This window comes from Phyllostomus hastatus, unplaced genomic scaffold (assembly GCF_019186645.2).
Source record: "Phyllostomus hastatus isolate PE091 unplaced genomic scaffold, TTU_PhHast_1.1 phas_scaffold_182, whole genome shotgun sequence".
NCBI lineage: Eukaryota > Metazoa > Chordata > Mammalia > Chiroptera > Phyllostomidae > Phyllostomus > Phyllostomus hastatus.
In genome coordinates, this window is record NW_025334013.1 from 16,955,423 (window position 1) to 17,184,499 (window position 229,077).

General features: G+C 50.4%; 8 protein-coding genes, 1 non-coding gene and 1 pseudogene across 21 annotated transcripts; 4 read left to right on the forward strand and 6 right to left on the reverse strand.

The window, feature by feature from the left end:
- Positions 1–5,818: 5,818 nt before the first annotated feature.
- Positions 5,819–52,761, reverse strand: SLC9A1 (solute carrier family 9 member A1). Its single transcript, XM_045859072.1, has 12 exons — positions 51,602–52,761; positions 18,995–19,455; positions 15,741–15,991; positions 14,665–14,882; positions 13,448–13,650; positions 11,360–11,449; positions 10,871–10,941; positions 10,602–10,775; positions 10,214–10,328; positions 9,959–10,060; positions 8,585–8,657; positions 5,819–7,953 (listed from the first exon to the last, which is right to left on the reverse strand). The coding sequence occupies exons 1-12, from the start codon at positions 51,951–51,953 to the stop codon at positions 7,616–7,618; spliced, it is 2,448 nt and encodes an 815-aa protein (XP_045715028.1). The 5' UTR covers positions 51,954–52,761; the 3' UTR covers positions 5,819–7,615.
- Positions 52,762–87,969: 35,208 nt separating this feature from the next.
- Positions 87,970–152,954, forward strand: WDTC1 (WD and tetratricopeptide repeats 1). Of its 4 annotated transcripts, XM_045859060.1 has the most exons (17): positions 87,971–88,302; positions 88,819–88,880; positions 104,228–104,375; positions 105,812–105,895; positions 131,853–131,899; positions 132,332–132,443; positions 135,270–135,457; positions 138,703–138,885; positions 139,629–139,723; positions 140,124–140,239; positions 141,533–141,608; positions 142,229–142,337; positions 143,555–143,728; positions 146,756–146,991; positions 148,387–148,564; positions 150,191–150,383; positions 150,985–152,954. In XM_045859060.1, the coding sequence occupies exons 3-17, from the start codon at positions 104,328–104,330 to the stop codon at positions 151,180–151,182; spliced, it is 2,037 nt and encodes a 678-aa protein (XP_045715016.1). In that variant the 5' UTR covers positions 87,971–88,302; positions 88,819–88,880; positions 104,228–104,327; the 3' UTR covers positions 151,183–152,954. The 4 variants fall into 4 exon arrangements, with proteins under 4 accessions (XP_045715019.1, XP_045715016.1, XP_045715015.1 ...); XM_045859063.1 differs by lacking the exon at positions 88,819–88,880 and having other exon boundaries at positions 87,970–88,302; positions 142,232–142,337; XM_045859059.1 differs by lacking the exon at positions 88,819–88,880.
- LOC123831709 lies at positions 97,483–100,114 on the reverse strand (annotated as a pseudogene).
- On the reverse strand, positions 122,615–122,677 carry LOC123832415. Its single transcript, XR_006788067.1, has one exon. It is a non-coding gene; the product is annotated as a U7 small nuclear RNA (small nuclear RNA).
- A 5,863-nt stretch (positions 152,955–158,817) lies between the features above and the next one.
- On the forward strand, positions 158,818–175,051 carry TMEM222 (transmembrane protein 222). Its single transcript, XM_045858829.1, has 7 exons — positions 158,818–158,941; positions 162,572–162,773; positions 169,390–169,474; positions 170,701–170,732; positions 172,763–172,859; positions 172,945–173,075; positions 174,016–175,051. Exons 1-7 carry the CDS (start codon positions 158,818–158,820, stop codon positions 174,101–174,103), a joined length of 759 nt encoding a protein of 252 aa, XP_045714785.1. The 3' UTR covers positions 174,104–175,051.
- A 3,982-nt stretch (positions 175,052–179,033) lies between these two features.
- SYTL1 (synaptotagmin like 1) lies at positions 179,034–188,341 on the forward strand. 3 transcript variants are annotated; one of them, XM_045859046.1, is made up of 15 exons: positions 179,034–179,190; positions 181,308–181,536; positions 183,220–183,368; positions 183,587–183,659; positions 183,742–183,787; positions 184,242–184,314; positions 184,569–184,669; positions 184,803–184,916; positions 185,153–185,316; positions 185,596–185,692; positions 185,999–186,157; positions 186,430–186,508; positions 186,627–186,726; positions 187,708–187,913; positions 188,112–188,341. In XM_045859046.1, the coding sequence occupies exons 2-15, from the start codon at positions 181,346–181,348 to the stop codon at positions 188,249–188,251; spliced, it is 1,692 nt and encodes a 563-aa protein (XP_045715002.1). In that variant the 5' UTR covers positions 179,034–179,190; positions 181,308–181,345; the 3' UTR covers positions 188,252–188,341. The 3 variants fall into 3 exon arrangements, with proteins under 3 accessions (XP_045715002.1, XP_045715003.1, XP_045715004.1); XM_045859047.1 differs by having other exon boundaries at positions 179,054–179,190; positions 181,280–181,536; XM_045859048.1 differs by lacking the exon at positions 179,034–179,190 and adding an exon at positions 180,282–180,327.
- A 146-nt stretch (positions 188,342–188,487) lies between these two features.
- On the reverse strand, positions 188,488–199,948 carry MAP3K6 (mitogen-activated protein kinase kinase kinase 6). 5 transcript variants are annotated; one of them, XM_045859041.1, is made up of 29 exons: positions 199,119–199,947; positions 197,705–197,844; positions 197,596–197,619; positions 197,129–197,319; positions 196,841–197,009; positions 196,404–196,510; positions 195,825–195,995; positions 195,625–195,737; positions 195,144–195,303; positions 194,794–194,956; positions 194,604–194,711; positions 194,434–194,483; positions 194,256–194,351; positions 194,016–194,103; positions 193,792–193,925; positions 193,321–193,448; positions 192,940–193,076; positions 192,507–192,612; positions 191,853–192,010; positions 191,558–191,750; positions 191,314–191,452; positions 190,854–191,013; positions 190,555–190,731; positions 190,170–190,275; positions 189,721–189,886; positions 189,520–189,632; positions 189,354–189,427; positions 188,989–189,065; positions 188,488–188,778 (listed from the first exon to the last, which is right to left on the reverse strand). In XM_045859041.1, exons 1-29 carry the CDS (start codon positions 199,459–199,461, stop codon positions 188,649–188,651), a joined length of 3,921 nt encoding a protein of 1,306 aa, XP_045714997.1. In that variant the 5' UTR covers positions 199,462–199,947; the 3' UTR covers positions 188,488–188,648. The 5 variants fall into 5 exon arrangements, with proteins under 5 accessions (XP_045714997.1, XP_045714999.1, XP_045714996.1 ...); XM_045859043.1 differs by having other exon boundaries at positions 189,721–189,889; positions 194,025–194,103; positions 199,119–199,946; XM_045859040.1 differs by having other exon boundaries at positions 189,721–189,889; positions 199,119–199,946.
- Positions 199,949–201,241: 1,293 nt separating this feature from the next.
- Positions 201,242–205,393, reverse strand: FCN3 (ficolin 3). Its single transcript, XM_045859328.1, has 8 exons — positions 205,298–205,393; positions 204,918–205,013; positions 204,528–204,572; positions 204,238–204,270; positions 203,897–204,024; positions 202,661–202,781; positions 202,427–202,561; positions 201,242–201,610 (listed from the first exon to the last, which is right to left on the reverse strand). Exons 1-8 carry the CDS (start codon positions 205,386–205,388, stop codon positions 201,366–201,368), a joined length of 894 nt encoding a protein of 297 aa, XP_045715284.1. The 5' UTR covers positions 205,389–205,393; the 3' UTR covers positions 201,242–201,365.
- Positions 205,394–208,053: 2,660 nt separating this feature from the next.
- CD164L2 (CD164 molecule like 2) lies at positions 208,054–212,075 on the reverse strand. Of its 3 annotated transcripts, none has more exons than XM_045859521.1 (6): positions 211,905–212,075; positions 211,309–211,476; positions 211,143–211,214; positions 210,558–210,602; positions 208,926–209,070; positions 208,054–208,357 (listed from the first exon to the last, which is right to left on the reverse strand). In XM_045859521.1, the coding sequence occupies exons 1-6, from the start codon at positions 211,990–211,992 to the stop codon at positions 208,351–208,353; spliced, it is 525 nt and encodes a 174-aa protein (XP_045715477.1). In that variant the 5' UTR covers positions 211,993–212,075; the 3' UTR covers positions 208,054–208,350. The 3 variants fall into 3 exon arrangements, with proteins under 3 accessions (XP_045715477.1, XP_045715476.1, XP_045715478.1); XM_045859520.1 differs by having other exon boundaries at positions 208,054–208,631; XM_045859522.1 differs by lacking the exon at positions 208,054–208,357 and having other exon boundaries at positions 208,922–209,070.
- Positions 212,076–219,288: 7,213 nt separating this feature from the next.
- Positions 219,289–221,690, forward strand: GPR3 (G protein-coupled receptor 3). 2 transcript variants are annotated; one of them, XM_045859694.1, is made up of 2 exons: positions 219,289–219,423; positions 220,424–221,690. In XM_045859694.1, the coding sequence occupies exon 2, from the start codon at positions 220,429–220,431 to the stop codon at positions 221,419–221,421; it is 993 nt and encodes a 330-aa protein (XP_045715650.1). In that variant the 5' UTR covers positions 219,289–219,423; positions 220,424–220,428; the 3' UTR covers positions 221,422–221,690. The 2 variants fall into 2 exon arrangements, with proteins under 2 accessions (XP_045715650.1, XP_045715651.1); XM_045859695.1 differs by lacking the exon at positions 219,289–219,423 and adding an exon at positions 219,557–219,616.
- Positions 221,691–229,077: the final 7,387 nt, after the last annotated feature.

Sequence of the window (229,077 nt, forward strand, 5' to 3'; positions counted from 1 at the left end):
AAAACATTATGTTGGTCCATTCTGTCGATGACTTTATGGTAATTGGGCCCAGTGAGCAGGAAATTGCAAACACTTTAGATTCTTAGTAGAACACATTTATGCCAAAGGAAGAGTGATAAATCTCACAAATATTGAGAAGCATGTTATATAAACTTTTACAGTAAACATTTCGGAGTGTCCAGTGATCTGGGGCATGTCAGGATATCTCCTCTTGAAACTTTATCGTCCACTATGAAGAAAGAAGCAAAATGTTGGCTGGGACTCTGGAGTTTAGAGGCAACATATACATTTGTCTGTGCGGTTCCATGTATTTACTGGAAAACTTGTAAGATTGCAAGTTGGTGGTTTTTTAAAGATTTTATTTATTGACTTTTAGAGAAGGAGAGAAACATCAATGTGATGTGTGTAAGAGATACATCGATCAGTTGCCTCTCACACTGCCCCGCCTGGAGACTTAGCCCACAACCCAGGCATGTGCCCTGACTGGGAATCGAACCTGTAACCTTTTAGTTCACAGGCCTGTACTCAATCCACTGAGCCAGACCAGCCAGGACAAGACTGCAAATTTTGCGTGAGGCCTGCAGCAACATAAGACTCTGCAGCAGGTCCAGGCTGCAGAGCAAGTTGCCTTGTCACACGAGCTTTATTATTTGGAAGTGACTATGGCAGCAAAACATGCCAGTATGGACAAGTTTCTATAGGAAAGTCGAAATAGAGTTTCAGACCCTTAGGGTTTTGGATTAATTCGTGCCCTCTCTGCCAATAACCAGTCTCCACTTAAAAACAGCTCCTGGCTCTCAACTGGGCGTGGTGGAGACTGAATGCCTGATTATGGGACCCCAAGTGACCCATGCAGCCAGAAGTGGCTATTACCTGATCCATCTAATCATAAACTTGGACAGGCACGGTAACATTCTGTTATTAAAAAATACGTATGAGATCAGGTCTGAGCAAATCCGGAAGGCACAAGGAAACTGCATGGGCAGATGGATCAAATTCTTACAGTAGCTGCTCTTACAGCCTGACTGTTTCTCCCTTAACCCGTGGATGGGGAAGTTGCTATGACCAGTTAACACAGAAGGAAAGGCACAGACATGATTTCTAAGTGAGTCTGCGTGGTGTGTTAGCATCAGGCCCAAACGGACAACTACTGCATTAAAGCCACACTCAGGGTGTCTCTAAGAAACAGTGATGAAGAGATATCATCTTAATGGGCAGAACTTCTGGTTACACTGATTGTCCATTTTGCATGGGAGAAAAGATAAACTAAGGCACAGACCTATTCTGGTTCATGGACAGTGGCTAACAAGTTGGCTGGCTCGTCAGGGACTTGAAAACACCAAGGCTGGTGGTCAGGAGGTCTAAGGGTGGGATGCATGGATGGACTGCTGGAACGGGGCACAGATAGTGAACTATTTTTAACCCACAAATTCCCTGAGAGGGCATCCATTTTGAAAGAGGCTCTCAGTAATCAGGTGGACGAGGTGACTCATTCTATAGATGTCAGCCTGCTATAGAAGCAGGCACCCTGGTTCTTGCTGAGTGGGTCGCCATACAAAGCAACCATGGTGGCAGGGACAGGGGCTATTTGTAGTGTGGAAGGCAGAGTAATGCCTAAAGATGTCCTTGGGATCTGTGAGTATGCTATATTTTATGTGGCAAAGGGTGAATTAAGGTAGCAGACAGAATTAAGGTTGCTCATCAGCTGACCTTAGGAACATGGAGATTATCCTAAATTGTCTGGGTGGGCCCAGAGTAATCACAAGGGTCTTTAAATGTGGGGTCAAATGTGTGTGACGTGAGAGAGACTTGACTGGCCGTGACCGGTTCTGAAGATGGTTGGAGTGTGAACGTCAGGAATACAGGCAGCCCCTCGAAGCTTAGGGGCAAGAAAAAGATTCTCCTCCAGAAAGGAACCCAGCCAATGCCTTGATTTTAGCTCCGTGAGACTCATTTCAGGTTTCTGCCTTCCAGAACTGTGAGATAAATTTGTGTTGTTTTAAGCCACTAAGTTTGTGGTAATTTATGACAGTAGCCACGGAAAACGAATACACCTGGCTCAACCCATTCTCCTACCAATGCTGATCTGGCTGCTGGCGGTGCCGAGTGCCCGAGCTGCCGGCGGCAAGGACCAGGCCGAGTTTTCCACATGCTCACGTTCCTTGGGGCAATGGTTCTCAAAGTGGGGCCCACAGGCCCCTGGGGTTCCCCAAGATTCTTCCATGGGTTCCGTGAGGCCAGCTCCACTTCCATACTAATGCCAAGACATTCTTTGCCATGTTCACTGTCATTCTTTCAGAAGCATATAGTGGGGTTTTCCAGAGGCTACATGAGATGTGTAGAACAGACCGAATGCTGAGGCAGATTTGAGAGTCTAGCTGTCTTCTCTTCAGCCGGATTCTAGATTCACAAAAATGTCAAATAATGCTACTCTTCTCACGATTTTTGATCTGAAAGTTAATTTTCAGTTCAAATGTTATATTTATATTAACCTGAATTGGGTTTATTCATTTTAAGTAAATTAATATTTTAAAGCCTTAATTTTTTAAAAGATTTTATTTATTTATTTAAGATTTTATTTACTTATTTTTAGAGAGGGAAGGGAGGGAGAAAGAGAGAGAGAAAGAGAGAGAAACATCAATGTGTGGTTGTTGGGGGCCATGGCCTGCAACCCAGGCATGTGCCCTGACTGGGAATCGAACCTGCGATGCTTTGGTTCTCAGTCTGCGCTCAATCCATTGAACTATGCCAGCCAGGGATTAAAGCCTTAATTTTTAATTGAACGTATTGGTTAATAAAATTATGTTTCAGGTGTACAGTTGTATAATGCATCTGTACATTGTATCGTGTGTTCACCACCCCAAGTCAAATTAAAACTTTAATGTCTGATCCACTAAAATAGATATAAACCACATAGACAGAAACCCTTTGTAATTTGAGTGTAATTTTTCAGTAATTTTTAATAGTATAAAAGACTCCTGAGGCCCAAAATTTGAGAGCCGCTGCTCTACGACGACCCGCTGTCTACCTATTGGCAGGTTGACTGCACCGGCCCCTTCCTTCACAAAAGGAACACTTACTACTTCATGGCAGTGAATACATATTCCAGACATGAACTTCCCTGCCTGCAGTGCTTCTGCCAGCACCATCATTTCTGGGCTTTCCCAGAATGCCGAGCTCATCACTGTGCCACCTGCTCATTGCCTGTCTTCATTTCAGGGTGAAGGGCCCAGAGCAGTGGTTTCACCCACGGAAGGCACTGGACCTATTACATGGCCTGTCACTCGGAGCAGTTGACTGGATGGAAAAGCGTTACAGGGCCAGCTGGGAGACAACACCCGCAAGGTTAGTTGTTGATGGGTTAGATGCAGCACGAGCTTTCAATCAGTGGCCAGTGCGTGGCTCCAGCTCTCCCAGAAGGAACCCAGACTCCCAGGGGCCACGGTGTGGAGATGGCAGTGGCTCTTCTCACTGTTATTCCAAACAGCCTGATGGAGAAATTTGTGCTTTCCATCCCCTCAACTTGGTGTTCAGTGAGTCTGGAGTCCTTGGTGCCCAGAGGAGGAATATTCCCCCCAGGGAACACAGATGTGGTCTCCTTAAACTGGAAGATTGTCTTGCTGGTTATTTTGAGCTTTGTAGGTTGCTGAACCAAAAGGCAGAGAGAGGGTCAACTGTACCAGATGGGGCAACTAATCCTGGTGACCAGAAGGAAAATGGAGGCTGGGCAGGAAAGCTACGTCCGGCATCCAGGATTTACCGGGTGCCTCTCAGATCTCCCATGTCCAGTAATAACTGTCAGTGGGAACCTTGGCCGCCTGACGAACCTAAGGTAAGAACCTGAGTTGCTTACAGATAACGATTTAGGACACCCCAACAAGTAGAGAACCGGATCAGCTGAAGTGCTGGCCGCTGGGAAGAGGAGCATGGGCGTGGAAGGACTTGTGATGGCTGCTGCTTTAGTGCTTGGGACCAGATGCAGAAGGGCGGGGGCCGGGGGGAGCTTCTGCAGCAGGTTTTTATAATTTCCCCTGCTGTCTCGCTGAAAGAGCCCTAGTGCCTGACTAACAATGTAAGTTAGACTCAAGGTGACAATGACTGAAGGCAAGGGCATGGTGAATATGACAAATAGGTGGTGATCGATGGGACGGTTTCCTCTGTTGGGAAGAACCTTTTTCCCTCCTTCCATTAAAAAAAGTTGAGGTGAAACTCACATGACATAAAATGAAACACGAACAGTGAACAAACCAGTGGCATTTAGTACCTTCACAGAATTGTACAGCCATCACCACAACCTATTTCCAAATGTTTTTCATCTCCCTGAACTGAAATTCTGTAACCATCAGGCAATTGGGACATGGGTTTTTCATCTAAAGGGCAAGAATGGTCCTGGCTGGTGTGGCTCAGTGGATTGAGTGTCTACCTGTGAACCAAAAGGTCACTGGTTCGATTCCCAGTCAGAGTACATGCCTGGGTTGCTGGCCAGGTCCCCAGTGGGAGTGGTTCAAGAGGCAACCTATCAATTTATCTATTGCATATCACTGTTTCTCTCCCTTTTTCTCCCTCCCTTTCCCTCTAAGAATCTTTTTAAAAAAATACAAGAATGGATGGTGGGGGACAAAAGAAAATGTTCTACTTGGATATCCTGTCTCCCCTCTAAACCTGCTTCCCCCTTGCTCCGTCTACTGGAGGGCTAACCCAGGTGGGCCGAACTCAGTCAAGTCACTCAGATGCCTTTCCTTCTAGCTTTCAGCTGGGTGTGGCCAAGGACAGGCACCAGCAGGGTCGAAGTCAGAGTATTCACCCGATGGGTCCCTGCCTGGCAGGGGCTGTGTCCTTTCCCTGTGGTAAAACTCCCTCCTTGCCTTTCAAGTCTAGGAGTTGGATGGCCTCCTGCAGTGTGAGCTCCCATCCCTGGTAGGCCCCCTTAACTCTACCCAGACCCCTGTCACAATCCTAGTTGAAGGCTCTTCAACATCCCTGTGAGCATCCCATCCATTTCTTTGTGGGTCACCAGTTGGTATAGCAATGGTGTGGTCCTCCCTACAGTCCTTTGGCACTGAATACTTCAGCTTTTGTGAGACAAGCCAACTCCATGTAGAGGTCCCAGGCTGCACGAAGGAGATGCTTTCATGGACAACCCAGGTTCCAAGGGTGCTGGGGCTGTGTGCCAAGGCCCCACTGCCCTCTGGTGGTCAGCTCCTGAAAACGCAGGAATCCAACTTTGGCTGAACTAAGCTCACTGGGGGCCTGCACTGTGCTAAGCCCACTACACACCTGAGCACATTTCATTCAGGAATTACTGTCTCCACTTTACAGGTGAGAACCTTTTCATTGCCCTTTGGTTTGTATAAGACAAAATCTTAACCCTGGACTGCAGGGCCCCTGCCTCGCCTCCCCTCCCGTCACCCAGACACAGTCACACCAGTCTCTCAGGTTCCAGGGGTGCTCACTGTGCAGCTCGCAATTAGAATACATGGGCAGTCTCTAAAACCATCTTCACCTGGTTAACCTCAGCTCACTCTCTAGTCCTCCCCTCCCACCCCAATCTTCATTCACTGTCATTCACACACATCGGGTTTCTCCTGGTCTGTGCGTGTGACTAATGTCGCTCCTCCCTGGAGGCTGGAGGCAGCCGAGGCTAGGGAGTGCTCTGCTTTGTGTGCAGCTGTATCCCTGGTGCCTGGCGTGCAGCGAGCACCGCACCGGCAGCTGACGCAGATAAGGCGTTTCTCCATGCCGGCCACTGAGCTAAGTCCTTCCGGCTCCAGGCCACCCTACTCCCGAAAGTCCCTGTTCCCAGGAAACAGCTCTCAACTCTATCAAAAACTCACATGGATTTATTAGAATATGAAAAAGTTTGGTTTCTTCTGTATAGGCGGCAGAGCAGCAGCAGCTGTGGTGGCTTTAAACATGGTTGTCAATGTCACCCTTGCAATGGTGACTCCTGCCCAAACCAGCACTTGCATGGAGAGGGGGGCAGATGAGCACCCACTGCCCAGTGCACTGGGAAGAGGGGCGCTCTGACTATTGCACAATCCTGGGGGAGTGCCCTGGGGAGGAGGACGGACACCAGTAGTCCTAGGCCTGGCCATGGGGGCATGGGAGTGGAAGTGTGTACCTGGGAGCAAAGGCTTCTGGGAGCCCAGGACTCTGCCCATCCACCAGCCCTGGCTGGGCAGGAGATGCTCAGGGGAGGTCTTCTCCCCTGAAGACTGGGCTCCACAGCAAGCTGGGTGCGATGAACATAAGAGGGAGAGATTCCCGGGACCAACAGAAGGGGTGAGAGAAAGAACAGGCCGGCAGGAACTGAGGGTCAGGGCCAAAGGCAAAGAAGGCCCAGCAGGCCCAGCATCCATGAGTCAGAGAGAACCAAGATTGGGGTTAGGGTGTCACTTCTGAGATCAGAGCCTTGGGGCTACCATTATGAGTCCAGGAGGCAGAGGACCGATTTGGGGGAGTTTGGGCAGACAGACCCAAATGAGAAAGGGTAATTCTTTGGAGGAGGACCAGAGCTTCATTCAGCCAGGGTTTTTAAAAAATGATTTAAAAACAGGAATGGCCTCTGTGCAAAGAGATCATACATGGACATGTGAACAACCAAAAATAGATAAAAAGCCAGCACTTCCCGGAGCCCCAGTCAATCCCTCCCCTGACAGCAGCCTCTGGAGGGCTCAGTGGTCCCTACTGGAGCAATTTAAAAAGCTGAGTCACACCACGGTCCACAGAGACCCAGCTCCACACACAGAAGCTCAGAGATGCAGCTCTGAGTACGGGCATGCCGGAGTGGCTGGCCAGGATGACAGAGCTGGCAGGAGGGTGGGACAGCTGTGGGTCACCAATCCCTTCGCCCGTCAAATATCTGTTCCCCTGCCCTGGCCAGCATGGCTCAGTTGGTTGGAGCATCTTCTGTAACCAAAAGGTCACCAGTTTGATTCCAGGTCAGGGCACATGCCCAGGTTTCAGGCTTGATTCCGGGCTCGAATGGGTGCATGCAGCAGGCAGGAGGCAGCTTTGATGTTTCTTTCTCTCTCCCCCGCTCCCTCTCCCACCCTCCCTCGCTTCCCCTCTCCCTCAAATGAGAAAATTTAAACCTTAAAAAAAAAGTCTGCTCCCCCTAAGAAAATAAAAACCTTAAAAAATAATGTCTGCTCTCCCTAGCCTTTCCCCTGTAAATGGAGAGCCTGGCCTGGGCCAAGAGAGGCCTGGGCTCCTTCGCTTCCCAGGTGGGGCAAGGCTGAGCCAGCGGCTCTTTGGTTAGACACTAAGATTGGTTTGAATGAGGAGGGTGCTGGAGAAGGAGGGGGGTCACCAAGCTCTGGGGAACTCGGAGAGGCCCTCCCCTGGGGATGGGAGAGAGCCTGGATAGGAAGGGGCAGGGTCTGCCTCACAGCCCAGCAGTTCTGCCAGGTGAGTTGGGAAGGCAGTTCCGGCGGAAGTGAAGGTGCTTCCCAGGAGGCGGGGGAAGCCGTGCTGTGGTGGGCCCAGCTGCCATGCGGTCGGGGGAGGGGCGATCCAGGTCAGGAAGGACGAGGGGAGCCCCCCAACTCCCAGCAGCCCCCCGCTCTGGTGGGAGAGTCCGTGGTGGGACAGGCACCGCCCACGGGCCGCAGCACTACTGCCCCTTGGGAATGAAAGGCTCTCCCTCCCCAGGCTCAGGGTGGGGGCCTGGGTCACTGAGGCAGCGCTGTATCCTCTGGGAGCTGGGGCTGTCGCTTGTCCCAGGGGTGAAAACGTCATCAGTGCCTGGGGAAGAGGGCTCCTTGGTCCTCATCACAATGCCTCCGTCGTCGTCGTCCTCATTCTCATTAGCCACTCTGGGGTCCCGGTTCAGCCCGAGGACCTTGCCCTTCAGCTCCTCGTTCACGAGGTCCACAGACTCGGGCGACTGTGGGGAGGCTGGGTCAATGGTGATAACAGGCAAGTCGGCCTTCGGCTCATAAGCCAGTGGATCTGGGGACCAAGAGCGAGGCACAAGTTGGCTGCTGCCCTAGACCCTCAGCCCGCCCGTGCCGGCAGCTCCCACAGAACCTCCCGTGAGTGGAGCAATCCTGGTGAGTCTCAGGACCACTCCACGCGGACTTGAAGGGCCCTCACCAGGCAGTTTCTCTTCCCCGCAGGCTGGGGTCTCAGAGGTAGGACTGTGTTCCTCTCCTCAGACCAGGGGCTCCCACGGGTGTTCCTCCTCAGTCTAAGATTTAGGGCTCCTTCCAGAGGCACCGTCGGCCCCCAGGGACCCGGGCCAGACAGAAGGCCTGCTCTAGTTTCCTCCCTGCGTTGGGGATCCCAGCGGTGCAGACCCCTCCTGCCTCCCTGCTGGGCAAGCAGCTCCCTCTGTCAGCCCGCGTGGAACAGCTCTGTCCCTGGGGAGGGCAGCAGGGCTGCCCCCCAACTCCACCTGAGGTGGGAAGAGCTCAGGACTTGGGAGGAGGTCAGTGAAGGAGAAGCCTGTCCTCCCCACTGGCTCTCTGAGGCCTGTTCCTGCTGGAGCCTTATCTCGAAGGGACAGTGGCCCTGAGTGCCCAGCTGCGAGGCCCCTCACCAGGCCCCCCCGCCCCCCCCCCCACCCCGTGCCCTGCCTTACCTGAGCCGATGCGGGCCCGAGACATGGTGGGTGAGTCCAGTTTGTGGGCCGGCACTGTCAGGTAGTTGTTGATCTGACAGAGAAAGAGCAGACGGGCGTGAGCTGGGGCAGCCACTCCGGGTGGCACGGGTGGCTGGCGGCCACAGGCGGGTGTGGGGTGCTCTCCCTCTCGGCAGTGCCTCACTAGGCTGTGTCATGCCGACACTGCAGGGGCTCGTGGAGGCTCGGCCCAGGGCCTCCGCAAGCCGTGCACCTCCTGGGCGGCCCGACACTTCCGCACTGCTCTGCCGCTCCGTGGTGACACTGCCGGGTCTCTGGCTCTAGCCACACCTGCCCCTGAGGTGCAGGCCCACAAAGTCAACTCAGGCATGGACACCTGGGTCCTGGACGGCCCCCAGGCATCTCAATGCACTGTACTGAAAATAAACTCAGTTTTTTATCTTCCCTCTTCACCTTGCTCCTCCCTTGGCGTCCCCCCTATCACAGCCACCACTCCCAGCTACCCCAGCCAGAACACTGGACATGACCCCTGACTCCTCTTTCTCATCCCTCAACCCCACCTCAAACCGGTGACCGAATCCGGTTAGTTCCACCTCCTAAATGGCCCTTGAATCTACCCACTCCTTTCTGTCTCTCCCTGCCACTACCCTAATCCGGGCCGTTCCCACCCCTTCCTGTCACTCCCTCGCTCAGCACCCTTCACAGCTCTCTGCGCCTATAGAATAAAACCCAAACCCTTATGACGCCATTAACAATTTTCCCTTGAAAGCTGAACCCTCTGTTTCTAAAATGGGCCACATCCTGTGACTGAGCACGTTTTCCCCCTGCCCGGGCCTCCCTCCGCCCACACTCCCTTCACGTGGCTCTGATTCCTAAATATACCCTGACCCCATCCCTGTTCAAGGTACTCAGGGTCCCTTGCACGTCCTGTCTTGCAAGGGTCACCGCATGAGAAGCCCTCTAAGGGAGGGATCGGGCTGATCCACCTGGATTCACAGAGGCCTAGCACTTAGGGACCACTCAACAAATGTTCCCTGAAGGAATGAATGGGATGAGTGCGTGCCTTGTTTTGTGATTTTGGGTGGCTCTCTTTCCCCGTGGGCGTTAGTCTTCTCAGAAGAAAAAGAGAGTTACATGGAGGTGCTTCCTGGGCAGATGCCTGAGGGCACGATGAGGAGTCTGGCCTCTTCACTGGGTTTAGTGGGGAGCAGGGCTTTCTGGAGCCTGCGCTAGGGGTTAGTTTTTGGAACAGGTGGAGGAGACGGAAAAGACAGACTGACTGGAGTGTTCTATCTTCAGAAGGGCTTGGTGGTGGGGGTGCGGGAAGAGGAAGAAGCCAGAGAAAGGAAGGAGCCACTCCCGTCCTGGACACACCTTCTGTTCCAGTTGCCGGGCCTTCTGTCTCCGGAGCAGCATCTGGTTCCAAGCCTCCTCGTAGGGGTCTGCCACCAGCGTGTGTCTGTTGTAAGACCGCAGCTGTGGGAGGAGCAGCTGTCAGGCAGGGCAGGACCCACAGGCGGGGCCTGGAGGGGCTGGGGCAGGTCTGGACACGTGTGGGGCAGGGTTAGGGCACACGGGGCAGAGGGGCTCCTGTCCTGCAGGGGAGCCGGGCAGGGAGCAGCCCCTCACCCGCTGCCTGGTCTTCTGTAAGTTGTTCCTTAGGATTTTGCGAATCTCCTCTTCCTTGTCCTTGGAGAGTGCAGGCAGGATGCGCTCGGTGGGCAGTGACTTGGGGTGGATGTTCCTGGGACAACACAACCCAGGTTAGGTCCCCAAGGAAGTTCCTATGACCGTGGAGCCCCCTGGGCTGGGTCAGAGGGAAGTCATTTTGGGGATGGCCTGGGTGAGTGGGCAAAGCCTCAGGCCCCAGTGTGGCCCTGCAGTTCTCATCAGCCCTGACAGGATGACAGAGGGGCCGTGCTCACAGCCCCTCCCCCCCAGGTGGCCTGCTCCAGGTTGGTGTTGCGGGGCTGGCGTGTGGGTGCAGGAGCCGCCAGGGTTGGCCATTAGCACTCACTGCATGGAGACGGTGGAGACAGCTGAGGGGATCTTGCCCATGCCTCCACTTTCCACCAGCTCGATGGCCTGCTTCATCTCCATCTTGTGGTAGAAGGCGATGAGCTGGGGCTCCTTGGAGCGCTCCCCAGCTATCAGACACTTCTTCACATACTTCTTGTTAAACCGGTTGAGCCTGGTGGGGGGGGGGGGAAACGTGGAGAGACCCAGGCCCTGGGAGACCCTTACCTGCCCTTCCCCACCCACCTGCCCACCAGGCCTGCCACCTACTTGTCCTTCCAGTGGTGGTGGCCGTAGTGGCCACAGATGTCCTCGATGCCTGTCAGAAGGTGGTCCAGGAACTGAAATGGGCCCAGAACCAGGTCAAGCCTCACTACTCGGCTCCTTCCTTACCAAGACTTCTGAATAGGCCCCCCACCTTCAAACCTAGTGCTGCTCTGCTCAGACCAACGCTGCAGTTCCAGGAGCAGCCAGGAGGTGGCGCCTACACCTCAGCCATCCTGAACCCCAGTGGCATCTCAAACTCGCTGCCACTGGGGCAGGGCTGACCTCCCTTCTCCAAACCCATCTGCGCCTGATACCCCCACCTCAGGCTCCCAGCTGTTTATACCACATCTCCCTATGACAAGAACTGGTGACCTCAAGAGGCTTAGAGACCACCCAGTCCTGGGACAAGGGAGAAGGAGCTGACCGAGGGCGTGGATGCAAGCCCTAGCTGCTCCCCGAGACTTCTGCAATTGAGAGCCCAGCCTCCAGTACCTGAGTGTGGATCTCCTCGTTGATGGAGCGCTTCGTTTCTTGCTTTTTCTTCACGGCCAGCAGGTCCACCAGGGGCCGAATGGTCATACCCTAAGGAACAGGCAGGTGTTAGCCCTTTAGTTCTCCTACCCTGGCAAGGAGGTCACGCCCCCCGCCCCAGGACCCAAGGCTGGGATGCCCTCTGCTCTGAGGCCACCAATCTCTCAACATCCATGCCAGCGCTTCTATAAAGGCAGGTCCCCAAGACCTGCTCTTCTCGAAGACGCAGCCAGAGGTCTGAGAGCCTATCCAGCCAAATGACTCACACTGGTCATCTAGCTCAGGTCAGGGGTCAAGGGCCGGGATTTAAGTGCGAGCTCCACCACAAGCATGTTCTGTAACCCTAAGGAAGTCGGGCCGGGGTAACAGGAAGAACTGCCTGTGCTCTGCCCACCCTGCGGGACTGCAGCCAAGGGGCACCTAGTAACGGCAGCACCAGCTAATTTAACTGCATAATCACCATGTGCTGGAGCCAGCTGTGTTTCACTCGTATTAGCTCTTTAACACCTACAACAACCATAAGAAGTAGGTCCTTTTACTGTCCCCATTTTACAGATGAGGAAAACAAAGTTCAGAGAGGTTAAGTGAGTGCCTAAGGTCTCAGAGAGCTGGATTCAGACTCAGGCGGGGAGAGCCCTGCTGTTCAGTGCCACTTTGTTGGAAACGGGCTTGGTAAACCATTAGCATATACAACAGCAAAGTCAAGGTGATAAAATATTTGAGATGGAAGCTGCGCAAGAGAAAAAAGAGGCCGCCCCCTTTCCTTTTGAAGGACAGAAAATAAGTCCAGCCCCAAGACGTTTCCTCTGCATTGTTTTCTCCTGAGAAGGCAATAATGTTCGCAAGGATGCATGTCAAGGAAAGACGGAGGGGGCGGCAGGGGTGGCAGAGAAACGAGGCCCAGACAGAGTGTTTTCTTTCTTGCCCCAGGTCACAGATCGGGCAAGGTGGGACTCACATGATCCCAGGCTGGGCTTCTTTGGGGACCACCGGGGGGTTGGGGTGGGCTCTCAGCTGAGCCTGGGTCATGCAAATGCACAGAAATCACTGGCAAGCAAGCTGGAAGGATCCTTCAGGATTACCTAGTCCAGCTTCCTCACTTTAAAGATGGGGAGCTGAGGCCCAGAGACGGGAGGAGGGTATCTTCCAGGGTCAAGAGACAGCAGCAGAGCTTGGGCTGACTCTGGACCTCCTGCTGCCTAGCTCAGTAGCCTTTCCTGTTCCCTGTGTCGTGCTATTATTCCCATTTTACAGATGTAGAAACTGAGATCCTAAAATATTGGATCACTTCCCTAAAGCCCTCCAGTGAGCACTGACTGTGGGCCTGCTGACTGTACCCATTTCTCTCCCTCTGGTTTCCTAAGTCAGGCAGCGTCTGACTCCTTTACATTCTGACTTGTCAGCACCATGGCTCATTAGCACAATCCCCTCGTGCCCTGGTTGGGCAGCTCAGCTGGTTAGAGAGTTGTCCCAATATGCCAAGATTGCAGGTTCGATCCCCAATCAGAGCACACACAAGAATCAACCCATGGCCCTGGCTGGTGTGGCTCAATGGTTTGAGCACCAGCCTGAGAACCAAAGGGTCACTGGTTCATTTCTCAGTCAGGGCACATGCCTGGGTTGTGGGCTAGGTCCCCAGTAGGGGGAGCACAAGAAGCAACCACACGCTGATGTTTCTCTCCCTTTCTCCCTCCCTTCCCCTCTGTCTAAAAATAAATAAATAAAAGCTTTAAAAAAACATTAAAAAAGAATCAACCCATGAATGCATAAATAAGAGGAACAACAAAACAACAAATCATTGTTTCTCTCTCTCTCCTCCCCTTCTCTCTAAAATCAATACATTAAAAGAGTATTTTTTAATATCACAATTTCCTCTTAACAACTGAGGAAACTGAGGCCCAGAAAAGGCGTGTGGCTTGCCCAATGTTGTGAAGCCCAAGTTACTGGTGGAGCTGGGACTAGACCTCATGGCCCCCTCTTGGATCATGTGCTTCCTCTTCCCAATGGCAGTCAGGGGCCCCGTCAGGGCTGCCCGACCCTGTCCAGCACCTGCACAAAGACGGTGAAGAAGATGACGGTGATGATGGCAGTGAGGAACAGGTCGCACATGGGGAAGTGCTTCTTGTCCAGGAGGTAGCCCAGAGAAAAGGCAATGGCCCCTCGCAGGCCGCCGTAGGCAATGATGAACTGGTCCTTGGGCGTCAGCTTCACGATGCGGAACTTGTTGATGAACCAGGTCAGGCCCAGCACACCTGCCGGGGAGTGGGAAGAGGAGGGGTCAAGGGTCAGGCCGCCCTCAAAGCCTCCTGGCTTCTGCACTAGGGACTTCTGTTTGGAGGACGCCTCCATGATAAGCCCATGCAGCTCAGTCATTTTCTGGGTCCCACAGCCCAGGGTCCTCTGAATCCCTCAATCCAGGAGCTGGGTGGATCCTTAAGGGGGCCCCCAACCTGGATGTACGTTAGAGGCATCACAGAAGCTTCTAGTGGCCACAGGGTGGGAGGATGATCGGGAAAGAGATGAAACGGGGCGACACTCATTGAGTAAATAGGATGAGTACATGGGGTCTACTTTTCTCCGACTGGAAATTTCCTGTAATACGAAGTTAAAAAATGCAGAGGCATGGGTGCAACCTCAACTGTCAGAAGCAGAATCTATGGGGGACAAGGCCCAGGTTAAAGGGATTTTAAAAAGCACACCAAGGAACTGTGACACCCAGTCAGGCCGAGGACCACAGACCTAACCGCAGAGAGGAGGCGGTGAGATCCAGGGAGGGGGAGGCCCTGAGGTGAGATGTGTCTGCAAAGCGTAAGCAGGACCCAGGGGCCCGAGGCCTGGTCCTTCGCACAGACCAGGCGGCAGCACAGGTTTGGAGGAGCTGCCCGCAGCTTTGCAAGTGCTAAAGTCACCTGTGTCGGGGGACAGCAGGGAACACTCGCAGACCTGGACTGTGGGGGCCTCGGTCCCTTCCTCAGGCCTGACAGGCCCCGAACCGCAGGGTCCCTGAGGCCCCTCCACTCTGACACACAGTGACTGACTTGTGAGAGCGGGCTTCTCTCCTTGGCATTGTGGAGAGGAGGACTGGGGAAGCCCCTGCTGTCCGGCTGTGCTGGGGGCAGCCAGGCACCAACCCCAGCCCCTCCACACAACCCACCACACACACACACACACACACACACACACACACACGTGCACACACACAGCACCCACCCACCCCAGCCCTCCACTCCCACACCCCTCCCCTGGCTGGGGCCCGGGGACCTCACCCAGCACTCGGGCGATGAGGCAGAAGAGCAGGGTGCTGATGACAAAGGTCCAGTTCCAGTGGTGGGAGCCGGCCACGGTGGAGACGCCAAGGAAGATGAAGATGAGGGTCTCGCTGACGCTGCTCCACATCTTCAGGAAATACTTGATGGTTGTGTGGGACTTGTGGGAGATGTTGGCCTCCACGTAGGGGCGCATCACCACTCCCGAGGCAATGAGTCTGGGGTCAGGGGAGGCAGGGTTCCGGGTTCAGAGTCGAGCTGCACCTTCCCAGAGCCCCCCGACCCCCGACCCCCACCAACTGCCAGGGAGGCTGCCAGCTGCCTGTTCACTGGGCTCTGCTTACAGGCTTTCCACACCTGTTCTCACGGAAGCCTCTCACTCAACCCCACAGACATATTCTGGTATTTTTCAGATGAGGGAAAGTCAAGTCACCTGCCCACTGTCATGCTGCTGGCGAGGGACAGAGCTAAGACTCAAGCTAAGGTCTGGCCAACTCCAAAGCCTGTTCCTAACAGGAAATCAATTACACATGTCCATGGCCTAGGGTTTACACGCCCCCATCCCCAAGTGTGGTGTCCCCTTAACGCATGGGGGTCCCCACAGGGAGCTGTCTGGAGCCCACACCCAGGCTCCGCTGGCCCGGCTCTCTCGCTGCCATCCAGAACCCCCCAGTCCAGCCCACCTCTGCACTTCCTAAGTCCATGCCTATGGGAACCCCTTGCCCCTCACTGTCTCTGACGTCACTGCCCAGCTGAGGGCTCAGGACTCCTCACTTCAGCGGAAGCCTCAGGCCTCCTTGCTGGGGCTGCCGAGGGGAACACTGAACATGAGTGCCTGTGTCCAGCCCAGCCCAAGGGGCCCCCTTGGAGACACATGAAGGAAAGCAACAGCAAGGCTAGACTTCCCAGAACTTTAAACTCAGAGCTTCCAGGGCTGGGCCTGGGGCCTGGGGCCTGGGGCGTGGAGCTTGGGTCTCCTCCCTGGAGTTGGAGCTGGGCCCTAGAGAGCTCCCTGGTGACCCTGCAAGCCCAGGGAATCCAAGTGGGCGGCCTCCCCGTGTCAAGCCCAGACTCACGCCATGATGCCAGACAGGTGGAAGAGCTCGGCTGACAGATAGGCCATGTAGCTGTAGAGGAAGACGAAGAGCGGCTCGATGACACGAATGTGGGAAGTGAACCGGGACGTGAAGGCTGCGATGACCCCGTAGACCACGCCCACAAAGACCCCGCCCAGGGACACCACGAAGAAGCTCAGGAAGCCGAGGACGATGTCCACGATGCCCACACGGTCATAGTTGGCAAACTCCTCAAAGAGGTGATACAGAACCTGGGGAAGGTGTGCAGGCTGGTCGGTAGGAGGGCGGGTCCTGCCCCAAGGCTCCCCTGGGTCAGACCGGGGTGACCCTGTCCCCTTCAATGACCACAGCCACAAGAAGAGGCCACATGGTAACAGAGAAACCCTAGTGCCGAACAGGGGCTCAGAACCACTGGCCAGAGGGTCTTGCGTGGGACCCACAGGACCACGCTGGGCACAAGCACAGGTGCTGAGGACGGCCTCCCTGGGCTGGAATTCTGGGTCTGCCGCTTTCTCAAGTATGCACTGGGCAAAGTGTTCAATCTCCCTGCGCTAGCTTTCTCGTGCATAGAGACAGCGTAACAGTGCCGCCCGCACAGGGCTGTAGTGAGGGCTGAGGTAGCTGGTGGAGGCACATCGCTGAGAACCGTGCCCGTGACAGCACTGGCTGCGGCAGGCACCGCTCCGCCCGCCTCTCCCACGCTCTGCCCGGGGGCAGGTCACGTCCCTCCCTCTGCACAGAGCAGGGACAGTCCACACACTGAACTCCAACAGGACTTCCTAACCTCTGACACTTTCTGAAACTACATAAGGCCAGGCCATACCCTACCTGGACTCTCTGGAGGTAGGCCCCAAAAATCCCTATTCTGCAAGTGCCCCGGGTGGTTGCGAGGAACAGCCAAGTTCAGACGCTATGGAGCGAGAAGCTCTGTAAGGCTCCCCCACCTCTGGGATGGGGAAATAAACAATCACTCGAACACCATTGTCAGACATCTAAGCAGCATGTCACACACTGTAGGGCCCTTTGACAACGACGCTCGTCCTGCTCGACACACACAAGCCCTATGAGGTGGGTGGGCGAGGAAGCCGCTCTCGTGCGAACTGCAACTGAGGCTCAGAGAGGTGGAGCAACTCGCCAGAAGGCCCAGACCCAGAAGCAGCAAAACTGGGCCTAGAACTTGCTCCCTGACAGAAACTGGCGGGGTGTCCCTGGAAGGCGCAGCTTTGTGGTCCTTTCCCTCTTAGGTGCTGGCGCCCTGGCCTATTCATTCCTAGACAGCTCTGCCAGGAAACCAGCTGGGAAGTTTCCAGGCCCTGGGACTGCTGGGCATTCCCAAGAGGGGACCACCCAAAGCTCCCAGTACCTGGGCAGCACCTGAAGGTGGGGGCAGGGGGAGAGGATGGGGGAGATGACTTGCTCTGAGACCACGCAGCTCTGAGGCAGCCTTCAGGTTCCCTGTCTGGGAAACGAGGCGCTCGCATCACACCCTGAGCTCCTGAAAGGGCCTGAGCCGGGAGACAGGGCGGGACAGTGGAAGCCAGCAGGTGTGTTCTCAGCCCCGGGCCACCTGAACTCGCTCCTGGCCGGAAGAGATTCCTGGGTCCTCAGGGTTCACCACCTGGGCCAACGGGGTGGGCAGAGCACAAGGTCCCCCTTTCTGACCTGGCGTCGCTGTCGCTGGGACGAGGGCGGCGGTGTAGCACAGTGGGAAGCATCTGACTATGTAGCTCTGAACCCCAGCCACGTCACTTATCAGAGAACGTGACCTTGGGTGAGTTAGTTAACCTCTCAGTGCCACAGTTTCCTCATTTTAGAAAAATGGGGACACAAGAGTGCCCACCTCATGGAGTTTCTGGACAGAGTAGAGGAGGCAATACATAGTTCTGACAGGAAGTGCTCGACGAACACCAGTGACTGCTACCGCCACTGCCACTGCTGTGGTGAGACGTGGCCATGGCCCACGGTGGCCGGAGTGAGGTGCCCACTTAACACACCACTCTTGCTGCCCCCTGGTGGTGCCAACCCAACACCCAGATCCAATCGGAGGATTTCATCCACCGCCCAGTGGTTTCAGACATCAGTGAGTGTGACTCCTGTAAGAACCCTAGGAGGACGCAGGCTAAGTACTGCAATCCCTGTTACGATGGAGAAACTGAGGCCTGTGTGGAAGCCCTGGGCAAGGGGGCTGCTAAAAGAGGCCCGGACTGAGGCCTGCCTGCTCCAGCCAGGCTGCTGCTCGACCAGCCTCCTGAGGAGCCAATGAAGGCGGGGGTGGGGAAGAAGAGGAAGCCAGGGCTGCTGGCAGCCGACCACCACTGGCTGTCTCGTCTCTGAGGTGCAGCTTCCTGAGGGCCGGCGGGTGGAGGAGAGGGAGTGCATGTGCAAGCATGCGCTGGGGGTGCACATGTGTCCTTGTGTTTCCTATGTGTGCAGCTGCAGAGGGGTCCAGCTGGGAGGGGGAGGGGGTGTTTTCACAACACAAGGTGAATGTGCACATACACGTATCTGCTTCCTGAGGAAACTGCTGGGAGGAAGGACATGTGCAAGCACATACAGAGCTGCCGTGTGCGGACCCTGCTCTGGGGCTGTCTGTCCTCGACCCTGGGGGGAAGGCACTAAGTCCTCTGCCACTTGCAGCTGTCAAGGTGAGGCCCAGAGAGGTACAGTCACTTGCATAAGGTCACACAGGAAGCAAGTGGCCACCCCAGACCAACCCAGTTTACTCAGTCACACTCTGGAGGTTTTGGAGGCAAGGTTCCTTCCACAACCACTGCCCCGGGACTCTGCGCAAATCAAGCTCTAACTTAGAGACACAGCCAACACGAAAGGTGAAACGCCCGTTCCAGACTAAGTGGTCTATAAAGGGTGAACTGAGGTACAAAGCACGTAAGTCATTTAACCAAGATCCTATCCCAATCCAAGTCAGGGACGGAGCATGTGCCCTGGTGAGGCCCAGAACTCAGGCCCTGGCGTCAGACAGACCTGGCTTCCAACCTTGGTCCTGTCATGCTCGAGCAAGTTATTTCACTTCTTTGGGCCCAATCCCCCCTCTACAAAGTGGTGCCACTAAGGCTGCTGTGAGGATGAAATGAAATCACCCACGTTTCACGCCCAGCGTGATGCCTGGCACACAGCAAGCAGGAGTGGACACTTGCTGTTGTGTTACTATTATTAGCAGGTGGATGTGGGTCACTCTGGACTTGGACTCGGGTCTGTGTCCTGTGTATACATGCGTGTGGTCCCCAACCCCTCACCACAGTGACGGCGTCATTGAGCAGGGACTCCCCAAAGACGAGGATGTGCAGCAGCTCGTTGATGTGAATTTCCTCAAACACGGCCAGCACGGCCACGGGGTCCACGGCCGAGATGATGCTGCCGAAGAGCAGGTTGTCCAGGAGGCCGATGTTGTTGATCTGCTCGCCGCCCACCAGGCACACGGCATACATGAGGCCGCCCAGGAAGAAGGCGTTCCACAGCGTGCCCACCACGGCGAAGATCAGGATGGTGCCCAGGTTCTCTGTGAACTGCCGCAGCGGCAGGAAGTAGCCCGCATCCAGGATGATGGGTGGCAGCAGGAAGAGGAAGAAGACTTCCGACTGTAGGAAGGGGGGTGTCTCGCCCACACCCTTGATCAGGCCCCCTACCAGCAGCCCCACCACGATCAGCAGGCAGCTCTCCGGGACGATGCTCGAGATAGTGGGAATCACATGGAAACCTGAGGAGGGCGAGAGAATGGGAGGCTGTGGGCGCGTGGGGAGCCAGGGCCGAAGGCTGGGGACAGGCCGGGGATGAGGAGAGGAGCTGGTGAGAAGGCACAGGCTTGGTCTCAGGGGGCTGCTCTGTTAACTCTCTAACCTCAGCTTCCTCTCTGTAAAATGGAAGTGATAACACCACAGGATTCACAGGATTGCTGTAGAAGCCGAGTGACAATGCCTTTAAAGTGCTTTTTTCCAAGGATGTACAGATGCTATCTCTGTCTCTGTCACAAAACAGCAGAAAGCAGCAGCTCTGTGTGCCTCTAAAAGGCAGAAGTTCTATATCCATCCCTGAGGCTCCAAGTACCCAAAGGTGTTACCTATACCTGAACCCAAGCCATCCGTCATTCCTGGCACAAGTTCAAGGAGGCAGACGTGAGCTCAAGACCAGGCATAACATTCTAACAATTCTGTCTGAGGGAAGATAGTGAGCTCCCCGTCATGAAGGTGTGTAAGCAGAAGGCAGACTATGGGTTGGTGGAGAAGTGACACAGGAGATAGAAGGAAGCACAGAAGAATCAGGAATATCAGTGCAGGATGGAACTCGGGGTTCATACCACCTGGGGTCTGCAAACCCACGGAATGCACGCAGCGACCTCCAATCCCAAACTTGCATGCTCTCCTGCCGAGCCCAGAGAGCTGCTTAACAGGCCAACAGCAATCAATCATTTTTCATACGAGACAAAACCTACTTGTCACCCTGTTTCTAGCCCAACCTCACCTACTTTAAAGATGGGTCAACTGAGGCTTAGAAAAGAGAAAGGACTTGCCCAAGGTCACAACAGGAAATCAGTAGCAGAACCAGAACAGACTCTAAGGGCAGACCTCCCAGCTCCCATCAAATTTCCAGTTCTGCACATCAACCCTCCCAGTCCTCTCCCCCTGTCAAGGACTGAACGTGCCCCTCAGCCTGAGACCCACCACCCATCTCCCCACGGCAGGTCCTGGCCAACAGCAGCAGCAGGCCACTCCGCAGTGGCTCGCCTTGGGGCTTTAAGTCCAAAGCTGGGAGTTAGCAAAAATCCCCTTCAGAGAGAGCTTCTTTCAATGCTAGGTTTGGCCCCAAGTTCCCTCTGAGTTTTTGGGTAGTTTTTTGGGTGGGGAGGTGGGTGAAGGCCTGTGCAACTCTCTGCATGTTGAGTACCATAACCCCCAGGATCAGCTTAGTTAAGAGGGTCAGGCACTTTGCTCAGGTGAACGTTCCTGCTTTCCTCCTGTCCCTGTAAGCTCCAAGCAGGCAGATTCCGTATCTGTTGACAATTACATTCCCAGGGCTGGGGACACGGTAGGTGCTCAACAGTATCCATTGATTTGAAAATGCACAGGGCTGGGCCATTGCCCACGTGACTCCCAATAGCCAATCTGACCAGGTCTCTGCTCTCATTACTTCTGAGCTCCTCAGGAAGGAGGAGGAGGAACATCCCTCCCCTTGTCCAGAGCTCCTCCTACTCTCAGGTACTGATCTGGAAAGTGTCAGAATAGCTACAAGTCAAGACTCACACTTGAAAGACTATCTAGGCCCAGAACCTTGGCACAGTGCCAAGCACCCAGGAGACACTTACATGTTGGGGGTGAGGTGGAAAAACACATCTCCATTCTAGGCCAGGAGAGGACCCCAAAGCCATCATGTACATTCTCCTGACTTCAAAACAGACCTGCCCAAGTCACCTCTTTGGCTGAAAAGTCCCCCAGTCTTTGGAGTGCCCACCAGTAAACCCCTGGTGTTCACGTGGCTGGTACACTGGGAAGGGTGAGGTCACGTTGAGTCCAAGTCCCTTGCTGTATCAGTTAAAGTCCAAACGCTCAGCATTGCCTTCATCATTTGACTTTGCTCATGTCCCATGTTCCCCACTGTCAGTCATTACGTTTCAGCCTTGCCAAATCCTCTGTAGTTCCCCCAAACGAGCCACATCCTCTTTTGCCTACAGATCTTTGCATGGTCTAGTTTGCCTCTTCAGAACTGCGTTCCTGTATCTCTACTCCTCGAGTGTGGCTGACATCATATCCTTCCGCCTGCCTCCTCCAGGAAGTACTCCCTGACCACTCCCGTCTGTCCAAGTTGGGGCAGGATTCCTTCTTCGATGTCTCTCATAATCTTCAGTCCACAGTTGTCACCCAGATTCCTCTCTCTCCCTGGCACCCAGCAAGGTCAGACAACTCATGTGTAAGTGGTGGAAACAGGACAACGGTGCCCCACTCCCAGAGGAGATAAGACAGCATGGGGGGTTTAGAGGGGCAGAGCTCTTTCTCAGGCACGAGCCAGGTACAGAAGCTTCTCAAGGCCTGGAGTCCTGCTGCAGTCAGCAGACCTGCTTGTCAACACCCTACCCCCACCTGCCCTAGAGCTGAGCACCGATAGCCGCCTCAGGAGAAGGCAGAGTCTGAAGAGACAGCCCAGGTCAGGCAGATGATAACCTCCACTTCGACATAGCACGTTAGATCTTTAAAATGCCCACAGAGCTTTCCTGACCCTAAGAAGTGCCAGAGAATGCACTGGAGACCCAGACACAAGCCACAGCCACAGGGAGGGGTGGGGGGCATGTGAAACAAGCCAGAAGCAGTGACAGGAAGAACATTCCTTACTCCTAAAGGGGCACCATGAGCCAGGCTGTGTGCTGGAAGCCTGGCACATATCATCTCTTTAGTCCTCACAACAGCCTTGTCCCCATTTTGCAGAAGAGAAAGCCGGGGCCCAGCAAGATTAGGTGGCTTCCCCCGAATCAAAGGGAGGAGTTCTCCTCTAGCTCAGAGCGTCTCAAACTTATAGCAGAGACAGCCAATTAATCCTTTACTCAAGTGCATGTGCTTTTTCTGAGCCAGGCAGGGGCTGTGCACTGGGGACACCAAAGTGGCTCAGGGTTAGAGCCGCTGTGAGGAGTTCATGGAGGTAACCATGCTTTTCCCAACCTCGGGGCCTTTGGGACATCAGGTCTCCACCACTAGGTGAGGAGACAGCTGGCTTCCTATTTGAAAGAAAACCTGGAGCTCACAGGAGACAGGACATGCACAGGACACCCGGACTGGGTCCAGGGCCTCCTGGCTCAGGCACAGTGCACTCTCTCCCAAGTAAGGCAGCTCCCACAGGGCCTGGGGCTGGACCTGTGTTCTCAGAGTGGGCCCCCCAGGTCTTCCTGTGTTGGCCCTGCCTCTCAGTGGGCAGGTGGACCTCCAGGCCCTGACAGGCAAGGAAAGGGGAGGGCTGAACGCAGGCTGAGGAGGCAGGTCTGGGATCCACTCTTGGCTCCTCGCCCATGGGAGAACAGCTTCCAGGGACAAGGGGGTGGCTTCTGCGATTAGGTGGGAACGCTCAGGGAAAGGGCGGGCTGCAGGCCTGTTCTGGCTTGCCCCTCTCTCTTGCCCCTGACGCCCCTGACTCCGCCATCCCTACCCTGCATCCCTTAAGCGTCTCCTCAAAGTGCAGGGAACTCTGCTGACTCAAGGTGTGATGAAAGGGGCACACCTGGGCCCCCTGGGCCCCTGACAAAAGCCCGGCATTGAGCTGAGATCCCAAGATACGAAGAAATGAGGCAAAACTTCCAAGGCACAAACTTGTTGCGGGATGATGTCACCAGCACGGAATCAGGGTGGGGCAGCATCGGAATCAGATCTAGAGCTGTGAGAGCTGGGACAGACCGTTGGAGAACACGCAAACCTTCCATTACGTGGTTAGGGAAACTGAGACTCAGAGCCAGTGACCTGTTGATGGCCACGTGACCAGTCCCACCACGGGAGCCCCTGAAGCCCCAAGTCCAGCGATCTTGCAAACCGCACGGCTCTCTGTGAGGGTGCCCAGCACTCCCAGAGCAAGGGCAGGAGAAGGTATAGGACTCAGCATCTCGGAGCCACAGGGCAACGCTGCTGATACAGCTTGGGCCTGGCTCCCCTTTAAGTGAAGAGGCTGGGGGAGGATGGAAGTGTTTCTTATTCTGTCCAGTACGGTGGTAGTTGGGAAACAGGCGGTGCTAGGGAAACACACACACACTCTCACTCTCTTACACGTACCTTCACCTTCACTCTCACTTTCTTACACACAAACCCCGAAGAGACACTTAACCGAACTTTGAATTGGTGAGGGGCTTCCGGCTCCCCTGCAGCTTCCCTCCTCTTCCCTGTGCGATGTTTCCTTCACTTTTCCCCAGACCGGCCGGCCCCATCCACTGAGACTGGAGCAGCCGCAGGCAGGCAAGGCCGCTCCACGTGGCCCGTGGCTGCCAGGGTGAGCAGACACCCCTGATCCCCTTTCCTTGGCAGTCAGGAGGGAGTGCTGGGGAGAGGGGCCTCCTTGGCCCACCAGTGCCGGGAGGCTAGGGGCCCAGGGGCCCATGAGGGGCTCTGCCGCCCTAGTTTCAGGTCTGAGGACTCTGGGGCTGCAACTCGGCCAGGTCCCAGGGGATTCCTGGTTGCACAACGATTCCATTTCTTTAACTCCCTCTTCAACTGCCCCAGCAACCAGGCTCAGCCACAGCAATGAAAGGTGATACCTCCCGACGCAAGCCCGCCGCACTCTGCGGTTCACAGCGGTGTGCTCTGGCCCTTTTTAACTCATGTGCACCTACCCTGAGGTCTGAGAGGTCACGATCACCATCCCCTACATTTTACAGATGAAGAAACTGAGGCACAGAAAGGTTAAGCAACTTGCTTAATGTCAAGTTAGCTGGTAACTGATTCAAACCCAGGCAGAGCCTGTGTTCTCAGCCACTCTTTTTCCCGGTTTTATTCTTACTTGGTTTCTAAGGGGAGCATCAGTGACCAGGACTAAAGAGGCCTGACGTGGTTCCCAGAGGGTCAGATGTGGTATTTCTTTCCATGAGCTCTTCTCTAGGGAAGTCTCACCACTCCTCCCCTCCACTCTGGTGGCCTAGTAAAGACCTCGGGGAAATCCTATCTTTTAGACCTGCCCCCTCCAGGAAGCCCTCCCCAGTTAACCAAGCCAGAAGAGATCAGTCCTCTCCACTAAACTCCTAAGGCAGGAGGCAGGAATGACCAGACTGACCCTTGGGGTAGGAGGGGCTCTGATTCTTCTCAACATCAATTCTTCCCACCGTCAACATCAGCCATGACGACCAGGGAGAGAGAGAAACCAGACTCGGCGGCCGCCTCAACAGGTCCACAGCCAGACGAGCAGAGACACAGACACGCGGCAGTAGCCACTCTGCCCTGGGCTCCAGTCAGGTTCGGCCACTGACTGACTGGGGGCCACGGGCAAGTTGCATTGTATGCCCTGCCCTCAGTTTCCCTGCCTGTATAAAAACCTGTCTCGGAGGATTTCTGGAGTACAGCAGGAGATAATAAAAGTCAAGAATGCCACACAAAGTTAGCAAAAAAAAAAAAAAAAATGGTGGCTGCTATTATTATTAAAATTTTCTTTAAAACCTAAGTATAAAATGAATTACTCTACATTATCATGACCCGTTGGCATGTATCTGTCCATCACTGGGCTTTAAGCTCCCTAAGGGCGGGAACTTCCTGGAGGCATCTGATCTCTGGCTTCCAGCATAGACTAGGCATTAACTATTTGTGAAATGAGGTAAAACTAACTTTTACATGTGAAGTGAGGGAAAGAGGAAGGAGGTGGGAATGGCTCTGAAATGTCAAGAGTAGGCGATGCTCTCAGAGCAGGGGACCATTTGAATTGGGCTTTGAAGATTCGACAGAAGTTTGCCGGAGAGAGAGAAGCAGGAGAAAAGCCATTCTTGGGTCTGTGTCCTCTCAAGAGCCCAGAACAAATACGTGCACAGAGCAAACGGATGTGTGGGTAATGAATGAATGAAACAAAGAAAGAAAAGATAAATAGGAAGGCAGGCTGACGTCACCGAGCTCTCGCCAATACCCAAGTATGGGTGCTGTCGTGAAGAGTGAACTTGGCACAATGCCTGTTACATGTGTGTTGCATCTTGGTCCCTTCTCTGTCACTGGGGTGATGACGCCGCCCCCAGGGTGGCCGTAGAGTCACTGAGATCATTTATTTAGAGCTCTTAGCCCACAGGAGTCACTCAATTAATGACAATTCTTTAAGAATGCAAACCAGTGAGTCGTGTTAAGATACAACCTCCGCTAGAGAAAAGAAGAAGAACACGTACCGGACACTTGGGGTGTCTGAGGCAAGGCACTGTGCTCGGGCCTTTCGAGTAACCCTCATTTCATCTCCTGCTCTGACCCCTATTTGATAGACGAAGAAACTGAGGCACAGAGAGGTGGAACGACTGGTCCAAGGCTACCTAGTTGGGAAGCGGCAAAGTCAACATTACAACCCAGGCCTCCCAATTGCCAGTTCTTTAGGCCACACTGCACCAATGAAAAGTAAGCCTCTGGGATCAACAGGCAGGGAATTCAAGTCTGCAATGAGCCTCCCCTATATAAACAGCCGTAAAACAATCCGTTCTGAGTACCTGGGTAGGAATCGTTCCCCAGGCCAGGGCGGCGGGAGGCGGGGGAAAGGGGGTTCAGTCTCTCTGTGTGTGCCTTCCCCTATCATTCTTCCAAGCACCTCTATTTCTTGCTTGCTTCAATCCATGCTTCGGGGAGACAGGGTCCTACCCTCCGGGAATATCCAATCTGGCTGGGAAATCAGCTGAAAAGCTGGCTGAGAACACAAGCAGCACATGCTGGGCCACCTGAGGCATGGGAAGAGGAACACTGGACCAGGAGGCCACAGCCTGGGTTCAAGACCCTGCTCTGACCTTTAGTGACCAATAGGCAAGTCATTACACCAAGGACGGGTCCCCGTTTCCTCAGGTGCAGACGAGTGAGAGTCCAAGGAACCAGGGACCCGAAGGTGGGTCCGCCTGAAGTGGCAGGCAGACCTCAGTGACGACTGAGGACGGAGAGGTTAGGGGAGAAAACCCACACGGGCCGGAAGTAGCCCAGCAGCCGAGGCGACCTGAGAGCAACAAGCACAGAAATGAAGCGCCTGCCTGCCAGGACCCTCTCGGAGACCCAGCGGGAGAGGCCGCTCCAGAGCTGGTCCGCCGTGATCAGGACTCAAGGTCAGGGAGCTGGTCAGGCTCAGCACTAACCCTGAGTACTTAAACTCCCAACCACATGGATGCCTGTGGTTGCCAGATGTCCCCAAACCCCATCTGTAAGCACACAGAGGGGACACTCTTCTTTGCCTTGAACTTCTACCCACTTTTCAAAAGCCAGTGCAGGTGTTGCCTCCTCTGGAGGGCCTTCCCGAGCCCCCCAGGCTGAGTCGGTGCTCCTCCAAGACAAGCAGCCTGGAGCACTGCGGCTGGTGCTCTAGCATCAGCACCAGCTGGCAGCCCGGCACCTGGCCCTGGGCCGCACGAGGGTGATGCTCAGGAAGAGCAGGCTAGGGCATGGTGGGAGCTTCCTAAGGGCCATGGGATGAGGTTGGGTTTTGAGGGCAGCGGACTGGTGGAGGAAGAGTGTGAGCAAGTGAAAAGAAATCTCAAAGTCTCCCAAGGGCCCTGAGCCTCCAGCCAGCCTGCAAACAAGGGTGCAGCAAGGGAGACGCCAGAACGCCGCTGAAGCAGGCCAGCCGTGCGAGTGACTGAGTCAAGGGCCCGAGCTGATGTCACGAAGCTTGGAAGGTCCCTGACCGTCAGGCCTGGCCCCGAATGCGCCTGACCTAGTCGTGAGCCAGGTTCTAACTCCTTCCCTGGCTTTCAGTCCCACCAGCCACCCCTGCTCCTCCCGGGTCTCAAATGCCCATTACACTGGTCCCTACCCCACCTTACCCCCCTCACCCTCCCCTGAGGTGGGGCAGCACCTCTTGGTGCCCAGTCTGGCCTCCTCAATCACCTAAGCTCTCCATAAACATTTGCTGAATGAATTTCACTCCAGCAGATTCTCCCCACCCCCACAGGAAAGGCACCTGGGCTGAGAGTCCCCGTGTAGTGTGGCGGAGAATGACTCACGCAGGAGGCAGGGCAGGGACAGGAACCAGGAACCAGCAGTAAACAGTCCCTCCGCGTTGACAAGATGCAGAGCCCAGCAGGCAACAGCAGGCCTGGGGAGGGACAGGTTTCCAGGCAGCCACTAGGGGTGGCAGCCCAGAGGGGTGGAGCGCGACCTAGGGCTCCGGAGTCTGCTCTGGGTTTCTCGCAGCTGACCGTGGGATACACGCTGGTTTCTTTCGATTTTTTTTCAAAATGGAAATATATTGCTTCGGTGATTTTAAATGGAACCATGGTCACTTAAAACCTTTTTCTAACAGTATATAAGCAGAAGGAGAAGACCTCCCAGTGACTCTCTGTTCCCCACACCCACTATACACGCACCGCCCCCGACCCCCAAATCTACACTGTGAACAGTTTGGGATGCAAAATTCCAAACTTGTCTGGTCTGTAGTTTTAGAATTTTGGACACTGCTGCAGCTGCTTCAATGAGGCAGAGACGCACGGAGCACTTTACTGCAGCACCTCATTTCATTTTCTCAGCAACCCTACTATCCCCCACTTAAGATAAGTAAAGAGGACATCAGAGGGACGGCCACTTACGTGCTCCAAGGAGCCAGCGCGGCAGAGCAGTGTTTCAAACCCAGGACGACCCACCCGGCCCCACCGTCCCAACCCCCGGGGAGCGACCTCCCTGTCTTCCAGGCCTTGCCTGGGCCACGATGCACTGAAGTGCCGGCCCCCACAGGAGCACTCAGGTGAAGGCAGGTTTCTTACACTGAGCTCTTCCACTAGAGCCCCAGGCAGGCCTGGCCTCCGGCTGGCACTGAAACCACACAGCCTCAGCTCCCACTCCCCCTGCACCTTCACCTGACCCTGTGGGACAACTGGCAGCAGAAAAACCTAAATCACATTGCTTGCAAAGGAGGCCCTTCTTGGCTCCTCGAATTTCCCCGTGAAGCATGGAGAGGGTGAAAGCACAGAATGCCTGAGCTGGAAAAGAACCTGGGATTAGTCTGGTTTCAAGCCACCAACCCCTTCCTTTTCTGGGGCCCAAGGAGTGGGGCTCCCTAGCTCAAGCTCCTCTCATCCCCCACCGCCAGCCGGCTGCTCCCTGGCCCTGTCTGTGACTTCCTGCAGGCAGGAGCAGGGGCTCCGAGCACCCGCCCACCATATACAAGTGGAAGAAACAAGAGGCTCGATAAGAAAGGTTCCATCTCAAGAAACTTTAGAGCCATGGGAAAGCTGGGTTTTTCTTTTCTTTCCTTTTGGTGGAGGTAGGGTAGAATTTGCAAAATGCAAATCGCAAAATTGAGTTTATCAAATACCTGTTGTTTCTAGTGTCCCTTCCAGGCGAAAGTCAATTAGCTTAGAAGCCTAACAATGAATTAAATCCATCATCTATAACTTGAGCTTGTGTGTGATACCATCATAGTAAGGGAGGTGGAGTACCGAGAGGTGGCCATAGGAAAGCAACACAAAGAGATTCTACCATTTCCAGGACAACCGCCCTGCAGAAAGCGAGTCAGGCGTCCCATTTTCAGCTGCTGCAGAGGAGGGAGGGGGAGCCGCACAGGGAGAACGACCTCACTCAGGCGGGGCTGCCGGGTGAGAAGCCAGAACAGCCATGCAGGGAGGTGCGGGCCCATCTACTGTTGGGTCAGCTTCAGAGTCTGTTGGGTGCTTCCCAGAGCTGGGCTGGCGATGAAGACCGGGGGTCAGACACTCCTCATAGATAAGGGAAAAGATTCTCAGACGACAGAACTTGGATTAGGCTTAAGGAGGTGGAGAGGTGGGCATGGGGTGACCCTTAGGCTGGTGTGTCTGGGTGAGACATGGGGTGGACCCGCAGAACGGTAAGGGCACAGGAGCAGAACTCTCATCTCCCCACCTCCGCACCTGTTCCTCCTACCGAGGTCTCTCTCTCCTTAGAATCATTCAGTGCTTCTGGCCCCACGCCCCGGATTCATCCTGACTCGGCTCTCTCATACCCCATGGCCAGCCCGGGGGCAAACTCTGTGGGCCCCCCAACTCCCCCTGCCCCCTGCTACCTCTGCTGGCCCCCCTGCTCTTCCTTGAGCACGAACACAGTTCCACCCTACGACCTGTGCATTTTGTTGTTCCCTCTGCCTGAAACTCTGCATCACGTGGGTGAAGGGCAGGCTCCCCCCCACACCTTCCAGGTCCCTACTCCAAATGCCATCTCCTCAGGGAGGTCTCCAAGCCTCTCTGTTGGCTCCCCCTGCTTTGTCCTTGTAGCCCTCACCATTCCCCGACAGTCTGCATGTGCCACTGGTGGTCCCCCCACGCAGAACACAAGCTCCGTGATCACTGCTGTACCCTAGCACCTAGAGTTGTGCCTGGCACACAGTAGGCTCACAATCAGCATCTGCTCAACGGATGATCATCTCCTGCCGCAGTGACCTCACGATGTCATGGGGATCCCGAGAGACCACAGATGTGAGAGCATGGAGCAGCCTCCGACCCCCTCAGGGCGGGTCCCTGGGGAGCAGCTTTCCCCAACTACCTGCCAGGGCAGAAACTAGTCACGTTCAGTCCTGCAGAACCCAGGACACACAGCCCCACTGAGTCTGCTCGCACTGTGTGCTTGCCTGTTGTCTCCCCTGCCACACCACTTCACGAGGGCAGGGACCCTATCTTAATGCGCCTTTGACTCTCCAGCACTTATAGCACAGAGCATGGCACACGGCAGGGATCCAGACTTGTTCGTTGAGTCTGCCTGACTATCCGAGGGCAGAATTCCCGTCTGGTTTCCTAATCTGCAGAGTTTGGCACTCAGCTGGTGTGCGCTGAACACTGGCTGCACTGACCTGAACCTGAAGGAAGGGCTGGGGTTGGGGAGGCGAAGTGGCAGCACATGGAGAGGCAGGACAGAGGAACGAGTGTGGTGTAGGAGAGGATTTCTATCGGACGCAAACGACACTGAAGGCTGGCGAGGAAATAATTACTCAGGTGGTCACAGAGCAGCCATTCCTCTGGTCCTCACTAGAACCCCGGGCAGCAAGCAACAGACGAGGAAAAGCACGTTCAGGGAGGCCCACACATTCACCCGAGATCACGTGGGTGGCCCAGAGCCAAGTCTCAAATCTGGGACTGCTGACTCCCAGCCCAGTGCTCACCCAGGGCCAGACTGTAAAACACCGTGAATATCCTTAAGAGGGAATTCTGAGTCAACCTGGTGAGCCAGGCAGAGCCACCAGAGGGCTCTGACCCAGGAGTCCCGTGAAAGCTGCAGGCAAGCACCTCAGGGAGGATGTCCAGGGGGCTGGTGCAGGCACCCACCCCGCCCCCACCCCAGCTCAGCACCCTGGGGTGGAGCAGCTCGGTCCACAGCACTGTCATAAATCTAGGCTCCAGGGGCAGCTGGCACTGCCTCCTGAATATTCTAGCAGGATGGGTGAGCCTTCACCGCCCCACCTCCAAATGCCTCAAGAGACCATAAAGCTACATTCCGAGAGAGGAAGGGCCTGAGCCTCGCCCATGCTGGGGATCAGGAAGCCTGAGTTCCATCCAGTCTAGACCCCGCCACCGACTCGCCAGGCACCCTGAACAAACCCTTGCCTTTCCCTGGCCTCAGCTTCCCCATCCTCAGAGGGGCGTCGAAAGCCTTTCCAGCTCTGAAATCTCACTGATGACCTCTGCGATTGGACAAGGCCAGGCTCCGTAACGTTCTCACCATCAAGCACAGTGTCTGGGCCCAGAGGAGTCTCCGTGCAGAGCGTGATCACGCGGGGAGCACAGGGCACTGTAAAGAGCCCTGGTCTGCTACACGGGAGCTGGCTTCTGTCCCAGTTCTAAACCTGAACTTCTGGCAAACCGTGATCTCTGGCAATCACGATACTGCCTTGATACTGCCCCGAGCCTCACCCCCTCCCTCTCCAGCATGAAGATAAGCAGTGCTCAGGGGCCAGGGCAGCTGTGAGAAAGAAGAAGGAATGGAAGTTAAAAAAAAAAAAAACACTCAGAAAATCAAAAACAAGCACCGAGAGTTGCAGGGATCATGGCAACAGCTCTGCCTTGAAAGAAGACACTAGGGGGACAGAGGACACCAGAGCTGGGTTCCACAAAAGCAGAGCAGGAAAATCACGACACTGTGGGTGCTGGGCCCCCCACTAGAGCAGGGGTCCCTCGCTGCCTGGCTCACTCTGGAGACTCAGCCCAGCCCCACTGGGAGGAAGACCCACTAGCCAGGTGGCGGCCTGTCCCAAAGGCAGCTTCTCTCAGAAGCTGGGCAGCCAGCACCTTGGGGACTGAGGTGGAGGGCCTGGGCCTAGGCCACAAGGTGGGCTGGTCCAGGAGAGGTGGTCCCATGTGCAGGCTGGGAGCTCCTGAGTGACATGGCTGGGAAGGGAAAATCTGAAAAATCAAGCCAGTGCATTCGCCCAGGGCTCTGTCCGAAGTGTCTGCTCAAACTCAGCTGTCAGACAGGGGAGGCAGGGAGCCCTGCGGTTCACAGAGAGCTCAGCCTTGAGAACCTGGCGACTGGTTTCCCAGCTCTGCCATCTACTAGCTATGTCTCGTTGGCAGGTACTCACCCTCTGCATCTCCTTTTTGCACCTGAAAAGTGAGCTCATCATCGTTTCTATCTCAAAGGGCTGTTCTGAAGATCTGATGAGACCACATACATTTCTGGAGCAGAGCACTGCCAGAGAAAGCGCACAGCAGAGAGCACGGTCCCACCTCTGCACCCCCGCCCCCGGCCCAGGCAGGGCCCGCACGTGGCCAGGGAAGCAGCCAGCACCAGGAGACTGGCACAGAGCTCGGTGCCCTGTCCCTGTCATCATTGGCTCCAGGCTCAGCCTCGGCCGGCACATGTATCCAGAGGTGCTGAGGGAGGCTGCGGGGAGGCTGGAGGGAGGCTGAAAGGGAGGCAGGAGCCCTCTGAAGCCCCACTGAACAGACTTCTTGGACCCGACAAAATCTGAAAAACTTCCTTCCAGGCTGCCTGAGCACAGGTCACAAGAGCTGTACAAGTGGCTGAGCCATGCAGATGCAGGTGCCCTAAAACCTAAGCAGCAGGTTCCCGAGGCCGGCCGGCAGGGTGGGGAGGCCCGAGGTTCCCCCTAGGCGGGTGCCACAGGCACCCATCTCCACGCCGGAGGGCATGTCCTGCACGGCTCCCCCACACATCTCCTGAAAACAGCCCAGGTGGCTGTGTGTCACGAAAGGGGGGGACACAGAATGCACTGGAGGGCCTCTCCCTGCCTCCTCTCCCCGTCCACTAGGGACAGTTTGTCGTCTCGGGCCTCTAGGAGCCAGAAGACACACTGAGGAGATGGGAGAGCTGAGCATGCTCAGAGAATGCTGCCCTTTAGAGGACACTGCAGAGAAAAGATGAGGACACGGTCGGCTGCAGGCCCCGTTTCCGGCGCCAGGAGGGCGCAGGGCTCCAGCAACAGCAAAGGGCGGTCAGGCCTCTCCTGGGGCAGAAGACGGGCACCAAGAAGCCACAGGAGGTTAGAGGAGGCAGGGCCTTCCAAGACCATTCCAGAGAACATTTGAGATCATGCTCCCCAGCATACGTCATCAGTCTGGCTCAAACAAACTCATAAAAACTCGATAAATAAATAAATAAAGTGGACATTTCACAAATGCAAAGAAGCCCAGAGAGGGGCAGGGACTTGGCCGAGCTCACACAGCAAGGCCGTGCCTCGGACTCACAGCCAGGACTCTCACTCCAAAGCCGGTCCTCTCCCGGAACAACACGCCGCCCCTCACCCACTCCCACCTCTGCTTAAACTGCCTTTGATGGAGCCCTTCGCTGTGACGCTTCACACACCTGAACTGCGTGCCTCTCCTAGCAGTTCTCTGATGCGGGTGTCGCCACCCTCATTCTGCAGCTGAGGAAACTGAGGCAGAGAGAGGCGAAGGGACTGAACAAAAGCTCCACAGCTGCTCTTCTGACTCCAGAGCCACAGCCCAACCCTGCTTCCTCCAGCTCTGAGTCCTGACTTGCCGTCTGCTGTGTGGGGACAGGAGCCCGGTTCACTTCGGGCTGTCACTCACTTCCCATATGATCTTGGGGGTGAGCCGCGCACTCACGCTAAACCTCTGGTTCCCATGAAGACCCCTAGCAGAACCAATATGCCCTCGTTCTGTGAGTGCTCTGCCAGCAGGGGAACTGGGAGCCACCTGGCACCCTAGCGAGAAGGAACGGAACTCTTCCAGGAACACCTCCCACGGCTGGGTCGGGCCTGCAGAGCCCCTGCTTACCACCCGTGTGCACCGCCTGGGGGAGACACAGCACAGCCCTCCGGCCTCGCACGGCAGCGTGAGGAGGGAGAAGGATCACCCAGTCCTGTGCGTTCTCACTTAGCCTCAGCAACGCCATGAGATAGGCACTATTTCCATTTTCCAGAGGAGAGACTGAGGCTCAGAGCTCAAGAAATTGCCCAAATGGCATACAGCCAATGAGCAACGAAACTGGTACTCAATCCCAGGACTGCCTGAGCCTAGAGGTGCAGCTCTGCCCCCATGCTAGGGGAACGCCTGTAACCGCTCCCCGCTGCTGCTCTCCTCCTCAAGGCGCAGGTCCCCAGTCTGGCTCGGACGTGCTGTGCATGAGAGCCGCGCTGGAGGCTGGGAATCTATCAGTGACTGAGCATGGCTTGCCCGCCTACGCCACAGAAGTCTCTGACCTCTGCCCAGGAAGGAGCAAAGAAAGCCTCCACCAGCACCTGCGTCCACCTGGGCAGGGCCCTGCACATGGCACAGAGGCAGCGAAGTTCGAAGCCATAGGAGGAACAGGAAGCAGCCTCTGCAGGCAGGACAGGCCAAGGAGGGCCTGGATGGACCTCAGGCAGAAGCCCTAGTTCTAACCAGCTCAGTCACTCGGCTCCCTCATGAAACTGCATGTTGATGACGACAGCACCCACTGAGGGCTCCTCAGTCCTCACAACTGCTCAGTGAAGGGCACTGTCACACCCACATCCCAGGCGAGGAGTCTGAGGCTCAGAGAGACGAGGTCACTTGCCCAGTGCCACCTAGCTGGGTAGCTGGTAGTGGCAAGGCCTAGGAAACTGACTTGAAACTGAAAGGTATTGGTCCTCCAGGACATTTCTCAACCACCTGAATTTATTTAAATCCAAACAGACACATGCCGCCAGGGAGCAAGATCTCACATGCTCCAGATAACTGTTTTCTCGACTCTCCAAAGGATGGGCCTACCTACAACGGTTTCAGAATGTTCAGAGGAGCAGGCTGTCGTTGTGACCAAGGCAGCAGAAGGGACGCTGTCCCTGAATGCCCGTCCCTGCACCGTTCTAGCTCTGGGTCTTGGGTGTGCTCGGCCACGTGAGGAAAGAGGACCAGGTAACCTCGAATGGCTCTTTCACGCCGACTTCCTGATTCTAGGCTGCCCATTTCCACCACCTTCCCATGTGATAACTTCTGTGACGTTACCTTTCCCAGCCACTAGCACACGTGTCACCCCACAACCTCACCCTGAAAGCAAAGACCAGACGTGGAGCCACTCCCCAAACCCTGCCCTGGAGCAACAGGGCACTCCCACGCGGGCCCTGACTGCCTCCCCGATATCACTGTCGCGGGCGTTTTCCTAACGAGCTTCAGTTCCAAGGGAGGTGGGAACCAGAACCCGGGAGCCACTTCCGCCACCGTGTGCCTGGTACTGCGTGTGGTGGCTAAACACAGGGGAGCGGGGCGCCCGCCTGGGCTGGTACAGTGCAAACCTTATCACGCCAAATTCTTCCTGGGGAGGAGCACAGTGAGTGAGGCATAAGCCTCAGCCCATGCCGATTAGGGTTTGGTTTCCGGATTCTTGACCTCAGCTTAGGCCACAACCTCACTGAACTGGGGGAGTCCTCCCTCTCCTTATGGAAGCTCCGAGGGCACAGGGTAAGGAACATGAACACGGAGCTAAGAGAAGTCTAAGAGACTACTCAAACTCAGGCCATCATCCACCCAAAAGGACAGAGGGCAGGGGTGCTGGTCTGGCTGCTCAAGGAGAAGGACTGAGCTCCAAGGACTGAGATGGACAGAGGCCCAGGTTTTGGGATAGGGAAGGTACTGTGGCCTAGACTGGGGCAGCATGCCCCTCCCCATCCAAGCTCCCCCCCCCGCCAACCCCACCTTCCTGCTTCTTCATCCTCCGGGACCGGCAGATGGTGGGCACAGATCACTGCCTGGGATTTCTCGTCACCCCTGTGGCCTTGGCCAGGAACTGGAGGGAGACTGGGGCTGGGAAATTTTCTAGAGTGTCCTTATTCCCTAGCAGGGAGTCCCTGCAGATGAAATTGGGCCCATGAGCACTGATCGGTGTGGCTCAGTTGGTTGGGCATAGCTCCACAAAGCAAAAGGTCACCAGTTCGATTCCCAGTCAGGGCACATGCCTGGGTTGCGGGCCCAGTCCCCAGTTGGGGTGTGTGGGAGAGGCGGATGATCAATGTGTCTCTCCTTCTCTTTCTCCTTCCGTTCCCCTCTCTCTAAAAATAAATAAACAAAGTATATATGTTTTAAAAGTGGGTGAGTGAGAGCCAAGCTCTGGCCCAGGGAGACCAGGAAGCTGCAATGCCCACGCCGTCTTTGGTTAGGTTCTGGCCCCGTCACTCGCCAGCTCTGCGGCCTTCCCTGATGTGTAGGGTTAGCTTCTCAGAGGCCGCTCTTGCTCTGACGGCCCCTGATTTTACACAGTAACAGCCAGCACACACACATCACTTTCCATTCTGGATTTAAACCTCACGGGCACCCTCTGAGGTGGCTATGGGTTCTCCTCTGTTAAAGATGAGCTCTGGACATTTAAGCTCAAGAGCACACCCAGACAGGGCGCAGCAGAGCCAGGACCTGCACCCGGGGCCCTAGAAGGCAGAACTTGCGCCCAGGGCTCTGGGTTCCCAGAGAGGAAAGCCGGAGACTGACGCTGCCAGGCCAGGACGGAAGGCCCTGAGGGACAGGTTCAGGAGTTCATTCCAGCCTGTCCCTCCCAAAGTGGCTCCTTCAGTGCTGATAAGGGGACTCATTCAAAAGATCAGATATTATGAAAAAAGCTGCAAAAGAGTATGAGCAGCATTACTATTAAAAAACAGTTTTTATGAAATTGAATTTTACACAACTACGGGGGAAAGTCCAGGCAGACACGATGAACTGTGAAGAGCGGTCAGCCTTGGGAGCAGGGGAATGAAAGGGACGTGACCTGTGGTTTTTTCTGTGTGTACTTATGCTATGTTTGCGTCTTTTTCCTTTTTACAAACAAACAAATAAAAACAAAATCTGGGGGGAAATTTTTTGAACACCTGCTCTAAGTCAAAACTCAGCATTGAACACTATACTGTAATAGATGATCTCATTTAATTTTCACAAAAGCCCTATAAAGTACAAGAATGTCCGTTGCAGCTTTTGTCCATAATTGTCAAAAAAGGGGACCAACCCAAATGCCTGTCAGTATAAGAACGACCCAACTGTGGCGCGTTCATACGAGGCGATGCCGCGCAGCAGTGGGAAGAACGCCCCTCCACTACATGTGCGATGAAGAGGAACCTCACAAAGATGCTGAGCCAAGGCCAGACACAGAGGAACACCTGTTGTCTGATTCCAGTTATGCGAAGTTCAAGAACAGGTACAGCCAACCGATGACAGAACTCCGAATACTGGTCACCTTGGGAGTGTCAGAGTGCACAGTAGGAAGGGCAGGAGGGGGCTGTGGGGGTGGGGGGTGGACACAGACGTCCTCTCTCTGGACCTGGGTGGATGCAAACATTTGTAAATAGTCATTGAGCTTATGACCAGCACTGTATGTATGTTATCTCTCAATTAAACAAACAGAGGGGGGAAGGTTTAAAAAACATGCAGGGGAAAACGATCTCCAGGAAGAAACGATGTTCCCAGGTCAGGTACTCGGCCTACGGTCGGTCGTACAGCTAGTGGGTAGTGAGGTTGGGATTCAGTGCCAGGTCTGATGACCTGAGGCCACTTGGATGTCCACTGACTCCTGACTGTCCCAAAGGATGCCGTGACTCCACCATCGGGCACTGCACAGGCAGCCTATCCCTGGGTTCAGATGTAAGGGCCTAATTGCTCCTCACTGCTCATCAGGTGCTGTGGTCCAGGCACCTGCTTATGCGAAGTGGAGCCTGGCGTCCCGTAAGCCTCAGCACACTGACAGCCGCTGTTTCACTGTCAAGGCCAAACAAGAGCAGAGCCCAGGCCCACACTAGAGCTCTGAGCCTGCTGGGAACTGGGTCTGAAGGAGCGCTCTACCCCAGGAAAGGGCCTGGTGCCCATCACTTGCCAGAACGGGCTCTGGCCCACAGTGACGGGATTTCAGATGTGGAAGGGCAGCTGAGCGCAGAACCAGACAGCGCTCTGGCCGCTGGGCCACACCGCCTCGCACTTTCCCAGTGGGCCCCCAGCCCCTGTTGACTCAGAAAAGCCAGACCCTGCCAGCCAACCATGCCCCTCTACCCACCAGGGACCGGGAGTAGAGAAGCTTTGAGGAACCTGGCTCCCCCCGAGCCACCCACACTCTGCTTCAAACTCCCAGCCTGCCCAGGCTCCCCTCCTTCCCCCTCCAAAGGGAGCCATTCCTGCTGCTTGGCATGTGTCCCCCTCTCCTGCTACATCCTCCCCACTCTCCCCCCAACTCCTACGCAATCCTTGTCCTGAACCATTTCCTGCAGTTTCCCATCTGACCAGTTTCTTGGGGAGGATAATTATCCACAGAGGGAGGAGGCGGAAAACTCCCAGAGCCAAGAATACCGGGAAAACCTTCATCTAGTGCGTTGTCCACCTGCCAGGAGAGACCTTGCCCTAAACACAGGCCCATCATGGTGTTGCCCCCAAAACCTCTGCAGTCCATGCTCATCTCCATTGAATCAAGAGGCCTTCCCGATCTGTCCCAAAGTAGGTGTGGGCCTCGTCGCCACTACATCTAAGCAGCAGTGCCAGAGCCGAGAGCCGTCTGTCACCAGGGCCCACGCTGCCTCCCTGTGTCACTTCAGCCTGCCGTGTGTTTTAGCTGTTTGCATGTCTTACCTCCCACACAAAACAGGCAGCACGGAAAGGTAGGAAGCTCCACCCACACAGCACTGCTGACACACAGTAGGTGCTCAGAGGCCAGATGAAGAGAAGGTAGGACCCCAGGGCAGCCAGCCACCTCACCCCTGCAGAAGGAACAGGGAAGGGACTGCTCCAGAGGGAAATGTAATGTACGGGAAGGATGACCATTTACACCCTCGGAGAAGAGCTGTGGCCTACGGGTTGGGAGACTGACCTAACCCCAGCTCTACCACCACCCACTGTGGCCTGTGGGCAAGTTGCTTCCGCTCTGGCCTTCTGCTTCCTCCTGTGAGATGAGGGGGTTGGGCCAGGCTCCGTCACTGTAGCCAAACATTTCCGAGCCCTCACTCCATGGCACTGTCATTGAACCTCCACAGATCCTCACGCCGAGCGCCACACAGCTGCAAAAGCAAGAGCCGGACTTCGAGTCCAGGCCTTTTGACCCCCAACCCCCTCTTCTTTTCCACTGCACCTCCTGGACTCCTCACTCTGTCTCTGGGATCCCTCCCAACAGTAAGGGCTGACGCTCTGACTCGAGGCTCGCCCTTCCTGGGGCTCACAACTCCCTAGGCCACGTGGGGCCACAAGGTTCCTCTGGAACAACCATTGAGGTCCTGGAGCTCGACAGCATTAGCCTCCCACGTGACAGGTCTGGTGACCGCCTGCCTGCTGGCGCTGGGGTTGGGCAAAGGAGGGGGCAGGAGTCCAGCAGAGCCTGGCACCCACTCAGCCCTTTGTTTCCACATGGACCCCCATCCCTCCTGCCTTCATCCCCTCCTGCTCCGCTCCTGCAGCCCGTTCACCCCTCCTGAGGAACAGCTCCCCCTGGCCGGAGCTGCTGTCCCCCCAGCCTGGGCAGAGGTGCCTGTTTAGAAGCTTTGCTCTTGATGCTGTCACAGACCCAAGCGAGGAGCTATGGGCCAGGGACCTGCTTTGCTTGGCTCTCTGTGGCCAGTCCGAAGCCAGAGTCAACCCTCCATCTGCACGCCCCGCCCCCAGGTCAGATCACATCTTCCCGCTCAAAGCCTCCGATGGCGCCACACAGCGCCCGGAATCTAACCCAACGCCTAATGCAGGGCCCACGGGCCCAATGCGGTCTGACCCTTACCTTCCTCTCCATTCTCACACACCTCCCTCTCTACTCCAGGCTCCTTGAACACACACTCCTTAGGCCCCCTGGTCTTTGAAAGGTGGCTCCTTCTTGTCATTGCTCAGCTCAAAACCCATCTCTTTAGAGAGGCCTTTGCTGACCATCCAAAGTGGCCAAGCTCGACCCTTCTTTTACCTCTGTGACTTTCTAAGTAAACTTCTGCTTATAGTTTGAAAAAAAAAATAGCGAACCTCTCTCACATTTATTGTCTTCAGGACACTTCCCTGCTGCCCAACCAGGTTGTGCCCACCCTCTAACACCCCACACTGGCGAGTGAGCGCTGACACCAGAAGCCTCCTCGTCTTGCTCCTGGCTGTGCCCTGAGTACCCAGAACAAAGTCTGACGTGGGCGTGGGGCGTGGGGCTTGTGGGGGGTGTGCTACGCATTAGACTGGTGGCCAGGGGCGCCTGTTTGGAGAGATGACATCTGATCCAGGGCCTGAATGAGAGCTGGCGGGGCACGGGCAGTCTTCTGGGCTGGGGAAACAAGTGCGGTGGCCGCCGCCTGGAAGAACAGGCCTGGCAGGGAAGGCTGGTGCGAGCAGAGTAGGGGAAAGAGCAGCAGGGAGTGAAGTCGGGAAAGGTGTAGGCCACTCCTCCCCTGGATTTTACCCTAAGTTCATCAGGAAGCAACTGAAAGGTTTTCCGCAGGGAAGCACCACGTTCTGAATGATCCCTCTGGCTGCTCTAGGGGGAGCCAACAACAGGCAAAGGGGATGGAGCCAGGAGACCATCTGGAAGGCCACTGGAGTCACCCAGGCTGGAGATGCTCAAGGCCTGGACGGGGGGAGCAGACGTGGAAACAAAACCAAGGGGCAAACTTCAGCCCACGAAGCCGTGCTCTCCTTCAGCCCGAGAAGCCCTGGCCAAGTCTGCACCCCTGCGGCTGGAGTTCCGGGTACTCAGGAACACAGCCGGCCCAGCTCCCCAGTCTTATTTCTCACCGACCCCCAAGCCTCCGCTGGCGGGGCCTCCGCTCAGGTGCCACTCACACCCGCTGCTCAGAGCCTCGGCTGGCATTGCGACCTCGCCTGATCTGCCCCCTCCCCTCTTACAAAAGCCTTGTGCCCGTCCCTGCACAAAGGACAGTGATGTGCTATCTGGAGCCCGCAGCACAAGGCCAGGCACTCGGCTGGTCCCGATCAACGGTAGCTCCGTCCCTACCGCACACCTGTAGCAATGCCCACCCTGGGGGCTCGAGCCCCACAGACAGGCTCAGCTTCTCTGCCCAGCCAGGCAGGCGAGTGAAATATGCTTGGGGATGAGGTGGAGGGGTGAAGAACACCCTGATGTTTCCAAAAGCAAAGTCAGTGGCTCTGCACTCTTCACATCTCTGCACCTTTCTCCAGCTCCTCCCTCTGTGTGAGGTGTGAACCAAGCAAACTTCTGTTCAACCTTCAAGCCTCAGCTTAAAGCTCTGGGAAGCCTTTCCTGATCCACCCCCGTGCACCCCCCCACCCCGTGCACCCCCAGCACTGGGGGCCCCTGCTCCGCACTTCACAGCACAGCACAAGTGCCACCTTGCATGTTGGCCTCCCCCACCGCCCCCCACCATGAGGCCGTGATTGCATTTCCTCATCTTTCCACCTTCAGCGAGGCATTTATCGGGCACGAACCAGTGTTCACTGAGTGCGGATCGCCCCCTCTCCCAAACAGTGACCCAACTCAGACACTTCAGCTCCCGGGCTCACCAGTTCTGGCGACACTCAGCCCTTCCCCGGTGCCCCTGGCCCACACACCTACAGCCATCCTCCACACTAGACTCTGTTCTCCTCTCCCCTTCCTTAAATGCGCTAGGGCAGTAACCACACCCACTTCTGAGTGCTTATGACGTGCTCAGGCTTTAAAGACGTTCCCCCATTTGAAAGGAGAAACCGAGGCTCAAATAAGGGGGTGCAGTTATGAAGTGGCAGAATCTTCTGCCCTTAAGACTGGCACAGTTCGCCTGGCACCTCGTCACCACTGGGTTTATTTTAAAAACCATCATCTGTTCTGTAAAATTGTAACTTGTATAGCTACATGTCAAGTTGTCACACAAAATGGTGCTTTGCTCATTAAGTGTTTCAAGTGGTAAGTCTCGCTGCTCCAGCTAGCTGGTGCAATGCCTGTCAAGTGGGAGAAACACTATAGGATGTGGAACGGGCAGCCCTGGGTCTGGCTTTAGCGGTGTCACAGTCAGGCCACATGACCCTGAGCAAGTCACCTAACCTCTCTGGGCCTGTACCCTCATTGACCAAAAAAAAAAAAAGAAAAGAAAAAAGAAAAAAGAAAGAAAGAACAAAGGCATCTCCCTGAAAGATTTCCTGATGCATACTGGAAAGTGCTCTGCCCACACCAGGGGCAGACTCACTAAAGGGAGAAATACTATGTACTGGTAGCCACCTCACCCCACACTTAGCACAGCGCTGGACACGTCGCAGGGCACCAGTCAGTCTCACTGGCGGATCACTCCCAGGTGCTGGGAGACTCGGGAGCCAGAGAAAACAAGCCCGCATTTCTCTTCCTCCCGGATCCGAGAGGGGCCCCTAAGCGCCACCTTCTCATGTATGTTCAGGATGTGCCAAACTCGGTGTCACCCATCTCACAAGAGTACACTCCCCGAGCCTTCCTGACATCCCTGCCAGGTGTCACCCCGTGCTGTGGATGATCAAATTGAGACTTGGAAGGAAGGGCAGTGACTTGCCCGAAGTCGCGCTGCTGGAAGTGGCAAGGCTGAGATTCCAGGCGAAGCCTGTTGGGCTGCAAAGCCTCCACTCCTCACCACCCCGTTTCCCGGGGGGAGCTACTCACTCCTATGCAGTGCACAGGTCCCGATCCGAGCAGAAGTGTCTGGTTGTGCCCAGTGAGACCTATTTCACTCAAGCATCTCATCTAAATCCCGGTTCACCCATCACTACCACAAAGTACCCCTCCCCCCAAGTAAGGTCTTTCTGCCTCCTCTAAACCCTCATGGAATTTCATTTGCACCTTGAATTGCAGCTGCTTCCTCCCGCCTGGCTGCCCAGTGTCTATACTGCATTTCTCAAACCAGTCCCTGAGCTCCTGAGAGAGAACGGTTCTCCTGCCAGTTCCACCAGCCAGGCAGGCCTGGAAGGGCGCTGCTCCCCTCCCCCACTGAGGTGTAACCTGAGGCTGGGGTTGTGCTCGGCTGGGTGAGCTGGCTCCCCCTGATGCTGGCATCCTGCCTACCTGCCTGCCTACCTGGTACAGCGTCCAGATTCCTGCAGGCCCTGACCCAGGACCCAGGAGAAGATCTCATTCCCTGGTTTGATGGCAAAAGATTCTATAAAAAGCAGAGCACCCGGGCTCAACATCGTTTTGTGATGGAGTACAAAGGCCTGAGGAATTCGGTGGGTGAGGGGAGAAGCCTCTAGGCTGGCTCTGGGGTCCGAAGCCTTGCCCTTGTTTCTCCCGCAAGGACTGGTGTGGCATCGGCCAAGCGGTTCCCCTGCCACTAACAATTCTCCGATAAGTACTCCAGCAGGAAGCTGCCCTTCCTTAGCCTTAAAGGGCCCACTAGAGACTCACCAACGCTTACACACCAACATCCAGGCAGAAGGCCATAGTCCCTCCTCCTGGTCCAGCTCTTACCACCTAGAGACCCCTGGGTCAGTTAACAGGACAGAGGAAGCCCTCCCTCTGCCATTGGTTCACGTGTGGCTCTGGGCACAACCTCTCTGGGCCTCAGCTGGAGACGACAGGCCTGGACCAAAACATCTCCACTTACCCTTCGGGCCCTGGGGCCATAGGCTGTGATAAGGTTCTTTCTACCTCTAACATTTCTAGAGCTAGAGTAATATTCTCTACTTCTACGTCCAAAATCAGGGTGCGAGCGGAGATGGGGGGCCCTCAGTCCAAGAACAGCAGAGCCCCACTGAAGTTGCCTGACGCAAAGCCCTCAAAGCCCGTCCCCTTCGGGGGCAATGTCCTGCCTCTGCTGCCTCAAAGGTAGCTGCTCCACGTAACAGAACCTCAGAGGTGTGTTTGGGCCCCAGCCACTTTAGGACAAGGGCACGGACCCGAGCTATCTGCAGGGCTCACCGCAGAAACACAGCAGACCCAGGGGGCAGAAGGAACACAGAAGCTTCCCTGCTGCAGCTGCTTGAATCCCCAATCCAGAAAAGTGTTTCTGTGCTTTCCTTAGAGTCATTTTCCCTTCTCTTCCCTCAGGACACAGCCTACTTTTCTGACCAGGTTTCTTCCCCTGACCTGGGAGTTCTGCGGTTCCCTGGGCAAGCCCCGCTCATCCCAGGGTTAGTACCACTTTCCCCAAGGAAAGTCCTTTATCCTTCTTCAAATTCATGTAGCACGAAGGGCCAAAGCTCTCAACTTTTGGGGGACTACGGATCCCTCTGGAAATCTGTGGCTATTATGGACCACTTCCTCTGATGAAAGTACACATATATATATAAAAGTCTGCAGATCATTTTGGGGGTCTGCACATCCCCTCAGCTCCATCATACGCTCAGGAAGAATCTTAAAATATCTAGACCCTGGGAGAACGGCAGATCACCCAATTCATTCTCCCACCGAAGCTGGAACCCCTTCTAACAGCCAGCCCCCCTGAATGATGTTCTTCTCCCCCTGGCCGCCCACTACTCAAGACCACCTCCTTCAGGAAGCCTTCCCCTATCTCTCCTCCTCCTCCTCGTCCTCTCTGATCTCCTCAGCATCCCAGCCTGAGCCACACAATTTCCCACCTGTGCTTTCACCCTGTGTGTTGTCTTACTTCCCCAGCAAGAGAGGAGGCTCTCTGAGTGCCCATTTACTTAATCCCATAACCCTGAGCTGGAGCTAGAAATGACCATGATCCTGCACTTGAGGAGCCTGTGCTTCAAAGCCAGGGATCATGGCAGCAGTGGCCCATCCCCCAAAGGACGGGGCTGTGTAGATACCCCTCCAAGGACCTCAGTCTGCCCAGGCGTCACCAGAGCAGTGCTCCCCCCCGCCCCCCACCCCACCCCCCGCTGCCGCCCCTCTGACTGCCTTTCCAGCTGGCAGGTCCCAGGGAGCCTTTCAACAGAGGAAACTGAGAGGCAGGGGAAACTAAGGCCCAGGAAGGCGAAATGACTTACCATAGGTCGATACGCAAGAAAGAAGCAGCGCGAAGACTAGGACCCGGATCCCCAGTTCCCAGCCTAGAGCTCCTTCCCTTTACACAAGTGGCTTTACGAATACTAAACTCTGCCCACACACTGCCACACTCACACATGCACAGAGACGTTCTGAAAAGACACCCAAGAAAGTCGGCACGGCTGCCCTCGGGGAGCGCAGCAGTGGGGTGGGCGGAGAAGTGAGGAGGGAACTTCTACTTTGCACTGTAATGCCCGGCTGCACTTTTGGGTTTTACTTTTATTTGTTTTGGGTTTTGTTGTTTTTTGTTGTTGTTGTTTTTTACCATGAACATGTTTTATTTATTCATATTATAAAAATAAATCTGCCACAGAAAGGAGATTCTGGCCCCAACCCACTCCCAACACACACATAAAAACAAAGAGAAGCCGTAAGTCAACCTGTCCAGGTGCAACTATAAATTAACGAGACTACCTTCTTGTGTGGTTTATGGCCACGGGTCTCATTAATTCACAGTCACAGCGTGGCTGATGGCTGGAGGAATCTTCCCGGGAAAAGCTTAATTCAATTAGGACTCTCAGCAGCTCCCCAAGGAAGCTCTGGTATTCTGCTTTTACTTAGGCAAATCAAGGGCAGACCAAACAAACCCAGACTTGCCCAGGGAGACCCCACCCAGCCCAGAGATGATGCCCTTGCAAGACCCTCCATTAGAGCCAAGCTGGAGGAGGCTGGGAGGGAGGGAGGGAGGCAGGAGGCAACAGCAACACACGGACGGACGCGTGGGTGGAGCGTCGCTCTGTGCCACTCTCCAAGCTCAGTCACACGCCCTGGCCCAGCACTCAGTCTGGCCACTTGCCTCTCCAGCCCTTGCCCTCCCTCCTCAGAGCAGTCAGACTGGCTTCTGGGTGCCCAGCGGCTTCCTGTGGACCCTGTGTCTACCTGAAAGTTTGTCGAGCACTCATTCATTCCTCAAATATTTAGGAGCCCTTACTCTGTGCCAGGCTCAGAAAGACTCTGTCCTCAAGGGGCTTACATTCCTGTAGGCATCCGTACTAAGAATAGCTCTCTGTGTCCTGCCTGCTTATCTAATTCTTCTGTATCCTTCAATACTGGCTCAAGTTCCACCTCCTCTGAGAAGCCTTCCCTATCCACCCCTGCCCTAGGGGACTGATTATTCCTTAGAACTTTACTTCTGCCAGGAATCCGCCCAGCCCTGCACACAAATCAGCCACTTTCTCCTAAGTAGACTGGAAGGTCCTAACAATGGGCAGGGCCAGGGGTTCACACTTTCTGGTTCCCTGATGGGCTACAAGTTAAATGCCTGATGGGTAATTTCAGCTGACCTGCCTCTTCCACCCCAGCCTGAACAGATGAATTAATTAGCTGCTCCCAGTCCTGGCTGGCCAGGGCAGACACAGCCTCTGTGAATTTTGCCTGGCGCAAGGCAAGTGCTATGTAACTGTTAGCTATTTATAATTTTGGTGAGCCTGTGGGCTCTGCCTGACACACAGCTGTGGTGTCAGCCCTCCACCTGGTCTCAAATAGGCTGAGCACCGTGGAAGGGCTGGTCTGGGCTCAGGGGGGTGTGTGCCCCAAGAGCCCAGGAAGGGGAACTGGGGAGAACAGGACTTATCCTGAGCCTCACTCGGGGCTGTTTAAGGACACATCTTTTCAGGAAACAGCTTGCTGGGGTAAATTAGGGAATTCCAGATTTGCAGCAAGTCAGTATCAGAAGTCAGGGGTCAGGTCTGACCTAACAGAACCCCAAAACTGGCCCGGCACATTGAGTGAGCTTTAGGGAAAAGAAAATGAAGTCAACGTGATCCCAAGGAAGGGGGGCAGCCCACTGATCCAGGCCCGACCCAAAACTTAGCTCAGTTAAAATTAGATTAGCCCATAAGATTAAAAATACCCACACGTAATCACGGGCTGCCTGAAAGTATCAGTTAACGTTTATCGGCATTTAAAGAGATGGTTTGGCCCAGTGCGGTGTGTGCAGACAACCTTGGGGAGACATGTCTGACTCAGACGTTTGCAGGGGGAGTGCTTGCTGCAAAACTGGGCCCACACAGGCGATGGATGACTCAGGAATAACCAGGTCCAGGGCTTGCTGAGTGAGACTTCACCCCACCATGGAAGGAAAGGGGGCAGGGCCGGGTGGGGGTGGGAGTGGCCGTGATGGGAAGAGGGAGGGAAGGAGGAAGGCCTGCCTGCCAGCTGCATACAGGCCAGAGTTCCCAAAGGGAGCCCTCAGCTCCAATCCCCAGCCCCTCCTGTGTTTCTCAAGCCAGCCACCCCCGAGAAGGAATATTTGTTTCACAGTGGAGAAGGGGGTCACAGTTTTCCCTCAAATCTAAGGAATGATCCACAGAGAGCAGCCAAGACTTCCCTATTCAAAATAATTTGAACAGGAGATGGAGGAGACTACCAGAGGACAAGGGATATAGGCCCAGCCTGCCAGCGAGACTCAGGTGCACCCATGTGGACTCACCGGGACAGAGAATGGGCCCAAAGCCAGCACAGAACCCTTAGACTTTCCTCAGGGCAGGGAGAGGGCTCCCACCGTTGACATCGGCCCAGTCCCTTGAGAGAGTCCTCAACTCCCCAGTGCAGGAGCAGTGAGCTGGGCACCTACTCCGTGCAGCGCCGTGTGCATCTGCCAAGGGGAATGTGAGGGGCAGGAGATGTAGCTGCACCTCCGGGAGGCTATGCAAGAGTCAAACAGAAAATAAACAACAATTCAGCATCACAGCAGATGACCTCTTTGAGCTGTTTCCTCATCTGCCAAACAAAGATAGCCTTTATCTCATATGACTTTCGTAGGGATTAAATGAGATCACTTTTATAAAGTGCCTGACTCTACTCTGGAGATACTCAATAAATGGTAATTCTTATTAAAACACACACACACCCAACAGAAGAGATGTCACAGGGCAGGCTAGGCCTGATGCCAAAGCCGTGGATAAACAAGGGAGATGGGTTCCCGAGGGGAAGTGAAAGCCACTGCTGGGGCTGGAAGGGCTGAAAAGACCACTCGAAGGGGCCAGAGTCTGAACAGGCCCCAAAAGCTGCTCTAAGCGAGCTGAGCACCACACTGGGCGTCCCCACATTCACTCTCTACACGGGCCCCAGAAAGTAGAGACAGCATGTCACCTTCCCGATGAGGCAAGTCAGGTTCAGAGGCATGTGGTGCCTGGCCCAGGCTCTCCAAGCATGTCTTTCCTCTCCCCCAGAGCTGGAGGGGCAGGGCAGGGCCGAGGGAAAGGCGGGCCTCGTGGGCGCAGCTACACGAGATGCAAGCAGTGGGACCAACCCAGGCCCCGTGAGTGCCCTGGGGCTTCTGAAGACACACGTCCTACCTGAAGGCTCCTCCTCGTCCTCAGCTGACCTGCCCTCCCACTGTCCTGCAGTCAGCTGTTTTCCCAACGAGAAAAAGGTCACCTGTTTCTTTTTAGAAAGGTCCCATCTGGGCTTCTTGAGACAGCTTCAAGGTGACCTTTAAGTTGTTCCTCTCTCCTTTTGAGAAGTGGGAAGGAAGAGTTCTCGTCCTATTTTTACAGGAAACCAGTGGCTGGCTCTGATATCCTGGCCTGGGAAGTGGGCACAATGACCCCCCGTCCTCCTCCCCCATCGCTGACCTGTCCTAGGAGGAAATGTCAGGATACACCTTGCAAAGATCAAAACAAGCTGAGAGATGTTTGTTTGCCTCTGGTCAGGAGACAGGATGAATACCTGCTTTATGGGCCCCCAGGCCTCTGCCAGGAGTTCCAGGTCAGGGACATGGGCAAACAAACCCAGTGGGTGCCAGTGGTGAGCCGGGTTACAGCGAGGCTCTCCCTGGGAACTGGACTGGGAGCCAGGTGAACTGAAGACAAAGCAGAATTCACGCAGGGTCCACATCACGATGCTGGTGCGGGTGGGGAATGCACCTGGCCTAACGCTTGGCCAGGGTCAGTCTCACAGTTCTCTAGTCTAAACCCCCTCGGGCGACCACCACCCCTCCCCACCAAGGAAAAGGCAAGAATGCCTGGGAGCATTCAGGGGGAGACAGAAGGCCCAGAGAAGGGAGTGACTTGCCTCCTCACCCACTGAATCAGTTACAGGAGAAGCCAGAAGCATCTATTCTGAAACCTCAGCTCCAACCCCACCCTTCCCACACGCATCCCTGAAGGCGTCTACCTGAGGCTCAATGCAAGGGAAGCAGCTGCCACAGATGACAGGATGAGGGCTCCCACATAGCTCCTACCCACACTGGGGCAGAGGGAATGGGCAAGACCCCAAAATGAACTCCTAGGTTCTGCAGTGCAGAGGGAACATGGCCTTAGCCCCCGACCCTATCTCCTAAGTCAGCTGATGCCATCTCCCCTCCAACTAGGACCGACTCCGGAGGCAGCTCAAAGGAAAGGACAAATCAAGTCAGTAGGACACAGTCCGAGCCCCGAAACCTTAAGGAAAGACACCCTGCGGCAGCCCAGGGTTGGGAGACAGGTAACCCTCAGCCTCAGAGGAAGACTCTGGGAGGGTGAGGAAGGGGGATGCATTGCCTTCGGTGGTGAAAACGCCATCGGGGCAGCTGCCACTCACTGAGTGTTTCCTGTGGGCACGAGGGCCACTTTATGTACATTCATTTAGTCAGCAGTACATCAGCGGCGCTGTGGCTAGATATACTACTTCCCCATTTTACGTATGAGGAAACTGAGGCACAGAGAGGGTAAAAAAAGGGAGGGGAGTGGTGGAGCCCTTATCTAACGCTAAGTTGCAAAGGTAAAGAAACAATGGGTTTTTACTTCTGCCACCTGAACAGGGACCCCTGAGATCTCTCGGTCACCTTTCTCTCTAGTTTCTTCCCCAGGTTGGCCAGATGCTAGGACTCCTCTGTTTTCAGGTGCAGAAAAATGCCCTTCTAAGCCAGAAACGCAGACTTTCGGAGCTGTGAAGGCCTTCAAGATCATATCCAACTCTCTCATTTTACAATGGGAACACTGAGGCCCCAAGGCAGAGTGCCTTGCCAAGGTTGCCCAAGTCAGTGAAATGGCAGAAATGGCAAAACCAGAAAGGGCCACAAAGACCAACTGATAGGTGGAGACGGGGGACTGGCCTGAGGTCACAGAGAGAGGTGGGGTGAGATGCCAAAGTTTCTAGCTTCTAGACCGATACCCTTGCCACGGCACCATCTCTGTCCTCCTGCTGCCCAGCCTGCCCAGCGCCCCCGGCACAGGTTCTGGTGGGGACGAAGCAGGCCAAGCCTGACTCCACTGGCACTAGAGATACCAGGCCTGTAGGGCCCAGAGCAGGAGTTCTGTGGTCATGCTGCCATCCCACCAGAAGTCACTGAGACCTACAACGTGTGAACCAGCCCCCGAGGCTCTACCACAATGCCAGGTGTGGGTGGGAGGGGGCGTTGGAGAGAGGAGGGCCATGTATAGATGGTGCTTGTGAGGTCTTTTCCTGGTCTCACACAGCAAATGGCACATCATGGTTACTTTGGCTTCTTACAACAATTAAAACACAGGTTTTATGACTTAAATGATAAGTTCAAAGTTAGATTCTTGCCAGTTTCACAGGTGGGCAAGACTTGCACAAAAAGGACCCAGCTTGTTCAAGGTCATGTTACTTGTCAGAATCAGCACACATGGCTCCCCAGGCCCAGTCCTTGACTTTTTCCAGGAAACTGGCTGCCATTAGGGTATAGGTGCCAGTGGCCCAGGTCAACATACAGGCCAGGCCCTGCTACTGTCACAGCATCCAAGCCCTGCACCAGGACGCCAAGCTCCTCGATGTGTCCAAACAGAGTGCCCTGCTGCAGCGCGTCCCACAGCCTGCCTCACACCGACCTGGCACTGCCACTCCGGGCCGGCACGTCCTTGGGAAAGCTGCAAGGCTTCGTGCCAAGGGTCACAAACTCCCCAGACCCAAACCATCAGAGTCCCCGGCCCCCATGCCTCCCACAGCCAGCTGGGGCTAAAAAAGCAAAGGCAGCTTTTAAGGCCGCCACTCCCCTCCTTCCAGGGACTTCTGGGCTATGCAGGCTGCAGGGAGCTCCATTAATCACCTAGCAGAGCAGAGAGCTCAGGCCCAGCAGGGAGACCCACCCTCTGGAAGGGGACAACTTTCATGTTTCCTTCTCCCAGAAAGAACATTTCAAAGTCTCTTCGGACCAGAACACCCTGAGCCCCTGCACCTGTCCCTCTCCTGCTTGTTGGGCGACAGACCACCAAGGACGGGTCAGCCCAGACACCACCTTGAAACACAGCCAGGTGCCAACCTGGAGGTGAGCTGGCGTCAGGCCAAGCTTCAACCGCCTCCATTCACCCTCCACCCCCAAAACAGACTGCAGAAATTCCACGACCTCCTGTCCCATAAACTGTTTAAAGAATGGCATTCCTAGGCCAGACACTGACTCAGGGGCTCCTGACCTGCCCGGACAGGCAAAGCTGACAGACAATATTCCAGAGATAAAGGAGAGTGAAAATGTTGGACCCCTCACACTTCTAGGTGTCCAGCACACTGATCCCCCGCTAGAATCAAACTCCTTAGACAGGCCAGGTAGAAATATACTCCACCCTGGAACACCGTCCCAAGCAGCGTGTGACTGCGCTGGTTGCTGTTGACGGAGCAGACTGTGCCACTTGCTGGGAGACACTCCTTCCTGCCTTACACGCAGCTGGATGCCTGGCTCCCCTCAGGGTCTGGCCCAGCCAGAGGAGACTCTCGCCAGGTCTGGCAGCCTTCCTGAAACTCCCTAGTATCAGAAGCACCCCATGCTCTAATTCTGCTCTTTCCCGTGCACGATGTTGGCTCCAATCTTGGGAGGCCGCAGACCACAGAGGCCACAGAGCTCAAGCTTGAGAAGAACCAAGATGGCACGATGGAAGCTGTCCACGTTACAGGAGTCTGGACCTTCATTCCTGCCTCGGGTGGTGAGGATAAGGATGGGGCAAGACGCTCACCAGGCTGGTGGCCACGAACGCATCGGAGTTAAACTGGACTTACCTATTTTCATGAGGCAGGCCAGCAGGATCCAGAGGGAGATCTCGAAGGGTGTGCGCACATGTTTGTAGTCAATGCCCAGGACTGGAAAGGGCTTTCGGGTCTTCTTGCCCTCTGCAGCGTTGGAATGGTTAACAGGGTGGCTCTCGGGGGTGAGCTCTGGTGGGGCGGTGGTGACATCCCCAATTGAGCGTTCCCGTGGGGGCTCTGAGCCTCGGATGGTGCTGGCAGTAGGGCTGGGCTGGAGGCCATGGCTCCTGAGAACAGGTAGTAGCCCCACCAACGCTACTACCACAAGCAACGAAGGGAAGATTCTAGGTGGAGATAGGCCACAGATGCCAGACCACAGAAGCATCCTGCCCCTCCCTCAGCCCCGTAGGCCTTGACCCTTAGCAATGTGAGAGTCAGACCCGGGACATAGGTAGCAAGGGGTCAGCAGGTGGGAAGAAAGACTGGGGTAGTCTCTAGGAAAAGTTCATGTTTTAGAGGTCTTTTTGTAGAAGCAGTCCTCTGCGGGCGGAGGGAGGCTGGGTTCTTGGTCTAGCACTCCAAACTGGGGAAGAGGGACAAGGTTCCAGGACGGACCACAGGAGGAGACCAAAAGGTCTGAACTCCAGGCCAGGGAAAAGGAGTGGGAAATCGACTGCACCCTAGGACAGAGAAAGAGACAGGATCGGTTGCACCCCAGGGAAGGAAAAGGAAGAGGGAAGGCTGGGACTCTTGGCTGAGGAAAGTGACTGAGGAGCGGAGACTCGACGAAGGGGAGCAGGGAGCCTACGATTAAGGAAGGGATCAGAAGGGGATGGGACCCACTCCGAGAAAATGAGAGAGGGGGCTGGGAGACTAGGTTGCGAGGAAGAAATGAAGCCAGAAAGCAGCCGGGAGCTTCCCCACCCAGAGAAGCGTCGGGGTGCAGGCGCGCCGGGGGTAGATTCCGGGGAAAGGGAGGGGAGAAGAAGGCGGAGGAAGGCGGCCTGGCGAGAGGGCGCCTCGGCGCGGGCTGGGGGCGGCTCGCGGTGGGCCGGCAGCAACACGCCCCTCCTGGCGGCCCGGACGCGGCTCTGCACTCCGCCCCGGCCCAGCTTCAGCTTCTCCGGGTTCAGCTCCAGCTCTAGCTTCCGCGCCGGGTGCAGCCCCAGCGGAGGTGGACTGATACCTTGCTGAGCCGGTCACTGCCATTTATAGGCACCAACGAGCACCCAGCGTAAGCAGGCTAGAGGGACCTGTCAGCACCCTCTTGGTGCAGCGACCCCTTGGCGCCGACGGAAGGAAGTATTCCGTAAGAAGAGAGGAGAGCCAGAGAGGATGGCATAAAAAAAGTCCTCAATCTGCAGAGATTCTATCAAACAGGGGTAAATTGCTGTACTAATTACAAAGCGCTTGAACATCCACACCGCAGTCTCATAAGGCTTCCCAACAGTTTTGTGAAGGACTTATTATCTTACGAATTTAGTTACCAGGTGACCTTGAGCAAGTTACTTAACCTGCCTGTTCCTCACTTTTTCGTTTGTGAAGTGGAAATGGTAGTAGTACCTATCAGACGGATACCGGGATGACTAAATGAAGTAATCTGTGTACAGTGTTTAAACTGAAGCTTGGCACATAGAACTACTATTAGTGTTTCAGTTTTTCTCATGAGGAAATGGGTGAAGAGAGTTCCTTAGCTAGTATGTAAATAACTATATTAGTTTGCCAGTGTTGCTGTAACCAAATACCACAAACTGGGTGGCTTAAAAAAAAATTGTCTCATATCCTGGAGGCTGGAGGCCTGAAATCAAGGTGTTGGCAGAGTTGGTGAGGTGGGGTTTTTTGTTTGTTTGTTTGTTTTTCAGCTAAGAAGACATGATTTCTTGTATACATTCAGCCACAAATGATCACAGAACCAGTCCAGAATGTCGCAGGTCCAGGACAAAGGGTCAAAGGGGACTGTTGTAAGAGCAGCTTGAGTCTCTCAAAAGGTGGTCGCGGCGATCAGATGGCGATGTATGTCCTACATCCATCCGCAAGCTCTCCAGGGCAGGCATGCAGTCGGACAGTTTGTACCAGTGTCCCTGGCCTCTGGCTTCCCTCATTTCGGCTCCTGTGGCTCCCATGGGTACACACGCTAGCAGTTTACTTGGACCTCTGCCTCATCTTTCTTCTTTTGCGCTTCAGCCTGCGCATTCGACTCTTCCTCCACATGGCTCTCATGGCGCAGAGGTTTCTAAGAAGATGGTGCTAAGGCTGAGAGCCAGAGTTGGTGGTTTGCTAACAATCTTGCGTGATCCTTGACTGTGGCAGCACAACCCCTTTCTTTCCACGGCAATTTCCCTGTGTCTCTGCCTCTGGGTCCAAATTCCCCTTTTCATAAGGTCACCAGTCAGACTGGATTAGGGTCCCTTCCTAACGAACTCATCTTGACTTGATCATCTTCAATAACACGGCCAAATGAGGGCACCTTCACAGGCACTGGGGGTTTGAACTTCAGCATCTTTTGGAAGACACAATTCAACCCACAGTAGTAGCAGAACTGAGATTTGAATGTACAGTGGTGGTTGGAATCGGTAAGATGCCAGAGGCCATGGCTGTACACTGGAATCATTGGAAAGCTTTTAAACACCACCATTGCCTGGGACCCGCCTTCAGAGACTTGGATTCAGCTGCTCCTGGGAAGTGCCCAAACATGATGGGTATTTTTTTCAAAAGCTTCTGCAGATGATTCCAATGCACAGTTAGGGTTGGGAACTATTGAAATTACTCAAATGCCATCCCTACTTTGCAGAAGATTAAATCAAGGCCAAGCAGGTCAGGGTGACTAGCAGAATGATTTCAAAGGGTTTCAGTTCAGTTTAGCAAATGTTTACTGCGCCTCTTGACAAGCCTCGGTGCTGGGCTCTGGCAATACAGATACAAGACACGGGGAGGAAGGAAGTGGCAGTGAGTGGGAAGGGGCGCAAAGTAGGCACAACGAGGGCTTCTAGGGTGCTGATCATGTTCTATTTCTTTACTGGGTGTTGGTAACAAAGGTTACACAGATGTAGTTTTGTGATAACTCATCAGACATTCACAATTTGTATACTTTTAAAAAGATATGCTGTCCTTGCATGAAAAGGTATATTAAAATACTGGAGTCATTGACAGTGACAGAAGGTGCCGACATTAAACTGAATTCTCTCTACCTCACATCCTCCTGGCACAGGTCCAGTCACTTGAGAGATGACCAAAGAGCCTAGGGGAGCCTTCAGAGAAGGCCAAGGGTTTTGCATCACCTGGGAGCAGGTGAAAGGAGAACATCAGTTACACTGGAAATAACCAAAGAGGGGAACGGCATTTAGGACAAGGATTGGAATAATGACAATAATGCCTCACAATGGTCCAGTCCCTTATGGTTCACCACCCAGTGCCCCAGGTTTATCAATGACCCAAGTCCTGGTGCATAGTAAGGGCTCATTTTCATTTTATAGGTGAAAAACCAGGACTCAGAAATGAAGCCATTTGGCCAAGGCCACACAGCTATCAGGTAGCAGATCCAGAACTTAAGTCACCTTTCTAATAAGTGAATCAGAACTCTTTCAAAACACCACAGGTTCAGTGTTGAAAACAAGAGAGAGGGAAGAGGTGGGGCTAGTAGAGGAACTTCCCACAGATAACATGGGGCCAGAAGCCTGAGACTTCAAGTCCTTTCCAGTCTTGAGGACATTCACTATTGTGCTCCCATCCTCCCTACCTTCTGACTCTCCCTCATTTCACCCTCAGTGACTCCCTGGCGGGTAGCAGATCCCACAAGTGCCAGCCCTGAGATCCTCCACAGCCTGGCGAACATTATAACATGACAGAACCAGGAAAGAGCTCTTGCGAGAAACTATCTGGGACAGCCCATGGCCAAGGCTCAATCCAGACCAGGGAGTAGAGCATAAAAGTTAAGTACAGGTGCTGCCTGATGTGGATAGCCATTTTATCTAGATTAATGCCTTGGCTGATGTGGCTCAGTGGACTGAGTGCTGGCTTGCAAATGGAAAGGTCACTGGTTCAATTCCTGGTCAGGGCACATGTCTGGGTTATGGGCCAGGTTCCCAGTTGGAGGTGTGCAAGAGGCAACTGATTGATGTATCTCTTGCACATTGATGTTTCTCTCCCTCTCTTTCGCCCTCCCTTCCCCTTTCTCTAAAAATAAATAAATAAAATATTTTTTAAAAATCCCAGCACCACCACTAACTAGTTGTCAGACCTTAGCTAAGTCAATCAAACCCCCTGTTCCACAGTCTCTCTCCATAATGTGAGGAGCATGCCAATCTTATGGGGCTATTATGAGGGTGTTCGCCAATGCCCTTAGAACAGCGCCCCAGCCTGTACTGCATACATTTACCTGATTAACTAACATGGATGGGCTGTATGTCAACCTCTGTCAGTGACAGGGAACCTCTATCATGAGTGTAATGTGTTATTTTAGAAACTTTAACAACGAGGTCTTCACCTCACACTCCCTTCCAGTCACTGCCAAACTTGAGAGAATTGTCTGTAACATATGCATCACTTCTCTCCTCCCAGTCTGTCTAATCCAGTCCAGTTAGGTTTTCACCCCCATATACTGTACTCGATTTGCTCTTGTCAGTGTCACTGGCGACCTTTGTAGCAGAGGAAATGTCTCTTCCTCCACCCATTTTAGATTCTCCATCTGAGGCCCTATAAATTAGACTGGTCAAAGATAGGCCAACAAGAAGAGGAAAACAGGCTCTGGCTGGTGTGGCTCAGTGGATTGAGTTGCGGCCTTCAAACCAAAAGGCTGCTGGTTCAATTCCCGGTCAGGGCATATGCCTGGGTGGTGGACCAGGTGCCCAGTTGGGGATGTGCGAGAGACAACTTATTGATGTATCTCCCACTCGTTGATGTTTCTCTCCCTCTCTTTCTCCCTTCCTTCCTCTTCTCTAAAAATAAATATTTTTTTTAAACACGAAAAACAGAAGTTCGTACACATACATTGCAAACCCAGAGATGAGTGACTCAAAGGTTTAGTTAGATCTTGGGCTTACATAGCATCTTAGCAAAGGGACAATAAATTTTTAGAGAAGTGACAAGACAAAGGAAAAGGACCTCCCTCTAGGGGTGGCAAACTGTGGGAAGGCAAATATATGGGAAACTCAGTAGATAAAGACTAGTTAGTAAAGTTTGTTCTATAGATCTCTCTCTCTGGTGCTGTCTCCAGGTTAATAAGGGTCTAAATTTGTCTCCTGTGATTAACTTGTTTTTCCTGGTAGAGAGGAAAGGAGGGATGCCTGTAAATTTGTGTCCTGCTTTTATGCAAACGGGGGAGGACAGAGTGTTCTCAGATCTGCTTGTTTTCAGCTGCCTTCAGCTCAAAATCATCCTTCCGCTAAAGCGGCGTGTTTTGGGGTGGCATTTTCTACCACCCTACACCTTCATGTTGCTCAGTCAAATGGCCAAACCTCAGTCCTTATGTTTCTCTACCTGTCAGCAGCTTCCACATGTTGGATCACTCTCTCCTTCTTGAAACGCTTTCCTCGGCTCATCAGACCCCACTCTCTCCTGTCCCGCCCCCCCATTTTCCTGGCTGTTCCTGCCCAGTCTCCTGTTGCCGAATCCTCCCCCTTTCTCCTCTTTCTGTTCCTCAGTGACAACCTCCCAGCGGTAAGGCCCCACGGTTGAGTTCTCACCTTTTCATGTTCTGTATCTATATTCATTTCATCCTTTCTTGTGGTTTTCAGTAACATCTATATGCAGACAATGCATAGATTTTTATCTTTTCTGCTCTAAACTTCAGACTGCCAGCCACATCCAGCTGATGACTCGGCATGTCCACCTTGTTGTCCCAGAGAAATCTCAGATTCAGCGTGAACAAAGTGGAACTCCATGCCTCCCCACTCCCTCCTCAAGCCTGCTTCTCCCACTCTCTTCCCAGTCAGGTGACAGTCCCTTCATCTCCCACTTACTGAGATAAAAAACCTGAGTCATCTTGGACCTTCTTCCTCCCTCCCTCCCTCCCTTCCTTCTTTTTTTTATATGTTCCAGGTACATCACATTATAATTGCCATCTGTACACACTACAAAGTGATTCCCCCCAAAAGCCTGGTGAACATCCATCGCCATACAGTAACCCTCTCTACCCCTTTCGGTCATCCCCAGCCCCCTTCTCCTCCGGAACCTCCATCCGTTCCCTCCATGCCTTTGTCTGGGTTTTATTTTGCTTACTTGCTTATTGTTTGTTTTAGATTCCACCTATGAGTGAAATCATATGGTATTTGTCTTTCTCCTTCTGACTTATTTCACTTAGCATAATACCCTCAAGTGACATCCATGTTGTCACAAATGGCAAGATTTCTCTCTTTTTATGGCTGAGTAGTGGTTCATTGCATATACGTACCACCTCTTCTTTACGCATTTATTAATTGATGGGCACTTAGATTGTTTCTATATCTTAACCATTGTATATAATGCTGCTGTGGACATAGAGGTACATATATTTTAGAATTAGAGTTTTTGTATTCTTCGGATAAATGCCCAGAAGTGGATCACGTGGTAGTTTTATTCTTAATTTGTTGAGGAATTTCCATACTGTTTCCATAGTAGCTGCACTAATTTCCAATCCTACCAACAGTGTACAAGGGTTCCTTTTTCTCCATGTTGTCTCCAACACTTACTGCACTTTCCTAGTATTAGTGATGCTGAACATCTTTTCACATACCTGCTGGCCATCTGTATGTCTTCTCTGGAAAAATGTCTCTTCAGATTCTCTGCCCATTTTAATATCAGGTGGCATTTTTTATTATTGAGTTGTGTGCATTCTTTACATATTTTATATATTAACCCCTTGTCAGATGTATAATTCGCAAATATCTTCTCCCATTCAGTAAGTTGCCTTTTCACTTTGATGTTGGTTTCATTTATTGTGCAGAAGCTTTTTAGTCTGATCTAGTCCCACTTGTTTCTCTTCCCTTTGGACGGCTTCTTTCTTGTTTTCATGTCAGTCCTCAGCAAATACTATCCATTCAATCTTTGAGATATATCCAGAGTCCAACCACTTCTTACCACCCCCACTGCTACCACTCTGGTCTGAACCACCACTCTTTCTTGCCCAGATTACTATAATATCCTCTGAGCAATCTCCTCTCAACAAAGCAGCCACAGGCATCTCTCTAAAGCTAAGTCAAAAGCTGTCACCCCCATCTCAGACCTCTCCAAGGACCTTATTGTGACTCATGAGGCCCCACTCGATCCACATTGCTCTGGCCTCATCTCTGACTCTTCTCCGTTATCCCCTCTGCTTTAGTGGCCCTGGCTTCCTTGCTACTTATTTTTCAGACACTCAGGGTTTGCTCTTTCCTCAGAGCCTTTGACCTTGCTGTTCCCTCTGCCTGGAATGCAGTTACCCCTAAGATATCTGTATGGTTTGCTCCTTCACTTCCTTAGGGTTTTTGCTTAGAAGTTACCTCTCAGTGAGACCTTCCCTGACCCCCAAGCCCTTCCATCAAAGGGAATAACCCTACTCTACATTTCCTTTTTCTTTTCCTTCTTTATTTTTCTCCATAGCTCATTCACTGCCTGATATACTACATATTTTTTATGGACTGTGTTGCTCTCACTAGAATGTAAGCTCCACAATCGCAGGTATTCAAGACAGAGAGCACAGTGGTTGGTAGGACAGACTTGGAGCCAGGCTGCCTGGATTTGAATGCTGTCTCTACCACTGCCTAGCCATGCGACCTTGGCAAGGTACTTACTTAGCTTCACTCAACCTCAATGTCTTCATCTATGAGATGAGGGTAATAGTAGAACCTATGTCATAAGGTTACTATGAGGATTAAATAAGTTAATGCATATAAAGAGCTTAAAATTACACCTGCTATTGACTAAATGCTTCATGTGTTTGCTATTATTATTATTATGACAGAATGCTTGGCTCATAGTAAGTCCTATACAATTGTTAGCTTTTATTGTTCTGTATCCTGAACATATATCTGCTGTATCCTCAGAACTGAGAATAGCGCTTGGCACGCAAGTCATTCAAGAATGATCTGTTAGATGAATGAATTAGGATATAGATATAGCTATAGAGTGTATATATATATATATATGGTCTTTTGGGGTGTCTTTTAAATCTATATCAATGCCATCATGTCATATATCCTTCTCCATCTTTACTTTTTCACTCAGCATTATGTTTTTACATCTAGTCATGTTGGTATATACAGATCTCATTGTTTCCTCTTAATTAACTGCTCTGCAGTAAATATTTCATCATATTAATATATTTCAATGTTAAAATCTCTTTCCCTCCCTGGCTGGTGTGACTCAGCGGATTGAGCGCCAGCCTGCAAACCAGAAGATCGCAGGTTTGATTCCCAGTCAGGGCACGTGCCTGGGTTGTGGGCCAGGTCCCCAGTTAGGAGCGTGGGAGAAGCAACCTACTGATGTTTCCCTCGCGCATCGTTGTTTCTCTGCCTCTATTTCTCCCTTCTTCTCTCTCTGAAAATAAGTAAATAAAATCTTTTTTTAAAAGATCTGTTTATTATTTTCAGAGAGAGAAACCAGTGTGTGGTTGCCTCTCGAGGGTCCCCACTGGAGGAGACCTGGCCAGCAACCCAGGCATGTGCCCTGACTGGGAACCGAACCTGTGACCCTTTGAATCATAGGCTGGCACTCAATCCACTGAGCTACACCAGCCAGGGCAAATCTTTTAAAAAATGAATAAAATTTCTTTCCCTATTGATAGACATTCAAATTGTTTCAATTTTATGTCATTGTAAACAATGCTGTATCAAATGCCCTTGTACATATCTGTGGTGCATGTGCGCAAGAATTTCTTTCCCTCTATACTTGAAAGTAGAATTTCTGGATTGCAGGGTTTGTTCATTCTCTGCTTCCCCAGACTACATTGTTTTCCTAAAGTGCCTTTTGCTCTTCCCCTGCAAGCATGAGGGAGCCATTTTTCCCATGGCCCCCTTAACACTTGTTTGAATCAGAGTTTTTATTCTTTGTTAATTTAATGAGTAGAACATAGTATCTCATCGTTTTTTAAAATAAACTTTTTACTTTGGAATCTCTTTAGATCTACAGAAAAGTTACAGTAGTCAAGAGAGTTCCCATATACCCCTCACTCAATGTGTCCTAATGTTAACAGTTTACATTAGTGTGGTAGATTTGTCAAAATTAAGAAGCCAATATTGGCTTATTACTATCAGTTAAACTCTAGACATTATTCAGATTTCACTAATTTTATTTTTCTAGGATACTACATTGTTACACTTAGTCCTCATGTCTCCTTAGTCACCTCTGGTCTGGGACAGCTTCTCCACCTTTCCTCGTTCCTATGATCTTGGTAATCTTGAGGACTGCATTCATCAGGTATTTTGCAGACCGTCACTCACTTTGAGCATATTTGACGTTTTCCTCGTGACTAGACTGGAGTCACGGGTTTAGGGAAAGAACAGCACACAGGTGAAGTGCCCTTCTCATCACGTCCTATCAGGGGGCAGGGGCTACCCACACGACTTGTGACCGGTGACGTTATTACCCTCTACCACTGGGTTACTGTGGTGTTTCCAGGTTTCCCCACTGTAAAGTTACTGCTTTTCCTTTTTCCCTAGTCCATTCTTTGGAAGTGGAATCTAATCATTTTAATTTGCATTTCCCTAGTGTTAAGAGCTCCTCTTAGGAGAATTGACTGTTTGTATCTTTTGCTTAAATTCCAACTTGTTTGCTTGTCTTTAGTTCTCACCAATTTCTAGGTGTTATTTATACAGAAAATACAATTGTCTGCTCCCAGGGAGTCATTTCATATTTTAATTTTGTTTATATTGACTTTTGCTATATACGAGTTTCTCTTTTAATTCAATTATATTTAAACATCATTCCCTTTACTCTTGGTGCTTTTTGAACCACTGTTAAGTGCCCAGCATGACTCAGCAATCCCCGAACAACCATCGGTTCTAGTGACTGTGCATGGCTACCCCTTCGCCCACATACCTTCCCTACCCTTCCCCCCAAACAAGCGTCTACTCATCTGTAATGCTATAAACCAAATGAAGCGTCCTCTGCAAAGCCCTCTCTAGTTCCCCAGGTAGAATGAGGTGGTCGCTCTCTCCATAGTGCTCCCACACGAACTGACCCTGTCTTTATTACAGTACACATCACATGCTGTTATTTTGCTCTTTGCTTAATTGTGTGTGTGCTTCTGTCCCACTTGATTGTTATTACTTGAGGAGAGGGACACCATGTAATTCATCTCTGTAACCAAGCACTGGGCATGATGCGGTTACAGAACAGACCCAGGGGTGGTGGTGAATGATATAAAGGATCCCCCTTTTTCTCCAGGGGTCCCCCCCTACTAGGTTTGATTTACCCACCACCAGAGGAAAGACATCTCTCAATGCCAGAGATTGGTGAAAAGGAAAGGAATTATTTATTTAAAAGTTATATACACTTAGAGTAATGATTTAATGTCTTCATTAAAATGCTAAATTTCTTTAGAATACCCACAAATGCACACAGTCATTCCTTCACCCCTTTGCCCAGTCTGGGGTACCGTATCTCAGGAAAGAAGTAGAAGTCCGTGGTTCAGGCTCCCGGCACCATCAGCTGTGTTGACGCCACGATCTCCAGTTAATCCAAAGCCATGTGGCACCTTCTCATGGCCCACCAGCAAGACTCCTTTCACCCCTTTTCTTCCAGGCAAAGTCTCTCCTGCTTCCTAAGCCACATGGCAAAAGGGAATACCCCAAAGCCACATGGTCCTCACAAGACACCCAAGCCAAGTGGTCCCTGAAAAGGTGCCAAATGGCTGCCGAGCCTGGGTGTAAGTCCCAGCACCAGTCTTCATCTGCAGCCTCATTTCTGGCTCCTTCCACAATTGGCCACAGCTGCCAGCATTCCGGGCAGGTGTGGCCCTGTGGAGTGGAGCCACTCTCCAAGCTCTTCTGGACCTCATTACGAATCCCTGTTTGGGGCCCCCCTCTTGGCTGCACCCTGTTGCAGTGCTGTCAATGTTTATCGGATAAATGGATGAGGCTACAGTCTGCACAGCAGTCTTCAGACTTTTTGCTCTTGTGCCCCTTTCAGATTTCTCTTTAAACTCTCTACCCCTCTGTATTTGTGAAGATTTCAGCAGGAAACAAATGGCACACTCGAGATAATTCAAGAAGGTTGTATACACAAAGGGACTAATTTAGAAGTTGTGGTCAAGGTGTAGGAAAATTACAAGGGGCCACGCAGAAAGCAGGGATGGGCACCGGTCAGGCTGTTCCCACACAACTCCTCTGCCTTAAGAGGAACACTAACCTTCTGTCCAGAGACAGAGCCAGACTGACTCTAGTTGGGAATCAGGGGAATAGAGATGCTGACCTCACTTTCTTCCCTCCCTCAGGTTTCACCAAGATTCCCCCCTATTGGCCGAACCCAAGCCAAGGCCAGAAGACGCCTTCAAGTCAGCCAGTCAGGGGAGAGTCAGGGAGAAGGAAGGTGGAGACTGGACCTGCAAGTCCACAGGCAGGATATCTAGCATATTTTAATTTAATTTTTATTTTTTAATTTAAAAGTATTTATTTTTTAAAATTGTGGTAAAATACATATAATATAAAACTCACCATTTTAACCATTTATGTGTATACTCTAGTGACATTAAGTATGTTCATGCTGTGCGGCCTATGCATATTTGTTTTGTTTTTAAAGACTTTATTCATTTATTTTTAGGGAGAGGGGAAGGGAGGGAGAAAGAGAGGGAGAGAAGCATTGAGGGAATGTTTTTCTCAATGTGTGAAGGAATTAGTTGACTCTTGCACGCTGCCTTCTGGGGATCCGGTGCCCAACCCAGGCACGTGCCCTGACTGGGAATCTACCAAGACCTTTTCGTTCAAAGGTGGGTGGGCACCTAGTCCACTGAGCCACACCAGCCAGGGCTCTATGTGGCATATTTTTAAATTGACAAATAAAATGTATATTGTTACAAAGGATATACTTCCTAGAATATTATGAGTACTAATATTTTAAATAAAGCTGTTCCATCATCAACCGAATGCAAGTACCATTGTGATTTGATACTGTCAGTCATTTCAAGAATATACTGAAACAAGTTCTACTTTAACTTGAAGGTATAGTTACATTTTGCTTTCTCTCACAGAATGTTACCCTGGGATGTTATATTTTATTCTTGAAAATCTGTTATTGATTACCTAATTCATATTTCCACAGAAATTTATATATATGCATATAATTGAAATTCAAATTATTTTTATATTTAAAAACTTTTAAATTTCTTTTTTTTAGATTTTATTTATTTATTTTTAGAGAGGGAAGGGAGGGAAGGGGGGGGAGAGAGAGAGAGAGAGAGAGTGAAAGAAACATCAATGTGCGGTTGCTGGAGGTTATGGCCTGCAACCCAGGAATGTACCCTGGCTGGGAATCGAACCTGGGACACTTTGGTTCCCAGCCCGTGCTCAATCCACTGAACTACGCCAGCCAGGGAAAAACTTTTAAATTTCAATCGACTCTAAAACAAAATGTCTTTAAAATTTCTACTGGATTGAAGTATCACCAGTATTATTATTATATTAGTACACAATTGATCAAAGCAACATAATATATATCTTTTGATAAATAGTTATTAAACAAACAGTAAAATAATTGGAAATGCATCTCTTACTGAAAATAGATACTTTGCAATTAGTTTATATATTTATGGATAAATATTACTGCTGGAATGAGGCTGGATTCAGCATCAATTTTATATCTATTTTTTATTTTTATAAATAGAATCACTGAGAAACCATGTTCACATAAATAAGTAGATGAGAATGCAGGAAGTTTTGTTACAATAAATAATGTCTCAATTATTTAAATTCTTTTTGAGTTACAAGCCATAAAGTCACAAAGTGACCTATCATTAAGTTATTTTTAATGACAAAAAAATTAGAACCTTCTTCAACTTTATTGAAAGCAAAAAAGTAGCAGCTGCCAACTTGCAAAATGCTTTATTGTTCTGTCATTAGGGTCCTTCACCTTTGGTTGGTGACCTGGAGGTTTTTATTGCTGGGGTAATGTTGTGAGTGAGAGCCTGAGTTGGAGAAGGTTCTGTAAAGTGCAAGTAGGAGAGGTGGAAAAGGAGAAGTTGGTCCTGGACTTCAGCATGTATTCTCCAGAAGCTGGGTCTTAGGAAAGGGCACGTGTAAAGTTTGAAGATCTGGATATCAGTTAAAGAAGTTAGCAAATTGCCAAACTACAGAATGTACTGAGGGGTTGGTAGGTGAGTAGTGTGTGTATGTGTGGGGGGCTCCTCCTGCAAGGCCCCCCCAGCCACCACGGATGAGAATAAGTCTACTAAGACATGGGGAGGAAAGGTGGCCAATCTCTCAAAGGAGAAGGACCAAGAACCTATTCCTCAATGGGCTTTTATTGGGTTCAATTCTGCACAGGAGTACAGGAAAAGCTCATCAATTATTGTCAGGCAGTAAGGATCAAACAATAGATAATATACAAAGAACTAGAAGGGCTTATTCTGAATCAGGGTTAGTTAGGTAAAGGGCTATAAAACTTGGGGAAACAGACTCCTTTCTTGCTCGGACTCTTATCAGAAAATTGAGAGCATTCTTAGCAAAGCAGGTTTCACAGGATTTTATGCATTCTTTCTTAGGCCTGATTCCCTAAGGGTGGGAGAACCCACCCTTCCCAGCCCAGGGCTGCACTGCCCTCCGTCATTGTTTCAGGCTTAAGTCAGGCAGGGGAAGTAAGGCAGCCAAGAGATTAGGAGACTTCTTGCAGACAGAATGAGGACTCAGGCTATGTCAAAGCCAAGGGTCCATCACCCCATTTTTCTATAGCCCCCCAAGTCCTTCCCTGGGGGCCCCTTCATGACCATGCCTGTGTTAGGTCATTCCTCCCTTGAGGAACCTTACACATTGGCTAACCAGTCATGCACTGGGGACCAGGCAGGGTGAAGTAAAGTGGGCAGAGGCAGTGCTCCTGCCAGGGGGATAAGCTTTGTCTCCTTAGTGGCACAGGGTCCCAAGGTCTGTCACTCAGCCTTAGCCATGGGGGGTTACAGCTTCTGAAACCAGGCAGGGTGGTTCCCAACAGAGTAGTGCTGGAGGCATTCAGATTTACTTCCCAGCTGTGGAGGGATAAGAAAGGCTTCAAGGATAAAAGGCATGTGAGATGCTTTTCAAGTTCTGTAGGATTTTGGCAAAAGAGATAGTAAACAGGTCATTCCAGATGAGAAACCAAAAGGCAAATTTGAGGAATAACACTTTGGTAGAAGTAGAGTGCAGGTATAGGCAAAGAGAGGGAGAAAAGGCTAGAGACATAGAATCATAAACTCACAAAGCTAAAATCTACCTTACAGATCACCTAATCCAACCCCACTGCTACCATCACCACTCCACCAAAATCCACTCAGTGCTCAAATGTTGGGAACCCCCCTGACTGGTATCAGAAGCTGAAACCCCCGCCTAGGCTAAGGCTAAGGGAACGCCCTTGGAACTGTAAGCCAGCAAGGAGACAAAAGCTTATCTTCCTGGCAGGAATGCTGCTTCTGCTGCTTTATTCATAACTGAACCCCAAAAAGCTTGGTCAGTTAGCCAAAGACGGGTAAGATTCCCCAAGGGGGGAACGACCTAAGACAGGCACGATCACTTTGGGAGGCCCCCCCCAAAAAGAAGGACTTGGGGGGGCTGCAGCAAAAGGGGGTGATGGACCCTCGCTCTTCGGCTTTGACATAGCCTGAGTTCTCAGCGTCTGGGAAAAAACCTCCTTGTCTCTCAGTTGCCTTAGTTCCCTTGCTCCACCTAAGCCTGAAACAATGACAGGGTGGTGCAGCTCGGTACTGAGAAGTGCTGATTCCCTGGGGTGATCAGGCCTAAGAAAGAATATGTAAATTACTGTGAAACCTTCTTTGTTTAGAATGCTCTCAGTTGAATGAGAAGGGTCTTAGGAAGAAGTTATTTTTTTTTCCTCAGTCTTACAGCTCTTTGACCCCGACTCAATAGACCGGCAGAGTTCTTTGTTTCTATGGTTCCTTACTTCCCCCTAATGAGTACTGTACTTTACCTGAATTATTATGCAGAATGAGCCCAATAAAAGCAGGTATGGACGGTAAATCTGCGCGCTCCCCACTAGGGGGGGTGGCCATTTCGTCCCTACTTCCCCACAGAAACTAGTCTGTCTCTGTGCATGTTGTTTTTTCTCGCGTGTTTATCGTCGAGCCATCCACAGCGTTCCGTGGTCACTGCTGGCTGGTGACCCACGCGCATCACTCAAATACATCTGGTCATGGGGAGCTCACTCTGTATAGAATATCTCTGTCCAATAGGAAATACAATAGGAGCCACACATACATAATTTAAAATTTTCTGACACTACAAAAATGAATAGGTGAAATTAATTTTAGTGTTTTATTCAATTCTACACATTCAAAATAATAACTTTCCGACATGTAATCAATATAAAAACTGTCAAGATACTTTACATTCTTTTTTGTACTAAGTCATCCCAATCCAGACCAGCTGCGTTCCTTGTGCTCAGTGGCTCCAGGTGGCTAGTGAAAGCACAGATCTAGAAGGAACCCGTTACATCCTCATGTTACAGAACAGAACAAGGGGGGCCTGGACGATATACTATTATTGAAAGAAGGCCCCGGGTCCGTTATGTCTGCCCCCAGAGGAAAGACATCTCTCAATGCCAGAGATTCATGAAAAGGAAAGGAAATGTTTATTTAATGCTATACAAACTTAAAGTAGTGACCTAATGTCTTTATCAAAAATCCCAAAGTCCCTAAAAACACCCACAAACAGACACAGTCCTTCCTTCCTTCCCCCTTTGCCCAGTCCAGAGTACCGTATCTCAGGGAAGGAAAACGAAGTCCATGGTTCAGACAGTCCTCTGGTTCTTAGTTAGTCCTCCTTCTCGACTGGGAGACCTCCCTGGGTTCCCGGCACCCTCGGCTGAGTCGCCAGGATCTCTGCTAAAACCAGGTGGTGGTTCCCCCTTCTAAAGCTGCGAGGGTCCCCACTCTGTCCAGGCCTCGTGGTTCTCCCTCTCAGGGCTGCGGGAAGGGGAGAGTCCCCACTCTGTCCAGGCCGCGTGGTTCTCTCTCCTAAAGCAGCACGGTTCTTCCTCCTCTCAATGGCTGAGGTCCTCCCTATTCTGCTAAAGCCACATGGTTCTCTCTCTCAGGGCTGCGGGAAGGGAGAGTCCTCACCCTGCCAAAGCCGCATGGTTCTCTTTTTTATGGCTACCAAGTCTGGGTTTTAAATCCCCGTGGCCAATCTTCCTCTGCAGCCTCATTTCCGACTCCTCCCACACTCGGCTTCACTTGCCAGAATTCGTATCCTTCCATGTTTACTGAGCTGCCATCATGAGTCTGGGCAGGTGTGGCCCCATGTCCTGGAGCCAATCTTCTCCGAGCTCCCACGCAGGCGCTGTAGCTTGGGGGATCTGCCCCCAGTCACGTGTTGGTGGGGAAGTTACTTCCATTCCCCTGGCTCAGAGATGATCACAGCTATTTAACATATCTAAGCGACCAGCCAAAGGCTATAGATATGTTAAATGACCACGCCAGAGGGTAGCTGCAAGGCTGTTGCTATGCAAAACAGCTCTCAATGGCCTTGCTCCATTTGTCCCTTCCCCCAACCCACACCCTGGGTGGGGGGATGGAGACATCTTAAAATCTCCTGGACACCTTAAGTTCTGGACCCCATTTCAAATGCCCATTTGGTGTCCCCCCTCTTGGCTGCACCCTGTAACACTCAGACAGCTCTGGCAGCTAGAAAGTTTTCCCTTGGGTGGTAGAAATGCTGGCTTGATTCTTATTTAAACATCTGCATCTTCCAACTTGTTTACCATGCACATATATTAATATAGATTCAGGGTAGGAATAAGTACCAGGTGCTATGAGTGCTCACATGAGGGCCACCCAATGCTGGTATTGCAGGTCAGGTCAAGGTTTCGGAGGAAGATACAAAGGAATGAACATGATGCTGAAAACATATTTAATGATTAGTTTATATTAGTTGTTAGTTATATATTTATTAGTTATATATAGTTTATATCAGATATTAATTATATATATTATATTAGTTAATGATTAGTTCCATTTATAATTATTCTTTAAACTGCATTTATATGTTTGATGTACTCTTCTGAATATGTGATATATTTCATGATTTAAAAAACATAAGTTTACTCCCCAGTAACAATGAGCAATGATCCAACATCCAGATTTTGGTCTCTAAAAGCTGTTCTCCTATAAAAAAGAATCAGAGATCTTTGAAGAAGTGGCTGATTCTAAGGCTGGGGAAGAGAAAAGGCAAGATGAGCCCAGAGCACCATGTAGTGCCAGAAAGTGAGGAAGTGCTCAGAAAACAAAAGAATAAGGCAAAGGGACACAGGAGTCAACCTGAAAAAACTCCCAATGAATGGTCAAAACTGGGACAATTTGAACAACAAAATATATAACATTGTATTGGATTGTAATAGGGTGCAGACCAGGGGTTCCCAAAAAGAACAGAGAATATTCCCCACAAATCTGGATTGGGGGGAGGGGACTATACGGTTTAAGATACTTTGCATAACAAATGGCAAGTTGATAGCTTTGCCGCTGCCCTGGCAAAAGAAATATGTGACTCTGAGAGCATTTAGACTGCTGACGTAGCCAGGGGAGGGGGATGTCAAGGCATCACTGAGAACTTCTGCCCTGACTAAAGATGGCAGCCAAAAGAAGGTAAAAGATATGGGGAGACTGGCAAAAGTTGCACACTGCAGGAGGGGCCGGATATGAGGTCACATGGGAAGTTCCAGGTCAGCATTTAAAAACAAGGGCAGGCTGAGAGAGAAGTGGATTTGGCCACAAAATCTAGAGAGGAAGCAGCAAGCAGCTATGCAGTTTGTAGTCAGGATTTGCCCATGAGGGCTGGTGTGAAAGATAGAAGCCATGCCAGCTGGGAGCCAGGATTCCACCATGCAACAAGGTGTAGTACGGAAGAGGCAGCCATGAGGAGACACAACCATGTGGACTGTAGTGCAGAAGCAGCATTCATGCGGGCTGAAGAGAGGGTATAAGGAGAGAGCTGATGGTACTGTGCAGGAACCCGGCAAAGCTGATGGAGCTGTGGGAACCTGCCTAGCCACCCAGATTTGTGGGACATGCTTGAACTCAACTGTGACTGGGAATGCTGAGAATGTAGACTTTGGTTTCTCTGAAGGACATACAGAGAAGCCACTCTCTTAGGACATGTGCTTCCCCAGACTCCACCATGATCCAGTGTAACATGGCATGTGTTTTTTCCTGGACTATTACATGGAGGCTAAGGACAACATACACCAGATCCTGAATTAGAGAGCTGCTGCGAGAGGATGGTGACTGAAACCCACAAGAGCACCTTCCGAAAGGGATGGAGAACTGTTTGTGCAGTCACCTTAAGAACAGATAAGGACATGAGGAAATTTTGGGCATGTTTTTGGCTTATAGCCTGGTGGGGAGCAAGGAAAATGTAGGGTCTCATGGGAGAACAGGGCTCCGAGCAGGAGTGCCCCCAACCCCCCACCCCAAAATTGGAATCCTGTAAATAAAAACCTGTTTCCTTCAACACTACTTGTTGGGTCATACATCAAGGCGACACCTGGACAGGTCCCAGTTTGCTCAGTTAAAGGATTATAACCCAAAAAAGAAAATACAGGGTCTGGCAAAAATAATGCCCCCTTTTTATTACAAAATCATACTCATGTAATTCTGTAATGTAACAATATCACTCAAACAGACCATATGACATTTTTTCAAACTGCTGACCATCTGTGTGAGAACCTAACAATCATACTCAAGCAGGTGTTACTTCTGTTGGACGCTGTATATGTATATGTACATATTATGATATAAATAAACAAATGGGGGAGAAAAGACAAATCTTTAAAAAATTCCAAATAATTTATGTAGATGCTCTCCCTTCAAGAAGGTGGAGCTTAATCTCACTCCCTACCCCTTGAGTGTGGGATGGGCTTGGTGACTTGTTTTAAGAATAGGGTGTGGATGGGTTCCAGCCAAGATGGAGGCATGGGTAGATATGCTTTGCTCCCTTGAACAACCAAAAGAAAGATAACAACCGGTTAATAAAAAAAAAAAAAAAAACCACTTCCGGCCAAGATGGAGGCATAGGTGGACGCAGTGTACCTCCACGCACAACCAAGATTGGAACAACAACAATTTAGAGGCAGAATAACGCCCAGAACTGATATAAAATTTATCTGAATGGAAGTCGGACAGCCAAGAAGTTGAAATAGACCCCTTCATCCAGACCGGTAGGAGGGGCGGAGACGAGCAGCCGGGCTCCAGCACGGCGCGGGCGGCGGGGGGAGGGGCAGCGCAGCGCCGTGGGGGGGGCAGCGCAGCGCGGCGCAGCGCGGGGGCGGGGGGCGCGGCGCAGGGGGGCATGGCACCGTGGGGGGGGCGGTGTGGCACCGTGTGGGGGGCAGCGCGGCGCGGGGGCGCAGCGCAGGGGGGCACGGCGCCAAGGGGCACGGCGCTGTGGGGGGGCGGTGCGGCGCAGCGGGGGGGGGGCGGCGGCGTGGCACGGCTGCAGAGAATAGGGAGAATTGGGCTCATAAGGCAACCGGGAGCGCGTAAGCATCTGGGGCGCGCAAGATCGCAGCGGGTGGACCCAGTAAGGCAGCGATTATGGAGCAGGGCAGAGCACGCAACCCAGGATCCCAGGGAAGGGACTGAGGTCCCACAGAGATGGAGCTACCGCCATTGTTCCCTCTCGACCCCACCCTCACATACAACGTCACAATCTAGCAACTGGGGTGCCCAGCCCCAGTGAACACCTAAGGCACCACCCTTCACCGTAACAGGAGTGACCAGACCCCCCCCCCCAAAAAAAAGAGAGATGGCTCAAACAGAAGCACAAATCCCCAGAATTCATCATTTTGAGCGACTAAGAGATAGCTAACCTATCAGATGCACAGTTCAAAACACTGGTGATTGGGAAGCTCACAGAATTGGTTGATTTTGGGTGCAAATTAGATGAACAAATGCAGGTTACCATAAAAGAAATGAAGGAAAATGCACAGGGAACCAATAGTGATGGGAAGAAAATTGGGACTCAAAACAATAGAGTGGACCAGAAGGAAGAAAGAAACAACCAAACAGGAAAGAATGGGGAAATAAGAATTCAAAAAAATGAGGAGAAGCTTAGGAACCTCCAGGACATCTTTAAATGTTCCAACATCCGAATTATAGGGGTACCAGACGGGGAAGAGGTACAGCAACAGATTGAAATGTATTTGAACAAATAATAAAAGGAGAACTTCCCCATTCTGGCAAAGGAAATAGACTTCCAGGAAGTCCAGGAAGCTCAGAGAGTCCCAAAGAAGTTGGACCCAAGAAGAAACACACCAAGGCACATCATAATTACATTAGCCAAGGTAAAAATGAAGGAGAGAATTCTAGAAGCTGCAAGAGATAAGGGGACAGTCACCTACAAAGGAGTTCCCATCAGACTGTCAGCCGATTTCTCAAAAGAGACTTTACAGGCAAGAAGGGGCTGGAAAGAAGTATTCCAAGTCATGAAAGACAAGGACCTATATCCCAGATTGCTCTATCCAGCAAAGCTTTCATTTAGAATGGAAGGGCAGATAAAGTGCTTCTCAGATAAGGTCAAGTTCAAGGAGTTCATCATCACCAAGCTCTTATTTTACGAAATGTTAAAGGGACTTATCTAAGAAAAGAAGATTAAAAAAAAAAAACACATATAGTAAAAGGACAGCAAACTCACAATTATTAACAACCACACCTAAAGCAAAACCAAAAGAAACTAAGCAAACAACTAGAATAGGAACAGAACCATAGAAATGGAGATCACATGGAGGGTTAGCAACAGGGGAGTGGGAGGAGGAGAGGGGGAAAAAGGTACAGAGAATAAGTAGCATAGATTGTAGGTAGAAAATAGGGGGAGGGTAAGAATAGTATGAGAAATGTAGAAGCTAAAGAACTTGTAAGTATGACACATGGACATGAACTAAAGTGGGGGGAGTGGGTGGGAGGGGGTGTACAGGGTGGAGGGGAATGAAGGGGGGAAATGGGACAACTGTAATAGCATAATCAATAAAATAGGGGAAAAGCCCACAGAACTGCCAGAAAATTGAACTGTATGGAAGTCTGACAACTGAGGATTTAAGAAAAAACATTCATCCAGACTGGTAGGAGGGGTAGAGATAGGAAGCTGGCCTGGAAAGGACACGTGGCAAGGCAGCAGCTGGTGGACTGGGCAGTCTCACATTCACATGCGGATAAGCTGGGAGGAACAACTGGGGAGCGAGAAAGACCATACGACTCAGGGTTTCAGTACAGGGAACTACACTGGTAATGAGGATGCTCACAGAAATTGTTGAGTACAGTCACAAAACAAAGAAAGAAGTGAAAGCTATGCAAAGTGAAATAAAGAAAAATAGACAGGGAAGCAACAATAAAGGGAAGGAAACCGAGACTCAAATCAACAATTTGGACCAGAAGGAAGAAGGAAGCATTCAACCAGAACAGAATGAAGAAAAAAGAACTAAAAAAAAAAAAAAAATGAGGAGAGGCTTAGGAACCTCTGGGACAGCTTTAAATGTTCCAACATCCAAATCATAGGGGTGCCAGAAGTAGAAGAGGAAGAGCAAGAAATTGAAAACTTTTTTGAAAAAAGAATGAAAGAAAATTACCCAATCTGGCAAAGGAAAGATACACAAGTCCAGGAAGCTCAAAGAGTCCCAAACAATTTAGATCCAAGGAGGAACTCACTAAGACATATCATTATTAAAATGCCCAAGGTTAAAGATAAGGAGGGAATCTTAAAAGCAGCAAGAGAAAAGGAGACAGTTACCTACAAAGGAGTTCCCATAAGACTGTCAGCTGACTTCTCAAAAGAAACCTTGCAGGCAAGAAGGGGCTGGAAAGAAGTATTCAAAGTCATGGAGGGCAAGGACCTACATCCAAGATTTCTCTATCCAGCAAAGCTATCATTTAGAATGGAAAGGCAGATAAAGTACCTCCCAGATAAGGTAAAGTTAAAGGAGTTCATCATCACCAAGCCCTTATATGAAATGTTAAAGGGACTTATCTAAGAAAAAGATCAAAACTATGAACAGTAAAATGACAACAGACTCACAACTATCAACAACTGAACCTAAAAAGAAGACAAAAATAAAAACAAACTAAGTAAACAACTAGAACAGGAACAGAATCACAGAAATGGAAATGACATGAAGGGTTATCAGTGGGGAGATGGAGGGGAGAGAATGAGGGGAAAGGGTACAGGGAATAAGAAGCATAATTGGCAAGTACAAAATAGACAGGGGGAGGTTAAGGATAGTATAGGAAATGGAGAAGCCAAAGAACTTACATATATGGCCCATGGACATGAACCTAGAGGAGGACTGCTGGAGGGAGGGGGTTGTGGGGCAGATGGGCATAAAGAGGAGAGAAAAATGGGACAATACCTCTTAGCTCTTTAGCTGAAGAAAAGCTTAATTAAAAAAAAAATTATTTTAGGGAGTGGTAAGGGGAGGGAGAAAGAGAGGAAGAGAAGCATCAATTTGTGCCGGCTGGTGTGGCTCAATGGATTGAGCTCGGGCCTGCAGACTGAAAGATTGCCCGTTTGATTCTCGGTCAGGGCTTGTGCCTGGTTTATGGGCCGGGTCCCTAGCTGCAGGTGTGAGAGAGGCAATCGATCAATGTTTCTTGCACATTGATGTTTTTCTCCCTCTCCTCCTTCCTTTCCCCTCTCTCTAAAAACAAATAAACAAAATCTAAACAAAAAGAGAAAGAAAAAGAAACATCGACGTGAGAGAGAAACATCACTTGGTTGTCTCCTGTGCCCCAACCAGGGACCAAACCCTCTGCCCAGGCTTGTGCCCTGACCTGGAATCCAACCAGCAAACCTTTCTGTTTGTGGGACGTTGCCCAACCCACTCAGCCACACCAGTCAGGGCAAAAGCTTATTTTTTATATATCCTGTGTGTGCGCATGTGTGTATTTTCAATATAAGAAACACCCAAACTTGTAGGGAATTTTTATGAGTTTATTTGAGCCAATCTGCCAGGGAGCAAGATTTCAAATGCTCTAGAAAATAACACTTTTGCAGGTTCTTTTATGCACATCAAATTAAGGAATATTGGAGAGACTGTGGCAGGGACTGGATTACTGGATAGTTAACAAGATTATATGCTCTCCTGAGGATTAAAACCCTCTTCTTGGGGCATTTTTTTCCTTTTTTTTGTCTTCCAGAGATATTTCTTCTGGCATTTCAAAGGTATGTTGACCTAGATGCACAAAAACAATGGACACAGCTTCCCTGAGGCAAAGGTAAACCTAGTACTAAGGAAGTTGTATGCCTGGGGCATGACGGCACCATGACCTGCTCAGCTAGGAATTTATAGTCAGATTACCCTGTTATGTTAGTTTTCATAGAATCCCTCCCCACCCCCTTCACAATATATATGAAACCCAGGGGAGAAAGACATAAAAAAATAAAAAAGGAGGTCTTGCTATTCCAAGAGGCCTCTGTCTGAGGCCTCTAATGAGGCTGCATTGCAGGAAGCTTGGGCAGGGGGTGGAGTTGAGTAGAGACCCAACCGAAATTGTAGGTTAGGGTCAGGTTAAGCCTTTGGGACTTTATCCTGTGGCAGTCGCCTTTGATGGCTATTAAGCAAGGGTGTGGCTGATTACACAGTGATTCAGCCAAGGTCACACAGTTCTGCTTCCTGAGGCTCCCTTGTCCACAGCCCTTTCCTTCCACGAGCTCTTCCTTCTTTGCCCATAGAGGCCAAGCTCTGGCATGAATCTAAATCACGAGCACAGACATGATCACCTACCTTGCCCACCCTGCCACCCATACCCCATCCTAGATCGGTGGTCTTCAGAGACTCAACATTCAGAATCACAACCTATAACACCTGGTAAGGGCTGAAGTGGCCCACCCAGCACAGATACCTCCTAGCAGGGATTTAAAGGGCAGAGCTTATGTAAAAACCTATTCCAGATTGAGTCATTTCTCCCACCACACCCCCTCTGCTCATTCTTCCTCCCATAATGAAATGTAAGCAGTCCATTGGTGGGGGAAGAGGGCTTAGAAGCAGAAGAAGAGGAGGCAGAATTTAGGGTATCAGGACTCCAGGAAAATCATCCATTATCAATCTGTCTTCATCAGGCCTGCTTGGAAACAAAAATACATCCAGGTCAGGAGCTGGGGGAAGGAAACGAGGGGAGAGAAAAAGGAGGCGAAGGAATGAATGTACAGTGTACACTTTTCCTACCAGCAGCAGTCTAGCTATGAGAATTCAGTGCTAGAATGTATCAGATTCTCGCACCTCAATTAAATAAGTTTTTTCCGTTTTGTGTCTTTTATCCTTCCAGGGGGGAGAAGAAAAGGCTAACACTATTGAGCAATCTCTTAACAGAAACTCTGTACTAATATACCCATTTTACAGATGAGAACACAGCCTCAGAGAAAGTAAGGGGCATACCAAAGGTTATGCAGCTGCTAAGTGGCAGAGCTGGGAGAGAAGAAGGCCAGTTCAATTATTTAGAAGCATGGACTCAAAAAATTATTTGGGAGAACTTCATCTTTTAGGGGAAGAAGAAATGGTTTTATGGTAAAATCCAAGTTTTTTACTGGGTATCCAGCTCCCATTTCTGACCTTGCCCCCTGCCATGGCTAGAATGGCCACAGCATGCAGAGAACCTTTCAACCTTAAAGAAAAACTTGCCCTTGTTTTGCCAAAGAAGGGTGTGCCCTCACCATATTACTCCCTCCCTTCATTTGGGTCTCTGCCTAAAAATCAAACAGGCCTTCCCTGATTACCCTGTATCCAAAGAGCAACCTCTGTCACCCACATCCCTTTACGGTGTCTCATTTGTCTTCATAGTACCTACAATATCTTGACATATTGATACACACTTGACCCTTGAACAGCACGGATTTGAACCTCGTGGGTCCACTGGTACACAGATTTAAACCGTACTTATTTCTCTGTTTATCGTGTGTCTCCGCCTACTAGACCTTAAACTCCAGGAGGACAAGGACCTGGTCTGTTTGGTTCACTGCTGTAATCCTAGTGTCTGGCCCAGAGCAGGTGCCTAATGTGTTGAGTGAATAAAACGGGGAAACTCTCCTTCTTCCACTAAGAAATCCCCATCAGCTGCTAAGTCCCTCTCACCCTTAGAAGCCTCACTCCTTTGCTCTCCCTTTAGAGACTATGTCTCCCTCATCTTCCCCAGTCCCAGGATTGACACAGCCACCCATGCAGCTGCTCCAGCCAGGAACCAGAAGTCATCCTCAACTCCCAGTTCCCAATTCATCAGCTCTAGTCCATTTCTGCCTCTTAAATTGTCTCCCAAATCTGCCATGTTTCCCAATCCTTGCTGTGTTCCCTCTACCAGGCAGCCCTCCTTTCTTGCCTGGGTTGCAGCATCAGCCTCATCACCAGTCTTTGCCTCCAGTTTGGCCCCTGCCATTCAGCCTCCATATTGCAATCAGAGTGATTGGTCTAAAGTTCAAATTGTCTGGGTAAACACCCCATTGAGTTTCCAGTGGCCTGATGTAAAGTGTAGGATCTTAATGTGGTTTACAAGGCCCTTCCCTAACTGGCCACAGCCTCACTTTTAACCATACTCTGCTCCTGCCTGATTGAACTGTGCTCATGTCTCCAATGTGGTCATGATATTTCTTTTACCTGAGAACTCTGGCCGACTGCTTGTCATTCTGTTCTTAGACTACATACCACTTTCTCCAGGGAGCCCTCCAACCTCATCCGTCCCACCAGACTGGGTTAGGAATCCCTAGTGTATAAAATGAGGACATTCTCCCCACTCAGAGGGATCCCAGTTGTGACCTGGTCTAATTTTCCATCCTTTCCATCGCATTCCTGATGGATATCACTGCTTGAAAAGCCTCCATTGCTTCTTCAATACCTCTTGCCCTTCAAGACCCTCTCAAGTCCAGACTCATCCAGAAAACTTTCTGGAGGATGGAAAATAAAAAATAAAAAGAGGCCACCTCTGAGTCAGGATGCAGGATGCCCCTAGCTCAAGTCCCACCTTTGCCACCTCCTAGTGTGACCTTGTGCATGTCACTTTGCCTCTGAGGGCCTCAGTTCCCTCTGTAAAATGGAGATGATAACATTAATACTCACCTCAGGGTCGTTATAAGTAAAATTATAGATGTGTAATGGACATTGTAAACACTGAAGTGTTATGTAGACGTAAGGATGGTTATTATCTTTCCTGGCACTGTGCCCCTGCAGCATTCACAGGCCATGACCCCCACATTTTGAACTTAATAATAACCTGCCTCCAATTATCTGCTCTTGCTCCCGGGTGGTGGCTGCTGTTTACAACCAATGCAGAAGCCAGCTGATATCACATCTTCCACAGCTCTTCTGCATCCCCTAGAGTTTAGAAATCGCTGCCGAGCAAAGAGGTGTACGTTATTACTGTGATTACAACTAACTATCATTTATTAATCACCTATTATACACTAAGTACATGTTACTTATAATTCTCAAAACTGTCCAAGATATAAGTATTTTTAAAAAGACTTCACTTATTGATTTGTACAGAGAGGGGAAGGGAGGGAGAGAGAGAGGGAGAGAAACATTGATGTGTGAGAGAAACATTGATCAGTTGCCTCTTGCACATACTCCCACCTGGAACCAGGTCTGCAACCCAGGCACGTGCCCTGACTGGGAATCAAATCGGCAACCTTTTGGTTCACAGGCCAATGCTCATTTCACTGAGCCACACCAGCCCGGGCAGGACAGGTCAATTTTGACTTGTAAATTAAGTACAGCTCCACCAAAGCATTGGTCCTACAGGTGCAAAGGGTGAGAGATAATTAGGAGAAGCCCTGGGACATCTAGCAGTGTCAGCACTGAACTGTTGCCTACGTCTCTGTGAAGACAGTAGATGCTAGTTGGAGGATCTGATGGCCAAATCACTCACAGTAAGCAAGTGGTAACCTCACACGTTTCCATTCTTGGCTAAGAATTTTATCCAAGAGGAGATGTAGGCTTCACAGTTTACCACTAGGTGGCACTATACAAGGAGACATACAAATCACCCAATTAGAACCATTCAACACGAATAATTTAGAAGGGATTTTAGAGCATGCAAATGCCTCTTTTTACAGAAGAGATCTGAGGCCCAAAGAAGTTATCCAAGTTTCCCAGTGTCATGGGTGAATCAGTACCAGAGACCTAGGTCTGTCTGTTTCTGAGTTCAGTGCACTTCACTTTCAATGCTCATCAAATCACACCTAGATGCCTATCTCTACTCATGGTGTGATCTTACTTAAGTCACTGACATTTCCTGAACCTCAGTCTTTCCGTCCATAGATTGGAGGATTAGTCTACATCTGTGATGTCAATATAGTATGGCTATTTATTTATTTGTTGTTTATTATTTTTATTAATTTATTTGAGAGAGACAGAGACAGAGATTTGTTGTTCCACTCATTCATGCTTTCACTGGTTGAATGTGCCCTGACCAGGGATTGAACCTGCAACTTTGGTGTATCAGGACAGTGTTCAAACCAACTGAGTTACTGGGCCAGGGCCTTAACTAAAATTTAAAATTCAGTTTTCAGTCACACTAGACATTTCAAATGCTCAATAGATAGTTGTGAATAGTGCCTATCATACTGGACAGCAGAGATTTAGAACATTTCCATTATCACAGGTAGTTCTACCCGACAGTATTGGTTCATTCTTCCAGCTTTAGTATTCTTTGGATCTTCTGTGAGAGCATTGGAAGGTGTTGGATTAAATGTGTAAGGTTTCCCAGCTCTCAGCCTGAGTTTTTAACCATATACAAGCAGAAGAAAATAAGATGGAAAAAAGGTCCTCCCTTCATGGAGTTGACATTCTAATGGGACTAAGGATGAATGAAGTCCAAAAACCACAGCTTCTGTAATCAAGGTACCTTAGAACAGTTCATCTTAAATTTTCTATGCGTATCCAGTTTAAATGCAGTTGCTGATTCAGTAGGTCTGTGATGAAGCCTATGAATCTACATTTCTAACAAACTCTGTGTTGATACTAACGTTGCTGGTGGTAACACATTTTAAGTAGCAAGGGTTTGGAGAATTTTGTGAAAAGACAAAATTGGTATGTATGCATCAACTAAAATAAAATGTTTATATCGTGGATCTTCCTGGGAGGCCAGAGTTCAAATGTCACTCTTCAGTAACCTGTTCTTCATGCCTCAGAACTAGGTTGGGAAGGCTCTTATGGGCCACTATCATTCCTCATACTTCCCCTAGCCTGGGGCCATTCATGCTACATTGCCTTTCCTTCTTAAATCTTGGCCTTAGTCTTCCCCACGGGGCCAGAACCTGGGTCAGTCTCATTCACTATGGCACCCCCCACACCCAGCACAGTGTCTGGCAATTGGGGTTTTTAGAGTTAGTCATATATCTCCTTCATAAGTTTTCAATAAAAGTGCTTTACCAGATATGTGATTAGCAAATCTTTTCTCTATCTGTGATTTGCCTATTCATGTCACAGTAACTTTGTAAAAATAGAAGTTCTTAATTTTTATGAAGTCCAATTTATCATGCTTTTCATTATGGATCATGCTTTGTTGCCATATCTAAGAAATCATTGCCTAACTCGAAGTCATAAAACTTTGCTTCTGCATTTTCTTCTGGAAGTTTGTAGTTTTAGGCATTACATTTAAGCTTATGAGCCATTTTAAGTTAATTCTTATATATAGTACAAAGGTATAGATCAGGATTTGTATTTTTGGATATTATATTTAATTGTTCCAGGTCTATTTGTTGAAAAGACTATCCTTTCTCCATTGAATAGTCTTTGCTTCTGTGTAAATGATAGTGAAATATAGTCAGTTGACTATATTTGTGTGGATCTATTTCTAGGTTCTCTGTTCTGTTCCATTGATCTGTTTGTCTACTTCACCATTGTCTTGATTATTATATCTTTATAGTAAGTCTTGAAGTTTCATAGTGTTATTCTCTAATTTGTTGGGGTTTTTTAAATTTTATTTATTTATTTTTAGAGAGGGAAGGGAGGGAGAAAGAGAGAGAGAGAAACATCAGTATGCGGTTGCTAGGGGTCATGGCCTGCAACCCAGGCATGTGCCCTGACTGGGAATCGAACCTGCGACACTTTGGTTCACAGCCCGCACTCAATCCACTGAGCTACGCCAGCCAGGGCTGATTTGGTTTTTAAAATTTGAATTTCATAATTTCAATGTTTCACATGCATACTGCTGATTTCTCCTTATAATTCTTGTTGAGTGGATGGTGGCACATGGTACACCCTATCGACAGAGGCATAGAGAAGTGAAATAATCTGGTCACCCAACGGGTCACAGGATCTTGGCTTTCCAGTGTGTGGATGCACTAACCTACTCCCCGGGAAAGGAACTTTGCTCTGTTGTCTGTAAGGTTAACAACTGTCCCCCATTACACATGAAAACACTGGGATTCCATTTGTTCTGTTTTTTGTGAACTTGATTAGCAGGAGTCATTTCCCTGATTTTAATCGATACTGGGAGCTCTGGCACCACTGAGAGTCTAACCATATAAAACTGGGTTTGATCCCTGGACTGTGCATTCTGCCAAAACTATGGAAGATTACCCCTAATTGGCTAATCCAATGTCTATTCATTACCTCTTTTCCTTTGCCCCTTCTGGCAGTGCAGAGGCTGGAAATGCTAAATAATCACTTTTCAGACTTTTCCAGACCTGTGTTATAGATGGTTACAAGACAGTTGGTGAGATATAAGCAGAAATCCATTGAGGGGCTTCTAAAAAGCTTTTGCTTTCTCAATAAAAAGCAGCTAGCGCTGCTTCCCCATTCCTATTCTTTTTTTTTTTTTTTAAGATTTTCTTTATTTATTTTTACAGAGAGGGGAAGGGAGGAAAAAAGAGAGGGAGAGAAACATCAATGTGTGGTTGACTCTTGCATGCCCCCTACCAAGGACCTGGCCTGCAACACAGTCATGCGCCCTGACTGGGAATTGAACCCGCAACCCTTTGATTCGCAGACCAGTACTCAATCCACTGAGCCACACCAGCCAGGGCCCCTTCCCTATTCTTTATTCCTTGAACATAGATTTGATGCTTGGTGCTGCAGAAACCATTTTGTCACCACAGAGAAAAACTGAGGGATGCTGGAGCAGGAAAAAAAAGAAAGAAAGAAATGAATTATGTTACAACAATCATCTACCTCAGGACTTCTTGTTATGTGAGAAAACTCGACCTCATGGGTTAAAGCCAGTACTGGTTAGGTTATGTATTACTTGCAACTGAAAACAGTCTCAACTGATCTGCTAACTATTCTAGTGGGGCCATCACTGTGTATACATTTTCAGAATGTTTCTTTTGAAAATGCCATAGGGTCCCTTTTTTTGTTTGTTTTAAAGATTTTATATATTTTTAGAGAGGACAAGGGAGGGAGAAAGAGAGGCAAGAAACATCAATGTGTGATTGCCTCTCATGAGCCCCTCACTGGAGACCCAGCCTGAAACCCAGGCATGCGCTTTAGACTGGGAATCAAACTGGCGACCCCTTGGTTCACACAGGCCGGCGCTCAGTCCACAAAGCCACACTAGCCAGGGAGCCAAAGGATTCCCTGATATAATCTCTTGAATATTCCCACTAGTGGCAATCTTTGCCCCTTTATTGGTTGTAATTGAAAGGAAATGGAGACCTCTCATTTAGGAAAGAGAAGACACAGTGGGGACATGAGATATGTATTTATTAGCTGAAGTTTTTTAAGGGTAAAAGGGGTCATTATGACTACCACTCCTGCTACCTCTCACCACATTGGCTCAGGGTTTTACAGTTTGCACACATCACCTCATTTAATATTCAAATCTACGTTGCTACAGAGTACAGAGTTGAGACAAATAAGTGTAAGATATTTATTATTAAGAACTGCCTAATGATCCGAGCAGCACAAATAAGAAAAAGTGTTGTCCTGAGAGACAGAACTTGTTTTCCTAGGAAGAGCCGAACAGAAAACTGAGGGTGCTGAGCAGGGAGCAGATTAGGGCCCACTTGACTCTAAATTTCAGACCCAAGGCTGGGACTGAGATTGGCCAGTTCTTTCTTAGTCTAGCTAAGTCAGGTTTTAGAGAAGGAACAGAAGATCAGCAAGACAAATGGGAATTAGGGAGTGATTCCAAGTAGAGGTAACAGCTGCACGCAGATGCTGTGTGTTTAAAATGAACTTGAATACTCTTGACGGACCAGTTGGACTGGACAGAGAAGCAGGCCCCTAGCAATTTGTGGCTTTAGACAAGTCACCAGATTGTTCTAGGCCACAGTTTTCTCCTTGGTGAAATGAAGGTACTAACTGAATTCAGTGGGTCTCAACCTTTTCTAACAGTGATCTGGACCATATTCCCAAAGGCTTTGCGACCACAAATTCTAAAAACAATAAAAGTGGTACCTGTTCACTACCATAGTACAGATATGGACCTTTAACTTTTAGACAGACCTGTTATCAAGATGGATTTTTGTCCCCTCATTTAAACTGTAAGAATTTTAAAACCATTTCATTGTAAACTATTTCAAACATTTAGGAAAGTACAGATAATAATGATGTTTTATTCTTTAATTTATTTTAAATGTTTAATTTATTTATTTTTAGAGAGAGGGGAAGGGAGGGAGAAAGATGGAGAGCAAACATCACATGGTTGCTTCTTGTGCGCCCCCTACTGGGGACCTGGCCTGAAACCCAGGCATGTGTCCTGACTGGGAATTAAACTTACAACCTTCTAGTTCACAGGCTGGTGCTCAGTCCACCTAGCTACACCAGCCAGGGCTATAGTGATGTTTCAGAAAAAGAGAAGAAGGAAGAAGGGAGGTCGGGGAGAGAGATCAATTTGTTGTTCCACTTATTTATGCATTCATTGGTTGTTTCTTGTATGTGCCCTAATCACTTGGGGATCAGATCAGAGAATATTGGAATTGGTCACTTAATTAAATACCTACACAATACAATAATTGCTTCTACAGTGTCCTAGACAGATGACTGTACATCCTATACCTGAATATTACCAACGACAGAGAGCTCACAGCCTTCCAAAGTAATCCAGCTCCATTGGTTAGAAAGTTCTCTCTTAAATTGATCTGGAAACACCTATGGCTAGCAGGGGTGTCTGATTCTAAACTTAACCTTCCTGTGAGCCTCCATGAGAATAATACCTAACTCATAAGGTAGTTGCGAGGATCAAATAAAGTTAGTGTCTGTGAATGTATATGTGTGTGCATAGATGTATATCATATATGCATAATTTATTCATATATATAGAAAAGAGAGTTCATGAGAGAACGAGTTCCTGCTAGAAAATAATCAATAAATAGTAGCTGTAGCTATTATTAATATCCTTTCTCTTCCTATCATCCATTCCCTATCAGCAAAAGTTCATTCTGACAAATATTTACTGTGTCTGCTCCATGCCACAGAGTGTTCTAGAAGTCACAGAAATCTCACCCACACTTCTCTGTTGGTATTTCTAAGATCCTCTAGGGCAATGCCAGCATAGAATGAGCATTTAAAATTGAGGCTGTGGATTCAAATAATCTGGATTTTTATACCAACTGTACCACTTTCTAACTATGTGATTTGTGAGAGTATTACTTAATTCACTAATTAGCACTTACCTCCCACGGTAAATATTCAATAAATGTTAGCTGGTATTCAGTTTAATTGACCCAGTGACCATAACCAGGGTTTCAGCTGAACCTGGGCAGCTATGGATAGATGATCTCAAAGCTTTCTTCTAGGCCCAAGGTTTATGACTTGTTATATTCAGTGGGACATATGTCAGGGAGAGATCAGGAGAAATGACCCACAACATTTCCAGGAGAAAGGCATTTCACAAAGCTAATTTCACAAGGGTAAGTTCTTATTCCTCCAAATAGGGAGAAATTACCTTTTGGGAGCTTCAGACTAATTTGTAATCTTTCTAATCAAATAATTTTAATCAGGTTAACAGTAGGTAGTATAAATGCAATTACATGAAAAGCCATATGTTTTACATGTTTAAATTGTTCTTTATTGTCTTATAAGGTGTTGAAGGGGAGACCCACTCCTGAATACTCTTTCTAGTGGTGGAATAAGGTACATATTGTTCTGGAATGCCACTCATGTTGAATTTACAGTTTGCCCAAATGAATTTACAAGCCGTAGATTCATTTGCACCGTCATGTATAGAGCAGCAGCAGTTATACAATGAAGCAAACAGTACCATTCAGGGGGCACCATGCTTCATCCACATCACAGAATGTGTTTTCGCCATTCTTTTCAGGAGTATGTATCACTCATCCATGAAGACCAAAAAAACTGCTCGTTGTCTTTATAGTATTTGTTCCCATATTTGTTTCCTCCCACTAATGTAACAACCCTCACATCATTTGCCCTGAAGAGAATTCATAGATGGCCTTGGAGGCCACTGTGGCCACTGACCTGCTGCAGCCCTCGCTGCACTTCAGCAAGGAACTGAACCCGCAGGAACTTCTGGCCTGACTCCTGGCTGAGCTGTTCAGAATGCTCTGAGGGGAAGCGAACACTTAGCTGTAGGGAGACAGAAGAAGAAAAAGCAAGCAACTCATGGAATGATAAGCATGGGACAAACACTATAAATACGAGATATGTACAGTCATGCGCCACATAATGATGTTTTAGTCAGCAATTGATCCCATAGATTTTAATGGAGCTGAAAAATTCCTATTGCCTAGTGAAGTCTTACTCGGCAGTAACTGTGTAGCACAGCACATTACTCATGAGTTTGTGGCGATGCTCTGGTTGAATGTTTATTTCTTCCTTCTGGTCCAAATTGTTGATTTGAGTCCTGGTTTCCTTCCCTTCACTGTTGGTTCCCTGTACATTTTCCTTTATTTCACTTTGCATAGCCTTCACTTTTTCCTCTATTTTGTGACCATACTCAATTATTTCTGTGAGCATCCTGATTACCAATGTTTTGAATTCTGCATCTGATAGGTTGGCTATCTCTCCCTCACTTAGTTCTGCTTTTGGAGCTTTGATCTGTTCTTTCATTTGGGCCTTTTGTTGTTGTTCTGGCACACCTATTATGTTGCAAGGGGTGGGGCCGTAGGTATTCACCAGGGTGGGGCAACCCGTGTGCTGCACAGTGGCCGCTACATGTGGGGGAGGGGTCAGAGAGGGAACAATGTTGCTTGGCTCTTGGCCCACTTTCAGTAATTTCCCCCACTACCCACAAGCCAATTGGGCCCCCCTGGTGCTGATTCCCGGGTGGGTGGGTTTGCGTACATTGTAGGACCCTGTGGGTCTCTCCTGCAAACACTCCTGAGAGGCTGGGAGTTTGTCCCACCACTGCAAACCCCACAGGTTTTTATGGTCAGAGGTTTTGAGGCTTTATTTTCCCACACTGGAACCCTGGGTTGTGCTGTCTCCATCCTTAGTTGTTCCTCCTGGTTTATCCGCATGCAAATGTGGGACCACTGGCTCCTCCAGCACTGCCTTGCCACCATCCTCTCCGCCCCTCAAACCAGTCTGAATGATTCTTATTTAACTCCTTGGTTGTTGGATTTCAGTACAGTTAATTTTTTTTTGGCAGTTCTGTTTTTTTGTTTTGTTTTTAATTTTTTGTTGTCTTTCTTTTGGTCGTGAAAGAGTCAAAGTGTATCTACCTATGCCTCCATCTTGGCTGGAAGTGCCCACGTGGTGATGCTGACGTAAACAAACCTCCGGCACTGCTGGTGATATGAAAGTGTAGCACATGCAGTTTTATGTGTAGTGCATAACACTTGATAATGATAAACAACTGTCACATTCATGTACTTACTATACTAAACTTTTTATTACTATTTAAGAGTGTACACTTTCTATTTATAAACAAAGTTTGCTGTAAAACAGTATGTCACGTTGCTCTGGTAGTAGCAGCCTCATACATCTCAAGTTTACCAAGTATCTTGATTGAATTATTTTCTCTCGTGCTTGATTTAATCTCATGTTGTTTTGTATAATAGTATGCTGTACAGGCTTGTAGCCTAGGAGCAAGAGGCTGCATCATATAGCCTAGGTGTGTGGGCTATACCAAGTAGGTTTATAATGTTTGAACAACGACAAAATCAGTTAACACATTTCTCACTATGTATTCCTATCATTAAGTATCACATGACTGTATATCCTGTCCTTCCTGAGGGCGGGTGCTGCTTGGTCCTCACTTGAGGGACAGGTAAGTGTTCAAAAGCTTGGAATCAGGAGAGGGGGCATAAAGGGATTAAATGGTAATGGAAAAAATACAATAAAAGAGATTAAACAAAAAATGAAAGCTTGGACTCTAGAATCAGGCAGATCTGGGTTTGAACGTCTACTTGGTTCCTTATCAGCTCTGTGACCCCAGACCAGTTGTTTTAACCTCTTTATGCCTCAGCTTCACCTGCTGCAAAACACAGATAGTAAGATTACCTATCTAAGGAACCTTATTCAGTACAGTGCTGACAAAGGAAATGCTCGATAAAAGCAAAGTATTGTTATTATACGACAAATTGCACCCTATAGGTGAGTGACAAGTTTCCATTCTCAGAAGATAACACTGTCTTCCTTTTCCGACTTGAGGTTGTTCACGGGTGGGGCCTGGTTAAGCATAATGCTCCCTTTGTCACCTTGGGAACTTCCTTAGAAAGGAGGTAAAAAGGCTGGAACTGCTTCTCTTCATCGGAAGTAGGAACAGCAGTGCCTCCACCAGTCTCAGATGTATCTTGTCTCTTCCATCAGCCCGAGGGTTCCCAGAGAGAGTGTGGCTGGCTCCCCTTTAGGCCACTTCGTGTTGAATTGACTTCTTTTTCTTCTCTTCCTTCATGCCCGGAAGACAAGAGTGAAAAATGTGCAGCCTCCCAGAGGAGGGAGTATGCTGAGCCTGGCTCTGGGGAACCCTGGGGCCCTAGCCTGAGGGTCCCGCAATTCTGGGGCTCCTCTTGGGAGACCGCATAGGGCTCTGGGGAGCCAGGGGTGAGTGTTAGGTATGTCACAGAGGCGACTTGAGGGAGCATTTTACGTGGATGTAGGGTGGAAAGTGCGTCTGAGTAACTAAGGGCAACTGGGTGGGGTGGGCCCACGCTCCAGGAACTCTTCCACAGAGAAAAACTACGACTCCCACGATGCTCAGGGCTTAGTCTTGCTTTCCCGCCCACTGGCTGCCGGTCCGGCGAGCGGCAAAGCGGATTGGTCGCGGCGGTGCGGGGGCTCCCCCACTAGCATGTTAGTAGGCGCCGCCGGCAGCAGACGTTGACCGCGCGCGAGTGGTAGGGGAACCCGGCTCGCCATTCTGGAAACGGTGGGACGCAGTCTCCGTAGCGTAGCGGCCGGCTGGGAGGTGCGGGGCGGGGGCGGAGACTGCGTGGCGCAGGCGCGGTGCTGGGCTTCTCCCGGGTCCCCAGACAGCTGGAGGAGATAAACAGAGCAGAGGAGGGAGGGGAGTGCGTGTGTGAGAGCGCGCGAGGGAGTGTGAGTGTGTGTGAGCGCGGGTGTGAGACGGTGCGCAGGGGCGGGCGGAGGCGCTGTCCGGCCCCGGCCAGGCGCCGGGCGGAGAGCATGGGCAGGAGCTAGAGGTGCCTGGGACCACCAGCCCCCTCCCGGGGATCCGCGCCCCCCCTCCCGGGAGAGGGGCCGGGCCCCCAGACTGACATGGGCTCCTGAAGTTACGCCGCCGCCGGTCCTGGGAAGAGGCCTGACAGGTACGGGTAGCCGCCGGCCCCTGCCCTCCGCGGCCGCGGAGGCGAGGACTGGCTCCCGGTGCTCCGGCACACGGGCCGCTCCCTCTGGGCCGGCCCCAGCCCTGTCGGCCCGGCGGCCTGAGCTCGCCCACTTGGGGGCTCTGGGATGTCCCGAGCCCGGTTCAGGCCTCTCTGGGGCGGAGGGCAGAGTGGGCCGGGGTTGGGATGGTCACGGAGGGCTGGCCGGGACGTTGAGGGAAAGGCTTGGGGAGTCGGGAGAACCTCTGCCGTGGGAGAGGTGGAAGTCGTCCCATCCCGGGACTTTTTTGCGGAGTTTTTGTTTGACATCTGATCTGGCGCGCGTCTCAGGAAAAATGGAGCAGGTGAAAGTGCCGGGAGGGCAACGTTTACCTGATCTGTTCTCTTAGTTTCCTTCTCTCTCTTCTCTCTCTCTCGCTTCCCCACCTCTCTCCCCCCACCTCCCTCCCCTCTTTCCCTCTCTCTCTCTCTCCGTCTCGTGTGTGTGTCCGTGTCCAGGCTTCTGGCAGCCGCACATGCCTTCCGTGACCCATCCTGGCACCAAACTGAACTCTGCCAAGGTATTTCCGCCAGGCGACTGTAACGCCGGTACAGAGGGCCTTTACTTCGGACGGGGGCTATTCAGTAGTCACTTAAAAGGCTAAATAGGAAGTGTGGAGTGAAGAGTTTTCGAACCTGCATAATCCAATTCTTGTTACTGAAAGCTCAGTGGGACGGACGCCCCCTTGTTAGCCAGGTTGAATTTGTTTAGCGCCCTCCGGCTCTCCTCTGCAGGTGTACTAGCAGGGTCTGTAGAGGAGAGGTATGGGGACTTACGACTGATGTCTAACAGCCTCATTTGAATATCTTCCTCAAAGTCCTTTTCTTCTGTGACTTTCTTTAGCTTCCTGAGGGAGTGGCAGGGCAACTTTAAAGTTTTCCTCTCAAGTTTATGAGTTTAGAAACCTGGCCAGGCTTTCCAAGGAAGGGGTAGATGGATGATCAGGGCCACATGACAGTTAAGTTTCCTTTTAACAAAACTTGAAGCAGTTTTGAGAAGAAAACTATTCTGAGGGCACATGTTGACTTAGAGACAGTCTGAAAACCCCACCTAGGCCACAGGTGTTCCCAGTGGCCTGCACTAGGCTCTTCTGTACCTTACAGTTCTTCTTGAGTGGCCAGTCTCTGTTCACTAGGTGAAGGAACTACTTAAGGCTATTTCTGGTTTGAGTTCTTCTGGCTTATTCTTCCTTGTAATTCATATGTATATGTAATGCATATATATATTTAAAAGGGGCTCTTTTGTTGTTTTTTTAAGATTTATTTATTTATTGTTAGAGAGAAGGAAAGGGTGGGAGAGAAACAGCGATGTGAGAAAGCATTGCCATCAGTTGCCTCTCCTACACACCCCAACTGGGACTGAACCTGCAACCCAGCCATGTGCCCTGACGCAGATTTGAACAACCTTTTGCTTATGGGAAGTTGCCCGAGCATCTGAGCCACACCAGTCAGGGCGTAATTCTTGTATGTTTAAAGAGATTGAATTGAATCTTGGCTGTTGATAGAACCTCTATGACAGACCAGAGAGTAACTGTTAGGGCTCTGCTAGGCTGAGTCTAACGGTGAATTCCTTCTTCAGGAATTCTGCAGATTGTTGTGTTGCATTGGCAAGTGGGAAATGACCTTTTCTGCCATAGTTTGGGATCGTGCTGCCTTAATTATGGAGTCTTGTCATCCTTCCTTCTTTTGACCTATCTGAGGGCACTTTGTTCAAGTCACATCTCAGTTTGGGTCAATGCTGCAGAGTAATTGAACAACAATCCATACTTCTGCCTGGGACTCCCTCCCTTGGGGTTACTGAAAGAAAGAGAATATGTGTTGATTATGGAGATGGTATTAACATTTACAATTTTGCTAGTTTGGAGTTTTAGAGTTGTCACCCAGCTGACAATTTTTCTCCCTGAAAGGAACTCAGTATTGACTCATGGGACAACCTGTATAAGGTATTTTCACACACCTGAATTTCAGGATCTTGAAGGATACAACTGAAGATCCTCAATAAACATCTGTGGATCTTGAGGGGCCAACTACTGGGAAGACCCAGAACTTTAATTATTTTTATTTTCTACTCTCCCTTTTGAATTGGGAAATGTGGCCCACATGTGGAGTTCTGGGTCTCTGAGAAGAAGTGATAGACAACGTGTAACATGGTGATAATTACCTTCTCTTCTGTGTCACTGGTTTAATGGTACATCCCATTTTCTTCTTTCATCCTCAACTTCCCAGCTTCTCCACTGCATCTTTGGGCTGCCGTCGCAGATGGCCCGCATAGCTCCTAAGCTGTGCTTTCTTTCAGTCAGCTCTTCCAGACCCCAAGCCCTGGCAGTTACCATCAGAAACCAGTCCCTTGGTGTTACGTTTAATTCTGACTAATTTACTTTAAGAGGTACATACTAATAGGCATACATCCTAAAAAGTGACTGCTGAATCTCAGGCTCTGTCCTAAGTAGTGTTCTTGCTTTATCCAACTTAACCCTCATGGCTGCCCTATGAGATGAAAATCATTTTGCGTATTACACATATGAAGATACAGGTTCAGAGATGTTAAGTAACTTGCTTAAGGTCACACAGCTAGTGAGGGAAAGGATCAGAGTTCAAACCCAGGTCTATCTCTTCTGAGACTGTGGTACATGAGGAAGAGCTGAAAGGACCAAAGCCAAAAGTGGGGGGGGGGGGGGGTAATGTGATACCTGCCTTCAAATACTTGAAGAACTGTCATGTGGAGAGGGTGGACTTTCTCTGTGTGATTCTGGAAGGCAGCACTAGGATCAAAGGATGGAAATTCCAAAAGGGTAGACCGCTTGATAGGATAGAATTTGGCTTTCCAAAAACAAAATGGGCTGCCTAGTGAGGGAGTGAGTTACCCATTATTGGAGGTATTCAAGCAGAGCCTTTGCCACTTCTTATCAAGGATCTGTAGGTAGGAGTTCACGCAGATAATTGGATTAAGTGATCTTTTAGTATTTTAAATCCTGTTATGTTAAAATTGTATCAAAATCCTGTCAGTTTGATCTGTAAAAAAGTTTGTGCTTACAGTACTTACATTTTTCCTATAATATCTCATTTAATTCTTATAAATCCCCTAGGAGGTAGGTATTTATCATTATCCCCACTTCACAAATAAGGAAACAGGGGTTCCAGAAAATTTAAAAATATGCTGGAGGTTATATAGCTAGTAGTAGTAGCGCTGATATTTGAGCCTTTGTCTGCACTTTCTTAGCTGTGTGACCTAGGGTAAATCACATGTCCTCTCTGTGCTACCGTTTTCTCTGTGAAATGAGATTTGTGACAGCATCCACTTTAAAAATGGGTTTATGAGGACTAAATGATGCAATATATGCTTTCCACTAGACCTCACCGGTTGCCCTCAGGAGTCCAGGCATGAGGTAAAGGAGTACCTCTTTGGTTTGTTCAGGGTGAATTCAGACCTGACCGAAACCCTGAGAGCTCTGGGGCTCATTCTTTGTGCTGTTAGTAATAGCTGCTGACTCCTCAAAGGGCTCTGTGGCATTAGTGACTAATACCTTAAAAACTTGAGGTCTGAATAAGAGGAGGGTTCAGCCAACAGGTTGGAATATAGGAGGCAGTGCCAGAGGCCTTGTAGAAAGACAGTTCTCACCCTACTGTAGTGTCAGATTCAGGGATCGCTGTTTGCACTTTTATAGTTGTCTTATTTTAGGATGAACAAGGTCACAACTGCTAGAGCTGTGACAGAGCTAGAGGCCAAGAATAATAACCCTTAATCTTCCCTGCAGCCATCTGGGGAGGTATTAACCCCATTTCTTGGGGTTGGGGTGGGGCAGAACAGGGTCGGACCTTGCCCAGGTGGCTTTGTAAGGGCTCTCTGGAGGCACTGTGTTAGGACCAGGACCTTGGTCGAATTTTGACCTTATTCATCATCTCCAGATTCTATTTTCAAAAAGCATAAAGCTGTGCTTAACTCAGAACTTTTTAGAGAGCCTTTCTCAGAATGGGAATCAGGCATTTCTGGTCAAGTAACTTTATGTTTGGGTGCTGATGACTTACCTGTTCCCCTTTGAGTCAGACATCTGTATGTAGCACAGCTGCAACTGAATTAGAAGGAAGTACTTCCAAATTTGTTGGCTTAATTCTTTGACCTTTCTGCTAGGAGTAAAGTTGGAGGATGAAACTTCAAAGGCTTCTTTATGAAAAGTACTTTGAATCGGGGCAGGATTTGGAAAGATGCAAGCTAAAGGCAAAATCCAAGGCTGCAGATGCTCTTAAATACAGGGGAAGAAGGCAGCATTCTAAAAAAATGCACTCCCTTCCTTCTCTCTTCTTGTTCCATTCCACTGTCATAAAGTAATTGTGGCCCTGGGAGAAGGCAGGTAAATTAACTGTGACCACTGAAAAGCAAACTTCTGAAAACATCAAGGAAATTAATTTCACAAGGCTCAAATGGCAAAACAGAACCTGTTCAGGCAGGGAAGATATCAGGGTTAGTTTTTATTCAGAGTCTTGCACCAAGTAAAGGATTTCTTAGGATGGACTTTCACAGAGAAAGCTTCAGTCAGCCCCACATGGACTCATTTGAGCCTGGAGCCTCAAAGATGGCAAAGAACCCTTTTTCCAAAGATGCTTTCCTGATGGGTCTGTCCTACCAAACACACCTTTTCCAGGTGCTGTCCTTGTGCCAGCTTAGTCCATGACACTGGAGTGCACTCTTTAAATTTGAGACCAACAGAGTCAAGGTGATTGTGATTCCTTAGCTTAACCCTAACGGCAGGAGGCAAAATTTCTTTTACGCAAGACTACAGATTACAGATAGTCATAGTAACTATTTCTTTAAAAAAAGATTTTATTTATTTTCAGAGAGAGGGGAAGGGAGGAAGAAAGAGAGGGAGATGAACATTGAAGCGTGAGAGAAACATCAACCGACTGGGTTGCCTCTCCTACGCTCTCAACCAGGCACCTGGCTGGCACACCAGCCAGGGCCAGTAACTATTTTTTAATGGCCAACAGTGTGGTCCTACATTTAAACCATCTAGATTGACTCTCCATTTTGGGCAAACGAAACGTCTCTATGCCTCAGATCCTTCGTCTGTAAAATGAGGATATAATAGTACCTGTCCTGTAGGGTGGTTATGGGTGGTTGTAAAATGACATTTGTAAAATGCTTAGAATGTTCTATAAATATTTACCGGGCTCAGTGGCAGGTATTTTACATGTATGGCTCTTCCATTCCTTATCACTCTGCAAAGGTAGGCATTATTATCCCTGTTTTATAGGTTAAGAAACCAAGGTTTAGAAATACTCTCACATAGAAAGTAGGTGGCAGAACTGGGATTTGAACCTGTCAACTCCACAGCCCAACTCTTTTTATTTTATTATGCTAGTTCCAATGGCCTTTATGCATTGGAAGTGCATTTTTTCCCCTTTACTATATAGGAATACTCCAATATGAAAACCTCCACAAATAGAGTGAACGGAAACTTGCATACCTCTTTTGCATAATTCAGAATGTTGAAAAAGGGTCAGTTGTCACTCCTGCTGGGGGCAGCTCCCTGAAGTGGGAGGCAGCGTGTCTAGAGGAAAGAGAATACAGATGACTTGGATTCCACTTCCATTCAACTCCCTTGCAGTGTCCTCAGAATTATAGGATAGTGGCATTGAAAGGGGTTTTGTAGCTCATCTCAGGGTCTACCTCTCATTTTACAGATGGGGAACTAGGCTACAGGGTGAAATGCCTCACCGAGGGCCGATCATACAGCCCATTGGAGGCAGAACCTGGCCTGGAGCACAAGACTGTGGATCTCAGGCCAGTACTTCTTCCTCAGCACCACATGGCATTGTGCCTCAGCTCTCCCTCATTAAATGGGGATGAGAATAACTTTCAAACTTCCTCACGGGATTGTTGTAAAGTTCAGATTAAAAGCATGAACAAAACACTCTGATAGGTATAAAGCACTGTGTATATGTAAGGTAGTCATACTTTTATTCATTCCATAGGTATTCATTGGCACCTGTTAAACCCACATCACTCCTTGGAAACCTAGGAGGATCCATAGATGAATCAGATGAAGAGCTGGCCTTCAGGATGTTTTTAGTATTTTAAGAAAGAGAAGACACATAAATAACTACAGTTCATGGTAGGAGACAGACAAAGAAAGGAAAGGGTGAGGACTAAATGTTCATAAGTTGTGATTTTGAGGTAGAGAAAAGAAAAAGTTTGGAAATTTCTTCATAATTGAATATAATTCGCATACCATAAAATCTAGCCTTTTAACGTATACAATTCTATAGTTTTTAATATATTTACAAAGTTGTGCAACCATCACCACTCTCTAATTCCAGAACATTCTCATCAGCTGCCCCCAGAGAAACCCGTACCCTTTAGCGATCACCGTCCACTCCAGTTATACACGTCTTCTCCCCCAACCCGAGGCAGCTACTGATCCACCTTCTGTCTCTGCAGCTTTTCCTATTCCTGACATTTAATATAAAAGAATTCATAGAATATATTTTGTGACTGGCTTCTTTCATTTAACAGTGTTTTCAGGTTTCATCCATGTTGTAAGATAAATCAAAACTTCGTTCCTTTTTATAGCTTAATAATATTCCATTCTATGGATATACCACATTTTATCTATCCATTGATGGACATTTGGGTTGTTTCTACTTTATTATAGAAACAATAAACATTAACTATTATGGGCTATTATAAACAATGAACATTAACTATTATGGGCATTAACTATTATGGGCTATTATAAACAATGTTGCTATGAAGATTTGTGTGCAAGTTTTTATGTGAACATATGTTTTCATTTCTTTTGGGTATATATCTAGGAGTGGAATTTCTGGTTCATATGGTAACTAACTCTGTTTAACTTCTTGAGAGAAGGCTTTCTTAAACAATTTTATTCTTATTGGAAATAATATTATCACTCACACTTAGTAAATTATCCAGGTATCCCATGTAATTCTCACAGCAGCGCTAAGGTGGGTACTATTCATGTAACGGTGAAGAAGTAGCCAGTGTTTCTTGAGCACTTACCACATGTGCAGGATTGTACTAAGTGTTCGACAGTGTATTATTACCTCATTAATGTTCCCAACTACCCTATGAGACAGATACCATTATATACACCTACCTGGCAGGTTAAAAAACAAAAACCCAGGAGCTCAAAGCTAAATAGTTTTGCCCAAGATCACACAACCGTGTGTAGTAAAGCCAGATTCAAACTCAGGTTTCTTTCAGTCCAAAGGTGGCTCCTAACAGCTTTTTCTACATTATTATAATAGCAGTAAATGTTTACAATAGAGTACTTGGAAAATACAAAGGAACAGAGAGGAAAAAAAATCTCCTGTTGTCCTACCAGAGCACTAATAGTTTTGGTGCGTGTCTTTCTTACTATAGCATCACAGGTACATATATGTTTTGGTTTGTCCTTTTTTTCCACCAAGGCTGCAATGGCCATATATATGCCTTGAACCTGATTTTTCAACTATATATGATCAATGGTTGTTCATTTCATTAATCAGTCTTCCAAGTTTTGCATGAATCTATACTAGGAAAGAAAGATTTTTTAAAGGGCTTTATTAGAGAGAATTCCAAATATATACGAAGTAAACAGACTAGAACAGAATAATGAACCTCTATGCACCCATCATCCTATTTCAGTAACTGTTAATATTCTGCCATTCTTATTTCCTCTATACCTCCCCTGCTTTCTACCCATCCCTTTCCATTTTTTAGGTAACATTTACAAACATTAAAATGTACTAATCCTGATTGTACAATTCTGACAAATGGCTATGCCCATGTAACCATACTCCCATCAATATATAGACTAACCTTTTAATTATTCTGGGAAGTTCCCAGGTGTCCTTTCCTTGTCAATCACCATGCCCCAGGTAATGCTTCTGATTTGTTTTTACTACAGTGTTGCCTGTTCTAGAACTTCATATAATTGGAATCATACAGTATGTACTTTTTTTATGTCTGGCTTCTGTTGCTCAGCATCTGTGAGATTCATCCATATTTTTGCCTATGTCGGTAGTTAGTTTTTTAATAACTACTGTGATATAATTCACATATGATACAATTCACCTACTTAAAGTGTATATGTAATTCAGTGGTTTTTAGTATACCCACAGATATGTACAACAATTACCATGGTCAATTTTAATTTTTCTTTAATCCTCATTTAAGGATGCTTTTCATTGATTTTAGAGAGAGGAAGGAGGGGATGAGAGAGAGAAATGGAAACATCAGTTGTTTGTCTCTCAAATGTGCCCCAGCTGACCAGGGATCAAACCCCACAACCTTTTTTTTTTTTCCCAGAGTATGGGATGACGCTTCAACCAACTGACCCACCTGGCCAGGGCACCATGGTCAAGTTTAGAACATATTTATCACCTCAAAACGAAACTCCAAACCACAATGAAATACCACTTAATACCCACTAGGATGGCTATAATTAAAAAAAAAAAAAGCAAGTGTGGTGAGGATGTGGAGAAATTAGAACCCTTATACATTGCTGGTGAGATTGTAAAATGGTGCAGCTGCTGTGGAAATCAGTTTGGCCATTCCTCAAAAAGTTAAACATAGAATTGTCATATGACCGAGCAATTGCACTCCTAGGTATATATCCAAAATAATTGAAAACAGGTATTCAGACAGATACTTGTACACGAATATTCATAGCAGAACTATTCACAAAGCCAGCAGATGACAGATGAATGGATAAATACAATATGGCATAGCAAGGCTAACTCAGGCATAGAAAGGAGTGAAGTGCTGATACATGCCACAGCATGGATGAGTGTGAAACAGGAAGCTAAGCGAAAGAAGCCAGACACAAAGGGTCACATATTGCGGTATTCCATTCATATGAAAAACCTAGAATGGGTAAATCCACAGATACGGAAAGCAAATTGGTAGTTGCCAGGTGCTGGGGGGAAGGGGGAATAGAAACTGACTGCTTTGGGTATGGGGTTTTCTTTTGGGGTGATGAAAATGTTTGGGAACTAGCTAGAGGTGATGGTTGCACAACATTGTGAAAGTACTAAATACCACTGAATCTTACACCTTAAAATGATTGATTTTATGTAAATTTCCATTTTTTTTGTTGGCAGTTTTATAACTTTATTTGACAATCAGCAGTTCTCATCCACATTAACTGTTTGTAGATTTTTGAAAGTGGTGACAGGTACGTAGGTGACCAGTGTTTAGAGCTTGTCTGGTGAATCTTGATCCTCATGAGGTTTTCCTGACAACCATGCCTGGATACGGTATGGGACATTCCTTATTCCTTTGGCCCAGAGGGCTTCGTTGAGCCTGGTGTCAGTGCGCACATCCAGGGCTCCTGCCTTCATGGCAGATTTCTGGATCTCTTTGAGTGCCCGAGGGGCTTGCTTCTTGAAACCCACTCCATGGATGCCCTTGTGGATGTTGATGGTGTACTCTCTGGTCACCACCTCGTCGAGGGCAGAACAGCCCTTCTTTTTGCCATCCTTCTTTTCAGGAGCTATTATGCCAGGCCCAAGTTGGAAAGAAAGAGCATGAGGTATTGTGGGAAGGGGAGAGCATGATCTTAATCTTTTTTGATCCTTACTCGAGGATATGTTTATTGATTTGGGGGAAGGGAGAGAGAGAGAAACATTGATGTGAGAGAAACATCTATCAGTTGCCTCTTATGTGTACTGCCCCCACCCCCTGGGTATGTGCTCTGACCAGGGATTGAACCTGCAGCCTTTTGGTGCAGGGGACAACTCTCCCACCAACTGAGGCACCCAGCCAGGACTCAGTTCAGGTTTTGTTTTTTTTTAAAGAAAAGATTTTTTAGCTATGACCCTTCTATCCCCCAGCCCTTCCAGCCCCAAGAAACCAAAAATCTACTTCTATCTCCATGGATTTGCCTATTCTGGATATTTCATGTAAATGGAATTATATGCTAATGTGAGCTTCTTCACTTAGCATAATATCTTCAGGGTTCGTCATGATATAGCATGTATTTGTACTTCATTCCTTTTTATGGCCAAATAACATTCTGTTGTATGGCTGTACCACATTTTGTTTATCCATTCATCAGCTGATGGACGTTTGGGTGGTTTCCACCTTTTAGCTATTGTGGATATAGTTTGCATATTTTTTTAAAGATTTTATTTATTCATTTTTTAAAAGATTTTATTTATTTATTTTTTAGAGAGGGAAGGGAGAGAGAGAGAGAGGGAGAGAGAGAGAGAGAAAGACATCAGTGTGTGGTTGCTGGGGGTCATGGCCTGCAACCCAGGCATGTATCCTGACTGGGAATCGAACCTGTGACACTTTATTTATTCATTTTTAGAAGAGAGGAAAGGAAGGAGAAAGAGAGAAACAGCAATCTGTGGTTGCCTCTAACTTGACCCCCTCCCGGGACCCGGCCCGCAACCCAGGCATGCGCCCTAGAGTGGGAATCAAACCGGAGACTTCTCTATTTGAAGTCCGGCACTGGACCACTGAGCCACACCAGCCAGGGCTATAGTTTGCATATTTTTATATGGAGTTCCTTTGTTTTCAACAAAGTCACTTTTTTTCCTCCTGATCTTGCATTTCAAAGTTAGCAGAGGTAATAAAGACATCCTACTGTCTGTACCCCACCACCCTATAATGGAGTTTCTCTGGTAGGGAAGGAAGTAAGGGGGAATAGTTGGAACCATGCCTCTGAACACAGATAACAGGTCTTAGGAGAATTCAGATTTAGCTAACACTGTAGAGCACCTATATGATCTGGGTACTATTCAGTTAATGTCATGATATTCAATTAATGATAACCATATTGTGTGCTCTTGAGAAGAAGAGTCTGTGTGTTTCTTGTTCTTTGCTGTATTTTCGAAGTCTAGCACAGTATCTGGCACAGTAGGCATTGAACATTTTATTTTTTGGATACTTGAAGTCACTTACTTCAGTTTTTTTGCCTCTTGACAGAACTGAACGTTAGGTATTTTGTTGCACCAGAGATTGAAACCCCCTTGATGTAGTCCTTCTTAGTGTTTAATCATATATATATAAAACTTTCTTTTGTGAATTTCAAGTCATTCATTCATATCCTTCCATACCTATGAGTTCTTTAGTATGTAGAATTGACTCTTTCAGAGCCTGAAAGTAATAAGTTTGGCCATGATTAAACCTTTCCATATTCAAATAACCATTTATTGATCTGATTATTTGTATTTGAGAGACTTTTGAACTGAAGTATGAAACTAGTTATGTTTCTTGGTAGATATGAGGGTATTTCTTTCCTGATAATACCCTCATATCTTTTAACCTTTTAAATAATCCCTACTTAAAAATATTTCCATTTGTGCTTGTCTGCCTCTAAAGTTTGCAGAAAGCAGTGGATTCCTGTTTCCTTGAGAGGGGAGTTGGGCCATGCCCCAGAATGAGTGATTTCTTCTTAGGGTGGGAACAGAAATGTTCAACAAAAGGCCAGCTGAGTTATGCAATTTTATGCTTTTTTTTTAAGATTTTATTTATGTTTAGGGAAAGATTAAGGGAGGGTAAAAAAGGTCGATGTGAGGGAGAAACATTGATTGGTTGCCTCTTGTATGTCCCCCAACCAGGGATCAAGCCTGCAATCCAGGCATGTGCCCTGACTGGGAATTGAACCAGCAGTCCTTAGCTTTTCAGGATGACACCCAACCAAAAGTGCCACACTGGTCCCAGCTTGATGTTTGGTTTTTGAAACCTCTGCATATTAGTCTGATACTATTTTAAAACTCCAGTTTCCATTTTATCATTTACCTGCATTGTAGTGTCTTTTTGTTTGTCTGGTTTCTCTGCTTTTTCCTTTTAATTTTTTAATCCTCACCTGAGGATATGTTTTTTTTTTTTAATTGATTTTAGAGAGGAAGTGGTGGGGGCGGGGAGAGAGAAAGGGAGAGAGAAACAGCTATGTGAGAGAGAAACGTCAATTGGTTGCCTGCCATAAGCACCATGGCCGAGTATTTAACCCTCAACCTAGGTATGTGCCCTGAGTGGGACCTGAACCCACAACCTCTTGGTGTATGGGGATGATGCTTCAACCAGCTGAGCTACCAGGGCTCCTCGTGTTGTTCCTTTTAGTATTTCCAAGCCACACACCAATGTTAGCTAAAGCCCTTTGCCTTTGACTCTGCTGCCTTAGTTATATGTACTGTCTCTTTCATCTCAGTATTCCCTCATGTCTAGCACGGTGCTTGATACTTGGTAAATTCCCAGTTAATGTTTTAAGAAAATTAATAATGACTAGTGACAATTTAGTTGGCTCCTTCAGTAGATTCTCATAATGATCATTACTCTAGGAAGTTATGTATCATAGTGGTGAAGAGTGTGCATACAATTCTGGGTTTGAGTTCCTATTCCAGTTCCAGTTTATTAGCTGTGTAACATTGTGAAAATTGTTTCATGTCTATTACTCTATTTCATCATCTGTAAAATAATAGTAATAGCATCTACCATACAAGTATTTTGAACCGGTCTCCTGCTATGGCCTTAGCACTAGTTCTTTGCTCAGAAGGGTCCTCCCCCAGTTCTTTGTGACTTCTTGTCATTCATGTTTTGGCTTAAAAGTCATCTTTTCACAGAGCCTGTCTGTATCAGGCACGATTTGTAGTTGTCAGCAACAGAAAACTCCGGCTGATTAATTGAAAGGATATTAGGGACACTCGTGAAACATCATGGAAGGTTACAAAGCCAGGGTTGAAGAATGGGCTAGAACAAAAGAAACTGGGTAGCAGCCAGGATCCACAGTCAAAATCATTTACAGAACCAGTCCATGAGGTCACTGCTACCTCTTATGTAGCTCTTACCACTACAACCAGCTCCCTGCACCTGTGTGGCCATTATAGCTGCCCCTTGCTGCCGGCAAGGACTCTCTGTGTCCTCTCACTCTTTGACGCCAGATCCCAATTAAGATCTGGGTCTGATGTGTCAGGTTCGCAGAGCCAGGGCCGTGTTCACACACTCTACGAGGGGGGACCCCAGAAAAACCTGGAATTATCTTCTGGAGTGTGAGCGTTTTTAGTATAGGCTTCTCCCACTAGGGAGGTGAGTGCTTTAGGAACCCATTTGTATCAGTGTACCAGATGGTGGTGGTGTGAGAGGCTGCGTTGGGCTTCAGTAAATTCTTTTTGAAGACTTCCTTTAGTGTGTTTGCCCATTTCATGATGGGTGATTTACGAGCTCATCTGTCCACACTGCTCTGAGTGTTCAGCAGTTTTTGACCATAAATGGCATGACCCCCCACCCCCACCCCTGTGGCCCACTCTCCCTATTCACCCCATCTTGCCCTGAGTGACTTTTTTTGTTTCCCCGGATGAAAAAATCCTCAAAGGGAAACATTTTGCCCATGTGGAATAGGTGAAACAAAAAACAGCAGAAGCACTAAAAGGCATCAAAATTAATGAGTTCAAAAACTGATTTGAGCTGTGGAAAAAATGTCTTGGTAGGTGTATTGGATCAAATGGAGAGTACTTTGAAGGTGAATGAAGTTTAAACATGTAAGAATAAAGACATAATTTTTTATAAATAAATTCTGAGGGTTTTTTTGGGAGGGTCCCCTCTTATAGTTTCAAGGGAGCGCGCCTATGAAAGAGAGCCTTCGTTTCCACCATTTTCACTTCACAGTGGGAGGGTGCTCTGCCTCCCATCAGAGTCAGGGGGATTACCAAAATACAGGAAGGGGCTCAAATGCTGAGCAGCCAGAAAACTCCTCAAATGGGCATTTCTTTGACTTCAAGTCTACAAGCAGCCCATCAATCACTCTCGTATCAACTTGTTTGTTTTCATCATAGCATTTTTCATTACTGGATATATTCTTATTTTATTTGTATTATTGTTTCTTATCTATCCCTTCCTGATAGAATGTAAGTACCATGAAAGTAAGGAACTTGCCTGTTTTAATCACTGCAGTATCCCTGGGCCTGGAATAGTAGCTGGCATATAACAGAAGCTTCTTGAATGAGTAAATGTAGAGCACTTAGCATAAGTCCTAGTATATAGCAAGTGCATAACATTAGCTGTTGTATTATTTTCCATATGAACAACTGTAAACCGACATTTGCTCAACCTGTATTTCCTTTTTAAAATATAATCGTCATCACAAAGAGGCAAAGGATCGTATATGACTACTGATAGAATGTAATAGAAAGTTCACAGTATCGACTGTGAGTATTCTTGCTAACAAACTGAACCTGCATCCTACCATCCCAGTTTACAGGAAATGAAGGGGATAGAGAAACACGTTAAGGGAGCCCACAGAGATCCAATTGGGTGGATCCAGAATGTGGGAAATTTTCCAGACCAAATGACATGATTTCTCTAACAAATAAGTGACAGGAAAAAGGAAGAGGAAGGAAGAATTGTCATGGATTGCAAGGAATTTAAGGGACAAACACAATGTGTGGACATTATTTGGGTCCTAATTCAGACACAACCACTATAAAAAGACATTTTTGAGCAAGTGGGGAAATTTGAACATTGACTAATGTTACCAATGAAGTATTGTTAATTGTTTAGGTGTGATAATGGTGGTATGGTTACTTTTTTATAACTCCTTATTTTGTAGAGATATACATGAATGAAACTCGTTTGAGAATTGATTTAAAATAATCCTTCTGGGGGATCCATGGATGGAGTTACGGGTAAAACATGACCAGCTAGATGTTTATAATTACCAAAGTTGGGGATGGACATTCGGCAAGTTGTCATACTTCTTATTCTAGTGTAGTTTGTGCTTGAAATTTTACATAAGAAAAAGTTTACGAGAAAGAGATGGCAATGAAAAAAGAAGATAACTAATAATATTATTTATTGAAAGAACATCGTGTTATGTAAACATTAGATGCGATATAAGCCTTTTTCTTCCTTAGGTAGCATTTCTAATACCGCAAAATATAACATGGCTATAAATTATTGAACCCTTTCTTAATCATGGAAACTTGGAACAGCAAATTTTTTTTTAAACAGCATGACCTATGTAATCTGACAATTATTTTTTTTAAGATTTTATTTATTTATTTTTAGAGAGGGAATGGAGGGAGAAAGAGAGAGAGAGAGAAACATCAATGTGCAGTTGCTGGGGGCCGTGGCCTGCAACCCAGGCGTGTGCCCTGACTGGGAATCAAACCTGCGACTCTTTGGTTCGCAGCCCGCACTCAATCCACTGAGCTACGCCAGCCAGGACTAGCTTTTTACTTTTACAAAACCTGTGATGAATATGCTTGGGTATGGAACATTTTATTTCTTATGTTTTGAATTTTCTTGTGGTAAATTATCAGAAGTGAGATTACTCAGTCTTTCTAGCCATCAGAGTTGTAAAACAGGAAGAGGTTGCTTCAAGAGGTCATATACCTGTCAGAATATCGAAGAGGGATTTCTTTATCAGATTGGATCTAGGACATGGTCCCATTACATCTCCTGTCTACTCTTTGATTCTGTGAATCTGTTTAAAGGTGGTGTGTTCTGTCTGTGATACTGATTTGTTTTTGATGAGAGCCAAGTTGAGGGTCAGGTATTTGAAGCATAATTAAAAGTCTCAGACTGGTTGCCACAGATGCATATAAACAAGTGAAACTTGACTCTTTCTCGCTGTGTACCACGTTCTTATTTTCAGGATATGCTTCTATCTGCCTTCATACACATATCCAAGCCCCCATTTTCTGGTGAAGTATACTTATTCACTGTTTGTTCCAGTACTTTCTGTGGCTGTGAGGCATCGTCTCCCTCTTCCCCTATGCCTTTCACCCTCCATAGCTTCTTCAACACTGTAGAGCAGGGCCAGTTCGCTGGGGGTGGGGGCTGGTAGGCTGTTCTAGGGGTAAAATCAAGGCTCCAAAGCCATCTTATTTCATCCCCCAAGGTTTGATGATTTTTTCCCTTCAGGTAATTAAATGTATGTCACGTGGACCTGGGCTTTGCTGGAATGCTCAAGGGTCCTGAAGATCTTTATATAGCTTCCTTCCATTGAATCCATTAAGAGAAGATGGCAAAAGTCAACATAACGAGAGACCTCATCCGCAGGCAGATCAAGGTAAGCAACCCAGGCCTCTGAACCAGAGCATTAGGTCCTTTCTTCCCCATAGGTTCAGTTTACAGCCAAAGAAACCTAGTTCTAGAGTTGGTGACTTGCCTAAAGTCGCATAGCTAATTAGTGACAGATTCTGGACTAGAATCAATGCCTCTTGATTCCCATATTCTTTTACTCAAGAACATGAAATTAATTGATGGAGACTCCTCTGTCTAAGTGTGTGTACATGGGCTGCTGAGATTAATGGAGGATGGTAAGAGAGGGGAGCCGTCAATATTCTGTGTATGTGTGTGCACATTCGTGTGTCTGCATGCTTGGGCACGTGCGTAAGTATGTGTGGGGGGTGGTTGCAGAAGAAGTATATGTAGCTGCTTCATGTTGCTACAGCTGCTAAGTTGAACATAAAATAGAACCTGGGACTCTTCTTCAAGGGTCTCCTGTACCAAAGCCTATACCTGTCCTCTGCAGGATGTACATAGAAGACACTTTTACTATAAGATGAATGGATGACTAGCGGTCAAGTTCATTTAGCAAGGTAGTCCAGGCTTTGTCAGAGAAGCCCTCAGTAAAGGAGCACAGGGGTTTAGTGAAAGAGATTCAGTCAAGACATGACGTGCTTCTAGGAAGACCCTAAGCGGGGGGTCAGGAGCTTTATCTCACCACTGCCCTAATTAATTACCTGGAAGACTTTAGTCATTGTTCTTCCCTGTGCCTCAGTTTTCTGTTGTTAAATGATACTGTCCATCTCCTTTCAGGCTGTTAACTTATAATAATGTCTGCCTGCAGGCTGGCTGATCTCAAGAATGAAATCCAAAAGAATACAAGAAAGTTCTTTGAAAAGGTTCAACACTAAAAAAATTTTAATTAAACGCCTTTTAAAAAATAAGTGGCATATAGCCTAAGCTGTGGTCACCATCCAGAAGGATTAAGTGTATGCCTCTTCATGAGCCATGTACTTCATGCATGGTAGTCTGTGTTTCATATATTTTTCTCTGCATCCCTGAATATTTTTCAGACTTTGCCCATTTGTGTGTGTGGAGGGGTGTGATTTCGTTAGAGGTAGCCCTCAAGGGCAAAGACCATTTGTACTTACAATAACAACAAGTTATTTTTCCTTCACATATCTCACACAATATGTGTCCTGAAGAGGATGCCCACCCTCTCCAAACTAATATGGAAACATTCCCTATTTGTTGTTTCCAATTTTTTTCTTTTATTTTTGCCTTTTTTTTGGTAATCCAGCAAGCACAATTTAGTACTTATATACTCTTCTATTATTCTCTAATTTCTGCCCAACTGTAGCGCAAGCTCCCATAAGCTGATTTCTTGTTATCTTTCTTAACTCCTGTGGTGCCCAGCACAGTGCTGGATATACAATAGGCACATAGTAAACCATGTTGAGTTAAATCAATGAAACTGCATTTGCTTCTGTCCCCCAGGAGCGGGGTGCCCTGAGCTTTGAACGGCGCTACCATGTCACTGACCCCTTTATCAGACGGCTGGGCCTGGAAGCAGAGCTGCAGGTAAGAGACCCAGTTTGCTTCCCTAGATGCAGACGCTGGCTCTCCTCCCTTTGCCTGCAGAGAACCCTCTTGGCGGACTATTCAAGTCATAAATGAGTTTCTCTCTACAGGTCATACCTAAAGATTATCTCTCTAGCAGTTTTATTAGGTAGGTAAATCTGAATCAAGATTAGTTATTTACGTGGTCACACAGAAATTATTTGCTTTGTGCTTGGAAAAATTGGTTGAATTGCATACTGCTGTTTTTACTGTTGGCTTAGAACAATAATGATTCTTACCTTTATACAGGAATTTAGAATTTACAAAGTGTTTTCCTACGTATACTGTCCTTTTCACATTTTAGCTTCAAAGAAACGCTTTGGGGAGCTAGATGGGGAATAGTTATTACTAAAGGAGAAAGTTTAGGAAGGCCAAGCACCTCGTTTGGTGTCGTCCTGTCCAGGCCATGGAGAGCCAGGCTTTCGGGCTAGAAGTTCTACTTTTTCTTTGTGTCTGCCAGAGACACGCCGTAATATTAATTCCATTTCCTTTGCTTCCTCAAGATCATGTTTGGAATCCAGCTTTTAACTGTGCTGTCCAACTTAGCGTTATTTGCATGTTGAGTAAGAATTCTCTTTGGTTCCTTCAGGTTAGTGTTTGTATCATGTTGGTCTTAGAAAAAGACTAGAAAGAAATTTATTGAATGTTAACAGTGTTATCTCAAGGAAGTGAGATTATAGGTGATTGTTATTGCTTCCTTTTCATGATAAACTTTTTATCTATTATAAAACATAACTACATAAATAGTAATATGGAAAAGATAAAGTAAAAATTACTTAGTCTCTTCTCTGTAATACAATTACTATTAGCATTTCATATACTTTGGGGGGGTTTTTTGTTTTTTAAAGATTTCATTTATTTATTTTTGAAGGTGAAGGGAGGGAGAAAAAAAGAGAGAGAAACATCTATGTGCATAAGATACATAGATTGGTTTCCTCTTGCATGCACCCTACTGGGTACCTGGCCTATAACCTAGGCATGTGCCCTGACTGGGAAACAAACCATTGACTTTTTGGTTCACAGGCCAACACTCAATCAACTGAGCCAGGGCATATACTTTGTTTTATCTCCTGCATATTTTTACATAATTATAATCATATTTTACATTGAATTTTTTAAGTTAACATATAATAATTATTTTTTCCATGTTATCAAGTAGTCTTCACAACTTTTACTTACCATTTTTTTCTGATTATAGAAGTAATAAATATAGTAAAAAATTTAGAAAAAAAAACAGAAAGATGTACCATCTTGAGATAAACATTGTTAATGTGTGGTGTACTACTTATGTGTGTTATGAAGCAGAATACTGGTTAAGAGATGGGCACTGGAGCTTCATACATTTAGTTTCAAGACCTATCTTCTCCACAGCTATATAGCCATATGCAATTTCCCCCAAGTTTCCTAATTGGTAAAATAGAGCAATAACTGAGAATTGTTGTGACGATTAAATTAGAAGATTGGAGAGAAGCACTTAACACAGTACCTGGATCATAGCATAGTAGGCTAATTCAATAGAATAACAATTACGATTTCTTAAATCTTCCAGCTTTTGTCCATGCTTATGTTATTTTTCCCTACAAATAGGGCTTATACAATTTATACAGTTTGATAAACCATTTTATACTTTTATATTATGATAGTTTTCCTATACCTCTAAAAATTATTTGAAAACATATTTTTTGTGTATTTTATTTTATTATTATTATTTTTTATTTTTATTGTTTTAGAGAGAAGGGAAAGGAGGAAGAAATAGAGGGAGAGAAGTATCGATTGGTTACCTTTTAGTACAAGCTGGCCCGCAACCCAGGCATGTGCCCTGGCAGGGAATTGAACCAGTGAACTTTTGGTTCGCAGGCACAGCACTCAATCCACTGAACCACACCAGCCAGGGCATATTTTTATTATTTATCCCTTTTTTTAAAGTTTCTCTCCATGTTTCCTTCAGAACATAACTCAAAGTACATCCCTGCAAGTGCAGTTGGAGGAGGGATATGGAAGATTTTTACCTCGAAGGGGACATTTGGCAGCGGCCAGAAACAATTTTGGTTGTTACAAGTAGAAGGGTACTGCTGGCATGTAGTGGATAGAGGCTCGAGCTGCTGCTAAACAGCCTACAGTACACAGGTCAACAAAGAGAGTGCCACAAAGTATCATGCACCCCAAATGCCAATAATGTCGAGGATGGGAAACCCTGCTGTGGGGGATGCTGAATAGACACTGACTCCTGGCGGCCTGGGCTGCTTCTTTCAGCTGTGCCTCCACCCAATCCATTTTATCTTTACCTTCACTTCCTGGCTTGATAACTCTGTCCAGAATAGACTTGGAAACTTCTGTGACTACAAAACAGGACTCCATCTAGTATTTCCCAGGGTCTGGAACTCAGAAACAAATATGTTAAGGTGAACCGTTTCAATTTGCACTTGTCTAAAGGCCACCTTGCCCAGGACCTGTAGTAGCAGTGCATAGTATGAAGGGGAGTACCCAGGTTTAGAGGGGCAAAAAAGATCTAGTTTAAATCCCAGCTTTGCCTCCTACAAGGCTTAGAGAAGTGAGAACAGTTGGAAAGAAGACTGAGAAAAAATAGCTTTGGGAGAGAATCGGGGTTCAAGTTTGGAAGCCTGTTGGATAACTTTGTGGAGATCTCAGGTAGGCAGTACTAAATGGGGGAGAGCTCTGGACTCTAGGGAGAAATCTGAAGACCTCAAATGCCCACAGAGTCTTAGAGAATAGGGTCCAAGGCCTAGTTCTAAGGCACTCCAGCTTTCAGAAGTTTATTACAAGCTAAGGAGGGGAAAAAAGCTAACTGAAGAGTAGTCAGTGAAGTAGAAAGGAAATAAAACCAGGAGAGTGTAAAGGCCAAGTAATGGAAGTATTTCGAGGAAGGAGTGTTCATTTGTACTTGGTGCTCCTGAAGGTTAAGTGAGATGGGGACAGACAGGGACTGTGGTCTTGGCTAGAGCGGTTTTATTGGAGTGTTGGGGATGGTGCTAGATTGCGGGGTTGAGGAGTGAATTGGAAGTGAAGAAATAGCAACAAGTGTAGACAATTTTCTTTTTTCTTTTTCTTGTTTTAGAGAGTAATGGAAATTTGTTTTTATTTATTTATGACAAATGTTTTTCCCAGATGAAAGGAATGGTAGGATGTAAGCAGTAAAAAGAGTAAACTTTAAAACGTATCTTCTCTTGCTGCTGTACATCTGCTTTTCACCTTTCTTCGGCTTACTGCCTGGGCAGCTAGCTGACTTGCACAGATATATCAGTGTTCTCTCTTGTCCTCTGTCTTCTGGTTGGCCTTAGCCAACAGGGAGTCATTTCGGGAAACGGGAGGAAGAATAACATCTTTTTTATTTCCCTTCCTCCCTTCATAGTCATTTACACTCCAGCTTTATTGAGTTATGTAGGCAACTCTTGAACAACTGTTTGCAAAAGGAAGCAGAGAAATGATGTAGTTGTCGACTTCTGGCCAGGATGGAAGCATAGGTAGACACACTTTGCCTCCTTGCACAACCATGAGAAGGATCGCTATTAATCTGGTTGTAAAACAAAATACAACCAGAACTGCCAGAAAATCAAACTGTATGGAAGTCCAACAACCAAGGGTTTTAAAGAAGAAATATTCATCCCGATGGGTAGGAGGGACAGAGATGGGGTGCCAGGGTGGAGAGGATGCAGTGTGGCAGCAATGGCAAGGCAGTGACAGTAGCTGGTGGAACAAGTGGTTTCACATTCACCTGTGGTAGATAAACACCAGGAGGGTCACTTGGGGAACGAGCCATCCCAGCCCCAGGCTAGACCATGCAGCCCAGGGTTCCAATGCTGGGAAAATAAAGTCTTATAACTTTTAGGGTAAAACCGGAGTGGATTGGCGCAGCAAAAGAATCTTCGGTCTCTCAGAAGAGTCCATTTAAAGGACCCCCATAGCCCTAGAATGAACACACACCCACCCATTCTGGGGTTCAGCAGCTAGAAGGGCACCAGTCACATTTAGGAAGTGGAGAAGTGACTGGAAATGGGGAGAAAACTGGGCAAGCAGCATTGTTCCCTCTCAGACCCCTCCCCTCCACACAGAACCATCTGTCGAATATCTAAGACTCCACCCCTTACAATGTAACAGGTATGCCTTGACAGAGTCAAAGCAGCTCTACACAATACACAGAAACAAACACAGGGAGGCTGCCAAATTGAGGAGACAAAGAAATATGGCCCAAATGAAAAAACAGAACAAAACTCCAGAGAAGGAGTTAAGTGAAGTGGAGATAGCCAACCTGTCAGATGCAGTGTTAAAAATACTGGTGATAAGGATGCTTAGAGATCACATTGAGTACGGCAAACACATAAGGGAAAAAATGAAGGCTACACTAAGTGTAATAAAGAAAAACTCACAGGGAACCAACAGTGAAGGGAAGGAAGCTGGGGTTCAGATCAATGGTTTAGAGCATAAGGAAGAAATAAATAGTCAACCAGTACAGAATGAAGAAACAAGAATTCAGAAAAATGAGGAGAGATTAAGAAGACTTGACATCTCCCAATGTGCCAACATCTGAATCATAGGGATGCTAGAAGGAGAAGAGGAAGAGCAAGAAATTGAAAACTTATTTGAAAAAATAATGAAAGAAAACCTCCCCAATCTGGCAAAGGAAATAGACATACAAATCCAGGAAGCACTGAGTCCCAAACAAGTTGGACCAAAGAAGGCAACATCAAGACACATCATAATTAAAAAGTTTAAGGAGAAAATCTTAAAAGCAGCAAGAGAAAAGGGGAGAGCTACCTACAAAGGAGTTTTCATAAGACTGTCAGCTGTTTTCTTTGCAGGTAAAGAAGGGACTGGCAAGAAGTATTCAAAGTGATGAAAAGCAAGGACCTACAACCAAGATTACTCTCTCCAGCAAAGCTATCATTTGGAATTGTAGGGCAGACACAGTGCTTCCCAGACAAGGTAAAGCTAAAGCAGTTCATCATCACCAAGTCCTTATTATATGAAATGTTAAAGGGACTTATTTAAGAAAAAGAAGACGACCAAAACTATGAGCAGTAAAATGACAACCATCAACAACTGAATCTAAACAAAAACTAAGCAAACAAATAGAACAGGAACAAAATCATATAAATGGAGATGACATGGAGGGTTATTGATGGGGAGGGGAGAGAATGAGGGGAAAAGGTACAGGAATTAAGAAGCATAATTGGTAGGTACAAAATAGATGGGGAGATGTAAAGAATAGTATAGGAAATGGAGAAGCCAAAGAACTTCTATGCACAATCCATGGACATGGACTAAGGGGGGGATTGCTGGAGGGAAGCAAGGGGACCAGGTGCAATGGGCAAAGAAGAAAAAAAATGAGACAACTGTAATAGCATAATCAATAAAATAAACTTTTTTTAAAAGAAAGAAATGGGGTAGTAGCTGAAGGAGTCGGTGGGATCCCCTAAAGGAGAGACTTATTAAGAATGGGAAGAAATGCTAAAGCATGTTTGTATGTTGATGAGAGAGGAAGGGATTGCTCATGTAGGAAAAGAGCAGAATGAATGAAGGAACAAAGTCATGGGGAAGACTGGTAGGGATGGGATTCAGAGTTTAAGCAGGGGACTTGACCTTTGATGTGAGTAAAGACATCTGTCTTTGTTACAGGGTATAGGAGGTCAGGGATCAGGAGAGAGGCAATGACTGGGATAAAAATGGAGGATCACTGACATACAGATAGTCTATAATAGCAGTTCTCAAAGTGTGATTTGCAGACCCCTGGGGAATCCCCATGACTCTTCCAAAGACATCCATGGGCTCAAACTGCCATCACAGTAATACTAAGACATAGCATCAAACTGTCACTGAATTCTTCACCCATGCACGTGAAGTAACAACGACAAAAAAAGAACCATTTTACTTAAAGTGTTCTCGATGTGAAGCAGAACTTAAAAGTTACTAATTTTATTAAACTTCAGCCCTTGAGTACATCTCTCTTTAGTATTCTCTATTGTGGGGTAGGATGCACCTTTAAAGTCATGCTGCTGCATGTTGAACTATGGTGGCTGTCTTGAGGAAAAGCACTTGTGCGGTTTTTTGAGTTGCAAGCACAACTAGCCACCTGAAAGAATAGTAGATGAAAACTATGGTTATTCAAATGTGGGTATTTGACAGACATTTTCTTAAGAACAAATTAAATGAGCTGTAACTCCCCCCCCCCCAAAAAAAAAGCAACTGACTGTATTTGTTGCCAAGGATAATATTTGAGCTTTTAAGTTTATAAATATGAAAATGTGTATCTGCCACCATAAGCTTGATAGCTTCTCAGTACTTAAGAGACTTTCTTGATGAGAGCTGTGGTGATGTTAATAAATGTCAACAATACTGTATAATGAATGTTAACATTTGGAGTGAGTCACTTTTTTGTTGTTGTTTTTGTTTTTCAAATCATAGAGAAAGTTTATTTAGAAAGTCACAGAGATAGATTAAGTGAGTCATCTGGGATGCATGTACTCAGAAAACAAGTTACAGAGGCAAAAGAAGGGCACTTGAAGCTTAGGAGAATGAGTGTAAAAGCATGCTTCTGGAAGAAGGGAAAAGGATGCAGGCTTACTCAAGAGACAGCAAGAGCAGACCGTGAGTCACTGTTTTGAAAATGACCAGTGTATGATGTAACAAAATCACATGCCTGAAGGACCCATACATAATGCAAAACAGAACAATGTGTTTTAATGTAGCGGGGTAACAATAGTTCATTTATGTGGTTTCAGATTCCACGTTGTAACTTGAAGAAAACATTACTGCCCTGGCTGGTGTGGCTCGGTGGGTTGAGCACCAGCCTGTAAAATGAAAGGCTGTGAGTTCAATTCCCAGTCAGGGCACATACCTGGGTTGCAGCCCAGATTCCCAGTTGGGGGCATGCAAGAAGTAACCAGTTGATGTTTTTCTTGGACATTCTCTCCCTCTTTTTTTCCCTCCCTTTACCTCTCTCAAATAAATACATAAATACATAAATAAAATCTAAAAAAAGAAACCATTACTGGTGGAGTTTTGATATAGTATTAAAGAAAGATATCTCCAATTTTCTGAAAAGGCTGTTGAAATACCCTTCCCTATTCCAACTGCTTACCTTTGTGAGGCTGGATTTTCTTTATATACTTCAGTGAAAATAACATCTTGCAGTAGACTGAATACAAAAGTAGATATGAGAACCCAGTTATCTTACACTAAACTAGATAGACATTAAAGAGTTTTGTAAAATGTAAAGCAATACCAGTCTTCTTATTAAATTCTTTTTTCTTGGAAGATACAGTTACTTTTTATTTAAAATGTGTTAACTATTTTATTAGTATTTTTAAATGAAATTAATAGGAAATATTTTAGTTTTCATTTCTAATATGGTAAATATCTATAGATATAATCCATATAAATGAACGTTTTGGGGGGATCCTCAGTAATTTTTTAAGTGGAAAGGGATTTAAAAAAATATAAACCCTCACCCTAGGATATGCTTACTGATCCCAGAGAGAGAGGAAAGGAGAGAGAGAGAACACCCATGTGAGAGAGAAACACCGATTGGCCACATCCAGCAAGGATCCTGATCAGGGATTGAGCCTGTAACCTAGGCATGTGCCCTGGCCAGGGATCAAAATTGCAACCCTCTGGTGCATGGGATGATGCTCCAACAAACTGAACCACCTGGCTAGGGCCTCAATAATTTTTAATAGTGTAAAGGGGTCTTAGACCAAAACATTAGAGAACCACTGTCTATAGAGCCATGAAATGGGATGACTGGATAATATTGCTTGGGCAGAAAGTAGGAGGAGAGAGGAAAGGGTCCAGAACCAAGAACCAAGGTGTTTGAACGTTGAGAGATTGCCTATTTTACCTATTTCTTCTCTTCCTCAACCCACAGGAGACGGAAAGAATAGGCATAGAGGTGGGAGAACTTGAGGAGAACATGGTGTGGAAACTAAGGAACAGGGAAATCACAACTGTACTGATTTTTACAATCTTAATTCTCAAAAGGCTATTTTATTTCCCTTTCTTAGTTTGAGGGTGGAGAGGATGCCTGTTTGTGACTCCCTTTAAGCAGTAATAAAAATGCCATTATAAGTCTTTTAACTTCTAAGTACCCATTTTCTCACCTCTAAAATTAAATATTATATTTGTATCCTGTTTGTCTTTTAGGTTTATGAGGAGGAAGAAATAAGTTAATTTATGTAAAGTATTTAACACAGTGCCCAGCATAATACAAAATGTATGGTATATAGCATCCAAATATTAGCTGCTGTTATTCTTGTTATTTATACAACGCTTTTAAAGTTTTCTAAGATCCCAGTCCTCTGATGTTGATTTGATGGCGTCTGTCATTTTAAAACACTTTACAGCCATTTTCTTACCTGTGTTATTTTCAACCCATTGTCACATGTGAACCCCATGTTGCTTAACAATGGTTGATTTTTGGCATAAGAAGAGGTCATTAATCGGGGGAAGGGGTGGGAATAGAAGAAGTCAAATTAGTAATAAATGTCCTGCCTGTTTGTGGTTATTGATCATGTGTTTTGTTTTGTTTTGTTTTGTTTTCATTATCTGGAGGAAACTTTTTTCCTAGGTTTCCTAATTTACTACTATGCACGCTTTTGAAAAATGCAAAAAGAAACTTAAAGAGAACTCATGGGATATAGTATTGAATATTTAGTGGATGCTTACTAAAAACCTGTTGGTTTGATTGGCTTTTTTTTAAAGGAAGTTTTTTTTTGTTTTTAGGATTTTATTTATTTACTTTTTTAGAGAGAGGGGAAGGGAGAGAGAGAAACATCAGTGTGTGAGAGAGACATTAATCGGTTGCCTGTCCCATATCTGCAACTGGGGACCTGACCCTCATCCCAGGCATGTGCCCTGACTGGGAATTGAACCTGTGACCCTTTGTTTCTCAGTCTGGTACTCAATCCACTGAGCTACATTAGCCAGGGCTGATTGTCTTTTTTGATTTTTAATATGAGAGTTAGCTTTCTTAACTTCATCCCTATTCAATAATACTATTTCTTTACCTTCCATCTTAACAATCTCTCATGGTTTTTACTTTTTGACTTTCTAGCTTTCATTTTGAATTACTTTAAAATCCAGAGTTTAGCCAGTCTCTGGTATCTTGTTACCTTTTCTGTATATTGGTAGAATTTGTACCCACAGAAGTGTCTATTTAAAAAGCACCCACGTTAATTTGAATAACTTTATTTTTTATATATTCTTTCCATTTATTCATCCTACCAGTTACCTAAACCTCTGAAAAACTACTTTCCTGAGCTAATATTCTTTAATTTTCATACTTCTTTCCTGAGAGTTGCCGTCTTCTGGCTTTCTACCCACCAGTTGTCATATGACCAGTTTCCATTCACCTCTAATTATTTGGTTCCTAGCTCTTTCTTCCTAAGGAAGCACTAAATCAAGAAGTACAGCAGTCCCGTGCGTTCTTTTGTCTTTTATTAAGAAATTGTCCTTGGCATTTTGAAGTCTTGGCAGTTTGCATATTTAAACTAAATCATGATCTAAAACTGCTGCTCATTGTACCTGAATCAGAAAGACTTTTTATCCTCTTTCTTTGACCTGGATGTTTGGATGGATGACATGACTGATACCTTGTAAACATTTTTTAACTTGGCATCTGACTGTTAGGCCCTTTCCTTTTTCATTTACTCACTTTTAATTAGGTAAACATTCATATGGTTCTAATTTTTTAAGATTTTATTTATTTACTTTTAGAGAGAGGTGAAGGGAGGAAGAGAAACAATGTGTGAGAGATACATTGATTGGTTGCCTCTCACACGCCCCCAACTAGAGTCCTGGCCCACAACCTAGGCATGTGCCCTGACCAGGAATCAAACTGGTGGCCAGTGCTCAATCCACTGAGCCACATCTGCCAGGGTGGTTCTAGTTTTTTAAATATTTATTTGTTTTTTAGAGAGGGGGGGAAGGGAGAAAGAGAGAGAGAGAGAGAGAGAGAGAGAGAGAGAGAGAGAAACATCAAGGAGAGAGAGAAACATCAAACAGGGTTGCCTCTCACACATGCCCCAACAAGGGATCAAACCACAAGCCAGGCATGTGCCCTGACCAGGAATCAAACTGGGGACCTTTTGCCTTTTGGGACAATGCTCAACCAATGGAGCCACACCAGCGAGGGCCCATATGGTTCTAATTATGATGGGCTGGCGAGATCTTAGCTCAACTTCTGAAGATGAATGTAGTCTAGGTTAATACCTGAAAGATGGGTGGGAGGAGCTAGCTACATATGGGAGCAGGCATAGAGAGGAAATTGTAGGCTGGGGGAAAAGCATCTGAGCGATGCAAGAGAGAATAGAGGATATTCAATTTAAAAAAACAGATGGCCGTCGCTGGTGTAGCTCAGTGGATTGAGCTCAGGCTTCGAACCAAAGGGTCACCGGTTCAATTCCTAGTCAGGGCACATGCCTGGGTTTCGGGCCAAGTCCCCAGTGGGGGCCACATGAGAGGCAACCACACATTGATGTTTCTCTCCCTCTTTTTCCCTCCCTTCCCCCTCTCTAAAAATAAATAAATACAAATTTTAAAAATCTAAAAAAAAGATTCTTCTTTAAAAAAACAGAGTACAAGTAGAAGAAGGATGACAGATGAGGTTAGTGAAGTGAGTAATGGTGGGCTGTCCACAATAAAGGATGTTGTAAGATATGGACTTTATCCTAAGGGCAATGGAGAGCCATTGAATGATTTTTACCATGGGAGCTATGCTCACAGTTAAGCTTTTTAAAAAAAAATTAATCTTGGCTTTAAAATGAAGATTGCCACAGCCTAAACTGGGCCAGCCAGACAATTAAGAGACCGTGGCAATGATTCAGGAAGAGGTGATGGGGTCACTGGAACTAAAATAGTGGTAATTTGGATGGAAAGAAGTTATATAGATGGGAAGACTGCAAGTGAGTTGTGGTTGCCTTTGGGGAGTGCGTAGAGTGCCAAGAGATCCCACAAGTGAGAGAAATAGAATGAATCACAGTGTGATCAGGACTTTAAGGTAGATTTTAAAGATCCTAGTGATGCAACCAAAAATGAAAGCGGATATCCCCCCAAAAACTGAGGACTGCAGGCCACAGCCTGGAACTCCAGGGCATTTGGCTCCTGTCCAGTTATGACGATAAAACGCACTGAGACAAAACAAACTAGCATGTATGACTAAAGGGTGACATGGAACACTTAGCAAAGATGTTCAAGAAATGCAGAGAAGTAATTTGATCTACATACCAGAACATCTTAGAATTATCTTAATTAATATTACATTTCAGTCTTCTAATCTTGACCTCCCTTTGGCTCTTTTACTCAATTGCTGCCACTATATAACAGTTCTTTATATTTTCTTAATGAGTATGTTTAACTTTCTATTTTGAAACAATTTCAAACATGCAAGAGATGTGCAAGAATAATACAAAAACACTCATATGAACCTTTCCTCGAATTCATTATAGTTAACATTGCCGCATTTGCCCTCTCCCTGTCTCCACCCCTCCCCCAGCACACACACAAATGCACTTTTCTCCTGAACCATTTGAGAGTGACTTACAGGCTTGAGGCCCTGTACATACTTAACTACACCAGTATGTATTTCTAAGAACAAGGTCATTCTTTTTTTTTTTTTTTTTTTTAATTTAACCAGAACACATTTATCAAAATCAGGAAATTTGACACTCATACAACACTATTATTTAATACACAGTCCATATTCAAATTGTACCCACTGTTCCAATAATATCCTCTGGATTTTGCTGATTCAGGATTCAATCCAGGATCACACATTGCATTTAGTTGTCATTTTCTTTTTAGTCCCCTTTAATCTGGAACAGCTCTCAGCCTTTGTTTTTTTTTATGACATTGACATTTCTGAAGACTGTGTTCACCGTTGTGGAGAAATGTCTCTCAGTTTGGGTTCGTCTGATTATTTCCTCATGATTACTTTCAGGTAATGCATTTTGACAGAAATACTACCTAAGTCACCCTGTGTCCTCCTCAGTGCTCAGTATCAGGTGGCATATGATGTCTGTCTGTCTCGGTTAAGGTGATATCTACCAGGTTTATCCACTACAGTGTTACTACTTTTCCCTTCACCTGTGAGGAAATACTGTTGCACTGTGCAAATATCCTGTCCTCCATCAAATTTCCACCCAATGGTTTAAATCACTCATTGATTTTTTTAAAGATTTTATATATTTATTTTTAGAGGAGGTGGGGAGAAAGAGAGGGAAAAAAACATAGATATGAGAGAGAAACATCGATTGGTTGCCTTTCATATGCTCCCCGTCTGGGGATCAAACCCACAACCCAGGCATGTGCCCTCACTGGGAATTGAACCTGCAACCTTTCACTTTGCAAGATGACACCCACCGATCAGGCCACTCATTGATTATTCTTACCTGCATCAATTACTGGTATGATGTGGTATAATGGTTACAAAATGGTGATTTTCCAACTCTATGATTTCTTCATTTAGTGATTGGCAATTTGCTAGAGTGAAGTGCTTTTCTCCCCACCTCTACTCTAGTGCAATCTCTGATATTTTTTATTTAGTGGGTTTTAATTCATTATCCTGATGCTCATGGGTTTGGCCCATAGCCTTTCAAGTTGGCTCCTGTGTCCTTTCTATATGTTTCTATTTCTTTTTTTTTGGGGGGGGGGGTATATTTCTGTTTATCTTATGCACAAGGTGGTGTAGGTTCACTCTGTACACTTCCTGTCCCAGACCTGGAGTCAGTTATTTCTCCAAGGATCCCTGGTTCTTTTTAGTGGGAAATGGTATTCAGTGGGGAATGGTATCTAGATAGCTCATAGCTATTGAGGTATCATTGCGTCTGGACCCTTTTAGAGGACAGAGCTGGAAATAAATATATATTTATTTATAAAGTTCATACTGATATTGCTTATTCCACTATCAGTATGCTCAGAGTTCTTTGCCTTTCCCTATTCCATATTTGGTTTTTTTTTTTTAAGTGATATCTTCTTACTTAGTTTTAGTGAGAGGGGAATGGAGGGAGACAGAGAGGGAGAAAAACATCGATGCAGGAGAGATACATTGATCAGTTGCCTCTTACACACCCCCAACTGGGGACCTGGCCCAGCAACCCAGGCATGTACCGGCCCAGCAACCCAGGCATGTACCCTGACCTAGAATTGAACCAGCAACCTTTTGGTTCACAGGCCAGCACTCAATCCACTGAGTCATACAAGCCAGGGCCCTATTCCATGTTTGAATTTCCTTTTTCTACAGTGAGAAGGTTACAACATTGATATATTTATTATATCAATATTATAAATATTTATTATATATTCACATTGATAAATTATCCCAACAGCACTGATACAGTTACTCATTTGCTCAATTTTACAAATACACAAAATAATTACAGAATTGCACAGCAATGTCACCACAAATGACAGATCTACTAACTAGAGTTCAAGATTTCCTTAAAGTTTATTTTGTCTTTAAAAGATATATGGTTGAAAAAGATATATATAGTCAAAATACTGTGTTTAAAAATTACTTGGGTTAGTTGGCATCTCCTCCCCATCTTTGTTGATTTAATTTTACCTTTTGAATGTACAAAACCTCAACTTTGTCCTAAAAGTAAAGAACTCTACAAAAAGGTCCAGAGAAGGGTTACTTTCCTTTCTGTATCCTTCACTCTGTACCTTCCACCCCCTAGAGGTGACCAACTCCATTAGTTTCTACTTATCCATTCTATGCTTATTCTGTTTGCAAAAATATGCAGGTACTTATATAAATTCTTATATTCCATCCTTTGTTACACCAAAGTTGACAAAAATTATATTAAAATAGCCTTTAAACATATGGAAAAGACATTTCACTCATAAGAGAAATGTAACTTAAAAAACTATGTTGAGATGCCATTTTTCATCTGTCAGAATTTTTGAAAAATTCAAAAGCTGCTCTGGCTGGTGTGGCTCAGTGGTTGGGTGCCAGCCTGCGAATCAGGGTTGCTGGTTCAGTTCCCGGTCTAAGACACATGCCTGGGTTTGGGGCCAGGTCCCTACTGGGGGGTGGCACACGAGAAGCAGCCATGGGTTGATGTCTCTCTCCTTCTCTTTCTCCCTCCCTTCCCCTCTGTCTAAAAATAAATAAATAAAATCTTTAAAAAATAATAAATAAATAACACATAAAATCTTTTTAAAATTTCAAAGGCTTAACCACACACTGTTGATGTGTTGTGGAGAAACAGACACTCTTGCACTGCTTCTGGAAAGGCAAAATGGTGCAACTCCCACAGACGGAAATTTGGCAATATCTAACAAAACCACATATACATTTACTCTTTGGCCAGCACTTTTACCTCTAGGTTTTACCCCGAAGATACAGCAATAATAAAATACATATGCACAAGTTCATTCATTGTGGCATTGCTGTAATCACAAACTATTAGAAACAACTCCTAAGAATCCATACATGGAAAAGTCATTGAATAAATCTTTGTTCATCTACACAATAAAGTGCTATGCGGCTGTGAAAAAAAAACTCTATGAACCAATATAAGTGACTTCCAAGATATATTGGTAGGTGAATAAAGAGTGTATATATCTATCATGCCTCAATGATTCTTTGTCCTCAGTAAGTCTTCTGAGCCCAGTCAACGCCTCTGTGCCCTCCGTACGTGCTGCCTTGTACTTCACTTCCCCTAAGTCTTCCCCTAAGACTCTGTGATTCATCCCCGCAGTCATCGTCCCGCTGCAGTCATCTGACATAGCCCCAGCCCCGGACGACCTTTCAGCTTTCCTGTATCTTTAACCTTCCCTTTCTCTACTGATTCTTTCCCTTTAGGATGAAACATGCTCAAGCTTCTCTAATCTCAGAAAATCCTTCCTTTCTGCCAAATCCACATCTAGCTAGAGCCTTCCATTTCTCTACCCCTTCATAGCCAGACTGAGAGAATAGTCTGTACTTAGTGTTTTCACTTCCTCACTTCCCAGGACAGACATGCGCTGCTTAATGACAGGGATATGTTCTGAGAAATGCGTCATTAGGTGATTCTGTCATTGTGCAACATCTTAGAGTGTGTTTACACAAACCTAGATGGTACAGCTGGCTACACACCTAGGCCATATGGTATATCACAGTCATATATGTGGTTTATCATCGACTGAAACATCATTAGGTGGCAAATGACTGCAATTCCTCAACCCACTTCTATTTATCTACACCACACACCACAAAAAGGGCTCCTGCCCTAAATCAGTGGACACTTCTTAGTCCTTATCTTGCTTGACCCAGAGTATTTGGTAATACTGGGCACTTCCTCAGTGAAACGTTCATCTGGGTTCTGAGGCATACCCTCTCTGTTTTCCTTCCTACACCTCTAGTCAATTTCCTGACACCTTTGCATTCTCTTTGTCTACCTGGCCCTTATGCTGGTCTTCTTTATGGCTCTACCCTGGGCTTTCTTCCCACTCCACTGTGAGGAAAAGAACCTCACTTTTAAAATAAGGAGAGTAAAACCAAGCATTTCCAGGGACACATAAATGGTAGAAAATTAATACTTTTATCAGGCTGTCTGGCTCCATAGTCATATTCTTTTTACTTCAATCATGCATCTACTTTTTTAAAGGGCTTAATAAATAGTTCTTAGCTTGGTGAATATATTCTCTTGCCTTATGTATCTTCTTAATATTTTCCTTAAACAAGTTGCAAACATTAGATATCTCACCTTCACATAGGTGAGATATCAAGGATATCTGCCTTGATTGCCTTAGTTTATAATATAATTTGAATAAAAATTCACTGGAAACAAGTCATATCAAACTGGATTGGTTTATTTTTTAATATAGTTGGTAGACCAGGGCAGTTTCACAGTGTAACCTACTTCTAACAGATATTGTATAACCTGATTCTAACAAAGACTTGTCAAAGATTTTTTTTTACAATATTAGTCTAGAGAAGTAAATCAGATACCAAGTTTATTAAATAGTCACCCTTGAAGAAAAAGATAGAGTGGAGATCTGACTTTGTGAGAGATTTAAAGGACTGTCCTTTAAATCAGGGATCAAATTATGGCCTGCAGGCCAAATCCAGCCTGACACCTATTCCTTGGCTTCATTTATTTTATTTTATTTTTTTAGATTTTTTAAAATTTATTTTCAGAAAGAGGGGAAGGGAGGAAGAAAGAGAGGGAGGAAACATTGATGTGAGAAAGAAATATCAATTGGTTGCCTCTTGTACATGCCCCATCCAAAGACTGAACCCATAACCCAGGCATGTGCCCTGATTGGGCATCAAAGTGGTGACCTTTTGCTTTGTGGGCTGATGCCTGGCCAATGAGCCACACCACTCAGCACTGTTGGCCTCTTTTTTAAGTTTATTTTTTTATTTTATTTAAGTGTACAATTCATTGGTTTTTATATAATATATTCATGAAGTTGTGAGACCACCACCACTATGTAATTCCAGACATTCTTATCATCCCCAAAAGAAATCCTTTACTCATATTAATAGTTACTCCCATCGCCTACTCCAACCACTAATCTGCATTTTGCTTCTGAATTTTCCTATTCTGGACATTTCATATAAATGGAATCATACAATATGTGGCTTTTCGTATCTGGCTTCTTTACTTAGCATGATGGCTTTCTTTCTTTCTTTCTTTCTTTCTTTCTTTCTTTCTTTCTTTCTTTCTTCTTTCTTCTTTCTTTCTTCTTCTGGTAAAGAGAGGAAGACCTACTAGACAAATTCAAAAAGAGCTGTAAGCACTGGGGTTTTTAAAAATATTTTTATGTATGTATGTATTTATTTATTTTTGGAGAGAGGGGAAGGGAGGAAGAAAGAGAGAAACATTGATGTGTGAGAGAAACATTGGTTGGTTGCCTCTTGCATGCCCCCAACTGGGGACCTGACCTGCAACCCGGGCATGTGCCTTGACTGGGAATTAAACCAGCAATCTTTCGGTTTGCAGGCCAGCACTCAGTCCACTGAGCCTCACCAGCCAGGGCTGGCATAATATTTTTAAGATTCATCCATGATGTAGCACGAATGAATACTTCATTCTTTTGCATTTGGATATCCGGTTGTCCCAGCACCATTTGTTCAAAAGACTGTTCTTTCTCCCATTGGATTGTCTTGGCAGTCTTGTTGGAGATCAATTGGTCATAAATGTAAGGATCTACTTATGAGCTCTTGACTTTATGCCATTTATCTAAATGTGTGTCCTTATGTCGGCACAACGCTGTTTTTTTGTAGGAAGTTTTGAAATTGGGAATTCTGAGTCTTCCAACTTTTTCTTTTTCAGGATTGTTTTAGCTATTCTGGTCCCTTGCGTTTACATGTGAGTTTTAGGGTCAGTTTGTGAATTTCCACAGAGAAAGCAGATGGGAATTTGATAGAGATTAGGTTGAAAGTGTTGCCACCTACTTTTATAAATAAAATTGTATTGGAATATAGCCACACTCATGAATGTATTATCTATGGCTGTCTTAATGATGCAGGAGCAGACTGAGCAATTGTAAAGAGTCTGTGTGGCCTGCAAAGCTTAAAATATCTACTGTCTGTCTCTTTGCAGAAAAGTGCCAACCTCCACTTTAGATGATGGAGTAAATTCATGCTCTGAAGCCCCAGAGGGCAGAACTAGGAGTCATTCATTAATTCAGTTATATGTTCAAGTAAATGCCGAGTGCCTACAATATGCCAACAATATTCTAGACTCTGGGAGATAAGTACAGCAATGAATAAGACCAGCACAATTCCTGGCCTCATAAAGCTTCTTGCTATGGCCTGTAAGACACCCTGAGGATCTGGTCTCACCTCCCTGAGCTCATTTTGCCTCGCTTAGTCTTCCCCCTTTATCATTATGCTCTAGCCACAGTGGCCTTCATTCTGTTTCTCCAGCATTCCGAGCATGTTTCTACCTTGTACTTGTTCTTCCCTATGCATGGTATGCTTTTCCTAATGATATTCGTCATTTGCTTTTTCTCAGTATTCAAATTTTGTTTCAAAGATCCTTCATCAAAGTGGCTTTCCCTGACCACTGTGTCTAAAGTATATCCCATTATTATGGTCTATTTTCTTTCTGAACTCATACTGATTCATATGTTCTATGTCCTATTTACCTTGATGGCCTTAGCGTATAGTAGTTGCTCAAAGAAAAGGCTGGATGAATAAACAGACTTCTCAAGGATAGATAGCAGAAACAGGCTCAGTGTAAGCAAATACTCCCAAACGTGAATTATGGTTATTGACTTGCCCCACTAAGGTTTTTAGGTAAAACATAGAGGTTGAAATATGTTTTAAATTGCCCCCCCCCTTTTTTTTTAATCACTCCTAGGATTTTTCCTTCCCCAGCAATCTCAGTTCACACCAGGCTGTACTTTAAATCTTGAATTATCACAGTGCAATGGAAAGAACAGATTTGGATTTGATTTCCAGTTCTGCTATTCAGCAAAGTGACTGAAGTGCTTTGCAAATATTGATTAATTTTCCACAACCACCCTATGAGGTGATATATGTCATCTCTGTCCTCACACACATAGAACCTAAAGCACAGAGGGGTTAAAGAACTTGCTGAGGGAAACACAGCTTGGACACACAAAACCACATTTACTGTCCTTTATGGACAGTTTAATAGATTTTCAAGGGTAATTATGTGAAGAGGACAGGGCCTGACACATAGTAAGCTAAATTTTAGTCATTACTATTCCATGTAGTAATTCTTAGGCACAATACATTTGAGAAACCATTGAGGTAGATTAAAGAAGCAACAAAAGGAAAGATTTTATGGAGATGTCAGGATATTGAGATCTTTCTGGCTTTATAAGTATCAGATCTTTAAGTGAATAGAGGGCACATGAAGAATTCTCACAAGTCTTGTCTGCTTTCAGGACTCTCTCCACTCTGTTTTAATAATGTACCTACATAACCTTAACACATGTAGTAAGCACGTATTGTGAAGTTTAAGTGACTCGGTGCATACGAAAACTTAGCACTTGCCCTGACATTTAGTAGGTACTCAATTAATGCTTTCTGGATTTTTCACCTCAATCTTGCTCAGACTCGCATTCACACTGTTAGGGAGTTATAGAGAAGCCCGTGGCCGTCTGCTCCCTACCTTTCCTGGGCGCATTTCTTGTGGAGGCTCTACTGAACTTCTCTCTCATGCTCTTTGATATTGACCTTTTAGGTAGAACTTCATTATACAAGGGTTTAGGCCTGAAGTCAGTGGGTAAGTTAAATGTGTATATGATTGGGATGCAGTTAAGAGAGGGTACTTACATGTATGCAAACTGGGTCATGGACTTGGTCTGCCAGCCAGACAGTGTCCTCAAAGGTCCTTTAAGTTTGTTCCTAAAGCCCGTCTTCTTGTAGGATACCTCTTTCCTTCCTCTGTTACAGTAGAACTTTGTTTCATGTTGCCATAGACACAGACCTGTCTTTGTTTATCCTACTATTTATTTTCTTTTCTCCCAGTACCTAATACATAATGGGTATTGAATAAATGAATTATCTGTTTAGTCAGAACTTAGAAAAGCAATTTAATAGCTGCAGAAATAACCCTTTTGAAAAAGTAAGTAAATAGGAAGGAATATATTTGTTCAAGATGTATATCCTTTGTGAGCACCCTAGCCATGTGGGAGAGGTCTTTGGAGTGGGGGCTAGAAGAACATAGACCAGCAAAAGAAGATCCTGAGGACTAGTTCCAGGGAGCCAGCATTTGCCAAAATGTGCCAAAGTGTGCTAGCTCCCTTGCACATATTACATCACTTGATCTTCGCAGTGATCTTGTCCAGTTGACATCATCACCATCCCCATTTCCACATGAAGAACCTGAAGCTCTGGGAACCTTAAGTGACCTCCCACAGACCTAGGAAGAGGCCAAGCCAGGGCTGAACCAGACAGCTCTTTCACTTCACAGTTCCGCCTCTCGTGGACCAGCCCCATGTCCTCAGCTTCCTCCTGTAAGAAGTACCTTTGGTTGTACCAGGATGCACACTGACTTGCAGACTTCCTAGTTCTTTGCTTCTCTTTTTTTTATTCCTTTCATGCAGTGGGCCCCACCTTTTTCCCCTAGCAAGACTGACTTGTAATTTTACCCCTGTCCTCACTGGGTAAAGGATTGGATCCCACATTTTGACAGATTATTGTCTAGTAAATCATGTTTATTAATGTTTCCCACTTCAATACACTTTTCCATACCATGACTACCCATCTGAGCTCCTGAACAGAATGGGATATACCTAAGGTTACAACACAGATTTTATGTATTTCCAGTCAAAAGCAAAAAACCATGACAGTGTGCCCAGTCTGGGCCACTCAGTCACCTTATAAATGTTTTATTCCTACTGGACTTTCAAAACACATCAACTCACCAAAATTTTGTACAACACTAAGGTAAAAATAAATATGGTTTAACCTTTGGAGGAATATTCTATAGCCATTTGAAGTGATGCTTGCGAGGAGGTCGTAGTGATGTGGGGGAAAGGCTGATGTTCTGGGTTTGGAGGAGAGGAGGGGGAAACAAAGCCGAGCCGGCTCTGTGTGGACCGGAGGTGTGTCTGTCTGACCCGCTCTCCGAGCCCAGTGGAGTACTGGCAGGCACACAGCAGGGAGGCAGACTTTCATAGAGACGGCCCAGGACGTAAGAAGGTAGGTGCGGACGGCGTCGTGGTGAAGAGCCAAGCTCTAGAATCTGTCAGACCTGGGTTCACGTTCTGGCTATGCTGTTTACACAGTATGGGGTATTAATTAACCTTTCCTTATCTGGAAAATGAGGATAGTATTGGTGTTTCTATCACAAAGTAGTTGTAAAGATTAACTTTAAGTTGTAAAAGCACGTATAAAGGACACAGTATTGTCCCTGTACATGGTGAGAAAGTGCTTAGTATATATTAGCTACTCCTATTGCTATTGTTATTACCTTTTTTCTCTTTATTGAGATGTGATTTACATTAAAATAAAGTGCACATGTCTTCAGTAGTGAGTTAGATGAGTTTTGACACTTGTGTAACTACCACACACAACAAGACAGAACATACCTGCATCTCCCTAGAAGGTTCCGTGGTACCCTTTCCGTCAACCTTCCTACCTCAGAGTGACCACTTTTTGGCTTCTGTCTTCGTAGATTAGTTTTGTCTGTTCTTACACTTCATATAAATAGAATTCTATAGTCTATATTTTTGTGTGCTTGGGCTTTTTTGCTTAGCATATTTGTTGAGTTTCATCTGTTGTTGCATGTATCTATAGTTTGTCTTTTTTTTTTAAAGATCGTATTTATTTATTTTTAGAGAGAGGGGAAGGGAAGGAGAAAGAGAGAAACAATCAATGTGTGGTTGTGTCTCATGCGCCTCCTACTGGGGACCTGGCCCGCAACCCAAGCATGTGCCCTGACTGGGAATCGAGCCGGTGACCCTTTGGTTTGCAGCCTGTGCTCAATCCACTGAGCTACACCAGCCAGGGCTCATTTGTTTTTTTTTTATTGATGAGTAGTGATTCGCTGTATGGATGTACTACATTTTGTTTATCTATTCTCCTGTTGATGACCATTTGGGTTATTTACAGTTTGGGGCTTTTAAAAATAAGGCACCTAAGGATATTTTTAAATCAGTTTTTGTGTGGGCAGATGTTTTCATTTCTCTCCAATAAACACCTAGGAATAGAATTACTGAGTCATAGGGTTGATACCAGCTTAACTTTATATAAAACTACCAAACAGTTCTCTAAGTTGATGGTAGCAATGAGATCTCTTTTTAATACAAGTGGAAATAGGGTGATGTTTGATGTAGTCCAACATAGCTGAAGACTTTGGCGCCATATTGACCTGGGTTCCCATCTGGGCTCTGATACTTAGCAGTTGTGTGACCTTGGTTAAGTTATTTATTGTCTGAGACTTGGTTTTACTTATAAAAAGGAGCGATAATGAGATCATATATATTAATATCTGGTATTCAACCTAACAGTGGAATACTAAGGTGGGCACAGTACAGGCTATACTGGGATACATAGTCTGTAGAGAGTTTAAAAGTAGTAATAAAACCACTGAAAAGTCCATTTGCTTTTTATCATATTATGCACCTACAATGATAAAATGCTTCTCTTTGCCTCCTTTCCCCCCTGTACACCAGGCTACCTAGCAAAGTATAGGGACCAATAATACACAATAATTATAATGAATATTTAATAAAGATAAGCAGGAACTAAGAGTTAGGTTTGCGTTTGGAACTTAAATGAGATTTGGGGCTTTTATTGCAGGGTCTTCCTCTGTAGCACTTTGTCTCCCCAGGTCCCTGGTGTGCCAGGCTCACTCTGAGTGCATGCCTTCCAGGGCCCCGGCAGGCTCACAGGGTCTGCCTCTCTCCAGGAGCCATCTCGAAACAGTCCTTCCTCTCCACTCCTTACACATGTGGGGTTTTACCCGCTTCTTTTTACCCACATTTTGATTCTGGTATGCCATAGGCATATTTTCTTCCATTGTATTCATCAACATAATTATAAATTATGTAGTTATGTCTCACCTAGCCTTACTTACCAAGGCCAAAATAACTTCCCTTAAACACTCTTTCTTGTAAAGTAGCTTCCCGAACACATGTTCTAACTTATGAAGCCCTTTGTTAATATTTTTGTCAATACAGTTGACCCTTGGACAGCACAGGGGGTTAAGGGCACCAACCCCTCATGCAGCCGAAAATCCGTGTTTAACTTTTGACTCCCCAAAGACTTAACTGTGCTCAGTATCTGCAGGGGGTTGGTTTCAGGACCCCCACAGATACAGAAATCTATGGATGCTCAAGTCCCCTATATAAAATGGCATAGATCGGTGCCATACAGTCTACCTTCTGCATCCACAGACTCCCCACCATGGATCAAAAGCAGTACAGGTACTTACTGGTTTTACTTACTAGGGTACCATTTAATTATAAAAGGATATAATTCAAGAACAGCCACATGGAAGAGATGCATAGGGCAGGGTATGTGAGAAGGAGCACAGAGCTTCCATGCCCTCTCTGAGCATGCCACTCTCCCCAAACTTCCATGGGCTTATCAACCCAGAAGCTCTCTGAACCCTGCCTTTTTGGGTTTTTATAGAGGGTTCATTGCATAGGCACGATTGAGTAAATCATTGGCTATTGGTGATCTGTTCAACCTCCCTGGAGGTCTGGGAGATAGAGCTGAAAGTTCCAACCTCCAGTTATGTGGTTGGTTCCCTTAGCAACCAGCTCCCATCCTTTGGTGCTTTCCAAAAGTCAATTTATTAGTAAACTCAGGTATGGTTTAACAGAGTTTGTTATGAATATCAAGACACCTTTATCACTCTTAATACTTAGGAAATTCCAAAGGTTTTAGGAGCTTTGTGCCAGTAATGGGAATGAAGACCAAATATAGATTTCTTATTGTAAACCACAGTGTCACAGCAGGTTACCTAACCTCTCTGAACATCGTTTTTCTTACCCATGAAATGAGTAATGATACCTGTTTCCTAAACAAGATAATGGATATAGAGTTTCCTATTGCTGCCGTAACAAATTATCACAAACTTAGTGTCTTAAAACAACACAGGTTTATTATCTTACAGTTCTGTAGGTCAGAAGTCTAACAGAGGTCTCACCAGTCTGAAAGCAAGGTCCTGACAGCGCTGTGCTGCAGTTCCCCAGTGCTAGAGGCTGCTGCATTTCTAGGCTCGTGACCCTGTTTTCCATCTCCAAAGCCAGCAGGTCAAGTCCCTTTCACACCTACATCTCTCTGTTTTCTGCAGCCAAGGAAGCTCTAATTTTAAAGGACTCGTATGATTATTTGGGGCCCACCTGAATATTTTGGGATAATCTTCCAATCTCAAGGACCTTAATCTTAATCACATCTGCAAAGTCCCTTTTGCCACCTAATATATTCATAGGTTCCAGAGGATCAGGACATGGTTATCCGTAGGGGCCATTCTTTGTTCTGCCTACCACAAGTGCTTGGCACTGTCTCTAGCTCTTTGTAAGCCCTCAGCAGCGATTTCTCAAGGCTCTTGGTACTCTGGGAGATTGCAAACTGAAGATATGACCCCCAGCATAAGTAACTTACAGCCTTGTGAAAGAATGAGAGGTCTGAGGACAGAAACGATTCTGACCCAGAAAGAGTGACCGACGCCATGGGTGGGGTTTCAACCAAGCGCCCTGGAAAAGTGAGAGGCCTCAGGTCTGAACAGAGTAAATGTGTCTGTAACGTGTGGCGGTGCGGAACCTGGAAAGAAATGAGGTTCAACCCAGACGAGAATTTTTATTGAACAAAGAGTAAGTGGGAAGGAGAAGCAGAGGAAAGGCCTTTTCTGACCGATAGGGAATTCAGTTTGTTTTATCTCTTCACTATTTCCATTAGTCCTGCTGTATTCATTTGTTCATTTATGCAGCAGATGTGTGCCAGGGACTGTACCTGGCCTTGGACGTGCAGTGCGCACAATACACAAAAGCCTGTCTTCTCAGGGCTGTCTGGTGAAGCAAACACCGCGTCCACCCGGAGCCACAGGAAGGGCGTGCCTCCCTCCCAAATTTACATGATGGAAAGGCATCTTGAAGGAACTGCCTGTGAACTGAAATCTGAAGAATGAGTTCGAGTTTTTCAGTTAGGATGCTTTGGGCCACAGGAACAACCCAACTCACACGGCCTTAAACAGTAATGAACTGATTGGCCTACAGAAGTGGAAGTCCAGGAGTAGAGTAGGCATCTGGGTTGGTTACTTTGGTCACTCGGGATCCATTTTTCTATGATTCCCTGGGCTGGGCTCTCCTCTCTCTGTCACTTTTACTCTCAAGCTGGCTTCCCTCACGGTGGCAGTTCCAAATGTCACATCAGTATTCCCAGCATCCAGAGGAAAGGCATCTCTTTCAGAGACTCCTGAGAATGAGAAAACTCCTTTCCCAGAAGCTCCCAGCAACTGTCTCCCTTGCATCTGATTGGGGTCACAGGCTCATTTCTGAGCCAATTTCTGTGCCCAAGTGAATACCATGTCCAATTTGGCTTAGGCCTAACTTTCTGAACCTACCACTGCGGAGAGAACAGTGGGTTTACCCTTCCTGAAACACATAGCCTAACTTGGGCAGGGAGATAATTAAATGAAAATCAAGGTGTCACTAGGAAAGAGAAAGGGGGAGGAAATAGAAAGAAAGGTAGGACTTTCTAGTGACTTGTTTTCTCGCTCTCTCATGTAAGACTTGTGTCTGCTACTGCACACCTTCTGCATTTCATGGATCCTGTTTCCTCATAATTCTGGCTTTGCCATGATTTCTCTCTGTGCACGCTTTCAACTTCAGCATCTGTTAACTGCCTCAGTTTCTCCCTGTTTCTTAATTCAAATCCCCAAGCTCAAGACACTGGCCTAATGTACCTTACTATACCAGGCTCCACCTACTGGAAGTCAGCTCCAAGAGATCAGGGACTTCGATTTGTACACTGCTGTACCCCCAGCATCTGAACAGAACCTGGCATGTAGTAAGTGCTCAATAAATCAAGTATATGCCAAATGAATGAAAGATCAGCCTTCTAGTTCATTGGCTGCCCTTGGATCAGATGCTTCTCTGGGCAAATTTTCTGTGGCCAAGGGGCTTTCCCTCGAAGGGACGGTTGACGTGTCCCTTCTAGTGATAGGAACAGAAACTCGTTTGTACCTTACTTCTATTACTCACTATTATCTGAACTTCATTTTACTTTTCTGCAAAATGGAATCAATGAAACCTGCCCTTTATGACTTAGGGGTGTTCAGTATCAAGCAAGGTCATGAAAATGAAAGTACTTTATATATTGTAAGATGCCAGGCAGTTTAATTCAATTCTGGTCACTCACATGCACCTGGAAAACGTTGATGATGGAAAGGTTAGTTTACCTGTTGAGTTCCACTTCTTGGTGTTGAGTTCCCCATGAGAACCTCTAACTGGCTCTCTTCTTGTCCCTTTCCATTTGCTCCCCCAGGGTCACTCAGGATGTGTCAACTGTCTGGAGTGGAATGAGAAAGGAGAGTAAGTATGAGCTAGAGCACCTAGGGGGTGCTAGAGAAAGGGAGTGGGGAGGCTGGGAGATCCTCTTCCTAAATCTAAGGAAAAGAATGGACCCAAGGGAAAAGAGACTGCTGTCCTCTGCTACATACTTTAGCTTAGTCCATCATTATCAACACACAGTAAAACAGTGAAGCTCAGACCCATAGAAGATTGGATGACCACCCAAATGCTCTTTTTTTTGATAAGCTAATGCAAAGTTCAAGGAATAACGGCAAATTCTGAGGACAAATAGAAGGGAATCATCCAATATTTACAAGATAGCCTTAAATTCTATGACATACACTGTTATTTAAGCTCTGTGTTGCCTAACTCCTTTTTATCTGGGAATATGGGCTAGGGGAGGGCTTCCACAAACTTGAGGAGAGAGGTCAGAACCCCTCACTCTGTTTGCAGCTTGCTGGCCTCTGGTTCCGATGACCAGCACACAATTGTGTGGGACCCGCTGCACCACAAGAAGCTGCTCTCCATGCACACAGGACACACTGCAAATATCTTCTCTGTCAAGGTGAGCAGGATAAGCCACAGAGCAAGTGAGAGGGGTGACCAGGCTGTGCACATGGTCGTGTTTGCATGTGTATATGTCCCATGTCCCCCCCTGGGGTCACATACACGTTGGTGATCTGAGTATCTGATAGTGGTTCCTGAAACCCCATCTCTTTTCCATATTCTACTTCCTCTCTCAGAGCCAAGAGGTGAGCTCTAGATGAATTTATATGTATGAGTGGTGATGCTGGGAGGTATGGTTCCGAGCATGAATTTAGATATTAGACACCAGGAGACCTGGGTGACTCCCTTGTCTGCCCCTTGGAGGCTGTGTGGACTAGGCAAATCATCTAACTACTCTGAGCCTGTTTGCTCATCTGTAAAAAAGGTAGCAACTAAGGGAAATCCCTCATATTCATGAATAAATCATTTAATTTTTAAAAAGGAAGTAACGGTCCACAGGGTTGATGTTACCTGGCACAGGCACTTTTCGCTATTCTACCTTTTGTAGGAGATGGGTCTGCTGATTTGTTGGCGGAGGGGAGTTGAGCCGAGGAGAGGTGAGAAAGGGACTTAAAAGCGTCTTCAGACCCCTGAAGACCTATTCTGTGGAAGTGACATGAGACTTGACCCTTTTGATCTCAGAGAATAGACCTATGACACGTGGCTGTAAGTCCACAGAAGCACATGTAGGCCTGATGAAGGGAAGAACTGTCTAATGCTTAGAGTGATTTGAAAAAAAAGGTAGAATGGTCCCTCTGAGGATATAGCAAATGCACTTAGCACTGAGGTATTCTGCTTGCTGGGAACTTTATCTTCCAGACTTAAGGTTGGAGGAAATGACCTTTAAAGATCTTTCCAGCTCTGAAATTCTATAATGGATATATGTGAGAATGAGGCTATCCTTTGGAAAGCCTCACTAATCCAAGAAATATTTTCCTAATTAATATCAAGAGAAATAACAGGATACCTGAAGAAGGCAGATTCAAGAGCTCAAAATCTACTTATTTCCCTAAACCCCATCTCTTTCCCAAACTGTGATCCTCAACTTCTGTCCCAGAGACCAACCCTAGAGGAATTTCTGCTATTTTAGAGACAGAATGATGCTCATTCACCTCTTGCATAGCAGAGACTGCTTTTGCCCCTGAAAAGTGTTAGGTCCAGTTTGGGTCTGTGGGGTCCGATCTCTGGAAAGAACCTAAGCTATCATTTTGACATCATAGAGCACAAAATGTTGAGTTCAGAGACCAGAATTTGACAATGGCCTTGATATTCGCTAATTAATAGCAAAACCTTGAGCAAGGCAGTTATAGTCAGAACCGCCCCCCCCCCGCCTCCTCTTCTGTTTAAAAAAAGTGTGGAAAAGGGTTCTTCTCTCTTCTGGTGGGCAGAAATAGGTTTACAGTTCATATGGAAAATAATACAATAATTAGTAAATAATAATACAAGAATAAACTTTCACATACAACTGTAAACCTACTTTTGCCTACCCTGTGTTTAACCCACAAGCTCCCCCTGGTGGTATCTTCAGTGCATAACAAGTGGCAACAGCCACAAGTGCTTCCCAAGGGCTCTGTTTCTTTTGTGTATGGAGTACATGCTGTTTCCAGACAGGATTAAAGACTATTATTTGTCCCTAAAAATTACTAAATTCAATCTATTTCTCCTAGTTCTTGTCCTAGTGAACCATTAGAGAAGTGTACATGGGAAAAGTGAATTGTTGTTTTGGGTGAACATTTAAGTCAGGTGGTACTCCAGTTATTTAAATACAGAGTAATGCCCTCCCCACAGCACCCATTCAGTCTTGTTGTGGGTTGCGAGAAACTATTCAATGCAGAAAAAGAGATAATTTAATCTTCTGAACTCAAGAAAGAGCAGAAGAACTCAACACCACACCTATATATTTTTTTCGTCAAAACTAGATGATAGACCAGCCCAACTTTTAAAAAACTATTATTCAAACTATGGGTGTAGCTGTTTTGTCATCTGGAGTATTTTGTGCTCAACTGCATCAGAATGGTGGGGTTCTTGTTTTTTTTTTAACGGCCACTTGGTGCTCAGCCCTTCCGGAAGGTCGGACGTTGGAGCCTCTCCCAGCATCTGTCATTACCACGAGTGCTGCTCTGAGCATTTCCGTACGGGTCCCTTTTTTCTTTCAGAGTTATTTCTCAGAAGTAGCAAGAAGTTTTGGGTCAAAAGATAGAAATAGTTTTTATCTTTGCTACCTATTGCCAGATTGTTCTCCAGAAATACTTGAACCAGTTTAAAACACCGATTCCCTGAAAACAGTGAAAGTTCTTTTCATTTTAAGACTAATTTAGTAGCCCCCAGGCTATTCACAGCTAATGGTTATGCAGCAGTACCACAGCTGTGGTTATGAAGCAGTACAACATAGGGGATTCAGACAGACTTGAGTTTGAACACAGTCCTGTGGAATGTCAGTGCCAAACCTCAGTTTTTAATGGGGTTGGTTTGACGATCAGTAAGGTAAATTACCTGCCCTGTTGTCTGGCACATGGTAAATGCTTGGTAAATGGTAACAGCTGTGATTATCATTCACTTGGCTCTTACCTGTGGAAGAATCAAAGGAAAAAGTTCCCTTGGGTAGTCCACTTGGCCTAGGTCAGGACTATTCTGGCAAAGTAAAGGTGTTTGCCCCAACTTTGACCTTTAGGCATAAGGGCTGATGTTCAAAGTCCAGAGTTTTCTTGGTGGGCTGTCTTGGATGGGCTCATTTTCTTACCCGATTGGAGAGGGAAAGAGGGTGCTAACATCCAGGCCAGTCTCCTTCTGTGGCCGACCTTACCTCCACCACCTGCCAATCTCTCCTTCCATCTCTCCGGAGCAGTTCCTGCCTCACGCTGGGGACCGCATCTTGATCACGGGGGCAGCCGACTCCAAGGTGCATGTCCACGACCTGACAGTAAAGGAAACGATCCACATGTTTGGAGACCACACAAACCGGGTGAAACGCATTGCCACGGCACCCATGTGGCCCAACACATTCTGGAGTGCTGCTGAGGATGGGCTTATCCGGTAAGGGCCTGAGGCATCGATGGGGCCTTTGTCTCCCGCTGCATGTCGGTTCCCCCTCCCACCTGCCCGTACCACTTGCTTCCACAGGCCTGACTCCTTCCCTCCAGCAGAGTTCCAGCCTCGTTAGTCCTCCAAGAGCAGTTGTCTGCAGATAAGCTCAGCTGACATTTGCTTCCCCTCCTCTCACCTTCCCCGTTCTCTCTCCCCTCCTGTACTGCATGCAGGCCTTCTGGCCTCCCACCACCTCAGATGCAGAGTCTGCCTCCTTCGGGCTTTCACACTGTTGTTTCCTTTGCCTGGTTTTCTGTGTACCCAGTTCTTTTGGCATATGACTCTTTCTTACTCTAAGGAGTCTGTTTAAGAGTCACCTCCTCCAAGGCACCTTCTCTGACCATCCTGAAGTAGACCCCTCCCCCATTATTCTTTGTCTCAGCACCCTGTTGTATCCTATAATACCCTAGTCATCATCTGTAGTTAATTTGTTTACTTGTTGGTTCCTTTTTTTCCATATCCCTCAACAAATAGTAAACTCTCTCTGAGTAGCTCCATGTCTGTCTTGTCCTTGGGTTGTGTCCCTAGAGCTGAGCACAGTGCGTGGCACATAGAGGCACTTCATACATTTCTCTTGAACAGTGGGTCAGTGGGCATCTGCCTGTCAGGGGGAGAGGCATCCAGAAATGGTAGAGTGGACTGTCCCCTTTCCCAGTGGCTGGTATTGTCGTATACTTGCCTCTCCTTCCCTTCATCTTAAAATGGTCTCATTTCCCTTCTTTAACTCCTGTCTTCAGATATGACCTTAGAACTTTTTCCTTATCTCCCCAACCTGCCTTAACTGCCTCCCTTAAGATCCTGTAAGAGATCTTAAGAGATCTTATAAGAGATCCTGTAAGAGAGGTCCTAAGTGGTCTATAAATGGTAACGTAGCAAATAGAAGCAGGGCACTGAAGTCAGAGAGATCCGGGGTCAGATCTTACCTCTGTCACCCAGCGTTTGACTGGAGCAAGTCATTTCACCCCTGAACCTCCATTTCCTCATCTGTGAAGTGGGAATTATCACAGAACCTCCCTTGTTGACCTGAGCATTAAAATTGAGAGTGCCAGTAAAATCTTAGCTCAGTACAGTAAGTCCTCACTTAAGTCTTCAATAGATTCTTTGTCTATAAGTGAAACAACATATAACAAAGCCAGTTTTACCATCAGCTAATTGATATAAACAGGAGTTAAGTTCCCATGGCTCTCATCAACGTTATAATGAAACAACACTGAATGATGAAAAGATGTTATTCGAGGACCTGCTGTACTAAGAAGACAGAAAGCACTTGGTTGGCAGCGGGTCTGACTCTATGTTGCACTTGTTAACTTTGACCAGACTGTCAGGGCAGCAGGGAGAAGCTGAGCATCAAGGGCCTGGGGTAGAAGCCTAAGCACTTAGGTGCAGGCACAGTCAGGGAAGGTGTCCTGGCAGAAGGCAAACAGGAACTGGCCTTCCAGAACAGACAGAGTTTGGACAGGCAAGCTGAAGCAGGGTGGGCTCCCTGCTCGAGCAGTTCGTGAGGGCGGGGTGAACGTGGCGATTGCAGGATGAAGAGTTCTGTGCTTGCAATTGATCGCCTTTAGAAAACTGAGGGACAAGGTTGGAGAGGGATGTGCCATCAGGTCTTGAAAGCCAGACTGAGGAGTTCAGTAAAAGTAAACTAAAAGCACATTTATGCTAAAAAATATTGCGGAATCACTGCAATTTTGAGCTGGAGAGTGAACTTAGAAAGATACGGTGAGCCCTAACAAGTGTGGCTTGGTTGGCCATTGCCCTGCAAAGTGAAAGGTTGAAGGTTTGTTTTGTTTTTTTGGTGTTTTTTTTTTAAATTAGTGTAGACTATTTTTTTTAAGACAATATATTCTTTTTATTTGAAAGGTTGCAGGTTTGATTCCCAGTCAGGGCACATGCCATGGTTGCTGGTTCAGTCCATGTCGGGGCGCGGCAACCAACCAATATTTCTCCCCCTCTCTCTTAAAAAAAAAAAAAAAGAAAGAAAGAAAGATAAGGCAAGTAATGAAGAGATCAATGCAAATGCCTGAGCAACAGGTAGGTGAGCACAGGGCAATTTCCTTCCCACTCTCTGCATACGCCTGTGTATTGGCAACAGAGACGCTCTCCAGGCTGCAGCTGTGGGCGTGTGCTGCTGCCGGGTGGACATTCGGCATGACCTTTGCCACCTGGATGGGACTCTTGGGCTTCTCATGGCACTTGGTGTTTCTAGGTAGCTCTTAAATGATCTCCAGATTCTCTTGTTTATCACCTCCATACTTCTTTTGTTTCCTACAAGAAACTAATTTACAATAAGAATTGAATTAAGGAGCAGAATAAAACTCAAAAAGATATATATATATATATATATACATACATATATATACATATACATATACATACATGCATATATATATATATATATATATATTTTTTAACTGGCTCTGGCTGGATTGAGTGCTAGCCTGTGAACCAAAAGGTCACCGAATCGATTCCCAGTCAGGGCACATGCCTTTGTTGCGTGCCAGGTCCCCAGTTGGAGGCATGCAAGAGGCAACTGATCGATGTTTCTCTCCCTTTCTTTCTCCCTCCTTCCCCTTCTCTAAAAATAAATAAATAAATAAGTTTTTAAAAAATTAGGTTAGGAAGACTCTTATAGGCTACTATCATTAAATAGTTGATTGATAGATAGGTAGATAGAAAGAGAGAGAGAGAGAATTAAAGAGCAGAGCAGTCTTAGGAAGCTATCCCAGCTCTGTCCTCACTAGCAGTGTTGTCCCAGGCACGTTATTTAACTTCCTTGAACCTCGGTGTTCTAATGGTACCTAGGGATGGTGTGAGGATTTAATTAGATAATACATGCGCAATACTTAGGAACAATGCTGGACACAAAGCAATTTCCAACTAAGTGTTAGTAATCAGTAGTAAATAGTACTTAGTAGCAATAATACTGACATCTGATTTTTTTTTAATTTAAAAAAGGTACAGTAGTGTTCACCTTAAGGAGTTATGTTAGCATAAAACATCATGTGAGAAGCCTGCAGCAGGAGCCCGGCACACAGTGGGCACTCAAGAAATGAGGGTGGTTTTTGACATTCTTATTACTTACAAACAGGTCTAGAGCCCCGCCCAGTCACGCTGTCTAACAAGGCCTTGGCTTCTTCCCTGCCTTCCACACAGGGGCCCAGCCTCCAGTCTCCTAACTCTGCCCTCTCTCACAGCCAGTATGACCTTCGGGAGAACAGCAAACACTCGGAGGTGCTGATCGACCTGACAGAGTACTGTGGCCAGCTGGTGGAAGCCAAGTGTCTCACGGTCAACCCCCAGGACAACAACTGTCTGGCGGTGGGGGCCAGCGGGCCCTTCGTGAGGCTTTACGACATTCGCATGATCCACAACCACAGGTATGGACAGCCCGGCCTCCTGCAGGGACGTCCCTGGGAGCCTGCTGCCGCTTCCCGACATTGCCGTGCCCTCTTCTTTTTGAGGTGGTTTTTAAATGTTGTGATTTTTTAAAAAACTTGAATTTATGCTTGTTTTGGAAATATGAAAACTATAATTTAAAATTATCCATAATCCATCACCTGAAAGAAATCACTGTATAATATTTTCTGCTTATTCTTTTACTATGAGTGTTTAAACAGAGTCATAATAATCTTGTACGTAAATTTCTTTTTGTGCATGTAATTTTATCTTGTTCTTTTTTTAAAAAAACAAAAGTAGAATGTACTCGAATTTCCGTGGAAGTCCCAGACCTGAGCGGCTCTGCCAGCCTAGGTTTCAGTGGACTCTTGGGACAGGTGCAGGAACGTCTGGCCTGCTGACTTTCATTCATGGGTTTGGGCGACCAGTGTTGCTCCTCATACGCTACGTGACTCGGATTAAGACTTAAGCCTTAGCTTCCTCACCTGTCAAATGAGGGCAATGGGAGGTCTCGAGGACTGAGACAGCTGGCAAGGCCAACTTGTTAAGCAGTGTGTGTCCACAGCTGTCTGGTTGGTGGACCTTTGGGGTTGCCGAGGTAAGGAGGAAAGGTACCTTCTGTAGCTCTCAGGGACACAAACAGGTTTTCCTCTCGGGAACGTGGTGTGATCTAGACAGGGCTAGTGCTAGGCATTGTAACCTATACGGTTTGCCTTTCCACCAGAAAGAGCATGAAGCAGAGCCCTTCAGCAGGTGTGCACACCTTCTGTGATCGGCAGAAGCCCCTTCCGGATGGTGCAGCCCAATATTACGTAGCAGGTAGGGCTCAGCCCAGCTCTGGCCCCAAACTCTTGGCTGGGTGCTGGCGTTGCCTGGGGTAGTGCAGGGAGGTGGTGTGGCGCAGTGGTCCAGAGTGAAGGTTTTAGAGTCAGACATATCTGGGCTTTAATCCTGACTGCCATTAACCAGCCATCATGTGACCTTTGGCAAATTACTAACCCTTGATGAGTCTTCATTTCTTTTCTATAAAATGGGATCATAATGACTAAATGAGATAAAGTACATAAAGCAGTTGGCCCAGCACAATTGTAAGGGCTCAACGCTTGTAGCTGTTTTTATAATGAAGATGATTGCAATCATCATTAGTATGGCTGACTTCCTGCCCTTTCGGGGGGGTCCTGGGAGCCTCACCCTGGGGTCACTGGGCTGTTCCCTGCAGGTCATCTGCCAGTGAAGCTGCCTGACTACAACAACCGTCTGAGAGTGCTGGTTGCCACCTACGTGACCTTCAGCCCCAACGGCACAGAGCTGCTGGTCAACATGGGAGGGGAGCAGGTACGTTCGACTGACCAGGCCGGCTCTGCCCCACCGCCATCCCAGATCCAGCAGCCAGGGCCGTGTCCCTCGTGTCCACTGCCACAATGAGGGTTAGAAGCCTTATTTTAAGTGACAGTGAAATGTGAGAGTGACGTGGAATCATTGGAATTCCCAGAGAGGTGCCCTGGCCTGGCCTTTTTCTTGAGCATAACTTTTAGAACCGACAGACCTGCCCTCAAATGCTGACCTTCTGTTGACTAGCTGTGTGCGGTGACTTTGAACAAGTCCCTTCATCTTTCTGAACCTTGGTTTCCTCATCTGCCATTTTCCCGGGAGGAGTTCCTGGGGTTCGGGCATGCAGCCAGGCTCTGGTTTAGGACAAGCTCTGGGAAGTGTTCTTTGATAAATGGCAGGTTGCTAAACCTTCTGTCTGCATGTCTCGGTCAGGATAGTTATCTAGCTTTGCATAAATTCTTTATTCTCCCACTACTCACTGAGCACGTACTCTGGGACTAGCATTTTCATAAACATGAGGGAAACAAATGCGAAATACAGTCCATCCCAGGCTAACGGGATACATAGCAAGTGAAACAGTTAAGGGAAGGTATGAGTTTGCACAAAAGATACAGGATGAAGAAGAGGTGAGCACCTGAGTTCAGAATAGGGCCCTGGCTTCAGATTGCTGAGCTGTCATGAGTGGCGGCACAGTAGTGTAAGGATGAGTGGAGGGACAGTCTAGCAGAGTGTTCCGCCCAGGACCCCCTTGGTGTGGGGTCCTGGTTGTGTCACATGCTGCTCTTACAGCCCAGGATGAATTAAATTCTGATCGTCCTTTTCTTCATTTGTAAAGGAGATGATGAAAATACAGTAGTACCTCTTCATGGAATGGTTTCTAGGATGAAATGAGATAAGTCATGTAAAACACTAAACAGAGTTCCTGGAGCAAAGTTGGAATTCAATAAATGTTCAGTAATAATAGGTAATATTTACTGAAGGAAGTAACTATCACTGTTATTTTAAGTAAATTGCTTCTCTTTGAGGCTTCAGTTTTCCCATCTGTGAAGTGAGGCATTTTGCTTTGTGACCTCTGAGGACCTTCTCAGCTTAAACATGTGGTTCCAGTTCATGCAGCACCTCCTGCAGGAACTGGGGAGGTTTCCCTGCCTGAGGTTTGCTCCAAGGAAACCCCTCCTGGCCTCGCCTGATGGTTCCCTGCTCGGCACTCACCGAGAGCCGCCCAGGCCGTGCTCAGCCACATGCTTACCTCACAGCCCTTCTCGTCTTTTTCTCTTCTTGGTCCCTCCCCTCTAGGTCTATTTGTTTGACCTGACTTACAAGCAGCGGCCATACACCTTCCTCTTGCCTCGAAAATGCCACTCCTCAGGGGGTAAGTTCTCCCTTGAGGCGTCCGTCAGGATGCCTCCACTGGGGAGCTCAAGTGTGTGCCGCCCTGCTGAGAGACCTGCCCCTTACCTTGGGCAGCGGCTGTGACTCTCCAGAATGAGTGGGTTCTCTGACAGACACTATCTGCACAGTAAGAAAAGATGACAGCAGGTCACAGAGCTCTGTCAGAGGGATTTTCGCCACAGCCCCTTTCACGTTCCTCCGAAAAAGCAGTGTATTTCCACAGGTTGGCTCTTGAGGACCTGAAGTAGTTGCCCTTCCCTTACTATCCCGGATCAGTCTCCTCATTGACTTCTTACTGGGGCCTAACGTTGATTTAGGCCCCTCCCCATCCCCTTCTCCCACCCTGACCCCCAACTCCAGCTAAGAGTAATGCCAAGTGAAGCTATGTCCCTCTTCAGCCAGCAGAGGGTGCACAGGCTTTTCTTTATGTCCTTGCTGCCCAGTCTACCAGAACTTGCTTTCTGGGAGTGGATCTTACCCTGGGAAGATGGCCTCACAATAGAACCATCAGACCCTGTGATGGAAGCTGGAGGGCTGCTGAGGAGATGTGAGGACCTCTTTTTGAGTTGTTGCTGTTCCTTTCTCCCCATTCCCTGCCAGAAGTTCAGAATGGCAAGATGTCTACCAATGGTGTGTCCAACGGCGTGTCCAATGGCCTGCACCTTCACAGCAATGGCTTCCGGCTGCCAGAGAGTAGGGGACATGTCAGGTGAGGCCAGCCCCAGTTACATCATATGGACTAGAGGGAGGCTTGTCTTATAAACCTTCCTCCTGACCCCCCAACCCAGATAGATATGCCAGAGTCAGGGGACTGAGGCAAAGAGTTTTCTGGAGGATGATCATTGGTCCCAATGCCACTCCTACCTGGTAGGACTCCAGTCGTGCTCAGACGAGAGCTCTGGTCCCTTAGACCAGAAACTGTGGTCTAAATGCCTGTTATCACTGAGCTCCCTCTTAAATGGGTTCCAGCCCTGGCTGGTGTGGCTCAGTTGGTTGGAGCATTGTCCAGTACACCAAAGGTCCCAGGTTCAATTCCCCAGTTAGGGCACATGTCTAGGTTATGGGTTCAGTCTCTAATCAGGATGCATTCGAGAGGCAGGCGATTGATGTTTTCCTCTCACTTTAATGTTTCTCTCCCTCCCTCTCCCTCTCTTCCCATTCTAAAGTCAATGGGCGAGGGTTAAAAAAAATTAAAAGGGGTTCCATGCCAATGGGCCTCTCCCACTATAGCTCCATCCGATAGCATCTTTTGGCCTCTATTCTCTGCCAGGCCCTGTGCTGGGCTTTGGATACAGAGGTTGAATACAGAGGTGTTGAAATCATCTAGCCCTTGAGAGAAACAAAATTCTCTCTAGAGAGATCCATGGGAGGGACTTGGTGGTCACAGGGCTCAGCTCAACATGCAGGCAGGTGGTGTGAGCTGCTATCATGCCCAGGAGTTTGGTTAAGAATTGCTTTAACCCTGTCTAGGCCAGCTTCATTTCTGCCTTTTTTTTTTTTTTTAAGATCTTATTTATTTAGTTTTAGAGAGAGGGGAAGGGAAGGAGAAGAGAGGGAGAGAAACATCAGTGTGTGGTTGCCTCTTAAGTTCCCCCTACTGGGGACCTGGCCTGCAACCCAGGCATGTGCCCCAACTGGGAATCAAACCAGCAACCCTTTGGTTCACAGGTCAGCACTCAGTCCACTGAGCCACACCAGCCAGGGCTGCCTCTTTTGTTTTTTTACTGGCTCAGAGTATCTGAATTGAATCCATTACCTATCATGGTAACTTAGGCCAAGGATAGGAGTGATTTCCACTTCTAGGTGACAGTGCAGATCCCAGGGGCCAAGAAAACCTGTGTGACCCTCAGACAAGGCTACAGACTTCCCTGAGGGGCTGCTCTGACCTTCTTTAGCTGGCCTAATTTGGCTCTGCTTCCCCTGTAGCCCCCAGGTAGAGCTGCCCCCATACCTGGAGCGTGTGAAACAGCAAGCCAATGAGGCTTTTGCCTGCCAGCAGTGGACCCAGGCCATTCAGCTTTACAGCAAGGCTGTGCAGAGGGCCCCTCACAATGCCATGCTCTACGGGAACCGAGCTGCTGCCTACATGAAGCGCAAGTGGTGAGTGGGTTTGGGCCAGGGCGAGGGGTGAAGGCAATGGGCCTGATGGAGCCATGTTGCATCTAGGCTGGTGGTGAGCGGGCACCTGACCCATCAGTCAGGAAGTCTCAAGCACCAGGGAAGCTCACAGTTAAGTGGAATACGTGTACAAGCAGCTTCAACATGGGGTTTTGTTGTTAAATACTGTGGCCACTGGAGAAGTAGGAATTGAGAGAATGATTAATAATAATTATTGGGAGAGTTGGGCCTTGCATTGGACTTTGAAGGAGCAGCAGAATCTTGCTAGATGGAAATGAGGCGTTTTGTGAATTCAGTTAGTGTTTGTTTGAAATGATTCTGCAGCTCCTTGACCTTGGGGAGTACTTTCCTGTGCTCTTAGGCCCTTTGGACCAAGCACAAACAAGATCCCACATAACCTGAAGCTGGCTGTGGGTCGTGCTGGGTTGTAGGGGCTAGTGGTAAAGGAGGAGGTCCACATCCTGAATAACTCTTTATCTTTGGGAAGCCCGGGGCCCCCAGCCCTTCTGCCTATAGCACCAGCAGGCTAGCAGACAGGCAGACCCCCATCCCCCAGCCAGGGCCAGGACTAGAGATGGATAGAGCTGGGCCCACAGCCATTTCTGCTCCGTCTGGCATCCGTCGGCTCTGCCCAGACAGACAGGCCAGCTGGTGTGCCATCGTCTGGCTGCAACTAGACAGGCCGGAGAGGGAAGCTTAAGAAACCCACCCAAGTCAGCAGGATGGTAGATGGGGGTTTGGGAAGATGCTACCCCCACAGGCCTTAGCTCAGGCATCAGGATCTTGCCAAGGGCTCACATGGTGGCCTGACCCAGGAGGTGACAGTTTGGGGGCCATCCTGAGGTGTTTCTCCTCTGTCCCAGCAGCTGGGTGTCCTCATCCAGGCCCTAACCTGAGAGAGCTGTTTCACTACTGCAGTCTTGCTAAAAGATAAGAGAGGCTGATAAATTCCCAACCCATGAGTGCCCTCAGCATAATCTCTGAGCTCCTACTATGTGCTAGGTACTGGGGACACAAAATTCTGTCACTCTGAGTTCTTGTGCTCCAGAGCTCCCAGCCTCTGGACAGGGGACAAAGATGGATATGATCCATCATCAAAGAGGCAGGAAGCAGTGGGTCTTTTTGAATGGTCAGGTGAAGTGCTGGCCATTCAAAGAAAAGTTGGGTCGCTTTAGCTCGGGATCAATCAGGAAAGCATCAGGAAGATGTGCTAAATAGACTTTAAGTGTGGGCAGGCTTAGACAGGAGATGAAAAGGAGGAGGGGACTGTGGGGGAAGGACATTCCCAGGGAGATGAAATGGTATGAACAAAGGCATGGGGGTGGGGGACTGACTGAAGAGCTTGTTTGCAGAACAACAAATCCATTTGGCTGGAGCAGAGGGTTCGGGAAGGGACTGGCAGGAGATGAGTCTGTGAGGTAGCCTGGGGCCGGCCTGGGAAGGACTTGGAATGCAGAGCGGTGGCGGCGTTTTGGCCTTGATTCAGTGGATGATGGGCAGCTACTGAAGAGTTTTGAGCCGGAGAGGGATGTGCTGAGGGCTGTCCTTTCAGGGAGATTGATCTGGCAGTGAGTCTGGATGGGTGAGCCCTGGGGCCAGTCTGCTCTCTCCTCATTCCCACGTGCTTGCCAGTGACCCCTAGAATGTCACATTCTGTCCCAAGCCAGTCTCCCCAGGGCTGCCATCTGCTCCTAGATGCAGTGGGAGTTGTCACCCTCTGGCTCCTGGCTGGTCTTTGGTCTGGCTCTCCCCAGGAGCTCTGAGGGGCACCTTGCAGGCGGTAATTGGGTTTCCAAACAGCGCCTGCTCCCTCCTCACAGCCACTCGTTCTGACACCGACTACATCATGAAAGCTGTGTCTCCTGCCTGCCCGCACGCTGGCTAAGCTGCTTGTTCTTGGTCTGAGCATGGCTGCTCCAAGGGCTGGATGCCCCCTCTGAGTGCCATAGGAGAGGAGGGTCAGGAGGACATTCCCATTCAGCCTGCTTTAGCCCAGTGCAGGAGGGTCGTGAGCTGCCTTGGTGGAGGGGCCACCAGCTCTGGGGGTGCTGCCTGGCATGGTTGGGTCTTAGGCCTAGAAGGAAAAAAAAACAAAACAAAACAGAAAAACCCAGCTCGCAAAGGAGGAGTGGCTCCTGTGACCCGTCTGGCTCGCCAGATGAGGGGTGGGAACCAGTGTTTGTGTGCTGGGGGAGTGTATCTCATGTTCTGGGTCCAGGTGGGAGAAGGAGGGGATTCCCCTTTGATCCTGCCCCACTTACTCCCCCACAAAGAAACATTCCACTTCTCTTCGTCTATGCTTCAGGAGGTTGGAAGGGTGAGTGGGGCAGATTTGGAGCTCCTGGTGTGCATGCCTCGGCCCACCCCCCACCATCCCTTCCAGAGAGCTGACTCTGCCGGTCTGTCAGGCCCCATCCTCTAGCCCCAGGAGGTAGAGGCCACAGCTGCTGTGGATCAGTCAGCCAGGACAGAGGGGGGTCTGGCTGAGGGCTTGCTGCCTGCTGGTCAGACCCTGAGTCTCCAGCCTGGCACTTCTGGCTTCCCCAGACCACAGAACTGTCCTGAGGGCCCCCTACCTCAGACATGGCTTTGAAGCCTCGTCAGGGGGATTTGAGGAGGTGAATGTAGGAAGAGAGAAGGAAGGTTTGGGGAGCTGAGACTGGCAAGATGCCAGGCCTTCTGCTGCAGAGCTGCGGGTGCCTGGGGTGAATGGGTATGCAGGTGCATACTATGTCCAGCAGAGGGCAGCCTTACACTGGGTTTTTGCCACATACCCACCTCCCACCCCACCCCCAAGACCTCAGGGTTCCTGGCTTATCTTAACATACTCTTATCTCTTGGGAAGCCAGACCTGGGCTGAGCCAAGATTCTCTTCATCCCCAAGTACCCTTGCTCTGAGATTTGTCAGAGGTGGGCTGGGGTGGCCAGAGAAAGCAGGGACTGAGTGGGGATGACTGTTTGCTTGTCATGCGACCCCACCTGCAAGCCACACTCTCTTACCTTATCCAGGGATGGTGACCACTACGATGCCCTGAGGGACTGCCTCAAGGCCATCTCCCTAAATCCATGCCATCTGAAAGCACACTTCCGCCTAGCCCGCTGCCTCTTTGAGCTCAAGTACGTAGCTGAGGCCCTGGAGTGCCTGGATGACTTCAAAGGGAAGTTCCCGGAGCAGGCCCACAGCAGCGCTTGTGATGCATTGGGCCGAGACATCACGGCCGCCCTCTTCTCCAAAAATGATGGTGGTGAGTGGGCACTGAGAAGGGGCTGCTGTCACTCTTCCTATCTGAGGAGCTACGTGACATTCTGGAGAAGATGCGGTTCTGGGATTAGAGAGGCCTGGGTTCAGATGCTGAGTCAGAAACCATGTGACCTTGAGACAGTCACTTGGTTTCTTTGAGACTGAGTTTCCTCATCTGAAAAGAAGGAAGAATAGCACCTCTCATTCAGTTCCCATTGAGAATTAGCAATAGCCTCTTTAGAGCACCTGGTGTAGTGCCCAGGACTCAGGATAACAGTAAGCTGAGCCCCAGTCAGGCCATGGGGCTTATTGCGTGTTCTCACCCCCTCATAGACAGGGCCTTGGGCATCTGAGTGGGGGGTAGCAGCTGGCGCTTGTGCTTGTTCCCGTTGGCACCCTTGTAGCAGAGACAGCAGCAGAGGGCAGTAGAAGTGCCTTGGGTGCTCTGTGTGGAGCCTCAGGTCCCAGTCTCAGTTCTGCCATGTGGTAACTTTGGGTAAAGTGCAGCCTCTGTGAACCTTACCTGCACAGAGATCATGCCAGTGATGCATTTGTTTGAAGTTACCAAGCACCTACCATGTACCAGGCACTGGGCTCGGTCCTAGGGATACAGCTGGAATAAGTCAGATGGCATTTCTCTATTCATGGAGTTTACACCTAGTGAAGGAACCAAGTGATGAAGGAGAAGTAGAGTGTGATGAGTGTCATGGGGACCTGGTATGTTACAGTGTAGGTATACGGGGGAGAGCTTGATGGCAGTTGGGGGTTCTTGAAGAAGAGACGTTTAAACTGAGATCTCGAGAATGAAGAGGAGGAAGAGATACAAAGTGTAGCTGTGGGAGGAGAATAGTTCCTAGCATAGGGACCAGCACGTGCAAAGGCCTTGAAGCAGGCAGAAACAAGGCACTTTTAAGGCACTGAAAAAACCGGTGTGATTTTACCCAAGACCCTTAATCCTACATCAGTGCCTCAGTTGGGATCCAGGATAACTTGTCTTCCAGAGAGGAAGGGCTTGGACCTCACTGCCCTCAGGACTGTGGGTCTGTTTAGAAAAGTCACCCCCTCAAGTTCTCTTGGTAGTGCTTCACCCTCCCCTCCCTGCCTCTCACTTCCACAGAAACAGACCTTGGGTCTGTGCATCCTTGGGGCTTCCAGGCATTATTCAGGGACCTGAGCCAAGGCACCCCTGGCATCAGAGGTTTCTTCTTGAATGTCATCAAGGACTGGGGATAGTCCAAAGTTGCTTCTCTCCCACAGTCGTTCCCAGTTTTCCAGGGTGGCGGTCTAGGCGGGTAACCTACATTGCTAGTACTTGGGCTGAAAACAGGAGTAAGGTGGGGGTGACTAGGGAGGGAAGAGAGGGGCTGGACTCTCACCTTCCCTCGCTTTCTGCCCTCAGAGGAGAAGAAGGGAGCTGGTGGTGGTGGCGGCCCAGTCCGCCTCCGCAGCACAAGCCGCAAGGACTCCATCTCAGAAGATGAGATGGTGCTGCGGGAGCGAAGCTACGACTATCAGTTCCGCTATTGTGGCCACTGCAACACCACCACGGACATCAAGGAGGCCAATTTCTTTGGCAGGTCCGAGGCCTTGAAAAGGAGCGGGGCACAGCCTGGTTGGGTAGCAGGAGGTTGGGGGGTGTGAGGGCATAACTTCTCTTTTCTTTTTTTTAAATTATTGTTGTTCAAGTACAGTTGTCTGCATTTACCCTCCACCAGGGCATAACTTCTCTTAAAGATTTTATGCATTTATTTTTAGAGAGGGGAAGAGAGAGAGAGAGAAACATCAGTGTGTGGTTGCCTCTCAAGCGCCCCCTACTGGGGACCTGGCCTGCAACCCAGGCACGTGCCCTGATTGGGAATCTAACCAGCAAGTCTTTGGTTCAAAGTCCAGCACTCAACCCACTGAGTCACACCAGCCAGGGCATATTTATTTCCTTTTAGAGAGAGGGGAAGGGCAGGAGAAAGAGAGGGAGAGAAACATCAATGTGCAAGAGATACATCAGTTGGTTGCCTCTCATATGCCCCAAGCTGGGACCTGGCCTGCAACCCAGGCATGTGCCCCGACTGGGAATTGGACCAGTGACCCTTTGGTTCACAAGCTGGCACTCAATCCACTGAGCCACACTAGCCAGGGTAAGGGAATAATTTTTCTAGAAAACTCTCAAATTCCAGCTCTGCCTCTACACCCTTAGGCAAATGGCTTCACCTGTATGGGCCTAGTTTCTTCATCTATAGAATGAAACCAACCACCCCCACTCATGGGGCCATAATGAGGTCTAATGAGGTCATTCATAAGAACATCCAGTGCAGTACCTGGACCATTCCCCCATCCCCTACCTCCTCCTTCCTCTGTCTCCATGTGCAAAGTTCGGCTTCTTTATCTGGGTGCTTGGGTCCTCCCCTCTGCTGGGGGTATGGGGTGAGGGCCCTTGGAGGCTAGCAATCTTGACACGACTATCATTTGCTGAGAACAGTGCCTCAGGTACTGAGGGATAGAGCCCGCATCCCAGACACCGTGACCCCCAGCCCTCCTTCGCAGCTGTTGCACCTTCTTTAGGGGGCAAAACACAGGAACATGGACCGAGAATCTCTACCTGAATCCCCCTAGATGTCCACGGTGTGTGAGGACAGATGCACTGTAGGATTTGGGGGTCTTGATTCAGGAAGACTGGGACTACTAAAGGAAGGCTTAGACAAAGGTGTTCCCAGAGACATAAGGTACAGTCCTGGCACCCAAGGAGCTTACTTTGGGGGATAGTGTCTTGGAGGGGCCCAGGCAGTCCCTGACCCTGAGTTTAAGAGAACAGTTAGCCCTGGCTGGTACTGCTCAGTGGATTGGGCACTGGCCTGCAAACTGAAGGGTTGCTGGTTAGATTCCCCATGAGGACACATGCCAGGGTTGCAGGCCAGGTCCCCAGTAGGGGGTGTGAGAGGCAATGTTTTTCTCCCTCTCTTTCTCCCTCCCTTTCCCTCTCTAAAAGTAAATAATTTTAAAAAAGAGAAAGAACAGTTAAACAGTGACTAGAGCTCTGCAGTGTGGAGACGACTACCATGCGCTGAATGAAGTGAAGACCTTGGAGGTTGGGGGCTGAGCCGCTGCAGGATTCCCTGCTCCCCATTGCCCTAAGCCACACAGCCTCTACTTGGGGCTGTAGAACACTACCCCACCTGACCCCCCTGTCCTCTGCCCCTCCCCCCCGCCAGCAACGCTCAGTACATCGTCAGTGGCTCTGACGATGGCTCCTTCTTCATCTGGGAAAAGGAGACCACCAACCTAGTCCGCGTGCTCCAGGGGGACGAGTCCATCGTCAACTGCCTGCAGCCACACCCCAGCTACTGCTTCCTGGCCACTAGCGGCATTGACCCTGTCGTACGGCTCTGGAATCCCCGGCCAGAGGTGAGGCTCCAGACGTGGCTGAAGCCAGATGGGGAGGGTAGGGGTGGAGTCTGGGCAGGGCCTCCGGCTGAACCTCTGACAGTTGGGCAGGGAAGTGAGTCACAGGGAGGACAGAAGCTGCCAGGGTACGTGAGCTCTCACTCAAGGGCCTAAGGCTCTGTGAAGGTGGGAGCCCTCGAGTTCTTACAGTTCCAAATGCAGTGGACAGTTCCAGGGACAAGAGTTGGCTTCTGCCTCTGAGGACCATATCTTTGAGCAAGCTGTGAAGATGTGTCTCACACACAGGACTTAGTGACCAAGCGCAGGGCAGGGAGGGAGCCGGAGCAGCACACGTCAGGAGAACAGGACCTCGGACTCCCTGGGTGCTCTGCCCCTGTACCAGAGGCCTGTCGCTCAGTCACGTGGTAGAAGTCAGGCTTTCGAGTCTGGTGGGCCTGAGTTTGCATCCTGTTCCCTTCACTCACTGCCTGAGGGACATACCATCTCTGATCAGGTTCTCGTCATCTCCGCACTGGGATATGCACGGTCACCCCCGCCCCACACATACACCCCAGACGTGTGTGTGCGCCTCCCCCATGTATCCCGCTGTCCCTCCCCGCAGAGCGAAGACCTCACAGGCAGAGTTGTGGAGGACATGGAGGGCGCGTCCCAGGCCAACCAGCGGCGCATGAACGCAGACCCGTTGGAGGTGATGCTGCTCAACATGGGCTACCGGATCACAGGCCTGAGCAGCGGGGGTGCTGGGGCCTCTGACGACGAGGACAGCTCCGAGGGCCAGGTGCAGTGCCGGCCCAGCTAGACCCTCCCAGCCCCGGTCCTGGTCCCCGGCCCCTGCAACGGGCCGGACCCTCCGCCCTGGGCAGGAGGTCAGGGGGTTCTGTTTTGGTTTGTCTTCCCCCCACCCCATGTTTTTATTTCCCTCATTTTGTTTGTTAGTTTGGCATTGGGGGTGGGGTTGCTACAACTTGCTGGCTTTCAGCCTTTTGGGCAGATTGCCCTTGACTGACCCCAACCCTGAGCAAAAGAGCAGGAGGGGAAGCCCCTCCCTACACGTCCAACCTCCCGCTTCCAGGTCCCCGGAGGGCTCTGGCCTGCCTCAGGTGTGGAGGCAAGGCCGAAGCTGTCTTCAAGGACTGCCTACCCTTCAGTTGGAGCAGGAAGGGGAGTGGATTCCACTCTACAAGGGCTAGCCTTGACCTGTTGCCACTTTTGCCCCTGACTGGCAAGGCTAGCTCCCCCGAGGTCTTCAGGGAAGGCTCTGAAAAAGGGGGAGGGGCCCGGGAGGGGCCCACCCTCCCTCCAGAGCCACCGTGTCAGGGTGGAGGCAGAAAGAAGGATGGGAGCCCTGGAATGGGCAGAGCCAGGCCACTGCGCCGGCTCTCGGTCCACCTCTGGGGCTCAGCCTTTCCTGAGGACCCTGGCAAGGGCGGGGCACCACCCTGTACCCTGCCCGCCCGTGCCAGGCCTTCCACACTACGGCCACTCTCCTTTCTCAGGCGCTCCTGGCCTCACTGTGACCTTTCTGCCAGAGCTCTCAGCCAGGCCTCCTCTTGCTGAGGTGGCGCTCCCTGCTAAGGGCCCTTCTTGCCCTTTCTGCCCTCCCTCCCACCCCACATGTAGAGCCGCCACAAAGACCAAAGAAGTGATGGCTTTTCTCTGTCCCCTGCTGCTGTGGGGGGAGGAGGGTGAGTCTCCTGAGCCACTCAGATGGGAAAGTCCCTAACTCAGCCCCCTCCCTCCTCAGCAGCCCCAAGCTTTACACTGGATGCAGCGGTCACCCCACCACTCACCAGGCCTCCCTCTCTCTGCCTCCTTGGCTCTCAGCTCAGGAGCTGCTCCTGGTAGTTGGTTCATCCTTCCTCCCTTCTCCCTCCTCCTTCCCCTCAGTGCTTACTTGGCTCCAGCCCTCCAGCTGCAGCCTCTGGGGAAAAGCAGCCTCCCTTCTTTTTCTCCCTCCCTCCTTCCGCCCCTGTCTCTGCCAGGTGCCTCCTCTCAGTCAGGCTTCAGAGCAGCTCTGGAGACAGGAGGGCCATGTTAAAAGCTTTTTCACAGTTTTAAGAAGACACCAAGGGGGAGGGGTGAGGATAGTGGTGGGGGGTCTGGCACCATCTCATCATTGCTTTCATCCCAGCAACACAGGTGGCAGCTTCTCTCCCTTCCTCTCCACCCCAGTCCCTCTCCCCACCCCTCTCTTCTAGCTTGGTAATGAAGTGTATTTATTGGCGAAGGAAACAGCTGCTGCTGCTTCTCCTGCTGCTGGGACTTGCTCCCCTGTTTCTTCTCCATGACCTTTCTCCAGCCAGGGAGGGGAGAGCCGGTGTACTGGGGCTGGGCCCTGGGGCCCACGGACCAGCAGGGCCCCTTCGCTTTCCTGAGTTCCAGCTGCCCACCATTTCCTGTCTCCCTGTGTCCCACTCCCCCTCCCTGCCCCTGTGCCCTGCCTGTCCGCCCGGCCCTGCAGTGTGGAGACACATAAGCCTTACTGTCCTCTGGGGGCAGGAGCCGAGCCTTTTGTTGCTCCGCTCCCAGGAGAGTGAGGGTGACACAATTGATTAAAACCGTTTTGTTCTAGGTGTGGCTGGTGGCCTTTGTGGGGTACAAATGGGTCCTGGGACCAAAGTGAGGATACCTGATCTCTCACTGCTGTAGCTGTGTGACTCTGAGTGACCACACCTCGATCGACCAGGCAAATGAGGACTGTCTTGGAAGGGTCCCTGTGAGTGGAGGCCACCCATCCTAGGAAGGCTGAGTCCAGAGCCCGGCCCTGGTGGCTGTGACTTGCAATAATCAGTTCTCACTCTCCAGGCTGTTTTCTCAGCTGTAAGATAAGAAGGCTGGGGTCTTCATGGTTTTCAAACTTTGTTTTTTAAGATTTTATTTATTTACTGGTATTTTCAGAGAGAGGGGAAGGGAGCGGGGAGGAGAGGGAGAGAAACATCAACTGGTTGCCTCTTACATGCCCCCCAGTCAGGGGCCTGGCCTGAAACCTAGGCATTTGCCCTGACCAGGAATCAAACCAGAGACCATTCGATTTGCAGGATGACGCCCTCCCCACTGAGCCACACCAGTCAGGGCCAAACTTTTAAATTAGAACCCAAACAAGAAGTGGACGTTTTATATTGTGACTCAAGATACCTATGCTTATTTGTATGTATATATAATGAACATAAGTTTTATACAATAATACCCTTGCTACAGGCAACCACCTGTTTTATTAAGGAGAAAAAATGCTGGTTTTAACCCACTAAATTGATTTCACAGCCTGCAGGGGGGTTTTGTTGTTGTTGTTGTTGTTGTTGTTTTAATGTGTCCTGGATTGGAGGACTTCTTAGACCAGAGGTTCCCAAACTTTCTCAGCTCACACCACCCCCCGCCCCACCGTTAGTGTCTCAGGACTTATTTTCATGGAGGCCCTAACCCAAAAGAAACACCTCGAAGTTTGATTTAATAAGTAGTTAAATCAATAAGAATACACGTCTTATCATGTCAGTCATCATTTTGAAAATGATACATATAAATGAGAAGAAACAACACCGTTGTTGCTCTCTTAAGTAACGTGATGACCAGTGGGGTCCGTGTGCATGTCGGGTGCTGAGAAGCACAGCGACCTCTCTGATGGCATTGGAAGCCACCACCCCCACTTCCTGTTGCACCTTGACTTTTGTTGGCTTTTGTCACTGCAACCACTAAAAACGCAGCTTTTCCAAGGAACGCAGCACAGCCAATGGTGTTGAATATCTCAGATTTAAAGTACCCTGCGGTGCCCACTGTGAGTTCCACGTGGTGCTTTAAGGCGCCTTGATGCACAGTTTGGGAACTGTGGTTCAGTCCCGTGGGAACACCGGTTTCACTACTGAAATCTTGTTATTCTCCTGTTTGCACATTTGAAAAGAACCAGGCCAGGGCCAGCAGGGCACACTCCGCTTAGTACAGGAGACTGACAGGAAAGAGGGCTGCCAGGAGCACAGTAGGTGGTGCTAGGAAGCAGGTGCTGTGGGGTGGTATCATTCCTCTGTGTTCCCAAACTGACGTCTGCAGAAGGTTTTTCAAAACATTTGCAGTCCAGGCAAGGGAAGGATAATGTTCCAGGCCAAGAGGGTGTAGTGCAAGGTCCCAGCATCCCTCGTGGAGCCTGAGTAATTCAGCTCAGCTGCGTTGCAGAGGGAGGGGCAGCCCACGGACTGAAGGGGCGGTCAGACTGGAGGATGTTCCTGTGCTTGGTGAGAGAATGTTGGCTTAGTCCCGTAAGCCAGGAGGGGCCATTGGAAGACTTTACTGGGGGCCCCTTTCATTTGGAGTTGGCACTCCTTGTCATTATTTTTAATGGGCTATTGTTTCGGGCAGCTTTAGGCACACAGAAAACTGAGTGGGAAGTACAGAGAGCCCCAGACGCCTCCCTTGTCCCTGGCTCAGTTTCCCCTACCATTTACATCTTGCGTTAGTACGGTACATTTGTTACAATTAATGAACCAATATTGATACATTATTATTAACTAAAGTCTACAGTTTACAGTGGGGGTCAACCTTTGTATGGCATAGTTCTGTGGGGTTTGACGAGTGCGTGATGTCAGGTACCCACCACTGTACTGTCACACAGTCACTCACTGCTCTGCCTGTTGAGCCCTCATCAGCACAGCCTCAATTAAAAAAAGTACTTAGGAATAAACCTGACAAAATATGTACAAGGTCTATATAAGGAAAACTACAAAACTGATGAAAGAAATCAAGAAAAATCAAAATAAGTGAATAGATATCCCATGCTCACGGATAGGAAGGCTGAATATTATTAAGACATCACTTCTTCCCAGCTTGGTCTGTAGCTTCAGTGAAATCCCAGTCAAAATCCTAGCGAGTTATTTTGTGAATATCAACAAACTGATTTTTAGGTTTATATGGACGGAGAGGCACAAGACCCAGAATAGCCAACATGAAGAACAAAGTTGGAGGATTAATGTTACCCAACCTCAAGACTTACAGGCTACAATACTCCAGATAGTGTGGTCCTGGCAGAGGAATAAACAAGTAAACCACTGGAATGGATAGAGATCCCAGAAGTCGATCCACGCAAATATAGTCAACTGGTCTTTTCTTTCTTTCTTTCTTTTTATTTGTAAGATTTTATTTATTTACAGAGAGGGGAAGGGATGGAGAAATAGAGGGAGAGAAATACCAGTGTGTGGTTGCCTCTCACATGCCCCACTGGGGACCCGGCCCACAACCCAGGCATGTGCCCTGACTGGGAATCAAACTGGTGACCCTTTGTTTCGCAACCCATGCTCAATCCATTGAGCCACACCAGCCAGGACTGATCTTTTTTAAAAGGTTTTCTTTTAGAGGAGAAGGGAGGGGAAAAGAGGGAGAGAAACATCAATGTGTGAGAGATACATGGATCAGTTGCCTTTCACACACCCCCAACTGGGCACCTGGCCTGCAATCCAGGCGTGTGCCCTAACTGGGAATAGAACCAGTGACCTTTCAGTTCTCAGGCTGGCGCTCAATCCACTGAGCCACACTAGCCAGGGCTCAACTGATCTCTAGCAAAGGAGAAAATTTAAAGTAGGAAGGATAGTCTTTGCCACTAAGGTAGTGCTGGAACAACTGGACATTACATGCAAAAAAAGTAAATCTGAACACTGACTTTATACCATTCACAAAAACGTACTCAACATGGATCCTAGACCTAAGATAGGAGGAAATCTAGGTGACCTGGGGTTGGACACTGAGTTTCTAAATACAACATAAAAACCACAATCCATGAAAGAAAAAACTTAAATTGGCCTTTAAAAATTGCCCTTGGAAATCACTGTTAAAAGAATGAAAAAGACAAGGACAGAAAATATTTCCCAAGTGCATCAGATAAAGAACATGTATCCAAAACATACAAAGAACTCTAAATGATATGAAAACAACCCAATTTTAAAAATGGGCAAAAGATCTGAATGGACGCTTCACCAGAGGATATACAGGTGATTGATAAACATATGGAAAGATATCCATTATGTCATTAGGGAATTACAAATTAAGGCAGTGAATTACCACTATGTACCTTTAGGATGGCTAGAATCCAAAACGCTGACGACACCAGATGCTGGTGAGGATGTGGAGCAACAGGAACTCTCACTCATTGCTGCTGTGAAAGGAAAATGGTGCAGCCGCTTTGGAAGACAGTTTGGCAGCTTCTTAGGAAGAAATACAGCCTTACATAGGATCCAGCAATCACTCTCCTTAGTGTTTACCCAAATGAATTGAAAACTTAGGTCCATGCAAAAACCTACAAGAGTGTTTACAGCTGCTTTATTTGTAATTGCCAAAATCTGGAAGCAACCAGTAAGTCCTTCAAAACGTAAACGGATTAACTATGGCACAGCCATACAATGGAATATTATTCATCGATAAAAGAGAAATGAGCTCTCAAGCCACAGAGACAGAGAAACCTTAAATGCATATTGCTCAGTGAGAGAAGGCTAGTCTGAAAGCCACACTGTAGGATTCCAGCTAGATGACATTCTGGAAAAGGCAAAACTAGAGACAGTAAAAAGATTCGTGGTGCTCCATTTTTAATGTGCTTCCGCATGTGTGACTCATCCAAAGCTCTCACCAGCCCTGCTGATAGCCTGGGGCTCAGATAAGCCCACACAGTGAGCGCATGGCAAAACAAAAACAGACTTTGGAATTGGGACCCCTGTGTTGGTGGTGGGCAGGTGTAGCCCCAGAGGCCTGCTGCCAGTCTTTGTGCTAGGAACGTGCTGAAATGTGGTTGCAGAACTTAAAGGGCAGTGCGAGATCATCTAGCTTAGAGGATCTAAGCTCTGACTACATATCAGAATCACCCAGAATACTTTAAAAACTACCAACGGCCCACCCAAAATTCTTTTTTAATTGGTCTGAGATGGGGCTCGGGCATCCATCCCTTATTTTAAGCATCTGAGATTCATGCTAATTACCACCAGAGCTGAGAACCACTGCTCTAGCCCAGTCCCCGAATTGTACAAATTGGGACAATGAGTTGCAAAGAGGGGCAGGAAAAAGGGACGGGCTGCCTAAGGACCCCAGTGATTAGGAGCAAAGGCAGGTCTGGATCCCTAATCTCTGATTCCTGGTCCAATTCTTGAAAGATCATTTTCTCGTTTAACGTGTGTCTGGTGTTGGCTTAATGAAAATGTGCACAACACACTAGTTCCTGCCCTCCTGGAGCCTCCACAGTGTCTGGAAAAAGTGAAATAGCAAAGAGGGGGGTTGTGCAAGATCCCTGCGTGTTGTATTTCACTGGAAACTGTGAGTCCTTCCCCATACATCTGCCATCAAGTGCACTGCTGTGTGCCAGGCTCTGTGTCCGGCAGGGGAAGCAGGCAGGAGGCATTCCAGTGGACACGTTGGCAGGCAGGAGGCACGCTATTGTTTGGCCTCATTCTGCTTCCTGCTACCAAGGCGTTTGTTTTTGTTTTTTTCCTTATAGAAAATAGGTCCTGGCCTGGGGGAGGAAGGTATAAGGGGACTAAATGGTAATGGGGGCGGGGGGGGACAAAGATTAAATTTTTAATAAGGAAAGAAAATAGGCCCTGGCCAGGGGGCTCAGTTTGTTGGAGCATCATCCCATAAGGTCATGGGTTTGATTCCTGGTCAGGGCACATGCCTAGGTTGCAGGTTTGATCCCCAGTCAGAGCATGTACGAGGGGCAGCTGATGTTTCTCTTTCCCTTCCTCTCACTTTGAGATCAATGAACAAACATGTCCTCGGGTGAGGATTTAAAAAAAAAAAAAAAAAGAGGCTCTGGTCTTAGGAGGCCATAGTTTGCACCTATGTTATGGTGATTTACAAAATCCCAGGCTGGCCTCATCTACTCTTAACGGTCGTAAATGAGGTCAATCAGCAAAGACAGCCCAGGTTTGAGGTTCAGAACTCCAACCCTGTATAATATATGTTTAGACCTCAGGAAAGTTCCCGAACCTCTCACTTTCTTTATCAGTAAATGGGTGTTACGATACTGCTCTAGTTATTTCACCACATTGGAAGGCTCCAAATCGTAGTGAGATTGTGCGCAGTGAAGTGCTGTCTAAGCAGTCAAGAGCCCTCCGATGGTGATGTGTGGTTCTAACTGCTGTAATGGCTAACACTGAGTGTGTATTTTGGGCCAGGAGCTGTCCAGATGTGGCCTGTCAAACCTCACTTGATGCGAATTATCATTTCCCATTTTAGAGATGAGGACACTGATGCCTTGACAGGTCCAGTGACTTTCCTAAGGTATGACAGCCACTGACAAAGGTTCAAACACTGGGCTCGCTGGCTAACTCGCAAGTCCACCTGTTCAACCATAGTGCGCTGCTGCCCACCTGGGAGTTGGAGGCTTAGATTCTGGTCCTTGCTATGCTTTCTATAATCTTGGGTGAGTTTGTCCATTTGTAAAATGAAATGGAGAAGAAAATCGTAAACTCTGATGTCTAAAGGGTCAGAAGGTCTGTTTCCAGATGGCCCTCTCCTCATCGCGGAAAGGTCTGAAGGCATCCTGGAAGACAGTCTGGGGATTCACGGGGAGAACCCCGGTCTCCAGGAAACAGAAGGTAATGAATGGGACAGAAGCAGAAAGGCTGCAGAAGAGAGGACACTGCCCTCCCACACTGCCCGCCGCCCAGCAGCTCCTCCGACCTGCAGTGGTCCTGGCTCAGCCTTGCTTCCCTGGCTTACTGATCGAGGTGGTTCTCCCCCAGCCTTAAAGGAGGCCACCTATGGTCAACAAATAGCTCCAGTGACATTCCCTGAGCACTTCCTATCTGTCGGTTGCTGTGCGGAATACAGGGACCAAGAGATCCAGTCAGTCCCCTTCTCAAGGAGTTCACAGTCTCTTGGGGGAGACAGATATGTAAACAGCTAATGCTAATGCAAGCACACATGAATATTCAATAGGTAGAAACAGCCTCCGTGCTCTGGGAGCAAAGAGGGAGCATTTGCCAGAAACCTTGAAAGTGGTGTAGGAGAGGAGGGGAAGGGCATTCTGCTGAAGGAACAGTGTGAGCAAAGACATGAGGTATGCAGTGCAGGTTTCTGCTTTCTGACAGGCAGACATCCCAGTGAGGGTAACTCCAAGCCAGTCCCAAGGGAGACAGATGAGCTGGAAAAGAAGGCTGGAGTTTGGGGCCAGCCCATGGGGGCCTGGAATGCCGGAGTGAGGAGTGAAATGGCCTGAGAGAGGTAGAATGGGAGCTCGTACATGGGGCCAATTGAGGGGACTTCCACCAAGAGAGGACGTGCCCTGAGTTCACCCTTCAGACAAGCAACATCTTACCCTCCAAGCTTTCCCAGCTTAACAGTCCCAGCACTGCCCCCCTTCCCTCCCCCAGCCTGCCCTATAAGTGGATCCAGATGGTCATTCCTATTTTAGGTCGGGGTGTGTGTTGGGGGGAGGGGTAGCTCTGAGCCCTATCAGTCCTTTCCTGAGTTCTCTGTTAGAGGAGCTTCTTCCAGGACCCTGTTGTGATCCTGAGCCTGGAAGGAAGTGTTAGTCTTTGATGGAGATTTCCCATCTGGCTGTGGGTGATAGGAGTGGCGACAGCAGAGGAAGCAAGGGCATAAGCCAAGGAGGTTTTTAGAGTGGGTGGGAGAAACAAGATGATGTGTATGTGTGAGGGTGCCCTGTGGATGGGCTGTGGTGGGGAGCAAGCCTGGGGTTGGGGCACCAGAGGAGTGAGAGAAGGAGCTGGCTTCTCCTTCCAGGTACCTGGCCTTCCTCATGTGCCTGCAGCTGCAGCTGCCTATGCCAAGTGTAGGGTGGGGCAGGCTGTGGGGAAGGGAGCTAGGACTTTCTGGTCAGACCCTACTCCTGAACATTGTGCCTATCAACCTCCATGGACCCCTTCAAAGAGCTTGGAGCACCCAGAGGTAGCAGGTGATAAGCTAGACTGCTGCCCTTAAGTCTGTAGCTGGCATGTGACACCAAGCTTATCAATATTTGCCATTAATTCAATTTAGCGAATATGTATTAAGCAAATGCTGTGTTCTACACACTACTAGGCATCGGGTTACAAAGGTGAACAGAGAGTTTCTGCCCTCAAGGAGTTTCCAGCTTGGTGCGGGAATCCAAGAACATAGCTGCAACTGTGCTATGAGGAAAAACAACAGGTTCTAAGGGAGATTGCCAGGGGCTTGCTTTCTTTTATTTTTAAAAAAGATTTTACTTATTTATTTTTAGAGAGGGGAAGGGAGGGAGAGAAACATCAATGTGTGTTTGCCTCTTGTACACCCCCTGCTGGGAACCTGGCCCACAATCCAGGCATGTGCCCTGACTAGGAATTGAATAGGCGACCCTTTGTTCACAGGCCGGCCCTCAATCCACTAAGCCACACCAGCCAGGGCAGGGACTTTCTAATTTAGATTGGGTGACCAGGGAAGGGATCCCTGAGCAAGTGACATTCACTATGAGATGAATGGAAACTAGCCAGTTTAGGTCTTGGGGGTTGGGGGTTTGAGTCAGAGGAGAACAGCGTGTGCCACACTCCTGGATATGAAACAGCATGGCACATAAGAGGAACTGAGAAAAGGTTGGGGTAGCCATAGTGTAGTAAACACATAAGGGCAGGGTCCACACGCAGGCCTTGTGAACCGTGGTAAGATATTTGTGTTTATCCGAAGCTCACTGAAGCCACCGAAAGTCGTCAGGTTAAATGCAGTACTTGTGTTAGTACTGCCTAATTTGTGACAGGCCCTAAGAAAAACTTAGGTTGTTTGATCATCCACACCTACGGTAAGTGCTTAAAGGGCACCCGTAAGCCCTGTGCTAGAATTGTGTGTTGACAGTGATGGTAAAGGAATGTCTAAGGCACAGACCTTCCTCAGAACCTATGATTCAGAAGAGATTAGACAGCTATAGTGATTGAATTGAGAAGTAATTTATTCATTCGACAAACGCACATCTAATGTATTCCAAACCTTATGCTAGATGCTGGTTGCTGCCCTTCAAGGATCACACACTACACATGGGTCACAGGAGAGGCACAAACATACTCAACAAATTTTGAGTGGGTCAGAATCATTTTCAGTTGTGGAATCTATGAGGCTTTTATAAAACATCCACTCAATCATTCAATAAACCGATAAACATCTAGTGGGCATCCACTCTGCATTAGGAACTATGCTAGCTACTGAAATCAAGGACCTTGGAGTTCCATAATGGAGGCAGACATACCCCTCAAAATGCATTAAAATATTAGGTGTTAGGACAGCAGCTTTTTTGTAGATCAGCCTTGAAGGAAGGTAATTCAATGAAAGACCTTCCCCAAAAGGCCTAACTCCCACCTTCCCGAGTAGACTTGTCCCTATCTCCCTCTGGCTTTGTTTTTAGTTGCTGTCTTCCTCCTTGTTCCCCCATTTCCCTTCCCACCCCAGCATATTCTATTTTGTCCATCTTGGCATCCTTAAAAAAGGCTCCAAAAATCCAAGTTTTGAGCCTAACTTTACATGATCGTGTGTGATCTCAGACAATTATGTAACTTCCCTGAGCCTCAGTTTTCCCATTTGTACAATGCAGGGATGGCGTCTCATCTAAAGCTTGTGATTTGCTCCAGCCAAGGTGATATTCACACTCCTGCACACTGTGCTCTCTTAAGTCCGTCCTTTGCTCCGCTGCACATATCGCTCCACCCCTACCCCCGTGCCACCTAGTAAACGTCAAGACTCTGCTCAGATATCTTCAGGCAAGTCTCCCCTACTTTTACACACACACACCACAATATTTTAGTCTGTCCTTCGTGCTACCATTGCCTCGTGAGAGATCACAGACTGGAAAGCACAAGGGAGACAGACTTGGGTTTCAGTCGTGGGCACTCGCCACCCCTTGAACCTCAACTGCTCACTTGTAACCTGGAGGAAATACCTAAATTCACATGTCTAACCAATTTATGGCGATTAAAAACTGTTAAGTGCTTGGCCCGGATGAAGTGCTCGATAAATAGCGACTGTATCACACCTTTTAGGACCGAGAAATCTGCTTAATGAATTAGAGGTCTCAGTTGGTCTCCTGCGCCAGACTGCACGCTGCCTAAGGGCAACCCTTAGGCTCAAACCCGCGGGGCTGGAGGGCACCGAGGGAGGGGGGAGAAAGGGGAGACGGGCAACCCGGGCCCAGAGGGAGTCGACTCCAATTCCCGGGGGGAAGGCCAAACTGTGCGGACCCCACCTCCGGAGGTGACGCCACGCAGAGGGCGGGGCGGAAGCGGAAGGGATTTCGCTGCTCCTGTTGCCGCCGCCGCCACCACCCCCGCCCGGAATGGCGGAAGTGGAGGCGCCGACGGCGGCCGAGACGGACAAGAAGCAATTTAGCGGCTCCAGCGGCGGCGCCATGGACGTGGAACGGAGCCGCTTCCCCTACTGTGTGGTGTGGACGCCCATCCCGGTGCTTACGTGAGTTTCCTCTAGTATCCGCCTGAGGACGGGGAGAGCCTGGGCCAGCGCGGCGTCCATGGGGCGCCCTCGGGCCACCCCCCGGCCCCGATCCACAGCAACCCCTTCCTTTCGGTCCGGCCTTCAGATCTTGCCTCGCGCAGTGCCAGTTTCTACTGATGATGGGACACGCTCCCCGCCCTCATTGCACCGGTCTAGTCAGGGAGAAAGACCGTTGTAGACCGGCGGCAGAGAGTCTGTGGCTAGAAAGTTCGTACAGAAAAAGGGCCCCTAACACGGTTTGAGAAGACATCTTCATTCATTCGGTTTGTTTTTTTTTTTTCATTCATTGAGCAAATGCTTGCTGATCACTTCCTATCCTGCTGGGTCTGGAAGAATTTGGTTGGGACCATACAGGTTCCTGGGATGTTAACATTTTTGGAATCCCCAGAGATGTGAGAGTCCAACCCTTTGTCTTACAGGTGAGGCTGGAGATTACACACCATCTCAGTTTGGGTCTCAGGGTGCTTGCCTCTCAAACAAAGGTTCTTTGTGTAACATTAGCGTTTGTCAGGAGAGAAAGGAGATATTGCTGTCACCATTAAGCGAGGAGCTCCTGGTTGTGGAGAGCTAGTTTGCCCTCCTGCTTTGGTGTTGACAGCTGATAATAAGCACTCCTCACAGTGCTGGACAGTTGGCCAAGCTCTTTCACACCCGTTTTCTCTGAATTTCGCAGCTACTTTCACTTGATATTAGCCAAGAGGCCGAGAAACGATTCACAGCCACTTTCTAAGACACAAATTATCTTCTGAGATGATGAAGCTGAGTGTCTGGAGTCGTTCAATATCCCGATCAGGGACACATGCCACTAAGCAGAGGCACCCCAAACTCAGGCTTCTGGTGCCATAACTTTCTGTCTTTGATTACGTCCTTTCCTCTCTCACCTCATGGGATAGTTTTGTTTCCTCTATCGAGAACAGCCAACTGGTGTGGAGAAGGGATCATTTTTGGCCTCATCTGTTGCTGATCCTAAAATGACCTGCATTCTTGTCTTATGTAAAAATACTTTGTTTTTGCATTTTCAAATGCTTATGCATTTGTTTAGGAACATCTAAGTCTGAGTTCTTTAAAAATAAAATATGTAAGAAAATGTGGCCCTGGCCAGGTGGTTCAGTTGTTTGGAGCATCATCCTGTACACCAAAATGTTGCAGGTTCAATCCCTGGTCAGGGCACATGCTTAGGTTATAGGTTCAATCCCCAATTGAGATGCAAAAGGGAGGCAACCCATCAGTATTTCTCTCTCTCTCTCTCTCTCTCTCTCTCTCTCTCTCTCTCTCAAATCAATAAACATATTCTCAGGTGAGGATTTACAAAAGAAATAGTGTTCGTTAATTCATTTAATGTTCTATAGAATAGTTCTAGGTGATAAGAATATACAGTGATGAATACAGCATATATGGTTCCTGCTGTCATGGAGTTTAAATCATGGTGGAGGGAGGTAGTAAACAAGTAAACTAACAAGAGAACTTCTGATAGTGATTAGTGCTATGAAAAAAATGAAATAAATGTTAATGGAAGAATGAATAAGTGGGAGGATAGTCAGGGAATATATTGCTTTTGTTAACACCTCTCTTGTTATCCTAAGATCTCTTTGGTTTTTCTCTGTTCTCAAAAACACATTTGTGGAATCCTCTGCTCTTTAGAGAGCTAGGAGCAACCTGAGGTGGAGGCACCATAATCGGCAGTCATCTGGGCCAGAGGCAGTTCCCACCCCATTTCTATTTAGATCTATTTACAGCGTTCATAAGACCAAGATGAATAGAGCGGAGCGCCCCATCAAAGGGCTCGCGTTTCCGTAGAAAGACTCAGCCCCCGGCAGTAGGGAGAGAGAGAAAGACAGGTGGACTGCCTCCTGGTGCGTTGTGACGGCTGCTGACCTAGAGCGCAGAACGAGGCACCGATGTGGCACAGGGACCTGTCTTCTGTCGGGGGGATCGGAGAGGAGGCAGCTGAATCCCAAGATCTGTCCACCCCTCAGAGATGTTAACAATTCTGCACGAAAAGCCATATAATAGCTATTACTAATAAAAACAGCTCACATTGGGTACTTACTCTGTTCCGGGCCAAACATATTGACTCTTATTCAGTCCTCACATCAGCCTAATGAAAACAGATACTGTCTTCTCCATTTTATAGATGAGGAAATAAAGGCTTAGAAGCCAGCATGAGGCTTTTTCCACTGAGGTATTCTACCTTCCCAGGTAGAAGCTCCAGACTTCGTAACTCATTCATTTGTTCATTCATTCATTCAATTTGTAGTTGTTGAGGACCTGTGTGTACTAGGTCTACGTAGAAAGCAGCTGTGGAGCTTGCCTTCATGAAGCTTCCAGACTGATGAATAATTTGAGAGTTTGTTCTCTGGGGCTTCCCTGGGCACAGGGCTCTGCTGTTGTCTCCAGCCTGCACTCCTAATTTCCATCACCAGCTGCCAGCACAGCTGCGGTCCATGGGGTACTGGTCCCACATCTCCCCAACTAGACGAAAGGAGTTGGGGGGCAAAGGGGTCCTGAGATTAGAGTCTAAGAAGCCAGAGAAACTATTAATACTTTCCCATAATTCTGAGTGTCCATCCTGTGGCCACTATGGAGCTTCAGCAACTTACGCTATGCCAGTCCAGCCAATCAGATAGCGTGTATTTATTTATTGAACACGTCGTGATAACAACATTGAGCAACTACCAGGTGCAAGGCAGTATGCTAAGCACTTTGCAAGCATATCCTACTTAATCCTCACGGTAGCCCCCCACCCATTGAGGTAATTATCGTTACTGCCCACCTCTCACTGACAGAGATGGGAATGAGTAACTCGCTCAAAACCAAGTCAGGACTCAACCCAGGCCTGACTCAGAGCCTGACTCTACTCTTAAATGTGGGACATTCATTCACTCATTCATGATTTAGTCAGTGAATACTTAGCTCCAGCCGCATGCCAGGCTTTGACTTGGGGAGTCTAATAAATAAGAGGAAATCCTGCTCTCTTGCAGCTTATGTACCAGTGGGAAGAGAGAGCCAGTAACCATGTAAGTAAAGATCATTTCAGAGAGTAGTGGATATGTACTGTAGAGAAATTAAAGCCAAGTAATGGGCTTGAGGGTGCCTGGGGCTGTGTGTGACTACTCTGTAAGGCACGGTCAGGGAAGACCTCTGAAGTTCCAGTCAAGCTGAGGCCTAAACAATAAGAAACAGCCAGCGCACTGACGCTCTGGCGGAAAGGTGTTCCCGGCAGAGACAAATGCAGACTAAGCATTGGTGTACTTGAGGAACCAGAGGCAGGCAGTGCAGCTAGAGAGAGGCATGAGAGGATAAGCAGGACCAAACTGCTGAAAGGAGTGTGAAGTGTAACAGGAAGCCATACATGGATGTTGAGCAAAGGAATGATGGAATCTGAATTTACATTCTCAAAAAACCACTCTGGCCCCATCCTCTCAGGTGCTCAGGCTGCAGACCTGGAAGACCTGTATCCTCTCGAGAGTCATAAAACTGTCCAGTCTTTCTTTAAGGATCTTTGGTTCCATCGGCTTCTCGCCACCAACAATACTGTGGGCAGGGTCACCACCTTCTCCTGCCAGCATTCCAGAATAACCTCTGAACTGGCTGCTCTCCTTCCCTCCACCTCTGACCCCCGCCCACTCTGCAGATTCATGCTGCACTTTGCTGTTCTGGAGTCTCGCTTTCTGCCTGTAGACATCCTGACCTTTCACGGGTGAGGTGAAAAGTCACCTCATCTGTGAAGGCTTCCTGACTGCCTCAGCCTCACAGAATCACTTCCGTGAGCTGCGTCTCCCTTGGATTTGCTGCCACCTCCCTCGCAGGGTGCAGCCTTGAGACCAGCACTTGGCCACTGGTTCTGTGAGTCCTTAAAATGGATCAGTCTCTCCTGCACCCAGGCCCTTAGGGCCATGGTTCTCAGAAACTACAGACAGAGCATGGGATTCCCTTGTGTTTTCCATATGGGGATCCATCTAAGATTTGGTTTTATTAAAATGCCCATCGCTTTTTTTTTAAAGATTTTATTTACTTATTTAAAAAGAGAGGGGAAGGGAGGGAGAGAGGAGAACATCAATGTGTGGTTGCCTCTCACACTCCCCCTACAGGGAACGTGGCCCGCAACCCAGGCATGTGCCCTGACTGGGAATCAGCCGGTGACCCTTTGGTCCGCAGGCTGGCCTCAGTCCACTGAGCCGCACCAGCCAGAACAAAATGCCCATCGCTTTTAAGAATTTGAACTTTTAGTTCCTGATCTCTGCTCTTGCACATACAGTTTCATCATTGCCTCAGGGAGGCCTTCCCTGAACTACCCTCACCCACAGACTGGTTTAAATGCCTCCCCTACCTTTTAAAAAACTTTTAATTGAGATATAACATATACTATAAAATGTATAAATCTTAAGTATAGAGCTCAATGAGTTTTTACATATGTATACCTATGACACCTAGGCCAATATAGAGAACATTTGAAATACCCAAAGGGCTTCCTTATGCCGGTCAGTTTTACCACGGAGGTTTCCCCTCTCTTGCCTTCTAGCACTGTAGGTTACTTTGGACTGTTTTTGAACTTCACGTAAGCAGAATGGTATGTATTGGGTTGACAAAAACATCTGTATGGTATTTTCTGTAAAATTGAAGACACATTTTTCATTTTCACCAATAACTTTATTGATTTGGATATTTGAGTATGTTGGCTATTTCCCACATGGTATAATGTTGATTGTTCTCAATTAATGTCTCAATTTGATCACTGTCAATTTCAACTGGTCTACCCAATCTTGGAGCTTCGTCCAGTGAGAAATCTCCAGCACAAAACTTCATAAACCAACCCTGGCTGGTATAACTCAGTGGATGAGTGCCAGCCTGCGAACCAAAGGGTCACCAGTTTGATTCCCAGTCAGGGCATGTGCCTGGGTTGGGGCCAGGTCCCCAGTAAGGAGAGCACGAGAGGCTACCAGACATTGATGTTTCCCTCTATCCCTCCCTCCCCCTCTCTCTAAAAATAAATTAATTAATTTTAAAAAACTTCGTAAACCACTTTTGACACGTTCGCTCAGTCACAGCACCTTCTCCATACACTGCACAGATCTTTTTTTATGTTTTTACCTTTCTGGAAATAATAAAGCGTAATATGCCGAAAATGTCACATATTTTATTTCATCTTCAGTATTAAAATTGCTACACAAAAATTCACCAATTTTGGTAAGGTTTTTTTATACACACTGATATGACAACTGTCATGATACAATCTAACAAATTTGTTTTGAATGAAGCTAAAGACAACTAAATGCTAGTAGAGCCATCTTACGGGGAAAAAATGGATGAACTTTGTGGCCAACCCAGTACGTACCTTTGCATAAGGTTTCTTTCCCTCTGTCTTAGTCTGTGAGACTATGTGTTGTGTGTAGCAGAAATCTGTTCTTTTTCCTTGTTACCTACTGTTCCATTACGTGGTTGTGACCCAGTTTACTCATTTTACTATTGTTAGACATTGGGATTCTTTCTTTCTTTCTTTTTTTTTTTTAAAGAGAGGGAGAGAAACATCAATGTGTGGTTGCCTCTCAAGCACCCCCTGCTGGGGACCTGGCCCAGAACCCAGGCATGTGCCCTGACTGGGAATCGAACCAGGGACCCTTTGGTTTGCAGACCATCGCTCAGTCCACTGAGCCACACCAGCCAGGGCTCATTATTTTTTTAAAATCAGCTTTATTGAGATATAATTGGCAAATAATAAAGTGCATGTACAGGGTCCGGCAGAAGTAACGCCTCCTTGAGTGTGGTTGTTGGGGTAATAACATGGGTGTGATAATTTATAGTTTCAGTTTGAACATTTCACCTAAAATGCCATATGGTATGCTTGAGTGTGATATTGTTACATTACAGAATTACATGCTTATCATTTTGTGATAAAAGATTTTGTAATGAAAAGGGGGTGTTATTTGTGCTGGACCCTGCATTTTAAGTGTGAAGTGTAATGGGCGCCGACAGGTGCTGCTCCCTGCCCTTTGCCGTCACGGTGCCGTGAGCGTTCCTGCTCGGGGCTTCGGTGGCCGTGCGCCCTCGTTCCTGTCGGGCGTGGAGACCGAAGTGGAATTGCTGAGGCGCACGGCATTGTGCTTGCCAGGATTTCAAAAGTAATAGAAACCGTTTATACTGTCACGGTCAGTGATTGAGAGTTCCAGTTTTGTTTTTAAGATTTTATTTATTGTTTAGAGAGAGGGGAAGGGAAGGAGGGAGGGAGAGAAGCATCAATGTTACGCACCCCCGACTGAGGACCTGGCCCACAACCCAGGCGTGTGTCCTGACTGGGAATTGAACGCTCAACCTTTCCATTTGCAGGCTGATGCCCAACCCACTGAGCCACACCAGCCAGGGCCTCACCCACTCAGTGTTATTGCCCTTTTAGTTATATTCTGTGTGGGTAGGCAGTATCGCACTGTGCTGTTGGTTTGCACTTGCCCCTCTCCTTGGCGTCTGCAGCCCGGTAGCCACCCTGTCGGCACTGATCACACAGGGTCACAGTCACAGGCTCTCACACTAGATGGAGTGTCCCTAGGCTCAGCTCCTTCCCGTCCTTTTTTCCTCACAGGTGGTTTTTCCCCATCATTGGCCACATGGGCATCTGCACATCCACAGGAGTCATCCGGGACTTTGCTGGCCCCTACTTTGTCTCGGTGAGTCCCCATTCCGCCCCACTCGGGAGGGTTCCGAGGCTTAGGTGGAAGGTCGGCCTGTCTTGCCTGCAGGCAGCCTCCTGTCTCTCCAAGACCCAAAAGAATGCAGGTAGCATGCAGCCCGCAGCCCGGCCCCCTGCTCCTCACCAGTGTTTGACCCCTTTACCCCTTCTCTTGCCTCCAGGACAGGCCAGGAGGGCAGTGTGGCCAGAAGGTTTCTTAAGTAACTGACCCAGCCCTTTGCCCACCCTTGGGTTCCCGAGACATGGGTAGGGGTTAGAGGCAAGAGTGGAGAGTCAGACCATCAGGAAGCACATCTCTGGACCTTCAGAAGGTGGGAGTCACGAGGTGGGGGCACAGGGGAGGCTGATACAGTTCCCCTGGGGTGGCCGTGGAGAAGAGGGGGTGGGCCTTCTACAACGAATCAGCTGTGTTCTCAGGTCTTTGGGGGGGCTGTGCCCCAGGTGGGCGCGGTGGGCGTGTTCCAGGTGTGTGGGCAGCACCCTGCCTGTTTTGAGGGGGTAGTTTCCTCAGAGGCTGAAATGAAAGAGTGGGGTGGCACTAACCTGTTCATGTTAATAGTACCGATGATCATCTCAACACAGCAAAGGGCTTTCACATCCATCGCTTTCACTGTCACGTACTTTTATGATGAATTATCTTTGACCAGCTGCCAGCAGATTCTGAACCCAGAATCTGTCCCTGCACATCTCCTACACACCTCATGCGGCGTGTCTAGGACTTAGCTGGAATGCCCCCCTCACGGAAGGGTTCTCCAGCCCCCACCCCCTTCGCCGTCCTGCCCTGAATGCAGTCAGACGGGCACGGGCAGAGAAGGGCTCTCTGCGTGGGCACCGCTGTTGGGTCGGGAGGTCAGAGGGTGCCCTCTTTCATCCCTGCGATCAAAGGTTGGAGATGGGCCAGAGAACTTGGAGAGAACGGGGCCCAGGGAGAGGGAGAGAATTCCTGGGAGCCACACCATGGGGCTGGCACCCCGAGTCTTTGGTCTTGGCACACAGCACCCTTGCACCCCTGCCATGCTGCCTTCTCCCCGCCACGAGTCGCTGCCAGCACTTCACACACCGAGCCAGCCCCAGAGCGGGCCTGGGCCCCATTTCTGCCCGCCCGCCCGCCATGCTCAGTCACTGCACTTCGCCACCAGCCCAGGTCTGTCTTACTGGCTGGATGCATGTTCCCCGCTGACCTCTGCTCTTGTCCCTCAACAGGAAGACAACATGGCCTTTGGGAAGCCTGCCAAGTAAGTGATGAACGCCCATGTGATCGGCCCTAGGGCCAGGTTCCTCCTGGCCGGGCTCTTTGTCCACAGGCCAGCGAGGCCTTGCCTCAGCTCGGCAAGGCCGTGTTTCCCGCTCCGTTGGAAGGGCGAGGAAAGGGGGGAGACTTGGTCAAGATCACACAGGAAGTAGCAGAGCTGGGACTCGCACCCAGGTCTGTCCCACTCCAAAACCTGGACTCTCCTCCTGCCCCTCAAGGAGCGGACACACCCTCTAAGGTGTAAGGGGGGCGTTGTCTGAAACTCCCCTGGGAAGCTGCGGTTGGAGAGAGCAAGAGCAGCGCAGGCCCTCTGGGAACTGTTGCTAATTGGCTTGGATCTTTGGACTTAATTTTTTCTGTCTTGGGGGCCCACCTCGAATGTGGTTCAGGACACAGTGCCTCCCTTGTCCGCATGCTCACAGCAGCATCGGGTGCCGTGTCCCAGCGGCTGCGCTCAGGAGGAGCCGGCCCGAGGAGGAGCTGGTGTCCCGCACGGTTTGAGAGCAGCCCCCGCCCGGGCCGTGTGGATTGCTCATTGGTCCCTGTGTCTGGGCCAACGATTTTCAGCCTTTCTCATCTCATGGCACACAGAAACTAATTATTAAAATTCTGTGGCACACCAAAAAATATATTTTTTGCCAGTCTGATCAAAAAATAGGTCTATTTTTTTACTCATTCACACTGGATGGCTATTGTGTTGGCTGTTGTCTTTTTTTTTTTTTTTTTTTTTTAAGATTTTATTTTTTTAAAGAGTGGAAGGGAGGGAAAGAGGGAGAGAAACATCAGTGTGTAGTTGCCTCTTGCACCCCCAACTGGGGACCTGGCCTACAACCCAGGCATGTGCCCTGACTGGGAATCGAACTGGTGACCCTTTGGATCGCAGTCTGGCATTCAGTCCACTGAACCACACCAGCCAGGGCAAGTCTGTATTTATTTATTTTTAGAGAGAAGGGAAAGGAGAAAGAGAGGGAGAGAAACTCAATGTGAGAGAGATACATCTATCTATTGCTTCTCACACCCACAGTTGGGCACCTGGCTAGGCATGAGCTTGACTGGGAATTGAACCGGCGACCTTTCGGTTCTCAGGCTGGCATTCAATCTATTGAGCCACACCAGCCAGGACCATTTTTTTATTTGACAGTGTAAGGGGGGAAAAGGTCAATGCCCCTGAGAAAGTAGTTGAGTATTACATGTTTTAAAAGTTCTCGCAGCTGGCCCTGGCTGGTGTGGCTCAGTTGCAGTATTGTCCCACAACCAAAAGACTGTGGGTTCGATTCCCAGTCGAGGCACATACCTAGTTTGGGGATTTGATTGCTGGTCCTGGAGCGTACAATCCCTGGTCCAGGTGCACACAGGAGGCAGCTAATCGATGTTTCTCTTTCTCCCTTCCTCTCTCTAAAAGCAATGAGAAAGGTGTCCTCGGATGAAGATAAAAAATCCTTGCGGCTGGTGTGCCTGCCGCAGCACCCAATTGAAAATCACTTCTCTAGGCTCCTGTACGGAGCACTCCCTTCGGGGTCTCAGCTAGCCTGCGATTCATGAGCTTTAGTCTCACTGCTACTCTCCCACTCACCCTAGTACCCCATGTGGAGATGGGGGGATGCTTTTTGGCGGATAAGCTCCTCGGGCAGACACTCAAGGCCCCTCCAACACGGCTCCACCTGTATTTCCAGCCTCACCTTCCAACATGCCGTCACTCTGCTCAAACTGTCCCCTCTGCCTCGAATGGCCGCTCCCTGTTCTGCGCCTGGCTAACCCCTCCTTCTTTAGGCTGGACTCCGTGTCACCCCAGAAAGCCCCTCACACCCTCCACTGAGGTAGTTCATGTCCTCCCCAGGATCCACACGGCACTGGGCGTCTCACACGGTTACACGGACGTGGACGTGGCCTTTCCTTCCCTGGACCTGGCTCGCCCCTGCAGTTTCAGCAACCAGCTCAGGGCCCTGCGCAGAGCGGGCGTCAGGGAACACTGGTGGAGCTGAGCTAGTGCCCAGAACCCCCCTCTCCCCTCAGGTACTGGAAGTTGGACCCTGCTCGGGTGTACGCTAGTGGGCCCAATGCGTGGGACACAGCTGTGCATGACGCCTCTGAGGAGTACAAGCACCGCATGGTAGGTGAGCCGCTCCTGAAAATGAGAACCAGGGCGGGAGGTCCCCCCACAGCCCAGCCTCACCCCATCCTTCCTGCCTCTCCAGCACAACCTCTGCTGTGACAACTGCCACTCACACGTGGCGCTGGCCCTGAACCTGATGCGCTACAACAACAGCACCAACTGGAACATGGTGACTCTCTGCTTCTTCTGCCTGCTCTATGGGAAGTATGTCAGGTGAGCCGCCCCCTGCCCTCCCTCCGGGGCTGCTCCCCAAGGGCACCGGCAGGGCCACTTCTGGAGTCCCCCAGCCAGCAGGAACAAAGCAGGTGTTGGTCGGAGCTGTGACAGTTCCAGAAACTAGCTGAGTTTTTGGTGGAGAGGGAGGCGCCTGTGCTGAAGTTCAGCTTCACCTGAGTCCCAAGCGCCGCTCTGTCACCTGTTCACTGTGAGATCTTAGGTGACCCTCTCGGCCTCTCGGCGGCAGCAGATCTTGGTGAAACAGGGGCAGTGGTTCTGGCCCCTCGGGGAGGCTTGACTGCACAGAGCCCTGTGCCCGGGCTGAGTGAGCTAACAGACCCTCACGGGGGCGCACACGGCTGTCCCACACGCTCCCTTCCCAGTATCCGTCACCTGAGGCAGGCTTCTGGGCAGGTGGGCCCAGTGGTGGCCCGGGAGGACCTTGGAGGCCACAGCCTCACCATGTGTGAGGTCAAAGGCATTAGTCCCAATTCACAGGTAAAGGCAGCCCAGAGATGTTGAGTGACTTGCCCACTTGGGAGCCAGCATGCACCTGGGCAGCCAGGCCCCCTCTCCAAGCTTTCCTCTAGCTGCTCTCATCAGTAAGAGCTTCTGAAAAGCAGGCTCTCGGGGGTCTTTTTATAGTCAGGGGCTTTTAGAGGCCCCCGAGAAGACTAACTGGCCGCACAGAGGCTGACACAGAGCTGGCGCTGGGCCCTGGGCCCTGGCTCCAGTACGGGACTGTGTTAGCTCTTGCTGACTCCGCCCCTCCCAGGCGGCCCCACAGTGAGGGCTGCCAGCCCAGTCCCTTGGTTAACCAAGTTAGGGGGTGAGTGTTCCAGGCGCTTCTTCAGGGACAGCAACCCCTTCTGGGTTTGGGTGGATGGGGCTCTGGGTGACACCCCCACTCACCAGGCTCCCCTCTCCTCTCTGTCAGCGTTGGGGCCTTCGTGAAGACCTGGCTACCCTTCGTCCTCCTCTTGGGCATCATCTTAACCACCAGCCTGGTCTTTAACCTGCGGTGATGGCTGCCTCATGGCCCTGGACCCGCCACCCCTTTTGGTTCCTCATCCCTTCTCACCCCAAAAGGCAGGGATAGGCCTGCTGCTGGTTTGGACCCAGGAGTCTGGGCTGGGGGGATGGAACGGGGCGAGGATGAGCTGGGGCTGGGGCCGTGTGTCTGCATGTCGTATCTCACTGGTCACTCGGAGGTTCCCTGTCCCCTCCTTCCCAGGCTTGTGACCCCCGTGCTTGAGGACCCTCTTTGTTCGTCTGTTGGAAAGGCCCTAGCCTCGCTCTGTAGAGCTGCTCCCGCACTGCCTGCCTCTGCTCAGCGCCTGCCGGGGGAGGGGAGGACATGTGGACCCATCGCACAGGCTAGACCTGCATTTGGAGCCTGTCCTCCTGTCGGGGCTGTGGTCCTGGAGGGGGTGGGCTGCGCTGGGAAGTCTCCACAAGCTAAACTGCCCTAGAGCCCTCACCACTGGCCTTCAGAACCGCCCAGTGGGCTGGATGAGCCCCCTTTCGCCAGAAACTGCACCAGGGATAGTCTGTGCCCCACCCCCGGGGCTCTCCAGACCACACTGCCCCGTCTCCCACGCTCCCAGGACATTCGCCTACTTGGGCCCGTCTCCCCGTGCAGTTTGGGGTCTGGGCTCCGCCAGCCAGGCTGGAGAGATGAGTGACAGTGACGTGTCCAGAGTGACACCCTGTAGATCAGAGCAGTAGGAGCAAAGTCTGGCCCCAGCCCCAGGTGTGGGCCTCACGCTGGTGATGGTACCCCTCGGGTCCAAGATGTGGGGGCCCTCAGAATAGCCAGTGCCATCGGGGAGCTGAAGGGGAGCTGTGCCCCCCACCTGCCCTGGCTCCCTCTTCTCTTCGTGTTGTGGGAAGGGTTTTGTCCCCTCACCCCTGCCCCACGGACTCCTATGTGTAGGGCTCGCTGGACAGGACAATAAAGAGTTTTAATTTCAGACAGTGGCCTTGTTTTGTCTCTTCAGTGGTCCCTTTACCTCTTTAACCCGAGTCTCCCTAGTGCCCTTGGGTACCTCTGCCCTTGCCAAGGGTCTGGCCAAGTCCCCATCCAGTGCCTGGCTTACGGGGAGGGAGCATCCCTCAGGTATATGCTGCCCTGGGCCCGGGCTCTGGAAGCCACCACCATTCCTCACCCACCATCCCACAGCTTTCTCTTCAAGGCAAATGAATGTTGAAACCCCTCCTGTGTTCCTTGTTGGGAAGAACTTGCCAGAGGGATGGGGAGTTGGGGCTGAGCAGGCCACAGCCCCAGGGTTTAGGCCCAGAGATGGCCGAGGACCCGAGCCCCGCCCCTGCCATTTGTCAGTCACGTGGCCAGGTTCCTGGCCCGCAGTGCCCCCGCTTCTCCGGTCCCCTGTCCCTCAGGCTCCTCTCCCCACACTCCGCTCCAGCCACTCCCGCTTCTGGTCCTGTGCCTTCTGCCTGTTATACTCATGACCTTTCTTCCCAAAGCCCAGTTTCAAACAAAGGCACTTCCTCGGTGGAGTCTTTCCTAATTTTGCCCTGTGCCATGCGTCACTTAGTTGAACCAGTAAAAGATTTGGTCTCTGAATCTTGAGGGCCCGCCGCGTTCATCCCGAGGCTGGCCTTGAGGACATCTCCGGCTGCTGGCGCTCCGAGCCCTGGGTCAGCTCGTCCCACACCCTGCAGTGCCCGGGCGGCCAAGCCTGGAGTTTCTCCAGGGCAAGCTTCTCCTCCCCACTTCATAAAACTTTCTTCAAAAAAAATTTTTTTTGCATATTGGTGTCCATCTGAGATATGGTTGGTGGGGGGCAAGTATGAGTTCTAGTACAAAGGACAACCACAGCAAAAAAGGAAAAAAGGGAGGGGGTTGTTTGGGGTTTTTAAAAATATATGTATTTTAAATCCTTGGCCAAAGATACATCATTGATTTTAGAGACAGGAAGGGAGATAGGGAGAAGCATTGAAGGAACCATTGACCAGTTGCCTCCTGTACGTGCCCCGGCTGGGGACCGAACCTGCATCCGAGGTGTGTGCCCTGACAGGATCGATCCTGCGACCTTTCGGTGCATGAGATGACACTCCAACCAACCAAGCGACACTGGCCAGAGCTAGAAAAAGTTTTAAGGCCTGCCTCTATGAGCAGGATTTTCGGTTAGCGTTGCAGAGGCAGGGCATAAACAGGTCCCACAAAAATCACCCGGCAGTTCAGTGCTTACTATGTGCCCCGCCTCATCATAAAGGATTAGATCATTCATCCTCACTACAGCCCTGTGAGGTACATGTCGTTCCTATTTTACAATGAAATAAGTGCAGAAAAGAAGCTGACTTGCTTAGGTCACGGAGGTGGGAAAAGCAGAACCAGGTCGCAGAGGTAGAAGCAGCTTGGCTCTGGAGGCCCGACTTGGAACCACCTTCGAGATGGCTTTGCTGGAGCACAAGGGTGGGGGGCTGTTTCTCCAAAGGACTGGGGCGCTGTGACCAAGAGAGACGGGTGCCTGAGACCAGAGAAGGGGAACACTCCCGACGACAGTCCTACGAGGTGGCTGCTGTTGCTGTCCCTGTTCTAAGGGAGAGAGTGAGGCTCCCAGAGATCATCACTGATCCAAGGCTGTGAAGGACCATGTGGCCCTCCAGGAAACTCTAAGCCAGATCTGGGGCTTCTTGGCCATTGTAAGCTGCCTAGAGACCAGCCACAGTGCAGAGACGTTGAGCAGGACCCCCCCCCCCGCCCCACCCCCAGAGGGTGGCGGCTGGTGGGGAAGCATCCTGCAGTGGAGGATTAGGGAGCACAGATGGCCGGGGCTGGTGAAGCGACAGGGGGCAGAGTCTGCAGTGAGCTTCTAAGGACAGTTGGAGACAGGTGGGGTCTTGAGTTGGGCCGAGGGGTTGGGCAGCCCAAAGGGAGGGCGGACTGCGGGGAGACGATGAGACTTCTGCCAGTGGAAGTGTCTCGGGGAGGCTGGGCTGATTTGGAGTAGATTTGTTAAAGGGTCACAAGGCACCGTGGTTGTCAGCTGGCACCTTCCAAAGCTCAGGTATGACAAAGTGGGGTGTTGACAGGGCCCTCTAATAGCTGTGCAATTAAGGGCCAGTGGGGCTGGGTGTGGAAGCCAGGAGACAGGGAGGAGGTTTCCAGAAGAGACTAGGCGGGGACCGGGACCTGGGCTGTGGCAGGGAGAGGGGATGGAGGACCGACAGGGAAGCCCCAGGCTGGAGGGAAGGTGGGGAGGTCCGGTGACTGGCAGGAAGCTGCAGGAGACCTGGCGGCCAGGACATGGGGCTGTTCACAGAAGTGGAAATAAGAGGTTTCATCTGGGGAGGGGGCAGAGTCCAGGTTGAGTTTACAGGAGAGTTGGACAGAAGTACCAGCGTGCCAGAGAGTCAGAGCTATAGACCGGAGATCAGAGAGAAAGGAGATTCAGAAGCTGGAAGAGTGAAGAACGAAGTTGAAGTTTGGTGCCTTCCAGGGGTGGGGGCTAGGGAAACCCCTTGGGAGGAGCCAGGATCAGGATGGGAAGGGGTGAGGGTGTTGTTGGCTGCCCTCCTTCCGTTCTGGGAGACTGGATGGAGGAAGCAGACGTCACAGTAACCCCACCCACGGCGGACACTCAAAGGTTGCTTATACAAGTACATGCGTATATTTCCCTGGCTGGTGTGGCTCAGTGGATTGAGCACTGGCCTGGGAACCAAAGCATCACTGGTCAGGGCATATGCCAGGGTTGCAGGCCAGGTCCCCAGTTGAGAGCATGAGAAGCAACCAATCACGGTTTCTCTTGCACATCATGTTTCTCTCTCTCTCCCTCCTTTCCCCTCTCTCTAAAAATAAATAAATAAAATCTTAAAAAACAAACAAACAAATACATGTGTATATTTATGAAAGAGGGGACCGGCAAGAATCTCACTGAATTGTAGTGAAAACCATCTGAGAAGGGATTATTACCACCATTTAACAGATGAGTAAAAGGAGACTCACAAAATAAGATTGACCTGCAAACAAATACATGGGGAAGCTGGACCGTGCTCTGGGGTACAGGAGGGACCCTCAGGTGCTCAGAGTGGTGATAACATTACTGAGCCAGTTCTGATGAAGGGAGGAGTGGGGTGTCATTTACGGTCCTCTCCTTGCCCCTCCTCCTCTCTGGGGAATCTGGGAGGTACGCTCTGATCTCTAACCCACACCAGGAAGGGGGACGCAGCAGGGCGGGCAGAGTGGAATGCAGCAGACTAGTCCCAAAGCATGGTCCTAAAGCAAACATGGTCTAGGGCCCAAAGCTATGCTCAGAGTGGGGCAGAATCTGGAGGCAGAATGGGGTGCTCAGAGGGGCTTCTCGGAGACAGAGGGTGTGGGAGCCTCACTTTGGCCCTGGAGGTGCCCAGGCCTCGTCAAACAGACGGGGCCCAGCAGGGCGGAGACCGCAGCTGTGCGGTGGCTGGCACTTCCCAGGAGGCATATGAGGACGTGGAGGGGCAGGGGTTGTCAAAAGGGACTCTGTTGGAGAGGGCACACCTGGTACCCACTATATACCAGCTTGTGCCGGACACTTTTATTTCCCTTCTGATAGGCTGTCCACACTCCGCTGCCCACAGTTTGCACTGGAGGAACCTGCAGCTCAGAATGGTTAAGAGACCTGCCCAGAGTCACACAGCAGCAGAGCAGAAACTCTGCTTAGGACCTTCTTCCATCAGCCTGGTTCTTAGAAAGGTTTCTGCTTTCAAAGCAAGTTCCTTCCAGCTCCTCAGTGGGCAGGGCGGGGCTGCTGCCAATTCTACAGACGGGGCAGCCAAGGCCCTGAGCGGTGCCAGGCGTCACACAGTAAGTCTGCAGTGGAGCTGGGGCCCAGTCCCAGGCATCTCCTGCCCGGCAAACCGGCTCTGGGTTTTCTGAAAGCAGAGGCTCGGGCACACCCCTGCGGAACGAAAATCCGGGCCCGGTTTTGCATCAGGCCCTCCTGAGAAGGTGTTTCCTCCTCCCAGTGGGGCAGCTACTCCGCTGAGCGGCCGGTTGAGTCAGCCTTAGTACCTCACTCACTCTTCTCCCGGTCCCTGAAACTCGGCTGCCAGGAGAGCCGGGGCCACACTACGAAGGTGTCCCCTCCATACTGGACCCCTACAGGTAACATGCCTCAGGACAGGGGTCTCCTGCCAGTGTCCTGAGGGGCAGGCACTGCCACCTGGTAACCTGAGTACCCTCTGGGACCTTGGGGTGGGGGAGGTGGGAGTGTGTCTGGGATTGGAACAGCCAGACAGATGGACAGGCCCTTGTGCTGACCCAACGGGTGTGTCCTGTAGTGTTGCAACAGCAGAGAAGACCAGATACTTGTTTCTGCCTCTGAAAGGAGAGGGGCTGCAGGAAGGCCGGTGCTGCCAGGATTCGGGGCTTAGGTGCCCAGGGCCCAGCCCCAGGCAGACCTGCAGGACCACAGCAGGGTCAGTTTTATAGACTGGCCCCGCACCTACACACACACACCCCTGGGGACCCTCGGGGCACCAGAGCACACACCACAACACACAACTCGGTCACACATACAGCACAGCAGGAAATACACCACACAATGCCGTCACCCAGAAAGTCACTGAACACATCTCAGAGACAACAGCCACCCATTCGGCATCACACCGTAGCCGGGCACACAGACACACATGCAGTGATACACCATCCGTGCCGGCGAAGCATACAGGCTCAGGGGCCCTCGGCATGTAGACACGCCTGCTGGACCCACTCTCTGAACAGCACAGCTCACCAGAAACACCACCGTGGGCTCGCACGCCAGCTGCAGAAGAGCCCCGAACTGCCATACCTGGGTCCTTTGGGCACCGCAGGGGTGCAGGAACTAGGGCTAACGCGGAGCATGCAGGCGTTCACACAGGCTGTGCGATGCCTGGTGGACACGCAGGAGCCCCAGGCTCGCGGGCGAGGATGAGGCAGCAGGGAGGGGGCTTTGCTTGGGCTTTGACACTGACTCAGCCGGGAGGACACGGAACGCAGGCAGCAGGCACAAGCCAGGACCTGCCTTCACCCCGGTGTCCTTGCACAGGAGGGCACAGGCGGGACAGGGAGGAGAGACCGCCCAACGGGCTCAGGCCATGGCTCTGCTCTGCCCATGGCCCAGTCATGGGCCCCTTGCCACGTCCACACACCCACACGCCCCTCAGGGCTGGGCAAATGTTTTGCTTCCGGGGTCACCACGGTACCTGAGCGGCCGGAGCTGCTGTGTCAGCACGTGGCCTCCTCCACAGGGACCCCAGCCAGGTGCCAGGACAGGGTGGGTGGGGACTAATGTGGCCAGAGCAAGGGGCCCGGGGCGTTTGAGCAAGAGGGCAGGGCTGGCAGCCAGGGAATCCCCAGGCTGGAGGCCTGTGGGGGTGGGGGTGACGGTTACCTCAGGGGTGGGGGTGGGAGGAAGTTAGGGGTGTAGGCTGGGGAGGAGGTTGCCTCAGACAGGAAGGCCAAATGGGCCAGGGCAGGGTGGAGGCGAAGGATGGAGGGAGGGGAGGTTCCCGGGTGGGAGGGTGAGCAGATACGTGTGTGTGCCTGTGTGTCTGGGTGCGTGTTTGTGTGTGCTCGTTCCTCAGGTGTGTGCAGACGTGTTTCTGCCTTTAATTAATCAAGCTTTCACCAACCATCTGTTGTGTGCAGAGTACTGGCTTTGCGGGGAGAGCCTGTCTCTGCCTTCAAGGAGCTCACAGTCCCGTTGGGTAGGGGGTGGCAATTTGTGTGTGCAGAAGTCTGTGTGTTTGTGTGTATGTGGGGACAAATCTCTGTCCCGGGGCTTGTTCTTGCACAGACGGACCCGCCCTGTGGGTCCTGCCTCCCTTCGTGTGCGTGGGCCTGTGCTCAGGTCTGAGGATGTTAGGTCCGTCTCTCGGTCTGGGCGTGGGCCTGGGCCTATGGCTGTATAGGGCCCTTCACCGGGAAGCAGGGGTGCACGCGCCTGTCTTTATACAGGTACCAGTGTGCGTGTGTGACTAGGTGTACGTACGTCTGCGGGTAGTTGTGTTTATATGTATCAGTGTGTATGCACACGTGTCTCTGTTTATGCCTGTGTGTCCCTGAGTGTGTTTACGGGCCGGCGCATGCATGTGTCCATGGGTGTATCCCATGCCCCCTTGACCTCAGCTTTCCGGATTGTACTCTGCCCACCCCGCCCAGATTTGGGCAGAAAGGGGCGGGCAACACCAGGAGGTGCCCTGTATTTGCGCAGGGCCCGACCTGACCCCGTCTGCCCCCAGGGAGCCATGTGTGCCCAGCGGGGGCACTGCCCCAGCTGATGCCCCAGAGCGGCCACCCATCTCAAGAGGGGCTCTGGGCCCCACCTCACCCCCTCATGGCGCATGAGCCGGAGCCCAAGGCCAGTGAGCTGTTGGACCTCAGCTTCCTGACGGAGGAGGAGCAGGAGGCCATTGCTGAAGTCCTGAATCGAGATGCCCACCTGCGCGAGTTGGAGGAAGGGAGGGTCAGGTGAGGAAGGACAGGGCAGAAAGCCCAGGAGGAAGGGGCCTCAGGCACTGGGGGCTGGGGAGCCCTCACCCCGCCCCCACCAACACGTAGCCTCTTAGATATCTGAGTAGTTCTTGTTTTTGCCTTTTGGTTCCCTGTACTCCTGGCCAGCTCGGCTTATCACCTCTCACAGGGAGGCTGCAATGGTGCCCTGCCGGCTTCCCGCACTCCAGGCTTGCCCGCCCCAGTCAGCCCACCACACTGCAGCCAGAGCTCCTCAGAGCTGTCCTTAATACGCTGCCTCGCCGAACCTTCTCATGGCTCCTCGGCATCTGTGTCAGGCAGGGGCAAGCTCCTAAGCTGTGTCCACGGGGCCCCCCTGATTGGTCCTTGCCAGACTCCCACATCCCATCTTCCACCAGTAACCACCAGCCCTCACACACACACACCGGGGGTCTGCCACAGCCATTCAGGTGCTCCATGGTCCCTGAACACACCCGCCTTTCACTTCTAGGTCGTTCCTTCTTCCTGGAAGAGCACAGTGGCAGATGAGCATGGGACTTATAAGCAGAGCTTGGGGACAGACACCTCCTAGCTGTGTAACCTTGGGCTACTTACCTGACCTCGCCAGCACCACCCTCCCTCAGCTGCAAAGTGCGGCTCAGGAGCACTTCCTCGCAGTGTGAGGAGGGACTATGCAGAGTGGTCGCTTTATTATTATTATTTTTAATTTTAAAGAAGCTTAATAATTTTTATTTATTTATTTATTTATTTATTTATTTATTTATTTATTTATTTATTTATTTATTTTTAGAGAGGGAAGGGAGGCAGAAAGAGAGAGAGAGAGAAACATCAATGTGCGGTTGCTGGGGGCCATGGCCTGCAACCCAGGCATGTGCTCTGACTGGGAATTGAACCTGCAACACTTTGGTTCACAGCCCGCGCTCAATCCACTGACCTATGCCAGCCAGGGCTTAATTTTTTAGTTTTTTAAGATTTTATTTATTTACTTTTAGAGAGAGGGTAAGGGAAGGAGAAAGAGAGAGTGGGAAACATCGATGTATGAGAGATACATGGGTCTATTACCTCTCACGCTCCCCTAACTGGGGACCTGGACTGCAACCCGGGCATGTGCCCAGACTGGGAATTGAACCAGTGACCTTTTTGGTTTGCAGGCCAGTGTGGCACTGAGCCACACCAGCCAGGGCTGCTTGCTTTATTTATTTATTTTTTAAAATAGGCAATCCAGAAGTATAACAGAATTTATGGTAGAGCAAGTTACTTATAGGAAGATTGAGTCAGAGTGGAAGGTGACCCCACAGTCTGCACAGATAACCGGTGCTGCGAGACAGTAGCTGCAGTAAATGTTCTGTAGTATAGCTGAACTACTGATGATCAACAAGACAAAGGAACCGTACCTCCTGGTGGTCTTACAGTGATAATTGCTTACAACTGACACTGGCACCTAGTTTGATAGTTATCTCAAAGTTGGCCCTTCTTATATCCATCACGGCACCCACCTCTCTATAGTGTACTTGTCTATTCCAGACTCAGTCTCCCCACCAGCCTGAGCTCCTCCAAAGTAGGGATCAAGTCTGATTTGCTGTTGTGTCCCTGGCCCCAGGTACAGGGCCTGGCACATAGTGGGTGGCAGGAAGGTTGGCTGAGTGAGTGGTAACAGCCATGGCCTCCCCTATCCTCCAGGAAGCTCCGGGCCTCACTGGCAGACCCTGGGCAGCTGAAAATCCTGACGGGGGACTGGTTCCAGGAAGCACGCGCCCAGCGGCACCACCATGCCCACCTTGGCTCTGACCTTGTCCGAGCCTCTATCCGCAGGAAGAAGAGCTCCAGGGGTGAGAGGAGATATTTAGGGCAGGGCAGGCTTCATGTGGGCTGGGGTACCCAGTATAGGTGGACAGGTAGAGGGCCCCTGGTTTCTGGTCCCTGCTGCCCCTGGCACTGTGCCTTTGGCTGAGTACCATCCCCCAGTGGGCTATGGGAGGTGGGTGGTATATCCCAGCGCCAGATGTTCTGTGGAGGGGGTTTCACAGAACTTCTCACCTGTGCACAGGAGACCAGGCTGTGGATAGCAGTACCGAGGCTGAGGCTGCTGGGCAAGAGACCGAAGAGGAGTTGCAGCCTGGGTGAGCAGAGGCGGCAGGGAGGGGAGGGTGCCTACGAGTCATCTGAGTCCCATCCCTGACAATCACCTCTCCCTACTCCTAGGCTCCTCATAGACCAGGCCCCCCAGGAGAGGCTCAGTGAGGCTGAGGTAAGTAATGGGTGAGGGAATGAACTGATGAATGAATGTACGGTGGCATGGCAGTGGAATGTGTTGGGAAAGAGACTCAGCCTGAGGATTGAAAGACACTAGTCTGTGCCTCTGTTATCTTCTCTGCTAAATGGGTGTATGGGCCTCTAAGGAAATCTCTGAATCTGGCTGTTACAGGTGGTATAGGAATGAGCTGGGCGAGGTCCAGGACTCAAATACTACTCGCTCCCAGTAATGGGACCCTGGGAGTCAGGCGAGGCAAGAGCCAAAGTGTGAGGGGGTGTGAGGTACAGGTCCAACTGGTCCTGCAGGTGGTTGCCAGCCCTGCCCTGATGGCTGTGCTAAATCTAAAGCTGGGGCGGCCAGCTGGAGCCTCTGACCTCTGACCCCATCATAACCTTTTGTCTCTTCATCACTAGTCCCCACTGTGACTTCTACCCCTTGCTTCCTTCAGGGACCTGATTTCCCCTCACCATATGTCCTCCCAGAGGTTTCTGATCATGAGGAGGAGCCCCAGGCCCAGGAAGGTAAGTGGGAGGGTGTGTTGGGGAGCATAGAAAGATTGTGGGACCAGAGGCAACTCTTAAGTGACTCCAACCACCTGTGTTGACCTTCCTCTTCCAGCATTGGGGGTGGGAGGTGGCTTGCGGTCTCTAGGGACGACCCCAGGGCAGCACTGGGGCCCCAATCTTCCGGTCATGTGGGTTGTAAACCAGTTCCTCCAAATTTGCTCGGGGCGGGCTGAGATGGGCTGGCTCTGCAGCTTGCGCCCCCACCCTAGCCCCTGGCCCAGCGGGTACACAGGTCTACCAGGAGCAGGCGGAGCCAGAGCCGGAGCCGCCTTCTGGTGGGGAGGAGGAGCCGCAGCCCCGCCCTGCACAGGTAGGCGGGAGCCGCCCGTAGCTGCTTTCAAGACCCGGAGCGGATTACCGGCCGGGAGTGAGCGGTCGGGACCAAGCATGGTCGGGGAAGGGGCTGGGAAAAGCGGGGACCCCGTCACTTCCCCTGTCCCCAGATCCAGGCGATGTCCGAGATCCTGGAGAACGGGGAGGAGGCTCCGGAGCCCGGCCCCTCACTCGACCGCATGCTCAGCAGCAGCTCCTCCGTGTCCAGCCTCAACTCCTCCACGGTGAGGGGGAGAAGGGGACGGGGGGGCGCCTCCCCTCCCCACGTCCCGATGCTTAGTCCCTGCCTCACCCCTCCCTCGCCCCCGGACCTGATACTCCAGCTCCTAAGCAAGCTACCTCCCTTTACCTCGTCACCTGGCTTTGTCCCCATAACCTCTATCTGAACCACCCCGCTCCCCAGCTCCAGTGGGAGCCTTCACCTCGCTCTGACACCCCAACCACCTCTATCTACCCCCAGCTGAGCGGCAGCCTGATGAGCCTGTCGGGGGAGGTGGAGGCGGGTGTGCAGGTGCGCGGCTCCGTGCACTTCGCGCTGCGCTACGAGCCTGCCGCCGCCGAGTTGCGGGTACACGTGATCCAATGCCAGAACCTCGCCGCCGCGCGGCGCCGCCGCTCGGACCCGTGAGTGCCCCACCCGGGCGGGCGGGGGCGCCAGGGAGCCGCTCTCACCGCCCAGTACCGCCACTTGTCTCGGCCTGTTTCCTGGTCTTCAAAATGGGGGTCACAGTGTTCTTGGGAGGCGTGGGGTTGAGTGACATGACGCCTGTAAAGCGCTACACGAGGCCTGGCGCGTGAAGCCGTGTCCCAGGCTGTGGCTGGGGAAGCCCCCAGGCCGGGGAGGAGGTGCCGGCAGGGCCTGCCCGGACCTCGCTCGTCTGGTCCTCACCTCTCCCACTCCAGCTACGTCAAAAGCTACCTCCTCCCGGATAAGCAGAGCAAGCGCAAGACGACTGTGAAGAAGCGGAATCTGAACCCTGTCTTTAACGAGACTCTCCGGGTAAGGCTGCGACGACAACGGGGCGGCCCCCGTTCACGAATCGGCTGTCCCTTCCTGAGGGCCAGGGGGGCAGGGGCGGCCGTTGGCATCGTCATTGCCCGTCGCTTCGGCCCTCCATTCTGCCGGAAGAACGGCAGGGAGTCTAGTGGTGGGCACGGCGTTCAGACTGCCATTAATGCCCTTCGGGGCGTCCCAGGATTCCGCCCTGCAAGGAGTGTGGGAGGACAAGCCCCAGTCAACACTCCGGCAGCACTGAGGCCGGGGCCATCAGCGGAGCTCCAATAAAGCGCACCTCCTGTCCCCCAGTACTCCGTCCCGCAGGCCGAGCTCCCGGGCCGCGTGCTGAGCCTGTCCGTGTGGCACCGCGAAAGCCTGGGTCGCAACCTGTTTCTGGGCGAAGTTGAAGTGCCCCTGGATACGTGGGACTGGGACTCTGAGGCCATCTGGCTTCCCCTGCAGCCCCGGGTGAGGCAGCTGACCCCGTGGAGGACCCCACGGCACTCATCTCCGGTTTCCACCCCACCGCGCTCTCCCCTAGACCCCGTAGACTCCTTCCGCAGAGCCTCCCCTTCGCCGGGAAACCTGCCCACCCCGGGTGCCGGGACCTGGCCCCGCCCCTGCAGAGCCCGCCCTCCGCTAACCACGCCCCATTGGTGTCTGGCGACCCTACCCCCTTGTGGCCTCTTGGACTTGGGGCTTGTCCCCGCTCCCTGACGGACCATCTCACACTCTCACAGGTCCTGCCCTCCCCTGACGACCTTCCCAGCCGTGGGCGGCTCTCTCTGTCTCTCAAGTACGTCCCCGCCGGCTCTGAGGGTGAGTGGCCTCCCCGGAGAGACCAAGCTTGGACGGACCCCTGGGAGGCAGGGGACTCTGTCCCACAAGAGGGAGGGTTCTGTCCTTGGGGCAAAGCCTGAGCCGAGGCTTTCCGCAGGTGCAGGACTGCCCCCGAGCGGGGAGCTGCACTTCTGGGTGAAGGAAGCTCAGGACCTCGTGCCTCTCCGTTCAGGATCCCTGGATACTTACATACAATGGTGAGGGATATCGGGACCTCCCCACTTCCCTTCCTTTTGCCTTGTAGTGGAGCTCCCCACCCCCTTCTAATCGCCCACCCTTGGTCCCCTCGATCTGCGCTTTGACCACTGAGCAGGGGTAAAGGGGACAGCTTGAGTCCGGAGAGTTGAGGACACCTTTGAGGAGCTGCATTGCTTTTTTTTTTAAATAAACTGTCTTTTTTTTTTTTAAGATTTTATTTATTTTTAGAGAGGGAAGGAAGGGAGATAGAGAGAGGGAGAGAAACATCAATGTGCGGTTGCTGGGGGTTATGGCCTGCAACCCAGGCATGTACCCTGGCTGGGAATCGAACCTGTGACACTTTGGTTCGCAGCCCACGCTCAATCCACTGAGCTACGCCAGCCAGGGCGAAGAGCTGCATTTCAGTGGCTGGCACCTTTAGGACTTGCTGGAGAGCTGAGGCTGGGACCTGGGAGGTAGCAGGGGCCCTTCCGTGGACGCCCTGCAGGGCCAGGCTGTGAGGCCCTGCAGTTCAGTGGTTTGCAAAGTAAGCTCCGGGGGAACCTCTGGAGGTGTCCCCAGGCTCTGGCCCGCCCTGAGAAAGTGAAATGGAGGTAGGCCTAACAGGTTCTGAGATCCAGCCCTGATTCAACCAAACATTGTTTTTCTCTTAGGTTCTCTACTTCTGAGCAATACTTTATCTTGCAGAAAGGGCTCCGAGGCTTTAGAAACTTTGGAAACTACTCTGGGGGGCAGCAGGGAGTCAGTGACTGTCACTGAGCAGAGAGCAGCAACATCCCATTTCAGTGCCATTCCTCTGGCAGGAGACTGAAGAGGAGGCTAACGCTAAGGTCACAGGGCAGTGAGGGTTTGAGGCCAAGTCTCAGGCAAGAGCCAGAGGCCACGTCATTGTGAGGGAGCACAGGTAGCACTCAGTGATCGGTGGGTCCCGGGGAGTGTGTGGGGGGTAGCCACTTGATGCCAGCCCACCTATGCCATAGCTCAGTGCTGCCTGATGACAGCCGGGCCAGCCGCCAACGGACGAGGGTGGTGCGAAGGAGCCTCAGCCCCGTGTTCAACCACACCATGGTCTATGACGGCTTTGGGCCTGCCGACCTGCGCCAGGCCTGTGCGGAGCTCTCCCTCTGGGACCATGGGGCCCTGGCCAGCCGCCAGCTGGGGGGCACACGCCTCAGCCTGGGCACCGGTGAGTGGGGTAGCACCCTGGGGACTGTCAGTGCTGGGAGGCGGGGGCTTAGTATGGAGCCTTGGGTACTTCTCTGCCCTTTTGTGAGCTTTGGTGCCCACTGCGAAGGGGGGGCGGGGAGTGCATAATCTGGGACCAGGCCGGTATTCCTTGGGACCTGGGGTATCCAGCGTGACCACGCCCTCTACCCTTGGCCAGGCAGCAGCTATGGGCTCCAGGTGCCCTGGATGGATTCCACACCTGAGGAGAAGCAGCTGTGGCAGACGCTCCTGGAGCGACCTTGCGAGTGGGTGGACGGCCTTCTGCCCCTCAGAACCAACTTGGCCCCCAGGACATAGCTGCCTGGCAAGCCTTACCAGACCCCTCTCTGGACCCCCATCTCAGGGCCTGCCCTTGGAGAAAGTCAATAAACTCTGTTCTAAGGGCAATAAGGGGCTGATGTCTGTTTGGGGTTGGGGGAACTCAGTGAAAGCAGGAAAGAACCAGGAAAATGTAGGGGGCCAGGTGAAGACACTTTAGATTCAGGCATAAAGATCTTAGAGAGCTGGTACCAAGACCCTCAAATACCGCAGAAGTTGCCAAGGCCCAGAGGTACGAAAGTGTCCTGTTTAATAGTCTTTGGTGGTGCTCAGTCAGCTTGGGGCATCTCTGTGGTTGGACTGCCCCCAACCTCCGGCCTCCTCCAGTTGTCCCTGGGTCCTGGAGTGGGTGTTTCGTAAGTTCTTGTGTCTTCACTCATCCATCCTTGGGTCTGGCCTCTTGCCTCTGATACCCTCCTTCAGCCTCCTGGGCACCAGGGGTAACAGCCGTGGATCCTGCTCGCTGCGCCAAGATGGCTCTCCAGATGCGGCACGCCGTCCCTCCCCTGGGGGTGGCAGGCTCAATGTGGCTCAGCTAGAAGACCCTTGGCATTCTCTGGCACCCACTGTCTGCCTAATGCCCCCCCTGTCCCCTGGGGACCCTGATGTCCCTGTAGTTTCCAGAGAAGAAACTAGGCAAGCCTGTAGCCGGGGGGCCAGGATCTGGCCAGCAGGATCCCATAGGCATGGGTCATCCTGGAGGGCCCAGGACATACCTGATGCGGGTGTAGGTGAGGTCATCTCTAGTGGCACAGGTCAGTAGGGAATGAAGGGTGAAGCTGTGGTTCAGCAGCTGGTTGGGGACAAAGACCCACACACAAGAAACAGGGAGAGATTAAAATCAGAGAATGTGTCCGGAGCATCAAAGGCTGGTTCTCTTTACTACCAACACACTAGGGCAGATCCCACCCCTTTCCGGGCCTCAGTTTTTTCATCTGTACAATGGGAAAGGTATGCTAAGTGTTTCTCTGAGGTTGGGATTCCCTGCATCAGAGGGAAAAAGTGAGAAGAGCTGAAAGCCAGGTAGGGAATGGAGTCTCTGGTTGGTGGAGGTCAGGGTAGCCAGCACTGTCCCCCTTACGGTCTGGATAGTGCCTGAATCCACATTCAGCTCCTGTAGCCACTGCACCAGGTCCTGGTCCACTGTTCGAACGGCTGTCCGGGAGAAATCAGGTCAATCCAGGGGTGCCTCCTGCCAGAGGCTGTCTCACACCACCGTTAGCATTCTCCAGCCAGGGCCCACTCACCTGGGGGCTCTGAGGCCGGGGAATAGGTTCTGGCCTCCTCATTCACCCGCTGCAGAGCTTGTTGCACCAGGGCCCGCCACTCACATTCCTTCTCAGCCAGGATGCCTCGGAGCCTGTTGGATGGCAGAAAGCCAGTAGAAGGGAGGACAGAGTAGGGGTGAAGCTCACACAGAGGCTATGGAGGGGCCCCAGGGGCCTTACCTATCAGTCTCTGCTCGCAAGAAGCCCAGCTGTACCATCAGAGGGGGGGAGCCCTGCTCAGGCTCCTTTGGGAGCAGGCCCTGCTGAACCGGGGTCTCCTGCCGCTTCTGCTGGGACTCCTCTTCACTGGACTCTTCTGATGTCGGCGAGACTGCATCCTTCTTCACTTCTGCCATTCAGAGTGTGGTGAGCTCAGGCAGGGCGAGAGCGCCCATTGGGACCCCCAGACACTGGCGGAGGGTGCACAGGGATCTGCTCAGCGGCCAGGCACTATCAGTGTGGGAGTTGCCCATTTGGTCACGCCCCCACCCACTCCTTCCAGGTTAAGCCTGAAGATCACAGCTCCTTTTGTGTTCACCACCTTTCCAAGGGCCACACCCTCCCCCCCCCCCGCGCCCCCCCCCGCCCCCCGCAAGCAGCCAGGCAGGCAGGCTCCACTCCGGGCCTACCTGGGCTCAGTACTGCCAGGGCTACCTCCACGGCACTGCCGAGCAGGGAGTCTAGCACGAACATCCAGTGTGGGCGGATCTGGCGCCTGCGGAGAATCTGCTTCACCTGGAGAGGGAGGAGGGCGCAGCTGAGAGGGCAGCCTCAAAAAGAGGTGGGGCTTGAGTTGCAAAGGCCTAGAAAATTTTCTGCCTGAGGCAAGTGGGGTGGACAGGCTTGGAGCCAAGGGAGGGGCTAAGAAGCTAGGACTGGGCGGATGTCCCTTCCCTAATGGCTCTATCTTCACAGAGAAGACTGGGAATCATTCAACACCAAGTCCTTGCACATTTCCAAGCACAGGGCGCTCAGGAGCTCTTCTTGGGTAGCCCTGTGAGAAAGCTCCCTTACCGCAGGTGGGAAGGCAAAGAGTGGTCCATGCAGAAGCGCGGGCTCAAGGCCCTGGGCCCCCATCTGTTCTCGCAGCTCCCGCAGCTCCTGGGCCAGCTGCCGGCGGTTGGGAGTGTGGATGTGCGCTCCAAGGCAGCGGAGTAGCTGTTCCACAAGATTCCTGCCCGGACTGGGACCCTGAGAAGGAAGAGAGGAGTCGTTTGAGCCAAGAGATGCTGGCTATGGGCTGGGATTGGTGGCCATCGGTAGGAATCCTGTCGGTGCTTGACCACCAGGGGGCGCTGGGGCGGGCCGCCCACCTGGTTTTGCTCCCGGCACAGATTCTCCACCAGCGCGGGCAGCTCCTGCTTTAGCACTTTGGCCAGCATGGCCCGGCGCTTGCTCTCTTGATGCAGCAGGCTCACCCCCGAACTCTCCTCGGGAGACGTGGGCTCCTCGGCCCCAGGATCCTCAGGCACCCTGGGTGCAATGGGGAGCAGCCAGTAGAGTGCCATCAGCAAGGCGGTCCAGCCACCGCTGCCCCAGGGTTTGAATGCTGGCTCTCGCTTTGACTCTCAGGCCTATCTCACAGGGATAAAAGGGAGAAACCTGGCACTGAGGGGACACACTAAGTACAAGTAGGAGATTTGGGAGGTAGGAAACAAATGCCGTCTTTGCAAGTGGTGGAGGTGCCCAGGTTCCCAAAGAGGGCCTTTTCTGGAGGGAGTACAAGGGCAAAACCAGATAAAGTGAACCCACCCCAGGATCCTGGGCTCTCACCGGAGCTGGCTGGTGTCTCCATAACTGAGGCAGCGCTTCGGGGGACTGGGAGGGTGCTGAGAAGGTGCCTGAGGGCGTGGGAATGTCTGGGACTGGGTGGTCACGTCAGCAGAAAGAGGGGGGCTGGCCGAAGGGGCATCTAAGGGAGGGACGAGACTGTCAGTGCAGGCCCCCCTCAGCCCTCACAGCTCCAGGGGTCCTCCGCCCTCCCCCCAGTGCACTCACTCTCTCCCCTGCGCCGTACCTGAGGGCCGTGGAGTGTGGCGGGGGGATCCTGGGCTTCGGCTCCTCTTCCCAGGCTGCAGGAAGGGGTCCCCAAGCAGTGCTTGCGCACTGGCTCGGAGGCGGGGATCTGGCTCAAAAGTTCGCAGAAGGAAGGCTTGGGCCTCAGCGGACAGAGAACTGGGCATTGGTGGATGCACCTTGTACATGCCCACCTGGGAGAGGGCAGGGAGAGTAAACAAAGGCTAAGTTTAGAGGTGTTTAGGGCCCAGTCTGTCCGCATACCACCTCATGAGCCAGGGCCTGAGTGGTCTCACCTGAAACATGGCAGCTTGCGGGTTCCCTAGCTCGTGGAAGGGTGGGCGACCTGTGGCCATCTCGATCACAGTGCAGCCCAACGACCAGATGTCAGCCGCCTTTCCATACCCTCGTGGGCCCTGGTCAATGATCTCTGGGGCCATATACTGTAGGGTCCCTAGGATAGGAGCAGTGGCAATAATGCTCATCTGGGCATTATTGCTATGGGAGCAGCAGGGGTCTGTATCATCCTTTGGCTGCCTGCACCCTCCCTGGACACTACCATCCAAAATAGTTCTCATCCCGTATCCTGGTCGTCAAACATCTGCATTTTCTCACTCATCTTAGGCTCCACCTCATTCACGGACTCCATCGCCTGCAGTGGGTTCCGTCATATATCCTGGATCACATGATCCACTCTGAATTCCATCACCCACTTTGATCCACGTCGACGCTTCTGGAGTCCATCTCAGGCGCCAACACCATGTCCTCAGCTATCCCAACTCCAGTTCTGGGTTCCATCACCGCACCTCCGGCTCAGTCTCCTGCCCCGGGTTCTATTCCCCGTTAGGAGTCTAACTAACTCCATGCCCAGGAGAAGCTCCATTCCCCAGAAGGCTCCAGAAGTTCTGTCCCAGGTCAGCATTCCCACTCCCCACCCCACACCCTATTACCTGTGAAGGTCTCAGTGCAAGGTGTGATGCCTGCCAGCCGCTTGGAGGTGCCAAAGTCAGAAATTTTGAGTAGCCCACTGAAAGTGTTGATCAGCACATTGTCCCCCTGAGTAGAGTGTACACTGTGCTCAGTGGACATCAGGCGGGGCTCCCGGTGACAGAGTGGACCCCACCCTGATCCCATCTCCTGGGAATCCCAGTCTGACCCAGCCTCTGTCAACCCCCTCACCCTGCCACCCCACTATGCCCCTCTGGGAGCTGGCACCTGGTTTGGCTTCAGGTGCGAACCTCTCTCCTTCTCTAGGGAACCCTCTTGATGAAGTCCCCGCCCTTTGCAAAGGGTCCACCCACAGAACTGCCAGCCTCGGTCTGGGGCTGTGTCTCCTTCTTTCCCACTCCCAGCAAGCCAGAGTGGACCAGATGCAGTGCTAACCTTGATGTCTCGATGCACAATTCGGTTGTCATGCAGGTAGCTGAGTCCCTGCAGGATCTGACGGGTATAGAAACTGATGGTGCTCTCGTTGTCCTGCAGGGGTCCCCACACGGACCGCAGCAAGGAGGACAGGCTGCCTGGGCAGGTAGAGTCCGAGGTCATCATTGCCGCCCACTCACTCCAACCCACAATTTTCTGCCCAGACACACCCATGCTATGGCCCAGACTCCATCACCCCACTGCCCTGTGTCAGCTAATTCTGGGCTACACACCACCTACACACGCTAGGATTCATTTCCCCCAAGGGTTCTCCACCCCTGCCTGGCTCCATCCCCACGCCCTACATATCCAGCTCCACTCCTATCCCAGCAGGGCAGGCACCTCCAGGCACTTCTTCCATGAAGATCTTGAGGTAGCCGCCCTGGCTGGCTGAGCCCAGATAGCGCACAATGTTCTTGTGGCGCAGGCGTTTGTGCAGAGCGATCTCTTCATGCAGGGGCTGAGAGACCCTAGGGGCAGTTAGAGAGAGAGGAATAGGCCAGATTTGGACAGAGATGCTTACCCAACTCCAGCACCAGCCAGGCTATGCCCCCAGGATCTGCCCGGCTCACAATGCCCTCTGACCTTCCCCACTTTATCACCCAGCCCACAGGCCCCTCCAGATTGCAGCCCCACCCCCTGGTCTCTGCCTTTCTGTCCACAGGCCTGGGCCCACTGGGCTTGGACTCTCTCGCCCATGAGCCCGCCCATCTGCCCCGCCCACATGGGCCTCTCAACTCCGGTCCCACCCACTTGACCTGCCTACCTTACCCCTGAGCCCTTGGCCCCACCCACACGCCCAGCGCAGCACACCTGCTGTCCCGTTCCGGAATCTCCTTGATGGCGATGCGTACTCGGGTGTGCCGGTCGCGGCCGGCATACACGACCCCGTACGTGCCCTTGCCCAGTACCAATCTCTCTCCGGTCTCCGTGTACTCATAATCAAACTGTGGGGGCGGGTGAAAAGGGGGATAAGCAGGGCTCTTAGTTCTTTCCCTTCCCCCATCTCCGATTTCCCGGTTCCTCCTCCTCCTCACCTCCAGCACCTCACCCACGCCCTCGGCCTCCTCCGCTGGTGCTCTGGAATCCAGATTTGTTACCAAGGCCTGGATGAGGCCGCAGAACCTGAGGGCGTGGGGGAGGTCAGACCAGTATGTGGGGGTGGGTACCTTGGGTGTAGTGTCCTGTTCTTTGCTGAGAGCAGCTCTGGGCCACATCCCTTCCTTTCCCTCACTCCCCTGGGCATCCCAGCCCTGACCCCAAGCGGGTGTGCTCACCACTGGCAGTGCCCGACGCTAGGGAAGCACAGCTGGACGTCCTGAGCCGGGGGAAGCGCATAGAGGAAGCAGCAGCGTTCGTCCTGTTTGGAGGTGCTGGGTAGGGGTGAAGGACACAGTGAGCGCCAGGCCGGCTAGCAGGGCGCCCCACCGGACTGGCCCAGGCCTTGCCCCTCACCTGACACCGCAGATGGAGGAGGCTGAGAAGGTCCAGCTGGAGGGACCGTCCTGTGAGAAGCAGGTGAGTCAGAGGGCAGTGCCGTGCCAGGGAACAAGACAGGGGCCTGGGGGTGGAAGAAAGGCTAGAGAGAAGGGGTGCTTAGCAGGGAGTTGGGGTGGCAACTTCACCTGGGTCTCAGGCTCCAGCAGGCTCAGGGTCACTGTGCTCACGGGGTCTCTACCCTGAACCTCCAGCCTCGCGGGCAGCAGCACTTGGTTCATCTCCAGGACCAGGACCTGCAGGTGACAAGGGAGTGTGGGGCCTTAGATGAGAAGAGGGCTGCCCTTTTCCCAGGTCCCCTGCCCCCACGGGCCTCACCAAACACTGGTCCCCTTGGGAACTGGCAGTTTTGAGCAGCTGGCAGGACTGCAGTAAGAAGTGGAGCCAGAAGTGGGCACGGCGTGGGGTGCCTCCGAGGGGCTCTGGTGTGGGCCTGAAGTGCTGGTACAGCAGGAAGGTTTCCATCACGGACACCAGGTACCTGCAGGCACACGATGTCTTCAACTTGGCCCAGGCACCGGTGAGCCCGAGAGAGTAGACCGCATGTGGGCACTGGGGGTCATGGCACTGGAAGGAGCCAGGTCACTGGCCCAGGGCTCAGGCCAGCGGTCACAGGTGCGGGAGGTGACAGCACAAGCCAGGCCAAGACTGAAGACGGGGCCACTTACCATATGGGGGCGTTGAGCTTGTATAGCTTCTCTGCGGCCAGAGCCACCTGGGTGGGGTCATTAGCAAGGATCTGAGCTCCCAGGTAGAAGCCTACATCCCAGTAGTATTGCATCTTTTCCACACAGCCTTTTCGGGCCAGCAGGCAGCCCAGCTTCATACCTGGGAGCGAGGGGCACGGGCCACACATTCATGCAGGCAGGGACACAGATGTGGGTGAAAATGTAGGTGTGACATGATCTCAGGTGGGAGTAGAAACTCTGGGAACACGTGTTTGTGAAGGAACACAGGTGTGAGCTAAGGAGCAAAAAGTCATGGGCTTAAGGGCTCACAAGGGCCTAGGGCAGGTGTGAGGACCCAGGTGCGGGTTCAGACAGGACAGATCCAAAAGGGGACGAACCCAGTCCCAGCTCAAGAGCAGTGTTTCCTCTCCCTGACTGCGGCCCCTCCTGGGGGGGACAAGGGTGCAGGACTGAGGCTCACCGATGAGCTGGAGCTCGTTGGAGTCCTCAAAGCGCTGCCCAGCAGCAATGAGGAGTACAGCAGCGTTGATGCCGGAGTGGAGGCTGGGCTCAACATCAAAAGCCTTCCGATACCTGGGCGCCGGGCAGAGGGCTGCAAGGCTGGACTGATGCCCACAGCCCCAGCCCTCAGCCGACTGCCCACTTGCCTGTGCCCCTTACCAGTGATAGGCCTGTTCTCGGTGCCCAGCGTCCTGGAAGCCGGAGCTGAAGAACAAATCCTTGTAGACACGGCCGCACATGCAGTACAGGTCGGGCGCCACGGAGCCCTTGCTCTGCACCACTGGCAGCAGCACAGCCAGTGCCTTCTCCCGGTCCCCGGGCCTGTTCCTCCTAGGAGAAGGGGAAGATGGGTTGGGGACCTGCCCGGTGGCCCTGTCCCATGTCTGGGGACCCCCAGATGCTGAACATCAGGGACCCTTCCAGGAGCCTGACAGAAATGAACCCAGAATGGCAGTGACCCTGGTCAGCACTGACCTTCCTAGAGGTAGTGATCCCAGATGGAAGTGATTTCCAGCTGCAGTGACTCTGAAGAGAGGTGACCTTGGACAGCTGTGACCTCTCCAAGGGTACCACCTCACCCCACCCTGGGCAGCAATAATAGAACGGGGCCATCTGACATCAGTGTGACCCTGGTCAGCAAACTCCCTGAACAGCCCTGAGCCCAGACAGCAATGACATCATACAGTGGGGACCCATGCTCCCAGGTGGCTATGACCTGAGTGTGGCTCTGCCACTCACCGGTTGAGGGCAAATGTGTAGTGGAAGCGGACATTGTGCTGCTCAGCCACATCACAGGTGGGCAAGGCCTGCAGCGTCTCCACCAGCCCGATGATGGCTGAATAGTCCTGCGTGAGGGAGCGGCACACACTGAGACAACGGCCTCTGGTGGGTCCTGCTGGCCCCCAATCCCTGAGGAAAAACCTTGAGCTGGGGGTCCCCCCCACCCCTGACACCCCACCTTCCCACCACCACCCTCTGCATACCTCCCTCCGGCCCGGTCGGCAGTGTAGACACTGCACTTGCATAGAGAACTCGCTGTGCACCCCAACCTCACAGCTGCCCCGGGAGACAGTGATGTGATCACCCCCACTACACACTGAAGCTCAGAGACGTGAGGAGCTGATGCGCATTTGTCTGACACCGATGCTACGTCCCACCCGCCTCTCTGTGTGCACCTGCACGTCTCGGTAGGAAAGCAGCAGGTTCATGATGATGTCGGGGCTCAGCAGCTCCACGCTGTCCAGTCTCTGCTGCAGGCGAGCCAGCTCCTGCCGCAGCTGCTGCCCGCTGAACCGCTCCCGGGCCTGCCGGATGTCCTGCCGAATGGTCTCCCGGAAATAGCCACTGGTGCCCGCAGCGGGAGAGGAAGGGAAGGGGAGGAAATGGTGGGGCCTGTCCGTCAGCCCACACCACTGCACCCACTCCAGCCTCCTCCTGGTGCACCTTCCCTCGCTCCCCCTTACCAAGAGTCTGTGGGTGTGGCCTCCAGCAGACGGGCAAGTCGGCCCACCAGGGGTGTGAGCAGGGCCTCCGTGCCCACTCCAGGCTGGACCAGCCCGTCAGCCAGGCCTCTCAGGAGGCCGACATCACCACACAACACTCGACCGGTGGCTGTCACGACATAGGGGATCAGCGTGTAGCTGCCAACACAATCCTGGTGGGAAGGAGGCAGGAATCAGTAGAGGTCAGAGGTCAGCACCAAGTTAGAGAGAGGCAGTGAGAGAGTCGGAGGTCAGCACCAGTGGGAACTGGACTAGTAGGGAAGGGGCACACTGCAGGAAGGGAAGCAATAGGGAGCAGAGGGTCACACAGATGTCAGGGGGTATTAGAGAGGTCAGAGGTGACTGAGGAGGCCAGGAAAGGTAGTGGGGGTCAGAGGTCATAATGGAAGTCAAAGGGCACGTTGGAGTGAGGGGTGGTTTCTGCTCACAGAGTTCTTCTGGAAAATGTCCTCCTGCAGGGAACAGACAGATACTGATGCTCTGGGTAGGCCCTCCCCCCACCCTGTGCCCGCCCCCACCCACCACCTGGCCACCTACCCGAAGGGCCTGCAGGTCAGGGATGTCAGCTTGGGAGCAGAGAAGCACGTTGTTGGTCATGCTGAAGCTCTCACGCACACCGAGGTGGTAGAACAGGGAAGGCTGTGCCAAGGAGCTGCTCACCTCCAGCACCACCACGTCTGCAAGCACACGGGTGAGGGCCCTGAGCCCTGGAGCCCAGCTCAGTGGGGGGAGGGGGCTGGAGATCCATCCTGGCTCAGCCCGCCTTTCCGTGTGGCTCCAGCAGGATCCAGTTTTGCTCCTGGCCTCAGTTTCCCCCTTTTAGGGTCCTTTGGGCTCTTACACAGAACTAGTGTCTGTGGTGCAGCAGGAGAGGGCTTGGGCTCAATGGACCCTCACCCTGCTGTTCAGAGCCTGTGGCCCCTGGGCACAGGGAAGGGGAGGCTGTGCACCAGCCCAGCACCTGCTCTAGGCCATTTGAGAAGCAAGAGTTGGGCCAACACATAAGTCGCCTTCCCTGAGCCCTCAACCCAGTCTCTTGAAAGGTCCCAGCACTGTGTGTAGATAACTCTGCACTGTGTGTGTGCCTATGTGTGTACAGCTTATTGTGTCTGGATCTCTGGGTGTGACAGGGTCTGTGAGGACCTGTGTATTGACATGCATGTGACTTGTAAGTCTGTCTGTGACTCTGAAAGCAAGGGCGAGTGAGCCTTCCTTTTCTAGGCTGCGATTTTATGGACATCCGGCAAGCACCGGCGCCCGGACTCTTGGATAAACAAATAAGTATCGGGAGGCGTCAGGCTTGGCAGAAGGAAGAGGCTACTTGCCCTGGAAAAATTGCCTCCTGGTCCCACCCCCAAGAGATTCTGCCCCGCCTCCAGCCCCGCCCATTGTCTAGGGGGAATGAGCGCCTCATAACCTAAGCTCCCTTGCTCAGAATCCAGTCTGTCGAGTCCCATGCTTCCCTTTCTGCCTCTCTAGCCCAATCCTCGGAAGTAGTATGCTAGCACACCTGAACTCTAGTCCCCCAAGTAGAGGCCCTTCCCTAGTCCAAGCTCCACCTCCCAGGATCCGCCCTCCTATACTCCGTGTGAAATCATTCCGAGGCGGAGCTCTCCAACCCCATTGCTAAAATACCGCACCCCCACCCCCAGCTCCCCGGCTCCCAGTCCTAACCCTGCTCCTTATGCACCGTGCCTGCATAAGTCCCAATCCTAAACCCCGAAGAAGCCGGGCCTGGATCCGCTAAGTTCTAGCCCGATCCCGGCCACGCTCCAAACCCCCTAAATTCCACTTTTGTCAGGGTACCACCTCGGGTCTCTACATCATACGCCCCCAGACTTGACACCCTTCTCGGCCCCTCCCCAGAATCGGTGAGCCACTCCCCTTTCAGCCCAGCCCAAGGCCCTAAATCCGCCGGTAATCCTGGTCCCGCAGCCCAGCGCACACTCACCGGCGTTGTAGAAGGAATCCAGCGCTGCTGTGTCTCCCAGCGCCAGCGTCCCAAAGGGCAGGCTGCGCAGCTGCGGCCGCTGCCGTGTCCCGGGGACCTGAGCGCAAGCCTCGCGCAGGCAGCGGAGGGGCAGCGGCTCTGCCTCGGCTCCCCTCTCCTGCTCTACTCCGGGCTGCGGCTCCCGGGTCAGCACGTAGACCACGCTGAGCGGCCGGCCTCGTGCGCAGCCCCGGCCGGGGGGCGCCGCAGTCGACCCGCCCCTACTCAGCGCCTCGGCCAGAGGGTCCTGCCAACAGCTACCGGCGCACTCCAGGGCCCCGGGCGGGGGGCACTGCCCCGCCATGCGAGGGCGCTCAGGCGTCAGGCGTGCTCTGGGCACCCAGCACGGGGCAGGAGCCAGGGGCGATGTGTCCAGGTCTCTCGAGATCGGGAATCCGATTGGGACCAGGAATCTCTCATGGGATCTGGAGATCCGAAGTCCTGCCAGAGATCCCGTCCCCGAAATCTGGAGTACAGGACGGAATGTGGTCTCTGACTTGGAAGGTCCTGAGGATCTGAAATCGGGAATTGGGTCCCAGGAATCTGGAGCATCCAGTGATCCGTGGCTCAGAGTCACGTGGGAGATTCCAGGAATTAGTCCGACCCTGTCAGCCACTCAGACACCACAGGAGAGCGTCCACCGTCGTTTTCTCTGCCCTACGTGTAGGCTGGGCCCAGCCCTTTCCCGCCGACCCGGAAAGCTCCACCCTCGGCCCTGGGGCAGCACCGCTCCCTAGCGGCCCAGGACTCAGCCTCGCGCCTCCCTCGGATCCAGCTAGAGCCTCCGAGTCCCGCGCTTCCGGAACAGCCTGTGCCCCTGCGCGCGCCAGCCACCGTGGACTGCTCACAGCAGGAGCTCACAATATGTGTGCCCAGGTCCGAGCTAGGGAAGAGGTGTGAATTGCAGGCCCTGACTCTCAGGGATCCGTTGAATGAATGGATCTCCAGAGACACTAGGATGTGCAGAGCGTGGTGAGGAGTGGGTGTTCTCCACCGAGGGACTGGAATGGGGAAAGCCCGCCCCTCCCCCTGCCTGAAGGCCATTATCCCTAGTACGGGACTTGGCAACTGAGCCCCCCAGCTTGCCCTCTTGCCAGGGAGGCTACTTTCCCCAGAATCCAATTTGCTGATCTTGGACCTCCATTCTGAACCTGACCGTAGGACTTGAGAAAAGTGTCCACACAGACATTTCTCTACCCACCTGAGAGGGAACCCGAGGACTCTGGCCCTTCTCCAGTAAGGGAGGCGGCAACCTGCTGTACACCTCGGTGGGCTCCGACATCAGGAACTGGGGACTCAGAGAGCTTGAGTGACTCGTCTGAGATCACTCCGCCACAGCAGGACGCGACCCCCAGGACTGCAGTCTTATCAGACGACAGGTATCAGACCCTCCACTGCCATATTTTGCTGTGTATAATGTGCACTTTTTTGCCCAAATTTTTGAGGGAGAAATAAGGATGTGCATTGTATGTGGGTATAATGATTACATACCATGGGTATAATTGCCCCGTGTGTAATGTGCACACACATGAGTGTGCATTATACACGGCAAAGTATGGGTATTTATTGTTCTGCCACTTTCTAGAATATGGCTCTGGTGGACTAACTGCTTGATAAATGCTGGCTCAGTAACTGCTGTTTCATTGCCTGTAGCCCCATGGAAGGAAATGTACCTTCCTTGGTTTAACCCTGAGTTTAAACCAGCCCCTAGTAGATCCAGAGAGAAGTAGCCACAGATAAGCTCTGGGCTTACAACGGAAGCTGGGGTGGAAAATGGATGACCTGTCGAAGACAGTCATGGGCAAGAGGGTGAGAAAACTGCAAATTGTACCACAAAACCACCCACTTGTAGGACCCCAGAGGGCCCAATGGCACTGTCAGTGGATGCTTGAATCCCAAGTCCTTCACTAAATGTTCCCCTGGTCTTGGCTTGCATACTTCCAGAGATGGAAAACTCACTACCTTATGAGGCGGACCCTTTCCTCTTCCTGACTCAAAGAAAAGTCTTCCTTCAGTGGAGCTAAAAACCTATGTCCCTACTCTTGAGGTTTTCCCAGTGACTGGAAGAGTCCTACACGCCAGGAAAGGGTTAAAATGATTTTATTTTTAAAAGCGGACAGCAGAACAGAGGCAGTTAGCGATGGGGAGGGGGAGCCGAGGGTCCGGAAGCTGTGCAGCAGAGATAAGGGCTCTGGCTGCCAGCGTGCCCTAGCGAAGCATGATGCGGACCCTGCGGTACGGGTGGCCCACGCCGAGGCCCGAGGCCCAGTCAATGCCGTACTTGTGGGCAGCGGTGAGGGACATGGCATAGTGCCCGTTGAGATTGGACCGGTAGCAGGATCCGTACCACCACGCACCGTGGACCACCACCGCGCAGTTGCCCCCGCTGTTTGCATCATGGTCAGCATCGTAGGTGCTGAAAGACTTCCCATTGTGATAGCTCAGGGAGTCCCCTGCAGGGAGGGATGGGAGGCTCTTTGGTGCCGGCGCCATGCCTGGCACCCTTGAAGAGAGTACCTCACAGGAGCCTCAGAACAACCGAGAGGTGGGTGTCATCGGGCCCCATGAGAAAACTGCAGTGCCAAGGAGCCAGGGTGCTTGCCCAAGGTTGCCCAGCTAGTCACAGGGCACTGGGACTTGAACTCAGAACCCTGGCTCCGAAGCTGCCAGCTCCTCTCCCTGCCTTGTCCCCTCCCAGAACCACCAGCTTCTCTCTGGCTCCTTTGTCTCGTCCTAGCTCCCACCTGCGGCAGCCTGAGCAACTCTGTCAGGAAGAGCTGGGAGGGACTCCTCAGACACCCCAGCAGGAGAGGGGATCTGAGATAGCTCCTCGGATCACTTCCCTCTTTCAAGTCTTTCCTCAACAGTTGCTGTTTCTCTGAAATAAGCCTTCACTAGTTCCTCTTCCAAAGCAGACAACGCTAACACTCAACAGGGCCTCAGTAGTTCCCGCAGCCTCCCTCCCCGCCTCCTTGTCCCTTTTACGGTGCAGGAAACTGAGGCTCTGACGCGGAGGGAACTTGCCCAGAATCACGGTTAGTAAATGACAGAGCTGGGTTCAGACTCCGGTCTGTTTGCCTCAGGAGCCCAAATTCTTTACTTGTGTACCACCTTGCTTCCTAACTGCCATTTCTCAGATGAGACCATGGAGGCCAGAGAGGACAAGGGATTATCCTGGGTCATTACAGAAGCAGTGGCAGTGCTGTGCAAGAACCCAGCATCCCTCACCTTTTTCCCCTTCTCCAGGGCCCCACCTGAGGGTTGCTCACCTGCAGTGCCCTCTAAGAACTTGCCCAGCACCAGCTGGTAGTGGTCCGCCTCCCCAAGGAGGCGGAAGGACTTGTAGTGGGCAAAGGTGTGGTTGCCATTAAAGTCCTCCAGCTCCACGCAAAGCTCCCAGGTACCTGGTGGGGGTGGAGGGAAGGGCAGGGAGGGGGAATCCTCAGACCCCAGAATGCCAGAGGAATGCCCCTCAGGCTCCCTGGATCTGGCTGGGGACCTACCCTGGAGAGTCAGCTGGTGCAAATTCTCATTACCCAGCCAGAATTCGGACTCCTGACTCCCGAAACCTGCTTTGTAGGAGGACCAAGAGCGGAAAAAATCCACAGAACCATCCTGTCGCCTCTGGAACACCAAGGGAGGTGGAGAAGGCTAGCACAGCAGCTCCAGGCTTGGGGTGAGATGAGGAGGGGCAGGAGGCAGCCGCAGCTGAGCGGGGGCGCCCTGTGCGGCACAACAGCCACTCCCTGCCTCTTTGGACTGGGGGCTTGTTGATACAGCGTGAGTCCAAGTGAGCTTCGCCTGTGAACGTAGTGATGAACTCTACATTCTCTCATTAGCTTTTAGTGCCAGTAAAACAGTCAACTTCACACCAAAGCCTTGCCAGTCCTGGGGAAGACTGAAATGATAGAAATGCTGTTCCTGCCTTCGGGACCTGGTCAGTCCTGCTGGGGGTCAGATTCAAAAAACCTGGCTGTAATTTACTATGATAAGAATCAAGATATCAGAGCTGAGGGGTCACCTCCAGAGGCCCAAGCCGGACTCCCGGCCTCACCCTGATATTCCCCCTTCAGGCCAAGCGGGTGCCCAGGCTCTGCCGAGTTTCCCTCCGGAGCGTCTTTCAGTGTAAGTGCCTCCATTCCCACTGCTGCCACCGCCCACTGTCTTCTCCGGCCCGAACCCCTGCAGGCCTGCTACCCCGTGCCCCTGTTTGCACTCTTGTTCCCCACTGCAGTGCATCTGCCACGTTGTCGTCTTTCTAAAGCACAAGTCTGGCCTGGCAATTCCCTGCTTAAAACTCCCCCGTGGCTCCCCATTTACCCCACGATCCGCAGTCATTCAGTGCTCCCCGCGAACCGGCCCTCGCAGAGGCCTTCCATGCATGCCTGACCCTCGCCAGTAGATCTCAGTCCGCCAGCCACTCACACCCGCTCTCAGCTCTCTCGCCCCGCCCCTGAAACCTTCGGGCACTGTCCCTTCTCTCTGCACGCGTCTTCCCCTCTACCCAGAATGCTGTCCTGCACCTCGTCTGTCTGGAGAACTTCTGCACAGTCTTCAAGGCCCTGTCAGATGGCACCTTGTCTGTGGAGCCTGCTCAGACCTCAGGTCCCCTGGGGGCTCAGTAAACGTTTGTCTGCGAATTACTCCAAAAACGCCTTGGCTCCAGTGGGCTCTGGCTCCCCCTGGGGGCCAAGGGGCAGAAGTGGGCCTCGCCTGTGAGTCTTCTCTCTGACACTCACCAGCCATCCACCCCCTCGGGTGTCCATGTCACAAAAAACTGGGAGGGCTCTGCCTTCTGGTAGGCACAGATGGTACCAGCCACTCAGGGTGGCACCCTGGCGCAGCAGCTCCTGGCAGCTCCTGGGGCCTGGGGAAGGGGAGATGGACTGAGAGGCCCCCCAAGTTATGACCCAACCCCCACTCCCTGGGCAATGGGAGAGACTGAGTGTGGGACCTCAGGAGCCCTCTCTGCTCCTTCAGGGCCGTGAAAGGGGCTCTGGGCTGGCCCACGCCTGGTACTCCACCAACACCCCAGTACCACCAGGTTCCAAGCTCCCAGCTCCTGCGAAGGCTGCCTCACCTTCCCCGCACCGGAGCAGGTTCGCTGGGTCTCCTGCCACGAGGAGAGGCCGAATGTTAGCTCTGAGGTCTGAGTATCCCCGAGGCGATGCCCACAAACCATCAGAGGGGAGGGTGCGCAGGCCCTTCTAACCTTGCCCACCCCTTCAGCCTTCCACGCCTCTGTAGGAGGGCAGTCACAGCTAATGGCTGAGTAGCAACCCAGCAGAGCCCCCCACCCCACCCACCTCCACACCTTTCTAGCCCAGGGACAGAGCAAAGAAGGAAGAGGCCTGGGTTTCACTCACTCACCTGACTCACCCTTGGGGCCCATCTTGCCCGGTGGTCCAGGGTGCCCTGAAATCCCAGAGACAGGGATGCTGTGAGCTCCACCCCATACCCAGGGCCAAAAGCAACAGGGATTTGGAGACTGGAGTCAAATTCCAGCTGCATCCTTCCCTGGCTGTGACTGTGGACAGCCGACTTATCCTCTCAGAGCCTCAGTTTCCCCCTCAGTAAAATGGGGGAAACTCTCCCGCTCCCTCACAGAGTTGATCTTTGGGTCCCGGCTGCCCAGCCTGGAGCCCGGCACACAGTAGGTGCCTGGCCCCTTCGTCATCGCCCTTAGCACAGGCAGTTACTGCTGCACCGCCAGCCTCCCCAGTGTAGCCCAGTCCCTGTCTGCTCCCTGGGGCCTCTCACCTTGAGGACCTGGACTTCCTTTCTCCCCAGGACTTCCTGGGGCTCCGGGACAGCTGGGCAGGACGACAATTTTGCTGGCTTCCAGTTGCCTGGGTTCTGCATGGAGACACAGGGCCGGGTGGCACCAAGTGGTTACAGCGGGAGTGGGCATGCCTCTGTCTCCCAGACCCCCCTGAAGTTCTCTTTCCATCTCGCAGATTCCAGCTGTCAGGACACTTGCCTCCAAGGGCTTTCAAGGCTTTGTACTGTTTGCATCTATTTGCAGAGCCCAGATTACCAAATGCCCACCCTGCTCCTTGAGGCTAGTGAGCCTGGGTGGGAGAAGGACACCAGTGAGGGAATGAGGGCGGGTTGGTGGGGAGGGCACCCTCCAACCCTACCTGGACAGCTGGGTTGGTCCTCAGTCCTCAAACAGGCAGGCTCCCTGAGCAAGAGGAGAAGAAGGGAGAGTGGTGTCCACAGAAGGCCCATCTTGCTGGTCCCCTCGAGAGAAAAATGCCCATTTATAAGGGGGCCAGGCTGGTGGAAGAACAAAGGAAGACTTCCATCCATTGTGCCTGCTCAGGGACACCCCACCCAGGTTGGAGCCAGCAGGAGATGGGGGCATTTCCTCCCTCGGCCCCAGAGAGAATGGGCGTTATCACCGACCTGTTCAGCTGGGAGGGCGTCCAACCTCTGCTCCCGGCTGCCAGGGCTCCCCAGCCATCTCTCCAGACCTTCCCATTCACGGGCAATTTTCTGAGCCTTCCACCTGGAATGCCCTTCTCTGTACCTCTCCTGTGGGCTCTGCCTATCCATGAAGGTCCGACCCTAATGTCGTCTCCACTGGGAATGCTTTCCCGACCTGGCGGTATTCATGACCCCTGCTACCACTGGTTGGGTGCCTACAGCTCGCCACAAGCCACACTGCATGCAGTTTGTGCGTGGCCTCTGATCCTTACACGGCCCTGCTCATGGTCATTACTATTGGCCCTGGGTTACAGGCCGGTACAAAGCAGGTGTTCAGTAAATATTGGTTAAATAAAGGAGTAAGCAAGGAGAAACTGAGGCCCTGAGACAGGACATGACTTGTGCTCTCTTGGCACTGGCATGCCCAGAGCCACAGATTTTGCCCAAGCTCCATGCCTCCCACCAGGGAGAGGCACCATTAGCAAAGTGACACCATGCCCACCCACAAGTCCCTTGGGAAGCCCCTAGCAAGGCCTAGGAAACAGCTGCTAATATCGGCCAGTTGCATGGGCAGCTCAGGCAGGCAGGCCCGGAGGCTGGGAGGCCAGTGGGGAGGCAGCAGCCATGACCCAGACATGAGGCATGAGGTCTGAGCAGGGGAGGTCCCTCAGGTAATAGGGGAGGAACGGGGAGTCTCATTCATTCATTCACTCATTCATTCATTCATCAGACCCTCCCTGAGGGCCTCCTCTATGCCAGACCCAGAACTTGTGGTGGTCAGGAGGGCTGAGGTACCATGGGGCATCGGGGCGGGGGTAGGTGGGTTGGAAGCCCAGTTTACCAGACAGGACGGACCCATGAGATGGATGCTCCGAGGCCCTGCATTCTGTCCTGGGGATCCGTCCCCCTCAAGCTCTCCCACAGGGGTGCCAAGGCCTGTGGACAAGCCTGTTTCTCGTGCTGCTGTTTGTAATCATCAGTGTGGAAACAACCCAACCGGACATTGATAGGATGAAGGCAAAGAAGTTATCACCGTGTGTGCAAGTCCTGGGGCGAATCTGGTGAGGAACGAACGGGCGAAGTCGCAGAGCAACAAGCACGGCACAGCCCCACTTTGTGCTTTAACGAAGCTGAATGTACATTCAGGGAAAGGCCTGAGACATACCGTGAACCATGGTTACTTCTGGGGAGTGAGACCAGTGGGGCAGCGGTTCTCACTCTTTATACAAACTTCTTTATGGCCCTTTTGTTCCTTAGAGGCATTTACTACTTTTGAAAAACATCCAGTGAAGAAATGTTCTTAACCGAGTGGAAAGCCAGCAGGAGGTGGGGGCATTTCCTCCCTCCGTCCCAGAGAGAATGGGCATGATCCCTGCCAGCTCTTAAGTGCCGGCCGGAGAAGCCAGGGGAGGGCGATCCAGGCTGGAGGAGCTGCGTGCGCGGAGGCTTGGATCGGAGACAGAGCAAGGCAGGCTGGGTAACAAGAGGTGGACCCAAGTAGCTGGAGGGGTGTCTCCAGGGGAGGCTGTCTGAGAAGATGGTGGGCATCGATGAAGGTATGTGGGCAGAGGGAGGTGGACTGTTTGCAGTTTTGTGGATGATGGCATGATACATGAGGCCAGGGAAGAGCCAGAACTCCCCACCCGTGGACTTCCAGTGGCCGCTGAAGAGCCTGCAGGGCGGCCAGGTCTGGAGAAGTGGTACGAGAGGGAGCACCCGTGCCTGCTCTGAACCCTCCCCACATCCAACTGAGCTGGATATTACTGTCCCCCCACTTTACGGATGAGGAAAATGAGGCCCAGAGCTGTCACATAACTTGCTCCAGTTCACACACAGAGCAGCTCAGTTCCACAGGCTGAACTCTCAGCCATTACTGTCTATTGCCTCTCAGCTTGGACAGTCCTGTGATTATATATCAGACTCTTAGCCACATGCCTGGTTTCCAGCACGTGCTGCCCTCAGTGGGAGATGTTATTAGTCAGGGAAGACTTCTGGGCCCAGGGATGGGGTGGGGGTAGGGTGAAGGATGGGAGGAGGGCATGGGCAGGGCTTCCCAGGAGGGTTTGAGCACAGAAATGGCTGTGCAGAGTTATGGGGGTGTCCCCGCCTCGGCGCAGGGGCAGAGACATCACTGAAGGAGCTGAGAGAGCCTGGCGGGGCCTCTGCAGGGGACTTCTAACGTTCTGCTCACTCTGGGGCCAGAAAAACCTAGATTCGAGCCCAGCCCTGCCCCAGCCTGCTAGGTGATCTTGAGCAAGTATACTTAGCTCCCTTGAGTCTTTGTACATGGTACACCTGTACAGGGACAGGGGAGGGGGCTAAACACATGTAACAGACGAATATATTTTAAAAGGGGACATCAACAGTCCAAGGCTGAATTCCCATGAAGGAGGGAACAGTGGCCACATCCCCACCCCTCCCAATCCACACACAGCCCAAGACACGGGACACAGAGCACAGTGCTGGAGAGAGTTCCTTTATTCGAGGGCGCTGCCCAAGCCGGGTAGGTGGGAAGAGGCAGGCACGGGCCCAATGCCAAGCAGGGGTCCTGCAAGGGGCCCACAGGGATGACAGACAAGACAGGAGGCATTTGGAGGATGGTCTCAGCGGCAGGAACCAGGCCCAGGACAGGAGGGGGCGCCAGGTATTGCACGCTGAGACTACTTGGTGCCAAAGGTTTTCCCACCCCCAGTGCCCACAAGGCGGCCAAGAGGGCAGCCTCTTCATCCTCCTTCCCCTCAGTGTGGGATCCAGGCCTGAGAGGTCAGATTCTGCAGAGGCCAGACAGAGAGGGTGCTCAGGGCGGTGGCCTCACCCCAGCCAGGCTGAGGACCCCACCCCCAGCGGACAGGCGCAGCCGGAACAGCAAACACTTTAATGGAGGCTGCAGTGACCCGCCCCACAGCATACACGGCACACAGGGACCTCCAAGCAGCCCCCCTTCTCAGAGGAAAACCAAACCGCACACACAGCTGAGGTCCTGCCCAAGGCCACAGAGCTGCAGGCCAAAGTCTCGCCTGGGCTACCACCTACTGGTTCTCCTCCCTGCCGGCAGCATGAGGGACAAAGACAAGTGGGCTCAGAGGAGCTCTTAGACACCAGGCCGGGGCTGAGTCCTGGCCCCAGCCAGTCTCTGGCAGAAAGAAGTCCGCAACTGGGGGAGGTGGAAGGGGTGTGGCTCACACGGGGGGGGGGGGGGCACTGCGGGGGAGCCATTGTCCTTAGGGCAGCCCCACTGAGAAGACAGTTCACTGTCACTTATGGGGACTGGACCACAGGGGCAGGGCTGGAGTGGGGGAAGTGAGCCAGACTCTGCTGGCTGATCAGGTAGGTACTCACAGTGTCTGGTAGGTGCTGTCCTTGGCCTTGAGGAAGCGCAAGACGAAGAAGGCCACTGCCTGTAGGCTCAGCACCAGCACGATGCCTCCAATGAAGCTGGCCCCATCGAAGCCAGGGTTGTTGGCTTCAGGGACATGGGGACTCTCTGCAGGGTGGAGAGAGGTCATAGCAGGCCACTCAGGACCAGGATCCCAGGCCTACCCCAGGAACCGACAGAAGTCACCTGGAGGCCCCAGTCCTCACTATGGGAGCCCGGGAACAGCAGGCCCAAAAGGTCAGTGGGATCCTGTGGGCAGTTGGGAGGTGCACTATCCCTGGTGGGATAGTGCCCAGCTGGGCAGGGCAGGGCCTCAGCTCCAGCCCTGGCTCCGCTCCTGAGTTGCTCTGTGGCTTGATGCTCCTCATACCCTCTCTTGGGCCCCTGAGCACGTGGCCAGTGGCACCTGAGCCCCCTTCCCTTCCAGACGCCAGCTCTCACACTGGCCTGACAGGAGGAGGGCGGGCCCAGAACTCGGGCATCCAGACTGCTTTCGACCTTGGGTCTCGGGGTTCAAAGCCCAGATACAGACGATGTGGTCCCCTATCAGGACTCCTGAGGCCTCGGAGCTGCCCCTTACTTAGAAAGGGAAGGAGCAGAGGCCCACACTCTGGCCTATCCTAGGGAGCCGATAAATGGAGACTAGATGATTTATGTCAGAGGAGGAAGCCAGGCTCTAAGGGCCAGGCCTGTCCAGAGCCACCTCACAGGACACAGCCAAACTCACACAGTGTCCCCTAACCCCTTCCCCTGCCCTGGCTTAGGGGCCCACAGTTATTAGGCCGTGCCTGGGTGGCTCCCAGCTGTGCCACGTTAGCCATCAACTCTCACCAGGGATTCGATTTCAGGCCCTGGGCCCAGTGCCCAGGACAAGGCAGGGCTGCTGCGAGATCATTCTGGGGCAGTGGACAGGGCCCCAGCGGAGACCTGGGTCCACCTCCCAGAGACTGTCATTTGTGTAAGGAGTTCCGAGAACATGAAGGGCTAAGGGTGGTCCCAGCTGCAGCCCCGGCAGCCCTGTCCGGGGGAGAGGGGCGGACGGGAGAAGAGATGAGCTGCACAAGACCGGCCTGGGGCTCGAGCTGGAGGGAGCCGAACTATCAATAATTCAGCCTCTGAGATCACGTTTCTGGCTTTAATTAACCAAGAGCCTCTTCAGCCATCCCTGCCAAGCCTGCTGAACCCCAGACCCTGAAGGGTGGTGGGGGCCAAGGGGCAGGCTTCTTGCCTCTGTTCTGCCAAGAATCTGCTTTGTGATCCTCTCTGGACCAGTAGTTGGTCACGGTGGACATCTCATTGGCCACCTGAGCCACACCCCCTCAACGCCAAGTGCAGGTCCTTGAGGGGGTCACCTGGAGTTCTCAGAAGTGGTGTTCGGAAGAGGGCATTAGAACCGACCTTTCCCTGATCACCTTCCTTGCATCAGACGCTGAACTAGGTGCTACACACCCTTTCATGAAACCCTCACAGCGACAATGGGAGGTGACATCTGACCCACTGTACAGATGTGCAAACGGGCTCGGAGGGAGAAGTCACAGGTCTGAGGTCACAGAGCATGTTGACGCCAAAGCCCAGCTCCCCCAGGTGGCACCTACCTGTTGTGATTGTCTTTGGTTCATAGGTGGGGTGGTGGTGGGCAGCTGAAAAGACAGGGAGTCCGTGAGAAGCCAGCTCTCCCGCCCCTTGACTCCCATCAAGCCCCCAGCCCGGGCCAACAACGAGCCTTCTGGCTCGGGTCAGGGCCTCTGGCCCCGGTCCAGGCCTGCCCAACACACTTGCAAGCCCTTCTTCACACAGTTCCTTCCTCCAGTGCCCTCTCTCCATCGCAACCGTTAAAAGTCATCCCTGATGCCACCTCCTCCAGAAAGCCCTCCCCTGTTCCCTTCCGAACTGCCAAAGTCCTCACTCTGCTTTAAATTAGAGAAGCTAACGCGCCCCACCACCCATGCCTGTTTTGTATCCTCCACCTGTACCCATTTACAGATGAGGAAATAGGCCAGAGAAGGGAAGAGAGTTCTGGGCGAGCTAAAGGCAGAACTGAAATTGGACCCAGGTGTTCGCAGGCATGGTCCTCTCCCCGAGAGAGAAAGAGACGGATTCCTCCCGGAGGGCAGGCTTTGGCGGGGGGCACTTCAGCCCCGTCTCCCCAACTTGGATTAGGCCAGCGGGAGTCCCCTTACCTGGACACGACTCTGAGTGGTTGTAGACAGAACAACCTTCCTTGACCACCTCAGCTTGGTCCATACAGTGTCCTAGTGGGAGAAGGGGAAAGGGAGTGGTATGGGGAGAGGGGCCAAGGTCCTGGGGTTCAGAACCGAGGCACTCGACTCGGGGAGGGCCACGTACCTGGCTCCTCGGGACGACATTGCTCCCACACGCAGCCGGAGAGGTTGTGCGCTCTGCCCCCCTCCACACAATGCTCACAGAGCTTCAGCTCTTCACAGGCCCCTCGGACAGCCGGCCAGACATTCATCCGGAGAAGGGCTCCCCGCCCAAAGCCTCGAGCTCCTTTACCTGGTAGTGGGGTGGAAGCAACCCCTTGAATAGGAACTGAAGCCCCCTTCCCCACTGCGGTGGCGTTGGCCCTCTGCACACACACACACTCAGCTGGATCCCCTAATCCCCACTACACGCCTGGAGTTTCCACAGACGCAATTAACACACACCTAGGACTTCCCTGATATCCACCCAGAGTCCTTTCCCTTGGCATATACTGGGGTTCCCAGATACATTTGAAGCTGCCTCCCCCATACACACCTGAAGCTCCTTACTATACACACAGCCAGAGCCGCCTTTACCCATCCCCGGAGCCCTGCCTACGTATGGAAAGTCCCCTTCTCCTCCCCCACTACCCCTCCCAGCCGACCGCTCCTGGACAGGCGGCTGGGTGAAGGGCACGCTCCGCCTGCCCCGGCCCCTAACCAGACCCTGGCCAGCATTACCAGCCACAACGAGCTGGGCACACAGGAGGAGGCAGCAACAGCCGCCACAGAGCGCAGCCCGTAAGGCTCGGGGTCCCGGCAAGGCCATGGGCGCGGGGGCGGGGACGGGGGGTCCGCGGAGAGCTGGTGTCCCGCGTGCCTTCTGGACTCGGCTCCGCCAGGGTGTGGGAAAGAGACTGGACCGAAAGGGGCGGGTAAGGTGGGCGGGGCTGTGACGTACAAGAATGGGCGGGGCCTGGTGGTCCAGGGTAGAACCAGATAGGGCGTGGTTAGTGGGCGCAGCCAGGTGGGGCCGGGGCGGGCGGCCTGGGCGGGGCTATGACAAAAGGAGGCGGAGTCCAGGACTAGTTGCGACCTGGTCCCTGGGAACCCCCAGCTGCAATTTCAAGGAACCTGTTGAGTAGCAAGTTATCCCTACCTCACCGGTGAGGAAACTGAAGCTCAGAAAAGATGAATGACTAGTTAGAGGTCACAGAGTTAATGGCAAAATCTGGATTTGAAGCAAGGTCACTTTCTTGCCTCCCGGGCTCGGTACAGGCGGGGCCTAGTCAAGTGCCCCCTCCAACCAGGCCTCAGGACTGCTGACCAGCTTCAGCTGGCCCCTAGGTTCCGGCCGCCCACCTGGCTTCAATCTTTGCACCCTCCTCTCTTCTGTCCCTCAGCCCACCATGTCTGCCTCCAACCCACAACATCTTCTGATCAAGTCACCAGTCGCATTGTTACTGGGGCAACTGAAACTTCACAGCTCTCCCTCCTGCCTCAGCAACTGCCTGACACCCACCTCTTCTGTTCTTCTCCCACTACAGCCACTTCTCGGGTCCCTCAGAGGGTGCCTCCTCTTCCTCTTTCCCTTCCTCCTTTCCTCTTCCCCTCCCTTCCTCCCCCCTCTGCCTCTCCTTTTCCTCCTTCCCCATCTTCATCACTAATGGCCCAGTTCAGTCCTGAGCCCTTTCCACCTCTCTTGGGGTCAGCTCTGCCATTCCTCTGCCTTCAGTTCCCATCTGAAAGCCAACAAGTGCCTCTCCATCTCCAGCGCAGTGCTCCCTCCCTAGCTGCCACACCTGTAACTAATAACACATAGCTAACAGTTATGGACCCCTTATGATGAGCAGAATGTACATTCTACTAAAAGCTTCTAGTTGCAGCTTCTCATCTAATGTCCACACTACCCTCTAGGTATGGGTTTTGTTATCCCCAAATTGCAGGTTTCAGGAGTAACATCATGTCCTACTTGTGTGGCTCAGTGGGTTGAGCGTCATTCCACAAACCAAAAGGTCTCCAGTTCGATTCCCAGTCCAGTCACATGCCTGGGTTGTGGGCCAAGTCCCCGGCTGGGGGCATGCAAGAGGCAGCCAACCAATGTTTCTCTGGCACACTGATGTTTCCCTCCCTCTTTCTCCCTCCCTTCCCCTCTCTCTGAAAATAAATAAATAAAACTTTCAAAAGAAGGAGAAGAAACATCACCTTCTTAGGAGCACACGATTATAACAGAGGAGGGGAAGGATGTGGCCCAGGATCCAGTGAGGCCAGAGGGGCTCACTCTCCCCTCTGCTGTTCCTCCTGTGGGCCTGTACCTCCCCCTGAGTGTGCCTCGGCCCTCAAACCGCCCGGTCCCTCTTCCCTGCCCAGGAAGTCCCCTTTATCCTCCGAGTCACCCAACTGGAAACTGGGGTCTCATTCTCATCCCCTCCCTTTGTTTCCCAAATTAAAATCCTGCCCCCCATGAGTCGGCCCTCACAATGCAGGGCTCTGCCGAACCACATGAATAACAGATGGGTAGGGCTCCACAAGGCTCTTCAGCATGTCTTGGATTCACCCCAACGCCCTCCTACCCTCCAAGAAGATCTAACAGCCTCTCCCCCAACACAACTTGCCTTGTATACCTCCTTGCCTTTATCCTATAGCTGTTCTGTCACCTGGAGGTTCCTCTTCTTGTTAGCGGACAGGAGCCTGGCCCTGAGGGGGTCTGCCTGGGGCCAACTGTAGTGTGTGGGTTCTTGACTTGTGTAGGAAAGATTTCACAACACGAGTCCAGGTGACCATGAAGATGCATTTATTAGAGCTGCAGACAGTGAAACAAGGAGGGGCTTAGCATAGAGGAAGCAACAGGAGAGAGCCCAGGTTGGGCTGCCTTGGCTCACTGGGAGGTCAGAGAAAAGGGGGCCTTGGAGACAGGTGCAGGGGATCAGCCTGGGACAAGGGGCCAGGTGCCCACTGCCTTAGAGTTTAGGAGACACAAGCCTGTGGGGAAAGAAGGCAAAGGCAATGGCACACACTGCTCCCCAGAGGGAGAGCATGCCCACTGGGTTTTTGTCTTGAGGCTTTTCTCTCTTTCTTGCAGGCAGAAGTCTTAGAAGAGGTCTCAGGGAAGGCTTTCAGCAAAATAGTCATCAGTTCTCCAAGTTTGCCCTTTCAGGGTTGTGGTCTTCACTGATTGGTCAGTGGCAGGGCCCGGCGTCTTGAGTCATTGCAGTTGGTTCTGGCATCGCCTGCCTGGTTTTGCTGCTTTTCTGGGCCTGGAGCTGAAACACAGCTGAGGTCTGGATGTTATCGCCAGGGAGGAGAGCCCGGGGAAGGAGAGGTCCCCTGGGGGCCAGGCCCTTGTTTTCCCAGGTTTGCCCCCTGTCAGGCACTGGGGCCTTCCGCCCTGGTGACCATCTGCCCCGGCTGTAAGTTGTTCGGCCGCTGTGTTCAGCTCTCTGTCTCAGTTTCCCTGTTCCACTAGCCAAGGACTTTTCCTAGCTTCTCATTTCTCCCCTGGCTCCATCTGTCCGACAAACTAATCCTTCGTGACACCACACTAAAGGGCCACCTCCTGCAGGAAGCCCTCTGTCGCTGTCTCAGAGCAAGGCTGAGCTGCTGCAGCACTTGTCCCAGCTGGTGGATCTGAAGCCATCTGCTTCCCTGCAGCAGAGCCCTCCCCTCCTCACCATCTCTTGTCTGACTGCAGGATTCCTGGTCACGCTCCTGCCTCTGCTCCCCCCTCTACTCCCCCTTCGGTCTGTTTCCCACTCAGCAGGCAGAGCAAACCTTTGAAAATGGAAGTCAAGTCACATGACTCTCCTGCTTAAGCCCCCCAGTGGCTCCCATCTCCCTGCTTTCCATGACTTGCATGGTCTTGCCCCGCCTCCCTCTCTGAGCGCTCCCCACCCCTTTGGCTGCAGCCTCCTCTCTGTTCCTCAAACACGTCAACTCTGCCCCCTCAGGGACTGTGCGCTTCCTGTGCCCCTTCCCCGAAACTCTTCTACTCTCTCTTGGAATGACTCACCCCATGGGCTCCCTCCATACAAGGGGTCTCCTGGTTATTCTACATCATGATACCTTTTTTTCCTTTAGAACTCCTATCAGGCTACTCTTTTGTTTCCTAGGCTGCGCATGCCATGAAGGCAGAAGCAATGTTTACCTTCTCCCACAGTTGACTCGCTGCACACACAGGGCTGAGTAGGTGTTTATGAAATAACCACTCCGGCCCGTGTCGTGACTGTTTGTGCACGTGCTTGTCTGTCTCACTGGTCTGTGAGACCCTCCAGGGCTCCTGCTCAATAATAAATTAAATGTTTATTTTTGGATCCATCTCTCCCCATTCGAATGGAAGCTCCATGAAGACAGGGACTTTTGTTGATTGCTGTATTCTCTGTGCCTAGAACAATGCCTGGAAAATAGCAGTTGCTCAATAAATATTTACTGAATGCTGAAACGCAGGAGTGTGGCCAGATTCTCTCTCTGTCCACAGCGCCCGCTCAGATCCAGGCCCAGGGGAACTCTCAGTGAACACGAGCGGAATGAGCAACGGGTGTGTGCTAAGAATGTGTGCACTGATGGTGCCCGGATTTCTGGGGCTTGGACAAGGAGCTCGTGTGGATCTTATCTGTGTCTCATATACACAAACCTCCCTTGAGAGCCCACCAGGGGTGTCCAACCTTTTGGTGTCTCTGGGCCACACTGGAAGAATTGTCTTGGGCCACACATTAAATACATTGTGACACGTGGTAACCAAAAAGAATCTCATCATGTTTTAAGTAAATTTACGATTTTGTGTTGGGCCGCATTCACAGCCATCCTGGGGACCGGCAGTCTGCAGGTTGGACGCTCCTGGCCCTGGATCTACAGGAAGGAAGTCTTACCTGGAAGTGATCGCTCACAGCCATCTGGTGGTCACCTAGGGAAATGCAGGTACTGTCAGTGCTGGGATGATGGTGACTTCTGCGCTAGAAGGGGAAGGCGCCCTGGACTTGGCTGCAGATAGCCCTGGCTTCAGTCACTTACTGTGTGATTTGGGGCAACACGTTCTGCTTCTCCGGGCTTCACCTATGAAGTTGCAACGCAGGGCTGTTGTAAGCACTGGGCTCTGGTTTGGCCCCTGGAGGTGGGACTGGGGAGGGTGTTGATGGTGGGGAGAAGCAAGGAGGCAGGGCGGAGGGCATGAAGAAAAGCGAGAAGGAAGGGCTTCCCCTTCCTCTAGAAAGCAAATCTCTGGGGCGGAGAGGCCTGATTGGCAGTGACGGCCTCAGCTGCCCTGCTGGCATGGGGCGGCGGTTTTGGAGCGCGAGAGTGCGTGTGTGAAAACCCGCAGGCTCGCGGAGTCTCTTAGATCTCAGGGTTTCTCAGGGTTAGAAATATCACTGCGCTCTTTTCCTCCCTGGCTGCCTGAGGATCGACCCTCACCACGAACGACACAGTCACTGTCGAGATCAGGAGGTTCTAGAAACATGGTCTTCACTGTCCTTCCCCCTGGGAAGGCAGCCGTACCTGAGACAGAAATATGGGACAAACGAGCCAAAATGTCCAAGACCGCACCAGATGTCATCTTTATATTTAGAGCCAGAACTTATTTTGGTGGTGGTAAAAAAAAATGGCCTTGACATAATTTGCGATTTCTTCATTTATGTAAAGAAAAATGAACCCAAATACAAGCTCGCAGCCATGGCCTGTATGCGGGGAAAAAGACCTCAAGAAAATGGTGGATGGGACACGTGAACAGGAGGAAGGCGGTCAGGGCTACGGGAAAGGCCGATGTTGGTGCAAAAAGAAGTGAAGACTCTGCAATGACTTCATCTGTGGTCATTGTGCAGGTTTTTTATGAGATAATTAGTAAACTATGAAAACATTTCAAAAACGTTCACTGCTACTCAATACAGCAGAAGATAGTCTACTGTACACCCCTTCCCTGCCAGGCTCCCAGCAGCGCTCACCCCTCTCAGAGACCAGCTGGACAGCTGTTGGGACCCAGCTCTGACCTGGGAGAAGGTGGATTCCTAAGTCCTGGCGCACCGAGGCCCCTGTGTTCTCTCTCGGTGACACGCCCCCTTCCTCGACACCATGGGTACTACCTACTCCCTGTTTTCCTTCTCTTTCCGTAGATGTTGCTTTTTTAATTGAATTATCCAGTCAACCAATATTTGTTGAGCATCCACTACATGCCAGGCACTGTAGGAGAGTGCTAATCTAGGAGAGAGCTCAGGGAAGCCTGCTTTGGAAGAAGTAACTTGGGTGCAGAGACCTTAACGAAGGGAAGGGTTCTGTTGTAGACAGAACAGCCAGCGCAAAGGTCCAGGGACAGGAACGCTGTCATCCACAGTCTGTGCCCTCCATGCTGGGGTCCCCTGAGGCCCTTCACTTTCTGCTCCCTCCCCTAAGCGACGCCATCTACCCTAGAACCTCAGTTGCTCCCTGTGTACACATATCTCCTGGGTGTCCTCCTCCTGCCAGACACACACACCATCAGTGCCCACATGGCCAGTGCTGCGGACATGCCAGGCCCCTCCCAGCAATCCTGTGAGGTAGATACTAACACTGTCCCTTTCTCCCTGATGAGAAAACAGGCACAAAGGGTCTAAGAAACCCACCCAAAGTCACACCGCTAGGAAATGGAGCAGTTGGGGTTTGAGTCCAGTCTACACCCCTGACCGCCTCCACCTGCTAAGCACCCCTACACTCACTGTATCCAACCTAAAGTGCCTTATCTTCCTTAGCCCAGTCCCCTCCTCTTCCCATGTACCCTGCTACTAGCTGGTCACCTCCTTCCTCCTTCCCCACCCTGACTGTGGGGACTGCAGTGGTGCTGTATTGGGGGAGAAGTCAGGTGGGACCTGGGGACCTGGGTCTCTCTGGTTTCCTAACCTGATCCCTGCCCCCTGCCCCCATTCCACAGGGCCTGGGTGATGCCAATGAGGATCAAAGCTAGAGACAGGGAGGAAGGGCAGCCCCCTCCTCTCCCCCAGGACTGGCCACATCTGACCCATCTGGAGAAGCCTGGGCTAAGGACAGACAGGGTCGGGAAGATGGAGCTCCATCTCCATGCCCCACCTGCCAGGATGCCTGTGATGGGAAGTTGAGAGGGGCCTGCCCTGGGGTTGAGCTGCCAGGTTTCTGCTTCCAAGTTCTTCCTGGCTTCCCCTCTCCAGCTGCTTCGGGGAAGCGACCCCCATATCCGTGCACACTGCTGGCTCTCCAGATCCTTGAATAAATAATTCAGGTTTTGAAATCTGGCCAGGCGCTGTTAGGGTGCCATCGGCTGCCATGAGTGAAGTCACCCAGCTGCTTATCTCAGCCTCCGCATCACAAAGACCTGCCCTGGCAGCAACTGCCTGCCTGGTCACCGTCAGGCCAGACCCTCTACCCTGTCCCCTCACCCTGAGGCCCTCTCCCCACAGCCACCTGCTGTCTCCATTCCAGGATCCCACAGTCCTCGTCACTTAGGTAGCTTTGTCACCTCAGTACCTCAGCACTTGTGGCAGGGTTATGGCGACCTGACATCCCATCACCCGCACCATCTGTCTTCCCTTGCCACTACCTCTGCCAGCCTGGGATCTCTGAACCCCGTCATGCCACAGAGTCACTCTCACACTGGTGTGGTTGCCTGGGGGCTCCCCTGTCTACGTCAGCGTCCCTCAGCCACCATCCCCCAAGATCCTGTCACCATGCTCATACCGTCACCGCCACCCACCTCCCTGCTCCCTTGTGTCCCTGTCACCATCACCTCAGAGTTCTGTCATCTTCACCAGGGACACCCATTCAGCCCCATGACTCGGTCTCCATCACCTGAATTTCATCAGCCTGCTTTACCACTCGAGAGTCCCACCACCCCCACAGCTTATCCGGGTCCCCTTTTCGTTTCCCGCCCCCCACATCCCCCGCAGCCTCTCAGACTTTTCCAAGACTCGCCCACCTGTGCCCCTAAAACCCCCGGCCCGCAGAGGGCGCCGCGTCAAGGACAGCGCAGGCCGAGTCGGAAGAGGCGGGGCCGCGGCCACGGTCGCTTTTTATGAATGGGGGAGCAGGCGGTGCGAGGCCTTATTACTATACCGCGCAACACGCTCTGCGCCCCAATGAGACGCGCCCATTGGTTAGCCGAGGCGCTGACGTCACTAAACCGGTGGTCGGGGGGCGGGGCGAGGCGGGGTGACTCACGCCGCTTCTCCCGTGGCTGCGGGGGCTTGTCGGGGTCCGCTCACACCCTGCGCTGCCCAGACCTGAGTGGAACCTTCTCGCGCGGCCTGGCCGCGCCCAGTCCCGAGAGGTGAGTAGTGGTCCTTGCCACGGTCACCGTGCGTCCGGGAGGTCATGCAGGTTGCTGAGGAGCTGGGCCGATGGTCAGGCTCCCAGCGACGGGCCAGGGTCGGAGGTCAAAACCTGGAACCCAGATTCTGGACTAGCAGGTGGGACCCAGCGTGCCAGTCCAGAGGTCCATCAGCGGGGTGACCCGGCGCGGGGTGAGCACTTCTACAGGAACCCGAGGCCCTGGAGGGACTGATGGTTATCTGAGGTTGGGCCAGCAGGAGGCGGCTGGGACAGGGACCTAGGCGTTGGAGAAGGAGGAGGAGGTGTCTTACTTAAGGGATCCAGACATCCAGGCAGGAGGGGTCTGACTCAGGTATCCAGGCTTCCAGCAGAGGATATGTGTTCCAAAGACCCAGAGGTGTAGCCGGAAAGAGGGGTCTGGCTGGGCATAAGTCTGGGCGGGTATGTGTTGCGGGGACGGGGCGCTGAATTTCAAGGTGTTGGTATCCCAGGAGTGCAGGGTAGGAGAGGCGGGAGCTTCACGCGCACTCCCTGGGGGCGGGGTCTGGGGCTGGCATTTCTGAGAATCCTGAAGGGTCTGGTGAGCCTCAGAAACTGAGCATCATCCTTCCTGCTAGGCAGGGAGCAGAGCTGCCCTCAGCCTTAAGATGTGTTTCCCTTCCCCAGTCCTGGCCTTTCCCTTCATTTCCTGGATCTTACTAGCCCCATCCCTTCATCTGGTTCTCTTCTGGTCACACACGTGGGAGGAAGAGGCCTGCGGGACCCAGGGAGTTGGAAGAGAGATGTAGAGACCTAGGACAGGGATCCACTGGGACATGGGAGAGGACAAATGTCCTCTGGGAAGGAGCCCTGGGGCATAAGTGGGGGACAAGACATTGGGACCCAGCTGGCTATACTGAGAGACTCCTACCAAGTATCCAGATATGCACTTCAGCTCTTGCAGACCCCTCTACTAGCACCTAACCCTGCCAGCTTCTCACAGGGCCTTTCTCCTACAGGTACCATGCTGTGGGGTGCAGGCACCCCCCTGGCCTGGCTCTCCACTGGACCAGACAACATGAACGTGAGCAGCATGGGCTCAGCAGAGGGGCCCACAGGCCCAGCCGCACTGCTGCCCTCACCCAGGGCTTGGGATGTGGTGCTGTGCATCTCAGGCACACTGGTGTCCTGTGAGAACGCGCTGGTGGTTGCTATCATTGTGGGCACTCCTGCCTTCCGTGCCCCCATGTTTTTGCTTGTGGGCAGCCTGGCCGTCGCAGACCTGCTGGCAGGCCTGGGCCTGGTCCTGCACTTTGCTGCTGTCTTCTGCATTGGCTCGGTAGAGATGAGCCTGGTGCTGGTTGGTGTCCTGGCAATGGCCTTTACCGCCAGCATTGGCAGCCTACTGGCCATCACTGTAGATCGCTACCTTTCTCTGTACAATGCCCTTACCTACTACTCAGAGACAACGGTGACGCGGACCTATGTGATGCTGGCCCTGGTGTGGGGGGGCGCGCTGGGCCTGGGGCTGCTGCCTGTGCTGGCTTGGAACTGCTTGGACACCCGGGTCACGTGCGGTGTGGTGTATCCACTCTCCAAGAACCATCTGGTGGTCCTGGCCGTTGCCTTCTTCATGGTGTTTGGCATCATGCTGCAACTGTATGCCCAGATCTGCCGCATCGTCTGCCGCCATGCCCAGCAGATTGCCCTCCAGCGGCACCTTCTGCCTGCCTCCCACTACGTGGCCACCCGAAAGGGCATTGCCACACTGGCTGTGGTGCTTGGCGCCTTTGCTGCCTGCTGGCTGCCCTTCACCGTCTACTGCCTGCTGGGCGATGCCCACTCCCCATCCCTCTACACCTATCTCACCCTGCTCCCTGCCACCTACAACTCCATGATCAACCCCATCATCTACGCCTTCCGCAACCAGGACGTGCAGAAGGTGCTGTGGGCCGTCTGCTGCTGCTGTTCCTCTTCCAAGATCCCCTTCCGGTCGCGTTCTCCCAGTGACGTCTAGTCGCAAACTGGCGAACCTTCCACCCTGACCACTACAAAATTCCAGAACGTTAGGTCCTCCAGGACTGCGTTCCAACCTCCCCAGCTCCACACCCCCAAGACCCAGCTGGTTCTGGAGTTCTAGGACATTGGGTGTTTCACAGGATTCTGTTCAGATCCCTGCAGGGCCCAGCTGGCTCCATGGTTCTAGAATGTTCAGATGGTCAGGGTTCCACTCAGAAATGTCCCACAGCCCAGCTGGCTTGGAGTTCCGGAATGCTGCTGGGTGTTCTACCGTGCCATTCAAGTCCCTGGGCTTCTCCCTCCCTTGACCTTGACCATGTCACTTTTTAGTTTCTGAGCTAGAGTCAGAATGTTAGCCACTCAGTTGCCTAGATAGGAGAAAGATAAAAGATTTATCTATATATATGTGCACATAGAGAGAAAGTATCTATTTATTATTTATTTATTTGTGAATTTATTTATGGGTATAAGGGGAAAAAAGAGAACAACACCTTGAAATCCAGGCCATACCAGGGTACCCCCAGTCCCCACACCCCCATTTCTGACCTCAGTTCCTAGAGGGGGGAAAGGGAGAAAGAGAAACCACGTATTTTGTTAATTTTGCTTATTTTTTATTGAGAGATCATAGAAACCAGAGCCTTCTCCCCAGACCTGCCCCTCTGGGGTTTGTGAGGGGAACACACCAGCCTCTGGTTTTTTATTTTTTTAAGAAGCCATCTCACCTGAGCAACCGAGAATTCCTCTGCGCTAGGGGCCTGCTGCCCTCTGGTGGCGGTTTGGGGGAAACCAACCTGGCCAAGCAGCCAGGACCAAACGTGGCAACCCCAACTCCACTCCAGCCTGGCATCCAGCGCCACAGCCATTGCCTGGGAGCCAGGCCTCACCCCGAGGTGCCCTAGAGGAGGCAGGATGTGAGCCAACACCTGACCCCTCTGCCAATCTGGGTACAGCCCCCAGTGCATTCCCTATTCCTGTATCTGACCCAACCCTCAATAAAAAATGATTTTGTAATGTTTCTTTCTGTGTGTGTGGAGGGAGTGGAATGGGGTCTCACATGGGAAAGAATGGAATGGGGGGACTAATCCACACTGGTACCTGTTGGGGGACATGGGAAGCTGGAGATCCAGAGTGGAGTGTGGCTGGCAGGTGACGCAAGTGACACTCCCATCCCAGGATGGCAATCTGATGGGCCCCACTGCTCAGATGAGGGCACTGCCAGATAAGCACCCTCATCTGCCCCTGGGGGACAGGAGCCAGGATGCTGGACCCTTCTTGAGGTCGCCCACATTAGCTTTAGTTTGGGGCTTTGGCATGAAGTACGCGCTCAAAGCATGTCAACTTCCAGAACAACAGCCCCTTCTAATCGTGGGTACGTACCGTGTGCTAGGCCCTGTGCCAAGTTACAGCATGTGTTACCCTATTTATGCCTCGCCAGCCTCCCAGGGCACCGGCAGTATCTTCTCCGTTTTACAGGTAAGAAAATGGAGGCTGAGGGAGTATTGGTGACTAGCCCAAGGGAACATGTTTCCAGGACCTGGGCTCTGGCCACTGGCCAATGGCCTCTCATCTCCTTTCCTCCCAAGCCTGGGACCTAGGATATTCTGGACTCTGCTTTGTGTTGGGGTCCTTTCTCAGAGTCAGCGCCCACATTTGGGAGGTGGTTGGACAGGGTCTAATTCTGAAGCTGAAATAGCTTATTTTTTATGCAAAGTGGAGTGACAGTAAGTATGTACATTTGAAGACATAAGTGTGCAGTACCCTGAGTTAGGAGTTTTGGGATCAGAAATGATGCGTTCGAAGGATAGAAAAGAAAGAAAAGAGCCCTGGCTGGTGTAGCTCCATGGATTGAGTGCGGGCCTGCGGACCAAAGGGTTGCTGGTTTGATCCTCAGCCAGGGCACATGCCTGGGTTGGGGGGTGCCCAAGAGGCATCCACACATTGATGTTTCTCTCCCTGTCCTCCTTCCTTTCCTCTCTCTCTAAAAATAAATAAATAAAATATTTAAAAAGAGCCCTGGACAGGGGCTGCGAACCAAAGAGTCACCAGTTCAATTCCCAGTCAGGGCACGTGCCTGGGTTGCAAGCCAGGTCCCCAGTGGGGGCCACATGAGAGGCAACCACACATTGATGTTTCCCTCTCTTTCTCCCTCCTTTCCCCTCTCTCTAAAAATAAATAAGTAAAATCTAAAAAAAAAAAATCTATTTAAAAAGAAAAGAAAAGAAACAATGTGTTCACCAGGCGAGGGCAAGAGCAGGTTTGGGGTGTGGCTGAAGAGGAAGAGTTGGTGGAGAGGCGGCGAGCAGGCCTGGCCCAGCTACACAGGGCTCCAGTCTGGGCACAAAGGGGGGAGGCCCCACCAGGGCAGAATCAGCCGTATCTTCTTTCCCCGCCTTCCTGGAAGGTCCCTAGGAAAAGACCCCCACTCATCAAGCTTTGGGGCAAACATTTCACATAATATCACAGGACCCATTGGGTGGTACTGTTGCTCTCCCCATTTTAAGAAGAGTAAGTTGAGGCTCTGAGAGTCATGGGTGTTCGTTCATATACTGCCATCCTTGTGGACAGCTTAAATTCTAGCTGGGGAAGAGAGTAATAAAGAGCTAAATTTAAAAATATGGTACTAGCCCTGGCTGGTGTAGCTCAGTGGATTGAGCACAGGCTGCGAACCAAAGTGTCGCAGGTTTGATTCCCAGTCAGGGCACATACCTGGGTTGCAGGCCACGACCCCCAGCAACAGCACATTGATGTTTCTGTCTATCTCCCTCCCTTCCCTCTCTAAAAATAAATAAAATCTTTTAAAAAATATATGGTACTATCAGAGAGTGATAAGTCCTCTGAGAAAACTGAAGTAGGGAAGGGACATGGGGAATATGTGTCCTCTTTAAAGTATATTCTTTTTTTTTTTAAGATTTTTTTTTATTTATTTTTAGAGAGGGAAGGGAGGGAGAAAGAGAGAGACAGAGAGAAACATCAATGTGCGGTTGCTGGGGGTCATGGCCTGCAACGCAGATATGTACCCTGACTGGGAATCGAACCTGCGACACTCTGGTTCGCAGCCCACGCTCAATCCATTGAGCTACGCCAGCCAGGGCAGAATATGTGTCCTCTTTAAACGAGGGTGCCCAGAAAGGCCTTACTGAAGCTGACATTCGATTTACCTAAAGTTACACAGCTCATAAGAAGTTGAGCTGGGATTTGAACCCAGGTCCATTTTACTCCAGATCTGTTCCTTTCCTGGGTGAGGGAGTGGGTTTCAGGAGCAGCTCAGAAACAGCACATAAGGAAAAAACAGTGCAGGGAGCCCTGGGCTGGGGGTCTGCAGGATACCCCCAGGCCTTTGAGAAGAGTGGTGGAGGGAAGGGCCTCCTTACTGCCTCCCCATGCTCCCCAGGAGATCCCGCCAAGACCAGAAGGAGAGGGACCAGTGGCCAGCCTACCCTGGGTGGGCTCTGCCCTTGGCTTCAGCATTCCAGCTTCTGGCTCGAGGGCTCAGCAGCCTTAAGGCTGGCCAGCCTCCTATCTTGGGGTGGGGCTGTGGCGGGCCCCAAGCTGTGAATCCCCTGCTGTCTGTCTGGGTATAGTTGTGTAGATACGAGGTATTTCTGGGGGCCTGCATCTGGAGTCTCTGCTCGGGATCCCCGGCCCACCCTGAGGGGTGTCCGAGTCTACCTGGGGGTTGAAGCTTGTGTGCCCACGTGATGGCTCCTCCCTCCTCCCAGGTTCTTCAGCTACATCTCCGGATCTCCCTGTATACCACCAGGAAGCCTCCCTGGCTACGCTCTCTTGCAGCTGTGAAGATGTGGTTTCTACAACAACACACCATGCTCCACTTCCCTTGAGTAGCCATTTATGGAAGAGTCTTGCCTTCTTTGTGAGAATGGGGGCCCCTGAGGTAAGGCCGTGCATCCTCCCTCCAACCTAGGGTCCCTGAGGGAAGGGCCATGTCCGCACCCTTAAACTGAAGGCTTCTGTCTCTTTCAGCCTTAGACTTACCTGGTGCCCAGCCTGGGGCTGCTCAGGACAGCATGCTCTTGTGTGTGCACGTGTGCATTTTGGGGATGAGTAGCTAAGACCTCCAGCCTCTGCCTCTGCCAGGGAGCCTGCATGCGCAGCTGGGCTGGGGCAAAGGCTGGGGCCCAGAGCCCTGCCTTCTTTCTGGAGTAGGCCCTGGGGTGGAGGTGGGGACCGCATCTCCTCCCCTTCTTCCCAGGTCCTGTGTGGGGAAGGGGGGCAGCCCCTGAGTGCTGAGCCCCTGCTGGGGCCATGACCGCCTCTCCCTGCATTAAGTGAGGAGACAGCAGCTATTAATATAAGATGAGTTCACGGGCTCACAGCTTCCACAGGCTGGAAAACAGGCTCTCGGGGCCGGGGGCTGCGGCAAGTCTTGTCTGTCAGATTCTCTCCTGGAGCCTGCAGCCCTCCAGCCCCACATCCCCCTGCTCCCTACATGCTGAGACCTGTACGTACACAGGCACACACACGGGCACGTACAGACACACACAGGCAACACACAGAGGCATACATGTGGGGGTCCAGGCCCCTGACTGTTCAGAGAACACACACATGCATACTCACCCAAATGTGCATGTATAACCATATGTATCTGCACACTGGTACAACATTTGTGCACACCGATATATCACTGCACATATGATTGCTCGCAGGAACACACACTTGCCCTTGTACATGTGTGTACATGCACAGACTTAGACTTGTATACATGTGTGCATGTGTGTTCGGACATGCTCACATACCCAGACCCATTTGCACACCATTGAACACCCAACATATATACAGATACGAAACTACACCTGTATATACAGATGGCATCCATAGTCATGTACACACACTTGCATACGGGGCATTTAATGACTTGAAGGCCTGTACATAACCTTTTGCACACAGCATACACAGTTGCACAGGCTTCCCACTGCTGGCAACACTCAGCAATCATGAATTCACAGGCGGATCCTTGATTTCTAGCACCACCGAGCTGGTTCAGCCTCCCCTCCCTGCCTCTCCCCTCCCCCAGCCTCATGACAGGCAGCTCCAGCTCCTGCCAACCCCAATGCCTGCCTTCTGGCTTCCCGTCCCCCGGGGGTCCCCAGATCCCTGATTAACCCCTTTGCTAATTGGCCACCAGCCCCTTGACTTTGCTGCAGGCCTTCTCAGGAGCTGGGAGCGAGAGGCTGCAAATTGGCCAAGCAGGATGGATCTGGGGAATAGAGTGTAGGGGCAGGGTGGGGGTGCTGTAAGCCCAGTGCATGGCTGCAGCCAGGCAGGGCACCCCCTACAACAGAGCTGGGGGAAACACTGACATATTTTCTTGGGAGGTCACGTGTATACAGTCCCAAGAAGCCATCCCTTCATGCGCATCTAAACATACACCAGTCGTGTGCATGGACATGCCCCACCCAGTTCTTCACACAAATGAACGTGAACATTTGCACATGCCCCAGTACACTCATGAACACACCCAGTAGGCATGCATGCAAAATCTTACATGTACATAAATGCACCTGGGCAGATATGCCGAGACCATTCTTACATGTGTATCCACACTTCACCTAAACGCACAAATGCAGTCACATGTACAGCTTGCCAAGATATCCTTACATGTAACACATGCCTATGAATGTGCTCCTTAGTTGCAGGCAGGCACCATACACCCACATGTGTGAGTGCACACCGTGGAGTCCAGGCACACATGTGCACCCCACTCATGTGTATAAACACTTGGGCGAACAAGCTACCAGGTGACCACAGCTATGGGAAACCCCTGTAGCCCACCTCTGGCTTTGCAGAGGGAAAGTTTAAGGTTGGTGCAGTCTACTTGAAGGGGTGGCAGAGTGGCGCCCACCCAGTTTCCAAGTTGCCTTCCCTACCTCCATGTTAACGCCTAAGCCTGGGACTTCCTCTGAGTTCCCCTCAGCCTTCTCAGCTTCTAGACAGAAGGGCAGAGCTTCTGGCTTTAGCCTCTACAGTTCCTATTTCCTTGGCTCTGGGCCCGAGCCCACAGTGGGTTCTACTCTCACACAGGCAGGCTGCTCATTGGAAAGGTTTCTATTTCCATGCCTGATGCCAACTTGCTGTGTGACTTTGGGTAAGTTGTTGTGCCTCTCTGTGCCTCATTTCCTCAACTGTAAAATAGCAATAAAAGCTTTGTATTGGTAATCCTCCAAAGGACTGGTCTGAGGAGTCCATGGGGTTGTTTATGGGTGCCTTACTCAGGCACACGCACCTGGGGGGAGGCATCGGTCCCCAAGATGGTGAGGTGCCAGAGTGGATGGGGCTGCCTACATCATCACGATCAACTCCTCGTTGAACAGGCGAGGAAGCTGAGGCCTAGAGAGGGAGTGGTAAGGTGGGAGCTTCAAGACCTGACCTCTGACCTCAGCCAGTCTGCTCCTCTTTCTAACATAATGTGCCCACAGTTTCAGAGGTACAGTAACGACGATTCCATCATGAGATTTCTTTGGGTGTGAAAGGTTTTTGTTTTTTTTCTGGTCCTCCAGCTTCAGAGCCCCCTCTACACACCCTGTCCCCTGGGGCAGAGGGGCAGTCCATGGTGAGCACCTGAAAGTGCTCTTAGCCTCCCGATCTAGGAGGGAACTAGCTGACAGCCACCCTCAGAACTAAAGGAGAGAGCCAGGTTGCCCTGGCCACCGGGCGGCCAGGAGGGGGCAGTGAGGAACTGGCAGTGTGAAGGGCGGGGTGGCTCCCCAGCACTTTGCCTGCAATTATGTGTATTCCTGTAACTATGTGCGGATCTGTGTCCTTGTCGGCACAAGAGCAGGGCTCTGCGTGCCGTGTGCAAGTGTCCCTGGGCCTGGGTTCTCAAGTGTGCCCACTGATGTGCTTGTTTGCATACACATGTGCATGAATGCGTGCATCTGAACAGGTGTGTGTGCTGTACTAAGCAGGGTGTGTCTGTGGGAAGCCCCAGGCGATACCTAGGGAAAGATTCGGGTACTTTCAACTCCGAAGGTCTACAATGGCTAGGCCCTCAGTCCAGATAGATTGCTTGATTTTAAATCGAAAGCTAAATGAACCATTACTTGTAAAACTGGGCACCAGGAAGTGGGTAGACAAGGAGGGATAACTTTTACCATGCCCCTTGCAACACCAAGGACCATGATTCCGGATGGAGAGCTTCTGAAAGCTGGTGAAGTTGCATGGTGAACAGAGCACTAGTTCTGGCTGGAGACCCACGTCCGACTGTGGCTCTGGTCCTGGCCAGGTACGTGATCTTTGGAGGCAAGGTCATTTGACTTCTTTGAACCTGTTTTTCTCAAGTGTAAAATGGGGGGCCCTTGCCTCAAAAGGCTGAAATAAAGTGGGTGCAGTTTGGGACAGGTAGTAAGTACTCAGGAAACGCTCATTCTTCTCAGGATTAGCCCAAGAGGGGAAGCGACTTGCATCGATAGGGTCACAGCTCCAAGTGGAGAAGCCAGAATTCAAGCGCAGGCCTCCTGCTTCCCAGAGCACATTCCTTCCCTCCAGCTCCCCAGCAAGGGCGGCTCCAGACACCACCATTTTGTCCTCTCCCAGGCGGGCGTCTGGCTGCCTGTCAGTCACCAGCCTTGGGAAGCCAAGTGCTGACTAAACACAGGCCTGAGCAGGAGGGTGGAGCGAGGGGCTCCACAGGGGCGAG

Coding starts and splice junctions, on each gene's coding strand:
- SLC9A1 (XM_045859072.1), bottom strand. CDS start 51,953: ATGCTTCTGTGGTCTGGCATCTGTGGCCTATCTCCACCTAGAATCTTC. Junction 19,456..51,601: donor GGCCTGCCTCATGAAAATAG/GTAAGTCCAGTT, acceptor CGCCCTCCTCAG/GTTTCCATGTGATTCCCACT. Junction 10,776..10,870: donor CACCACCACTGGAAGGACAA/GTAGGTGGCAGG, acceptor CCCCCCCACCAG/GCTCAACCGGTTTAACAAGA.
- FCN3 (XM_045859328.1), bottom strand. CDS start 205,388: ATGGGCCTTCTGTGGACACCACTCTCCCTTCTTCTCCTCTTGCTCAGG. Junction 204,271..204,527: donor GGGCCCCAAGGGTGAGTCAG/GTGAGTGAGTGA, acceptor TCCTCGTGGCAG/GAGACCCAGCGAACCTGCTC. Junction 201,611..202,426: donor GTTCTTAGAGGGCACTGCAG/GTGAGCAACCCT, acceptor CCCTCCCTGCAG/GGGACTCCCTGAGCTATCAC.
- CD164L2 (XM_045859520.1), bottom strand. CDS start 211,992: ATGGCCTTGCCGGGACCCCGAGCCTTACGGGCTGCGCTCTGTGGCGGC. Junction 211,215..211,308: donor ATGTCGTCCCGAGGAGCCAG/GTACGTGGCCCT, acceptor TTCTCCCACTAG/GACACTGTATGGACCAAGCT. Junction 209,071..210,557: donor ACCAAAGACAATCACAACAG/GTAGGTGCCACC, acceptor TCCACCCTGCAG/AGAGTCCCCATGTCCCTGAA.
- GPR3 (XM_045859694.1), top strand. CDS start 220,429: ATGCTGTGGGGTGCAGGCACCCCCCTGGCCTGGCTCTCCACTGGACCA.
- WDTC1 (XM_045859060.1), top strand. CDS start 104,328: ATGGCAAAAGTCAACATAACGAGAGACCTCATCCGCAGGCAGATCAAG. Junction 139,724..140,123: donor AGCCCAATATTACGTAGCAG/GTAGGGCTCAGC, acceptor TGTTCCCTGCAG/GTCATCTGCCAGTGAAGCTG. Junction 143,729..146,755: donor GCCTACATGAAGCGCAAGTG/GTGAGTGGGTTT, acceptor TACCTTATCCAG/GGATGGTGACCACTACGATG.
- SYTL1 (XM_045859046.1), top strand. CDS start 181,346: ATGCCCCAGAGCGGCCACCCATCTCAAGAGGGGCTCTGGGCCCCACCT. Junction 184,670..184,802: donor CGCAGCCCCGCCCTGCACAG/GTAGGCGGGAGC, acceptor CCCTGTCCCCAG/ATCCAGGCGATGTCCGAGAT. Junction 187,914..188,111: donor ACGCCTCAGCCTGGGCACCG/GTGAGTGGGGTA, acceptor ACCCTTGGCCAG/GCAGCAGCTATGGGCTCCAG.
- MAP3K6 (XM_045859040.1), bottom strand. CDS start 199,461: ATGGCGGGGCAGTGCCCCCCGCCCGGGGCCCTGGAGTGCGCCGGTAGC. Junction 192,613..192,939: donor TTGTGCATCGAGACATCAAG/GTTAGCACTGCA, acceptor CACTCTACTCAG/GGGGACAATGTGCTGATCAA. Junction 189,890..190,169: donor CCTGGCAGTACTGAGCCCAG/GTAGGCCCGGAG, acceptor TCTGAATGGCAG/AAGTGAAGAAGGATGCAGTC.
- TMEM222 (XM_045858829.1), top strand. CDS start 158,818: ATGTCTAAAGGGTCAGAAGGTCTGTTTCCAGATGGCCCTCTCCTCATC. Junction 170,733..172,762: donor GCCTTTGGGAAGCCTGCCAA/GTAAGTGATGAA, acceptor CTCTCCCCTCAG/GTACTGGAAGTTGGACCCTG. Junction 172,860..172,944: donor AGGAGTACAAGCACCGCATG/GTAGGTGAGCCG, acceptor CTGCCTCTCCAG/CACAACCTCTGCTGTGACAA.